This window comes from Talpa occidentalis, unplaced genomic scaffold (genome assembly GCF_014898055.3).
Source record: "Talpa occidentalis isolate TD23 unplaced genomic scaffold, MPIMG_talOcc4v2.1 talOcc4.15, whole genome shotgun sequence".
NCBI classification, from domain to species: Eukaryota; Metazoa; Chordata; class Mammalia; order Eulipotyphla; family Talpidae; genus Talpa; species Talpa occidentalis.
Window position 1 is genome coordinate 4,789,881 of NW_023601543.1, and position 288,358 is coordinate 5,078,238.

Here is a 288,358-nt window from a genome sequence, read left to right on the forward strand (position 1 = left end):
CTGGTGGCGCAGTGGTTGAGCGCTGGGCTGCGAGGCTGCCCGCAGCCTCTACAGCGCCGGTTCGTTCCCCAGCCGCCGGCGAGGGTCCCACAAAAAAAAAATAAAGAAAAAAAATAAAGAAATTGAGATATGAAGATAGAAACTGTACTGTTTAATTACTGCAAAGTCTTGGAAGATAGACCTATTTGCTGGGGGGCAATGTGTGTGGCTTTGTGGCTGCACACACCATGTCCCCCTCATTTGCAGTGACAGTGTGGATGCTATTCCTTTTCTGCCAGTAGTGCAGGATCCTTTGAGAGACACCTACGAACTCTCTTCCTTCTACAGATTTTCTTGGACAGATTTACTGGCTGTATCCTTAGGGCCACAACCTCTTTTAGTGATTGCCATGGAGACAACAGGCAATAAATCAATTGGCAAAGCCCTGTGTCAGTGCAGAGGAAGACATAGTCATAACTATGCAAGATATGGGAAATAATAGTAGAGAGGCCAAGTCTTCAATGGTACAAGTATTAGTGTTGGCAAGAAGTGGCTCTTGATGGGGAAAGTAATAAAGGTAGACCTCAATCAGTGCACATGTTGCAGTTCTGAAGGTTGGGATCAGTGTGTTTGTAATTTCTATAATCCAGTGGTTTCCAAAATGTGGTTCTCAGAGCATTGAGGTTCTCAGGAATCCTTTCATTGCCCTGTAACACTAATATTTCTAAGATCATTCCTATCTAGGGTTAAAATAATGTACACATGGAGCTGAAAATATTTCATAGCAATACACACAAGAGCTTGATAAAAAGGTGAGATAAATTATTCAAAAGTTATAGGAATTAAAAGCTTATGTAATTTACTTAAACTTTAATTTTTAGAAGCATGAACTGTGGATGTCAAGTAATATTTCCATTGTTGCCTCAAGGTATATTCTTAAGAGTTGCAAAGCATGCTTTGTTTCAAAAGTCTGTGGCAACAAAAATGATTGATATCAAACTGAATAATTCATTGACTAAACTTTGCACAAAGCTATTAGCAGTAATTCTGATGAGGGTGCATACAGAGAACTTGTTCAAGCTTTGCTCCTAATTTTAGCATTGAATTTGAACTGTTTCTGATTCAAATTTTCAATGTGTTTACCAGGAGATTGCTCACTAAAAATCTAAGGATTCATACACTTAACAAGTCAACCAATATTTTCTTTACCATATGAAATAATTTACATAGATTAAAAATGTTTAGTACCTTATATTTAACATTGCGTTAGCCACATCTTTTTTATAGAAGTACATCTTGACTCCTCAAATTTTAATATTGAATTTCTGACCGAAGAAGCAGCTTAAGAAATAAGGACTAAATATTTGCTTCAACTGTCTGCCTCAGTCTTCTCTGTACAATACTCCTGAGAGGTACAGAAATGAGTGTTACTCATTTGTAGAGGAGGCATTAAGGCCTAAAGACACTGAATCATTATTCTATTAGTGATAGATTTGGTAACCTATATGCTATGCTAGTTCTAAGTGGAATGCCCTTATGTCAAGTCACAACATATTACAGTCAGATTTATATCATCAGTTCTTCCAAGATACTTTGTGGTATTTTCCAGTAGATGCCACATGTGAACATTCATCATTATAACAGAAAAATGATAATTTCATGTGTGTTTGTTGCCTTAATCTATATCTTATGGTGAAGAATTTACTGTACCTCTAAACTTGCAGCAAAGTTAAAAAAGGTTGTATAATTTGCACCGATTGACAGATAGAAAAATATAGGGAATATCTTGTCAGCATGCTTAAGAATTCTCCCAATGACTTTCCACTGCACCTAGCGATCATTCAATCTCCTCATCATAGCCTACAAGGCACAGCATAATCTGTCTCTCCCTTTTCTATCCTCATGAACTATTTATATTCCCCACTGATGACTATATTCTGACTTCTCTCCACCTTCAATACACCACACTTATTCCCACCTTCAGGCCTTTAGGTTCACTATTTCATCCTCTGGAAATACTAGTCAGATCTTCACATGACAAACTCCTTATTGTCCAAGTCCCAGGTTAAAAGTCTGTTTCTCATTTAAATCTCAGAGAAAGCATACCTGACCATCCTGTCTAAATGTCATTTTCCCACCCTCTCCCCATTTAATGTTCTTCATATCCCTCAGTCTTTGCTAAGATTTTCATGTTTATCCTAATTTTTGTGGGACTGCTCTTCTTCCCTCTGACTAGAATGAAAATTCCACAAGTATCATTTTCTTCACTGTTGGATCTCTGGCTTCAAGGATGGGGTCAATTAGGCATTCAATTATAAAGTCACTGAAAGAGTCAAATTCTCCTTGAAACAATCCTAGAACCTCATGAATTTAAACTTTGAAAACATGAAGTAATATGACTTTGGCCTTGACTTTCTAGAATATGCAGCAGTCATCAGTGAGATAGGGTTGAATGCAGAGTCTATAGCAGAATTTTGAGTAAAACTATTATGTATTGGAAAGCCAACAAAATGAGAATCGTTTGAAGGAGAATAAATTGTAATGTCCAGAGAGGAGAAACACAGCCCAGGTTAGTGTTATAAAATCAAAGTGACAGGAATATTTTTAAGGCAGGACATGAATAGTGTAAATGCCCAAGAAGTATTCATTGAATTTTCAACAAAGATGCTAATGGTAACCTTGGCAAAAGCAACTTCAGTGGAGTGGCAGTGGTGATGAGCTAAGTCAGATTGCAGTGGATTAATGAGAAAATGTAACATGAAATTTCAGCATAAAAAATAGATGGTGTGGTTTGTGCTAGACGTTTTTAGAGTGTATTCTACTTATCTGATTTGACCACTTAAAGAACTTCAATTTAGCTCTACTCAACTGTCTGTTTTAGAGGAGCACTCCCTTCTGATGAGACACTGAATTGGACATTTGCAAGTAAATTGGATTTTTCCCCACCAGTCAGGCTTTTAAATATTTGATTACCTACATATTGTACAACTTAAATCTTTTTTCATAAGGCTAAATATTTATAGATTTTCCAACCAGTCCCACTTATGACCTGGTTTCAGACCCTTTGCTTGCATCCTTATTGTCCTCTGACCATTCTACTTTGTCAATGTCATCTTACAATGGGATTTCTAGAAATATGAAGGGCAGATGTGACCTTTCCAAAAATCTGTAATAGTTTCTCAGTGTTCATTCTGATTTTTAAGACCTTTAACACAGACTTCAACAAATATTCTTAGGCATCATCTCTTTCCCTCTATTATGTACAACAGTATCCAGATCAGGGGTCAGCACACTTCCTCAGTAAAGGACCAGGCAGTATACATGTGGCTTTCAGACCATATGGTTCCGTTGTGTCTATATACTATGTTATAAACAACTGAAAAGACAATGTCCATACAACAGACAGTGTGCTAGTGACTGACTATGACTGTGTTCCTATAACTTTTCATTAGAAAAACAAGTCAACACAGTGGATTTGGGCCCTGAGCCAGTCTGCCAGCCTGTGGTGTAGACAAAGGGAATGCCTTGACATTTCATGGGTACTCTTAAGTCACTTTTGTGACATTGTTCATGTACTCCAGCCCCCCAGCCCTACTAGGTAAAGACCATGCTGATGTAGCCACCAGACTCCAGAATACACTAGTTTATATGAGAAAGGTGCTTCCTTCTTACATACGAGTCAGGTGTGAGTGGACCAGATTGGTTCACAGCTCAGTACTGGGCAGCTTCTCTAGTTCATTCTTTGCCTATAGGAACGCAACATACTTGTATACTGATTCTATGGTACTACAGTCTCTTTTTAACTAAGAGCATTGTTCCACTTTGTTTCGCATCAGATTCCTACTGATTTGTCCACAATCTTCTTAGGTCACCTTTGGGGGCTCCAAAAATGCAAAAGCTTTACACAGTTTTCTAGTTTATATTGCCTTGGTTTTGCTGACCAAGTTTGAGTCAATACACATTTATGATTCTATATCCCAATAATTTAGAACACATTCCTAGTATGTTAATTCACAGGAGATTCCAAATATACAAACATGAGGCTTCCTGCCTGTTTATATAACAAACAGCCAAATACAGTAAAAATAAACTTAGAAAAGCAAAACTTCATCAAAACTCTAAGGAGACTGTAAAAAGGTGTATATCACAGTACCTAGTGTAATTAACACCAAAAAGATAAAGTGGAAACACAAAAATTTAAATGAAATACTAAAAATATACAAGTATTTCTAAAGGAAAAAATATATATATATATACACTGCCTTTAAATATAGGAAACATAACTCCCCATTCCCTACATATACACATAGTGACTTCTTCCAAAGAAGACAGTCCTTCACAGTAGAGAAATTAACAAAAGCTACCTATGGTGATAATGAAGATCACCATAGTTATAAATCATGCTATCTCTGCAGTATTCTTCCCTAAAACCCATAACTTCAGTGTAGTCATAAGGAAAACAGACAAATCCCAATGAATGACATCCTACAAAATACCTGACTGGTACCCCTCAAAATTGTCAAGGTTATCAAAAACGAGAAAAGTCAGAGAAACTTTCATAGCCAAAGGAGCCCAAGGAGACATAAAGACTTAATATAAAGGTAATGTGATATCCAAAATGAAATCTTGCAATAGAAAATGACAAGGTTATCTGGATAAAGCCTGCATGTAGTTAATGATGATGTATCCATATGGGTTCATTAATAACAAATATGCCACATTACTATAGGACTTAATTATAAAGGAAAGTTAAGTGATGGGGTATATTGGAACTCTCTGTACTAAAGGCCTATGTTTTTCTGTAAAATCTAAAACCATTCTGAAACTGCATTCTTTTTTAAAGTACATTAATTCAGGCCCCCCCCTGGTGGCACAGCGGTTGAGCTCTGGGCTGCGAAGCTGCCTGCAGCCTCTGCAGCGCTAGTTGGATCCCCGGCCGCCGACAAGGGTCCCACGTGGCTTGCAGACCTGTCCTGCCACGCACACTGCTCCCCTCAGCAGTGTACTTCGTCAGTCTGCCTGTACTGCTCCTCGCTCTGGCTCTGGTGAATTCTCTCACCCTCCCGCGCTTCTGACTGTACCCAGTGCTTGAATAGGTAAATAAATAAATCTTCTTTAAAAAGTTTAGAAAAAGTACATTAATTCATAAGAAGGATAACAAAGGAATAGAAAACAAATATTAAAAGAACGGATGTAATTCCAACAACAGTTAGAGATATATTAAATATATTCTAAATTATTGGGATTATATATTGTATTAAATTAATACACACTCAATGTAATAGCACAGTGTTTTTAGGCTTAAATAACATTCTACCAGAAACCCACTTTACATATAAATACACAGATGAAAAGTAAGGAAGAAAATAAATATCACACAAATAAAAGGAGTGACTGTCAATATCAGAAAAATAGACTTCAAGGCAAAGAATTAACATGGAAAAAGACAGGCATTACATAATGGCAACAAGATCAGTTTTCCACGAAAATATAATCCTTATGAAGTATGCATCTAATAACAGAACTTCAAATACAGGAAGCAAAAACTGATAGAAGTTAAAGGAAAGTCAACAAATCCATCATAATTCTTGGAGACTTCAGTATTGTTTTTTTTCTGTATACAACAAATAAATACATATCACTAAAAAGTATTAAAAATCTAAGCACTAGCTACTAATTGTCCTAACATTCTGTAGAGCACTTTGCCTAATAGCACAAGCAGTACATGTTCTCTGCAAGTGTGCATGGAACATTCACCAATACACAATATATTCTGGGCTATGAGATGATCCAACACATGGGTGGAAGATAAATTCAAAGGTAAATTAGAAAATATACAAAAAGAATGTAAATGAGTGTATGTGTGTTACAATTAAGGTATTTCTTGGAAGTAATTTATGACATTAAATACATATTTTAGAAAAGAAGAAAGATGCTGATCAGTGATCAGTTTTCTTCTTCTTCATGGTGAGAATGCAAAATGGTATGATTTTTGAAGACAGTATGTCAGTTTCTTCAAAAATTAAATACAATCTTAGGATCTGATCAGAGTCATTCCTAGGTATCTATCCCAGTTATCTGAATATGTCTGCTCATAAACCAGTATGGGCATGTTTATAATAGTTTTATTTATAATTGCTAACCCCCAAATTACCCATCAACATGGCAATGAACAGCGATGCAACCACACAATGGAATACATGCTATTGATTCATGTAACAGCATGAGTGAGTTTTAGATGTATTTTGCTAAGTGAAAGAGGACCCCCAAAGCTACATATTTTATGATTTCATTCAATGATAGCTTGCAAAAGGCAAAACTGTAGTGCTAGAAAACAAATCAGTGGTTACCAGGGGTTGGAGGACGAAAGTGCTCATCTAAAAAGGGGATTCACACAGGAATATTTATGTTTAAAAAAAAGTACCAGGGTGTGAACTCATGACAGTGCAGTTATTGAAACCCATAGAACCATATGTTGAAAGGAGGAACTTTAATGTATGCAAGCTCAACAGTTAACTAAGAAGCAGAGCTACCTGGGGATTCCAGCACAAATAGAGACTGACAAAAGAATCTAACTGTATTATAAATGTATGATATAAACCAGAATCAAGGATATAAGGAGGAAAAGTAGCTAACTTAATTATGGTTTCAAAATCATTTTATTGGCTATTGTAGTGCTAAAGACAAACAGAATTGTGCATAAACCGTGTATTCTAGTTGTTCAAGCTGTTCCTCGTGGGGTACAATTTAACAGTTTTAAACTGCTTTATGTGTGTGCTGTGGTTGGATAAATAAGTAAATGGTTAATGGATATTGGCAGTCAGATTTTTCAGTGTTGAAGTTAGTGATTAACAAGAAAGGAAAACTAGGATGGACACAGTGGTATCAGATTACAATTGAAGACACAAATATGAATTCATGCTTGGCTGTGGGTGTGTGTGTGTGCGTGTGTGTGCATTTGTATATATAGTCTCAGATGGATACAGAACCACAATGCACATAGGTTACTATGTACACATATATTGTCTAAATTTGTTAACTTATGAGGTGTAGGAGGAACAACACCTTAGTAGCATTGAGCACACCTAACTCCCAGATACTGGGTTTCTAATATCATCTGCCAACAAAAGGAATAAAGATTTCTCAGAGAAATGGCTGATTCTAGGACTGAGGTAGGAAATAATACAAGGTGATCCTGGAACCTGTTTAGCTTCATCAAGAAGAAAACAAGTAAATGGATAAAGACATGTCAAAAGAATACAAGAGCCACTTGAAAGCGATCCCAATGGCTAAAGATGGAACAACTGAGTCATAAAGTAAAAAATAACATAGTATTAGATTATAACCCAAAAATAGAAATCAGTTTATGTTGCTATAAATAAATGATTGTGCAAATAAATGGGGGTGGGGGAGAGGCAAATCTTCCTTATAGAACAATTCTAAATAAGATATAGATACTCTCCTATAAAGTAGAGCTCAATTTTCTCCTCCTCTGAGTGTGAGTTTGGTCTTAATGACTCACTTCCAAAAATGAAGTATGGAAAGAGAAAAACAAAGTAGGAAGTGGAGAAACATCTGAACAAATGATGAAATTTATCACCTTGTCATGTGAATATCATGGTGCCCCTTGATATGGCCAAGAAGGGCTCTTCATCTGATATTTTTTCCACAAATAACTCTAACACATAGTCCATTAGAAAAACATCAGACACACCTAAGTTGGGGGTCATGTCAAAGGATTTGCATTTTATCAGTTTTCCTCAAGACTGTCAAGGTCATGAAACAAAATAAAATCTGTCACATACCAGAGGAGACTAAGGTGACTTGACAAGTAAATACAATGTGGAGTCATTGACTGGATTTTGGAACAGACAGAAGACATAAATAGGAAAACAGGTAAAAGCCATACAGAAGTCAGGGGCCAATAGTATGTGCCAGGGTTAGTTTTTTAGATTTGACAAATATACAATAATAATGAGAGCTGGTAAGTAAAGGGAAAACTGGGTGAGAAAGTTATAGGAACTCTGTACTATCTTTAACTTCTCTATAAATATAAAAACATTTTAAAATTAAAAAATTTCATGCTTTTAAATATTGAATACCAAGGGATGGCAAGGATGTATAGAATCTGGAACACTCACACATTGCAGGTTGGAATGCAAAATTGTACAATCACTTTGGAAAACAATTTGCCAGTTTCTAAAGTTAAACATACACTTGCCATATGGACCAGCAGTCCTACTCCTAGATATCACACAAGAAAAATGATTATGGTCATTCAAAAGCCTCTAATTAAAAGTTTAAGGTAACTTTATATATCATTATCAAAAACTGAAAAACAGCTCAAATATCCTACAATGGATGAATTGGATAAGTGAACTATATATAGTGCATGCTCACAATGGAATATTACTGAGCAATAAACAACACAAACTACGGTGTAGATAATTTGAGATATTATAAATAGAAGGTGCCAGACTCAATAATATACTGTGTGTCTATTTATGACATTACAGACGTATGGAGCAGATCAGTGGTCTCCCTGGCCTTGAATCGTAGTGATGAGTTATCTACAAGAGAGCAAGCAGAAAATTTAGTAGGTGATGGAGCTGTGTGTACCATGAGTATGACAGTTATTCCATGAGTGTATGCATTTTTCAAGATTCATGGAACTGTATACCAAAAAAGCAAGTATGCTATTCTATGTAACTTTTTTAACAGATATGTAGATAGGCTGCTTTTGGTTAGAATGTACCTTATCCTGATAATAGCAGTATTAGATAAAGGAGACAAGGCTGAAACAAAAATTGCAACATAAATATATTTTGGGCCTTAAAGAAAATCTCAAAAAAGTTAGAATGATAAGTTATAGATAATATTCTCTGATCAAAATGCAATCAGGTAGGAAATTAATGAATGGTAGTTATAAAATCCTATATTTAAAAAAATTAAACTTATAAAAAACATATTGTATCTGGATAACTTGCCATAAATAACACTAACTTGACCTATTAAAACATGTGGAATGTGGGGGCCTCCCTGGTGGCGCAAGAGGTTAAGATGCAACCTATGAAACTATCCACAGCCACTGCAGCACAAGTTCGATCCCAGGCCACGGAGCTACCCATACGGCCCAGCAGACCTCTGCTGACTTGCCTGCTGCTCTCCTCTGCAGTGTATTTCAGTCAGTCTGCCTGTTCTGCTCCCCACGCTGTCTCTGGTGAATCCTCTCACCCCCCACACCTCTGACCTGTATCCCAGTTCTTGCATGCCTAAATAAATAAATCCTTTAAAAAAACATGTGGAATGCAGCTAAAGCATTAATCAAAGGAAAGCTTAGATTTCTAAATGCTTATATTAGAAATGAATGGCTGAAAATCAATATTGTCTAAGTGTTCATCTTAAAGGAACCAGATATTAATGAAAGAACAAACTTAGAAGATCAAATGAAAGATGAAATTATTAAAATGAACAAAATCTGAAAAAAAAAAAAGGACAGGATATCACAGTATGGAAGATGATATTGGAAAGATAGTGCTTCTCACCCACTTCATGTAGGATATAACACCATCCTTATTAAAATTCCAGAATATTTATGCCCAAGTGTCTCATCAGAAGTCTCCATTTAAAAATCATCTAAAGAATTACTTCAAGAATGGAGAACATGATCTCAAAAGTTCAGCCAGACGCAAGAGGAATGGCGATCAAAGAAATGTTAACCAAGTGACTAAATCTAAACAGATTGTTAGCATATAAAAAAGTCCTTTTTGTCGAACTAAAATATTAAACAATTTTTTAATTGCAAAAAGGAATTTTTCATTGCACTCTGATCATGTACATAGTGATGTTGCTCTGATAAGATGTTGGTTCAGTGAGCAGGGTCCTTGGGTTTCCCGAGATGTTTCAGCTGAGTTCCCGTTTCAGCCACACACAGCAAGTTTACACAGGACACGATGACGTTTGCACAGGCACGGGCAGGCAAAGGTTACATTTTAAAAGAGCGGGTTTATTATTATTTACCTGGCCCCTTCTGCCCCTTTCCTATGGGGCCCCACTGGAAGAAGTCTTAGACTTACAGCTTTCAGGCCTCAGTGACCCTGCTTTGGGCCAACCCTGTTTTGCTGGGCATTTGCCCACAAGGGGATGGGTTGCTTTGGGGGTTTTATTGGAAACAATTATCTTTTCTTCTCTCTGTGCACACTAGTTGTATTAGAGTTCTTTTCTATTGAAGTTCTTATGCATTAAGAGTATGTTTTGTCATTACGGAGTGAATGGCAGAACCTATTTAGAGCAGGCAGGTTTGGGAGTCCTGGGTGCCCCTCAGCCTGACCACTAACAAAATGACACCTCACATGTTTGTCAGGCACTCATGTTATCAGCGTCCTTAGAAGAATCTCTTTAAACATTAAGCAACCCATTACCTTGGCCTAAACTGCTAGGTTAAAGGTTATGGCAAGGGTCAAGTCTTTGTCCTTGGCTCAGGCCCAACCACACAAAGCCCAAACAATGTGAGGTAATATACATGTCAAAAGCCAAAATCTGCATACTCTGGGCCTTGGCAACAACTTTTCCAGCCAGGGATGCTGAGAACAACCAAGTGCCAGTTACTAGTTCCAGCAGAACTACTTCCCTATGAACCTCAAGGGCCACTAGGATTGTCTCTCTTTACATAGACTTTGTTCTAGGAGACAGTTTTCATAAGGGCTGCTCCCCCTCCTTCATGCCTAAATGTAAATCCCCAATATTTGAACTATCTTGGGCGTACTCTTCAGCAGTTAATCTGATGATACTATCTCATAGCCTGCCTCCTTCATGTTGGAGCAGATATTGTATGCCTTACCTTGCAGTTAACTCAGCTTAAAACTCAGTCTCTTGTAAGAGTCTATTGTTTCATCACAGAACGTTAAAATGGGCGATAGACAGTTTTAAACCATTTAAGGTCCTGTGTAGGGGATGAAAAACAATTTTCCCTCTACCTTTCTGGGTTCTGAGCCCCCCTCTGAGTTATTTTGGGAGGTTACCAGGTAAAGCACCCTAAATGAGGAGTTGGTTGTTATGCAAATTTAAGCCAGTCTTCTCCATTGATAAGAGTTTCTACAGATTTAGTAATTCTTGGTACTAGAGGGAGACATCCTTACAAATGGAGATTTCCCTTTTAGAAGGGTAACTTTTACACAATTTTCAGAGCTGCTTCTGTGTCTGATGTTTCTTTAAAATAATCAGACCAAAATAATAGTTATGCCAAAGACATATTTTAGGGGGAGGTATTCTCCTGCCTTCACATTGCATTGTTATAAAGGTTGATCAAGATAATGACCAACTTTAGAACTCAAGTTACGTGAACTCAAAGCATGTTAAAGATTACAAGTATAACAATTTATAGAATTTTATTTTCTAAACCAGTTGATAAGAAATGCACCAATTTAAATAAAGGCAAGCAAGGAAGGAAAAGTGTCAAGGAAAAATTATAAGGAAATAGAAATTAAGATAGAAAATAAAATATTCCATTTTTACTTTTTGGCTTTCAAAGGATATGACCTATAAAATTTATAAGCTTACTCCTATATTCCCAAATTAGAAAATTCATTCTTCTCAAGCATATGTGAAAATTTATAAACGTTAACCTCATATCCGTGTCATCCAGACTATCGTGTGACCATGATGCATTCCATTACATATGCTATGAAGATGACATTAAAACGTTTGGAAATTGAAAAACACATGTCAAAACCATATTAGTATGGAAATTAGAAAATATGTAAAAGTAGATACTGAAAAGAGCAAATAGAAAAATCCCAAAACTTGTTAATAGTTAAAGTGACTCTTTCATTAAAATTAAAAATAGAAAGTAAATAAGCTCTAGTTAGAAAAAGAAATGTAAACCTAAGAGACTAAAGGAAATAATTAAATATATAAAAATATCTAAAACAGAATATAGTCAGATCATGTGTCTGAAGTGAACCAGGGCTGTCATAGAAGATGAAGTCAAGGCTTTCCCTCCCTGCCCACAAAGCCTAACTCTGAACCATGAGAATGCCTCTACACACACGCTCATTCAAGATGGCCGCCACAGGAGTCAGCAGGCCTGACATCCTAAAAGCTGGCTCTCTGAATGGCAGTGTTATAGAGCAATCCCAATATTAAACGGGTTCCTGGCTGTGGGTCCTCACCCGCGCGCTTTAAAGGGACTTATGAATACTCTACTACAGACACACACAGAAGGGTTAATAAAAGGTTTATTTACAAGAGAAAAAGAAATAAGGAAAATGTACAACTCAGGGAGAAAATAGGGAAATAAAGTCTTTAATGTGTCCTACCCGATCCGACGACCTGGAAACCCAAAGTCACTCTCCGAGCTGGCCGGACGCTGCGAGCTGGCCGAGAGCCAAAAATGGGGGATCCCCAAAGCCCACGTGTCTGCCTTTTGTATCCACCTGGCTGCTGAACCCCACCCTCAGGTCCCAGCCACCTTCCCTTTGGTGGTGATGGGATTTGGAGTTCCCAGTGTCTTTGGCTTTGGCCTGGGGTGGGGGTGGAGTCCACAAAGCCTGTATGGAATTTGCTTTGGGACATCCTTTTCCCCCTAACAGCAGGAGTTCTGTGATTATATGACAGGGGAGGAGAGTAAGGGAGTGTGGGATGTGAAGGTTTTGGGGGCTTTGCATCTCCAGGTCTGAGGAGGTGCTGGCTGGTCTAGGTTTCAGGTGTCATGGTGTTTGGCTCTCTCTGCAAGGAGTGCTCTTCGGGGCTTCCAGCACGTGTTTATTCTTGATGTTACTCAGGAGAACATGGAGAACTTGTGTTAGAGATGTAACAGTCAATTTTCCAAGTTCTTCGGAATGCATTTGGGAATCACTGCATTAGTTTTGAGTAAAAGGTTAATCACAAGGGGTAGGGAGGGAAAGAGAACAAAGGGTGGTTAGAGTTTAATTTTGTTTAGTCCTAATTTTCATCATGGGGAGTTGTAACACCCCTCAACGAAAGAAATGGAAGGTATCTGGCTAGAAGGTCAGGGAGGAAAGGGGGCCAGATGATTCAGAACCTTTCAGATCATTGCAAACACTGTTTTTGCTCAGTGAGTGGGAAGTCGTGGGAGGGTTTGAAACAGAGCAGTGACGCGATCTGGTTAACATCTTGAGTTGTCCAAGGACATAGGGAAAGCAGAGAAAAGCGAAGGGATGCAGAGCAGTCCTATTCCGAATGTGGCACTTCGGCACATGGATTATTTCCAGCTGAGTTAAATGAGCCCCTGGAAGCTCAGGAGAAACCGTTACCTTACTTACCTAGGAGAATTAAGATGGGGGTATTACCCAGATGTAGGATTATCTCCAGAAATACTTTTCTCATTTAAGAAGAGCATCTGTACACCAGGGTAATCATGTACCGATGGAGCATCCGGGTGTTTGTGTCATACTTTCCCCATCATGAGTCTCGTTCCCTTTCTCTTTGACAGACCTCAAAACCTTACCCCCTTCCTTACTTCAGGATATAAATACCTTCTTCTCCCTGACTGAACATGGAATCCTCTTAATTATATAGATATATGTAACTAAATTGTATATGTATATATGTAACTAAATTGATCTTTTACTCCTGCTAACCCATCTGACGCCATTTAGATTACTTGACCTACCCATGGGAGTAGGGGAAAATTTCTTCCCCACCCCATAACAGGATTACTACAATAACCTGGGGAGAGATAGTGGTGGTGTAGTACAGGGAAATGGCTTTGGGAATTGTTAGAAAATATTCCAGTCTGGAAGATATTTCAGGGATAGAGCTGATAAGATTTATTGATAGACAAGATCCAGGTTTGAGAGAGATCAAGAATGACAACAAGAGGGTCCCCCTGGTGGTCTAGGGATTAAGTCTCAGTGCTAGCACCATTGTGGCCTCAGTTCAATCCCCGGCCAGAGAGCTGACCCACATATGGCTTAGCAGACCTCTCCTGTCTCCCCACTGCTCCCCTCAGCAGTGTATTTCAGTAGATCTGCCTGTTCTGCTCCCCACTCTGTCTCTGGTGAATCCTTTCACCCCCACCCCACACCTCTGGCCTGCACCCCAGTTCCTCTATGCAAAAATAAATAAAATCTTTTTTTTTTTAAAAAAAAGGAATGACAGCAAGATATTTTGACCTGAGGGCTAAAGTAGTCATTATCTATGGTGAGAAAGACTGGAGGGGGTATTGACATGGACTAGAATATGAAGAACATGGCTTGGTAGATATTAACTTCAGATTGTGAGCAGATATTCAAAGGAAGATAACAAGCAGACTGAAAGATGGGTTACAATTCAGAAATATTATATTCTTTCTGACTTGGGTAAGCCTTTGTATATAAATTGAATACAAAGATTAATGACTTAAATGACAAGTTAATTTATAGTAACACTTCAGTTAATCATCCTGATTCTTTTCTATTTTAGCATAACTCTCCAGAATCCTCAGACTAAGAGAATATATAACCTTATCTGACACAGGTTCTAAGCATTCAATTTGGGCAAGTTATTTCAATATGTTCTAGGAACTATGTGTTGTAACAATTTTTTAAAATTTTATCAATGAACACTTTATGTTCCCAATTAAGTAGCTTTAAATGTTTGCTGAAGTGGTAGTTGCCAAGTTGGCAATTATATTTGAAAATCTGAAATGTCTTTATAGATATTCTTTAACCAATTAGCACTCAGTAAATTGACCCAAGTTCAGTTTCATGGTTAGATGCTTTTATTTCAATCCCATAGTTTTCCTACAAAAGAAGATTAAATAAAACAATTAAAACATAGTTACTCAAATTAAAAACATGTATATATATAATATATATAATGACTACAGGCCTAGCTTTATTAATTTTTTCTACTATTAAGTATCTTCTGATATTTATTCTTCTTTAACCGCTTTTCCAGGGATAGTCAATGAAAAACTCCCCTCCCATCTTGAAGAGATTTGGCTTCAACGTTTTGTCTCTTTGGGTGCCTGATGGTACAACTTCAAAATATCAGAATCTGCCCTTTGCCTTAACAGTTCCTAGAGCACTAAGAATCCTAATTTCCCCCACTTTCCCTTGAAAGTTGAACTACTTGTAAAAAGGTCAGGATGTATTTTCTAAATTCCTATATGCCTTAAATTCAAGTCTTTAATGATCTGAAACTTCCTCCAGCCCTGCACCAAATTTTCTTCCTCAGATTCTGGCCATCCCCAATATATAATTCAACTAAAACCAACCATTAAAAATCTGTTGCCTTATCCCTTTCATAAATATAATCCTACTTCTGCATATTTAAGCACTGGCTCACTGTAACCTCTGGGAAACATAATGTGTTCTTGGTTCATTAATAACAAATAAGATACCGACCTACGGGTTCTGCCCTTGGAAAGACTCCATCCAGTATTGTCTTGTATTGGTGTTTTCCATGTGTCGCATTTCCTTTAGTGAATGCCGGGTGGGTCTGGTCTTCATGAAAATAAAAGGGAGAAACTCAATTTTAGGCAGTAGATCAACAAACTCAGTAACAAAATAATCCAATTGATTATAATAATTACAAGCAGTAGTTCTATAGTGTCATAATCTAAACTGTCTGCCATGTTAGTTCAGCTGTGTCAAGAAGCTAGATGCAGATTATAGCTGAAAGGAAAATAAGAACCATATTCACTTGAACTTCACTGTAGTTCACCCCCTTGATGAAAACTTATAAGAAATATGTGTGGCTTCACACTCATCACTGATCACTGACCCAAAGCTTTGCCCATTATCATGTCATGAGCATGTAAGGGGGGCTGTAACCAGGGCAACCAGGGATGGTGCGTGCAGAGTTTATCCCTGATCACCACTTTTCTGCTAGTCTCTGACTGTGCTCCTGTCTCACTTTGCTTTTTTGGTCACACACACATTTGGAAGTAGAAAGTCTCTTTTTCCTTGTCTTGCTTGCATCTTCAGTTCTTGTTGACCAAGGCGTGTTCTTATTAATAAGGTTCTAGTTGTCTAATGCCATTGCTGATTCAGTACATTTTTTTTTTATTAACACATAAAGCATTCAGGCCAATTCAGCCTCAAGCTTGCCAAGAAGCTCTTCTAAGTCCATGTATTATGCATAATTACTGAAGCCTATATATTTCCCTTTTCCAGTAAAATAGCCTTCGTGCAATAATTTAGACAGGAACTAGGGTTAAACAATTCAGACTGCTGTATTTTACGTCAAAAATATTAGTCATTCTATGTATTCATTTAATCGATGACTAATCCACACAACTATATTCCAGTATAACTAGATTGGGCCATCTTCTTTCATATCAAATATCAACTTCAGTGAAAACTTGTATAAACTCCTCCCAAAATTCAGATCTAGTATATTTCTATAAAGAGGTATGAGGGAAGATGCAGACTATTATTCATCGGTCTTTGGACAAAGAAAATAATATTAGTCAACCTAGAGAGAAAATGAGCAACTAAATTGAAATAGGAGCTGTGAGAGATGAGAGAAGGAGGTAAACGAGAGCTATTTTGGTGAAAGAAGCAACTGGGGCCGTGGAGTGGAGTGATTTGCATGTGAGGTAGAAAAGGGAAGCGTTAGCGTTACAGATGACAGTTAGGTTTCTGTATTGTGTAATGAAGTGCACTGGGGACTGTGACCTCTGTCCCCAAACAATTCTCAAATCCACTTATGCTCAGTCTGCTTCTGAGGGCCCAAAGTCTGATTTTCAGACTATTATCTATGTTGACTAAGCAAATTCACGAAATCCCTGGAGGAGTTCATCTGTCAGCCTGCTTGATGGCACAATGCAAGCTCAAAGTCGATACTACCAATTATTTGCCTGGTCCCAAACCTGGCATTTCTGATAATGTCCATTTTTTAAGGCTTGCCCATCTTTATGATGCCACTGATCAATCATAAAATGCCTTGGACTCCAGTACTGAGTACATAGGTATCAATGACCAACTTCAGAAAACATGAAAAAGGAAAAAGTTTACAAATCCAGGATCCACCTTTGGGAGCCAGTGACTACCCTATAGAGGTACCCCATGCTTTTGTCTCTACATAATCAAAAAATAAAAAGACCTCCTAGTATGGTATGTACTCTGTCTTTGCTACTATCAGTAAGCAGCACAGACTTAGCCCAACTAAGCCAGGATGAAAATAAGCTCTAAAACAGCCTGTCTTGTCACTTTATCAGAAAATATCTCAAGAATTGAGTCACAAAATAGTAATTTTATTTTCTGAATCATCTTCCTAGTCGGTCACTGCAAAAACAGTGATAAACCCTTTGTCACATAATCCAGCAAATGTGCTCTACCACCATAGCCAGATGCTGGCCAAGGAAAGGTACAGAATTGAAGATGTTAAATGAGATGTCCCATTGTAAAATTTATAAAACAATCTAACCCTTTGCTGTAAAAATAGCAGCCACTAGTGACATAGCTATTGAGCATTTGAAATGTGGCCAGTCTATATTGAGATGTGCTGAAAATGCAAAATATAATCTCATTTTTATACTGAGTACATGTTGAAATTTTGGATATAATAAGTTAGATAATGTAATAAAATAATTTCCTTTTTACCTTTTTTAATGGGGTGTCTAGAAACTTGAGAATTATATACGAGACTCACATTATATTTCTACTGGACATTAGAATGAAATGTCCTGTAACTGTGCTATCCTTTAATATCATATTTTTCTGAAACATATTACTGTGAAATATAGTGTATTTCATTGTTCTCAACAATTCCTTATTTAGGGAGTTTGAGGTTAAATAAAATTTTCTGCTACATTTTCTATTAGTTCCAATTGGCATCATTACTGATTATCAACACACAAGAAGCAGGTGACTAAGGCAAATGGTGCGATATTTTTCCTCCTTTTCAATTAGCCCAAGCAATCTTCTTGATATAGTAGCTGCACAACATGACTGCATATGCTAAGTGATGTAGTGAATTCAGACTGTGAGATTTCCCTTGGAGATTAAATTACCTTTGAAATTCTCTAGCTCAGACAGCATGGTTTTCTCTCCTCTGTTTTTGGCCTGGAATCCTAAGTGATGTAATTTCTTCTCAGGGAAAATGCATCCAAATGGCTTGGTGGCACTCTCTGAGCTCTGCTTAAGTCCAATATCAATAGAGGAGATGAATGATTTTTTTTTTTAGCCTGCCCTGCCATTCATCCAGCTGTCTCCAGGAACTACAGACAGAAAGGAATTAAAATTGCTAGTGACCCCTTTTCTTTGATATCAGGCAGAGCCGATTGTCTTCAAGACTGAAGTTCTGTTTGTAAGCTGGCATATCTCTTCAGTTTAAATTTGCAGCTGAAGATATTCTATCATAAAATTTATAAAAATATGGACCAGGTGTATCACCCCTATACATTCCTCTTCTCCCTCTGATTACCCTATACTGCTAAAGACTAAGTCTGCAGTATATTCAATAGCCTGAGAAAAAATAAAAGGTTTCATTAATCACACAGACAATGAATCATTCATCTGTTACCATTTACTCATCTATCTTGGATCTCTGAGACAATGGATAAAAATGATCAGTTCTTATTCATTTGGTTTCATTTAGATCCAGTCATTTTGTATGACCTAATCATAAGGTTATCATGAATTGTTTACCCCTTTTAATTGTGGGAAAATTAAAACATAAACAGCATCTGTATTTTCAGATTTAACACAATTCCATCTTAGTATCTGAATCTGCACATCCAAATAAAAGCAAACTGAACACTTTAAATCAGGCTATAAAGATGCTGTGGAGATGTCCCAGGGGAGTGTCGGGCATGTAGATTCTGAACAATGCATATTAAATGTGAGTACTGACCAGACCTTGGGCAGTATGTGGCATGCTGGTGCTTTTCCAAGACAAGTTAGATTCCATGGCTCATTTTTTATCTGCACTTAATCTTTATAAATTAAATTGAGATATAAAAAGTTAAATCATCTATACGTGCTGAGAAAGTATTTGATAGGATTCAATATCCATTTATGATGAAAACCCTCGAAAAACTAGGGCTAGATAAAACATACCTCAACATAATAAAGACCATATGTGATAAACCCGCAGCTAACATCATTAGAATGAAAACATTATACCCTACTTTTAGCAATGTTGAATCCCTTTAAACATAGTGCCTGTTATAGTCCCACGTGGATACTCGGTCTCAGTAAATATGAAAGGAAGAAGGAAGGACCGAAGAATGGAAAGACTTAAGTCAAAGGCACAGTTAAAAGGACATCTCCGGACGCTGCACGTGGAGGTGTCCGCAGCCTCTGCAGCAGCCTCTGCAGCACCGATTCGATTCCTGGCCGGCCAGGGAGAACCCCACATGGCGCGGCAGACCTCTCCTGTCTTGCCCGCTGCTCCCCTCAGCAGTGTGTTTCAGTCAGTCTGCCTGTTCTGTTTCCCGCTCTGTCTCTGGTGAATCCTCTCACCCTCCTGCAACTCTGGCCTGTACCCCAGCTCTTTTATAAATAAAAAATAAATCTTTAAAAAAAATAAAAGGACCTCTTGGCCTCCGAAAGAAGCAGAGTGGTAGTGTGGCTTGATATGTATAGACAAATTACTTCTCTGGTGATGGTGTTGTGGGCATGCCAAGAATTTGCATACATAATATTTAGTAGACTGATCTAAATTTTTCCAAAATGAGTTTAGATTTTGAGCTAAGCATGATCAGGGTTGAGATTAGGCATGGAGACTTGACAAGAGTGGTAAAGATTTTAGTAATAATTGAGCTTAGAGGAGGCAGCTAAAGAAAGGTATATCAGATGAACAAGAGGGCTTCATTGACACCAAGCTGAAATTGGAAAATTACTACTAGACTTTAAAAAAAAACTCTAACAAGGAGACAAAGTAATTATATGCTAAAAAGGGTCAGTCTACCAAGAGGATATGACTATTTTTTTCTCTCTCTCCACTGATGGATAGAGGATGAAAATGTGATAAGTGTGTGTGTGTGTATGTATGTATGGTTATGTATATATAATGGAATACTATTCAACCAGAAAAAGTGAAAATCCTGCCATTAGCAACAACATACATGAACCTAGAGGACATTCGGTGTCTTCTAAGTGAAGTAAGTCAGACAGAGACAGATTATGCACAATTTCATTTACAAGTCAAATTTAAAAAGTCAGACTCATAGAACCAGAGAATAGATTGGTAGTTTCCAAGGGTTGGGTGATGGGGACAATAGGGAGACATTGATCAAGGGGTACATACTTTCAATTGTACGATGATAAGTTCTAGAGATCTAATGTGTGGTATAGTTAACAATACTGTATTGTATTCTTGAATGTTTGTAAGAGATTAGGCCTTAAATATTCTTGAACACAAAAAATAACAGTTATGTGAGGTAATGGAGATGTTTAACCCTACTGCAATCACTTCACAATATACACATGTATCAGACTGTACACTTTAAATTTACGTAATGCTATATATTATATAAAAGCTAGAAAATATTTTCTTATGTAGAGATAAAACAGAAAAATACACAAGATTTTTAGTAAATTGAAAATAATCTCTAAATGTTTTGTCTACTAAGGGCAAACCATTATCTCCAAACATTATCAGTCTTGGGGGGCAATTCTAGCTTCTAAAATGTTTTCTTTTTCCCTAAAGAAAAAGAATATGGACCTACAACAAAAAAATCAGAGGTTTTCCATTATTAATGACTTTAATAAAAAGAGAATAAAAATTTGCAAGAAACACTCTCATACATGACTGGTAGAAAATAATACATGCCACAACCACTTTGGAAAATCATTTTGCAGTTTCCTATCAAAGGTAAACCCCCACCTACCATATGATCCAGCCATTTCACTCAGTTACTTACCCAAGAGAAAGAACGTGTGTGTCAGTGGGCAGACCTGTATATGAGTGTTGGTAGGAGGTTGACTTGTAATATTCTCAAGCTGGAAACAGCTCAAATGACCATTGTGGAGGAGTGATTAAAGAAATTGTCACATATCCATATAATGGAATGTCATTTAGCAACAAGAAAATGAATCACTGATATACACAGTGCAGATGAATCTCAAAATTATGCTGAGTATAAAAAGACAAAAAAAAATGCATCTGTATTGTCCCATTCCCATTTATACAAAATTTACAAAATTTTAGAGAAGAAAACCAGTGCATAATGACGGAAAACAGACCCCTTGTTACCTAGGAATGGGGCAACGGTAGAAAGGAATGAGATGGATGGGAAGATTACCAGAGACAGGAGGAAACTTTTGATTGTAGTGATGGATTCAGGGGTATGCAGGGATGGACTCAGGGGTGTGCATATAAGGCAAAACTTATCATATTGTTCACTTTAAATATGTCCAATTTATTGTATGTCAGAAAAAATACACACACACACACACACACACACACACATATATAATTTTTTGGAAGAAACTATTCCAGGATAAAAATCGCTCCAATTAAATCCTGTTGTGACTGATTTCCCACCCATGCACGACAAGAAAAATGTTAAGCAGTTTTTTTTTTCATAAACTAACATTTTAAAATAAAAGTATGTATTTCCAAATTAGTTTTAATCCAATTTCCTCAAATTTGACAAAGAATGAATCATTCATAAGCAGCCTTCTTAAAATTGCTGACAAAAAAGTCAAGTTTCTGTGTGAATCTCATTGCCTTCTAGAAACAAAATTCTACCCTGCTTTCATTTTAACCCCTCCTAGAGCAGCAGCTTGTGGTAAATGAGAGTAAGATAAAATTTGGAGGACATGGTAGTTATACCTAAGATTAGAATAAAGCTAAAATGGATTTGAGGTCAAAAACATTCCAATAATAGACACATGGAAATCTTAACGTCTCTGGTGTTCATCCAGAATTATGGGCATATTTCTTATGCTTGAAACAATTAAGGTTTGTTCATGCCAGTTGTTCTCAAATTTATTATAGCCACAGAATGCTGTACTCAGGGTGAGCAGTCTTCCTGTAGAGGGTAAATTTCTACTTGGCTGGCCTCATGATCTCCGTTGCAATGATGTCATTGTAAAATGAAAGCTGGCAGTCAATATATAAACTAATGGGCATGGTTGTGTTCCAATAAAACTTTATTTAGACAAAACAGATGATGCTTGGACTTGGATTGTAGGTGACTGTGTCAGCCCGGTTCATTCATAGGAGAATGAAAAGGGAACTATTAAGTTGCCTGGTGGCAAAAGACTCAATAAAAGCAGGTTACTAATGTTGTTGAGCATCTCTTTTATACAGGCACTGTATTCAAAAGCTATATGCCTATTCTCCTTTAATGTGAGGTCACTGGTATTCTTATCACACAGATAGGAAATCCAAGACCAGTGGTCAAGATCACTCAAGGTTGAGTCTTGCTTAATGAATGAAAGAATGATGATAGGAATCCAGGTCTCTCTTCAAAACCCCTCCATATTCCAATTGATTACCCACATTAGATCCAGGAAGACAACTGACATTGTTATGTAAAATGATGATTTCCTCTGCCGAATTTTAATACCGCATAATGGCTGAAAATCTTCAACAATAATGCACTCCACTTTGCATTTTATTTTCTTGATCAATACAAGCTTGAATGTTAAATCCTTGCAAATGCAAGTGCACTCTGCAGGCCTTGCCTCTCCAGCTTGCCCTACAGTTCTGACTAGAGCAGTTAAGGGAATTCTCCAGAAGGGCAGACTTTCTAGAGGCACCCCAATCCTTGCTCTACTGTAAAATCTGGGTCTTGATTAACTTCTCACAAAAGGGGCTTTCATGATGGTACATACTTTGATAGAGCTTGTTGTTTAATCAGCTGGCAAAATAACAGCATTGATTTCAATCCTGAAAAAGCCGGTGTTATGACCTTACCATGAAAAATGCGCGTCTACTTTGTCCAATTAGTTTAAATATGTTGTGTATCCACAACATGGCCACATGACATTAATTACATAGTTGGTCCATCATCCCTTATCGAATTTTCTTACATTATTAATACACAGACACAATGCTGCTTTTGCTGCTAGAATTCTGAAAGCATCAAACTACTTGCACACCATGATTATTTTGATTATTTAATGACTTGCTTTTTTAATGGCACACAAACTTTTCATCCCAATCTAAATGATAGAAATCACAGCTAAAACTGTCTTTCAGTTCAGATTGCAACCATTTTCCATGAAAACTCCTTCATTTTCACAAGATTTGAAGTCTTAATATTTAAATTTCTGAGTAGCACTTTTGAAATATATATTTCATTGATTGCCTGAAGTTAACCTGATAACTTAGGAAGACCTATATTATGTTCATAGAGGTGATAATTTATAATGAATTTAAGGATATAGATTTTTTGGGTCAAAAAATCCTTGAGTTAAAACAAAAAGAAATTGAAACTGATGTAGACCTTTGGATAGAAACTCCATAGAATGAGCTGAGAACCTGAGCATTTATATAAACTTAGTTGCAAGATAAAAGGTTAATTATAGAAAAACAGTCATTCCGCAGAAGCCATACAAGTGCATTCAGTCCCATTTGCTAACTGATTTTATTTTACATTTCAAACTCATTTTGTTTTCACTTTAATTCTGCTTTATAAATATGGCATTTTTAAAAAAGATTTTTATTTATTTATACAAGAACCGGGGTACAGGCCAGACACGCGGTAGGGTGAGAGGATTCACTGGAGACAGAGAGGGGAACAGAACAGGGAGACTGACAAAATACACTGCTGAGCAGAGCAGCGGGTGAGACAGGAGAGGTCTGCCACGCCATGTGGGACCCTCGCCAGCCGGCCGGGATGGAACCAGCGCAGCAGAGACAGCAGACAGCTTCACAGCACTGCACTCAACCCGCTGTGCCACTGGGAAGGCCCTAAATATGGCATTTTAAGAAATATTTCTGTTCTTCTGGCTAATCCAGCATGTTTTTGCTGCCTAAGAAATCCAACAACTCTAGAGAGGGAAAAAGGTTATAGCGCATCTCTAAGTGAGCACAGTCTATGCTAAAAGAAGGGATAATTGCACTGGGCACTCTTTTCTATGGAAAACAACTTCTGAATTCCTTAGAAAGATCCAGTTATTTCAAAAACATGCAATGTATCAGGTTCTAGTCTCATAAATAAGTGAAAATAAGAGTTCCTAGTTATTCTGCAACCTCAGCACCAGTAAAATCTCAGGTTTATATTTGGTCCTGAAATTTAGATTTCTTGTAAGGGCCAATAACCTTAAATGTCTCTTACTATGTATTCTTATTGATATAAATATAAAAAAACTCATGCAATAATCAGATAGACATTATATATGTTTGATAATTGAGTTTCATTTATGAGAATCTCTGACTTCCTATTAATCTGTTTGGACGTGAATTGTTGTCTTGACTAAAGCCATCAATCAAAGGGTGACAGGCTGTATCTTACATTTTCTACTTCAAAAATATTTTAAAAGGTGACTTTTTTATTCTAGTAGTTTTCTAATTACTCCAATATGTACAACCCCTAGTAATGTTTATTCCTCTGGGTTGTGTTCTTCCCCAATTATTCTAACAAGTCTCATCTAAGCATAACTCTGAGAATCACAGCCCACTCTCCCTATTTAGTTTCAGCAATAATTAATGACAGGTTATGTAAACAAATTTCCTTCATGACCAGATCTGCAAAGTCATTTTTTGCTTTTAATGTGTTCATTGCATGAGGCTATCCTTTTAAAAAGAATTTAAAGACTTGTTTCTGAGCATGCTAATTCCTTCACCTCTTTCAAGTCCTTGCTGAAATAAAACCTCCTCAGTGATTTTTGTCCATACTCCTCTTCAATGCTTCATTGGTACCCGAAACAATATCTAACAATATTTCTTCATTACATGTCTTCATTTGTTATGAAATGATTTCTGCACTGAAAGGATGGCCCATGATATCTGTGAACACAAAATGCATGTCCTATTTAATAATTCCTTATGGTCAACCATGGTTGGGATTCTCAATTATGTAAGATCTATAAATTAGTCAAATATTTTCCATTCAAGGTAAATAAAAATGAACTCTTCCATTTCTTCTGTTATCCTCCCAGTTTCATACTGTTATTCCTCTATTTCTCCAAGTTACTTCCACTCTACTTTCCAAGCAACTTCCTTTAGAAATTTAATCCATGTAAGTCCAGAGAAAATAATACAGTGAACTTGAGAAAAAGATCAAATGTTATGTACCTGAATCATTTCCTACTTATTTCCATGCGTGTAAACATTGGTGATAATATGACAATAGCCTCTTTTGGTGCCCAATATATAACTGCACAGATCTCACCTAATGCCCATCAAGGTAACCTGAAAATTCTCTCATGACAGAAATCCAGAAATACCAAACAGAATAAACAATTCTATGAATAATGCATAGCTGATTTTATAAGAAATGAATGGAAATATGTTGTGCTAAAATGAATAGGTAATTCAATAACTAGAAGGGAGCTGAGTCCACTAAAGAAAACAGAAACCATTATTTAAAATAAAGGTAATTGAATGAGGAGAAAGATTACATTAGGGATGAACCTGCTGAAAAACAAGTGGGGTAGGTGAGTAAACTAAAAGTTTAGTTACCACAAGAACCACTTGCATCTTAATTTTATGGCTGAAGAATGGAGGCATCAACAGAAATTATCTGACTGCCTTCTCATAGTGTAAAAAACATAATGCCGAACAGGGACTTTGGCTCCAGAATCTGTGCTCTTTCACAATAGAACATAGGAGTGCTCTTGGGCCTCCCTGGTGGTGCAAGGGGTTAAGCACCACACTATGAAGCAATCTGCAGCCTCTGCAGCATGAGTTTGATCCCTGGCCGGCCAGGAAGAAGCCCACATGGCAAAGTAGACCTCTCCTGACTCGCCCGCTGCTCCCCTCAGCAGTGGATTTCAGACTGCCTGCCTGTTCTGTTTCCCACTCTGTCTCTGGTGGGTTCTCTCACCCCCGCATCTCTGGCCTGTGCCTCGGCTCTTGTATGCATAAATAAATCTTTTTTTTTTTTTTTTAAAGTGCTCCAAAGAACAGTCAGATATGGAAACAACCAGTGTAATCTTTTCAAATTAAAAAAGGTAATTAAAATTTAAAACTTATCAAACACAGATGAACAGAAAATATTGAAGTTAAACATATGTGTGATTCAGTAATGCAAAATGCATAGTGGAGGGTGAACAAGTAAGCTGGGAGGTTAAGATATGGAGGAGAGATTCAGAAGAAAAACTTAACTCTAATAAAATCCCAGAATGAAGAGTAGCAAAAAAAGTGTTTTTTTCCTGGATTGATGAAGGAAAAGAACTTTAGGAAGGAAGAAACAAAATATTTAATTCTAGCAGGGTAAACAAAAATAAATCCAGATTTAACATAATATAGCACACCAAAGACAAATAGAAAAACTGAAAAGCCACTGGAAAAAGATTATCTGTATATAGAATGATAAACCAACAGTAGTTATGTCAATGGCATTAAAAATGTCAGAGAACAGTGGCTGATAATAGAAAAATATCTTTTAAAAGTGATAAAGAAAAATAACTGCTTTCCTAAAATTCTATACTCATTTAAGTTATTTATGAATAAAGGTGAAAAGAATATTTATAGGAAAATGCACCCAAACATACAAAACAATTTTCTTGTTGGTCATACTTTTGAAATTACAGTATCCTTTGTTTTAATGTTCCATAAACTTGAATTACACTAACTTATTTAATATTAACACCTGATTTTTTTTGTTTGTATTTACCTAGTATGGATTTGCCCATTTTAAGTTTAACCTTTTGAATCACATTGAAAATGTCTCTTGTGTACATTACAGAGTTGGATTGGTTTCATTATAGTGTATTTTTTTTTTGTTCTTGGTGAATTATGCCCAGTTAAATTTAATGATGTGACAGATAGGTATGATATTTATTCTGTCATTTGTGCATACATCATATATGTGACTTATTTTTATATGTACTCTTCTAATAGTTATAGAGATCTTTATAATGCCCTTATCATACCACAGTGAGAGAAGACTCAGTAGCATTATGATGTCAGTCCTGCTGAGACATCTTCAGTTTAACATGGCCTCAATAAAACCACACACAGGGTTTTTTTGGCAACTAGACCAGCCAATTCTAATTTCACATGGAAAAATAAAACAGCAAAGGAGCACAGTGGAATCCTGAAAAGGACGTCAATGAGAGGCAGTTACCCCTACCAGAAAATAGAACATTATATACGGCCTCAATGATGAAAAACAGTATAGGGAGTATACAAATCGAACGGTGTGGCAGAATAGAAGTTCTAGAAATACACAAAGATGTATACGGGAGCCACATCATCTAGCAGTTGGGAAAAGGACTCTTGTAAATGGGTTTGAAACAGCAATGCAGCTGTATGAAAGAAAAGTTGAATCCATCTTCTCACATAAAATATCATGATAAGCTGTGCATGTGCCAAACATTTAAAAGAAAACAAGAGAACACAAGAGTAATAAAAGAACAGATGGCAAATTTCTTTACAACCTTAGAGTGAAGACAACCTTTTTAATGGCTCTGAGTCTAGAAGCCATCAAAGATTAATGAAGTAGACTACTAAAAAAGCCATTAACTTCTGCATAGAACAACACCATCACTATCAAATGATAATGATTTTTGAAAATCATATTACAAAGGTTTATTTCCCTAAGGTAACATTAGAGACTGATAATTCAATAACCTCATACAGATGAGCAAAGCATATGAAAATACAGGTTACAGAAATTACAAATTGTCCTTAAAAATAAGAAAAGGGGGGTGTCACCCAATAAGATAAATAAATGCACATTATAAATTAAAATTTGTTGAGCTAGCATAGTTTGTCACATTGACAAATAATCTAAAGTTTGACAGCTCCATTGGCAAGGCCAATGATCCCCAAGCATTGCTGATGGAAGTACAAAATGGTAAAATCCCCCCAAAGGGCAATTTGTAAATATCTATTAAAATTACATATGCTTTTACCTTATGTAACAAATTTTCTCTTGGAATTATTCTCAATGCATACTTTTCTAGTTAATTCATGCATGTATAAATTGATTCACTGCTGCAGTTACAACGTGGCATATAAGAAAACAACCAAAAGGAATAGTGAGCTGGTACAATCATAATAATGGAGTATTTTTAGCAATTAAAAAATGGCAATCTCTTTATATATATATATATATATATTATATATATATATATATATACACACACACACACACCAACATGGAAAAATCTTCAATATACAATGTGAGATTAAAAGAGAAGAAAACATTATCCAATGGTATATATAGTATGTGTAGGTATGCTACTTCTTCCATTATAGAAAGTAAGAATAAGAACATATATTCACATCTGCTCATTTTACCTACTAAAATGGAAAGGATAGACATATATATATATATATAATATATATATATATATATTAAATGTAGTTATGTGTGTGTGTGTAGGGAAGGTATGAGGCTTTTCATTGAATTTACTTTTTTTATATTATTTTGATTTGTTAATTGTATGAATATATTGTCTATTCAAAAGTAAAACTTTTTTTACAAAATTAAAAAGGAACAAATTTTGAAAGTTGGCAAGTAGATACAATGGAAAGACTTGATTAAGGTACCAGCAGTACAGAAAGTCAAGAAACTTGCTTACCTGGGCCACAGAATTCCAGAATGTGAGGAAGTGGATGGAATTGAAAGCTAGGAAAGTAAAAGTTGGTAAAAGAAGCCTTATTTAGTCAAAGAATGAAGGGCCAAAAGCAGTCCACACAATTTCAAAAATGAAAAGTGTAGACTTCAATGAAACCCAGACTTCTTATAAAGCAATAGACATTCAAACAAAGAGGTCATCATTTGAAAATAGAGAAGCAAGGACAAATGCAATGAAATCATGAACAAAGAAATAGATCTGCATATACACTGGGAAATTTGTGTATCCTCCACTTCCATAGTAAAATCAAGAACTATTCAATAATAAATTTTGGATAAGTAGTTATCCATATGGGAGAAGATAAAATTAGACAAATATGAAAAGTTAAAACTGAAACACAGCAGAAAGTATAGAATAATATCTTTATTGCTTCATAGTAGAAAAAGCATACCCATCGGACTTTCAAAGATTAAAAGGTCTTACAATAACAATTTAGGGTACAAATGTGAGAAAATGAGAATTCATATTTTAATGAGACTGTAGATTTGCCGATACATAGTTATAACAAAGAAACACACATCCTACTTTGAGTATTCACACTGCAGGATATTTGGACAGAAACTCGTGCACATACATAGGAGACATTTTCAAGGATTTGTACTGCACATTTATCTGAATAGTCAAAAAGATCAAATGTCTGTGTACAGGAATGGATAAACTGAGATACTGGTGTATATTAAATAATATATGAAAATCAATGAACTAGATTAACTTGAATCAAAATAGGTAATTCTTAAAGTCATAATGTAGAATAAAAAGGTTAAAAACAATCTAAAGAGGCTGTGGTTTTTATTGCCCAGTTTTCATCACACTTATATATGTTCTTAAACAACAATAATAACACATATTGTATATAAGCATATGTAAATAGTAAATTTGTAAACCTCACCCTGGGGATGATATACCAGCACTTGCTCATAAGTGAGGCACACTCCCTTGTGGATTAGTTATTTATTGCTGCATAACAAGTAGCACTAAACTTTTGCTGCTTAAGTGACAATAAGTTTTTATCACCTCTGATTGTCTGGATCAGAAATTCCAGTAGTAGTTCACTGGGAAATTTGGGCTCTCTGTTTCTCAATCAGATGTCAATCAATATTCTGCAAAATTCTGAAGGCTTGACTATGGCTAGGAGAGACACTTTTAAGGTCAGGCAAGTGCATGGCTGGAAGTTGGTGCTGGCTGAGCAAAGGAGGGCAGAGTTGTCTAGGGGGGCCTCTCCACAGGGTTATTTGTGTTCTTCTGACATGGCAGCTGGCTCTCCCCACAGTGAGAAAGAACAGCGTGGAAGCCACACTGCTTATTACTGCCTTGGAAGTCATATATTGGCACTTTCACCATAGTCTATCGGTTATACAGAGTCAACCATGATTCAGGATGGCAAAGGGGACAACACAGGAGCATGTGTACAAGATGCGAGGATCTTTGGGAGCCATATTGAAATTTGGTTTATTTACCATTCAGATGGCTCAGTCCTGTCATTCCAATCCAATGTGATAAGTGCTACAAATTTTATCCTTACATTTGATTATCCTTATAGAAAACTGAACTTTTCCAATTAATCTGCTCTAAAGACTTAAGATATAAGGGTGAGAAAACTCCAAATCTTTGACCGTATCCTAATTTTGCTTGAGGACAGAGCGGACAAATCTTAAAAAAAAAAAAAAATTGTTTACAAATATTTGTATCTTTCTTGGCAAGACAGACATTAAATTTTTAATATCAATCTTAGAAAAGATGACATTTGAGGTTGACACTGAAAAAGTCAAACAAAATGCTTGAGGCTAGCCTATCTCTCAGAACTGACAGATTGAAACAGCAACGATGTTTTTGAATTCAGATTTTAAAATTAACTTGGTTTCTGTTTTGCTTACTGAAAATACTCCAATTTAAATAGGCTTTATATTTGCTCTTTAGAAGGCTGTTAAGAAAAACTATTATTATCCCCAAATGCTGTATTATTCAAATATCATGTTTTGAACTCAAAATGCAGCCATCTCCCACAAAGGTCTCTTCTAATTGGAATAAACTGTACAAACGGACAAAAGGAAGAAAAGCAGCCATGATTTCAGCTGTTTTCTCCCTCTGCAGGTTAATAAGCGGGCTCATGGTGCTGAGAATGATGGAGCTCAAAGACATTACCTAATTAGGTAAAGGGAGTGCAAACGGGAAAGCAGGTGGTAATTATTGAGAAGTAAGTGCTTGAGTATGTTGTGAAGAACTTAACTAGAAAGGAAAGCTAGGAAACTGAAAACGCCAAAATGCCAGAGCTTTGAAACAAATACAGAGGAGAGATTTTAGTGTTTTCATGGTCCTTTGTAAGAAAGAAAGTTTTAATGTCAGGAGCAAATACTGATACTGATCTAACTGAACCAAGCCTCTTGCTATACGGCTTTATCACCCTTCTGGGTCACGGCTGGAGTCTCAAGAGCGCCCTCAAGTAGCCTCTCCCTTGGACTGTAGTGTTCAGTCACTTCTCTTCCCGTGCAAAGTAGAGTGGGATTCTGGAATTAGAACCGAAGCCTGCAAAGCTTTGCCATTGTTGTAGATGTGGCCCTAACATGCTGTTGATGCAAACCTGCTAACTTGATATGGGGGCTGCATTCCCAATGGCATTTCTTTGCAATTTGGATTGAGCTTCACCTTGTGACCTGTGTCTTCTTACTTGTACATAGGCTACTGTTCTGTTTGGTTTGGTTCTTCCCCGATAGTCACCTTAAAGTATAGCTTTTTCAATTCTTAACCAGTCCCTCCTGACATGACATAGCAGAGTAGGATTTGCTCACTGTGGTTGTCCTTTGTCCACTTCTTAGTTTGTTTTCAACTATCATCTGAACATACTTAAGACGAACCCTAGTCTCCCTTGGTTCCTGTTTCTTAAGCCTTACAATCAGTGTGTTACATACTGCAGAGAACCAGGGACACAGGGGAAGCTAGGATTAATTATCCTAGTATAGATTGATAGCCGTTAAAGATCCCATTAATACTGATGGATAATCACCCAGTGCCTCGTGGCATACAATGACAAAACTGATGACTGAGTTAAGCATCTAAGCACCTAGAATGCAGTAATCATTGATGGTGAAACTTTTTGGGAGTGGTTTGTTATTTTGAAGGTTAATGTGAAGAAATTAAAAACCCATGTGTACCCACTCTATCCCCATAGGTAGCTCAGAAGCCATTCTCTTCACCACAACCTTGCAAATACATACTCATTCTAGCCTCTACAAAGAACTTTGAGACAGTACTTTCTGGCTGTATGTGACATAACTTAAAAATCACTGCACTATAAAATGGATAGATAGGTCCAATAAAATATCAAATACAACTTCTTAGCGCACATCTGATCTCACAAGATAGAAACGAAGAAGTAAATGAAAGAACCTGAGAACCAGTTATTCAACTGACGCCAGAGCTGCCTCTGTGGTGGCTTGCCGCAGGTGTTTGGCTGTCAGGGCCATGAAGAGGCTTTTTATTAACCAGCAACGTGAAGGGATGGATTCAAGCCTTGAGCCCCATAAGTAAGGAATTATAGTTAAAATCCTCTGTATAAATTTAGGATGATGAAAAGGTTACACCTTCGGTGAAAATATGGATTAGGCAGAAATCTCAGAAGATGCTAAAGGAAGATGAAGATAATAGAGAAATGTCTGTCTCATTTGGAGTCTTGGTGAAAAAGAGAAGTCTTCTCTGGAAAGTCACCACATCAGCACAGCCCTTACACAAGTCGTAACAGCAGGAAGAGAGGGAGTTGCACATGCTGTGGTCTCAGTGGCGAGCACTCTGGTGTTCAGCTCCTTAGCCTCCAGTGGCTGGCCCCCGCTCGGGTCCTTGCAGTCTCACCCTGCTTTTGTGTGCTGTTGGAGTGACCCAACCATCCCTGACCAGCCCACAAGTAAGATGGCCGCTGGTGTTCAGCAACCTGAAGAGAAAGTGCAGCGATAGTGCTGCTGTTCTTGTGGCTTTCCTTCTCCAGGGAACATATCCCTGAAGGGTCGTTCCCTCTTCTTCTGTTCCAGAACAGAAGGAGCATCCTAAATTTATACGGAGGATTTTAACCATAATTCCTTACTGTTCCTAGAGACATTAGATGAGCCAAGCAAGGCAGAGCCTATGCCTGGGGTCTGGAAGACACTATGGTGGCACAGGGAGCAGTGTCAGATTCTGAGCAATGTGAGGTGCGTGTTGCCATGGAAGGGCTGACCCACTGAGGGTACCTGCAAAAGCAGGCTGCCCGGTGCAGGTGGTCAGAGGTCGCGTACAGTGAGGATGGCATCTGGAGCATGCCATCAGCTCAAGGTAGACGACCTTAGAGGCAAGATCTTGATCTGACTCCTACTCTTTTGCTTCATCTATGACCTTCACCACATCGTTTAATCTCTTGGCTACTTTCTTGGTAACACTGAGCTGAATATACTCACCTTTTCCATCTCTGATGGTTGATATTAAAGTGAAATTGAGCTAGTATAAGGCAGTATGAATAAAAGTACTTTGAGAATGGCAAAGCATTATGTAAATAAGTTATTGTCTATTAGTAACGATGAGAGTTTTTTTTTTCCAGAATAATCAGAAATCATCTTGCATAACACGTCACCAATCACATCACAGGTTTTAGATGTTGTAACCCATTTCTTCCAGCTACCTGATGCTTGACAGGTTACTTAACTATCTGAGCTTCAGCTTTGACATCTGAAATAATGACTCAGCTTCATTATGAGAAGTAAATGGTATCTGGATGCGAACAGGAGTAAAGGGAAAGTTATGATCAACATAAGAAGGTTAGTAGCAATTTCAAAAAACCTAACAGTACTACTGGGCAATTTAGGTATTAATTCATTTTAGTGGAAGTTTGTAGCATGCTAGTTAATATTCAAATATTGCCTTATGTGACTTTATTTGAAACTTGTAAATGATCACCAATTTTTAAAGTATCTTAAGACAATAAAACATTACCTCATGCCTTTAAATTTTGAGAATTTGCAAGAGGGCATAGAAAAAGCATACCAATGATTGATTAATCCCAACTCAAATTAAGTAGAACACATAAGTAAAGCCAAGTTAATAACAAAGAAATAATAGATGCTATATCTGTTTTTGAATGCTATTTGTGGGAAAATAACAAGAAAAACCACAATTTTTTTGGCTACCTCATTATTTTGGTAACTATAAGTCTATTCATTTAAAATGTGAAAGGCTGACATTTTTAGTCAATAGCTGGAAATGTTAATGTAGTGTTAATCTGGGAGCAAATCATTTCCTATTTAAATGGATTGATTTTTGTCCAGGAGAGAGTTGTAACCTGTAATGATGTGGTCAGTCATTTAGAAGTAGCTTGAATAGTTGTGGAACCAAGGGTTCTGTCACTGAAAGAGACCAGGTAATAGTTGCAGAAGAAGGTTTAACAGACAATAAATGTTGATTGGCAAATATGTAATGTCCGTGGTTGTTAATAATATGATTTATGCTAAAAAATGATTCTGCATAAAGAAACATAGCAAAGAAAGGGGCAAAATGAGTACACACCATCAACCCTCCAACAAAAATTTCTCCAGCCCCTGGAATTGCAGCTGTTCTTGACTAGAAGCTCCTGAATGGTTGGACCATCAGTCGATACACTTCTTCCTGTACCCCAACTCCCTTAGTAACTTTTCCCTATACCTTCCTCTCCTCTCGTGCCCTGACTTCCCCATAACTTAATTCCACAGTCATCAGCGTGATAGACATTACAGCTATTTGTTAATATCTGGTTTTCTTCTACTCCTAGATGCCTGGAAGGAGGGAGGGAGAAGTTAAGAAAGGAATAGCCACAAATGATAACTTCCCACAGGTGTGCCCATAGGCTGTTTTCTCCCTGCTAATACAGACCCACTGTCTGTGTTCAGCTTTAAGGTCCTCGCCACTTTCATTCAAGACCCTGACTCAGAAAAACATCTCACTTTCAATTCTACCCTCTTTCCAGAGTCATTACAATGTACTCTCGGATGGATCTTTCCTGTCAGCATACAACATACTGTCATTTCTCCTGTCATCTTAAAACACTTCTCGCCCCACATGTTCTTCTAACTACAGTTCTCTGTGCCCCTTCACCCCAAAGTTCTCAGATGAGTTGCCTGACTTGAGGTCTCCTGTTCCTTTCCTTGTATACTTTCCTGGGCCCATTGCAACCAAATCTTCAGCCCCACCTTATGCCAAAAGCATTGTGACAAATAACCTCCATGTATTGAAACCCTATCATTGTTGCTCTCTTCATCTTACTTGTCCTATCAGCATGTGACACACTCATGTTTTTTGCCTGGTGTCTTCATTTCCATGGCCTCGGGCTAGCCTGGTGTCGCTTCTTTCTATGGGATTAACCATTTCTCCTGTCTCCTCAGTCAATTCCTTCCCCTTTCTCTGAACTCCCAAGGGTGGTATGACCACCACTGGACTTATTTCCTGAAAGTCATGTCATTTATTTGGTAGCTTTGTCCAGTCTTGCAGTTTTAAACTTTTTATACACTGGTGAGTCTAAAATACATAAATCCATTCTGTTCCTTTCCTCTGAAATCAAAAGCATATATACGTTTCAATAAATACTCATGTCTCAAGTATGTTCTGTACCAAACCACACCCCTTACCTTGCCCCAAGTTTGTTTCTCACACAAATCTCCCCATGGCAGCAGCATCCTTCTTATTTCTCAGGCCAAAGATTTCATTTGACTGGATCCTCCTCGTAGAATCCTAACTGCTGAGCTTCTTTTAAATCTTGTCCCCTCTACAGTATATCTAAACAAAACAGGCAAAGTAAATGTAAAACTAAGTAGATCATGATGCTCCTCTACATAAATCTTTCAGAATTCCTTCATTTCAGAAAAACCACAGCTCATGCGTGGTCTAGCTAGCACTGTTTTCGCTCCCATATCACAACTATTTCCATTGTTCCAGCAACACTGGTTTCCCTGATGCTATTTGGGCATTTCCCAAATTTCCCTCTCTTTTGTGACTATTGTCTGTATCCTTCCCCGTGCCCAAGAGTGGCATTTCTCCAGACACCTGTGTGGCATGGCCCCTCTAAGTCCTGTTCAAATGCCAACCCGTCAGTCAGCTTTTCCCCAACCCTGCTATTTAAAATTAAAATTACTTTCCCCACCCCCTTTCTCCCCTCCCCCACTTCACCTCTCACCATGAAATCATATATATGTACATATGTGTGTGTGTGCGTGTGTGCACACGCGTATATGTATGTGTGTATATCTAGAAACAGTATAGCTAAGATAGAAAACATAGGTGGAAGAAAATGTTCAAAAGAAGGTAATCTTGCCACTCTAATATCACTTTTAGACATGCTACAAAAATGGATTCCATCCTAGATACTGTACTAATACCTACTCTTCCATCAATATGTGGTGAAAATCTTTCCATGTGAATAAATAGTAATTTACCACATCATTCAGTCCTTTAAAATTGTGGCGGCTCACATCTCAGCATATAAAACTGTCCAATAGAGGCCCATAGGCTCACCCCCGGGCTCAGGCGTGGAATGTTTGTGTGCATTTTATGAAGCCATCCAACTATTAATAAGTGATGAAATTGATCACTTGAAGGTATTTGTGAAGTGGTTATGGAATTTAGATTTCTGTATGCTGAAATGAGTGTTTGCTGTAATGCCTAATTATCAGACACACGCTGCTGAATATATTCATTAATGAGACACTACACTTTAGTCATGGAAAATAATCAGGGCTCTTCAATAAATCACTCACGCTTGTCATTTTGGTCTTTTTCTACTTATGCATTTTCATCGTGTGTGTGGGGGGCAGCAGAACACAACCACACAATGAACCAAGCTCCCGAGGTTTCCTCTGAGCCCGCTAAGGGTGCTTACTGATGTGTACCCTCAAACTGCCACTCATGGGAAGGCAGTGGAGCTGAGTAAGAACCCCGGAGTCAGAGACAGGAGGCCTGGACTCCATTGCTGACTCTTGCTACTATCTCGCTATATGACTTAGACCAGTGGTTTTTAATTGGGGCCTATTTTGTTTCCCAGGGTGCTTTTGGCAAGGTCTGGAAACATTTTTCACAGTTGTGACTGGGGGGTTGCTACTGTGATCAAGTGTGTAGAGGCCTGAGCACTGCTCAGCATTCCACGATGTGCAGGACCCCCGCCCCCTCCGCCCTGGGCTGAGGAATTAACCAGCTCAAAATGTCAATAGTACCGAGACAGAGAAAAAACCCCACATGAAGCAAATCACTTTAGTCCTCTAGGTTTTTGGCTTCCCTGTCTGTAAAAGATTTTAATCATGTCTCAAAGACCCTCCACTAATAAGCTCAATATAATGACCAGCACTCAAGGCAGAAGGGGCGAGGCATCCAACACAGTTCAAGATGATTTAGAAACAGCATTTATTTTCAAACCCCTTTCACAAGACTCTGATGCAGAGACATGGTAAATGACTGACTTCAGAAAATCTGGCAAAAGAATAAAATGGTGGTCTCTGGGGTTCCCCAGTCAACTGGACTGTCAAACTCATCACACAGCTTCCGAGAGACAGTGTGTCATCGTGAGAAATGCCTGGCTGGAAATATTTGCTGAAGTTTAGGTCACAAACTACAACAAAACCTGTTTTTATCTAATCTGTTAGAGTGTGGATGAAGATTTTCTATTCATTTTCGCTTGCCTTTAGAGACTTGAGACACTTGAGTTCATCAAACAGTCCATTTGATTTTCTTCTTTGTTGCTAACTCAAACGTATTCTCTATAACTCCCAAGTCACAGCAACATTAAATAATTGATTGCATAGATCTACCTTTTGAGCTTTACAGATGAGTATCAAAAGTTTCCTGTCCCATGGAGATCTCTTAAGGAAAACGATAACATTGTATAGCATATTTTATTCATCTAGTACTGACTTGATTAATTACTTATTAGGGAATCACCCTTATCTACATGATCCTATAAAGTGTTATTTAAAATGCACTTTAAGAGGAATAAATTTAAATGGACTGGTTTCCCTCATGGTCCCATCAGAAGCGCAGGGAAGACACAAAATACAATGGTTAGTTGTTGAAAACGTGTGTGCTGTTTATATATGATTCTGTTGTGAGAAACATATGGGAAGGATTTGGAAGTCTAAGGCAAACCACCTTTCTCTCATGGCTTCCCAGGAAGCAAAGGTTACCAATTAGCATCTCTGTTGGAGCTGAGTTACCCTTACAAAATGCCAGTGCCACCGAGAGACCATACCAGTCAGAGATCACAGATATCCCTGAGCTAGCTATGCCAGACACTTGGTTGCAATCTGAAAGTTACTTGTATTTAACTGTATTGCATTTTATTCTACTTGATCTTTTTTATTCATCAGAATTTTATTTCTTGTATTTTTTTTTTCTTACATCGTTGTGGTCCTTAGTTTCCCCGCCACCGTATCACCCATGAACCATCACCATATTCCCTTGTGTTCACCCCACCCCTGTTTTGCTCCCCCACCCCTTCCATTGCTGTATACCTCAGTGCTGTGTTCAGATTGCTACTTTACTTTTATTTGACAAAATGTGTCGCTGGAGCAGGTAGGTGAGACCATCACCACCTCTTTTCTGTTTTATTTTGCAGTGGAGGTTAATTTGAGATGTTGTGAAAAGCAGAGGCAGAACACACACTTTCTACATTCAACACCTTTAATGAGCGAGAAAAGCCAGTTCTGTATCAAGTAAGCACCTAACTAAATAAATGGTGGGTAAGCAGGTGAATCTAGGAAGGATGATTGTAGTCAGGACACCTCATCCTCTGGAGAGGAGCACAGTCTATTGAAGGGACAGCATGTTGGACTGACCGAGATATAGCGCCCTAAACCACACCTATACCTGGGAAAGATTTATTTTTGTCCAAAGAGAAAATAGGAAGAATTCATTGAGTGTATGATCAAAGACTACTTTAAATAAAATTAAGAAGTAATTAACTACTAAATTCTCTTGGAACTCACACAGGAAGCATTGACTGAAAGAGCATGCAGGTAGCTCAAATGCCTTAAAAGCTTGCAAAACACAGGAAAGGCAGTATGTTCAACTCATATTAGAATTACTTTGATTTAAGGAGCAAGAAAGTAAAATGAAAGCTAATATGTGACTAGCAACCAAGAGATACAATTAGGTGTGTATTCTCCTAATATCTCAAATTCACTTTCTGTTAATTAGATAACATTTTTTATTTCATACTTCAGCCTCAGGATTTACAAAACATTATTTCATCCTAAGAATGTAACACCAGCAACAACAAAAACAATCTATATTGGTGAGAGTGATACATTACAGAGATGGTAGTGCCAAATTTTATGAGCAATTTCTTAAAGACTGAAGTAAAATTTTGGTGAAATATATATGAAAAATCAGGATTACTCATTCACTTCAATTGATTATCATTATGTAAAAATAAAAACAGCATGAATGTTCTAGACATTAAATAAATTTCATTTTGGTCATCAAAATAATCTACTATGAAAAACACTTATCTATCAGGGGAAAGATTAATAGTTAAAGATTCCTTATGTTTATAGCCTTGAAATGGAGGTGATAATGTCATAGAACATTCCAGATTCTTACTGCATAAGGATCTAGTCCACCTAAGAATAACCATTTATTGTCAATTAATTCCTGAGTATTTCATGTGAAAGACAGATATTCCATGACTTTTTCATTAAGTAAACAACCAAAAGTCTCTGGAATTGAAATCAGTGTGTGTTTTCGATTTGTTGGAGAGGGCTCAGGGATCCTAACATAGGTTTATGGAATCCCCAAGTTATGCATCTTCATGCTGCTCTGTGGGAAGCTGAACTTTGGTATTTTGGCTTCCCCACATTACCTTCCCACCTGTCACTGAAATTTCATTCTCCTTCTCTGGCCTTTCTGCTGGCTTCTGTTTTCCTCATATACCCTAAATATCTGTGCCTTCCTTAACATCGGACAAGTCATTGGCTCCTTACCCAATGTCATCTCCCTAGCAATTACTTTCTCTTACCGCACACCTCCATCTACCACTACTGTTAAAGTTCCATACTTCATGCCTCTGACACAGATAATGTATCTCTGCTAGCTCTTCTGTCAAATGTGTTCATCATTGTATTGTCAGTCCACACTTCCCTGGTAAATACATCACTTGAAGAAAACTCATCTAAGGAAAATAGAATGCTGGTGCCTTGAGTCACCAATCAGCTGGACTGTCAACCTTATCATACTGGTTCTAAGAGGCGATTTGATGCTTAGAAAATGTCTGGTATGCTTTGCTTTGGTTCTGGTCATGAACATGTTTTGATTATTTTATCTGTATAGCCGAGGGGAAGCCTCCCTCCACACATTTATATTGGCCGTAAAGCCCTCATGTACCTGCTTTCATCAGACAGTCCATTTGATGTTGTCTCCATGCTGCTTACTCAAGTACTTCTCTACAGACTCCAAGTCAACAAAAATATTCATTGTTTACAGATGACTCTGAAGTCAATCCTGCTCCCACTTTTGTTGCCCACATTTAACTGGGAAAACAATCGTATCATCATCTCTTAATGTGTGCTTACCTTGCACCAGGCTCAATAACCCTATGAGGTGTTGCTATTACAAACATATAGTCAGGAAACTCGTCTCCACAATGACCCATAACTTCTCTCAAGTTACACAGACAGTGTGAGCCAGGACTCAATGCCAGTGATGAATTCAAAGCCTCGCCTCCTGCCACAGTGCTACAGAAAGCAATGAGACTGTGCCTACCTGTTTTGATCATCTACTCATTTGGAGTCTATGTCATGCATACTTGAACTTCCTCACATAGACATTGTATGGTAGACAGAACTGGGTTTTAATCTCAAATCTCCTTGCCTAGTCCCACAGCTTTGCTGCAATTCCACAAGCCATGTTTTCCTCTTCTGTAAATAGTCTTAATATGTGTCTCACAGTGCTGAGGTGAGGATTAAGTCAGAAAAGTATGGTAGTGCTTGCCATATGCTCCTGGAAGTGTGTTCTTAGAGGACCATTCTCACTTTTGTCCCAAGACTCATCGGCCGCCCATCCTGCGCTGTCATAGCGGTATGTACGTAATCACCTCTTAACTTGATGAAATCTCCCTGAAAGCAGGAACCAAATTATTGACCAGTTGTCTCAAGGATCCAGCCTACTGCCTGGCACTCAATACATTTTTTTACCGGACACGAAGACTCCACCTCTATTCATTCAATAATTCAGTCAATAGCTACCCATGTAGGCATTTGTTGGCTTCCCAATCTTTTAGCTAATGAAACCTACAGTATTGTTCAACACTGACAAGCTCAACCAGTCCCTCCTGACTGGACTTTCCTGACCAGTTGTAGCTACCCCTGAAATACAGTACCAAAGACACATCACCATCAGTTCCAGTCCAATGGGTCCTGATACTAACAAACTGTACAGTAACTGTTAGGAGACAATTGAGGGGTGACAAAACTGGAGATTTATAAGGAACTCTTTATTTTTAGTTGTGATAAAATAGTGTTATGTCTTTAAAAATTCATTATTTAGAAATACAGAGTGAAATATATACTGAGGAAATGATATTATTGTCAGGGGGAAAGGATGTCCTGAGCTATCTGATTTATTTCAAAACAATCAAGGGTATTTGGGGGGATCTGTGGATAGGGATATAGGTGAAAGAATATTTGTCCTGAAAGGATAAGTAGTAAAGCTAGGTGACTATATGGCCTTTATGTATTAATTTATTTTGTATATATTGAAATATTCCATAATGAAAAATTAACAATAAACAATTTAAAAAGATCATTTTAAGGTCAAATATAAATGCTAATAAACATGTAGCCCAGAGGAATTCAGGTGACTTAAATGAAAGAAAGTGATTCAGAAAGATACTGTTTTTCATGGACTCAATCAGTAAATGAAACTATTTTCATTCAAAATTGAAGGCCAGTTCTAACCAAGTATATGCTAATGAAGAATTTAATAATATCTCTATATAGTGATTTTAAAAAGAACATTAACTCAAAATGTTTGCTTTTTCAAAGACCATCTCCTACTTTTTTTAACAAAAAGATTTATTTATTTATACAAGTACTGGGTACAGTCAGAAGCACAGGAGGGTGAGAGAATTCACCAGAGCCAGAGCAGGGAGCAGAACAGGCAGAGTGACGAAGTACACTGCTGAGGGGAGCAGCAGGCGGGAGGACCATCTCCTACTTTTTGACATCTTTTGCTGGACATTGACTTTGTGCAAATTCATATTAGAGCATGTGTTATCCAGACATATTTTATAAGAAAACAAACCTTTTTTTTTAAATCAAGTATTCTAGTTTATTTAACAATATATTTCTCATTAAAAACTTGGATTTCTACTATTTCTTCTTTTATTTTTTTTAATTTTATATATTTTTTACATCATTTTTCATTTTTGCACAAGAAAACAAACCTTTTTTTTTTCCCATGCAATGTTGACAGAAAGTTCTAATGAACTATGGGTAACTCAAATGTGACTATCGGAAAAGAATGATTTCTGAGCTCCTTAAAGCTGATAGTTGCGGCAGACAGACTCTGCCCCCAGTGTCCCTCCCCCTGATATTCATGTCCTTGTGCAACCCTTTCCCTCTTCGGTGGAATTTGTGACTTGCTTCTAACCAACAGAGTAAGGCAGAGGTGATCGGATGTTAATTTCATGGCTATGTTATATTAGATTATAATTTCCATCTTGCTAGCAAACTCTCCCTTGCTAGCTGCTGTGTCATGGCTGCCTACATGGCAAGGAACTGAAGTTTGTATCCAGTTGACATCTTGGAAGCAACTGAGGCTCCAGTCTAAAGCCCCAAAAGGAATTGACCAAATCTTGACAGCACCACCGTAAGTGAGCTTAGAAGGGTATTCTTCCCCATTGGGCCGCAGGTGAGGCTCTAGCCCTGGCCAACGTCTTGATTGCAGCCTCATGAGAAACCCCAGCCAAACAATGCCAGGATTAGTGATCCACAGAAATTGTGAAACAATAAATGACATTGTGAGTTTCTGGGATTGTGGCACTGTCATACGATGACAGATAAATATAATAATGATGGCAGTTCAGTAAGTGTCCATTACACTCTAAGTGCTAATACAGAAAACTAGCCAGCTACCTGTATGGAAGATTCTTGCTAAATACTCAAAATAACTGTGAGTTGAAGACTATTATTTCCATATAATAGCCAAAGGCACAGAAAATATATTTTCTAAGGCTGGTGTAACTGCTTACATCCAAAGTCCATATTGATGATCTCTTCTCTTTAATATCTAGCATTGAAAGAATAAATTGAGTTAAAAAGTAACATGAAAGAGAATGAATTTATGACTAAAACAAAAATATTCCATAAAACAGGTAAAATTACATCAATTTTCCCATGTCTAATCTAACACTTCTTCATATATGTACTAAACTACTAGATTTGATTTGATTTGATTAAAGATTAATTCATTTATGCATACAAGAACAGGGGGGTGAGAAGATTCACCAGAGACAGAGTGGGGAGCAGAACAGGCAGATCTACTGAAATACACTACTGAGGGAAGCAGCAGGGAGAGAGGAGAGGTCTGCTGTGCCCTGTGGGTCAGTTCCCTGGCCAGGGATCGAACTTGTGCTGTAGTGGCTGCCGATAGCTTCATAGTGCTGAGACTTAACCCCTTGGGCTACCAGGGAGGCCCTAAATTTTATTTTATTGATTTCAGATTGATTAGCCTTTCATTTCAAAAAATATTTATGAAATACAAATAAAGCCAGTAACCATCCTGAGTTTGTAAATACTATTTTAGTGTAACCATTACCTATGGACATTTTCTGTTGGAGGTGATGATGATGATTTTGGGATTTTTTTTTTACCCCACCATCTCTAACTGCCATTTTAAGTGTAAATACCTCTAATAAGAGTTATTAGAATATTAATTACAAAGAAAATACTTGCCTCTGACCAAATATGGAATTCATCCTAAAGGAAAATAAGACAGCTAGGAGGTAGGTTATTAGACAACAATAGAATGAAACATGGAAAGGGGAAAAGATGATAAACATGACAGAAATGATCACAAGGACATAAGGAAAATGAAAAGAAAATTAGAAAGCATGGGATAAAGCAATATTGACAGAATACTGGAGAATTTTCCAAGCCTAAAGAATTGTATCAATCCAAGTTTCAAGAAGTGCTCTGAACCCCAAGCAGAGTAAATAACAAAAATCATAACTAGATATCTCTGAATGACACTGCTAGAAACTAAACACAAGAAGAAAAATGTAAAACATACATAACAAATGACATATGGCCAGATAAGGAGGGATAAGAACATCAGAGCTAAACCCTCAACAAGAATGAAAAAGCCAAAAAAGGAGAATTTTTTTATACTGCCAATGAAAATAGACACCAAGTTAGAATTCTATACCTAAGTTAACATACCTTTCAAAAGTAAAAATCAATTCAGAACATGCACACTAAAAAACTGAGCAGATTCATTGTTAGCAGACCCACATAGCAGGGAGTTTTTCAAGAAAAATAATCTCCATCAGAAATAAGGTGGACAGAAATCTTTAAATCAATGGAAAATACATATGTCTGAAGACTGACCCTACAAAAACAATAATAAACTCCCATGGGGTTTAAAATACAGAGAAAATAAAAACCTGAGCTCAGATGAAAGTAAGAGATAACTGTGTAAAAAATGTTCACAGTAACATTTAAGAACAAGAAAATGAATTGGAGAAACAACCCAATCTTCAATAAGAAGGGAAGGGATAATGATGCTGAAGTCCTGATGACCCACCTTATAAGCAAGGACATGGATAAGCTACAACTTTATATGTCAGCATTAGTAAATCCTAGAAGCACTGGGTTGACTGAAACAAGATGGTGGTAGGGACCTTATGGTAACAGCCCTGGAAGCGGGGAATCCCATACTTCCAAAATACAAACAGCAATGTAAACCAATGTTACCTTGATAAAAATTAAAAATATTTTAAAAATATAACTACATGTAGTATGGCATCTTTATCATAAAGATAAAAAAATTGAATATACCATTTTAAGGATGCTTATAAATACAGTCATAGTATTACAGAAAAGCAAGAAAAAGCTAAAAAGTAAATTTGGCGAGGTGTTTAGCCATGGTGGGAAGGCCAGATTTCAGCTTAATCGAGAGGATAACAAAGATAAGGTCAGTGGTGTGGGGGGAGTTTTCTGGTCCCTAAGTTGGTTAGTGAGTTCACAAGTGCTCCTTTTATTATTAGGATTCCTATCATAGATAATTACGGTTCTTGTGTATGCACCAATTTTCTTTTGGGTAGTGAAGATAAATATTTATTAAGGACAATATCCAAATTTTGGAAAACTTTTAAAAACTTAGATATGTAAACATAATGCTTCCTGTTTGAAATGGCAGTACTTTGGAAAGAATTCAATTTGAACTGATCAAAAGCTTTTGCGTGTTTGACCACAGAACTTGTGTTCCCAATGACAAACACAAGTAACAGTTTCAATCAAGGTCAGCAAACAAACTTAATGAGACTAAAATATGTGGTGTTTGTAAAGATTTCTATAATTTAAGGATGAGTTTGATTTAAAGGTTAAAAAAAGGTTACGTTTACTGTAGCCATTCTCATTAGTCATAGGTTTTTGTTCTATAAGTGTATAAAATTTTGATTCAAAGACATTGATTTTAAAAGGAATGAAAACACAAATTTGGGTGATGAGAAGGGTCAAATAAAGTAGCTTCAAAGTAGAAAGCTAGGTAAAATGGAATGAAAAGGAAACAATAAGCATAAAAATGAACTAAATAAAATCAACTAAATATAAACATGAAAATAAAAGTTAACAAAGAGCAGTTAATAAATACCAAAAAGATAAAATAAATAGGAACACAAAAGGACAGAAATGAAAACAGGAATACTGAATTTTTCAACTACTAAGTCTCCATGGCTTAAAAATTGACAGCATGTAATTTAGCATTTTGATAAAACGGATATTTATTCTGGCCGTACCCCTGTTCTAGTGTCACATTGTGCTTGTTGCTGGTCATAGTCAGTTACTAATTTTTTAATGTGAACCAGCTTGTTGTAAAGATACTTGCATCTGTGTTTTTCTGCATTGTAATTGGGGTTGGCCTTCTTCATCTTCTCATACTCTAGGGTGATTTTTTTATTAATATCCTGAAATTCTTTTGAATCTGGTGAAAGCTGCTTCCTTTCTGAATCCAGCTTGATAAACACTTCCGATAAAGTGAGCATCTTGGCATACAAGGCCTGGTACTCATCGAAGTCGACTTTGAAGTCTTGCTCGTAGCGCCGCCGCTGCACAGAGTTGACGACCAAGACATAGTCAGCCAGGTAATCCTCGGACAGCGCGGGCCGCTCAGAGCCGAGGGAGACGCCCTTGACTTCCTCATGGCTGCTCGACTTTGCACCTTGACTTTCTTTCACAGGATGTGTCTTCCGTTTCTGCACCCTCTCAGGATTGTGCTTTCGGCCCTTTCCTTGGTCTTCAGCAAATTTACCTTTGCGCTTCTTCTCGGAAATGGCCCCTCTTCTCCCCCTGACCTTGGAATGCTTTGTTGGATGCGCAAGAGGGACTGCTGGCTCCATGTCAGAACAGTTACACCTCTGGGGCTTGAAGATTCTCCTTTTGTGACTAATAGTCTCACCACATGAATCTTGAATCCTGGGTCCTTCTGTTGTGCGAGGACAACCTCGGTGAGGAGGTACTGCAGGCCGAGGAGAGTGAGCTGTGGGAGGGGCAGCTGCAGGCTGCGGCGGAGAGGGACTGGTAGTAGCTACAGAGGGTGGCGAGAGACTCAAAGCAGGTCTTTCACTGCTCTTATTCAAAGTGCCTCGCCACATTGACTGGTCTGTCGTTGCCAGGTGAGATATTCTAATTTTTTTTCTCCTTGAAGGTGACTCGTAAAGTTGGGCCTGGGAAAGACTGACTGTGTTGTCTATACTGCAACCGAAAAGAGATGATGGGGCATCGGTGCCAGTGCCTTTTCTGGACAGCACCATCTCCAGCGACTGCCTGTCTAGCTCGCTGTAACCAGGCCAGTCCCTTTGGAGCTCTTTAAAAACATCATCCTTTAAGCTATAGGAACTGTCATTAGGATTGAAATCAGCTACTTGGTATAGAATTGTTGCAAGGGAATTCTTGTCATGGGAGGGAATGCCATCTTTCTGAAGTCGAATGAGCAGTTCATGTTTCTTATAGTTCTTCAAAGCCAACAAGTGAATCACCCTGTCCCTATACGAGCGCTGGTGCACAGTGTTGGCAACCCTAGATTTTCGAATTGTGTAGGCCGGGTTAATGGGCGCTGTTCTTTTCCTCTCTGGCACGGGATCAGGAGTGGTTTGAGCTGCTTTCCGAATTGGCACCCTTATCCCTGCACGTGGTTTTTGAATCATTTTCTCTGTGTTGCCGGATTCCTCCCTTCCCTGGGCCTTCCCTGCCTGTGCCATGGGGTAAGAACTGCTTGGCTGGCACGCTATGGTGTTATCTAGCATGAAGTGCAGACTGCTGTCCTGGGAGGTACTGTCGCTGGAGATGCTTTGTTGGCTATGGCCTGGATAGTATTCTCCACTCATACCTGGCCACTGAAAGTTAATATTGAACATGGAACTGGGTGAATTGTCCAAGGGGGGGTCAGTAAGCCCTGGGAACCCTTGAAACTGCAGGGAAGTGTGAGGACTGACTATGTTTTCCTGGTATTGGTAATAGTCCGGTGGCTGCAGGGCAGCACCGGTGAGCTGCATGGAGAGCTCAGATTCAGTGCTGCCCAGCCTTGGCTCTGCCCAGTACAGCTCCTCCAACGGCAGCTCTCCATCCTGGTACATCATTCCGCCCACCGCCTCGAAGGCTGCCGTGGGGTCGTATCTGTAAAGATCAAAGTTTAAACTGTGAGACTTGAGACAGAACCAGAACCGGGATTGGCCTTGCCTTTTGTAAAACTAATTCTAACAGGTTTTGTCCCAAGGGCACAAAGGCCTTGCCTGATGGAGACAGAACCGTGGACAGTAGAGGTTTAGCTTTTCTTCGGGAGGAACTGCTAACCCCAAAGGGGAAATGCTGGCCTCTCTCTCCTTTGATATTGAAACATATTATTTTGTGCTAATGGCATGTAGAAGCCAACATTTCAAAGTTTCTGGTTTCTCTGTCTTGACTTTCTACCCATTGCTAATGAATGGAAGCAATTTCCACCTCCTTTGCTGCCACTTAGGAGTGTCATTCTGCCGTTTTGCCCTCCCGCTTCAGAGGATGCTCAGCAAATCACAGGATTGCCTAGGTAAAATTGCCACTGCTGAAAAAAATCGTGCAGCAGACTATACTAGGGGTATGCAATTTAATTACAGAGAGTACACAGACTATGAAAAGACCAAAAAATAGAAGGCCCAACTCGCTCACCTTTTCTCCTGGCAGTCCCAGTCAATCCTATTCTCAGAAAACTACTTTAAATGATGGTACCACTTTCCACCTTGTCACACAAACTGGAAATCTCAGCAGAATCTTCTTCCTCACATATTTTTCATTAATTTCCCTCTAAAATATCTAGTCAGCCACCAACTTTCTCAGTCATGCAGTAGATACCTGTTATGTGCAGACAGTGTCTAGATACTTGGAGATGCTGTAATGAGCAAAACAGAATCAAAAATTTTGCTCTCTTGATGCCTATAATCCTTTTCTCCCTCCATTAATTGTGTAGATTGATTTTTAAAAAAATATTTATGCATATAAGAACTGGGGTTCAGGCCAGAGGTGCAGGGGGTGAGAGGACTCACCAGAGACAGAGTGGGGAACAGAACAGGCGGACCGACTGAAATACACTGCTGAGGGGAGCAGCGGGGAGACAGGAGAGGTCCGCTATGCCATGTGGGTCACCTCCCTGGCTGGGGATCAAACTCAAGCTACAGTGGCTGCTCATAGCTTCATAGTGTTGAGACTTAGCCTCTTGTGCCACCAGGGAGGCCCCTTCGTGTAGACTGATTTTAACTCAGTTTGGTACGTGATGATGCCTACAATTCTTGTCAAGTTTTTCTTCATAACATATTAAACCAACCCTTTGCTCTCCCACACCACAGCGATTGTCCTATATTAAGTCAATAACATCCCAGGTATTACACTGTACTCTTCCTAGGTTAGTTTCTTGCCTCCAGTCTTTTTTTGTTCTAAAGCATTTTCTAAGTTATCAACAATGATTCCAATTGTGCTTTACAACAAGCGATGCTTCCTATCACTTAAGGGATGAAATAAATGGAAATATGCTTAACAGTAATCGTCAGGGAAATGCAAGTCAAATGCCACAGTGGCACTACCTCACATCTGAGAAAGTAGCATAGTGGGTACTGGGAACTGAGGAGTTAGGGGCAAAGGGGGGTTTTTAAAGACTACAAACTTCCAGTTATAAGATGAACACATTCTTGGGATCTAATGTACAGTAATTATATTTAATAATACTGTATTATATAACTGAAATTTTCTGAGTATGTGTTAAATGGTCTCATCACCGAAAAAGGCAATTAGTAACGTGATACAGGATTAGCTAATGCTATGGTGGTAATTATTTTGCAATATATCAAATCAACACGTTGTACACCTTAAACTTACACAGTGTCGTATATCAATTATATCTCAAAGCATGCAGAAAAAGCAGAAAAAATTTAACTGCTTGGTTTGGTATAAAAGACCCTTTTTATCCTGCTTACAGCTTAGCCTAAAGAATATTTACTACTAAAATTATATCACATGTTTGTTTAATGTAAGTCACACTCGCAAGAATATGAACTTAATGAAGGCTTGGATTCTGCAAGTCTTTTGTACTGTACATTTCCTGTTCCTAGCACAGTGCCTGGCATACACAGTAAGCACTCAATCATGTGTGTTGACTTAATGAACGTGTCAGTGCTCTCTACTTCTAAATCTCATTCATGTTTGGTTCAGCCAGTTCAATTTCTACTCAGCCTTAGAAACCCAGCTCAAGAATTGCATCATACATAAGATTGCCTCTAGTCAAAACAAATCCTTCCCCTGATTGTAATTCCAGAGCAGTCTGCATTGCCTCTATGAAAAATACTTAGGACATGGGGCATCATAATTACTTATGTGTTCATCTCTGTGATGAAACGCTACATACATGACAAGTACCGTCTACTCAAATTTCACCCTTGCTTCTTGTCCCCAGTAAACACACTCTAGAAGTGGCAGGTGTATAGCAGAGGGCATGCTCTAAATATTTGTAGGAAGCATGAATAATAATAACACCTTGGCCTTTCTCTCAGCAAAGATATGTTACCATCACATCAAGGGGTTATGTTTAGTCTGTTAATGTCAGAGAGATTTTCTGTTCTAGACTTTTTTCATGTTCCTCTAAACTTCACAGTATATTTGTATCTCAGAGTGAAATCATGGTTACAGAGGATGCAAAATACTTTGAAAAACCAAGGAAGCACTGAAGTATATTCAGCAATATTATGTTCTAATGTATGCACAAATGCTTTGAATCTTCCTGGAGACCTCTGTTAGACACAGAAAGAAGTATATCCTTTAGTATGTTTAACTCTGTACCCTCTCAAGAATAATAAAGAATTTCCAAATAGTTGTATTCCCAGCGGAAATAGCAAAATATGTGCCTTAGCAGGAAACTGGAAGGGGACACATTAGGACTGAAGTGTAGAACTATATTAATAGGCAGAAGGCTTGAACAATTTGAAGAGAGATTTCATGATTTCTGAACAGAAAAAGGAATATTGTAAGGACGCCTAATGCTAACAGATGACTATATGAATTTAGTATGATTACACTGAAGATGAACAGGAGTTTTGGCTGAAATCTGCCATAACTATTCTAAAAGTCAGCTGTGAGAAGATCTAAGAGCTTCACTAAGGTGACTATCACCCCTACCTGGTATTATATAAACCCCAATAATTCAGAGTGAGGAACTAGTACAAGGAGACATAGCAAGTGAGTGAATGTGAGCAGAAATCTGAGATACAGTCCCAGGGGTTCATAGATGGTGTAAAAGACCATCAGTAATCAAGGTAGAAAGGGTGATCACGCCTTTACCACTCTGATCACTCAAATCTAGCGAATGAGACTTCCAAACCCCAAACTCTGACCAATCCACCGAGCTAGATCAGGAGCCAGCCTGCCCCTTTATCCCAAGTGTCCTCGGATATCTGACAGCCATTCCGTGGCCTGTTCGTTGGCTATGTAATAAAACACAACAGTAACCAATTCAATCTGATTCAAATAACCTTTGCCAGGTATTAAAGCTCTTGGGGGCCTCACCTATCCATTGGTCCTGGTCATCTGCTCATGTGCCTCCTCACTGCCCTGAATTGCCTGTCCTTGTAATTACCCACATTCACAATCTTAGATCTATGACATCACAATCCCTTCTGACACTGTCCACCTTCCACCTTAAAGTGAAACTCCCCAAGAATATTACTTTATCTACAACCCTTTCAAAAGCGACTTGTTTTCTCTGACACTTCATACCTCAGGGTTAGGAAGTAAAAACATTTGTTTTCTTGCTTTCCAGTGATATCATGAGAACAATCAATCATTCATTCACATTCATTATTCTTCTTGGGTGGTACAAACCATCTCGTTATAACCTCATACCAGCGAACTGCTCACTGGTCTACTCTGACATTTGATCACTCTTTTCCCCTAGGGCCTTCAACCATGACTGAGCTTTATTTGATCCCTAAAACACACTAGTCTCGTTGCCACCTTGGAGACTTCGTGTATGCTGGCCCCATGCTTGCAGTGTTCTTTCTACCAATCCCTTTCTTATGCCTCCACACACAACTGTCTCTGCTGATGAAGCTCCTCCTTCTCCTCCTAATTCCAATTTTAAATACCCTTAATAGTGTGTCCTTCAGTCAGAGACCCAGCAAGAAACAGATGGCAAATCCAAACAAGGACAATTAAAGGATGACTTAGCTAAGACATTACTTCCAAAAATGTGGACACTTATAGGGAAACATCAAGAGACTGCATGTCCCCAAGCCTGGCGGTAAGGAAGGAGAGAATCGTATGGTAAGCATGGCCTCCCTCTGCCTGCTTGCGTCTTCTCCTTTCCTGATCAGCCTTTTCTTTGAAATATACATTCATACATACACACACATGTATCTCTTCCTCTGGCTCCATGTATGTGTGTGTGTACGCGTGCATGTGTGCAGGAAAGAATTATGTAGTAAGCGTGGGAAGCACAAATGCAGTGACAGATGGGGAAGGGGCAAAACCAGGCTGAGAGGGCCACACAGCAATGGAGCTAGAGGAATGAACAGCTCTCTTTTCTCTCTGCATCTGATCTATGAGTAACCACACTGGCCAGTCGGAACGGGAAGTCAGAGAACACTCAGTGGGCCACAGATTCAGTGTCTTGCAACAGAGCAAATGTCCACTGACACTCAGAAACAAGTCACTTTTCCCTGTGAGACAGCATTGTAGCACTATTTTCTTTCAGAGAATTAAACCTACACCCAGTTCCTTTCACTATTATCATTAGATTTTAAACTCTTTGAAGGAAGAGTATGGCTTTTATATTTTATATCACCCCAAGTTGTAGCCCATAAGCACAAATGGGCAACAGTCACAATTCTGTGGGTACACATATGCCAGTAACTGCCATGACACTACAGATTATGCTAATGACATTTAATGACTTTGACAGGCAATATTTCCACTAAAATTTGAAAGCACAGACTTGCACATATTATTCTCTGGCTTCCAGTCCACGCTGCTATGAATCTGTCTGCACTGAGAACAGATATACCTTATTCATCAAGTGACTTCGTGGTGCTGCTAACTTTTTGACTCTGGACTTCATAGCCTTTTTTAATAATCTCTTTGACATTTAAATTTCTTCTTTCAAATTTTCCCATAATCTGCAGCAGTACTTCCTGTGTTTTGTTTGTTCTCAGAATAAAATGAAATAGACTGTAAATCCACAAAATCAACTGGAAATGTCCTCATTAAAATAGCAAGTGGAGTATGATTAATTCAGAATTTCCCTTGTGTAAAGATTTCAAGAGAAGATTCATTCCCTCCTTCCAACATCCCTGAAATTCCTTTGTATTTAATCCTGAAGTCTTGATCCTCCCAAAGACATGTTGTACCTTTCTGTCTGGTTAAGAAGAGAGTGACAAAACTCCAATATCAAGAACTCCTCCCTGCCCCTCACCCCCAGAACCTGAGATAGTAGCCATACTCCTGCCTTCTTCTGATCTCCTCAATGGCAGTGATCATTTTTTAATTTCTGCCTAAGTAGTTTTGCTCTCCATTGAGAATGAACATAAATACATATATTTTTCAGATATTACATCTTTACCAGGGTAATAGAGCTATTAAAGAGGTTTAACTTCATCCAGATAATTTTGAAGAGTAGCCATATTTTAAAATTGAAGTCAAACTGAAATTTCCACCCATTGAACTGATTGCTCATGTTGGTGGGGTTTTAGATGCAGTTAGCTGGAACATATTGTATGGAACATTCTAAGAGCAACCTCAAAGAATCAGGGTATGTCTCTTACCTTAAGGATAAACTAGACCACAAAAGTCTGATGGGGTTATTAAAAGAGAACAATTACTCAGAATCACTCTTAAGTTCCTAGTTTGATTGGTTTTGTAGGTGAATATTATGCCACAAGTCATCTGCTGTCCTATACTCACAGAGAGAGAATTTGAAAGGAGTTCAATTCACTTTACCCAACCTCTTCATTTCACAGCTAAAAGAAACTGAGGCCAAGAAAGAAGAAAAGACATACCTAGGGTACAATGTCTGCCAGATCTTGGGTCAACCTACTCCTTCCCTAGTGTTTTTTCCATTATACCAATGTCCACATTTAGGGCATGGAACGGACAACCCACCAGATAGAGAAGAAAGGTAAAGTCGTAAAATTAAGATGAGGAACTCGAGTTTGTAGTTGGTTCAGAGCATTCAGCATGGAAGGAGATCATTTCAGTCAATATTCCCAACTCCTCACCCTTTGTTTCAAGCCCAGTCGCATGAATGATTTAGTTGCTGTGATACACACACCTGTTTGCACCCATGAGCAGTGAAGTGTAGTAATACCCACTTTGCTATGTCTGGGGTCATCGTAATCACAAAACATTGGGTCAAATAAACATTTACACCATGTCCAATTCTGCCAGTATCAGAAGGATATGGCCGTAATTTTTCAGATATGAACTGGAATCATGGGAAAGTTGAACCTAATATGTCTCTAAATGATGTAAATAATTTCTTTCAAATGCAATTCTTTGATGAAATTCTCTGTTGGGAGAGATCACAAACATAATTCCACAAGCAATTTCCATAATCTAAACAAATGACAAGGAGATTAATTAGGAGACACTGGGAAGATTAAAGACACTGACAAAAATTAATTGATTTTGACTTAGCTAATTTGTGACTGGTTAAATCAAATGACAGTTGTTAGAAGCCTCAGATTTCCAACTGAACTAGATATGAATCAGAGAAATTTTAAGTAACAATCATGAAAGAGCTCTTTGACGGAAAACATATAATTCAATACTTTATATAAAGTAGCATAGAAATGTATTTATATTTGCTTACAATTTACTTATTGAATTCTATTATTCTATTATTATCTCTCCACTATTTCCAAGAGTGAATATTTATATTATGGGAGGAAAGCATAATATAGCAGAAAGATCCCAGATATCTAATTCAGGAAGACCTGACTTAAATTTTGACATCAGTCTGTATAATGAAATTATATACCCTGAACTAAAACTTCCACATTTATAAAGCAGAAATACTAACGTCACCTCACAGATAGCATTTTTACATTGACTTCTTCAATAAATGGTAAGTGAATCATGTTTATAGACTAGAATTAGACCATTCTCACATCATCTCAGTCACAGAAATAAAGGTATTGGAAATGCAAAATATATAAAATACAGATTAGATATATTTAGTACATTGGCATTGCTCTCTATTTGCTGATCAGTGTTGCATTACTTTCTGAAAGTTACCACTCCATTTACAGAGTCTATGGACAATGATTTATCCACAGCACTTATTCTCAAAGTTTGGTATGACATTATTTGCCTTTTTCTGGAAACCATGTATGATCCTATGTCTGTGACATCCTGAAAAGAGAAACCAGGACGAGGAACCATTAGTGGTTACCACCTTCTAGAGGCTGCCCAGTTCCTGGGGTCATGGCCCCATCTTCTGTCTTCACAGCTGGCATTGTAGAAGCTTCGGCTATTACTCACTCTGATGTTTTGTGTTCTTTCTACTTTTTGTTATAAAGCAAGATACTAGGAAAATTATTATTTTATTGTGTACTGTGGTCAGCATAGAGGTGGTTCTTCAAAGATAGCCATATCCTAATACCTAGGACCTGTGATTTTGTCACCTTACATAACAAAGTATCTTGAATGGGGCAAATTTGTTTCTGTGTGAATGTGTTCTCTTGGGAATATACCTGAAAGTGAAATTGCTTGGTCATAGAGTAACTCCCATTTTTAAATTTTTGAGGAGTCACCAAACTGTTTTCCATGGAAGCTGCACTGTTTTACATTCTTGTTGGCATTATAGGTAGTTTTGATTTTTCTACATCCTCACAAACAGTTATTTTAATTAAAGTTATCCTGTGGGTATGAAGTGATATGATTTTCACTTGTATTATCCCAATGGCCAATATGTTGAGCATTTATTCATGTGTTTATTGGACATTTGTGTGTCTCCTTTGAAAAAAATGTATATTCATATCCTTTGCCTGTATTCCGCTTGGGTATTTTTACTGAGTTAGAAAATTCTTTATCTAGAGTCATGTGCCCTATCAAATAAAAGATTTGGGAATATTTTCTCCCATTCTTTGCTTTATTTGTAAGGTGTGACAGATCAGGTTGCTTATTTATAAAAATAATATATCAAGTTTTAAACAAATTCTTAAAAGAAATTTAAAAATCTGAATTTTCTAGTTTTAGACAATGTATTTATGTGGTAAATAAGATCAAAGACAAAAATTGAAATAAAAACTCTGAAATGACTTCAACTCCTAAAATGAGAAATGAGAAATTTACAAAATTAAGAATTACTGCCTGGAAAATATGCTTTATTTTTAATCTTAAATTCACTTTGAATGTCTGGCTTTTAATTCAACACCTAAAAATACTCTAGCCAAATTACTTGATAATATTTATACAGTGTTACTTGTCTGGATAGACATAATTCACATAACAGATTTTAGTTAGTGCAAAAAAAACACTTGATAATTTTAATCACAATTGATTAATGGAATAACACTTTATTTGCTAATATGGATGGCAGAAGGAACAATAAAGGGAATAACCTGATAATGGGTCCACTGTACAGTTCTGCCCGTTAGCAATATTAACTCAAGGTTTTGCAATTTATGCCATTCAGTTGCACCACATAGATCACTGTGTGCAATATAAGCAAAGGATGTTTGCGATGTCAGGCTTTATTCCTTTTTCTCTACTCTTTCCTTTTGTAGGAGAGGAAATGTAATTCTCCCTTTCTACTTGTGTTCTTGACTCCCCACACTGGCCACCAGCCACCAGGATGCCCTCTATTTGCAGGCTGTGTTCACTGTGCTTATTGGTGGTTTGACTACACACTCAGAGTGCAGGACCAGAGGAGGAGGGTGTGGAACTTCCCTGCATGCCTGAAGCCTGTGGAGTTGCCCCCTGCAGAGAGTGCTTTGTGTGGTGGGAGGACCTGCAATCCCCCTAACCCCCTAGCAGGGCATGCAGAAGCTCTGCCAGCTCCAGGCCTAGGCTTCAGGTGACTCCCCACGGAAGGCACAAAAATCCCCGTGGGAAGACTGAGCTCACTGTGGTGCCTGCGCTTTCCTGCATGCACTCTAGCTGTACTAGGCGCAGGCCCGAGTTGGCGTAGTTGGGGAGGGATGCATGGCCACCCCTGGCTCTCCAGGTTGTGCAACGACAGTCCTGGGAGCCCAGAGTTTGCCTGGGGGACTGAAAAGTGGCTCTCTGCACTGCTGAAACCCGTCACTGGACACCTGGGGGCCCCTTGTTGGTCAATTGAACAGACCCGACTCTCAGCAGAAGTCCGTGCTCTCCACCTCGGCTGCGCCATGGGCGTCCCTCGGGAGACTAGCGGGGGAACCAAGGCATCCTTCCCAGGGAACCGGCACCATTCCCGACTTACTCTTTCTCAATCTCCAACCCCCCTTCTGAGGGGTTCTGCCTTTCCTCCTTGCTAAGACACTGGTCCTCATGTCCTCGGCTCCATTCCAGATGTGGCTGCCGATTGCAGGTGCCTATCCTCGGTGTCCCTGAGGAAGCAATGACTCAAGGATCCTGTTCATCTTCCTACTTTACCCCTCTGTTCTCTTTTTAGGAGCAGCTCAGTGATGTGGAGGTGGGTTAGTATAATACAGAGAGCATGGGGTGGGGGGAGTACAAAATGGCACTTAACAGCAAAGCCAATTGTCATCTGTGTTATAACTAAGGATACTATTATTTTTTGTTACTCACTTTCCTTTAATACATAAATGCATTAACTTTAACTTGAGGTATCTACACAATACCTACACATCTTTATACAAAAATATTTTTCGTAAGTAATATTACAACTTAAAATATTGGAAACAATAGCTGGGCTGATTTGTATCTTAATAGAACAAGAGCAGATTAATATTCGATTAGGGAGGGCTACTCTGTAAATGAGGCATTGAAAGTTAAAATGTCTTCCCCCTTTGCACTTTCTCATGGGCTATGTAATGTCCTAAGAGAATTCATTATGAGAACATCATCATTCAGTGTTAAAATCTTACTTTGGGAAGAAATAATGAGAAAGCCAATTAGAAAGTAGGGCTTCATCTTTGTTTTCCAATGGTGGTCCTAAGTTTTGTGCTTATTAAAATAGAAAGGTGAAATCAGTTTGTTATAAAGAGATGAGTATCATTCACTTTTGCAGCTCCAGGTACAGTCCAGAAGTTCTCCATACGAAGTCTATGTGAAGGGGCCTGTAAAGATCATGTAATCTTAAACTGTGACATCATCCATTCAACTCCTTCTCGTAATCCATTTCTATAGAAGTTTAGAAAATCTTTTAATGTTGAACAAACTCTTTTGTAGCCTAACTCAAATCTGTCTTATACAAATAGGTTAGGTTCGCATTCTGTCTTAAGCTAGAAATTGGAAATGATACAGAGGAGAAAGGGTCAAATGGGTACATGGGATCGTGATGGGGAAAAAAGAAGTTGGTCTTTTTTTTTGGGGGGGGGGTGATTTCCCTAGCTATCATCTGTCCTCTTTTACTGGATTTTTTTTTTAAAGATTTATTTATTCATTCATTCATACAAACACGGTACAGTCAGAAGCACAGGAGGGTGAGAGAATTTACCAGAGCCAGAGCGGGGAGCAGAGTAGGCAGAAGGACCGAAGCACACTGCTGAGGGGAGCAGCGGGCGGCAGGAGAGGTCTGCGCGCCATGGGGGACCCTCCTCCAGTGGCCGGGGAGCAGCCGGGGATCGAACCAGCGCTGCATAGGCTGCAGGCAGTTTCAAAACCCAGCGCTCAACCGCTGCGCCACCGGGGAGGCCCCTCTTTTACTGGATTAAGGCTACTTTTACCTATGTTACTTAGTGATCTTTTTTGCACTTTTTGGTGTGAGTCCATTACCCGGTTACCATTTACACACGAACTAGGTAATGCATCCAACCAAACTGACTATTGGATTTGTGTACTTCTTCCCTTAAGTTACCACCTAGCTTCCCAATACTACTTCCTGGTAGGAAATCAGTTGTTTCCCTGGGCATTCAGTGACTTTTAGATGATAAACACAAAACAAGCCAGCCATCCAGAAAATCCAACATCTTCCTCACATCATACTTAGAAAATAAGGAATGAGGACATTTCGTGAGAACAACTTTTGTTACCCAACTTTCACAGAAATAGAAATAAAGAGAGTTGGGAACAGATGGTATATATTTGGAGGCTTTCTTGTGTTCATAGATCTTACAAGTAAGAGGCATGACTCTTTTGATTTGAATTTACCTAATAATCTCAACACTACACTTTTTGTTGATTGAAGCCAGAGGAGTCCTGCTGTGTGGCATCAAAGGACTAGAACAGCTTGACAGCACCTGGAGGTGTTTTGGCCAATAACAGATCATTAGGTGTGTCCCTCATATGACTTGTATTGAATTTCGGCCAAAAGGCTGCTGGCGACTTAGAAAGCAGATAGGAACTTAACTCGCTAAAATGATGCTTCCCTTCAGAGAGGCCATGACATAAACCAGGATTCAATTTGAGCCATCATCTTACCCTACAGGAAAAAGATACCTTTATACAACTTAAAGAAAGAAAAAAAAAGTGGCCTTTAATTCAAAAAGGAGAGAGGTGACCCCAAATCCTAACCACTGACGGGTAATTAATCCTGGATTTCTTTGAGGTGCATTCTTCCCGAATGAGAGGATCTTGGGCCTCCCTGGTGGCACAGGGGTTAAGTCTCATTGCTATCAAGCTAAGCTATCGGCCGCCACTGCATTATAAGTTCGATCCCCGGACATGGAACGGACCCACATGGCACAGCAGACCTCTCCTGTTTCACCTGCTGCTCCCCTCGGCAGTGGATTTCAGTAGATCTGCCTGTTCTGTTCCCTACACTCTCTGGTGCATCCTCTCACCCCCCCACCCCCACCACACACACACACAGAACCTCTGACCTATACCCTAGCTCTTGTATGTATAAACAAATAAAAATCAATCTTTAAAAAAAAAAGTGACAGGATCTGACAGGTTGGGCGCTAGACAATGCCATCAACACACTGGGCCATGGAGGTTCAAAATGGCCCTGCCTCAGGCATGATACTGGCTTTTTTTTTTTTTTTTTTTACTGCCCTAAGTTGGCAAATCTAACAGTGGCAATATATTTTAATTTGACAAACTCAAGAATTTGGTAGGAATATAAAGTTGAAAAACAGAACAAATATCTGTCAATTGCAGTTCATTATTTTTTAAGCAATGCCAATCAAGGAGAAACTTAAATACATTTTTATAAGCCACTAAAGTGATACTGGCTTTTTTAAAGGAAGGACATGCGCTGTTTTAGGAGAAGATTGTAGAACTTGCATCCTTGCAACCTTCTCCAAGATCTTAATATTAGTAAAAGATTCCCAATGGAAACAAAAAATTGGACACTTTGGCAAAGAACTCCATAGCTGATCTTTCTAGCTCTTTAGATTAGGGATGGGATCCATTCATTTGCTTTAATTTTGGCCCTCTTGTCTCCTGGCTGAAAAGTGGACTTCAAACTCTAATCCAAATCTTTATTTTCAGTATTTGTGTATCAGTGTTTACATGTATGATCTCTGAAGTCCCTGATGCTGCTGCTGCTGAGGTCCTAAAAGTATTCCCACAAAGGATACAGCAAAATGAACAGGAGAACTAGCACTTTGGAAATTGACATACCCCAAATGGCAATGGAGAGTTTAGATCCCAGTGTTAATGGTCTAAACTTCACCTGCTACTGAAGAACGACTACAGGAGGGGACACTGAAACACTGAAAAGGGAAGCACTCAGTCTTCGTGTCACCACATGTGCTCACTATTGTTTTCCCAGTTTGATTTCTTTCATTATTCTGCAAGTGAATACAGCCATCCAGTAACTGCCTTTTACTTTCTGACTTTTTCCACTGAGTTTCATCACCTCAAGTTCTGTCCATATTGCCACAAAGACCATTATTTCTTGTTTTTGTACTGAGTATATATACCACAATTTCTTTTTTTTTTAAACATTCACTTTCTATTTATACAATAGCTGGGGTACAGGCCAGAGGTGCGGGAGGGCGAGAGGACCCACCAGAGACAGAGTAGGGGGCATAACAGGCTGACAGACCGAAAGCACTGCTGAGGGGAGCAGTGGGCACGACAGGAGAGGTCTGTTGCGCCATGTGGGAATCTCCCCAGCCAGCCTGGAATCGAACACGTGCTGCAGAGGCTGTGGACAGCTTCACAGCGCTGTGCTCAACCCACCAGCAGGGAGGCCCCTACCACAATGTCTTTATCCAGTTCAGTCCTCTCATTTTGAATCAGGAAAGTTATTCTTGTGTTTTCTTGCATGCAGGGCATCACTTACAATATAGTGAATCTTTTAGGAAACAAAAGTACAAATTAAAAATACATAATTTGTACTTGAAATTTTTGGAACAGGGGAAATGATTAATACAAAATCATCCTCATGTAAGTACCCAGGGAACATTACATGGGGTAGTAAAAGCTTGATCATTTATTTTTCTGATATGATATGAATCCCTGTTTGTAGATATTTATCATTTACTTTGATAGCCAATTAGAAAAGAATGTATTCTTTTGGATTTTGATGTCACTGGTGACTTCTTAAATGGCAATGACTCCTTGCCGCCCCCACCTCCTCCCAGTAGAGGAAATTTAAGTCTTTGTATTGAAAGTAAGAAGCAATGGACAAAATGCTGGGAGTCTTAGTTTTGCTCCCAACTCCCAATCTCTAAATGAGTGAACTCAGGTGGATTTTTGAAACCTCTCTTGGACTCAGTTTCAGATTCTAAAATATCGGGTGGTTCCTCTAGGTGATCTATGTGGACCCTTTTAGTTCTGCAATACAATGAATGGTTATAAATATTTAATTTCAGTTTCTGAGTCATCTGTAAAAATAGTTTCAAAAACAAGCTCTGCAGCAGGAAACCTTTCTCTACCATAGCAACTACCAGGATCGTGTTACTTTGTGACACAGATGAAGATGCTTATTATCTTACCACTGTCTACCATCCCAAGACCAGGCAGACAGCATTCCTGCACCAGAGGCAGTAAAATGAAATGCTTATAAGCAAAGGGAAGGGAAAACATGGAATCCTTTCATTCTGCCTGGCCACAGATCGCCTTGCTTCAGCCAGTGCATACAGACAGATTCTGCATAACCTATGGTTTTTAATTGTGGGGCATAGAAACATCAGTGAGAAATGTTCATTACCTTGGAAGAGCCTATAGTCTTGTGAGGACTGAAAAACATGTCTTCAATTAAATATAAGAGAGTGTTATTAATGTTGTCATGGAGTTACAACATGGCTTATATGAATACTAATTACAGACAGAATACCGGTGTATAAAGGGCTAACAGCCAGGAGTAAAAATCTTTCATTTAACTCCATCCATGCCAGTCATTTTATCTGTGCCCTATAATCATGCTCCACTGAAATTCGTCCTATTTTTTGTAACTGTGCCATTACGTGTGCTATCTCCTTTGCTTTTAAGGTTACTACCCATCTCCTTCCCTTTGCACATGACCATGTAACCATCAGTGACCAGAAACACACCCCTCTTTTCACAGGCAGTAACTGACCCCCACCACCTTCTTTCCGTGTATAGCGCTGTATTAGAGCATTTACCAGAGTGCATTATAATTTTATCTGTTAACATATCTGTCTGGCTTAAGCCACTCCGAAATGATAGCAAAACACATACATTTGTAAACAACCTTTTATTTGTAGGAAGTCCTGCAATCCATTCACTTAATTTTACTTCTATTTGCATCAAACAGTCTCTTTATGCCACTATTTTGATATCTTTATAGTAAATGCATTTATGTAAGCACTTAAATATCCTTGTGAAACGGGGCAGAGTGTTAATAAATTTTTGAAATAAAAATAAGAGTTCCATGGAATCAGGGAACATAGGCTTATTTTTCCTAGAATACAGCAAAATGACTAACATATACCCATTTTTCTACATTTTTAAATTATATTATATAGAGTTATCCCTGGTTTACACCACAGTGTATGATTTAGAGGCGGGTTCACACACCTCTTCAGATGTCTGTTACGGCACCACACCCACCTCCAAAGCACCCTGTCCTCCACCACAGTCCACTGGGCCCCTTCCCCGCTTTGCTGCCAATACCTCTTCCCCTTCTGGCAGCCTCAATTCTATAGTCACATTTCTAGGGTTTGTTCTTATTTAGTTTTGACTATTTTGTTTCTCTCTATTCTACATGTAAGTGAAAGAGTTTCCATATTGAATGGAAAAATGAATATAAATTTGTAAATAAAATTTACATTACCAAACAACCAAGAAAGCATTATGGAGGATAGTATATTTGCACCAAAACTTGAAGTCTGGGTGGGATTTTAGCCTACCTGTCAGAGTGAAAGGAAGGTAGTCTAGGTAACAGGGATACTCTGAGCTTTGATGATGAAAGGACAGTTACCTGGTGTGGAAGTAGAACCAGGTGGACTGGAGTGTGAAAGGAGGCCCATGCCTTTAATGGCATGCCGAGGAATTGACACTTCATGCTGTGCAATCTCAGAAGGTTCCTTTATGAAGACGTATGCTTGAGTACCCCCACCCAACAATAGCAGAATACAACTTCTTCGAAAGTCTATAAGGAACATTCAGCAAGACAGGCCATATAATAGATTTAAATATAAAAAAATAAACTGTAAAACTTATAGAAAAGAAATTATCATCTTCATAACCTAAAGTTCATTCTCAGACATGGTACCAAAGGCATAATTCATAAAAGAAAAAGTTAGTGATTTCAACTTCATTGAACTTCATCAAATGCAAAGCTTTTGTTCTGAAAAAGACCCTATTAAGAGGTTCAAAAACAACTCACTTGCTGGGAGAAAACATTATAAATCACATATCTAACAAAGGGCATATATTTAATATATTTTTGAAAAAATCTATAAACTTAACAGTGAGAAAACAAACTAATTCAATTAGAAAGTTGGTGAATAACATTCAACATATAATTCACCAAAAAAGTCATTCAGATACCATCCGGTATTTTTCTTTTTCTTTCTGGCTTATTTCGCTGAGCATGATCCCTTCCAGCTCCATCCATGTTGCTGCAAATTGCATGAGTTTATCTTTTTTGATTGCTGAGTAATATTCCATTGTGTATATGTACCACATCTTCTTGATCCAGTTATCTATTTTGGGGCATTTGGGATGCCAAATGTGTTAAAATTTTTATCACTGACAATTTGAAAAATGCAAATTAAAATCACTATGAGATGCCTCTATGCACCTATAGATGTAATAAAATAGAATGAAATTCCATTCTGAGTATTTATATGAACAAAACAAAAAGACTAACTCAAAAAGAGACACCCACATGTTCATTGCAGTGTTATTTATAATAGTCAAGATATGGAAACAATGTGTATACATCAATACTCTCTCTCTCTCTCTCTCTCTCACACACACACACACACACACACACACTGGAATTTACTCAGCCATAAAAGAAGGAAATCCTGCCTTTTGTGACAATATAGCTTGACATGGACCACATTATGATTATATATGGAATCTGAAGATGGAGTCAGAGTGTCGTTGAAAAGAAAGCACAGTTAACAGTTTTAGGAACAGAAATGAACTATGTTGAAGACAATTTATCCAGTGAGTTTGTGTTCAACAATCCAAACATCAAAGGAACATATGGCTGTGGAGAAAGCTTTAGTGTTTGACTTCCTGACTACTGTGCCTAGAAGCCCCAGGAAGGTGCCTTGTGAGGAAAATAAAGTGATGTGTTTTGAAAATGAAAAAAAAATTAAGATAATTCAGTAAAATATATTGTACAAAGTGTTTACTTCCTTCACAGTGCTGCCTTTTTTTTAGTGCCACAAATCAAAAGTGAGAAATGACCTCACAGTGGTTAAGGAGCAACTTCTCTAGGGTGACTTTGGGGGGAGAATAAGGGCTATTGGATGGCTTGTAGACAAAATCAAGGAAAAGTCTCTCCCATCATTTTCTGCCTCATGAATTTGCCTGTGTCAAGTGCATGAAGTCATTTCACAGTCAGCATAAAAGTCCTAAGCTGGAAACCACTGGATGTTTGTAGTCAGGGGAGTATGTGGCGAAAGAGGAAGGATCCTCATTTCTGTATTGTCTTTGCAATGGGAGATTGTTTTTCAGGTTATACTAAAACTTCTAAGAATTATCTTCCTCAAAATAAAAAAAATCAGCAAAACCTTCTCATTTACACTGAGAAATGGAGCTAGGGAATATCAGAGAGGGCTCAAAATTGACTAGTAGGAATTTTAGAGAATGTTCCCTGGAGGAAAAGTAACCATAGAAATAAAAAGATAATAAAGAATCTGCAATCAATGTATGACCTCAGGTAACTGTGGACAGAATGACCAAGGATTTCTTTGTTATCAGTATGGGGTGGATGTCATATAGTCATACCAATGTAGATGGCACCAGAATGCTGATTAGCATGAGGCACAGAAGATAACTGATGGATAACACATCACCAAAACTGTGGCTTGACCCAGACTGGAAGAGTGTGTGTGTGTGTGTGTGTATGGTATGCAATATAAAATATTTCACATATATGTGTTGTAATCTAGTTTATACACTTCTCCAACTGATCTCATAGTAAAATATTGGTAAAATATTGCTACCAAGACTCTAGTGAATGAAGGGTAAATGAGTTAATCAGCCCCCTTTGTAATAAGATTCAGTCAAATCCATGAGTAGCTCTTATTATCCAGCACTGACAAATAAATCCTTGGTTTTTGTGCTTCTTGAGGAAATCTTTTGAGATTTACTCCCTCAAAAATTCTGCCTTATTGTTTTTTCATATATAATGTGCTGAATGAATCCTGCCTGAAAATTTCTGCAAGAACAAAGGAATGGATAACTTTGTGTTAAGGAAAAGAGATGGATTCTCAGGTGTGTAGGGTGAAAGGAGAGATAGCTTTTTATAGCAATTTCTAATGATTTGATTGATGATCTAGTACATGCAGTTACTCATGCTGTTGAGTAAGACAATTGTCAACATAGGTTAAGGTCCAGTTACAGAGTTTGGGGGGCCTTCCACCACTAAGAATGAGTCAATGGCATGTTTGCGCTTCTTGAAATACAAAGCAAAAAAGATTAGGCGCAGATTCAGGAGAAATCTGCAAAATGAATAATGATACAGACCAAGCAGGGCTTCGTATTTTCTGTCTCTGTCACCATGAAGCTTTAGTGTAAGCTCCATTTATTGTCTTAAATTTCCCCATTCTCTTCATATAGCTAATACACTTTGATATTTAGAATAATGCCCGGGATAGCTTGCCCTCGCCCACAAATTTCTGTGTCAGATGCTCTATTTTCCTACCAAAACAAGTAGCCTCCATTTCTCTCCTTGCTCAGTATTACTTCTATTTGGGGCCTTTGTTTTAGTTCCAAGTCCTATCAGCTGCTAAAAAGGAAAATGGTGAACTGTCCAGTTATTGTGGATTTGTCTATTTCTCCTTTCAATTCTGTCCATTTTTACTTCATATATTTGGAAACTGTTTTTGGCTGATGTTTATATATATTTAGGGTTCTTCAGGTTTTCTTGGTGGTTTGCCCCATTTGGCATTATATAATATCCCCCTTTACACTGGTAATACTCTTTGTCCTTAGGTCTACATAGTTTGATATTAATAGTCACTCTAGCTTTCTTTAGCTTAGCATTAACATGGTATTGTCTTTTTAATCCTTTGACTTTAACTGTCTAGGTCTTTATATTTAAATTGGAATTCTTATTGGCAGCATAGTAGTTGGATCAAAATCTACCAATTTCTTACTTGCTTTCCGTCTGTTCCAATAGCTGCATTGGTAATTTGCAACTTTGTCCTCTTTTCTTTCCTTACTTTGTATTGAGAAATACAAATAGTATAATTGATTAATTATACTAATACTTATACTATTCTTCTATAATATATTCATTTTGCATATTATTTATATTCATTTTTTACTCTTTAATGGTTCCTTTGTGTTTAAATTACATATTTCTCACCACAGCCAACCTTGAAATAATATATTCTTTCTTGTGAATATAAAAATCTTCTAATAGTATATTCTGAATTTCTTCACCTTTTTCCTCTTTTATCATTTTATTTTTAATATGCTATAAATTCAGGATTCTTTGCTATCATTTGTGATTTAGTCAGTCAATTATCTTTTAAAGCAGTTAAAATAAGAAATTATCTTTTACATTTTCTTTCATTTAACCACTTCTGGAGTTCTTTATTTCTTTGTATAACTTAGTTTCTCTCCAGTATCATATTTTTACCTAGAGAACAACCTTAATTTTTTTTTTATTACTAGTAATATCTCTATAAGTAAAAAGTACCTTATTAAATATAAAACCTATTTTATATCTTCCTCATTTTTGGAAGATTTGTTTGAGCTGTATGGAATTGTGTGTTGAGATTATACATGCAAGATGTAAACTGATAAGGGGGAAGGAGCATGAATAGGTAAGAAAAGTCAACTGATGCAGTTTTGTGACTGCAACACAGTACTGAGAAATCTCCAACCATCCAATGAGAAATTCCCAAGCAAAACTTGTTAGGGACACCTAGGGTTGGCCCAGGATGGTCTGGCTTTGGCAACCCTTCTGTGAACAGTCCTTAACTGAAGCATTTTAGTTTGATGTGGTTCTATTTGTTTATTTTTGCTTTTGTTTCCCTTGCCTTTGGGCTGTGCACACAAAGACATCTCTAAGGCTGACATCAAGGGGGCATATTGCCTGTTTTCTTCTATGTATTTTACAGTTTCAGATCTTACATGCAAGTCTTTAATGCACTATGATTAATGTTTGTGTATGGTGTGTCATTTGCATGTGCCTGTCCAGTTTTTCCAGTACCATATATTGAAGACACTTTCCTTGCTCCATTTTATGTTCTTGGCTCCTGTGACAGAAATTAGTTGTCCATACTTGAAGGTTTATTTCGAGACTCTGATTTTGTTCCATTGATGTGTCTGTGTATATTCACACATCATGCTACTTTGAGCACCTTTGTTTTGTGGTCTAGTTTGAACTCTGGGAGCCTGGCACCTCCATATTATTTTTTTTCTCAGGTTTCTTTTTAATGTTAGGGGTCTTTTTGTAATTCCAAATAAGTTTTATGAATTGTTTTTTCTTTCAGGGAAGGGTGCTGTTGAGATTTTGATAGGGTTATGTTGAATCTGCTATAGCCATTTTAACAATGTTAATTCTTGCATTCCATGAGTATGGAATGTCTTTCCATTTCTTTTTGTCTTTTTCTATTTTTTCAACAATGTCTTATCATTTTCAGTGGATAGGTCTTTCATCCCTTTGGTTAAATTTATTGCAAGGTATTTAATTCTTTTTGATGAGGTGGTAAATGGTGAGAGTGGGCATCCTTGTCTTGATCCTGCTCTGAGAGGAAACACTTTTAGTGTTTTACCATTGAATATGATTAAGATGTTGGCTCTGGGTTTGTCATATAGACTTTATTATGTTGAGATGAATTCCTTCTGTGCCCATTTTGTTGAGGGCCCTTTATAATAAAAGGATATTGAATCTTATCAGATGCATTTTCTGCATATATTGTGATGATCATATGATTTTTGTCCTTTGTGTTGATGCAGTGTAATATGCTTATTGATTTCCACATGTTGAGTTACCTTTGTATCCCTGGAATAAACCCCACTTGATAATGATGCACCATTCTTTTGTTTTATTGTTGAAATCTTTTGCTAGTATTTTGTTGAACATTTTTGCATGCATATCAGAGATGTTAGCCTTTCATTTTCCTTTTTTGTGACATCTTTGTCTGCTTGGAAGCAGGGTAATGTTAGCCTCATAAAATGTGTCTGCAAACTTTTCTTCCTTTTAAATATTTTTGGAAGAGTTTCAGAAGCATACATATTAGTTATTTAAAAGTTTGGTATAAATCACTCCTGGAACCATCTTGTCCTGGGCTTTTTTCAGAAGGTTTTTGATTATTGTTTCAATTTCCTTCCTCATGAATGGTCTGTTCAAATTTTCTGTGTCTTCCTGATTCAGTCTTAAAGTGTATATTTTTCTCATATTTCTTAGAATTTGTCCATTCTTTCTAGGTTGCCCCTCAAAAGGGAAATAACCCTTTTGAGGACAAGAAATAAGTGTAATATGGTAATGCAGAAGTAGGGATTTTATTGTCAAAGAGTACCCTCATTGACTAACACATACACACTTTGGCAAGATAGGTGTGAAACATTCCCTTCGATTGTGGGATTATTTAGCTCTCATTGTGCCTGCTAGAGGTTCCACTTCTAATTTATACAGTCAGTTATCTTAGTCACAGCATGAGGTCTTACAGCTGAGCAAGCAGCTTTGGCAAAAAGTCTAAGGTACTGAGGCTGGGGGTGGGGGCGGGCAATGGGAATTAAGTTGGCTGGAGGCCTGGGTACCTCAAGGGCATCTAACGTGAAATCAGTTCATTTTCAGTACTTATATAGATGTTAGTAACTTCCTGCCTCTGTTTCTAAATGGGATAGGGAAATCTTGGCTGCCTCTGAACTTGTCATAGCAACAAAGAACGATTTCATTCATCCTGCCCAGGAATAGCTTCTGGTGTGTGTGTGTGTACAGTGATAGAAGCTCGTTCAAGTGAATATTGGTTTGGGAGCTTTGGGGATTATGAAAAGGGGGCACAGCTGTGATTCTTCAGTGGCTAGGTGAATGAAGGCAGCCATCTAAGAGGGGTGGAGGAGCCAGCTGGAATGGAAGCAGGAGCAGTAGTGGCAGGAAAGATAAAGCTTAAAACCCTGGGAACCAATACACACAAGCTTCCCTCTAGCTCTCTGCTGTTAAGTAGATTTCCATTGGAGGCCGTCCAGAAAGGATTCCAACCTCTTATAACAGCCTCTTACTGTGGAGTGAAAAAACTAATGGAGGGGAGGGGGGCTGGGGGAAGCTGTGGAAACACCAGACAAGGAGTCAAGAGAACAGAAGTAAAATTCTGGCTCCCTTTTCAAAGCTTTGGCCAAATCCCTCCACCTTTTTTAGGCTCGCTTTTCCTCATAGACTACAGTAGTTAATGGTGTGGAGTTGAAAGCCAGATTTCCAGGTTCAGACTCCAGCCTTGACACTTGTCAACCACGGAACCTGTAGCAAATAAGTGAACATCTTTTAATGTGAATGAAAATTACGCATCAACTTGTACTTCCAGAATTGTCAGGAGGATTAAGTAACTGCCTAGAAACTAGTGAGAACTACAGAAGCATTTGCTAAATTATATAATACTGGGGACATTTGCCAGGTAAGAGACAATCTAGAAGTTTCTATTCTCATCATGAGGCATCATAGCGAGGAGTGATAAAAGTGGCAACACCCCTCAAATTCTAGAAACACAGCACAACAGAGCTGTGTGTATATTGAGTGAGGGGCAGGGTGAAATTTTTATCTATAGATAAAAGATATTTCATAGGGTATTGTGGAAGAGAGGGAGAGGGTCTACATTCTATGCAATTAAAGATAAAGTATCTGGATCTAAGAAAGCAGACATAAAAATTGGGCATTTCATAGAATTCTTCATGGTAATTATTAAAAGTCAGGATATGAAGATGCAACCATTTGTATGTTAGAAAGAGAACATGCATTACAGAGGATATTACTTCATTCAAAATTATTTCCAGATAAATAACTGTTAATAACCACGTGGAGTTCTATCTTCACAAAATGGATTCCATTATCCACAATTTTATATTTACTTGATTTGGGACCATATATTTTAAAACTTCTAAAACCAAAAATTTAATATGACAGTTTCCTTTTCTAAGAATCCAATATTAAATGATCTTAGGGTTATAAAACCTTATAACTGATGGCATTGTGACAGAGTCCCCCATGGGAGGATCAGGCTGGCAGCACTGCTCATTCCCCAACCATGGTATTGCACAACTTTTATTTCTGACAGGAACAGCCGAGAGGGTCAGGGTTCCCTTCACCGAATCAGCCCCCATATACTGAGTAGAAACTCTGCCCAAAGTAAAACAGATTAAGATTATGGGGATCCAGTAGCCCCTGCTCCAGCTGATAGGGTGAAGATTCATGTCAGGAGAGGCAAACTGGAAAGACCCAGGCCCACCATCACAGCCCAGTCCGCACTCAGACCGAGAGTGCACTCAAGATGCAAACCAGTGACCTTGACCCTATGGCTGGTGCAGTGGCACAAAAGTTCTGCTCTGGGGGAGAGGCAGGTCTTAAAACGGGGATCTGCATAGCTCTTCCTAAGGAGACTGGCTTTATTTGGAATAGAGTGTGAGAATATTGATGGATAAGAGAATTGAAATAAGAACAAAAACAATGGAGACTCAGGTGCTGAGGAACACATGAAAGAATAAAACAGCTAGAATTTTAGGAAGGGACAAGAGATAAAAATTAAGAAGGGCTCCTCTGGAGTGAGAGAAAAGCTCAAAGACTGGAAATAGCCTGCCCCCAAACAGGGGTTAATATTATCACCTTTGAGACATAATTGATATTTAACACTAAGTTAAGGTATATAGCATCATTGTTTATATACACATATATTAAAATATGATTACTACAGTAGGGTAATTAATGCCTCTGTCATCTTACACGGTAAGGTTTTTGGTGTCTAGTAAGAACATTTCAGTTCTTAGCACCTTTCAGTATAGAACGTGGTCCTGTTAACTACAATCACAATGCTGAAAATTAAAGCCCCAGAATGTATTCATTCTGGAACCAAGAGTTTATAACCCTTGACCAATGTTTCCCATTTCTCCCACCCTCTAGCAACCACCCATCTTCGCTGTTTTTGTGAGTTCAGCTTCTCACATTTTCGACATGTGAGATCATAGAACATTTATTTTTCTGTCTGGCTTATTTCACTTAGCATATTTTTATCAAGTTTCATCCATGATATAGAAAATGTCAGCATTTCCTTTTATGTCCGAGTAATATTCCATTGTCTATATTTATATAATATTCTTTATGTACTGACAGACCCTTCAGGAGTTTCCAGCTAAATTATCGTGATTAGTGCTACCATGAACAGAGGTGTGCAGGTATTTCTTTAAGTTAGCGGTTTGTTTTTCTTCAGCTATATAGTCGGAATTGGAATTTCTCTATAGTGGTTCTATTTTTAATTTTTCAAAGAACTTCCACACTGTTTTCCATAATGATTATACCTATTTACATTTCCACCAACAATACACAAGGTTTTGCTTTTCTTCTTACCTACACAGTACTTAACGATTTCTTTTTTGAAATTGAAGTAATTATGGTTTATATTATATAAATTTCAGGCGTACCTTTTGAATCAGCATTGGCATAATTTTGTGCACCTATGTTTGCCACCAGATTGCTACTTTCCATTCATCAACGTACAGTTCCTGTTACCCAGTTTCCCCAGCTTCCCCCTTCCTTTCTGCTAACTACTATTTTCCTTTTACAGGCTAAAAGACTTCGCTTCATTTATTTCAACAATATTTTCTTTGCATTATATCGCATGAGTGAAATCATGTGGCCTTTTTTCTTTCTCTAACTTACTTCACTGAACATAATGCCGTCTAGGATTGGCCATGTTGCAAGTGATAAGGTGTTATCTTTAACACCGGGATGGTACTCCTTTGTGTACATAGACCCCATCTTCTCGATCCACTCCTCTGTTGAAGGACACTTAGTTTTTCCCTGCTTTTGGCTATTGGGAATAGCACTGCAATGAACATGAGGGTGCATCTGTCTCTCTAATTTATGTCATTGTATACTTTGGAGAGATACCCAAAATGAGGATAGCTGGATCATATGTTATGTCTATTTTTAAATTTTTGAGGAACCTCCATGCTGTTTTCCATAATGGCCACACCTATTATATTCCTACCAACAGTGTACTAGCATCCCTTCTTCCACATCCTCCCAACACAGGTTGTTTTTATCTTTTCGAGAACAGGCATTTTCACAGGTATCTTATTTTGATTTTCCACTTGGCCATCTGTAAGTCCTCTTTTGTGACATGTCTATTCAAGATACTCTGTCCATTTTTTAATTGGTTTTTTTTGGTTAAGTTTTACATGTTTACATGTGCTTTATGTAATTTAAATGTTAACTCCTTGTCTAATGTATGATTTACAAATATCTCCCATTGAATAGATTGTCTTTTTGTTCTAACAATGGTTTCTTTCGGTGTGCAGAAGCTTTTTAGCTTGATGTAATCTCATTTGTTTACATTTGCTTTTGTCTCTCTTACTGTTGGAGTGGTATCCACAAAAACATCACTAAAAGCTGAGGTCATGTTTTCTTTTATGTATTTTATAGCTTCAGGTCTTATATTCAAGTCTTTAGCCCACTTTGTGTTAATTTTTTGTGTGTGGTGTGATACAGAATGAATACTATCACTATCTTACACCTTATACAAAATTATCTTTTGTCATTTACAGGATAGTCAATCCAACAGAGGTAATGATCTTTCTGTGGTTTTGATTTGCATTTCCCTGATGATTAGTGTTATTAAACATCCTTTCAAGCACCTGCTGTGCATTTCTTTGTCTTCTTTAGAAAAAAGTCTATTCAGGCATTTATACATATTCAATTGGGTTTCCAATTGGGTTTTTATAGAGAGAGTTGTATGAATTCCTTACATATTTTGGATATCAATCTTATAATATTTGCGGTTTGCAAATATTTTCTCCTATACTATAGGTTGCCTTTTCAAATTGTTGATTGTTTTTGCTGTGCAGAAGCTTTTAAGGTTGATGTGTCTCATTTGTTGAATTTCACTTTTGTTCCTTGTGTTTTTGGGTGTCATATCAAAAACAAAATCACCAATACCAAAGTCTGGTAGCTCTTTACTATGTTTTCTTCCAAGACTTTTATGGTTTTAGGTCTTACATAGAAGTTTTTGATCTGCTTAGTGAATTTTCAAGAATAATGTGAGATACAGGACCAATATATGGATATCATTCCTGCATTGTATATTTAGTTCACTTTTAAAATATTAGTTGATGGTATATTTGGGGGTTTATTCCTGCGCTCTTGATTCCATCAGTCATTGGTGCCTGTTTCTGTGCCACTACCGTACTAGTTTGATTACCACAGCTTTGTAATATAGTTTGAAAATAGAAAGTGTGATCCCTCTAATCTTCTTATTTAAGATATCTTTGGCTATCCAGAGTGATCTGTGGTTCTATACAGATTGTAAGATTGATTGATCTATTTCTGTGGGGGAAAAACATGGTCACTGAGATTTTGATAGAGATTGCATTGACTCTATAGATGTCTCTGGGTAGTATAGACATTTTAACAATATCAATTCTTCTGCTAGATCAACATAGGTTCTTTCCCCATTTATCAGTGTCTTCATCAATTTCTTTCATTAATATTATGGTTTAAAATATATGCAATTTTCACCACCTTGGTTAAATTTATTTCTAAGTTTATTATTGGTTTTGATGTTCTTATAAATGGAATTTTCCTTATTTCCTTTAGAGAAAGTTATTTGTTAGAATATGAAAATAGAAATAACTTTTGTATGTTGATTGTGTGTCTGTTAAATACTGCAATCATTTATTAGGTCTCACTGGATTCAATTATTAAATCTAACAGTGTCTTGGGTGAATCTTAAGCATTTTCAATATGTGAGATCACATCATAAGCAGAGACCATTTTAATTCTCCCTTTCCTATTTGAAGCCTTTTATTTCTTTGTCTTGCCTAATTGCTAGTGAATGTAAATAAAAACATACCTAATTAAGGAATGCAGCCTAAACAGTACTTAAAGTGAAACTTAGACCTGTAAATGCCAATCTTGAAAAGGAAAAAGAATTTCAAATAAATACCCTAACTTCTCACATTAAGAAACTAGAATATTAAGAACAACTAAATACAAATCAACCAAAAGAAAGTTAATAAAGATTAGAGTGGAAATAGACAATAGAAAAAATAGAGACAACATATAAAAATGTTATTTGAGCAGACCAAACTGACAAAACTTTATCTGCACTGACAATGCAAAAGGATAATACTCAACATAATGAAATCAGAAATAAAAGAGGCATCATTATATATATATATATACACATATATATGAGAATATTATGAACTACTAAATGCCTATAAGTTAGTTGAAATAAATTCATTAAAAACACAAGCTACCAAAATGTGTATAAGTAGTAGTAGAAATCTGAACGGACCAAATTTAAACAGGACAAGAAAAGACATAGGATTCATAATGTCAAGTCTCCCCACAACTTAATACTAATTCTTTACTTTTCCAAAAAATGAAGATGTTGGGGCACTTCCCAGCGCACTCTATGAGGCTAGTTTTACCTTGATAGCAAACCCGATGAAGACATTGTAAGAAAAGAAAACCACTAACCATTATCACTTACAAATACAGATGTGCAAACTTGAAAAATACTGGCAAACCAAATCCAGCCACACATAAACAAGGACTATAAACAGTGACCAAGTGGAATATCTCCCAAGAAGGCAACATCAGTTTAATATCGGAGAGTCAATGAATGTGATAGAACTTCCTAGAATAAAGGACAATGTAATCAACTCCATGGATCCAGAAAAACCACTGGACAAAATCCAACAATGTTTCATGATAAAAACACCCAACAAGCTAGGAACACAAGGGGATGTCAACTTGTTAAGACTAGTTATAAGAATACAGAGTGAGCCTCATACTAGCCATATGTGTGGGAAGAGAGAAGTTCTGCCATGACCACGTTACTGTTTACTTCACAGCAAGCGAGGGAGCCTACCAGCATGGAACTGACACTTTTACACATTCAATTGTTTTAAATATAGTCCTCAGAAAAATGTTGTCTGCCGTTTAGAGTGTGACTGTTTTGAATCTCTTAAAAACTGCACCCACATCAGCTGGTCATAGATTCACACAAAATTACTTCTATAACAGACCCCAAGGCACTACTGTCCCTTGGAATTCTCTGATGCAGACTCCCTGCCACACTGCTGAGCAACACTGCCCGGACATGCAAGTTCTCTTGCCAGTTTCCACTTGCAACTTGCATTGTTTGCTTGGGTGCCCATAACAAAATACTATGCCTGGGTGGCTTAAACAACATACATTTCTTTTCTCAGTTCAGGAGGATGGAAGTCGTAGATCAAGGTATCCGTGGGGTTGGTTTTTCTGAGGGCTGGGAGGAGGAGCTGTGATCCAGGACTCTGTACTTGGCTTCTAGGCAACCATCTTTGCCCTGTGACTTTGCATTTTCTTACCTCTGAGTCAGAAACGGCAGAAAACACATTTTGAAGATTATATTTAAAACAATTGAATGTCTAAAAGTTTGAGATGACCTCCACTTTCGATAGTTTTACCTGATATTTGAAAATTAGGACTGCTCTTAACTGATCTTTATAAAACCTTGCAATTTTCAGCAAGTGTCAATGTTTGTTTTTTATTTTTTTAAAGATTTATTTATGCATACAGGAGCTGGGGTACAGGCCAGAGATGCGGGGGGTGAGAGGATTCACCAGAGACAGAATTGACTGAACAGAACAGGCAGATTGACTGAAATATACTGCTGAGGGGAGCAGTGGGCGAGTCAGGGGAGGTCTGCTGCGCCATGTGGGTTGCTCCCTGGAGGGCCAGGGATTGAACTCATGCTGCAGAGGCTGCGAATTGCTTCATAGTGCGGTGCTTAACACCTTGCACCACCAGGGAGGCCCGAGTGTCAATATGTTTGAACTGAACTTTTATCAATTAGCAATAAATGTACATTTATGAAGTTGGGAAAATCTTTTCAACAGTATAGATATAGCCTTGCTAAAATATTTGCTGAGATGATATTAAAGAAAATTATAGCAGCATTCACATTGTGAGAATGGCCCTTCTCCTTTACATTAAGTACAAATATTCTTTGTTTAGACAGAATAGCATTGTACCCTTTACTAGAAATTACAGTGATTTACATTATATTGTGTGCCAGTTTTTAAAAATGCAATAGACTATTTTAATAATTAATTATACAACAGGAACTAATTGCCTGTCACAGGGTAATATAGGGTAGGAGTTCTAGAGAGGAACAAAGTGGATACTGTTACTATCATAAATACACACATGCACAGTAAAGAAGGGAAACCATGTAAAAATATTTTCAATGTAAATATATAGGTATTGAATTAATCACAAAAATCTTTAGATATCAGTAACATCTGTATTACCTCTAAAAAAGAACTAAAACCTGTATCTCACCATCATATAAACATTTTAATAAGCATTAAATATCAATATATGACCAATATTTTACATTAAAAATTCTTTTGTATATAATACTAATGCGTATCCTTACATAAAGCAAAGGCACCAGTGTAATTGACAGTGGGTTCTCCACATTGTCTCAAAATAGACTTGGGCAGCATAAATCTAATAATTCCTGGAAAACAGACATTGCTTCTGTGAAAGTATATGTGGAAATACATTTTTAAAAGCAAAAACCCACTAAATAGTATTGTTTCTTAAAGTGATCACATAATAGTCCTTTTGCTTCCCAGAGCAGTATAGGCGTTGCCATTCAGCCATGATGAACAAGCTAATAAATTCTTGGTCATGACCAAAAGTCACAATCACGTAGAGGAAAATGGTACAATGTATAAAATTCAATGTTCCTAGGAATAATCTGAGACACTGGAAACCAACGTGTTTATGGAGCAGACAAAATGTGAAATGTCAGAGACAAATGTCAGCAAAGGAAAAGGACCTATCAGAGTATTATCAGGTTGAATTGACTTAATATATCTCCCCAACTCCTGAAATGCTTGAAAATTCGGTAGGAAGGGGCCGATTCCTAAAGTGTAATTCATGAATGAAAAAAGACAATGCAGGGGTTGCATTATTTGATATAAGTGGTGCGAAGGATCGCCTCTTGCTGTCCACAAAAGAAAACCTCAGGTCCAGGGGGGATCCTCAAGTGAAGAGAAAATGAGAGACCCAACGTGTGTATCACTGTGAGACAGATTGGAGTATAAACTCTTGAGACAAGAAGAACATAGGGATATTGGAATCTAGAACATACAATAAAAAACCCAATAGTGATAGAAGGGGGGGGTGAGGGGACTCTAGCTGTCTATACATTAGAGAGTATCTTATTTTTCTACAAGTATAGCACTCAACAAGATTTTTTTGCTAAAAATTTGTTGTCTCAGAAGACAAGCGGACGTGTATCAGACTAGTTTTTTGTTTTGAGGTGAATTAACAGAAAATCAGTATAAAAAACAGGCAATTGATTGACACTGCTGACTTAAAATGTCATGAGGCTGGCTAGGACTCAGACATTGAACAAGTAGGATTCTGTTTCTTGTTATTCTCCACAGTAGCAGGCGGGAAAATGGGGTGTTTATTGTACTTTCAGACCTCACATGGCAGTGTCCAAGGAAGAGAATATCTCTAATATTGGTTTTCTATGAAGCTGGAGAAGACTTTTCCAGAATTGCCCTCCTGAAAGCCTCCTTACTGCCCCTCCCCCCCGCAAAAAAAGAATACTCCACTGGCATCTGATAGGTTAAATTTTGGTCACATATAAATTCTCTATGACTGGGGCATTTTTAGTGCTAATTGACATAGGCCTGCTTTCTAAACTCATAACTGGAAAAAGAAATGAGATTATTCTACATTGATCAAAACCAATTCTGGATTTGGGATAGGACCAGCTTCCTCTGAGTAACAAGAGCTACTGTTCAGAGGAGGGAGGAATATCTAACTGTATATCCCAATATGTTAGGAAGGATGTAATAAGGCATCTGACTACATTTTTGATATTTCCTGACAAGCCTGAAACTCTACCCCTTTCCTTCCCCTGTAGTACCAAAGCAGGACAAGCAGATGAGAAAGCTTGGTTGCTGTCTCTTTTGGCATCAGCAGGAAATCCAAGCCTTTCAAGCCAAGCTCACTTGTGGGAATCCTTACCCAGTCACACCCCCAAACCACAGTAAAAGCCAAAGCCAGTTGCCCCACCTAGCTGTTTCAAACCATTTTCTAACTTGTGAGGGAGCCATGCATCTCTCCCCAGAAAGCCAACTTATGGCACTCATTAATCTCTCCTGATGTTCTTGGTACCCATTACCAGTGTCCACGTTGGAAAGAACGTTGGGTGGGAATCCATCCCTCCACTGAAGGATGATACAACGATGGGGTAGTGGATGCTATTGTAGAACAATAATAAACATTGAGCATGAAGAAGGGCATCACAACTCTCAATTCTGACCAGAAAGTGACAGTGTTTAGATTGATTCATCATTCTAAAGGTTTGTAATATTGAAGCAATATGGTCAATATCTAACAAAGATATTTGGAAAGGACATGTCGAAAAGCTAGAGTGTCAAAGAAAGATGATGTAATCATTTGGTTATAACTATCAGTGAAATAATCCCTATTAGAAATGCAGTGTTAAAGTCAGGTTTCATGTTCTATATCAGAGAGGCAAATACAAGTTTTGATTATTGAACAGTATTCCTGAGAACTAGGACCTCTGTTACACAATGGATGGAATGTAAAAAAAAAAAAAATCACGCAATATTTTAGAAGATGAATTTTGCAATATCAAACTTTTAAGTACACATCCCTAAAATCTGTAAAGGAAACATTTTAAATTTAAAAAAAAATGTTGTGAAGGAAAGGCACACTCCTGTGTTCCATAACTCTCATGTTACATTATTACCTTCACTACTGTCACTAGATGTGTGGAGTTTCCACACATCGGACAGTTCTAAATCACCAGCTGGGTAGCCTACAGTTTGACTCTGTTTTGACACTACTTGTATATAGTGCCTGATCCCATAGGTTAGGGGGCTCCGTCCCACAAGACTCCCGCTATTCCCACATTAAGACATCAATCACAAGTCCAAATTGTTGCCTGTGCTTCTAATTGGCTATAAATCAGAGGCCCCACTTTGATTAATTTGCTAGAGCAGCTCACAGAACTCAAGGAGGAATTTACTAACAAGATTAGCAATTCATTATAAAAGGATTAACCCAGGAAGTGAAATGGAAGACATGTGGGGGGCAAGGCATATGGGGGGGGAACCTCTCTGGGTCTGCCACTCTCCTAGTACCTCCACCTGCTCACCAACACAGGAGCTCCCCAAACCCCACACTACTGGAACCCTTATGAGGCTTTATCACACAGAAATGACTGTCAGTGCCATTTCCATCCTCCCTAGGGATTGTTGGGGAGGTTGGGTATGCCTGAATACTCCAAGTTTCAAATTATGGCTTGGTCTTACTGGTGTCCAGTCCCCATCCAGTCGCCTACCCACAGAAGAACAAAAGATATTCCTAAAGGAGCTCATGTTATCTTTACAAAAATTTTTAAAATTCACGAAGTATGGCCAATGGTAGCAGTAAAGAAGAAATGCCAGAGGTGTATTTTGAAGATAATTTGAGGACGGAAAACCCACTCCAGGATGGAGTCAATCCAGTAATAACTGGAAAAGCTGAAGTCCCAAATGAGCTGCATGAACCCTCCCCCACCCCCATAAAATGCATTTCTTTTGCCTGAGAACCATCACCCATGCCGATCCTTTTCTAGATCAACATCTCTATGCACCACAAACCCTTCCTTTCTGGAGCCACTCCCATTTCAACAGACTTCCTGAATACTGTCATGAAAAAAGAGATAAAGCTCTAACAAGCTGGAGATGCTAGATGGGGACCCTCCGGAGACCCATAAAGAGACTCAGGTTCAACAGTTGAAGAGGTATTGTTTGGATACAATGTGACAGAGGTAGATGGAAGGTGTCATTGCCAAATGCAGTAAAAGGTGGTAAAATTGCATGCCATGTAGGTTCCAAAATGAAAAATCTTATTATTGGAATTTGAAGTCAGACACAGTTTAAATCTATTTGAAGAAAGATTTTTCTGATAACCTTTTAGTTGGTCACCTTGCCTTTGGCACTGACTCACTGCTATCCATCTTTGCAAAGAATCTAGAATTATCTTTTGGAGATGCAATTTCAGTCATATTTTGCTTGAGGTTAAGAAGAAGCTATACTATTACTAATTATTGATGTTAAAATATAATTAGCAGGAAACTCAAAGAGGGTAGAAAACGCCATGCTTTGCTCTCTCCCCAGTGGGGCTCTCTTGTCTCAAGGCAGAACGGCTAGAAATGGCATCACTTCTACATGATTACTTTGTTCGTTTTGTATTGCTAACTGATTATGGTAGGACAGGGCATAGACCCAGGGGTGCCTGGTTGGGGGTATCGACGTTTGAAAGAGTAGGACATTCCAGAATTCTGCTTAACTGTGTTGTCATCCTTCAGTAAGAGCTGCCAATCCACCCCTTTCCCACTGTCCCACTAAAATTTTTTCATGAGGATGATGGAATTAGTGAAATTTCAGGAAATGATGTTGATTTGAAAATTATGAAATATTTGGGAATCCTTCCTTCCTGGGTGAGGGGTTAAGAAATAAGAGGGCATAATTTGACTACGATGTGACAGGAGATAAAGTAGCAATAACATTTTAACGTTTTGCTTGCCAAATGATCTTTCATGCCAGGTGATACTAGTAACCAAGAGATCCATGCTTTTACTTCACGCCAACTCTCCTGTTTGACAGGAAAACATGTACCAAGCTCTGCAGGACCAGGGCCACCTCATCCCTCTGCTCCTACCTCAGTCTGCCCCAGCCTGAGCCCTGAATTCTACATAATTTGCATTGTTTCCTCTATGCCTGTGCCCACAGCATCTACCTGGTCATTTTTAACAGTGTTTCTCCTCCTGTTAAGCTTTTTCTAACCCATCTCCCACTTCTGCAAGTTCTACCTGTATGTTTTGTAAAGCCCACAACACTTCCATGAATTATTATCCATGTCTCTTGCCCTCTAGTTGAGTGTGGTAGAGCTTATAACAGCTTCACCATATGAATAGTTTTTCTCCTTATTGCACAGTATTGAGTAGGTCCTCAGAAATTTACTTGTTAAGAAAGAAAACTTCTGGACTAATATACATTTTATTTTTTAACATGTGATAGTGTGAAATGTCTGAACTGTGTTTCCAATAAATTCATTTTGTGGATTGATATACATACATAGACACATACATACATATATATGCACCTACGTGTGCATGTGTTGATGTGTCTGCATGTAAACATATCCATGCAAATCAAGATCTAGAATATTTAGAGCATCCCATACGTAAACTACCCTTGTGTTTCTACAAGCCAAAATTCCCCCAAAGTTTATAACTATTCTGACTTCTAATCTTGGACCAGAGATTAATTTCTGCATTTTCTTAAAACATACATAAATGGAATCATGCAAAATGTATTCTTTAGCACCACATTTCTTTCAGCGTGACTGGGAATTTCTCCCATGTTGTTTTCTCTAATCATTAAAAAATATATAAATATAGTTAAATGTATTCATCGTTTCCACTGTTGATGGACTGATAGGTTGTTTCCAGATTTAAGCTATTATGAATAAATCTAAAGAACATTCATGCACAAGTGTAGTGCTTGTGTTAGACACAAGCAGTTGTTTTGCTTGATTATATGCCTAGAAAGAAAATTGCTGGATCACAGTGTACATATATTTCCACTTCACAAGCAGTATCCGAGGACTTCATTGCCCTGCACCCTTGCCAGGCTTGATATTATGAATCCTTTCAATTGTGGCCATTCAGATGAAGGCTTCATGATTGTATACAGCAGTTGCCCAATGACTAATATTGAGTACATTTTCATATGCTTATTGCACATTCAGATATCATTTTCATGAAGTACCACTTTGAGTTTTGTTTATCACATTTCCTTTTCTAGCTTTATTGAGATATAATTGACACTTAACATTTTGTAAGAGTAAGTTGTACAATGTGGTGATTTGATTAATGTGTGTTGTGAAATGGCTTCCACAAAAAGATTAGTTAACAATCCTTCACCTTGCAGAATTAGCATTTTTTTGTTGTTGTTGTTGATGATGTGATAAGAACATTCAAGATCTGCTCTTAGGACCATTCACATATACAAGTCAGTGTTGCTGACTCTGGTCACCGTGTTATGCATCAGTGCCTCCGAGCTTATTCCTCTTACATATGGACTTGTGTAGCTGTTGATCAACATTCCCTCCACTCATCTTTGCTGGAAACTACCAATCTATACTCATTTTCTCTGATTTTGCTTTTTTTTTTTTTTTAGATTCCATATATGAGACTTCACACTGTACTTATTTTTCTCTATCTGACTGATTTCACTGACTTATTTCACTCAGCATAATGCCTCAAGTTTGATCCATTATTGTCCCATATTGTTGCAGTGGCAGGATTTCCTTTTTATGGTTGAATATGGCATTTCATAGGGATTCCACTGAATATGTGATAGACATAGATATAGATCACACTACGTTTTCTTTATCCATTCAACCATTGATGGACAATTACATGTTTTGACTATTGTGAATAATGCTTCAATAAACATGGAGTTGCAGATACTACCACGAGATAATGATTTCATTTCTTTCAGATAAATCCCAGGAATGGGATTGCTAAATCATATAATAGTTCTATTTTTAATTGACTGAAGAATGTCCATACAGTTTTCCACAGTGGCAAGTGGCAAGACCAATTTATATTCTTGCCAACAATGCACAAAGGTTCCCTTTTCTCCACACCCTTACCACCATTTCTCTCTCTTCTTTTTTGACAACAGCCATCCTAATGGGTGGCATATCACTGCGGTTCTGATTCACATTTCCCTGATGACCAGTGATGATGAGCATCTTTTCATGTCACTGTTAGATGAATGTATATCTTCTTTGGAAAAACGTGTGTTTAGATTCACATTCCCAGCCACCTTTGCGGCAGAGCATAGATATGACTAAATCCTAGACAATGCTACCTGGGGATAAGCCTGCTGGGAGGTTTGTGGAAAGATTTTCCTCCTTTACAGAGGGGGTACACGAGACACAGTCTGTGAACGTGATTGGTATTTACTGCCTGTGAATATGAGCAGCAACCATTTTACAACCATGAAAGTGTAAGTCTGAAGTGGGAAAGTGACAAGCCAAGGGTGGCAGAGCAGAAAGATAGAGTCTAGGCCCTTGAAGTCGTCATTTCATCTTGAATGAACCAAACCTGCCTCCAAACATATTACATGAGATGATAAATGTCCTTACTGTTTAAGTCACATTTCATTGGATAGTCTATTATAGCCAAAAGCATCCTGATCTGTTTAGTTATACCCACTTCTCAGTTTAGGATTTTCTTGTGAATGTTCTACCTAAATTAATAATTTCTAGACACTTAAATATATTCTGTAACTGAAGACAGGATATTTCCTGCCTGACCATCCCAGATAGCGAATCTTCTCTACTCAAAATCTAGCATTGTAGAAAATATATCCGTCAGTCATTATTCAGAAATCCAAGATGATGTCTGTAAAATGTTAATTGCTTTTCTATAATTCAGTTCTATACTGAACTCATAATGAACTGAACTAGGTAATGAACATTTTAATCAGAACATGATAGTTTGCTATAGTATCCCAGATCTACTTTCATGCCTGCACAGGTGGATAATATGCCTGACAATTTGGTTTTTCACGTCAGGTTAAACAAGATTGAACTAAATTTAACAATGCTCTGACAAGATCATATTTGTGATGTCCTAAAATAATCCTAGTTTAGAATCATTAAGGAACAGTAAACTGAATTTAGAATCATTGGCTGAAGTAAAATGAAATAAAACACTTTCTCTGCTTCAAGTGCAAAAATAAGCAGCTCTTGATTTTCCCTAGGGAGGAAATCCATCTGTGAAATGCAGAAACATCTCCTAAGTTGTGTTAAACTTAAGCGAGTAATTCACAGCATCAATTTTTCTATTAACATTATATAACAAATCATTCAGAAAACATGAGTTTTTTGAATACTGGGTGGGCCAATGCTGTGTGGACTATATCCTAGACATAAAACAGCACGTAAGTCATGCTAACTCTGGCCATGTAGAATGATGTCAGTGTAAGTACTGCGTTCTAGTATTGAGCATATCTATAAAACAAACAATGGCCTATTATTATCTGATTGTGCTCACACATTAAACAGGCCAAATATATCTTAAATAGCTCCTTTGGAGCTGCTCCCTGAAGTTCCAGTCACATGCCTTGCCTCAGTTGTGATACATGATGACAGAGGACAGATAACAGGAAATGAGCGACTGAGGTATTAAAGGCACCAATATGTAGTTCTCAGCCCCTGGGTCAATATGCAGATCCAAGTGACTATGAGAATGCCAAGCAGAATGAAAATGAGAAACATTGATGAAAATGAATGCAGCCATGTGAGTTCTATACACATTATGGAGAAGAGAGATGATCTTGGGGCTAGATTTCTAGAACACTCAGAGAGTGTTCTTGTATGCATGGGGATGGGCAATTTAAAGAGACCAGAAAGAGCCTCTTCTGGTGGCGCAGGCGGTTTTGAGCACAGCGCTGTGAAGCTGTCCGCAGCCTCTGCAGCACAAGTTCGATCCTAGCCGGCCGGTGAGATTCCCACATGGCAAGGTAGACCTCTCCTGCTGCTCCCCTCAGCAGTGTATTTCAGTCTGCCTGTTCTGTTCCCCACTCTGTCTCTGGAGAATCCTCTCACCCTCCCACACATCTGGCCTGTACCCTGGTTCTTGTATGCATGAATAAATCAATCTTTAAAAAAATATTTAAAAAATAGAGACCAGAAAAATGGAAAATAATAAATAATAATTCCTATCTTTTCTGATTCAGTAGATGAACTCACAGTAGAGACGACTTAGAAGTGAAAGCATTCCGCTTCTCAGAGCCCTGAGTTATTCTGATAGAAATAATTTTTAATGTTTAATTTTCATAGCTGAAATGAGGCATCTGTATAAAAAATCAAATATGCACAAGTGTATATAGAGACAGGGCTTATTGTATTCTCAGTTGCTCATTTAATATCAATAGAAAGTTCAAATACCAAAGCCATGTGTGAGATGCATTCAGGAACATTAGAACCTGTCAACTGTACTTCCTGCCCATGAGATCTAGTGTGCCTTCACTGGGGAGGAGATGCAGCCGGTAAATAAGAATAAACATCTATTATAAAATCTCTACTCAAAAGCAGAATGACAATGCGTGCTAACCTTCATGGAAAGGGAAGGCAAGGGAAAGGGAGAGAAATACTGATTGATGCAGGGAACGGTAGGCGGAACTGACCCTTTACATTGAAGAGGACTAAGATAATTATTGGCCTGAGAATTATTTCTGGATGGATAAATAGCATGTATAAAGGTAAAGACACTGATAACAAACATCATGTCTTACAGGATCTCGGAGTTAGAATTCTGGGAAGAGAGGTTGGGGCCAGGTTATAATTCAGAAGGCAAGGTGCAGGGAATTGCTTTTACCTACAGTCAATGGGGAGTTATTGAAGTCTTTTAAAAAGAAGGCTGATCTGATCTAAGGCATTATGATAAGGTTACCTGGCTGTGGACTTCGGGTAGGTGGACATTGGGGTGGTGGGGAGTAGGCTGAAAAGTAGACAGACACACTAGTACGGTGCCATGATAAACCATACATGGAATGGTAAGAACCAACCTCCATGTGCACAGCAAAACTTAGAAATATCTCACAGAATCCCGTGTAATAATTCACAAGTGGGAGGTGACATGAGGGCTGCTACACTAAGGGTTCTTCTGACGTTTATGCACAGCATGCAGGGGGAACCAAAGTGATTACAAATTTGGTCCTCCAGCAAGTGACAAAATGTGCCTCAGGATCATCTCACCTCAGATTCAGGGCAAGAATCAAAATTGCTGGAAGAGGGGATCAAAGCAGATATGAGAAAGAATTTACTAAAATAGGACTGGCTGCAACAGAAATTTGATATCATGTAAATTATAAAGCCTTCAGTAGATATTTTTAGGAAAAGTGATCACACACACACACCCTCAGCACCTTCCAAACCTGAGTAGAGCAAATCGAGAAATTAACATGAAGATATCTTTAGATTTCCAGCCTATGATTTCTTGGTACCATATCTGTTTAATTAAAAAGCTATTCAACATGCACAGAAAATATTACAAAGGAAGTTAATATTAAAATAAAGAAAATTGCAGAGTCATTTTAAAATCATTATCAAACATTTAAATTTCCATTAAGAAAAATGGAACAATGAATCTTTAAAGGCTCGTAAATGGGTGGCACTCCACATTGTATATTCCAATACTTATGAATAGCCAATTGTAAGTAATCCAAATTTCAAAAGACAACTGGGCTGGGGAGGTGTATACAAGTGATTAGAATTTCAAAGAGCTCAGAATAAATACCAGCTCTTTGATAGGATAATTTATGCATAAAGTGGCAGGAAGAGGTGTCTGAGTTGTTCTTGGAAAGTTCACACAGAGCTATATTAGGAGTTTAAAGCAACCTTTGGTAATTTCTTATGTGTAACTAAACTCCAGGAGGGATGTTTTTCGTAGATGTTATGGTCTGATGGTATACACAAAAAAATGCCTTATGGTCGTATTGCTTAATCATAAATTGTAAAGCTATAGAATTTGAAAAAGTATCCATTGTGATCTGTTTGCTAGGGTATCATTTCAATTGATGAATATCATCAAAACCAGCCCAGAGAAAACAGAGATGAATTACCAATTCAGAGGAATACTTGCGCTCAGTGTCTTTTTGTGGGCACAAAGAACTCACAGGAAACTCTAAATCCTTGAATGTATACGGCTATTTAGTAATCCATGGCCCTTTGGGAAGCAAAAAAAAAAAAAGACAAATATCCATTGTATTTTTAGTTCAGTGGTGGGTTGACACAGGTAATGTTAAAGAGGGTATCGCAATTTACAGTCTCGGACTAACGTTTTTACAGAGGGTAAATATTAGAGGTTGTACGGAAAGGGTGTCATTAGGAAGAGGAAACCACATTTATTGTGAAAATATCTAAGATTTACGGTCTCCAGTGTTTAGGGGCAATACCCCTGTGTCCCGAATGCTTGCATTTAATTGGTTCCTTATGGGTATGCTGCAGAGATTTTAAATTCCAAAGATGCATTTTGTTCTGGGAACTGAAAACTCTTCAATGTGTATAGTGGCTATTGCCGAGTCAAACCAAAACAATTCCCAACTTGAAGGCTACATGTTGGACATGGGAGATTTTCGGGAGATTCGTGGGCTCGGTCTGTGAAATGTCCTCACGCCCCCAGCTGATGCAATTCACAGCACAGCAGGACTGGGGGTCAGTCTGGACACAAGTGCACCCCACAGCCTGGCATCTCTCGCCCAGAGTCCACTTGCACGACTGCTGCTTACGTTTCAAGGCGAGTACCGTGGCTGGAGCATGCAATTGAGGACACTTTGGATGCTGGAGCTAAGCCAGGAAACCCTTATTAAAAATCCTTGTGAGAAACTGTCTTTGGGTTGTATGGTGTGCGATGCAAACTAATCATGCTCTCTCTGCTCAGACCAATAATCTGAGAACAAAGCATTCTCTTAAAACAAATTAAAGATACTTCTCACAGTGAGTGGGAAGAAGATTGTATCCTGCCCCCAGGCAAGGGTGGATGGGGTCTGAAATTTAAATGAAGAAAGGGCGTGAGAGAAAGATTACTGATGTGCAGGACAGGGAAGGTATTACAGCTGGAGACCTGTCTTGTGTTTTTTGCCTTCTTCTAATTTCAGAAGCCGGTGTACAGCATAGAACTTTGGTTGAGTGGCTTTGGTTCCAATAAGGACTGCTGAAGACAGGTGCTCCCCTTACCTGCTTCACTGCAACCGGGTGTGATAACGCTTAGCCAGAAAGATAAGGGGTTGTAAAAAAGGAAGGATGGGTAGCAGCAAGGGTGGGGTGAAGTGACTCACACAGGGCTGAAGAGGGTCTCCCCTCGAAACCTGACTTAAAATGCCGCCTTTGGAGGCTCCTCGAGACGAGGCAGGCCTCTTGCTGAGACTGCTGAAATGAGACATGTTTCTTCTGGCTTTAAGGAAACAAAACAGTCTACCCAGAGAAAATTTAGGTTTACATTCCTCACTATCAATGGATCCCAAACGCATGCCAAAGAATACTTTGTTGCTCGGCCTCTGTTTCATGTTAGACTAGTGTACTTAATCAAGCTGAGAGATAACAAAAGGCTAGTTTCTTCTTCAGACATCTGAATTTCATGAATGAAATCCAACCACCTAGTAAAAAATCTGAGATAAATGAGCGGGGCCTGGACATAAGGAAGAGAACAGAGTTCGCGGGCTGTCACCCGTGTGAAAGCGCCCAGATAGACCTTGACCCTGAGGCAGGAGGGCAGGCTGGCTGCCCACTCCGCCCAGTGTAGACAGAATCTGAGCTTCTGTAGCAGTTTCTCACAGGACTAGCTGCCATGTCACAAGAGCTTGGCGCTACCCTTTAGTCCAATGGGCTTCAACTGTATGGTCCCCTGTTGACTGATTCTTCTCCCTGAGGTCACATCTCTGAACCTCGGGGTCCCCTTTAAAGCAACAGTACTGGTAGCACTGATCACGCAAGGCGGCGGGGGTGCCCGTGGCACTATACCTGCACATAATATGAAAGCATCACACTGAATCTGGCACTGAGTAAACACGCAAAAATAATCGATCTTCTTCTTTTCCATGATGACAACTCTGGAACTTTACTCACTGCCAGATGGTCGCCCCCTGGACTCCTTAAAAGCAAGTGGCTTATGCACAAGGAACAAGCTACAGCCCCACCACATGAGTTTTCCAACACTTTCCTCAAGGTATTCTCCAAGAAAACGAGAGCTTGCACAAAGAGCCAGGGTAGGGAGACCAGACTTAGCAAAGAAAAATATAGAATGCTCCCTTAAATGTGAATTTCAGATTAAGGGAAAAACTAGTTTTTATTACAGCTATGTCCCAAATATTGCATGGGGCATATATATAAATGAAATTTAAATGGGCATCCTGTATTTTGTCTGATAACACTAGCACAATTCCTTTTAGATCCAGCCAAAGCTAAATGTGTTTGTTATGCTTTCATTTAATGTCCACAGTTCTATGAAGTCAAGATTGGTATTATTCCTATGTCCACTTTATAGAAGAGGACTGAAAAACTCAGAAAATATAAAGGACTAACTTATTCCAAACCATGGTGCTAGGAAGTGGCAGATGTGGAATTAAATTCCAAGTATTTTTTTTTTATTTTAAACTTTATGATGTTAGCAAATATTGCTGTTGCTTCTGGGAGGAAAAAAAATCATTAACTCCATCCAGCTAAAAAATAGGACATGCTCAGTAGCTGCACATCACTAACCTAGTCACTTAATCTGATGATCTTTGGTAAGGTACGGGTTATGTCAAGTGCAACTGTAAGAGTATCATCCCCATGGAAAGGGAGGGTCCAGGTTCCCTGCCCCACCTAAGGAAGGGTAGAGCTGAATGGCAAGAGGAAGCTAGACAGGATCTGGAAAGGGGAAGGAAAGGTGCTACTAGAAGCAGGCCCGTGGGGCAGGGAGACATACATGTTGCCAAATTCCACTGACATTTCTCCGTCTTCTATCTTATGGATCCATCAACAGCATTTGATGTAGTTATTCTCTCAATTTAAAATACTTTCTCCGTTTGGCTCCCAGGACATCATAGGAAAAAGACTTATTGGCTGATCTTTCTCGTTGTCCTTAAGTGGTGATCCATTTCCAAACTCTTAATGATGCCGTTCTGGAGTGCTTGAACCTGTTCTCAATCTATTCCTATTGTTGGGGGAGCCTTGACTGATATCCACTTAGGTTTCTAAGGTGCCACTAATTTAATGTCACATGCTACATGTCTATTACTTTGCAGTCACTGGCGTCTCTGCTGATGACACTTTCTTCCTTCCAGTTTCTCAGGTCAAAACCTAAAGACATTTTGACTCCTCTTTTCCTTGAAAATATATCCAGACTATGGTCACTTCTTGCTACCACCCTGCCCTTTGCCACCTTCATCTCCTTCCTAGATCATCATGTAGGCATCCTTATTGGCTTGTCACAGGATAATCCCCTATGGAATGCTGTATGGAGGTTCCACAAATTACTAAAAATGGATCTCCCATATGACCCAGTGGTTCCACTCCTAGGAATCTACCCAAACAACACAAAAACAGTAATTTGAAAGGATGCCTCCAAACAGAGGAATGGATCAAGAAGATGTGGTACATATGCACAATGGAATACTATTTAGCAATCAAAAAGATAATCTTGTGCCATTTGCAGCAACATGGATAGAGCTGGAAGGGATTTTGCTCATTGAAATAAGCCAGAAGGAAAAAGATACATATCAGATGGTTTCACTTCTAGGAGTTATATAGGGAAACCAAACAAAGGATCAAAAAAAAAAGGACAAAACTTGCAGGCAAACTATAGATCTGAGACATACAGCAGGGGAGAGGCGGGAAGAGGGGTCAAAGCAGGGAGGGAAGAGCACAAAGGATTATGGTGATGTGGTGGTGGGAGATTTATGGGCACTACACCTGAAGGGAAAAGTTAAATTCTGGACAAAAATGAAAAATGTCAGAAAATAAAAAAAGTTTAGTCAATAAAAAAAGGAACATGTTGTTGAATGTGCTAATCTGATCATCTAATATTCTTATTTGCTAATCTGATCATCTAATATTCTTATTTTCTTGTTAATTCCTAGCTTCATACCATTGAGGTCTGAGGGGAGACTTATATGATTGCAATTTTTTTAATTTGTTAAGATTTTGTTGTTCAACATACGATCTGTTCTGGAGAAGGTTCCATGGGTGCTTGAAAATGTGTATTCTGTTGGTGAATGAAATGTTGTGTGTCTGTCAGTTAGATCCATTTGGTCTATAGTGGCCTTCAAGTCTGCTGTTTCATTACTGATTTTCTGTCAGGATGATGTATCCATTGCTGATAGTGCGGTATTATGATCCTTATTATTTTGTTGTCTATTCCTCCCTTCAGTTCTATTAATATTTGTTTGATCTATTGCTCTCTTTCTAGAAAGATCTGTATTAGTTGTTGAGCTAAATCTATATATGTCTAGACAGAGATATATACAGATATATTAGTTGCTGATATATATGAGAATATTTGAGAATATGTTAAAATTGTTTTTATATGGCTAATTTTACAAATATTCTGAATCATGCTAAATATCTTGAAACTAAAACCTCATAGGAAGAGTAACAAAGATTATTATGTATATATAATTTTTAGTTTCTACAAAACCTTTCTCGGTTTGTTTTTTTTTTTTAACCTTTTAGAAAATTTTGATTGCTTATCTAGACTAGATATCCCCGGAGAGCTTGCAAAATAACTGAATCCATTTTTGATCAGTTAAAATTTAATAAGTTGAAGAGAGAATTCCAGGGTGGGGAACGAGAAAGGGAGCGAACTCTGAACAATTTGGAAATATCATAGGAAAACGCTAATTATGCTTTCTTTACAAGGAGAGGGAAGAGTGTTTAGATACAAAATAGTGACATAGAACTGGCTTTGACATAACCTGGACCCTTGGCAGTATCTTAAATCATAGTTAAAAAGCTAAAAAATCCTCAAAGTACGGAAAAGGCGGTATCTCTTAAGAAAAAATTATCTTTTTGAGACTAGATAGTTTCCTGATGAGGGTCTTTTTGTTCTATAGTGCTCATCAGATGCCAAAAGTTCCTGAAAGTGGCCACTGCTACTCCAAATTGTCTCTGTAGAAATTGTTCCAGTTAAAAAAATAAGCATATAATTTAAACGTCTAGTGAGAAACCAGGAGGGAAGTGTTCCCCCTGTAGAAGGAAGAGCTGTGGAATAGCCCACGAGCACTCTAAGGATGGTGCCTGTTCACCTGGTGTGTCTAGTATTTGGTCAAAGGTCCATCATCACCAATCTAGAATCAAACAATTTTGGGTAAATGAAATTAAACAGGGCAATTCTGAAGGAAACAGAGGCAAGACTGAAAAGGAAGTCCATTAAGATTTTGAAACTGGCCTATGGCTACATTTGTCCAAAGGAAGCTACTTTAAGGAGAACTTCTGAACTCCTCAGTCCCCAGAATCAGGTCATAGACAACTCATTGCACTATAATATCAATACTCTCCCTATAGGCTTTTATTCTTATAGACAAATAACATTCAAGACACTGGAAGAGCAGACAGACAATAAGAGGAGGGAATTAGAAGACTCTAAAACAACTTTACCAGGGAATCATACAAACCCAATTGAATAACAAATACATCCCAAGAAACCAGCAAAATAAAACCAATGAGGGAGGGTTTTGATGAGCAGTAGAGTTCAATTCAGCAGGAATTAACTTCTCAGCCATGCATAGGGGCTAATCAGAGAAACACATGGATGGCGGAAATGTCCACAGTCACTGACTTGAGGGTTCTGATCCAAAGCAGAGAGTATATCAGCTGAAGCTCAGTGGAACTCCATTTCTGTCAAAGTCCTCTAAACCAAAGGCCACTAGGAACACACCACTGGTTAAATAAGGAGGAAGAATGCACACCATGGAGACGCACATTTCTAGAAGAGGGTGTTAGAATGGGCTTAGAGAGGACTTATATCAAAAGCATTTAGGCTTGTGTTAGGTGATTTGGTGTAGAATTTAAGGAAGCAGGGTTTCATCCTGTATTAGATGCTATCCGGAAGTAGGATGATTCTAGGATTTGGTCGTTTCATAAATTGTATCTATGGAGAAGGCAGACCGGAGTTAAGTCAAAGCTGTAACTGTTAAGTAAGCACTAGTTACTCCTATCAGCCAGGATCAGAGAAAGTTTGGTATCCTGTGGCCTAGATAGTGTTTATGTTTTGTCAGTGTTGCAACGCGATTACAGAATGGTCTTTTTATCTTAATGTATCATGGTAACAGAGTGGCCTTGTTGGGCACTGCTGTTCTGTGATATTTGAGTGTGGATCATCTTGCAGCCACACCAAGACAAAGGACCATACCATTCAAGCCTCTGGATGCTAGTGGCAGCTTTTCTCTTTCTCATGTTAATCCAAGTCACTTTTCTATAGGTCCAGAGACATTTGTCCAAACAGAAACGTAGTTAATAGGATAAATAATAGAGAAAAAAATTCTGTTAAAGAATAGATGTGTTAGTGGTGATAAGTCGGAGGTATGTTGTTTTCAAGAATGTCTCATATTGGCTCTTGGGAGAGATAAATATACATTAAGATGTTCTCAAGTCTGTCTTGTTCATAAATAGTTCAAACAGGCTTACTTAAGAGCCTATTTTGAGCTGGATTTCTAGTTAAAAGTAACAGTGTTTAAATAAGAACAATATACCCATTTTGCTTAGTCGAAAAAAAGCTCTATAATCTGCTGGAGAGATAATAGAACTGTTGCACAGACAAAACTAAAGCTTGTAAAACTCTCTTGCCCACGAGTCTAATAATAAGTCATTCCTCTTAGTCTTTTCATTTGCAGTTGATTTTCTAGAGGTTGGAAACAAGCGTGTGACTCAAGACCTTACAGTCAGTAGGATGTTTGTTGCCTCAGTGTCAGGCTGATTTGTAAGTAGCAATGAACTTGAAGGGAAGGGAAGAAACTTGGGCTCATAAAATGGGTTTGGGTAAGAAGTTAGATCAGCAATATGAGTGAGAGAACATAATATGGGAGGGTCTTATCATGTTGACCCTGAAAATCGATGTCAACTGTCATGGGCATGCTGGAGAAGCAGAAAGCTGAAGGAGACAGAATTCATCACCGGCACAGGATGGGGTTCCTGAGGCATTCCAGGTGGGTTTATGATCCCATTGGGGAACCTGTCTGGAAGAACGATTTTATCTCACTTGAGATTTCAGCAGAAGAAAACAAAGATCCAAATAATGAACTGTTCCCTGGATTAAGATTAACAAGCAGAGTAGATATTTCAGAAAACAAAGATCACTCCCAGATACAGATTTTATGTTGTCTGGTAGCGGTGATATTTTGGTTCTCACTTCATGTTTTGTTTTTAATGCCATCTTTTATTCTGAATTACATAGCCCACCTGTCTTACCTCCTGGACAGATCCTTAAATTCTGAAAACTGTGGTTCGGAGGGGAAAGGGGTCCATTAGCTTGTGTTAGTAATTAGAACTTTGGTGGTGGGTGTCGTGTGGTATTATAGATTGGCACATGGATGAACTTGTACTCCTAAGACATATACAGCCTTGTAAACTAATGTTGCCTTAGTTTTGTTTTTTTTTAAGGCATCTACTTCTTGTGCACCGTATTATTCTATAAAAGAAAAGCTTTGTGTTCACATTATTACCCTGTAAATACAAAATTTTTAAATTGTTAAGCTATGTTGGTAACTCATCTTACTCCCTGAGTTACTTCAAAATATGTGTAAATTCAGTTATTAATATTTTAGAGAAACTCAGGATATCAAAGAAATGAAATTGCAGGTAGTTATAGTTAACAATTTTTATATCAGTGTAAATATAATTTTTAAAAATTTGTGGATTCCTTGAGAGGGAATTTCATCATCAAAATATTTATCATCTGGATGTAGAGTGTATAAAATGTAAGTCCCAAACCTACTGGCAGATAATTACTGCACTGCTATTTCACCAGTTTCTTCCAGTTTGTGTAAAGCCTCTGCAGAGATACAGTGCTGTCAATTGATGCTACTTTTGAATAAAGAAATTGTACACACAGTGGCTTCATCATGGATTATGAGCTCCACATCATATGTCATTTACCATCAAGTCACAAAATGTTATTGGGAGCCTTTGCAATTTTCACAGAGAATGCCTGGGCAAGAATAAAAGAATTTGAGGGTAGAGTCAAAGAACAAATTCAGCTTCAAATCTGGATTAACACAAATTTCTGGAATGAAACCAACACCTCAACTTTTGACTCTGGAAGGAACATACTCTCATGAGGACTTGAGGCAGACACACCCAGCTTGATTGTGCTATTCTTTCTCTTGGGACCTTTTGCTCCTATTTCACACAACAACCTTAGGTGAACGGGTGTGGGGTAGGTGGAAGAAATGCACGGAGGCATGATGGGTGACTATCCACTGTCGATTTGGACATAGACTGCATTTCGGTAAAATGAGTCCATTCCTGTCAGGCAACCTGTATCTGGGAATACTGAAAAAGATGTAATCTCCCTCAGCCAAAAGGGGATTAAGTTCCTTTTGCTGCCCTCTCCCTCCCAATCAGCTCCTTTTCTCTAGGGTAGGACTGACTGTACCTTACGACAGGAAAGGCGCTAAGAGGGTAAAGCAAGCGAATCTGAGAAATGCCCTGCAGGTTCAGCCCGTTCCTCCCTCACACCCTCTAGCAGAACAAGGCCAGGACAGCAGCAGGCTGTCCTGGTGGCAGGAGGAGGAAGGTGGGAGGATGCCTAGTCAGCACCCCAGTGAGCAAGATGAAGAGAGCTTCAATATTTTTTAAAGATTATTAAAATAATGACTTCTTCAAATGAATTTCTCCATTATTCATATTTAAGGCCATGAATTCATGCCTAAGAAAATATTCGAATTTGTGCTGACATAATGCCAACAACAGAAATCTTCGTGACCTCTTTATTACTGAAACATCAAATCAATCCTTACTTTCTGTTGCTCTTTGATTGCAATTACAGAGATTGAGTCATCAAGAATCTTTTGGTAACAAATGACAAATCAACTCAAATTACATTACGGCATTAAAGGCTGTTTTACTGCCTTAGGAAAGCAGAAAGGAAGGATGGGATTTGGCAAGAGCTGATGGCTGAGAATATTCGGGTGCTTTTGTGGATTTGTATTTTGAGTTTTGCTTCATTGGTAGGCACACAGGAGAGCAGCACTGCCAGGGTAACCTGACATTCTGGGTAATAATGCAGCTGGCAGAACATGTCAGTGACTTTCCTTTTCAGCACTCAACATTCACCACCACAGGCACTCCTCTCCCCACGAAAAGTACCATCAGATGGAGTCATAAGAAATCATGAATATGTAAAGTAGCCACACATGAAAACCATTGCACAGGAGATCTGGGGCGCAGTGGTAACGAGCACAGCTGCCATCAGGTGCTCCCTGAAATCATCTCTTCTCGCCTTGGAATTTCAGCTGTGTTTGGCCAATTTGTTCCATCCCAATTTAATATAATACTATGTTTCCAACAAGGTGTAGATATTTTAAACCCCGGATCACAATCCCTCCTACGCACATACATACCTGTTAAAATGCCAATTCATTCTTAAATGATTGCTTCAATTAACGGGGCACAGGTGGAAGTTGAAGAGAATGCAGAGCATCACAACCATTTGACAATTTCTAGGAAGCAAGAGAATGAAGATGTTTTGATCATAACAGATTTCAGAGGACGTGGAAAAAAAGTAGATGCTCATAAAAGTGCTTTGAACCCGTGAGGGAACACACAGCCCCATCTCAGGGAAGGCTGTGTTCCCAGCAGCAGAAAGGGCCTGTGCGCACCGCATCTTCTGAAAGAAGATTCTGTGACGGGACACATGTGGAGGGAGGATGCCAGTGTGTGAGACAGAAAGGAAGGGCAAGAAAGAGGGAAAAAGTATGGGTGGTAACCCAGTGCTGGTTTCCAGACAGAAAAAATGCTGTGTAGACACTGGCATTGTCTAAAGCCACCAACCATGGCCAAGAATCTTTTGTACCCTGGTAGAGAAGAATGTTTCACACTCAAAGTGCTTTTCTTTTTTGCCTGTAAAATGTTTATTAGTCATTCTAGAATCTTTCAAGATTATGAAAAAGAGCAAGAACTACCCAAACTGAACAAAGGATAGCTAACCCTTTGGCTATTTACCTCAGATCCTTGTTGGGGTGCAACAGAGACCCAGAGACTATTGTTGGTCCCCAATAACTCTTCTAGCCTTTTTCTGTTACAGTAGAACCTCTGACTTTGCAGTGTACAGAGCTTCCCAGAAGTTAAATTTGTCCTTCTCATCTCAGTGAGACTATTATAGCCAGTGGGATGATGTGCACATTGTCTGTGAGAAAGAGCAAAAGCAGCCAGTGTAGCATTCTATGACAATAGCCTGAAAGGGCTGAGTTGGACATGTTGATGTTGAGAGGTCTGGACATCCATGTGGAGAGGCCCAACAAACCCCTGGATGTGTGGATTGGGAGTTCAATGCAGGAGTCAGGGCAGGAGACATAAATCTTGGAGTTATCAGAATATACAGTGGCATGGGAAGTGTGACCCCGGATGAGGTGAACACAGAGAAGGATTGTAAATGGAAAAGAAAAGAAGACATGAGGACCCAGTCGGACACTTCACTGATCAGAAACTGGGGTCATGAAGAAGGTCCAGGACAACAGAAGACTGACAAGGAGAAATCAAAAGTAAAAGAGGAACGCTAGCAGAGAGTGATTTCCTAGGAGTCACGTGAAGAAGCAGTTACTCCTCTCCTTCCTGAAGCACTGTGTCCACTGTTGTTGGAAGACCAAGAAACAAGGGGAACGGGAATTTTGGATGACATGGAGACAGACAGGCGCCATTTGCTAAGGATTACATGGCTGTCTTAGAGAATCCATTGCCTTATGGATTCATCAGCTCAGGATTATATCCTCTTACAGTTAGAATATAAAAAGACATCCGTTCAACCCAGACTACAGGATCCCTTGCCACTGTTGGTGCAGTTTTTGCTTAACTCCTGGTGGCAGTTAACCCTCAACTATTTAAAACACACCTGTTTTGGTGAGGCCTAATGGCTCCTCGTGTTGACTATGTGTGCGTGCATTTTAATTCCTACCCATCATTCAAAGTTCTGCTTTTGTGGGTCACACAATGGAAAACACTGCTGCCAGGCATTTTATAGGATCCATTCTACCCCATAAGGACTCATGAATCCGGTCAAAAGACAAGATGAATGGGGAGACCTACTGTCACTCTTTTTCTAGCTCCAATTGCTTGCAAGTAGTATCCTCGTATTAGGGAGGGAAGGTGACCTTTCTTGGCATGAGCTTTTAAGCCCGCCAGCAGAAATGCAGACAGGCATAGATCCTCTTCATCCAGGAGGCCAGGGGATACAGCACTGAGCCTGAGCTACTCGGGATTCCCATTGGGTTAATTAGCTTTGCAGTGCTCTGCATTGCTACACAGCAGTTCTCAAACCAGTGGCCCTGGGAGAAGGCAGACAAGCTAGGGAGGCTGGATGGAGGATATTTCATCTCCTTACTGGGAAGCTGAGATGCTACTTGGCCTCCTTATCCTGAGACAAGCAAAGAACAGTCTATATGGAGAGCACATCTGAATAGCAAATGGACACCACATTTTTTTTCTTGGGGTTCTCTGCTTTGGGGGACAAAAATCAATATTCAATTTCAACCTCAGCTTTTGAAAAAATGTGAAACTGAAATTGTTTCTGTAACGAGAAGGGAGGTCTTAGGTCTAGTATATGAAGCATAATAATGAGACTGGCGTTTTAGTGATTCATCCAGTAGCTGCTTGCTAAATATTTGCTGAATTGAAAGACAAACATCCAGTCAACAGTGACTACACAGATGACTCAGCCTAATTCTCTGACCTGAAGTGACATGGAACAAACACCATGCAATTTAGAGATCAAAGGTTTGACAGAGGGAGAGCAGGAAGAGGGAGCAGACCCTGGCAATGCCAGGCTGTGCGCTCCCGGCTCCCTGTGAGAATAGCGGTCCACGTTGAACCTGAACACGGAGACCACCAGGGCGGTATTGCAAGAGCACGTATTTCTGTTCACTCACAGAAGGGATGAGAAAGTCGAATGAGCCAGGCAAACTCTCAGAGCCTGTGAGATCTGGTTATTTATACAGGTCAAAGTTGGCTGACCCCTGAGCCAGGCCCTCCTATCCCTTGGGAGAACAGAGCACGGCTGCAGGAATTGCATAAAAGGGCGCTGACTCAGAACTGGGAAAGTGGGATGGCCACCCAGGAGCAGCGTCATCCTCGGGAGCCCGTGGCAGGGGAAGCGCAGCCACGGCACTGGGTGGGGACCCCTGGAGCCGATACCATCGTCACTGTCCGCAGATGACTATCAAATCAACAAGGACAGCGCATGAGGCAAGATCCACAAGTATTTTGAGCAATGGCAATGCCATCCTTCAGCCTCTCAAAGTCAAAAACTTCAACGACCACATTTTTATTCAATCCATCCTTTTGTAACAACTTGTGGCTTAATAATTCTTTATAAAAATATCTCTGAATTATAGATTATGGAATTGGCACTTTGAGAGACTGATTTGCTTGACTGTAATAAAACTAATAAATAGTAGAGCCAGAATTCAGCTCAACAAACACAGCATGTCACATGCTGGTGCTTACTGTGTGACAGTCACGGTGGTAAGAGTTGGGAAACTAGAAAAGAATAAATTAAAAAACACAGTCCTGAGGATTTCACCCACTGGTGGAAAACTGATAATGCCATTCTAAGTCCTCAACACTCAGACATATACAACCCTCTGGGAACACAAAGAGGGGTACCCAATCCAGAGGGTGGGAGGTATCATGGAAAACTTCCTGGAGGTGGTGATGCCTGAACTGAGTCAGAGAGGCCGGCCACGTGAAAACAGGAAGCTCATAGGACCACACAAGGGAGACAGCTGGTGATGTAAAGCAGGCTGGGCACGTGTGTGGGATTACAGTTAATGCTGGTATTCGCACAATGCCAATATCATCTGAGTAAGCCAATATTACAATTGCTCCATGCAGGGTGAACTGGGGCTGAGGAAGTGGAAGAGAACCAGAACAAATGTCCAGGAAGTAAGTATATTTTCAGTTTCTCCAAGGGATTATAACACACAGACAGGGCTGAGGAGTCCTGATATAGGCCTCCCTGGGTTATGATTTTCAGGTTAATGTGCAAAGCCGTCACCTAGGGAGCTCATTAATTATAAATTGCATACATACCTCCCACAGAACGCCTGCTTCATCAGGTCTGGCATCAAGTTTAGGAACAGACATTTCCCACAGATGGCAGAGGACACTGCTGTGGGCAGAGGACGCAGGCAACCCACTTCCTAAATACACAATGATAGCTTCCGAAGCAGGACGTCTAATCACATCTTTCTGGAGGTCAAGACTATGTACTCAACCCTCTACTAGGGAGCGGCTCTTAGACGCCCCTCACATGTCTCCAAGGCAGCTATCCTCTCTGCTCAGCCAACCTCTTTATCTGACATGTCAACATCCAACATTGCCCAGGTCACTTCTCACAGCCAAGTGCTCTCCACTGCCTTCTCATGACACTCCAGCAAAAGCCTTGAAACTGGCCTAGCAGGCCTACCATGATTCGGCCACTCTCTGCTGCCTGGGTAATTGATTTCTTTCCATTCCTTTGACTTAACCTGTTGTCCACCTCCAGACCTTGAATGTGCTTCTGCTTCCACCACCAGACTTTTCTACTGTCCCCCTATCCATTGTTTAATTTCAGGAAGTGTCACACTTCCTCCGGGAAGTCTGCCCAGGCTCCATTGTATTACTATCCTTCTGCTTAAGATCAGGGTAGTCATTGTTATTTGCCCAGCGACTGTACCGTCCTCCTGACTAAACTGTGGACTCCATTTGGGCAGGTTCCCTGTCTCAGTACCGCCCCCATGGTGCCGACCACAAGGTGTCCATGGAGAGCAAGGGAAGAGGATTTGGAGAGATGAAAGGCTCTTATGACCAGGGCAGGAGTGTGTGTTGAGGAAAATACAAAAGTCAGGTCAAGATAGATACGCACGAAGCTCGCCATAGTGGTGTAAACCATATTTTAAAAATCCACCTATAACAATATACATGACTGAAAAGAAGGTTAACTATCAGGTTCATAACAAATATCCTTATCATCTAGAATACTAGTATCCATCCAGGTTTACTCAGGGGAAACCATAAATGACTATCAAGCAAGACGATTTTGTTTACTACCCAGTTTTAGGAGCATATACAACAATTAAAAGTGATGAAGGAGAAAAGGTCAAGGAAATCACCAGACAATGGAGCTAATAACACCAAAGCAGGTGGCTCTTAAGTGCTTTCCAGGGAGCCTCTTCAGGATGCAAATGAGTCTCAAGAAAACTCCCCACTAATTTGTTTCAAACCCCAGGTCCTTGCATATCTGTCTACCACTGCCTCCTGAAAATAATAACTTCTGTTTCTTTTTTGCATTCCAAATTGTACACGAGTGACCCTCTTGTTGATGTGCTTTGACCCTGTACCATGTGGAGGAGACTTGTGTTGTGCACTGGAAGAGTGGTTGCTGACTTGCCTGCTGTGAAACACAAGGAGTGGCCATAAAGTTGAATGATAAACAATTCTGCCAATAGAACACAGCCCTCAGGTAAGCATCCAGAACTTTTTGAGGCATCTTGGAGTGGTAGGAAAGCTCATCAGGTGAGACTAAGAAGACCCAGATTGGATTGGAGTCCTCATTCTGCAGTTTACTTGCCTGTGGCAATTTTGTGTTTTGTCATCTGTAGTGAAAGGAAAATGGTATCATCTCCCATTGTCATATAAGAGTCAGTATTTGAAATGTTTTCTTAATTGTAAAGGGCAATATGCCAGCTATACCTACTGTAGTTCAACAATGTTGCTCATCCTCTGGAGCCACCAAAAAAAAAAATAATCTGAGGTTCTAATACCAACGTAAAGGGAATTAAGGAGCCAAGCTCCAAAGGTATTGTTACAAGAACCTATACTTACAGTGAATCTTCTATCCCTACCACGTAGGTTGATTATCATGGCAAATATTGGCACCAGAAGGCTGAGTGTGGATGGGGAAGGGTATTGGAGACTGACTGAAAATCAATAAATGCTTAAGACCTACTGAGAAGATGGGGGAACTATAGCTGCATGAAATTGGAATTGTTCAATCCCAAATTGTTTGTGGCTAAGGATTATAGAAATAAAATTGTTTGTGAACAAGATTGTATTTCGATGGCTTGTTGTTCACTGAATTCATAAAGAAAACTAGGCTTTTCAAACATCACTTCACCCCCTCTCATCCCATCGCACTGGAAAGGGGCCTCCCTGTTGCCCATTTTCAAAGAACTGCAAAGATCACGACAGAACATCAGCCGCCCCACCTTCCACATGAAATGCTGAAAGGAATATCACCTACTTACCTCATTCACCGGGGTGGAACGGGGTGCCTTCTGCTCTCTCCTCAGAAGCAGCACAGCAGACCTTCCTGCCAGGAGATAGGGGACTAAGTCCTGACCATGCAACTGTTAAAACACAAAATTCAACGGCATACATTGAAAACCTTACTCAACAATTCACGACTTAGGCAGCGCACCACCTAGCAGCTAGCAAGGAGCTCTGAAGCGCTAAACAAAATGAAAGGTGCTTATAGGCCGAAAGGGGGCAAGATAAGGAAAGAGTGAATTGTTTCAGGCGAGGTCACTTCTAGTGGACAGAAGGGGTCTATCAGGCAGATGACCTCACTAGCGCTGACCAGGAAATTCCAGAAGACTGGGTTTAAGATTCCATTCCCGGGAGAGGCTGTAACTGCAATTAGGCTGGGTCCTAAGTCCCAGGTTGGTGACATGGGGCTTAGCACAGGTGACTTCTTGTGGGCTTTAACACAACAAAGTCTTTTCTCCTCTTAGAAGCACTGTTGACACTTGCATGGGGAGCTTTACATTACCTCACTAGCCCAACAATACTGGGCAGATTTAAAAGCTAAGACAAAAAATTTCACACACCAAGCTTTTCCAAAGCAGTACGTGTCCTCTCCCCCACCTCCCTGAGACGACTACCAAGTGGAATTGTTCCTGGGTGTTGGCGACCAGGTCACATGATTACTTGGCGGTGACGGGCGATCAGAACAGGGTCGCTCGGAGGTGAAACCACCTGGGGAATCTTGTGAAAAGGCAGAGTCTCACGCAGAACCTGGACGGGGGCTGAGACTCTGCATTTGTAACAAACTCCAAGGTGGTGCATCCTCTGGACACACGTGGCTCCCGGGGCAAGGAAGGGACCCGAAAGTACGCATCCAGGGGGTGTTAAGAGGTACGATTTGAATCCACGTCCATTCATTTCAGAATTACTCTTTCTATAACACGCAGCTCTAGGAAGAGGGCACTTTCATAGCCGAAATAATTATTCATGATGTACCTTGGGTACATCAGCCACACCAAAAACTCCAGGGACTCAGCTACTACCTTCAGTGTAAAATACCAAATGCATATTCCCCATAGGAATAGCTATCTCTGCCTTGAGCTTCAGATTCACTGAATTTCAGAGTCACACCACAAGCAGAACAGTCTGCACGGCATTCAGCTTCTGCCCTTGAAAACTCCCTCAGAGGAACCTGTAATGTGAGGTTCAGGTCTCAAGCGGACTGATCGCCCCCTCTCTCCCGGTGCAGAGCCTTTACCTAGGACTCAAGCCAACTGCATAGAAAGACAATCTGATGTTTCTGATGTTACTGCGGGGAGGAACCCACGTTACACGCAGACAAGTGAGTTGGCAGGAAGGGGGCAGGATGTGAACAGCTCAGGTGCGCTCGAGAGACCAGCAAGAACGGCTACCTGAGGGGTCCGAAGCATCTCTTGTGGCAGCATCTGACAGGAAGTGGAGTGCTGCTTCTGCAGGCAGATGCCAAATCTGGGGAAGGCTTCAGAACCCCCATGGGCATAGAGTCCAAAGCATCTCAGCTTGGCTTATTTTAGCTCTTATATTTATACCACTTCAGAAGTATGTGATAAAGGGCCACCTGTTAGTTTAATTAGGGCTTGTCCTCTGCACAGTGAGGCATTTATCTTTTCTCGTTTTCCCCATGTCCGTTTATCAGTGACAGGTGGCTATTTCATTGATAACTGAAGTCACTCCATCTCAACGGCCTCCACCTCTCCATCAGTCGGGATCATTGCAGTATCAATACAGATAACGGAGCCTCAATTCCAGCACCCACATCAGCCCCCCAGTAGGACCTGCCCCCACGTGTCTGCTTCTCTGACAGCTCAGTCACCTGCCTCTCCCCAGAAACTTTATCTCTTCTTCATCAACATCCTTCCAGAAGGTCAACAGGAAAAAAAAAAAAAAAGGACAAAGCAAAATTCATGCAAAACTACTTTTCTGATGCCTGAAAGTTACTACTTTTGAGAGACAACAGAACAGGCACATTATTCTACCCTAACACCAGTGCCCTTATTTCAGTTCTATTTCATTGTGTTGATGCCTCTTCAAATGCCAGAAAGACCAGCGGAATAGAGGGGCATTGTTCCAAACAGGGGAGCGGCTAGAACTCAAAGCAAGAGCTTCCCATGGACTCATTGGCTGGGCTCTCCTTTCTGTAGGAAATTATCTGCATTTCTCATTCCCCCACAAGAATGTATTTGAAAGTAAAATATATTCCTCCTGCTGCCTCGGGTTCTAGAGACTCTAGCAATACAGATTTCTGTCATAGGGAGTTTTGATTTAAAGAGATTTCCCACCATAGCCTTGGGCAAATCACTTAGCCTCTAATGGGTAAGCCATCACAGCCTTGAAAGGATGCCCATTAAAGGCTCAATGAACTGTGAGTAGAACCATTTTAGAAACAAATGTGAAATTTCAAATCAACTTTCCACATTCATTAGCTGGGCATTTAAATACATTTTGTGGTAGCCTTCTTCCAACCCAAAGTGGGTAGGTGGGTGGAAGTGAAGAACTCTCAGGCTTAAAGGGTCAGTGAGGTCACCTCTCTATTAGTAACTCACAGCCCAGGGAGCTGAGACCAAGCAGCAGATGTCCCAGCTTGGGGAGGCAGGGGCCAGGGTGGGGGTATGAGGACAGCCGGGATTCTGCTTCAGTCACCTACTGACTCTCTGACTTGGGAGTCCTGTGCTGGAGCTGGATGCCATCGGCTTATGATAACCTATTAAATTTTTCCATTTTTTGAACTGGCTCAAGAAAAATAACTTGAAGTGGACCATATTGAGAATACTTACATCGCAGAAACTATCACCACAAATTACAGTTTTTCAAAATCACTCGTTTTGGAGTTGCTATTTATAAACATGGCACTAACTAGGTGAAAATTGTCTTTGTCTTTCTAAGCTCCATTTCCCTCACCTGTAAAAGGGGATTGATAACAGGGCTGCCATTTTCAAGGCCTTATTTTAAAAATCAATTTTTATTTTAAAAACCAATCTTCTAACTAGTTTAAAAAGGTCTATCATCTTGGGGCCTCCCGGTGGCCTACGGGCTAAGTCTTGGCACTATCACCATTGCAGCCGGAGTTTGATCACCAGCCAGGGAGCTACCCACATGGCGCAGCAGACCTCTCCTGTCTCCCTGCTGCTCCCCTCAGCAGTGTATTTCAGTGGATCTGCCTGTTCTGCTCCCCATTCTGTCTCTGGTGAATCCTCTCACCCCCATACCTCTGGCCTGTACCCCAGTTCTTGTATGCATAAATAAAAAGAAATCTTTTAAAAAAGTCTACCATCTAATTTTGATAACTATGGTTCCATAATTATCATTAAAAAATGCATAAAGCCATAAATTTTGCATCACTGACAGTTGTCAAAATATCAAAGACAAGATACCATTTCACACGCATGCATGTTTTTTTGACTGGCTGGCAATGTTTGCATATGTAATAAAAGATATTATTAGATTACTTATTGAATGAAGCTTTTCTCACCTTTATTTTAGCACAATATTTACTTCTGCTACTATAATCCAGATTTTTATATAATTTGTACTCATTGAAAACAATGATATAAAGGATTAAAAATTGTTCTCAGCATATACATTTGAAAATGTCTTTCTAACACTATGAATTAGATTATAAAAAGAAAAAATTGAAAGCATACCTATAAAAGTTACTTAAAATATTCAAAATTATCTATTAAAATATAAATGATCAGTAATGAATATAAAATTGTAAAATCAAAGTTACGGAAATAAAGCTTACACTTTGGAGGGAAATTTTAATAAATCATATTTAAATTTAACTAGCTATTAGATTTATCAAACTACAACTCTAGTTTGATATCCTTATCTTTGCTCATGTCAGGACTTGATATTATACTATATAAAAAAGAAAATTATGACAGCACAAGTCACTTAGTGTTGAAAAATATTCTCTAGTAGCTATGTGTAACTATTAATACCATGCTAACATGTTTTTCTAGAACCATGATCTTAGGGGGGGAAATCATGATATTACTGGGGAAAAAATATGGAAGATTCAATTGCTTTCATGCTAAGAAAGATGACAAACTAATCGATCTCTTCTGTTACCTAAGTCCTCCTACCACTCACATGCTCCCTGTCCTCTGAAACAGACTCCCTTTGTATCCCTCTGAAGTGAACAATGGATCAACTGCATTTACTCACAGTTTCTTTCTGTTTGGGGGCATAGGGCAGCAGATAGGAGGCTTGAATAGTGTTAGTCAAAAGAATGGAGACTTAGCACTAAAGGAAGATACTGTGCCAGCATTGAGCACAAGATTTTAAATGACAGAGGTGACCATGTTTTTTTTCTGAAATAAATTTCTGGGTATATGTGAGTCTAATGGGTATATGCAATTTCTGGGTATATGTGATTCTATGTGATTCTTCAGGCCCCTTTAAATCATGGGGTTTAGTAAAGGAACCTCTTTTCTTTAGGTTTAATTGCATGGAATTTACTGTATGGGAAATGATGGAAACTAATCAAGAATTAGGCAAATTCAAGTGCCCATGTGGTCATTAGAGCTGTGCCTAGTCAGGGGTACGAGACTAGAGGAGGGTTACAAAGACAGCAGTTGCCCCAGACACTAAGATCAGACATTTCTTCTATGGGATTCTCAGTCAATACACATGTTCACTTCATGTAGCTAACAGTTGCCTTTTCCATTCCAAATTTACAGTTGCTCTACGTGTGGTCAGTACATCTAGTGAATAAACATGTTTCAGGTGTTCAGGCAGTTACAAATATGCTCTGTCTTGAATACCCTGGGTGTGGCATCTCTACCAATAGGCACTTGAGAACAGAAACATGCAGCATCAGCCCAAGGTAACAGCATTTATAAAACTGTGGTCCTTCCTGTGTTCAGTCATAAAAGCATTTGGCTGAATGGCTGAAGTGTGGATGAGAGCAAGGCAGGCATGATCCAAGTGAAGTGTGAGCTTACGTTCCTGTTACCATCCGTTGCTAAGCTGGTTTTCGCCCTTAACACCAACCTGATGAGACAGGAGTGCCCGAACAAAGGAGCTACCCAGCTAATTAAGCCCTTCAGGCTCCCAGGGGGAATATGGCATAGCATATGATTTTAACTATCCAAGAGAGCTTTCCTTTCACAGGACTCAAAAATAAGCAGAAGAGTTAAATATTTGCAGTACAATAAAACTGAACTATCTACTAGAAGCAAAGCAAAACTATCAACAAACCCAAACCAACTGCTGGTCCCAAATAGCCTGGCATTTATTTGATATGTTAAGGAAAGAGCTCTAAGACCATTCTGGCTTCAAGCAACCATTTCTTGTCCATTTTTATTGTTCCTATTTTAAAAAAAACACTGACATTTATTTGGGAAAACATTGTTGTTTTTCACCATTCTCTTAGTAAATGTGCTCCCTTAGGGGTAGAGGGGGGTGGGCACTAATCTGAAAACGCTGCATACTGGAGTGGGGCAGGAATTCCCAGAGCAGCCCAGCTCCCAGGTTTCCCTTTCTTCCCAGTTATTTAAAGCCACACATGTAGGAGCTCAGTTTTGTGTTGACTTGCATTTATGTTTCTCAGTACAGAGATGATTAGTTAAGGCAACACAATTCAGATCTGAAAATTCATACTGTAAACACTTTGCTAAGCAACATCTGTCCCATTAAGATGGCTGATTTGGCCTTGAGTGTCCTTTAAAATGAGGTTTCTCTGTCCAGGGTGCATTATTTCTGGAAACCAGGTTGGCTAAGAAATAATTTATGCTCATAACACCCTTGATGAATTTAATGTCTCATTGTTATGAAGAGATCATAAGAGACTTATAAGACTACAAAAATAGCATGTACCAAGCAACTTCTTATTGGTGCAGACCCAATATTACCTAATCTCCATTCTGTGGAACTCATTCCCCCCTGAAATGAGATCGGTGCCTGAAAAAGCCGGAGCGGGGGTAGGAGGAGGGGGGGCACAAAATCCTCAAGGTCTACACACCCTTGTAGCTTGAGTAGCCATCTATTTGCCTGATTACCTGACTTTCCTTGGTGGCTTGTAAAATTGCTTCAGAAAACCTCCTCCTAGAACGAATGCTTTCACACTTTCAGGCTTGCACGGCTCTGAAACTCAGCACTTGTAACATGACAACCTTTCCATGTATGAAAGTGACATGTTGCCCACCTTAGTTTTAATAAAATATAACATGTCACGTTTATCAAATAAAAATCAAAATTTTCTTAAAGATTTGAGGCCTTTTGGGATCTTCAAATACTCTAACTTGAATTGGATCCCTCAGAGGCTGTTAGAGTCCAAAATGAAAGAATGAATTTGGCAGGGCTACATGCCTCAGAGTGTTGAAAGACAACATTAACTCAGATGGAAAGAATGCAAAACTCTGCTCCCAATGTTGACTAAAGAGAAACAGTGGAACATGCACTCGGAGGTGAGCAGGTGCTTCACAGAGGTCTCAGCAACAGGCCTTAGCGCTTCAAGGAGGTAATAACATCTCCCATACAAGTTGAATCTTGGCCTCAGTTACTCCAGATTTGTGCACACACATGTAACTTTGTAGCAAAAGCCCAGAGGCAGAAGACAGGGGTGCAGACTAACAGCAGGACCCACTGCCAGTGTGACATAAACCTAAGTACAACTGAGATACAGGGAGATCAAGAGCCAGACCAGTGGCAAGATTGCATATACAAATTCACCATGCAATATTCATACAACCACTATCAGCAATTCAGTGCCTCACACCCTAACAATTAATGAAGTGTCTGTTTTTCTAAGACTCTAAGTACATAATCATGTCCCTACCAATAAGAATGAAACACTGAATTTCAGAGTTAAATATTCAACTGCCATTTAGTGTGTGAGAAAAAGGTTGTCTAGACTGTCAAAAATCTGCACTCAGCTTTTTCTTTCTTTTTTTTTTTTTTTTGGTATTACAGTTTGCAGATATAACTGTTTTCAAATAATAAGGATTTTAAAACACAAAGACTCAACTGTACAATTTTATGAGGAATCCTGAACAAGGATTCTATTTTTGGAAATGAGAAGGCAAGAAGGATCAAGGACATCTGTGATTACAATTGCTTCATATTGCTTAAAGGAGCTCAAGTGTTAAGAATATCTGTTTGAAGAAAAGAAGATGCCATGACGTCCGTCTAAACAAAGAAAAAAGTGATAATGTTTGTTGCTTCCTAAGAACACAAATCCCTCCAGCTGAAATTCTATAGTTAACACTTTCTTTAAAGGGTTTTGTATAGTGAAGGGGACAATAACTAGAGGCAGTGCTGCTCTACAGAGGCAGGAGGCGAGACCTGGGCATGCACCAGAAGATCAGGCCCTTTTCACATCCACCACTGCCCAGCTGTGTCATGCTAGGAAAATTACACAATCTTTCTGAACATAAGCTTCTCTATGTGTAATATAGAATTAATAATATTCTCAGTTCTGGGGGTTATTATGAGGAACTTTTGAAGGAATGACTAAAGGTCATATCAATTAAACTTATTAATTTCATGCACTGAATAAAGGCTGAGTAAAGGAGGGCTATAAATATAATTATCTAGTGAAAATTATAACAACTTGAGCCACTGAATATAAGTTGAGTAAAAGAGGGCTAAACATATATTAATTATATAATTATTATTTGCTGATCCTTACTGTTTGCCAGATCCTGAATTATCTAAGCTCATTTCCCCCTAGGTTACAGAGAACAAGGCCAAAGAGATGGTACAAATACTGGATAGGAGAAGAGAAATTGAAGATTCAATTTGTAGGTAATTGGTTATCCTGAGGGAACCAAAATAAATGGACTTGAAATAATAATAAAAGGTATAATAGAAGAAAATTTTCCTAAGCTATGAAGAGTCTACTGATCAGAAAGTCCATCATATTTCAGTTAATGAAAACAGAACATCTAGACTTAAATGGATATTTTTGAATTACAAGGACAAAGAAAAATATATCCCACATATAGCTCAACGAAAAGCGAGGTAGCTTACAAAGGAACAAAACCCTGTCTCAGACTTCAGCTTGACACAAAAAGAAAGTAATGTCTACAGAGTTCTGAGGGGAAAAGGTTGTGACCTAAGTTTCCTTTACCAAGTCAAGATATCCTTCACGGATAAAACATACATTCCTTCATAAAGAAGTAGCAACCATGAACTTTAATGTTCTGAATAACAGAATTGGCAAAAAGAAAAAAAGTTAAAAATATAAAATGATCTAATGGTAAAAATGATAAAAATATAAAATGATCTAGATAGCTAGAATATATACCAGAAATAACCAAAAGATAATAAAATGAAATCAAATGAGAGTTTGTAGTTTTCCTACTCTAGTAAGGGTACAAGGCAATAGTATCTAGAAAATAAAATGGGATGATTAAAGAGAATTATATTGATAATAGAAAAACTAGATTTACCACTAAGGAAAATTATTGGACCAAAATGAATTTAAAAGATATGAAAGCTATCTAAGGAAATATAACTGCAGAGCAATATGTTTAAGGATCCCTTGGATATAAATATTAAATGTCATAAAATATATTCACACTGTAAAATTCCTTCATAAATTTAAAGTAGATCAAACCAATTACATGAAAAACTCAACTAATATTTATGGAAAAAGCATTTGACACCTGTAACAGTTATGAACAATTAAAAAGATATTGCAGAAAGATTTATTCCATGAGATTAAAATCAACTGTAAGTCACAGGCATTAAAAGAATTTTGATACTGACACAAGAACTAACTGATTGATCTCTTGAATAAACAAGATTGCCCTGAAATACTTTATTATAAACAAACTCAACACATTAAAAAACATCAGTTACCACAAAATAACAGAGAAGAAATATTCCTTAAAGTGTCAAGAAAAGATGACAACTCTTTGGAACCATATGAGTAAATCCTCACCTCTTATCAAAAGCAAGGTAAATTTCAGATGGATTTAAGAGCTAAATGTAAATTACAGAAGCAATGAAACCCTGCAGAAAACATCGATAAATATTTAACTTATCATGGTGTTCAATAATAGGAGTATATTAAGACTGCAGAGTCCTAAATTTAATCAAGAAGATCTAAAAGGCAGAACATGCATCAGTCCTCTACCCCCTTTATCTCAAGACAAATAACACCAGCCACAAATTTGCAAAGTGACTTCTCTATTCATTTCATTCCTAGCTAATTGTGTCTCACTAAATGTGCTATTTTTAAATATATCTGATAAGTTAATATAATAATTGTTTCGTAATAAAAATGATACATTTATGTGATCGATATTTTCAAAGTAAAATAAGACTATATGCATGGTATTATAACCTTGGTGTTTCAAACCAATCCAAGGACTCTTAATTCAGCTGTGTTCACCATTGTAATGGGAGTGGAGAGCTGCAGGGAGAAGACTGGATGGAATCTTGGAGTATTTCAGCTCTGAACAACAACAAAAAACTCTGTGAAACTGTCTCTCTTAAATCTGGTTTAGCAATGGCTTAATTCCCTTGTCATGATGTGTCATGGTTATATAAAATCTCCTAAAAACCTTCCGATCAAATGGTGTCTATGTTCCCTTTATTCTAGCACATCCAAAAGGTGGATGGGATGTTTACAAAAACGAAATGCTTTATATAACAATGGATGGGAAAACAACCGAACCCCCAAAGGAAAAAAGGCTGCCCCATTGTATGTTAATTTTTCCCTTTCTGTTGTCCCATTATGTTGTATTTAGGAGCAGGTGTTTCTAACTGAATTTGACACACTGAGGCTAAGTCTAAGGGCACATGTCACTTTTCAAGTTTTCATTTCTGCAATATTATCAGTTATAATCTCTTCTTAGACAATATCTCTATTCCCTCCTCCTGAGGTTCTATATTCTAGCTTCTTATGCATTTCTTCCTATAACAACCTATCTTCATTTCCTTTTTCTTACATTTTGGGGCCTTAATTTCTATGCACTCATTGTGCAGTTGGGATATTAACCCTTTACCTGATATGATTTTCTTCTATTGTGGTGATTTGGTTGATTGCTTCTTTTTTTAAAAAAAAAAAAGATTTATTTATTTGTTTATACAAGCACTGGGTACAGTCAGAAGCGCGGGAGGGTGAGAGAATTCACCAGCGCCAGAGCAGGGAGCAGAGCAGGCAGAAGGACCGAAGTACACCGCTGAGGGGAGCAGCGGGAGGCAGGAGAGGTCCGCGCGCCATGTGGGACCCTCCTCCGGTGGCCGGGGAGCAGCCGGGGATCGAACCGGCGCCGCAGAGGCTGTGGGCAGCTTCGCAACCCAGCGCTCAACCGCTGCGCCACCGGGGAGGCCCTGGTTGATTGCTTCTATTGCTGTGCAGAAACTTCTTCATTTGATGTGGTCCCACTTACTGAATTTTGCTTTTACTGCCTATACTTTTGATGTTATATATCCAAAAACATTGCCACAACCAATGTCATGGGGCTTTTTCCATTTTCTTCTAGAAATCTTACCGTTTCTAATCATATATTACTATCTTTAATCCATTTTGAGCTAATTTTTATGGGTGGTATAAAATAGTGGCCCAATTCTATTATTTTGCATGTGACTATTCAGTTTATCTCATGCCATTTGTTGAGGACTGTCCTTTCCACGCTTTGGATTTCTCATAGAGTCTATGCTGGGAATTTAACCCCTGTCTCTTATACACTCTGGCTTCCCTTTGAGTCACAAACTAGTAACTGCAGTGCAGCTGTCTAAATTGGGAGCAGCAGGTAAACAATATCTAAAACTTAAAAATAAATTGTGCTCCATTCCACGGGCTTCCTTATAATATGTAGAAACCAACCAGATGGCTTCTTCAACTACTTAAAATTGATCACTAGCACAAAATCACCCATTATAAAATTAATATAAGTAAACATTCCTATTAATTGCTACTACACACACATATGCTCTTACATACACAGGCACATTGCTTTGGGTTCATTTGTTGTCTTGTGGGGCTCATGGGCTTAGATTCTCAACCCATCCCCGCTCCTCTCTCTCCCAGTAACTGCAGATTGGATCTGGTAGGAGACATCTCACAGCAAGACCCAAAACCTCCTCCAGATACTCAACCGTCAAGGTGAGGAAAGTTAGGGGGTCACATGCCATCCTGCAGTGGCACCCAGTGTGGCAGCTATGAAAACTCTGGTTTACCTAGCACAGTGGGGAACTCCCTTCCCATCATAGCTCCCCACGGAGTTGCCATTCGCTTGCTCTTTATAATTGGCTAGACACCAAAGACCACCTCAAGCCAGGCTCTTGTCCACTACCCTGGCTCCCTTTCATTTCCTAGAACATGGTACTGAACATGCCTTGATTCAGATCTTTCTGAATCTTCAGATCTCAAGACAGTCTATTACTCCATTATTCAGTCTCCCCATTATTCTATCCCACAATTCTCTGATCCTTACTATGTCACTGAACACACTTTGTGATATCTTTTCTGAGGAGTGGAAGGGGTAGGGACACTGGCTCACTTGGGATTTATCTCTTGCAACTAGACTATAATTCTCATGAAGGCAGGGGCCATATCAATTTTTTTTATTATTGTTTCTCTAAATTCCAGCAGGCAAATGTACTCTTAATGGCTCAGTGGGAAAAAAAAAAAGGGCAAAACGCTTGAACCTTCCCGAAGGGTTAAATGCTGATAGCAATTATCTCTTGGTGTAATATATAGATGGTTTTTAATTTTCCGTTTACATTTTTCCAACTATCTGAATTTTAACAATACACAAACAGAACAAAACAATACATATTTTACTGATCTATAATTTCACAGCTAATGTTATTAATTTTGGTATAACAAATCAGTGGAAATCTGTGGGCCAGCATAGCCTCACTAAAATATAATCATATTAATTTTATTCCATTTCTGATGGACTCAACAGCAACATGTTTCAAGTGCACTGAGATTACACTGAGATTTCTTGCAGATATCTTTCTTTTAAAAAAAAAAAGATTCATTTTTATTTATGCATACAAGAGCTGGGGTACAGGCCAGAGATGCAGGGGGTGAGAGGATTCAGCAGAGACATAGTGGGGAACAGAACAGTCAGTCAGGTGGACTAACTGAAATACACTGCTGAGGGGAGCAGCAGGCAAGTCAGGAGAGGTCTGCTGCGCCATGTGGGTAGCTCCCTGGCTGGTTGGGGATTGAACTCGTTTCAAAGAACACAGGGATCACCTGGGGATTCTATTAAAAAGCAGATTTTGATACTGTAGATATGTTTGGGTCTGCAATTCTGCTTTCTAACAAGCTCTCTGGTGATACAGAAATTTCTATTCCACTAACCATTCCCAGAATAACAAGACTCTAGCACACTGCACTACTGTCAAAGTAGTTTTCTCCTAAAAAAAAACTATACACACACACACACACTTTTTATTTTACTCTATCACACTAAGTTATATGAACAAAAACAGGAATTTCTACAGTTCAGTTAAGCAAGTCAACACCAACATGCTGCCTCTATGGAAAACTCTAGACTCCTTTAATAAACCAAAAATACCATGTAATCCAGCTATTCAACTCTAAGGCATTTATTTAAAGATGAAAATACTAATTCAAAACACCTCCCTATGGTCATTGCAGCACTATTCACAATAGCTAAGATATGGAAACAACCTAAATACCCATTGACAGAATGATTGGATAAAGAAGTTGTGATATACATCCTTAAGGGCATACAACTCAGCTATAAAAAAGAAAAGCGATGGCAATCTTGCCATTGGCAACAACAAGGATTCAACTAGAGGTGATTAAGCTAAGAGAAATAAGTCAGAAAGTAAAGGAAAATTAGTGGATGGCTTCACTCATGTGGAATATAAATAAAGCCAGTGAATTAATAAAAAACAACAAAAGGGAGCCTCCCTGGTGGCGCAGGGGTTAAAGACACAGGGCTATCAAGCTATCTGCAGCCACTGCAGCATGAGTTTGATCCCTGGCCAAGGAGCTGACCCACAGCGCGCAGCAGACCACGCCTGTCTCCCCGCTGCTCCCCTCAGCAATGGATTTCAGTCTGCCTGTCTTGCTCCCCATTCTCTCTGGTGAATCCTCTTACCCACATCCCAGTTCTTCTATGCATAAACAAATGAATCTTTAAAAAAAAGTAACAGACTGGAAAAAATATGGTGGTTCCTAGAGAGGAAGGGAGTCTAGGAGGAATGGCAAAGGGTGTCAATTTGATAATGGTGAACGGCATTAGAACCATGGTGGGGGCTGCAGGATCATGTATACTCATCCAAGTGTGAAGCTACAGTCCTGAAACTTACATGGCACTGCAAACCAGGGGTAATCTGACAACAAAGTCAACATTAATAGCATAGAAATGTATGAAAAGACATCTATGTGTTCAGAACACAGTATGTATGCAGGCAAATTTGTGAAATTGATTCTCATACAAGAAACAAGAATCTCTATCTTGTACATTGTTGCAACGGTCTGCTGCACCCACTACAAGCATGAGTGGTAGGTAAAGCATTCCTTTCCTATGTTTGTGAAAGTCTTGGATAAGCACAACTAAGTGATGTCCAATGGGACCCCATGTTCATAGTTTGGTTATTTGACACCAATACTGGCTCCAGTTTAGCAAGAATTCTGAAGGAACAAGAGGGCATATTACTGAAAATTAATCCCATTTGTAACAGATTAATAAAACTGGCTTAACTGAATCTGTAAAGAGATTCACCAAACCAAATCTGGATGGAAAGCACAGGCTTTTTAAAGGACATATGCATGTACATTTGATGATTCTATGAGCTCTTAAAGCCATGAAATTGGGACTGTAATTATTCATCGAATCTACTCTCTGAGAGCTACGCCAAGTTCCAGTATAATTTCCGTTGCCTTTCTGCTAAACTTACCATTTCTAGTCAGGCCAATTTTAAATTTACTACAATCAAGATTCTATTCTCTTCCCTCTTCCATGTGACCACCTTTTAAGCTCGTTTGGCTTGCCATTCTTGCTGTGATCAAGACGTAGGACTCCAGTCTTCATTTTGAGATCTAATCCTAAATGCTCCCTTTGATTTGCAAAATCACTTTTGAACCTCTTCCTCAATTAGAGAATCTTTTCTCGGCCTCATTTTTCAAATGTTCTTTTCTTATTTTATACTGCTCAGATATACTGGGAGAAAGATTTCTCTTTTTAACTACTTGTTACAATAGTTAGCTTATATTTATTATCAACGCTAGGAATGTTTATTCAGAATAAAGTATTACACACTCTATCTCATAGGGCACTCCAAGTTAGCTCTAAGTTTTAGATCAGTTATAAATGCTTTACTCCTCCCTCAATGACGATATGCTTGGGGAAAGTAAAATGTTATTTCTATTAAAAAAAAAAAGAAGGTGAGATTTTCCTGACTTTCCCATTGCATGGTGCCTGTGCAAGATTCCACTAACATGGAAAGATAATTCTTTCCTACTACTCAATCTCAGTGGGCAAAATGGACCCTCGATACAGTTTGCAAGACATAGCATCTTTGAAAATTCATAGTGTAAGAATTAATTTTTCTGACTAGCTGATTAGATGGTATATTTTAAATATATCTTGAAAGTCACTTTTAGTAAAATGTTTTTTGTCCCTTCAGGACTTACCATAGATTCTTGCTAAGCTGAAGCCAATGGACCCAAACTATGAATATTGGGGTCCCTTTGGATGGTATAGTAGAACACCACACATCACACAAATCATGTTATAGAAAAGTATTTTGTGACTTGGGGAAAAGGATACAATTTATTATGTGAAAGGGCAGGTCACTGAATAGTGTATGTTCCGATTTTGATTCCCAAGTCAATTTTGTTGGAATACTAATGTGACTACTGGACCAGCTACACCATTTCTGGGACCAAGTGTAAAATAAAACTTGCTCAAAGCAAGAATTTCAAGAAGATACTACGTGAGCCTGAAACCAGTACTGGACCTTCTAAATGTGGAGAGCCTGTGCATTTATACAGCTGCACACCTGAAGCCAGCCCTGTGTGCGTGCACACCCTTGCACATTACATAGACCAGGACGATGACACCAAAGTACCAAAATGTTAATGGACATCTCTGGTAAAATTATGGGTGATTTAGCTCTGCTTTGTTCTCATCTGCATTTCAGACATCTGCAACAATGAAATAGAGTGATTAGGCAAAATCCCAGTAAGTGTTATTAAATGATAAAGACTTTTCATTAAAGGCAGAGACAATGTTCTGGAAATAGAAGGAACCTACTGTTTTTCTTTTTTTTTCTGTCTAAAATGTACTTGATAAAAAGCTAGGCATTTAAATATATATCATCCCCTTTCACTCCCCAGCAAACCTGGGAAGTCATATTATCTTCTCTTTATATCTTCTAAGGGTTCAAATAACTTGTTTCCTCCACAAAGGAGGATTCAGGTTTAATACTAAAAGCTTCCCCAACACAATATGAAGCAGAAGTCAGAAAGCCTGGCTGAGACTTGAGTGATAATATTTTTCAGCTTTTTTAAAAGTCTACAAAATAGATAATAGGGGCTAAAAACACTTGTCCTGCTTAATGGATGGTGTTCTCATAAGGATCAGAAGATAATCATATTTTAATAACTATGAAGTCCCTACACGCCTGTGTTCAGGAAGTCATTTGGCCTGTGCCTCTGTTTGTGCTACCAGCATGTATAATCGGTAGCCCTGTGGCTTGGAAATGTATAGTTAAGGAAATAGTATATATCCTTGACCAGTAACATATGCAAAAACTTTAAGTATATTCCTCTCTTTTCCACCTTGTGGAGCCACTGTCATTCAATAATCAGTGAATGGTGATGCTGGGATTCCAAGCCAGGTGGTGACCTAGGTCATGGCACCCTATTGTGATTCAAATCAAAACAATGCTTTAAACATCAGCCAACCTGTCATTTCCATCTAGCGGTGTTCCCCCAGAGAAAGAGAGACCTAAGTCCTTAACATTTGGATTTTACTAAAGCTTTGATCGCTTACAGCTGGAAGTTAAAACATCAAAAATTAATTTAAAAATGTACTTGCATTTAAAATATTTATACAAAGTGCCCTCAAATATGCCATGCCATCTTGGGGTTTGAGGTTTGACAGAAAGGACAGTTAATGAATATTTTCCTTGGGCCTCCCTGGTGGCGCAGGGGTTAATGTCTCAGTGCTATCAAGTCATCGCCAGCCACTGTGGCATGAGTTTGATCCCCGGCCAGGGAGGTGACCCACATGGCACAGCAGACCTCTCCTATCCCCCCACTGCTCCCCTCAGCAGTGTATTTCAGTGGATTTGCCTGCTCTGTTTCCCACTCTGTCTCTGGTGAATCCTCTCACCCCCCCCCAATACCTCTGGCCTATACCCCAGTTCTTGTATGCATAAATAAATCTTAAAAAAAACAACAACAGTGTTTTCCACACTTGATGGCTACTAAATCTTCCTCTCAAATGCAATTATACCAAACAGATTTGGGTTTTCCATGACAGGGCTTTCCAAATATTGGATGCAGATGAAATATCAGTTAACTCCCAACTCTGCTAGTTAAATAATGAGGAGCTGGCTTAGCTGAACTTTAAACATTTGTTCATGTCCTTCACCGGCTGCTTGGTAACAAGACAGCTGGTAGAGTGCAACCAAGACCTGACTGGACCATTATTAGGTTTCTAGAACCTCTCCCTCTCTCTGCCATGTGAAAAGTTCACATTGGTGAACCCATTTTGAAATCAAGCTGTAGAGTCATTACAGAGAAATTGCATTACCTGCCTCCTTTGAATTGGGTCAGAGACCTTTGAACTGGGCAAATGAACTTTGGAGTGTGCCAAAAGGAATTGTTTTAAGAAACCATTTAGCAAACAGTGGTTTAAGAACTCTTGATTATGGACTTGTAGCAGGAGGACAGAGCCAGTTCACTTTTCATCCTTTCCAGAGAATCAGTAACCAATTGGGTATAGCCAAGAATAGTCTGAGCTTGTCAACACAATCAACTTTTCTCTAACTACTTACCTCATCTTCCTTTTTATCTCCCATAAAACCCCCAACTTTACCTCCTTCGGGTACATTTTAGGTGGTCTAGCTCAATCTGTGTACACTGGATTGCAGTTCTTCCTTTGATCCCAAATAAAAATGCCTTGCTTTTTGGTTTTATAACTTTGTCCTCCCTTTCTGGTCCTGTCCTGCCCTCTCTTCCCCGTGTCCTCTCCCTTCTCCTTTTCCCTCTACTTTGCTTCTTCTTGGCAGAAACACGCCACCCATGTAATAAAAGAGAGATTAACTGGAGGTTAATGACATGCGTATCTCCTGCGCACATGGGAAAAACCCAGAGAAACTGAGTAACTCCCCCAAATGACCCAAATCACTTCCTTAATTAACGAGGAATGGGGACACTCCAAAGGACGCAAGCACACAACAGCTAAGTGCAAGGAAACTCACCAATGGGTCTGCTCAAAATTTCTTTTCTTTTTTGCAACTTGGTCTCTACTTCCACATATTTGTTTCAAGATTAACAGGTTCCAGGTGTAGGGTATTTCCAGAACCCATCCTTGGACAGAAAAGCTACATACCTTATAATTTTGCAATCCCCAGGTGGAGAAGTCAGCGCTATGTGAGACCATCAGTTCCTTAGGCTGCTGAAGGTAGATTTTACTAGAACACTCCTTTGTATCCCATGAGAAACTGATCAGTGAAAATTTATTGAGTGCCTTCACCATGCCAAGAGTGGTAATGCAAACATTTGGTAATTTATGGTATAATTGTTTGAAAGCAAGGACATGAGGTGTTTACAGTCTTGTATAAGATTAAGTTGATTACACAATTAGATAAAGAGAGGAGGTTGGGTTCCATTTTCTGACAGAGGACGAAGAAAACTGACAGGAGCTCTCTAGAGAGATGACAGGTAAAGAAAATGCCAGAAACATCACTGAGGGGATGGAAGTCTCCAGGCATGAGGCTGATTGGAAAGGAAAGGATGTTATCCATAACCTAATTAATGTAATGCATCCTTAATCAGGTTAAGGAAGTGCCCACATTATAAAGGTTCAAAAATATTTAGGTTTCTGTCAGAATGTCCTTGGACAAAGAAATGGAGGCTTAGTTCGCATATAAAGCTGTGAGGAATAATAGCCTTACTTTACCCAGAAATCTACAGGAAACAAGGAAAAAAGGAGAGGATATGAAAATTGTTTACTGTTATTTTGTACATTTGATTATCTCATGTTGCAAACAGGTCTACAAAGGCCTTTTTAACTCAGATGGCTTCTTTTTATTAATTCATGTATTATTGAAGCTGTCCTCAGAATTAAATACATTCTGGAGTTTATAAATAGTGCGATTTCTGGGATAAATTGACAGTCTCCTGTCACTTATGTGAATGCCTGCAGAAAATAAGTTTTGCATGAATTCCCCAAGTGCCCGGACTAGTCTGTCAGAGCTACTCAGGCTCCAGAGACTGGCAGATTCCTGGAAGCGGTATGGCCGGAGACCCTGGGGTTAGCCTTCGTGGGTTAAGCATTATTAATCAGCCTTTAAATTGATGCACAGCCCTTCCAGGCCAGGGATTTCAGACTGCCTGCACCTTTAAATTTTCCAACCAGAGAGAGCAGCACTGCTTATGCAGCCAGGCAAAGAGAACTTCTGCTGGTGCAAAAGCAGTTTGAAGACCAAGTCCATTCTCACAGGCTGCTCCCAGGCTCAGACACGCAGGCCCCCAGCCTCGCCCGTGCCCCCCCTCCGCACCCCCAGTGCTGTTCTAATCACTTCTCAGTGCTGGAGCTCTCCCCACTTCCCGCAGGGATTCCAGCACTTCTTTTATATTTTCCGGTGGACTGTTGAATAAGGCTTTCCATCTTAACTTTTCTACCACCAGAAGTTTTTTAAAAGTATTTTTAAAAAGCAACCTTTTATCATTTCCTTAAACATGTTCAATTTTACCCCTTCTTTAGCCTTTCTCTTGTGAAAGCTTAATTTTCATAGCATGTCTTCCTATAGGATATTATTGTAATTTAAATTGTAAAACTGTAATTGAAAGTCAGATTCTAAATGCCACCACTGTTCAGTTTTTAATTAAATGTATTTTCAAACCAAACCACCTTTTTTTTTTTTTTCTAAAATTGATTCTGCTTTTTGATTCCCCAAAGCAGGTTATTGATTCCCACCAAACGTGACCCTAAAACATGGATTTCATTGAGGAAATAAGTGAACAACTCTTCTGTTTACATGTACAAACAACCCATAAAAACAATACACTTTGGGGGTTGGGGGAATTACCCAGTCACACCATACCTCAGATTTCCCAATTGCTTAATGGAATTCATATTACTAACCTCGTGTTGGTTGTTGATGCCTTCCTGGTGTGGGCACTGGATGCACTGTGTCCTGGGAACCCCCTCTGGTCCTGTAAAGAATGCATTATTTAAAATCTGGAAAGATTCATGACTGAGCAAATATTTTCCCAAATCCCTTTAAGGACATCAGCATATTCTAGAAACCAGTCTAAAATGAAACATTTCCTTTTACTGATGGGTATTCATTAGAATGATTCTGTCACCTTCTCCACCTAATGCTATCACAAAATGTATCTGTGCCCCTTCCTCTGATTTGGTCGCTGCCTAATAATCTTTGGCTGTATACAAAGGAATACTACTCAGCTATAAAGAAAGATGGAGTCCTTCCATTCACATGGATGAAACTAGGGGAAAGACAAATACGGGATGATTTCACTCAAGTGTGGAACAGAGGGAAACCAAATGACGGAACAGACAAAGCCAAACCAAACCAAACCCTGGAAATCTGGCTGTAAAGTTGAGGCAACTAGAGCAGGGGGATAGAGTGGAGACAAGGGATAGAGTGGACCCAATGGTCTGTGGTAAAGGGCTAAGGGTGCTTGGGTGGTGAGGGTGGGGTGGTAACCTATCTGAGGAGATGAGAACCTATTCTCCTAAATCACCTACAGTGTTGTAAACCAATGTTACCTCAATACAAGATTGACTACAAATTTCAAAATTATATTTTAGTGTATGGAACAAGAATTCACACACACACACAGGATTGTTTGAAAGTCAACAGCACAATGCTATAAGTGACAGACCCGTTCTCTCTGACAACTGAGTGACCTTGGGCAAGTCACCTCCACTCAGCCTCAGTTACCTCATGGGGACAATAATGATCATTCTAATCATCCTTACATTATAGTTATCACTAGGATCAAATTAGCTAGTGCTTATAAAAGCATCCTCTAAGCTAAAAAGCATGGTAAACACGAGTGCCATAATAACAGGTTTTCCAAACACTTGATGTTTGATGCGACAGATCCTCATTCCTTGGTGTGACTTCTGGTAGCTGATAGAGTATCAGCCACACTCACCTCTTCACCCTGAATTAGGAAGTCTTCCAAAAGAAATCCGACCATACTCTTATGATTCCGAGGTGGCACAACCCTCCCTCATACATTTTGAGGGCATCGATACAAAAACCCAGATGCTCACTTCATATATTCCCCCAGATTACAAACCCCCTACAGTCGGCCATCTTGTCTGTCTTCTATTTGTTTTACAGCCTGGACAGCTTTTCACTATTTCAGGAAATATACAAGCATATAATCAGCAGAGTGGCAGTAAATTGGAACTCTCTGCTACAGCTGGGGTTTCATCCACTCCCCTCCCCAAGGCCGTACAAGGTCATTCTGGTTCTTTCCTCGCCTAGAAAGGACAGTCAGATTGTGGGTGCATTTTCTGTGGTCATAGAAAGGGATGTAGGTAAACACAAGTTTAAAAGTTCAAAATTATGTCTTGGTCTTGGTTAAATACATGGCCTAATAGGGTGAGACACAGTCATAGAAAACTGTAAGAGGGAACTGGCACTAGGACTCTGCTTCCTCCTGCCACTGAAAGATGTCAGAAAACTCTAGCTCCAGCTCAAGTCAAGTCGATGGTAAGTTTTCTAAGGAGCTTTATTCCAAGATAATTGCATCATGAGTGCCTGACACAGCATCTGACACATAGACAGCAGCACATGGTGGTGGAAAGAACACAGAAGCAGAAAGGCAAAGAGAAGCAAAGTATCTACTCCAGGATCTTCTCTAGGACTGCGTGACCTGGGACATGAAGCCATTGCTGATCGTTTGTTATCTGATGAATGCATTATACAGAAGACCAGAAATAGCTGTCCCTATGACTAAGAAAAACTCTAGCACTTCTCAATGCTTTCAACTATGTAAATACAAACATGCGCATTAAGAAAAAGCCAGAATAATCTTCCAGGCTGAGGGAAAAACGCCCCAGATTCATTGAGACCTGGGGAGAGGACAGCATGTTCTCACCAGTTAGTACCCTGAGTGAACAGTGGGGGAGGGGAGAGTGGCAGTGGGGGAGGGGAGAGTGGCAGAGGGGAGGGAGTACTTATGGGAAAAGTGGATTATTTTATGGACTGTGGCCTTGACCCTATAGTTAGTGGACAGCTGGGGGTAGCAGAGGAAGATGTGCAATGCGAGAGCAAATGTTTAGGAAACAACAACTCTACTGGCCGTGCGAAAGATGGACGGTTGTGGTCGCCCAGGAGGGGACAGCGGACATGGAAAGGCTGGAGGAAACGAGGTTAAGAGGGTTGTGATGGCCCAAGCAAAAGATGAGACTGTCCTTCATGACAGCTCCCAGGACAAGGTAACTACTGTTGACTTGTGAGGTTTTGTAGGCTGCCACCTGCTCCAAGGAAACAAGAGTCTTATATTTGCCCTCTCGGGTTCTTCTCCCTCTCCCTCCCCCCTTCCCCACCCACTTGCTCACCTCCTGTCCCCTCCTGAACGAGACGTGCCTCTGGGAGGAAGGGCTAGTGGACCCTACTGAAGAAGCAGAAGAGATGACAGCCGAAGTAAAAGGGGGTTGGGGCGAGTTCAGTTGTTTACTTTTTAATCGCAATGAGTCAGGTTTGGAGAGAGTTTTGACGTGGGAAAGGCTCTGGGTAGATGGAGATACCAGAGAAGCCAGTGGGAGGGACGCTTTAAAAGGCACAGCAGGTTGTGAGTTGGGCCTCATAGCAACACTCTGCAGGAGACGCTAGTCAAGAAGGAGCCCCCAGTCTCCTGTGGCTGCAGACCTCTGCTCCGCACCAGATCAGAGCACGTGGGCCCAGAGTCAAAGGACACGGCCTTTTCTTTTTTCTTTCAAAGAATGTGTCTTTACTCACAGCTCCCTTTACTACCCATGGTCACAGCGGTAGCCAGCGGAAGGAATCAGTCCACTCTTGGAAGCCGCCCCTAGAGCCCATCAGCTTTGGTTAATCTGGTATCCAGAAGGTGATGAAGACTGACTCTGCTGAAAACCTTCTAATGCTTTCAGGTTAATGTAACAATTACCACCTGCTGACTCCTTCATGGAGTAATCCACTCCAGCAACCACTTGAATTTTATGTTCAACCTCCAATTGTTCATAAGTCTCCCTTGTTTTCCCTTCAAGTTGTGGGTCAACCTTACTGGCCATCTTCTAGATTTCTGGAGTGGTGGGTAGGGCTTTCGTTAAGCCTCCAGGTATCATTTTGGCTAACTGCTTCTTTGCTGGGCAGGATGCTGGAAAGAAGCCTCTTCCACCTTGTGAAGAGTGTCTATGCCCGTTATACAGAGTGCTCCCCACAGGCTGGGCACTACGATCACCACTTTATAGAGGAATCAACTATGGACAAAGGCAACACAGCAAGTGACAGCAGGAATCAAATCCAGTCGCTTGGATTCTTTTTGTTTTGTTACTCAGGCTGCCAAAGGTAGTTTTTACAAGATGATTTTAGCAGTGGTAAGTATCTTACCACACTTTCTTCTCTGTAATGCTGCCTTCCAAGTCTGGGATAAGGCAGATACCAGAAGAAAGGTGAAGGGGAAATCAATTGAAAAGACATTGGAAGAAAAATAGAACAAGGTAAAACATGGCTGGCTAGAGGTGTGGGTGAACAGTAGGTGGTGGGGCTGAATCAGTGTTGAGAGGGAAGGGGTGAAGCAGCCTGGGGGTGGCAGAGAACTTTGCACCCAAAGGAACCAGTTTGTGTGGAGCTGGAATTTAACAGGAGGACTGGGCTGCAGATGGCTGTTCAGGTACATGAACAGGTGAAAATTACTTTAATTGCAGGAATGAGATCACTCAGGAATAGGGTTTCTGGACCCTGGGCCCGTAAATCACTTAGAAACTTCCACATCACCCTCACTAAGCCTTTGAACCGTAGCTTTCACCTAACAAAAAATAATTATGAGACTATTTTATAGAGAAAACATTTTGTGGTAGAAATACTTTTAACATAAGAAAACTACTTATAATGGAGACAGAAGGCATTCAGGAAATGGAACATCCATTTGAACCTCTGATGCTTTTTATCTGATCTTACAAATTAACATTAGTTCTGGTTTTAATATAAGAAAACTAGGGCACAGAGAGATATACATTGATGGAGCTGGGAAGCTGTATCCCTGAAACATAGTGTTGTAAACCAATGTTATCTCAACTTAGAAAAAGAAAAGAAACAACAAAACTAGGGAACAGAAAGGGTAAGCAACTTATCACAATCCACAGAATTGTTAGTAGCTGAACTGGGAACTGGAATACTTTTCCCACAGAGCCTGGACCCTTAGTAACTCTAAAGTGGTTTCTCCGAACCATCACCATCTGTTGAAATGCAATGAAATGGACTTATGTGAATATCATTGTTCTTTTCTTGGCAATTTGGAGAGCAAATGAACTCCTGAGTTCCTTACTTCTCTTACTCTGCGATCATTCATATCATCAGCTACAATACAGTCCACGGGAAACCCAAGTGAAGGGGCAGAGTGGATGAGAGTTAGTGGAGGTACTCTCCAAGGAGACTTAGTAATTGTAAGTTTCATTGTGCAGCCAATACTAGTGCTGTGCTATAGAGACAAGTCTTTTGTAGCCCTGGCCCCAATTCCAGGTTCCACACACCAACAGGCAGTTCATGGGACACTGACAGGGTGCCCAAGATACTCAACTCAATTATTCAACACTATCTTCCCAGAAGCAGCATCAGATTCCACAGGTTAAGGGTTTCGTCCCACAAGACAGCCCCTGCCGCTGCTCCACTTGACACTCCAGCAGCTTCTGACCGACTGGTTCTATAAACCAGAAGTTCCCACAAGCCCCTCACCAGGTTCCATGAATTTGCTAGAGTGACTCAGAACTCTAGGAAACATTCCACTTACCACACCACTGGCCTATTATAAAAGGATGTAACTCAGGAACAGCCAGATGGAGGAGGTGCTGGGGGCAAAGTGTGGGGAAAAGGAGCAGAGCACCTGTGCCCTCTCCAGGAGTGCCACCATCCTGCATCTCTGTGTTCACCAGGCTCTGTTACAGGAGCGTAATTGATTACATCGCTGGCCAAGGGTGATTGATTCAACCTCCAGCCCCTCTGCAGTCCTGGGGGTGGGGAGAGCTGAAAGTTCTAAGGAGGTTGGTTCCCCTGGCAACCAGCCCACCCTTAGGCACTTTCCAAAAGTCAGCTCATCAGCATAACAAGGGGCACTTTCTTGCTCCCAACACCTTGGAAATTCCAAGGGTTTTAGATGTTCTGGGCCAGAAAGGAAAAAGCAGTTCCAAGACCTCTTTCTAATTCTAAATCACAGTATCACACCTGAGTCACACGCCTTCCTCTTTGACACTGGGCAGGTGACTTTAATGTGAAGAGAGCAGGGAGAGATGGTCACACGGGGAAGAAAACCCCATGCACCTTGTTTGACTTACCTTAGGGATATTTGCTGCAGAACCCCAAGGCATCTAGAAATGAGGTTCATAAAACATCACTTGGCAGCCTTGATAAATCTCAGAAAAGAACAGTTGCAATTTTATTTGCCCTAGAAGAAAGAGAAACAAATACAATATTTGATTCTGAAACATTAAATATTGCTACATGGTTTCATAAAAGAACCTTGAGCAGGCACAAAATTATGAACTATAAAATTAGACTCCTCAATCCTCAGAGCAAATGGAATTTTCATCCCTAAGTGTGGCAGTGCTGGTCCATAATGACTGTTATTAGTTTCATCTTTATACTACAAAATATTTCACTTGCACTAGTTATTAGGTCTTAGCAATGCATTCTGTCTCCATAGCTCCTTTTAACTCCATGTGATATTTATTTTATAGCCATCATTTGTGATATGACCATGACAGGTGGTACTTATGGAAACATGATAAGCATGTTTGCCATCTGAGTCTAGCGACTGATTTATTCAGAGGTCTTTTTCTGAACTTAAATTCCTTCTGAGTTGCTATAGAATCAGATTTGCTTCATTGCAAAGAGAGTAAGAATGTCTGTCCCAGTTTAAATCACTCCTCAAAACAGCAAATTCCTCATCTGAAATATGTAAATAGCCCAGGAAGTCCTGGGGACTTGGTGAACCCAACATTTCCTATAATTTCACCCACTCTTCATGCCTTTCTTCTAAGGCCGACAGAGCACACCATGCCGGGAATTCCTGTGTTCCTCTTTAGATCTTGGGTAAATCACGTTGAGACAGCAAGGGCCTCAGGACAAGGACAGGGGCAGGACAAGACTCAAGGAAAAAGCTTTGCAGAAATGATGCCATTCAGTTTTGCTGTTGCTGGTAAACAAGAGGCTAAAACCCTGATGGCTTGAAGCTGAGACACCTGGTGCCATAAATTTCCTTGGCCCATTGTTTTTTTTTTTTCTTTATCATTTCTGAGCTATCTTTCCACTGCTTATCAAGTGGGCTGCTACGGGAAGAAAAGGGAGTTACAGACCCAGAAGAGTCACAGACCTTGAGACCAGACCGGTTCTCACTGGAGCTGCGGGATCACAGTGTCCAGGAGATGTTGGCCCTGGAGATGGTCACGAGCCCTTCATGGCCTCCGGGCTGCAGCTGATTCGTGCCCACAATTAGCAACAATGAAAGGACTTTAGCCAAGTCCACCCGTTTTGCTTTCACAGACAATGTTTAATTCCTTTGTTCTCAAACCCCAGCACTAAAACCTAGCTAGACCTCCAGCCCCTGCATCTCAGGGAGTCTCTCACACCCAGAGAGGTCTCCCCAGAGTTCTCTTTCCAGACTCCTTCCCTAATAAGTAAATGCTATTGGTTCACCTGCCCTCACAGTGTCTGCAGAGGCCTTTTTTCAGTCTTGACCAGAGGGTCTCAAGAGCCCTCCCCTGGCCTGGGAAAGTGCCCCTGGGTCCACCCCTCTGACTCAGGATGGTGGAACAGCTGACAGCTGGTTCACTCCCAGCTCATCTGCCTGTGTTGTTGGAGGGCGGGGTCAGGATGAAGCGCTCCAGGCCTGCTCCCTTGTAGGTGACAACACTCTCTGAACCTCAGCCATTTATTCCATAAAATGGGGCTAGTGGTGCCTACTTTACATAATTGTGCAAATTAAGGGCAATGAATTTAGAGTGAGAGTCATTATGCAATAATTTAGACAGTTGTTTATTCACCAACTTGTCTATTCATTTAACATTTACTGAGTATATCCTACGTGCAGGCCAGCTGTCAATAAAAAACAAAAATCTGTCCCCCATCATGAGACAAAAAATAAGCAAGATATATAAGCAAAATACAGAGCAGATATTAGGTGGTGGCGAGCAGCACCGATGCATTAGAGGAAAACAAGGCAGGAAAGGAGGGGGGAAGCGCCAGGGAAGGGGAAGGCAGGCAGTCTCCATTTCATATCCGGTGGCCAGGAAAGACTCAGTGACAAAGTGACTCTTAGGATTTATGTGCTGCCAAAACACATAAAATGACTCTTGGAGACCTCCCAGATCTGAGGAGTGAACCACATTGGTAGCTGGAAGAGCAATGCAGGCAGAGGAACAGCAAGTGTGAAAGCGTCCCTGCATTTTCAAGGCACAAGGGTGACAGTGTGGCCAGTTGTTAGACAAAAGTCGCCAAAAACAGTGCTTAAACGTGCGTGTGGCCGAGTGAGTGCCAATAAAACTTTACTTAAAGACAATGAAATTTGAAATTTGTATAATTTTCATGGCATAAAATCTCTTCATTTGCACTGTATTAACATATGTAAAGAATATGTAAAAAAAAAAATCTTCCTTCATGGGCCCAACAAAAATAGGTAGCAGGCTGGAATTGGCCCAGGGGACAGTTTATAGACCCTGATCTAGGGTCCTTTGAAGACCCCTTTTAGTGACTGAGATGAGTCTTGGAGAGTGCTGAGCAGCAGAGGAACATAACTGGGTTGCCATTTTATAGGATCCCTCTGGCTGCTGTGTTGAATGTGGGGTAGCAGTAGCGGCAGGGATATTATTATCATACTAACTTAGGCAAAGGGTAGGGATGGCTTGTCTCAGGATGGTAGGGTGGAGATAGTGAGAAGTGGCCAATTAGTGGATATATTTGAACATCTACTTCAGTATTTTCAGACTTTTGCGTCTATATTTATGAGTCGGATTGGCTTATGCTTATCATTTTTACATTACTCTTAGCTTGCTTTGTATCCTGGTTCCACGAAGCCTAATGAAAAGAATGGGGGGTGTTATCTTTGTTTGCATTTACTGAAATATTTTCTAAATATTAGCGTTACCCCTTCCTTTGAATGATTTCTAAAAATCCATCATAGAACCATCTGGAAGTGATATTTTCTTTGTGGACAGATTTCTAGCTATAGATTCCATTTCTTTAACACCTTTGAGACAAACCGTGTTTTCTATTCTGGAGTCAATTTAATGTTTCTTTTTCTAGGAATGTGTCTATTATACATTTTCAAATATTTTGTTATTAAAATTTTCATAATATTGTCTTAGCCTTTTAATTTTTACTGTATCTGTCATTATATCTCCTGTTTTATTTGCACTTGCTCACTTTTGTCAGTTTTATCGCTTTTTGTTGTCCTTTCACAAAATAAATCTTGGCCTATCTAGGTTTTCACTTAATACATTTCTGCTTTAACTTAATAATCCCTTCCTCTGATTTTCTTTATTCTGTTTTTGTTTTTTCTAACTTCTTGTTTGGGACTTTTAGCTCTTTCATTTTAATCCTACTCTTCTTATAACTTTACTATACATGTCCTTACATGTGCTGTTTGCACTGTGTCCCATGAGTTTTGATGTATAATATTTTCTTCTTTGCCCATAGGGAATACAGCAATGCTACTGAGTCTTCTTCCATGACATTTAGGGTCACGAATATTATACTCACCATTGCTCAAGAATCTAACCATATTTCCTTAGTAAGTTCACTTTTCCCTGTAAACTCTACCTCGATGAGGATTTATTCTGCTTCCTAAGGAAAGTAACACTTCCATCAGTGTACTGGCATCTCATACCCTCTTACCTACTCAAGGACTTTTCTCTTGCAGTTAATTCCAGTATCCTGCAACATCGATATTTGACTATATGGCAGATTCTTGAATAATGTTACAACATTGTTTCATTATAATATTGATGAGAAAAAAGCAATCCCAACTAGTGTTAAATGAAACATTTGATGACCTGGTTTCATCACAGTTTCACTTAAAGTCATAGTTTCTATGAACTTACTATATGTACCAGATAATAGCCCTCTGTATGCAGAAAAGAGTTTCCATCTTAAAAGAGCAAGCACTTTCTTGCCCCCATCGCTTTTCAGCACCTGTCCCATTTCTTTACCCTCTTTTCAAATGAAACTACTTAAAATTATCTATTTTCGCTGTCTTTGATTGTTCACTTCTCATCCTCTTTTGCCCCTCCCCTGCAAACGCTAGGCTTTTATCATCATCTAATAAAATCTCTCACCCAAGATGGTTCACCACAATGGAGAGACATGGGAATGGATTATTATTTGAAAAAAAAAATGTATAAAGAATCCATTGACATCTTCATCTAAAACATGTCATTTCAATACAAAATGCAATCTATTTTACTGACTTTAATGGATATGATTTGACATTTATTTCCAATATCCCAGAGCAAAATATGTTAGGGGAGAAAAATATGAGTGTATACTAGTAAAAACTATTTAGTTTTTTTATTTAAAAAAACTCTAGTAACCTGCATGTCCTGATCCATCTATACATATTCACAAAGGTTATCAGTTTTTAAAATGATTGTGGTTTTGGTGACTATAGTTAATAATATTGCAGTGCATATGTGAAAGTTGTCACAGATTTGAAATTTTATAACTGTATGATGATGGAATATAGCTGGACTTAATGTGGTGATCATCTTGCTGTGTATGCTGATGTCAAATTATTATGCTGTACACCTGAAACTAATATAATGTTACATGTCAATTATGCCTCAATAAAAAATGATTATGGTGTATTGCTTATCTTCATTTTTTTTTTTGCTATACCATAGGATTTCTTCAAGGCTGTCTTCAGGAATCTGTGTTAATACATTTTATATGATCTCTACCTTTAAATGATTTCTATGTCACCCACAATATTTATTCTGCTCAGGAGCATACCAGAGCTCAAAACTCTAATGTTAGTAAAGAATCAGAAAACACTATAAAGCAGGCTCAAAATCAACACTGCTCACAAAGTGGTCAGCAAAGTGTATGGAACCCTTCCATTAAAAAGGGGACTCTTAAACACAAGATTTATATTTCCAATTCTCAAAATTGACTACAAACTCATGGTAATCAAGACTATGTGGTGCTGACCTGAGGTTTAGATACATAGAATAATAGAAAAGAATTAAGAATCCAGAAATAAACACATGTAGCTATGATCAGTTGATTTTCAACAAGGGTACCAAAGCCATTCAATAGGGGAAAGAATCATCTCTTCAACAAGTAGTGCTGGAAGAACTGGAATTCCACATGCAAAAGAATGAGTCTGGACCTTTATCTCTCAACTTACATACATGTTAATTCAAAATCCAGCACAGAGCTAATTGGAGGTGTTAAAACTATAAAACTCTTCAAAGAGAACATAGGAGAAAGACCTCATTACCTTGGGTTAGGCAAAAAGTTCTTACATACAACACCAAAGCCACAATCCTTAAGGTTTTTTTTCTTGATAAATTTTTTGAGTCTTGTAAAGAAACTTTTAAGAGAATGAAAAAACTCCACCAAAAATTTATAACTTTGCTTTTCAAAAGGCATCATTAAGAGAATGAAGACAAATCACAGATCCCAGTCTGGGAGAAAATATTTGCAAACCATATATGAGATAAGTATTTGGTGTCCAGAATATGCACAGATCTCTTTCCAGTAACAATAAAAAGAAAAATAGCCCAATTAAAATATAGGCGAAGGCTCTTACTACACAAGTGGCCAATAAAAACATGAAAAGATGCTCAACATAACAGTCTTTAGGGAAATACAAATCAAAATCTTATGGGATACCACTTCATGCCCACTGGAATGACCTTAATAATAAATATATTTTAAAGTCCTCTTCATTCCTGTCCTTTCATGCCCTTTTAGTGGGGAGGTGCAGAAATCGAAGCTGGTGGGAATGTAAAATGGTGCAATCACTTTGGAATGCAGTTCATCACTTTTTAAAAATGTTAAACATAAACATCACACAGTCAGCCAACTCCACTGCTAAGCATTTACCCAAGATAAATGAAAAGCCACGATAAATATCTATACAAAGACATGTATTTATGAATATCCATAGTAGGATTATTCAAAATGACCAAGAAGTGGGAACATTTCAAGTATCTGTCAACCGGATGACTACCACAATGGATGGTGGTATATCCATACAAGGGAATGCTCCTTTAGAATAAAAAGGAATGAATATAGTAGTTACACCATGGATAAACCTGGTGAACATGAAGTAAAAGAAGCCAGGCAGAAAAGGCCAGTTTTATATGTTTTGATTTTTACTTTCAATGTCCAGAATAGAGACTCCCATAAAGACAGAAAATAGATTAACGTTTGTTTTTGTCAGGGCTAGGGAGTGGGGAATGAAGGGTGACGGCGAATGGATATGGGTTTCTTCCTGGGGCGATTAGAATGTTCTAGATTAGATTGTGGTGATGATGGTCACACAACTGTGCAAATTGACTTGAAAAACACATTGAACATGTACTTGAAGTGGGTGAGCTGTATTGTGTATTAAAGCGCATGTCATTAGACTGTTTTTAACATGGAGTCTTTGCTGGATCCTTTTTCTTACAAGATCGGCCTTTTGAGCGAACTTGTCTACCTGGACCTGCTTGAACAGAAGGGCTGTGCATCGTCAAAGCCACCCTGCGCTGGGGAAGATCGCATTTCCCCCTCCAAAATCCTGCTCTCAAGAGGGCTTGAGAAACTTGGCCCTGCCTCCAGCCTCCCCCTCACTTACACTAGTTGGAGAAGTGACTTACCTGCTCTGGGACACCGGGAAACGGTTCGCTGTGCAGCAGCCTCCACTGTCTTGCTGGCCCCTTCCTGAGGCCGCTGTCTCCGGGCAGTGCCTGTTGTTCCCCGCACCCTGGCAGGCTCCGCCCGGTTAGTGCGCTATCTGGGGCTAGTTCTGCCCCTTTGTGGGGGAGGCGTGCACTTGTCCTCCAGCAGCTACAAGGTCTGTCATGGGGTGAGGGGGGAGATGAAACTAGAGGAGGAAGGAGGAGGAGGCCCAACACAGACCTCAGTGTCTGTTCTGGAATCAGCTGCGCCAACAGGAACGTCGATATGTTGGTTTCCCCTCCCTCAAACTACCTGCCAATTGATCCGGACTGAGGGAGAAGGAAGCTTCCACCTCACCCAAAGAGACCCAGGTGAATGAGCTCGCGACACAATGACTTTGTTTACGCCTGGTGTGCCCAGTCCTTGTCTGCTACATCACTTGTCTCTTACTCCACAGCAGAAAAACATGCCGCGCCTGCTCTCCTTTCTGCTGGAGACATGTGCGTCCACATCCATAAAGTTCCCTCAAAAAGTCCATGGGACTTTATCTGCACAAACTCCTTACATGCACCCACCCACCCACCCACACACACACACACACGTGCCTACTCCATGCTAGGTGTTATTCTAACCACCTGGTATACACTGACTCATTTGATCCTCATGGCAACTCTGCCGGGAAAGCGCGATGAGGCCTTGAGTGTGGAAGTAACTTGCCTAACGTCAAAGGGTTCACAAAGTGATGGTCAAAATTTAAACCCAGGCTGCCAGGTTCAGTGCACATTCTCCTAACTCCTCTGTCCCACTGCCTTCACCTCCTACTACAAAGACCAAAAACAGGCGGGTGAGAGTGCTGTTGGTAAGGACCTAACTTTGCAAAACCATGTCTACAAACCTCTTTGCTCTAATATTAGCTAAGGAGTGTCTACTTCCTTTCATCACCTCCACTCTCAACTTCTGTATTTCATTTCAATCCCTCCATCATGCTGATTTCTGTCATGCTTCAGGGCCTACACACACTCTTTTCCAGCCTCTCACATGACTGGAATCTTCATATCTTCGAGCCTCACTATGCAATTACCTCTGCCTCTCATCTTATGTATCACACTGCTGTGGCTCCTTTGTAGCTATCGTAAGTAGAAATCATACATGCATTTGTTTCATGGCTTAATTTCTTTCTATTTTCCTATCTAGGATTTAAAATCCATTATGGCAGTGTTTTTTGGCCTGCGTGGTCAACTGCATTATGAACAATGGTTGACACACCGTAGTTCTTCCAGACATATGTGTTGGAGAAATGGGTGCACAGCTATTCCAGTGCTGAACAGAGTAGTAGACACTCAGTAAACACTTGTTGCAGGAATTGAATGAATTTGGGATAGTCCCTATCACATAGCGAATACATAATAAATATTTATTAAATGAATTAAAGGTACATGAGTCATTTCACCAGTAACTGAAAGTCAGGATAACCCAACAAGGCAAACAAAACCTCTTACAATTAATTTCCTTGTCCTGGACCTTAATGGCAGAGCTACAATGTGGCAATATGTATCTGAGCACAATGAAGATGATAAATCAGAAAAGTTCACGCTTGATATATTCCAGAATTCTAGTCAAAGGCTTATGATCTACTTTCATGTCTGTATTTTGTTTCTAACTTGTTCATTATTTGAGTCCTGGCTGTTAGTGTGGTGTCTGACACATAGTACATGTTCAATAAATGTTTGCTGAATGAATCCACAGATGCACGAGTTAAAGAAGGAACTGTTCTACATCGTCTCCTCTTTTTCAGTGTCATAAGGCAAGTTTATATCTTCCCTTTCAGTGCCAGAGAGGTTACTAGAGTCTTTGGGATCTGTGATTTAAAGCCATCAGCTCACACCTGAGTTTCCAATCTTGGTAGAAGAGAAAGATTGGTAGATTAGCCGTGTAGAGTACAGCTAATCAAGGCTACAGCCACGGCTGAATAAAAACAGGAGATAGACAACAGGGGCATGGTGCCAAGGCCTCTAGCTTTGAAGGGAGCTGGTCATAGGCCCCTCTTAGTCTCAACAACTTCATGATTAGGTGAGGAAGAAGGCAAGGAAGAGTCAAGATGCCCTTTTAACCTCCATTTTGCAATGAAAACACTTCCCTAGACTAAAAATTAGGGATAAGTAGAATTATACTCTAACCACTGTTTGTCCTCTCTTCCCTCCACCCCTTCCTATGACTAACTGTTCACTGACTCCACCTGCATTTCTGGGACCTTGGAAAGTTGACTGTGTTACATTCCTAATGATATTCTCTGTGTTGCTAGTTCCACCAAAAACAAGCATCTGCTGATTGCTGCCCCTTAACTCATGTCACCTGGACTGTCCAGCGCCTCCGTGGACCTGGAACTGCAAAGTCTCCAATCTCCCCCCTCCCAAGCTCTTCACATCCCGCACACCCTCAAATTCCTTCCCTGTTCTTTAACTGCAGCGTTGCCCTGTTCACTTTGCCAGCCTCATTGGGGGCTAAATGGATTGCTGACTGTCTTCACAAACATCTCTGTGCAGAGCCAGTCTTGTGCTTTGCTTTCAAAATGCAAGCGAAAGTCAGTTCGGTTACTGAAGTGAAAAGAATCCAAGTTCCCTAGACCTTTGAACAAGGCACAGCGTCTCCGCCTGCCCTTACAAGAAACCAATCAGTGCCTTTGAGTTTGAGAAATTTAGATCAACCCTCCTTTTCTTGCCATGAAAGTGGAGGATTTTCATGACTGATACAGTCATGGTCCAGGATCCCACTCTCAGAAAAAAAGAAAAGAGGCAATAAGTAGGCAGGGAAGGGCCTGCTAGCAAAGGAATTCAATAGTTCCAAACTGCCCAAACAGAGGCTCTTCAACTGCACAGGAGCTGTTTTTGTCTTAGTTTAAAGATTTATTTATTTTTGCATAGAAGAACTGGGGGGCAGGTCAGAGGTGCAGGAGGTGCGAGGACTCACCAGAGACAGAGTGAGGAGCAGTGCAGGCAGACTGACTGAAACACACTGCTGAGGGGAGCAGCGGGTGTGACAGGAGAGGTCTGCTGCACCATGTGTGTCACCTCTCTAGCCGGGGATCGAACTCAACCCATCGTGTGATAGCACTGAGACTCAACCCCTAGGCCACCAGGGAGGCCCAGGAGCTTTTTCATTTAGAATTGATGAACATGCAGTTCGTGTTAGACTTACAGAGGTGAGAACACACCGGGTTCAAATGCTAGAAAACCTAAAGACATCCATACCAGTTATAAAACAGTCCCTTTAATATTTAAAATTTTAGTTTAAAAATAGTGATAATTGTTCATTGAATTATTCATAATTCTCTTGTGTAGGCTTTTAGGGAAATGCAGAGACCACCATGGCTCCCTCAGTTACTACCAGGAAATTGCCACACACTGTCCAGATAAACCCTGGCAAAGCGGGGAGCTGGAGAACTGTGCCAGCCCTGAAAGGTCAGGCTGCTGTTCTCCAACCTTCCCTCAGTGAACCCTTTCATGCAATTAAGACCACATTTTCTTATCACTCCCATGTCACTGCCGCTATTAGTGTTTGATGGTGTTTTTCTTCTTCTCTACGTGGTGTTATTCTGCTACTCTGGAGGCTACTCCTGCTTCTTCTGTAACACTAGCAGCTTTTTCTCATGCTTGCCACAGTCCATTATTTGGGTTTCAGCTTCTCCCCTTAGCGCGCTTATATTTTCAATTATTTCTTAATGGTTTTTGACCTTAGTAATTTAGCTTTACTCCACTTTAGAACATATTACTTTAACTTGGGCTGTTTGTAAATATTACCATGATAGTCTAGGTCTGAAAAAAGAGCCCACACCCATCAGAGCAATGGCCATCCTCAAAGCACAAAGCACTGGTGGGGAAGCAGTGCTTTCTCAGGAAGCAAAGAAACTGCTGTCAATAACAGAGCAGTTAACTCAACCAGGTGGAGGGCAGGTATGCTCTCAAACTGTGTTTCTGAGTATTGCTGTTCTGTGACCCAGAACAGAGGTGTTATTTACCTCAACGGAAAAATGGTAATTGTGCAAATTTGCATATATATTCATTAAGTATAATTTTCCTATTTATATGGTTTTGCAAAATAACAATACTCTTCATTATCAAAGTTATACGTTCTTATGATGAAGAATTTGGAAAACTGAGAAAGGTATAATGGCAAAACTAAAAACTGAAAGACATTTTTTCTTCTCATGATAACCACTGTTGACGTATTTGTGGTTTTCCTCACAGCAATTTTTAGATGCATCTGTAGAAAGCTTTAAAAAAATAAAAATCAACCCGATGTACAGCCTATTTTCCATTTGATATTTCACAAGAATTGAAGTTTTTCTTTACATTGCTTTAAACTCAGGACTAAAGATGAGAACTAACTATATTCCTCAGTTCACAGAATACTTTCATCAATATGGTAAGTTCCAGGCCCCTGTGTTATTTTATTTTTATTTTTCCTCTAGCATGCCTACTTATCCCTGATACCTACTGCCTTTCCTCTCAGATATGTATGCATCCTTCCTAAAGGTCTAATATTGTGGGGCGTGTGGTACCTTTAATTTGCATACATTGCTTTATACTATAGAATGCCTTTTATTTCTTTTTATTTCACTCAATGATAAATTGTCAGGATTTATCCATGCCACCATGTGTAAACCCACTTCCTTACTTCTAAATACTGCAGAGCATTTTAAGCTGCACACCCACTCCATTATGTATACTTTCTCCCACAGTGATGACATCTAGTCTACAACTCCCCGCAGCCATGTACAAATTTGTAATTGGGTAAGTTCCTCTGAAGGAAATACCCAGAAGACATATAGCTAAAGGGGACAAATGTTGATTAATTTCACAATGAAAGCCAGATTTTTCTCCAGAATGGTGATACCACAGTTTACCGACAGTTAATGAGACATCGTTTTGCTCATATCCTTACCAACATTGATATTATTTGGTTTTTGCAAATCTCATAGATGTAAAACAATAACTAGTTGTTTTAATTTCTGATTATTGGTGAGGTAAACCATCAACTTACTAATTGAGAGGTTATCCATAGCAGAAGGACTCCATAGCTAAGTTCCTACATGTTTCAACAGGGCTGAATTAACCAACATCACTAAAAAAGTCCTCCAGAAAATTTTCAAATTGTACTAGAGGTCCTATGCAGTGAAATAAGGAAAGAAAAGTAAATACAAGGCATGGTGATTGGAAAGGATGAAGTAAAACTGGTTTTACTCATAGATACTATTACTTCCTATGTAGAAGATTATAAGGAATCTACAAAATAACTACCAGAAATGTAAGGAAATACAGCAAAACTTAAGTTTGCAAAGTTAATAGAAAAAATTAACTATTTCTTTATACAAAGAAGGTACAGATGGAAAACAAAATGTATGAACTAACATTTGCAGTGACAACAAAAAACAGAAAATACAACAAAATATATTTGATAATGGTATCATGAAAACTATCAAACATTGATGAGATTTTTTTTAAACAAATAAAGATACACCATAGCCACGGATCAGAAGATTTCAATGTTAAGATACAAATTGACTCTGAAGTTGTCTCTCAATATAATCTCATTCAAAATGCAAGAAATATTTCATTAATCAATAAGCCAATTCTGCAATTCGTACTGAGCCATAAAGCACCAAAATAGCCAAACTAATTTTGAAATAGAACTAATTCGGAAGACTTACACTATCTGATTTCAAGACGTACTCTAAAGTATCGTTAATCAAGATAGTATGATATCAATGAAAGACAGAGATACTAAGGCAACAAAGCAGACTAGAGATTCCAGAAGTAAACACATATGAATTTTTGACAAGGGTGTCAAGGTAATTCCACAAAAAATATGCACAAATAATAGACATCTGTGATATAACTAAAAGTAGAAGTCAAAATAAAAGTTTCTTAAAGAATTCTTTAAAGAGGATCTTCACAACCTTGGCTAAGCATCTTTCTTAGAACATAAAAAGCACAGATCAAAGGGGGGAAATGGACAGATTGGACTTTATCAACATTGCAGTCTTCTGATATTGGAAAGACTCTGTTAAGAGTGAAAAGGCACTCAGCATTCAAAAAAGATAAACACATGCAATTTGCAGCAACATGGATGGCGCTGGAAGGGATCATGCTCAGCGAAATAAGCCAGAAAGAAAAAGAAAAATACCGGATGGTCTCACTCATAGCAGGAATCTAGAAAACTTAAATAAGGGACCAGGAAAATGAATAACTATAAGAAAGTGAAAATCAAAATCAACAAACAACTATGAACCAGAGACACTCTGTGGGGGGTGGGGTTGGGGAGGGGAGGGATTGGGGTCAAAATAAGGGGGTTGCAATTGTATGGAGAATATAAAAATAAAATTTATTAAAAAAAAAAAGAGTGAAAAGGCAAACCACACACTGGGAGAAAATAGCTGCAATGCATCTTTCTGAAAAAGAATTAGTATCTACCATACATAAAAAACCTCTATAGTTCACTAAAACAAACAACCCATTAAAAAATAGGCAAACTATTTGCATGGCTACCTCAAAAGAGATATAAGGCTGATCAATAAGTACATAAAAAGATATTCAACATCCCTAGCCATGAGAGAAAGACAATAATGAGATACTTCTACATACTTGCTCTAATAGCTCAAATTCGAAAAGACTGACAATTCTAAATGTTGATGAGAATGTGGAGCAACTGGCATTCTTACATATTGTGGTAATGGGAAACAGTTTGACAGTTTCATATAGAAATAAACATACCATACATATAGGTCAATAATTTCACCCTTAGATATTTCTCCAAGAGAAACGAACATATATGTCCAAAGACATGAATGCCCACAGCAGTTTTATTCAAAATAACCTAAGAGTGGGAACAAATGAAATGTTCGCCTATCAGTACATGAGTCAATTGTGGTGATTCCATGCAACTGCACACTACTCAAATACAAAAAGAAAAGAACTGCTGATACCTGCAACAAACTGAATTTCAAAAAAAAAAAAATGCATGAATAAAGTAAACCAGAAAAAAGAGAGTACTCTATGATTCCATTCCTATGAAATTCTTTTTCATAAGAAGAATTAAATTGAGAGAAATTGAGAGAAAGCAGAGAAGTAGTTACTGGGGCTGGTGGTGAGTGACTTGCAAAGAATCACCTAGGAGTTGCTTGATTTCTTTTTCACTCATCTTAACAGAGAAGCCACTTATATATTTGATTGAAGGAATATGGAAAGAATAGGAGACTCATGTTCTTAATCTAATACCTCACTGTATCTAATGACTGGTGTACACAATTAGCCATGTATGCATGAAGATAAATATTTTTGTACCATTGAAATTGAAGTATATCCAGAAGTGTACTCAGAGCCTTAAATATATTATTCATATATTCTCAATCCATTCATTCACACAGTTACCATATATGCAAATGATGATGGGCTCCTTTGTGAGAAAGAGACATAGTAGAAAGGAAAGTGGCTATCTAGCAAACTTTCCATATGAAAGAAAATCAGTATGTTAAAAATCATGACCAAGGTGCCTTTATAGAAAGTATCTCACTTTTTCTGGGAGTCTGGTTATAGAAAAATGATTGCATAAGGAACTCAGAGTTCTCATAAATAGCTTTCAAATGGTCCCCATTGCAATTGTTCACTTCAAGCCAGAAGGTAATGTATGGCTGTATTTTAAATGTCAGAATTGTATGATAATTCTGGAATATAGATTCAATTGCTATCCTGCAAATACCTGTAAATTTACTCAAGGACACTCATTTAACAGAGTATTTGTGGACTTAAGTTTTCTCTAACTGGATATTATTATTTGGTTTTCCACTTTCTCCCTATGTTGCAATGTTGTTGATTTATCTTTTAATTTTGTATCCTGCCAATTGACTGCATTTGTTTGCTATTTCTAATAGAATTTCTATTGGAGTTTTTGGATTTTGCATGCATATTATCACGTAATGTGCAAATAATGATAGTCTTACTTCTTTCTTGAAATGGTATGCCATTCATAGCTTTCCCTTGCTAATTGATTGATTTGAAGATGGTATTGTGTGTCTGGATTATGGTGATGGTTACCCAAGTCTATAAATGATACCTCAATAGGATTGACCAAAAATAATGTGAATTGACTTGGCTCTGTAGAAGACTCTTAAAGGCAAGAACAACAATACAAGATTCTGAAATGGGAAAAAAAGATGTCTCATGAATAGCTCAAAGGTCAAGGATTATGTAAAAGTATTTTACCAGATTAATGAATGCTCAAACTAAATATTTTATAAAATGGCAACACTGTGATTTTAGTAAAGAAAAAAACAACAAGGAAAGCAAAATTGTAAATGTGTGTGCATACATACGTGTGTATGTTTCCTGGAGTACATCAGGGTTGTAAAATAGTAATGTGGATATTAAATTAGCAAAAGGAGGTTTCAGAGATTATACTGTAAACTAAGGGAAAGAAACTTGAAAACAGTTACAACAGGTGAATAATACTTAACACTTCTTGATAAGGAATGGTGAAATATATGCACATGGTGAAAATTACACACAGAGGAAAACACATCCCAATGTCTTTGAAAGCAAAATAGCCAGGCTTGATCCCTGCAACAGTGTAATTTTTCTATATAATTCAAGAGGGCAAAACTATGATTCATGTCAGAGGCTGAAAAGTTCAAACATGGCATCTGTCATCAGTGACACTAAATAGTATATAAATTTCCTATTAGGTGAGGCAAACCAGAAATGTCTCTATGTTTGACAATTCTCTTTTCCTCTGAAGGGATTTAAGACAAGATCCTAAATAACCTTTAGCAGGAAAGATAAAATCATTGACTGGAGAAAGGGACAGAATTCTGCCACCTGTGGCCAGAAAAGACATTATGAGGATTCTTCTCTTAAAAGGAGAACATCTTGTGGATATTGGAAAAAATAAGTCATTGGCCGTTAATGACTATAATGCAATGTATGCTCAGGATGCCTTTGCAAATGTTATGCCAGGAAATGTATAGTAAAGGATCCATGTCCCATTTACGATTCCTTTTCTTCTTTTATTAATACATTCTTTGGTGTCTTGCTGCTTCATGCTTTCCATCCAGTATCATTTTCTTTTACTGCTTTGTTTGGCTCCATGTTCTCTTCCACCACTAGCAACCTGGGCTGAAAGCCAGCACATGCATGTCATCCTGTAATTTTCTCCAGGTCCATGTAATCATTTGTAATTTCATCTTTGCATAATCATACAGAGTTTTAAATCCCCATTTTATAAAACGTGATTTTATATGCTTTTTAATGGTCTCTTTTCAAAATAAATCATGGAATCTCCCCAATTTATCACTAAGTCCTGCTCTAACTTGTTCTTTTTGATGGCATCATAATGCTCCAGTGTGGATGACATGCAATTTACTTGAGCATTGATTTATTGCAGGGGATTCACTTTGTTTTCTAAACAGACACATATATACGCATCCATATAAACTGGGGTAGATGCGCCAGGGGTAGAATTAAGTCAAAGATCATATAATCATTTTAAAATGAATATGAATTTCTTTCTCAAAAGAGCATAACAGCCCACAGTTTAATAACAATGTCTGAGGGTTCGCTTATCGCTAGGGTCCACAATCAGTACGTGCTAGTGTTTACATTTTTGCCAGTCTGATAGTGGAGATATTTCACTGTTACTTTATTTGCATTTTGATGACTAATGAGCTTGAACGCTGTTGAATTCATTTTCGGCCATTTGGTGCTCCTCTTTGGTAAACTACGTATTTATTTCGTTGCCCCATTTTTCTGCTGGATTCTCTCTTTTTTAAGACCTCTTTATATATTACAGCTATAACTGCTGTTTCTGAACTCTGTGTGGCAGTCCTGTTGTGCTAGTTTATTGTCAACTTGCTTTAAATACAATTTTCCATAACATTTGCATAACAAATATGTCCACTTTTTCACTCATAGCTTTTGAGTTATAATCTTATTTAAGGTTTTCTTTATCTCCAGATTATACTAATAATAACCCCTAAATATTCTTGCAGTTTCTATCATTTTAATATTTAACAGTAAGGTCTAAATCCACTTGGATCGAGTCTTCTCTTTTGTATTTGGTACAGGATAGGAGTACATTTTTATTTTCTTCCTAAAGACTAATTCTGTCAGTACCATTTCATAAATAATCCATATTACTTCACTGAACTGGAATACTGATTTTTACATATGAACTTCTTATATATATTATATATATATAATTGTATACATTTAGAAATTCTTATCTCGCTACTTGTTTATAGACCAATGATAGTAATAGCCACTGAATGTTCACCTTCAGTTTTTGTTCCCAAGGAAATCAGAAATCCCTCTGAGGCTGCAGTTTCTTTCCCTCAAGTCGTGTCTAATTTGTCCATCACACCACACTATTAGGCTGACAGGCAAGGCGGATCTCTGCCACCTCATCGCTGCATCCCTACCATTCTTCCTTCCACCCGCCCCAATCCTTGCAGCTTTGACCCTTGAGTCACAAGCCTGTACAACCCACGACGCATCATGTGCAGAGTCACCTAGTGACCCTGGGTCAATCCCCGTCACTTCTGCAAGACTTTCTGCTTCCAGGCCATTGTATCTATTTCTAACCAATCGCGATTTTTCCTACTTGCCATCCCACATCCACTCCCTCAGATTTCTTTTGATAAACTCACCAATAATTTGCACAAAGCTAAATTCAATAGTCAATTCTCAGCCTTATCTACATTTTCCTGCAGCTGAAAAGTTAATTATTCCTTTATTGTGAAGCATTTTTTCATTCACGTGGCTTCCAGAATGTTACCTCTAAATGATAGAAAACCTAAGGACTCTATCCTTAAACTGTTCTCTGCCTAATCTCAACAACCTTGGCCATCGCATCATTCTGTAACTTTAAGTCCACTTACTGTAGGGGCAGGGATGGGCACGGTGCAGGTTTTCTGATCCAACAGACCGGGTCAAGGAGGAGTCAGAGTCCTCAGTGGTTTTTGCAGGTCTTCTATCTAGATTTACCAGGCACACGGCAGGCAGGGGTGCTAGGGGGTCGGGAGGCTGGCGGTTCTCCCAGCCCCCAGCAAGCCTTCACTCTATCTGGGCCCTCCGGCCTTCTCTCTCGGCTTCTGCTACTTCTCTCTCTGCTTCTGTTTCGGCTTCTCCTGGCGTCCCCGTGACGCCACCCTTAAAAGCCCAGTCTCAGCCCAGGTGAATCCCATCTACCTCTGCCCACACCCTACTCCAGGTGCCCGCCATCAGGCATGCATTCAGGACCGCCAGGATCCATCATCTCTCCTGGTGGTGGGAGGGCAGAAAAGCCAGACATTTTCCCTTACCCTACACTAACACACAGACAACTCCCAGATTAAATCTCCAGCGTTTCTTCACGCTAAGCTCAAGATACGTATATTCAACTCCATCCTCAACTTCTTCCTTGGATGTTTAGTAGACATCTAAAACAAAACATCTCCATGTCAGGGTTCAGAGAAGGAGAGAAAACCAGGCTAGCTATTGTAAGCAAATGGACGTCATTACAGGGGCTTGAATTCTCATAGTTACTGGGAGTTCTAGAGGGGAGGGGAGGGGAGGGGAGTAGCATGGTTCCTAATAAAATGTTCCCTGTGGCGTGTGTTCTACCACATCTGTCCATTGTGCAGGCTTCTTTGCTTCAGTAACAAGAGAAACAAACAAAACCGTAACAGGTGTGTCTGGTGTTGTATATATCTTAACTCACTGGATCCTTCTCACAACTAAACTTTACCAGGTAGCTATGATTAGCCCCATTTAACAAATGAGGAAAATGAGGTACCGCGGCATGAAGCAATGTGTCCCAAGGTTCACAGAGAAACTGCCGAGCAAAGTTACAAACGCAGGTTGTCTGGCTAAAGAAGCTGCCGTCTTCATTCCTGCGTTACACCGATCCTGCTGGGCGCCCAGGCCCCAAGTGTTAGAGCCGCGCATGAGAACTCTCAGGGCCTGTGTCACCAGCTCCTGTCACCTCTGCCTTCCAAGCATATTCAGAACCTGACCATCGATCGCTTCTCGGCCTTTTGGCTGGGAGCAAGCGCAGAATCTGACCATCGTGGTCCGAGCCTCTGCCTCTCTCAGCCGCGATGCAGCCAACGCCCCTCTCCCTGGTCTCCCTGCTCCTCCCCTGACCCCCTTCAATCTAGCCTCATCACAGCCGCCAGTGACACTGTTTCCACGTAAGTCACATCCTGTCCCTCCAGGGTTCAAAGTCCTCGCATTGCTCCCTGCCGCTCGGCTAAAGTGCAAGTCACTGTGATGTTTCACACGCCGGAGGCCATCTCCCTCCTAGTCCCTCTGCAGGTCCTATCAGTCTCTCCCTCCCTCTCTCCCCTTCAGCCATCCTGCCCCTCTTGCTTTCCTTCAGATCGCCCTAGAACAACATCACTTTGAATTCCTCAGGCCTGAGATATTCTCCGAGACAGCAGCTTCTTGAGCTCCTTCCTCAAGTCTTTGCTTCCAGTGTCACTTTCTCGGAGCAGTCTGCTAGGAATTGTGCGCCTGCGTTGCCCATGCCTTCCTCGTTTTCCCCCACAGCTTTGTCATCCTAGCATCTACCTCGATATTTACCTCAGTTTTCCTTTGCCTGCTCTCTACTCTGCTGTGTTTTGTCTCCATTGTTCACCCTGAATTGACTCACTGTAATATTTTACTACCCCAGCGGCTGGATTTTAAAATAAAAATTAGAATGACGTTAACATTACATGGCTTGTCTGTGGGCAAAAATGAACTTGCCTCTAGAATGTCACACTCTGACTTCATAACTATATCGTGCAGGTTTTCAGGTCTTACTTACATTTATATAGTGACTTATCTTTGGCTTCCCATTTTCCTAATCCTTGTTCATTTATGTGGCCATTTTTCATAGTTTATATACATTATTTGCAGCCCCTTCAGTATTTTCTCTTTTCAATGCATTCCCTCCATGTATCCATTAAATTATTCAGGAAAATGTCCTCCAGGGTACAAGTCTTACTTGAATCCAATCAATTGTTCTAAGTACGGGTAACCTTCGAAGAGGTAATGCCGAAATCATGACAAATAATGCAAATCTGCTAGATAGAGAAAAGCTGATAATCAGTACCAGGCCTGTTTAAAGGGCATTTGGAGATTCTGGTTATGTATCACCAACTGCATGGAAAAATCAGCACAAAGGAAGATTCTAAGTGTTATCCACCATCTCCTTTTGTCAAGGATGAGACTCAGGGAAAAACTAGTTGTTTCTGTGAAATCCAGGGAAAGCCATCAGTCACTTGTAATGGCAATGATTTTTATATCCCTCAAACGCCCAAGTTTCACCTATAAAACCTCTACTGTATATTTTTTCTTATCCTTTAAACTTATTAAATCAGTGAGTCCCTCATCTCAGACTACACATATTTCCAATGGGCACAGTTATTATAATATATATCAGCCTCATCTGTGCCCTCTGAGAGAGATTTCAATACAGCATAAACTGAAATGAAATGACAACTGGAGTATAAATTAAATAAAGATATGTGAAGTGTTGAGGTTCATCAAAAACTGTAGGAAGGGGTAAGAATCATTATGCCATGTGTAATGGTGAAAACTTACACAAGCGAGCATAGAAGTACATTATTTTAACCAAATGATCCCTGTGTTTTTTAAACAAGGGACTTGAACTTTGGATTTCTCCCCTTACAATATTAAATTTAATCGAATGTCATTGGGGAGAAAAAGAAATAAGAAAGAACTGATTGGATTCATTCTGAAAAAAAAGTTTGCTTCACCTTTATCCCTACCACCATACAGAATTTTCCTTCACTTTTTATAAGTTAAATAGTACAAGGAGAGTCCTGTATTTCTGAAAGTAGCAAAATCTTCACATAAATTCTGATTCACACTCCCAGTGGTCTCCTATTACAACCATAATTAACAGATATTATGCATCTGGCATGTGTAACCTGCAGATGTTAATGTTTTATACTAATGATGTCAGCTATTTTCCTGTTAATTTGTATTTTACTACTGCAGTTAAATGACCTAAATATCTGCACCACTTCCACCCAAGTTTCAGCCTGCATATTAACATGTAGCAGGCAGGAGGAGAAGGCAAATAAGTAAACAAGTTTACAACAGAGGAGGCTGGGCCCGGAGCATCACACAGATGGCTGTGTCGGCCCAGAACACTGCCACCTTCACAGGAGGATGTAGACATTATTTAGAGCCAGGCCATCTCAAAAAGACTCAATGCTGTATGTTTCTATTTTTTCCAAACATATCTTTATTTATTTTTTAAAAAGTCAGAATGTTAACAAAAAAAAAACCAACCACTTAGTATTCATGCACAGCCTCTCCTCCCTGTGCCCTGACTGCATTTTCTCAAGAACATGGACAAATGTTTTTGTTATGACAAAAAATGCTGCAACAAATTCCAGCATTTTAATAGGGGAAAACTGCCACACACCATTACAGCACAAGGATCCAGGACCATGTGCTTGCCATCTTGGGAATGAGCAGCGCTTGTGGCTGGGGAGATGCATATATGCAGAACCTGAATCTTTTTTGGTTTTGAACGAAAAACCTTGTTAATTGGTTAGACAACTGGTTATTTTGAAGCAAGTGCAATTCAAGCAGTTCCTTTCTAACTAAGTTTTGAGACATTATGAAACATTTCATAACTTTTCATTAGTGCTTGGCAGACTGTCATGCAAAGTCAACCATCGTCAAGTTCTTCCAAGGAAATACAGATGCAGAGTTTGGACATCCATAATAATGATGGACTGGCCAGGGGCCATAACTCGGGGTCACCCTTCACTGAGTAGCAAAATAATGTTTGTAGTTTGCAGTCATATTCCAAACAATAGTGCCTATGTATGTCCCCATCCAATTAATAGTGACCCTAAATTCCAGACAGTTAACAAAAACGTGTCAAGGGTATTTTAGATAAGTTCCCACCGTAAATTTAAATTTGTGGGTGGTGTTTCTTTCCCCCCATTTTCAGGGTTCCTCTTACCTTTCCATATGAAATTAATAGATGGCCGAGGGCCTCCCTGGTGGCGCAGGTGGTTGAGCGCAGCGCTGTGAAGCTGTCCGCAGCCTCTGCAGTGCTGGTTCGATCCCCGCTGGCCTCAGAGCAACCCACGTGGCTAGCAGACCTCTCCTGTCTCGCCCGCTGCTCCCCTCAGCAGTGTACTTTGTCAGTCTGCCTGTTCTGTTCCCCGCTCTGTCTCTGGAGGGTCCTCTCACCCTCCCGCAAATCTGGCCTGTACCCTGGCTCTTGTATAAATAAAATAAATCTTAAAAAAAAAAAATAGATGGCCCAGTTCAGAGAAGCATTCCATTAAGAAAATAGGCCTTTATTTCTCTGCACAAAAATAGGAGTCACCTGCCCTTGCAGAAGCCCTGAGATCAGCCGTGGTTTGCCTGGTAGAACTTGTTGATTCCTTGGTTGCAGAAAAAGCAAAGGTTTGGGGCCAGAGACACACAGAAGGCAGAGTAGCTATCAAAAAGGAGGAAAGACAAAAGAAAGCCAGTTACACACTAAGGGCTCAATCATAGTGCCTGGCACATAGTAGGCATTTAAGAAATAGTGATTAAGTAAGGAACAAAAACAGAGAGAACATGAGTGACATTTCTTACTCCTGGAGAGTAACTGTCCTCAACTTAGATTATTCTTCAGTGTACAGTAAAGGAGAAAATAACTGAAAAACGGCACTGCAAAGTGAGCGTCCAGAGCTATTTGATCAAGGCAAGGGATTCTCAAACTTTCCATCTGTTTCTTCAGATGCGATGCACTAGGTCCCCATGTCCAAGTGTGTGCAGATGGACGTGTGTTTATACCTGCCTCATAAACTATGTGATATCGAATGCAACGTTTCTTTCTCATTTCCAACGTTTCTTTCTTTCAGGGTTGATTTAGATTAAGTCTTACTCATGCCAGTTCTTCCCGGTTCATATATTTAATGGCAATACCTAGTGCTAAGAAATCCTGCTTTTTCATATCAAGAGGTTAAGATGAGGAATGTCAAACTGAAATACTTTCCACAGTTACAATGAGGTGGTAAGGTTAAAAATATAATTCATAGATTAATTGGATCAGGTGGGTCAATAAAATGACTTTTGCATTATACAATAAGTTTTAGCAAGACAAAGGAAAAGTCTAAATCTATGCCAGCCTGGAATATTATCAGGTGCATTAGGATCATGCCCTAAGAAATCAATTATTTTCTAACAGCCTTGAAATATAGGTCTTTGCTCTTTTAAGCTCTTGTTAAGGGAGTGATGCTGGGAGCTGTTGGATAGAACAGAATTCTTAGCTAAGGTTGCAAAAAAAAAAAAAAAAAAAGACAAAAAGAACCATTAAGTAATACCTGCAAGCAGAAAGGTATGTGCTAAAAATAGCTCCAGAAGGATTTTAATCTTGCATTTGAAGAAAAAACATTCAAATATAGCATGTTTACTTTGACATAGTATGACAATTTCATGAAAATGGAATAATGGTTAGCTATCCAAACTGAGAAAATCGCCAATTTTAAAAATTAAGATTTTTACAATTAGCTTCACAAAAGAAAAAACACAGCTCTCTATATAATCAACTACATATGTATGCACATAGACATATACATAGTTTCAATGTAATAAAATATTTTTCTGGTAAAATTTCACTGTATCTAAGTTTTCAAATAGGTTGCTGATTTGAATATTCTCTTACCAGGTTTTTAATTTCTACACTATTTATTACCATAGCCCCTTTTCATTTCCCAATATTTTCTTTTCTTTTTGCCAAGTCCATGATTTGTTACCTGGAGCAATACTGTCAGACTTTTGTGCATTTTCAGAAGAATGGCCTTTGAGTTTGTTCCTTTACTGATCTAACCAGAACATTCTTTCTTAATTAATTAATTTCTATAACTTGTCTTGTTCCCTTCCTTTTGTTTTCTTAACTTTTACTTTTATCTTCCGTATTTGTGAGTTGAATACAGGACATCACTTCTCAGCCTTCTTATATATAACAGTGGTTACATTTTTCTGTCTATGAATTTAGCTGCATCTTTCATTTTTGAAATGTCAAATTTTTTCTTGTCACTTAATCACCACCAAGTTAGGTATTTTCATTGACTCATAAGTTATTAAAAAGTACAATTTTCATTTTAAAACATGAGCAAGTGGTGCTGTTGGTCTTTGTTGCTATTTTCTTTTATTTAATGTTGATATCATCACAAAATATCACCTGCATGATATAAACCCCTCAATGTTTACACTTCCTTTTCAGCCCGGTCCAAAGTCATTTTTTGGTAAATACTCTGTATGTGCTTGAAAAAAAAAATGTATTCTGTATTTATTAAGTGAAATGCTGTGTATATTGTCATTAATCAATTTGAGTACTGAGTGGACCAAATTATCAGTATTCGTATTGATTTTTTCATTTTATTTGTTGATGTTCTTTTTTTTTTCTTTCAAATAATTACTCCCTAGTTCATTCATTATGATTTTAGATAGGCTGATCTTCTTTTATCATTTTCAACATTTTAAACCTAGTTAATGTATAATCTTTCCAGATCATTCTGTTATCTACACTTCTTGCTTTGCTAAATCTGTAGCAGCTCATGGTGGCTGGTTTTATCATGTAGTTTATATTTCATTTATTTGTGACCAATCACCAGTTTAGAGTTGCTTTATTTGTTTTTCCCCATTGACTCTTGTGCCTTGCTGCAAAAGAAATATTTAGGGCTGCAAAAATGCCATTATAGAGTGGTTTTGTATTTCCTTTGAGGGGGTTCCCATACAGATTTTCATGGTTCGTGGCCCACTTTCACTTTATTTTGAAAGCTTGTAGGATTTAACCTATATAAGCAGCATACGACTAGAACCCATGCCTACATGTGGCACATAGCTGGGATTTCTTATGGGTGATTTTCCTATTTTTTTTCCTGCACGATGTGAACAAGCAGACCTAAGTTGAGGGTTTTTGTTGTTGTTGTTGTTGCTTCAGGGCCACTAAGTAAATTTTTTCCTGTTCCCTTCTAAAAATATTTTATTGATGTATAATACACCTATAGAAGAGGAGATATAAGTACACAGTTTGAAGAAATTTTACAAAGTTTGACTTGTGTAATCACCACCCAAATAACAACAACAGAATAGACTATTACATAGATACCTTCTAATCAGTCTTCCTATCACAAAGGTTAATTACTTTTTTGTCTCCTAAAGGCATAGATTATTTTTTTTAATTTCATTTATGTACATTTTACAGATGATGTAAAATTTTCTGGGGACTCTGCCCTTGATCTATGGGCAAAGGAAACAGCCATTGTCACAAGTTCCATCTTGTAAGCAGAAACCTGCTGCCCGAACATAAAGTCAATCTTTTCAGGTACTAAGATTTAAGAGTGGGCACCCAGCTTTTGCATTTCTGGAAGGCATTCTTCAGAAAGGAAGAGATTAAATCCTGAATGACCTTCCTCTAGCATCAGCATATCTTTAGATCAGGACAACTTGCAACCAGAAGCCCCTCCTGTCAAGAATAATCACATTCTTAATGTCAATGACTCACTGTTTTTTCCTATATAAGCTAAATTATTCAAGCTTGTGTTTGGCAGAACAATTTTCACAGAGTAAAATCTATGGGACTGCTTCCAGGTTCAAATCCTCACTTCGATGATCTGATAAAGTCTTTGTCTAACAACCTTTAAGACTCTATTTTTCAGTTAACCTAAAAATGGATTCATACGGTGTGTACAGCTCTGTGTCTGACTTTCCATGTTGTGACATTCTGTTTCTGAGATTCCTCTGTGTTGTTGCATGTAGTTGAGTTTCATCAGTTGTCACTGCCGTGCTAGCTCCCACTGTGTGACCACACTGCAGTTAATGCATTCCATTCTTGATGGCCATTAGGGTCATTTCTAGTTTTATTAGCATGCAGATTGATGGGCACTCCAGGACCCCCAAAACTTTCACATTCTAAATAGTTTCTGTCATCCGTTGCATAAAGACAAAACATTTTCTTAGTGCAAAGGAACTTTAATAGGATTAGTGTGCAGAGAGAGAGGAGAAAGGGTAATAGCTTCCTAGTAAAACACCCAAAGTTACCCATCCCCTCATGGGTAAATGCCCAAACAGGATTGGCCCAAAAGTGGGGTCACTGAGGCTCAAAAACTGGCCACAAGTCTAAGGTACCTTCTGGTGCAGAACCACACGAGAGGAGCAAAAGGGGCCAGGCAAAAACGGGATGAAAGAAGCAAAATCAGAGTACACATCAAGGTAAAGGCTGCCACTGTCAGCCTCCCCACCGGTCTCTCACCCACATCTCTTCCATGTGTCTCTACGAGTTTCGACTCCATATATCCCCTTCCATGTGCCCCAAGTCCCTGGTGCGAGTCCAAAGCCAGGAAGCAAGTGCATCCTTGTTCTGCATGTGTCTCTCTGCAATGCGTGCCTGCTGTCTTCTCTCAAGTCTCCTTCTGTCTTCTCATTCCCACTCAGCTCCACCCTTCACTGCCTGGGGCACCCTCTTTTATGTAGATCCTCCCGGGTGCACTTCGGAGTATGTCTTTTTGTAAATATTAGGTCCATATTAAGGGGTAGGTTAGTCCACCCAGGGACCTCACTTTCAGCCCTCTGGACTCTTTGACCCTGGTTACAGAATCCCTATCCCTGTAGGCCACCATGGCACAGCAAGTCACACTCTTCTGCCTGGACTTTCACTTTTCATTTCTGGTAACTTCCTTGAGATCTATGTGCACTCTCTCTCTCTCTCTCTCTCTCTCTCTCTCTCTCTCACACACACACACACACACACACACAATTTTGACATCTATTTTATTTTATCCAAAATATGTATGTTTATTGAGGTATAAGAACCTGTCCATATGTCCAAATTTGCTTAGTTCTACGCGAGTCTCATTTATTTGCAATACGCCATGCTCCCTGAAACTTTCCCTGACTCTTCCCTGACCGCGTAGACAAGATGGCTTTCCTGCTTATGCTTTCAGAGCAGGACAAAACTTCTATTACAGTGGTAATCTCACCGCTGCAATTATCCCTGTATTTGCTTTTTCCTCACTGGATTGTGCATTCCTTAAAGACACAAGCTGTAAATTCTCTTCCCCTGCACTTACAATAGTGGGGTCCAAAAATTGGAGCTACAATAATGCAGAAGCTGAAAAGATGGATATCCATCCCCACCCCAAAGAATTATACCATTACCATGCTTTTGGAGATTATTCTAACAAGACAGATAAAGTCAGACCACTCTTGGGTGTACATCTAAATACACCTGTAACAAATGTGTATGCAAAGTGCCTTCACTTGACATGTATCTCAGAAATGGAAACAAGCCAATTTGCATCAGACTCCCATATCAATATGCTATTGTGGAGCCTGAATGCTGCCCTGAGTATAGCCAGGCAGTGAAGTAGAAACTCCAGCAATTAATTGGTGAATTTGATAAATAAGTTCAGCCAAGTGGCTAATTTATGTCAACATTTCTGCTTTTACTTTGAAAGCAATGGTCACTCCAATTCTCCACTTGTGTAGACAAGTCTTAGAAGAAAAACAATGAATCCTGTTGGCATACCAGGAAGAGTATTTATCTAAATGAAATGTTTTCTACAGCAGCATACTTTTATATCCCTGTGATAAAATCTTAGGGCCAGCAGAGCATTGTGGTTACTTAGCAACTACTCTGTTGATTCTCTAAAACCAGGTATTATGTAAAATAAATAAAATCAGGAAATCTCTGTACATCAGTAAAAATCAAACCACACATTTCAGCAGTGCTAGCAAGCTGAAGCAAATACAGCACATCCTGTCTCAAAAATCTAAAATCACCATGTGGATGGTAACTCTCTACCTCCCTCTATTAACCTTGACTCAGGACGGCTTGAAGTTGTTACACCTTTTACCACTTATGGAACGCTCACCATGCTGGCATAAGCAACAGCTGATGTACATACTAGCAGTAATGATAATGACCTTAACACAAAAATACCTTTAAGACAAAGGTCAAGTAAACAAGGTAGGCTGAGGTATTATTACAAGGCATAAACATATTGCAAAATTTTCTGGGGACCCTGCTCCTGCCCCCAGCAGGCCAGAGAGCAGAGCCATCTTCACAGGCTCCATCCTGTGTGCCTGAAGTTAAAGTCCATCTTTTTAGATAAAGAAGCTATAACAATGGGCACCGAGGCTTTACATCTCTGCAGCACATTCATCAGCAAGGAAAAAAAAAAATAAACCCTGCAATGCCTTCCTCTCTAGCATCAACATATCTTTAGTTCAGGACAACCTAGAACTAGAATGCCCTCCTGTCAAGGATTTATAGCCCTAATATCAATGGCTCTCTGTTCCTACCTATACAAACTAAATTCAAACTTGTGTTTATTGGGATAACTCTCACCTAGTAAAATCTATGGGACTGCCTCCCAGGTTCAAATCCTCACTTTGATTATCTAATAAACACTTTGTCTATCACTGAGACTTTATTTTCTGCTAAGAAACACCACTAAGGGCCTCCCCTGGTGGCGCAGCGGTTGAGCGCTGGGTTGCGAGGCTGCCCGCAGCCCCTCCAGCGCCAGCTCGATCCCCGGCCACCAGTGAGGGTCCCACCAAAAAAAAAAAAAAAAAAAACCACTACCAACACTCTGTATTTAGGTGGGGAGAAGGCACTTACATGGCCTGAATATAAGCTCCACGAGGGCAGAGACTATATTCGCATCCTACTGCACTGGGCAGTCAGGATGTGATGAATGAATTTGAGATGAAATTTTTTCCAGAATAGAGACTGAGCAAGGAAAAGCTGAACACAACTCATAGCTGCTTTCAAAGCTGATGGTATAAAAGATCTCTCAGAAAGAAAATTTGGATTATCAAATATGTAATGCTTCTATTTACTTGTAGTTTTACAGTTTTAAAGCTCTTTCTTGTCTAAACCTCAGGGGCAACTAACATAGCTCGGAGCTGATGAGAGCAGATGTTATCATTATCTCCAATTTACAGATGCACAGAAACAATAGTACCAAGGATATTTTATGGGGACTGCTAGAGCCAAAGAATTTTAAATAAATAGTAAGTATAATCCCATATATGACATATATGCTCCTGAGAATGTATCTCCCTTATGCAAAGCTATTTCACTCCTAAGACTCACAGCCTCAAAAGTTGTAGAGAGCCACACCTTTTCCTAAGTACCTTCCTAGTACAGAGTTGAAAGAAGAATGTTCCATCACATTCATCACAGAGAGGTCTTGGAAACAGGCATTTTAATAGTGACTGGCTCTCCAAAAGCATTCATGGTGAGTGGAGTGGGGAAAAGGCAGAGACCATGCCTCTTCAGAATCAAGGAGACCCAGCTAGGAACGCCCGTGTTCCAAGGGAGAAGAGGCAACCACATGACAACTACCATATTTGAATCCATCATTTCCTCATTTTTAGAATTTTCTGATTTAAAATTTCAATAAACCTCTTCTGCCTCCGCAACATATTTCTGCTTTCTCATATTTGGCAAGAAAGTGTTCCTACATTTGCACTCCAGAAATATCCAGGTTAAGTTCACCATTTGCTCTTAGCTCCTTGAAGGGATGGGACAAGAGCAATCATCATTGGCACATGTGTGGTCGCCTCTTGAGGTCATATAGACATTGCAATTCTATGCAACAATTTCATCCTTGTTATGCTTTCAACGCTGCTACAGCAGAATGTGTTACCCCTTGACATGTGTGAGTCTCTGACTGGTCCTGCAGACTCAAATGATTACTATCGTAACAATATTTTAGGCTCAAGGTGGGACCCTTGTTGAAAAAAGTTCTTTGGGATAGTTCTGGACACCATACTACATGCAAAAATCAAAATTGTTTCCACTGCATCCTGCCATTCAAGTCACTCATAGCTAAGAGCCGTCAAGATTATTTCAAACATGTCTTTCTTTCCTTGGGAAATATGGTTGTCTTGAGTGTTTTCTAAATGTTTTTGAGCTTCAATTGGATTGAGATTTTCCCTTTAAAATATTTTTTGCAAGATAACAAAACCTTGCTAACAGTTTAATCTGTGAATATATTATATAGCTTTTCTAGAATTTTGTAGACTGCAGAATGTTTCCCCTGTAAGTTTTTGCTTATAGAAAGTTTGACACATATATGCTATGAAAGCGAAAGCATTTTTATAGAATAATCCCTTACCGTTATGCTTGTGAACTAGATTTCACGGCAAACAAAGGATAACACTATTGCCTTCCTAATTGTAGCTATGGTACTAACTTCTGTATAGATATATAGGACCTGTCATTTCTGTCAGTAGTTTTAGGAGTCAGGGGTGAGGTGCTGGGTGAGAGCTAATCGTAGCTATATTACATGACACAAAATTGATTTGGGGAAAATGTAGATATAACTTGATTAAGATGTTATTGGGCTGCAAAAAATCTTTGGCCTTTCACATTAAATAATCATCAAAAATCAATATATACTCCTTGGGTATTTTTTCTTGACATTTTTGAAAGGAGGTTATTTTGGAGGGTTGGAATACTCTAAGGACTCAAAGATGCATTACAAAATAGGGGTCAAATACATCTATTTTTTTTTTAAGACAAAGCACAGTTAAAACCAATGCCTTGAAATAAAAAATTCAAAATTGTTGTATTTTAAAAAACGCTCCACATCCTTGCCCTTCTCCTGACTCTGGTGTTAAGCATTGCTAAATCGGTATTGTGTTTCTAGAAACACAGTTTTACTTGAGATGCATAATGCCCACAACGCGATTAATATTTTCATGGAATAAATTACATTAAGGAATAGCAACCTTTTTTATGCCAGCAAGTATGTAGGTACTCTGACAAAGTTCTAAAATTAATAAATAGGAAAATATTGCAAAATATATCTAAGTTTATCTGCCCAAAGCTGCAGATGACTGTGCCATCGCTATATCATCCTCAATTCATGACATAAAATCATTTTCTTCATTATTGGCATCTACTCAAATAAGCTGAAATGGAATCTTTCAGAGACAGGGGAAGGACTATTGAGTGTTTCTTATAACCTTATCATATCTCTGCAGCTTTGTCAAAATGATATGATTTGCCAGATGAGACCGTGGTGGCCCAGTTGAATAGTTAAATTTGAATTGCAGACATGCAATGATTTTTTGGGGGGGCTGGTATGTGCCATGTACTAGTTGACAAGTTGAACAATCTAGGAGAGATAGACGAACTCCTAGAACTATATAAAGAAATGTTCTAAGTGCTTTGCCCATGAATTAATTATTATTGTCCATGGTTAATACAAGAGGAAACTGAGGCACAGAGGTTAAGTGACTTGTTCAAAGTCATGCATTTAATAAGGGACTGAACAGAATGCAAAGCCACGTAGCTGAATTCTGTAGGGTTTACACTTTCAAGCACTCTGTTATCTACCTGAGAGAATAATTAACTTTCTTCTTAACATTGGCATAGTACTGTAGTGTATGAGTGGATTACAGTCTGTGTAACCACTTATACTAATAAATGGTTACATTTCGGTTGTTTTAACTTTTTTGCCATTATAAACTTTTCAATGCACATCCTAATACAAAATACTTGCATATCAAAGTATTTCCTGGGATAAATCTCTATACTTTGAGAAGTAATACTTTTCACACATAATATCTCATTTAATCACACAGCAATTCCCATGTTTAATTAAACAAATCGCTTGTTTAATTATCTAATTTCATCGACAAAGAAATTGGGAATCAGAAATTTAAACTGAGGCGCTCACAGTCACAGAGCAAATATGGGGTACATTTTGCATCGTAGTCTCTTCATCTAGGGAAGTCCAAGGTCAAACCTCTCCCCTTTTAGAAATTTAGCTAGTGTACTGTCTTCCTAACTGTCAAAGCTGACACCTTGTCAGGGTCCATGCAATGGACTTGAAGGCCTGCTTCCCCTTTGGGTGAAGGTACACCACCCCCCCGCCCGCCCCGCCCCGCCCCGCCCCCACCCCCCGCGGGGGCTCATCCTGCCACTGCGCATGCTCACCGTGGTAGCTACGGAAACAAAAGCCAAAGCCAAAGAAAAAAATCTCATTTCACTTCAAACTACTTAACCCTCACTGCCCTTTCGACAGATTTTAAAAGTTGCATTCGTAGATAACGTTTTTCCTTCTAATCAACAGTATTTCTGTGAGATAATGTGACCCTGACATTCCGAGCACAGCCGTGCGCGACGGCGCCCTGCGGCCTGGCCTTCCGGGGCTCGCGGCCGCGCTGGGTTTGGAGGCTGGCGGAGGGGAATTCTCCCCAGGGAAGGGGACAGCTGGTTAAAATGGGTAGATTCAACGCACCTGACGTTACTACCCCTACCAGAATGCTCAGGGAAACGGCACTAAAACAAAGGGGGAAGTCCACGAAGCGCCCAGGGCCGAGGCGCCCCGAGCACAGCGGGCGTGTCCCAGCCGAGGGGCCCTGAGTTCAGGAAAACCCTCGCAGGAGGCAGTGGGGCCGGCAAAGCAGCGCAACCTCCACATTAGGCAGAGAGAGAGTATCGTTCCTTCTTTCAAATAAGAGCTCTTCTTCTTGTCAGGGAACAAATCTGCCCTTTGTCCCAGCCGGGGACCCTTTCTGTGTCTGCAGAGGCTGTTCTCACAAAAGTCCTTGGAAAGAGAGTCCAGAACAAAAGCTCTGATGGTGCTGCCAGAAGACGTGCAGAAATGTAACAACCCGGGACAGCCGCCCCCCAACCCCCGCGAGGTGTCCCAAGGTGCGGCCCGGGCACCCTGGTCTTCAGGGACAGCGCCTCCCCCAGGGCTGAGGCTACGAGCATCCACGGCGCAGCCCAGCCAGCGCCTGGCATGCTAGCACGTCGTGTTCCTAAGGAACTTTAAACCGTTAAAAAAGAAGGAAAAGGACCAACCAGAGGGAAGGAAGAACAGCAAAGAACAGAGGATGACGTCATGCCTGAACGTGCAAGCCAAGGGGCCTCCATTCACAAGGGCATAGCCCCGCGGTGGGGTACTGCGGTCCTCACCCCACAACCACGCAGTCAGCACTCACGCTCTCCTGCAGCTCCCGCACCTTCACTCTGGGCGGGCCCCTGGATTTGCTGCCATTGAGGCAGTGTGGGAGCAGGGATGCCATCTGAGTGGCGGCAGTGGCTTGAAGATCACTCTTTCCCTCTCCTGCACATTGAGAATTCAGATATCTGTCCCCTAAGCAGGTGCGACTAGAAAATCCTCTCAGAACAAACCGACCACGCACAAGAAAACAAGCACAGAAAATCCAATCCAGGAGGATGGGAAAGGTGCTTCCAGAGTCTGGGGTAAATGGAAATAATAGGACTCCAGCTGTGCAGCAGCCCAGAGGCTGGAAGAACAGCTGTAACAGGCAGCTCCAGGAGGAAAGAAACCAAACTTTTGATGTGCTTGAAGAAAGATTTCACAGTTCTTAGGGAGAGTTTGGGGCAAAAGTTAATGACTTTATATTGAAGTGTAATCAAGTGAAAAATAAAAGCAATTTTTAATTCTAGACAAAACAAAACATCATGAGAGATATGTGTGTGGTTGTTTTAGAACAGTGGTTATAAAGGCCAACTCAGACAAACACACTGATAGGGTGGCATGCGGAGGCCAGGGTGGGGAGAGCGATCCCTTCATTAGCAGGAAGAAAACAGCTAATGTCTACAGTTGAAAAAAGAATCAAGTCCCAGAAGCATATGCTTCTTGTTTAGAAATAGAGAAGTAAAATCCAGAAGCGGCAGCGCAAGGGTTGCGAAGTGCTGGGAAGCGGGGTGCCTCTGAGGAGCAGGACTGGGAGGTGTGGGCAGAGCAGTGCTATTTGCCTGGGGAGATCTTGAACTGCTTGTTTGAACTCTGTGCACACAGCGCTTTAATTAAAATATGCATGGAGTTAGAAAAGCAAAATGAAAACAAAGAGGAGGAAAAGAACTATAGAGGACATGGGTAGAGGAATCCCATTTGTTTGCAAAACTGAATGTGCGACCTAATACTTTTCAAAACTCTTCAAAGATTGTTCAGCTGAAACAGTGAGAATGTGAGGGCTAGATTCGTGCTGCTCTACCACGACACGGGCAACGTTCTCATACTGGTTCACCCTATTTCACTCCTCTGTGGAGTGGAGAGACACAAAACGAAGGAAAGGCAAAAATAAACCAAAACAAACCCTAAAAATCTCACTGCGGGGGCCTCCACTGTGGCATGGCAGGTTGAGCACTGTGCTGTGAAGCTGCCTGCGGCCTCTGCAGTGCGTGTTCGATTCCCTGCCGGCCAGGGAGGTGACCCACATGTCGCGGCAGACCTCTCCTGTCCTGCCCGCTGCTCCCCTCAGCTGTGTATTTCATCAGTCTGCCTATTCTGTTCCCTGCTCTGTTTCTGGTGAATTCTCTCACCCCCCACACTTCTGACCTGTACCCCAGTTCTTGTATAAATCAATGAATCTTAAAAAAAAAAAAAACTCACTGCAGAACTGAGGCTACCAGAGGGGGGAGGGAGAGGTTACGACACAAAGAGGGGGCCCCATAGACTGTGGTGGAGGACAGTGGGTGCTTTGGTGGTAGAGTGGCAAGGGGATATGCATCAGAGGAGGAATGAGCCTATTTCCCTAAATCATATATAGTGCTGTAAACCAATGTTACCTTAATAAAAAGAATATAACTAAGAATATATGTGAAATTTCACTTAAAATTTAAAAAAAAACACACACAAATAAGTGGACTATTAAAAAACAAAACAAAGGAATAGAGCAAAGTAAACCAAAGCAGACCCTAGAAATCTGACTGCAGAACAGAGGCTACCAGATGGAGGGAGGGGTACACAGGGGGGTGGGGCACAGTGCCCTGTGGTGGAGGACTCTGGGGGCTTTGGTGGTGGGTGCGGTGACATGCATCTGAGGAGATGGGAACTTGTACCCCTAAATCCCATACAGTGTTGTAAAGCAATGTTTCCTCAATAAAAATCAGTAAGAAAAATAAGCTTAGTTTATATTTACAGTTTATATCTTCTTTTTAGTCTTTCTACCCAAATAAAGCCTTTTTTTTCATTCATAAATTGGGCAAAAGAAGCCATATATAGGAGGAACATTATTTCCATCAAAATGGCAATTTTATTTGGTATCTCCGTTTTGCCATCTTGAATAGCTTGAGGAAAAATGCCCACAGTTTGTCTCTGGGCAACTACCCAACTACAGCAAGCTGAGGGGCAAATGAAATCAGCAAGTGACAAGATACGGCCATGGGCTTCGGGAGACATGGTGAAATGTGACTAATGAAGAACTTGCAGAGCGTAGGGGAGAAAATGTAAAGCTTAAAATAGGACTGAAAGCATAATAAGGAGAATGGCAGCTTTCCATTTTTCTGTAATGTACAAAAATAATGATCTGAATTGAGCTTAAAGAAGACATGAAAGAGAAATAATAAGCCAAGGAAGGTAAAGAGATCAGCATACCTAAGCAAGGACGAGAACGAAATAGGAAAAGTGGATGAAAATAGTAACAGAACAAGAGAATAAAAACAAACACAGGGCAGAAATACTTTACAGAATTATAGAGCAGCGTATAATCCATCATTGAACTTGCAGGCATTATGATCAACTAAGCCAGCACATAAAACACCCCTTCTGGCTCCAAACATATAGAAATACAGAAAGAAATGCATTTTCTTTTTAAAAGTGTACACCCCAGGCTACAAGCAAGAAAACAAAGCTGTACCTCCAAGTCAGAAGGTGGTGTGAACAGGTGAGTAGGAGGGACATGAACTTGGGAGAAGCCTCAGCCTGTGGGTGGCGAAGGAGCTGGAACTGAACTCCTGCAAAGTCTCATAAGGTTTATCAAAAGTGGGACGACAAAAAAGTATTCTCAGAGGCCCAAGGACAAGCTTTCGTGTCCTGTCCTGTCCCTACCCCGCCCCTGCGATGCCTGGAGTGAAACAGAAGAGTGTCCCTGATAAAATGGAACTCAGAGATCCACACCCTTCAGACAGGAGAGACCTACGCTGAGAATCACCTCCGGACCGGCCGTGGGGCCACTTGCCGCAGTGACCGCAGGCGCCCGCCAGAGGGCGCCCCCGCCTAGAGGGCATGAACATCTAGTCCATGCGAAGAAAGGAAATCGGGTCCATAAGGCAGACGTGCAAGGGAAAAGCAAAGCAATTAGCCAAAAAACGGTTGTGCCATTTAACTAAATATTGGGAATAAAATAATCATACCAATAATGATGGTGAAAATAACAGTCACGGCAAATTGGGAGAGAGCAAAACTAGGCAAAATATTAGATTGCTTTGAATGGAAGCTGTAACAGGGGGAGTTTGAATGACATCAGCTTGAGGTGTCGTGGAGCTAAGCTATGGGTAGTTTTGGAGTTGAAATACACGTCTTCCCATCTGCGCGCTTCACCCAGCACCCCAAGTGAGTCTGGCACACGATCAGGAGAGGTGCGGCCTGGGCCCCCACGAGCAGCGTGCCTTGGTGCTGTTCAAAGTCTCCAGGGACTAGCGGGCCCTCAAATTCATTAAGAGTGGGGACACCCATGGGCGCAAGAGGCAGAGAGAGGCGCCGAGCCCGTACTGCGCGGAGGACAGGCACCAGCAGCAAGGACAGCTCTCCCGGCCTCTGCGTAAGCACAATCTTTTCAGAAAATCAATCCGTGCGGCAAAAGTGTTGAGGGAACAGAAAGAGAAGCTTATGCTGGGCATTTCCGGTCGCCCTCAGGACCCAGTCCTCCCTCCGCCCGTCCTGCTCTGTGCTCTCCAGCTTGCCCTCGAACCATAGCGTCAGCTCGCCTCTCTTCTGCCTTCCTGGTGGCAGCAGCCATGTTCCCCTGAAGGCCACATTTCCCGCTGGGGGCCTCCACTGGGCCTGCGCCCGTGCAGCCAGGCCTCTCGGGCCTCAGGGCACCAGGCCTTGCTTTGGTTAACCCTCCCAGCCCTCACCCTCGGCCTCCACCCCCACCCAAGCACTCCTTTGGTGTGTGACCGGTGTGTTCCCCTATGTAAGGATGGGACACCTACCGAGGCACAGAAATAGCTCCAAATTGGTATGGAAAGGGGGAAAATAGACCTGAGAAGGTCAAGGCGACTCTAAGTCCTAGGAAGTCAGGGGGAAAGTCAAAGTAAGAAGAAAAAAGACAAGCAAGCCAACTAGAAGCACTAAATAATGGGATAGAAGTAAGTCAAAATGATATAAACAGTGGGGCACCATTTATGTATATTTTTAACTGAACAGAATAATATTGTATATTGATTATAGTTACTTATATGCGCAGTAAAATTATAAAAGCAGGCACTGGAATTATATATACCAATTTCAGCTGAATGGTTGCCTCTAGGAAGGGATAAAAAGGGCTTTAAAAGGAAAAAAATTAAATATATCTGAAATAATTTATTTCCTAAGAAAAATATTTGAAGCAAATATGCAATGTATTAGCAGTTTTGCTTATTTTGGGCACTGTATATGTGGGTGTTTAAAAACTTTCTGCAATGTTCTGTGTATCTGAGCTATTTTATAATAAAACAACCTATTATTTCAAATTAGAGTGTTTGGTTGTTAGTCAAATCCTGCTTTTCCCTGATTGGTTTTCCTTTTCTATGACCTACACCATTATCTTAGAATGAAAGAGGTCTTTAAATGTCACAGGTGTAGCAACAAGGATCTTTTCTCCATGTGTATTAATAAACACCAGCGGGGGCCTCCTTGGTAGCACAGGGGTGAAAGTCTCAACACTATCAAGCTATTGGCAGCCACAGCAGCACGAGTTGGATCCCCAGCCAGGGAGGTGACCCACATGGCACAGCAGACCACTCCTGTCTCCCTGCTGCTCCCCTCAGCAGTGTGTTTCAGTAGATCCCCCTGGTCTGCTCCCCACTCTGTCTCTGGTGAATCCTCTCACACCCCGCACCTCTGACCTACACCCCAGTTCTTGTATGCATAAGTAAATAAAAGTAAACCAAAAAAATAAACACCTGTGCTGTCCTACTATTGACATATAAAATGCCATTGCCAAGTGTCTATTCACATCTCAAGTGGGATTTACAAAGCACTAAGAAGTTGCAGTCTCGGCCCTCAAAGATCCAATAATCATAAGACTTTAACACCCTTGATGATATTAATTAAATAAGGAAAAAAAATGGTTGTGCCACAGAGACGCTGCATCCATATCGCATGTCAACACAAAGTCACACAGTGATTTAGCATGTTGAGAAAATAAAAGCTGGCTCACACTGACAATAATATATCTTAATAAAATAAGATGGATTCTAATGGCTATCTTTCTCAGGACGAACTCTATTATTTACATTTTTCATCTTGTCATATGACACTGTAGATATATGGAAATGTAGTTCAAATTTCCTTGCAATCTTCATAGGAATTTCTGCCCCAGATATAATATTCTTTTATGCTCTAAGAAACAGAATAAAAAGTAATACAAATTGGTATAGTGTTACATTGAGAATAGTAAACATATTTTAATTCAATATTCTAATACTTTTCCATTTTCCCTATGCATTTTTATGACCATAAAAGAGAGATCCCACTGGGACTCTTGTCTAGGAAGGAGATTCATAAACTGCAGATCATCTAATACATAATGGGGAATACCTTCAAACACTGAAGGACTGATTTTTTACCAAGTTGTGGACTTCCTAAAAGCCTTTGAGTTCCTTCTCACTACCAAGGTTTAAGTTTGATGTCGTTTTTCACTGACTTGTACTGCCATTCCTCTTTCAAATATAAGTAGAATGGGTGAAAGAAGAGAAAATCTCAATTCAGGCTAAGTTTGACATGACAGTACCCTCGATAAGTTTTCTTACTGAGAAGGCCATTAATATAGACCTATTGGGATTTGTAGGCTACACATAAATTAATTCTTGATACCATCTCCCCCATAAGCATGGAGAAAAGGTTGATTATAAGAGGCATAATCAAGAATCAAGTAAATAATGAAATGCACTCCTATTCTCCAAGGAGGGAAGCAAAAGGCTGAATACTAATTTCTCAGCCCCTGTGGATCAAGAAGCCGTGAATGCATTACTTATTTAATCCTCTCAACAATCTTACAGTCAATTTATAGAGGGAGAAACTGAGGCTCAAAGATGTTCAATAATTTGCCCATAGTCACATGGCAATGAAGTTGTGGTTCCAGGATTTTAGTGCCTCTAGATTGGGTTCTAAATCACAAGTGCAGCAACAAATGGAATTGGCTGTATTGGTTTTAAACCAGAATAAAAATGCCAGCATCTCATTCTCTTTATAAATTCCCGAGAAAACACTGCATTCGGATATGTGACCAACGTTAGATGGAGAAATCTTGATCCTAGCTCACAATGAAAAACCCCAAGCCTACATTTCTGCAAGATCAAGACATCCATTATATTGCGAAGTGATTTTCTTACCAAAACTCAAAAGGAAGGAGACTTTCATGGTCTGCAGACACAGTAGTTGCTAAGAAAATACATACCTGGTTTTATCTGTGTTAAATAATAAGCTTTTTCATGAAGCCACTTTTGAATATGTAACTTGAAAATTATTGTTCTGGTTCAACTCATTCATATTTTAGGTAAGGAATATGGGCCCCGTTTAGGGAGAAGACTTCCTTAAACCTGCTAGCTACTTAGGGCTAAGTTGGATTATTTTTTAATCCAATGTCTTTGTATCATTGTATTCCTAATGCTCTTGTCATTATAGTTATCATACAATTAAAGGTTGCTAATAAATTGTCATACAATTACATTCTGAATGTAATTTTTTTTTCTGAATGTAATTTTTATAGTCTTTGACTGTTAAGCATTGCATTTTTATATATGTGGGTGTTCATTATTTGTTCCTTATCGCTTTTTTATGAGTTGGGTGGTATTAATAATAGCATCTTTATTTACAGTAAAAGACTTAAAGGCTTGGTAAGTGGTTGAACTTGGCTTTGTACCTGGTTCTGTTAATTTTTAATCCAAGGCACTATCTTCTACTCGCAACAGTATCTCTGAATGTCTTCCCTGCCTCAATTAAGGATAAGCATCAAGGCTATTTCATACTAAGAACAGTTTGTCCAAAATTTTTTCTAAAATTACAATTATTTTCATGAATTGTTACTTAGAAAGAACAAGATTACTTATGACCTTGTTGGAAATTCCAGAACTTGCTGTCCTTGTGAATTAACTTATAGGTAACATTCTGCCCTTCAGCTTGGGTAAACAACATTTTGAAACATACGCAAGTATCAAAAACCTCTTATTGCTGACCAATGGAAAAATCCGCTTTGGCTATTCACTCCCAAGTTTCAAAACAGAATTTAGTGAAAAATCTTCAGGCTCTCTTCCCATCGCATTGCTAATAAAATCAGATTCATTTCCTTGATCATGTATTCTACCAAAAAGGAACATCACTCCTCATCTTTGCTGTTGAGAAAACATATAGAAGAATAAATGCTTCCTTTTCTTTAACCAGCAATTTGAGGTGTCTTACATATGCAAGTGGTAGTTGAGTTCTTGAAGGAAACACTGACCTTGAAAAGTATTGACAGTTTCCTTAAGGAAAATATTCCTTTCGGTTTGTTTTTAAACTGCTCTTTTTTCACCCAAAACATCTCCATGGCTGCTACACTAACACACACTGTTCACTTGGCCTTGACTTCCACTCTGCCCCTCCGAGTGAGATCTGAATAGTTCTTAATTTTGCTTTCAATTTACTCTGGTGGAAAATGAATGCCGCTTTCTATGTGAAAGACACACATAAACTGTAATTCTCTGTTAAATGCAGTGAATCATTATTATTGCATTTTAATAATAGCAGCTGCTATTGGAATAATAGCAGGATGCTTTGGATAATCATCAGCCATACCTTTGCACTTGAAACACTCATCCATCATACCATTTCCTCAAGTCTGCACAGTTGAACATCTCATTTTGCACCTTCATTATCAATTCACACTAAATTTTGCAGTTATCAAATTCGCTAATTTTCCACTCAAATTTCATCATTCTATGGTGAATGGAGTATTAAATGTTTACTTGAATCCAAAATAGGGGTCCCTTCCCATATTTTTTTATTGTAGTCCCTCCATTTTGCCTGAGGTTGTTTAAATTCTATAACAGAATGTGATCTTGAAGGACATTTCATATCCAGCTTCTTCTTTTGCCTGATGAGAGAAAGCGATTCGCTTCAGACATCATAGTGAGAACACTTATTTTAGACCCTTGTCTTATGATCACCAATCCAACCTGCTTTTTTTCCACGCCAAGCACAAACAAGCTGGAAATGTGACTTTCCTGGAAGAAAGCCTCTTGAAATGAAAATGAATAGAGAACCCTTGCCTTGTTGATCCCTCCGGCTTGTTTTTTGAAGGTATGGACACCTAGAAAGTGAAGACAGCTTTCCTACTGGTGCCGTACAACATGCCTTTACAGCGGCACAAAATAGAGTGGCCATAACATATTCCATTATATCAGCAGATTTTGTGAAATAAGAAGCTCAAACACAAGGCTCTTCTGGTCTCCCATTCAATTATGAATGCACTAAAATAGCAATACCAATATTACAGAGTGTCCCCAAAGGGCTACTTCAGCTATTATTTTTTATGACATATATAGGCTTAAAGTATTTCACAATACATATTCAAAAATAGAATTACAAAAAGTAGCTTGGGAAAACAATTCCACATGAAAACCTATTGAAATTTTAAGACAAAGCCTTCACGAAAAGTGCAAATTCATTTCCATTCATTATGCCTCAAAAGACAAAGTGTACTTAATGGTTTTATTCTGCATAAAATATCACAGTTCGGCATCCAGAGAATGTTCTTAATGAATTTTGTTTATCCCCACTTTTGAGAAAATTATGGAGATCACTCAATGAAAAGTCATCCTTTCTCGTCCCCCTGAACAAAAAAAGGCCCCGCTTCTTCCACATTCGGTAATAAAATGCATGTGACTGCATTTTTCTGCAAATCCTAAAAGGGAGAGGAAATCTGAGCCATCGCCTGCAATTGTTGGGGGCTCTTTAGTATTCTCACTGGAAGTCTACCAGAAATGCGAAGGGAAACACCTTATCATGTTAGACCCTGCTTGAAACTACACGTTCCTCCCCCCAACTTTATTAAGTTAAAATTCACCAATAATATTGTATATACTGAACATATACAACATGATGATTTGATAAATGTACACATACTGAAATGATGACCACAGTCAGGTCAGTTAACACATCCACCCCCTCCACAGTTAGCTTTTTATGGTGAGAGCACTTCAGATCCACTCTTGGAGAAGACCTCAAGTGTACAATATTATTTGCTATCGCCACCATGTTGCTCACGAGATCCCAGAACTTATTTAGCTTGTAACTGAAGCTTGCACCCTTCAACCAACATCTCTCCATTTCTTCCACCACCACCCCCAGGCCCAGGCAACAACCACTCAACTCTGTTTCCATGAATTCATCTTCCATTTTATTTTATTCCTCTTCCTTTTTTAACTTCCACACATCAGTGAGATCACACAATATCTCTCTTTGTATAGCTTACTGGTTTATTTTGCTAAGCATAATGTCCTCCAGATCCACCCTTGTTGCTGTAAATGGCAGGATTCCCTCGTTCTCACAACTGAATAAGTTTTGTGTGTGCGCGCGTGTGCGTGTGCATGTGCGTGTGTGTGCATGTGCATTTTCATCTTTATCCATTCATCCATTGTTGGACTTTTGGGTTGTCTCCATATCTTAGATACCGTGAATAATGCTGCAGTAAACATGAGAGTACAAATCTCTTCAAGATAGTCATTTCATTTCCTTCAGATGTTCCGCCAGACGTGGAAATGCTGGGTCATATAGTAGTTCTATTTTTAATTCTTTGAGCACTATCCATGCTGTTTTCTATAATCATGTAACAATTTACATTCCCACTAAGAGTGCACAAGGGTTTGCTTTTAGGAACATCCTCTCAGCACTGTTATCTCTAGTCATTTAGATGACAGCCGTATTAACAGGTGTGCAATGATAGCTCACTCAGGCTTGGTTTTGCGTTTTCCTAACGGCTAGTGATGTTAAGTATCTTATCGTGTACCATTGGTTATCCTTTTTTATTAAGATTTATTTATTTATACAAGAGCTGGGGTACAGGCCAGAGGCACCAGAGGCACCAGAGGATGAGAGGATTCACCAGAGACAGAGCAGGGAACAGAACAGGCAGACGGATTGAAAACACTGCTGAGGGGAGCAGCAGGCAAGACAGGAGAGGTCTGCTGTGCCATGTGGGTATCTCCCTGGCTGGCCAGGAATGGAACCCATGCTGCAGAGGCTGCGGACAGCTTCACAGCGCTGCACTTAACTCACTGCGCCACTGGGGAGGCCCACCATTGGTTATTCCTGAGGAAGATGTCTGTTCAGATCCCCTGCCCATTTTTAGTCAGATTATATGTTTATTTGCCATAGAGCTCCTTATATATTTTGGGAATTAACCCCATGTGGTTTACAATATTTACTCCCATTCCATAAGATGACTTTTCACTCTGTTGATATTTTTTCCTTTGCTATACAGCAACTTTTTAGTTTGATGTAGTCCTACATGTTAGTTTTTGTTTTTGTTGCTTGTAATTCTGGTGTTACATTAAAAAAGTCACTGCCAAGACCCTTGTCAAGAAACTTTCCCTGTTTTTTTCTAGCTTTATAGTCTGATATGTAAAGACTTACATTTTAGCCTTTAATTCATTTCCAGCTATTTTTTTGCGACTAGTGTAAGATAGGGATCCAATTTCATTCTTTTACATGTAGTAATCCATTTTCCAACACTGGAATATCTTTTTTCCATCAAGTGCAGAGACGTGGGATGAGTGTATATGGACAGACCCAATGAGCCTTGGAACACCAAACCCTTAAATTCTGCCTGGTTTTCTTGTCAGTAGAAGCAGTGTTTTTCCCCTGCCTGAAGAAGTTATCTCTGCTTTGTCCAAGAAATTATAATGGCCTCCTCTGAGGTAGTTGCCTTGCAAGGTACTGCTGATTCTCCTCAGAACCCACTCTCACCAGTCTTCTTTGCATCTAAACTTACAATTAACCTCTCAAGTCCCAGCAGGCTTCACTGCAAAGTATAATCCATGAGGAAGTATACTATAAACTAAAAGAGCCACATGGTTGTTCCAATTGACAAAACTGGAAATCTGGGGAAAATATGTAGGAACGGATTTTGAGGGCATGGGATAGTAGAAGAAGGAACATAACATTGGATCAGGCTAAATTTATTGATATGGGCCCTGTAAGCAGAGATTCTGAATCCAGCGTTTTAGGAATTAGACAGGTCTCTAACAATATGTTAGACTGGTTCACTGAAACATGGATAAAGATGCGACCCACATTTAATTAAATTGAAATGCTAGAATTGCTTTAGTGTACTGTAAAGTATCAAAAGACTGGGAGATACTGGATTGTTAGAATGGATTTATCACGTAAGACCGGCTCACTCACTTCACTGAGAGTTCTGAATCAGGGCTCATAAAAACAGACTTGCTAGTGGGGTCATCCAGAGAGCCATCACACAGATAAGCTCATGATACAGAATGTTCCAGACTTATAGTGATTCAGCTTACGATTTTTCAAATTTACAATGGTGCAAAATTGATAGATGCTGAGTTAATCAATAGTCATTGCAGCTTTTGCTATAATAGCAAAAACTGGAAACAAGTCAAATATCTTTCAGTAGTAGAATGGATCAAATAATTATGGAACATATAATGGAATATGGCAACTAAAATGAACAAAGTATAACTATATACAATATTATAAATAATTCCCACAATCATAATATTGAACAAGAGTAGCGATAGTTCCCAAGCAGCCATAACTAAGTGGATTCTGCATTAACAGAGGCACATAAGAAAATATGAAGAGAGACAAAACATTATCACAAAATTCAGAATAATGAGAGAAGGGAAGAAATTGCTGTTGACAAGAATGCCAAATAGAGCTTTATTTTTTTGTAAGATTATTTTATCCTTACAAGAACAGGGGTACAGGCCAGAGGCACAGGAGGGCGAGACACAGCGGGGAGCAGAACAGGCAGACAGACTGAAGACACTGCTGAGGGGAGCAGTGGGCAAGACAGGAGAGGTCTGCTGCGCCATGTGGGTATCTCCCTTGCCGGCTGGGAATCGAACTGGCGCTGCAGAGGCTGCAGACAGCCTCACAGCACTGCACTCAGCCTGCTGAGCTACCTGGGAGGCCCCAAATAGAGCTTCTTGAGTGCTGGCAATATTGCTTTCCTCGCCGTACTGTTGATTATAACTATTCATTTAATTGATTTACATTATGTAAGATGTACTAAATGCATTTTTTTACTTGCAATATCTTCAACTTATGATACAATGATCAGGATACAACCTCGTGTAGTCAGGAAAGATCTGCCATTCTCTGAGAAGGGACATTTGAAGGAGCTCCAAAACCATTTTGCCCCCTCTGGTGGCTGCCAGACTGCCAGTTTTCATTGTGTTTGCAGGCTGTTGGGTTTCAAGACTACTGCAGAGTGGAGAGTGGGAATGGGTGGGAACAGGGCAAAGTTAAAACCCACTAAACTTGTAGTTCTTGTCAAGATTTAGTCATATCCTTGAATAAATGCTTTTCAGATTTCTGGAAATTTCAAGATTTCTGACTAATTTCAAGATTTCTAGAAATGCCTATACAGACCATTTATGCCAATTTTTCATCGCTTTTATGGAAGACAAAATTTTCAGTATTCCCTAGTCCAACATTTTCTCTGGCATCATGCCTCTACTTTGATTTTCATTGTCTCCTATTTTCTGCATGATTTGAATTTAATGTGCTCTTCCTTTATCTAATTTCTTGATGTAGAATCTGAAGAAACTGATTTGACATGATTATTATTTTATAATTTACTGCTATAAATTTCCCCACTAAATACTGCTTTAGTGGCATCCCACAAATTTTGATAAGCATTTTTTTCTCATTCTAAATGGGTTTCAATTCCATTTTATTGCTTTTTATTGTTTTATTGTTTTTTATTGAGGTATAACTATTACATCATTGTATAAGTGTAAGGTATAAAATGCGTTGATTTAATACATTTATATACTGCAATATGATTACCACCATAACATTAGAGTTTGCGCTCACCTCTGCTGTAAGGTTATCATTTATTTTTTCATGGTGAGAACATTTAAAATCTAGTTTTAGCAACTTTGAGGTATATAGTGCAGCATTGGTGACTATAATCACAACACTGTGCATTAGATCTATGGTTGCAAGTTCCTCCATGCCACAGCCCCTCCACCCACCTTTGGTCAGTGTAGATCTAGAATATTCCCATCAGAACAGAGAGTTATATTGGATAGCACTGATATAGACAAGTCCCTTATTTAGTTTTATGTACTGTAGGATTTCATTGGGAAGCCTCATGTCCCAAAGCTGTGGAGAGTAACAGATATCTAGTATATGTAATAATTATAAAATAACGGGTACCAAGATGACTGGGAGAAGTAAGAGAGTGAGTTAGGAATGGTATGCTGTTTTCATCTTGTGTGATCTGGAAAAATATTAGATGCTATTTAATTTGAAAAAGTAAGAATACTTTAAAAGCAAACCAAAGAGTATTGTGATATTTACTGGATAGCTTCTTATGTTTGAAGAAACTAATATATACTAATATATGAATAGCTCTTGGCAGTCTCCAAATATAAGCATTATGGTCTCTTGGCTTTGAGACTTACCAACTGCTTTCCTGAAATGTTTCATAATATTGACCGAGCCTACCCAGTGTAATATCACACATCATGTTACATCAATGTCATGTACCACTACAATATGGCAGGTGAGAACACATGGATGTCCTCCATAACTAATGGAATGGTGTGTATCTTACTTCACAGGAATATCCACTGAAAAAAATGTTGATTCTATATTAAGCACTTTCCAAAACTAACTTCACAAAAAAAAAGCACTAACTCCCGAGAAGCACCAACACCTGCCAGGATCCACATGCATTTGCATAGTTCCTCCCAGAGGAAATGGAAGCTTCCTCCCCCTCTAGGATAATAGTAGTGTATGGAAAAGACTGGTATATGCAATTTTCCTTGTTGTCCAGAGCCCTGAATAAAGACCAAAACTTGTGGGGAGGAGTCTGAACAAGTTTCCCCAGTTGCTTTCCTGTCTTTGTAGAAAGACTCTCTAAGACACTGTTCCAGGACACTGTCTGCTGATTGACAGCATTTAGTTTTCCTAGGGCCGGTGTTAGCATTTAACACAACCTGTGAGTTGTTCAAGAAAATCTATCCATGGAGAGAGATCAGTTTCGCTATTCACCACCCCAAGGATGGCCGCCATCAGAATCAAAACTTCATTTTAGATTAGGGCTGCTAAATGAGATGATATATGCAAAGCACCTGGCACAATGCTTGGCATTAATCGCTCCACGTTTCTCAGCTGTAAGGTCAGGAATGGACACAGTGCAGGTTTTCTATGATGCAGCAGACCGGGTAAAGGAGGAGTCAGAGCCCTCAGTGGCTTTTTGCAGGCTTTTATCGGGGTTTACCAGGCACACAGGGGAACCAGGCAGGGGTACTGAGGGGCCTGGAGGCTGGCAGGCCCCCAGCCCCCAGCAAGTCTTCACTCTATCTGAGCTCTCCAGCCTTCTCTGCTTCTCTCTTGGCTTCTGCTGCTCTTGCTTCTCTCTCGGCTTCTATTCGTTCTAGGCTTCTACTGGCGTCCCCGTGACACCGCCCTTAGAAGCCCATTCTTAACCCAGGTGAATCCTATCTACCTATGCCCACACCCTATTCCAGGTGCCCACCATCAGGCATGCATTCAGGACTGCAGGGATCCATCATCTATTCTGATGGCGGGCAGACTGCCAGACTGCCAGTCTTCTGAGGGCAGAAAAGCCTGACATTTTTCCTTACCCTATATCAGCTTTCTATCTGAGTCCTGCTTCCAGATGTCAAGTTATCCCCCATCCTGGGGTCTTAATCTGACTGCCATGACCTCCAAACAAATCTCTGACTTCCATGCACTTACTGTAGCCACAAAATATATTCTTTAAAACTAACAAATCGGAGATGGGAAAGATTTTCTGAGCAGTCTCTTGGGAGTGCTTTTGGGAATGAAATGAAAGGCATGATCCCGGAGTCTCCTCGAGTGTAATTCAGTTGGCGGTAGCTTCTTGTTCCTATATTCTGCTGTTCACACCGAATGATGAAGTCAGAGCACGTGACTTACTTCGAGATGCCAAATGCTCTAGTATTGAGCAAAGCACTTTCTTTTCGTGGGATGTTTTATTCAAGTTGGCAAATCAAGGATGCAGAGACTTTGGAAATAGTACTTTCATTTCAGATAAAGGAAGGGACTGTGAAGGTTTATTTTTCCCTAAAAGGTGCTGTGCAAATGCAAGCCGGTATTTGCTTTTGGGTCATAGATGTTATCTCACTGTCATCTGTTTTTGACCAGCACTGCCTCGTGCCCAGGAAGAATTAATTTCTCTTGGCCAGAAAAGAAGTAGACCCAGTATTAGGTAGGTCAGCAAATTGTAACCGTAATGTACATTTCTGAGCAACAGCCGCTGGTCAAGGGATCATCTAACTCAGTATTACCAACACGTCCCTGATGCTTGAGGTTCTTTTTCAAAAAATAAATTTCCATCCCCATGTCAGACCATCTGAAACAGACTCTCCAAAAGAGCAATTTGGCAAACTAGATTATTAACAAGCTTCTCAGCTGATTAATATTAGCTGATTAGGAAACATCATTTACTTGCCTTCGACATCAAAGAAAGATGTGGGAATCCCTTAGGGATGCTTGGTTGTGTTCAACTTAACCATTAAGGGACTATGATAAAATTCTAGAAAATATTCAAAAGGTTTTAGTGGTTGTAAGATTCTTTTTTAAGGCCTCCTCTGGTGGTGCAGTGGTTGAGCGCTGGGTTGTGAAGCTGCCCGCAGCCTCTGCAGCATCGGTTCGATCCCCGACCGCCGGCGAGGGTCCCACATGGCGCTCAGACATCTCCTGCCATGCCCCCTGCTCCCCTCAGCAGTGTACTTCGTCAGTCTGCCTGTTCTGCTCCCCGCTCTGGCTCTGGTGAATTCTCTCACCCTCCCATGCCTCTGACTATACCCAGTGCTTGTATAAATAAATAAATAAATAAATCTTAACAATAAAAAAAGATTCTTTTTTAGATGCAATGATTTAGGGGAAGAGCTCTCAGAGTGAGAAATAGATCTGCCTTATTGGAATTGTCCTGATAGACAATGAATTCATATAAAACAGGGCAATGGCCCATAAGTTGTGTATTTCTTGTTACATGGATACCCAAGAACTCTTGTTTCTTAGGTTCTGCTTCTGTAGCTTATGTGTGGCACCACCAGTGTAAGATAAGAGGTACGGCTTAGGAAGGAAGATTCTCTCTCTGTCTCTGTCTCTCTCTCTGTCTCTGCTCTCTCTCTCTCTCTCTCTCTCTCTCTCTATATATATATATATATATATATATATATACATATACATATATTCCAGTCATAAGGTCGATGGGCAGGCTCTTTAGGGGCTACAAAGCCCATAAGGTGTCACTATACTGTGCAACCATTGAAAAAATTCTTCAAATCCTCCTTCAGATACCCCATTTCCTAAGCATATCACCTCGATTGAGAAACGATAATCTCAGCCCCCTTTCATGGCCACGTTGGGTGGAGAATAGGTGTCTGGGGTGGAGAGTGGACTGATGTGTATCTTATGCAGAATGAAGGGAGGGAGCAACAGAGTGGCTGGAGAAGAGAAGACTCAGGGGGAATAGGAGTTCCGCCTTTAAATATGGTGTTATGAGCCCTTCAAGATTCCTTTCTACAGCTTTCCACTCCCTTGCTTTTGGCTTCTGATTAGATTCAGCCAATGCGAGACACCAGCAAGAGTGTTCTGACTTTGTCTTTTGAAGGCACACTCATCTGCTATCGGTGTGATGACACTATGCTCTCAAGCTATTAGGTAGCAGCAGACAATTTCCTGTATCCAAACAATGCATCGATTCCCTCTGCTGTAACAGTGAAAGCCTATTGGATGAAGACTGAATATGGCCTGTCTGTCCCCAGAAGAAATAATGTTAAATTACAGTCCAATGAGTAATAGCATTAATCACTACCAGTATTTTGTTGGATGTTTCTAAGAAAATTATCCTTCCACTTTCATCAAATCCCAAGAAAATGCAGCCTAAGTCAAACAAAATTCGTCAGAGTTGGCTCATCCAAGCCCCATATATCACTTTTGTCTGACCTACCCATGTGTTTCAAAATGTGTGGCTTTTATCCAAAGCACATTATTTTAAAATATCACCTAAAAATAAATAAAAAGTAAAACAACAGCAACAACAAAAAGTGGGGTCCTAACTCCTTATTTCCCCACTGAACCCCTTTGCTGATGACCTTGACATAATCTCCTTGGCTTTCATTAATACACACTACAGAAAATGACAATGAATGACTCTTCCCTGCGTTTTATGATAAACAGTTTTGAGGATGCTTTCAATTTTATTGTCCTATGCCTCATGCATATGGATTCTTAAAATAGATTATTTTTAGAGTGCCGTATCTACTTCAACCACTCCACTCCCAATCATCATCCCCAGGAAAAATTTAGTAAACAGGGTTTATAGTTCATCCACACTTAATGTCCTGATTCTTGGAAAGTGTGACTTTTGTATAGCAAAAGCAGATCCAATTTAACTGGGGTTGGTTTTTTTTCTCATCAACGTTATAATGAAATGACATTGAATGAGACCAGCTCATAAAGAGAATGCACATTTCTTTCTATCTGGCAGCAGAAATTGTGTAACACATTGTGGTTTCTTTTATATCCTAGTGGCCCGGAAGTTCAGTCAACCTGAACACTCAGTCATTGTAATTACATTATCAAGGCACGCCTCCCTGTAACTCTTCAGTCCTTGTGAGTTTTCTAACAGTCTTGTCATAAACATTTTTATTGTAAGCTATTTCAAATAATTTTTGTAAGCAAGCTGAATAGGTATAACAAAACATTTAATTGCTATCACTAATGGAGATAAAATAGCATATTTGAAGAGGTTGTCCTCAAATCCTCTCTGCATTTGGTCAAGGCAGAATGCCTCTAAACACCTGGTTTATCAGTATAGACAGTGTATAGAGAAAGCTGATATGGAAAAAGCAGAGAAAAGTCATAAAATTAGTGCTACTTATTATTTAACTAGACACAAAACTTTCTTGAGACCTTTGACACAGGGTAATAACCAGGCCCACACTTTAATCCAGTTGGATCAGTTGAGAAGAATAATCATTGGGGCTGGCTGGAATGTAAGTACCAGGACAGTCATCAGGAACCTACTAAGCTGTAGTACACTTTTTTTAAGTGGCCTAAATAACAAATATAACAGAGGTCATGCTGTTGGTAACTTCCAGAATCAATAATCAATGCTACTGGTATGTCCATAATGGGAAAATTCAAGCGAAAGAAACTAGCATCAGAAAGGGAACCAAGGACACCTGTAGGTTCAGGTACACAGTAGGAAGGGTTGTATGTGGGGGGCAATGAACAGTTCATCTTATTTACCCAGTCATTTCATTGCCAGTTTTGTGGTTGACCAGATAGGCAGATATCCACAGATTTCTTCAAATCTACAGGAAAAAAAAGGAACGATGAAATCAAGTCTCAAAATTGACAAAAGAAAAAATTACTGTTATTTATCTCTATAATTTCATCTCTCCCAAGTGGACCACCAATCATCCAATACAAGAATTCAAACAGATCAAAACAAGCTAACAAATCTCCAACATTACCAAGCTACACCCCCTTGTGTGGTAAATAACACCTCCACATAAATAACAGATGGTTAATCAGCAAAGAAGAAGCCTATCTCCCATGTGGGGGTGGAAAATCGAAGGTAGACATGCAAGCCTTCCTCTAAATATCTGGCCACTGCAGGCCACTCTGCCTTGAGTTGGTAAATCCAAATTTTTTATTTAGATTAATGAGAAAATGACCTGAGGGATAGAAATCCAAAAATGTTATGTCCATTTAACTTCATTTTATTTGAACAGTACATTTCTATGTGATTAATGTTAGATTAGTGTAGCATCAGGTTTCTGCCTGATTAACGTCTTAATCTGCTATATACTTCACTTTAGCACTTGTGGGAGTCAGAGAACTTAGACTACTTCCCTGCAATATATATCCTGGGGAATCCTTAGTAGGTGCCAATGCACTGCCGAGGGGCTCTAGGGGACTTCCTGTTATCAGGTCCACCTGATACTTATCAGCACATCAATAAGAGCACAGCCCAACTGTCCACTAGATCTTATCTGAAATAGCCACTTAGAGTGAGCACATCTACCTAATTAAAGCTCCATACTTGAGGTGAAGATCAGGTGCGGTAGTTCATGTGAATGGAGGCACCATGGAATATGCTTTCTGTTGGATTTGAGGTCTCATTTTTGACTTTGTGAGAGACCTAAGATTCGTGGATGGTTACTGTAGTCAGCAGACCAATAATTACTCTCTAAAATTAGGTACCAATCTCAGGAACCTGTAAATATGTCCTTATGAGGAAAAAATGGTTTTTTGCAGATGTGAGTCAGTTGAAAATATTGAGATGGGCAGATTATCCTGAATTATTTAGGTGGGTCCTGAATGCTATCTCCTGTATCTTAAGACGGAAGCAGAGAGAAACTTGCCAGACACACAGAGAAGAAAGCTAAGTACAGTTGGAGAAGAGAGAGGTTTGAAGATGTTATCCTTGAAGACTGGATGAGGTGGCCGCAGCCCAAGACTGTTGGCAACCACCAAAAGTTGGAAAAGATAAGGAGCATCATCTTCCTGAGAGTCTGTGCAGGTAGCAGAACACAGTTGACACCTTGATTTTGAGCCAGTGATACTGACTTTTGACTTCAAGCTTTTAGAGCTATGAGTGGATACATTTATGTTGTTTGAAGTCATCAAGTTTGTGTTAATGTGTAACAGCAAACACAGAAAACTAAGAAAATTGTGTCTAGGAATGTTCTTATATGTCACCTCATTCCATCAATATAGAAGAAACTAAGGTAGGAGTTGTCCATATTTTTGAACAAAGAAAAGCTTGTGAATAATTTCACCAAGATATATTAATTCTTCTTCACCAACTAGATCCAGAGTCTGAAGTTTCTAGCCCAAAAGCAAGTCCCAAAGTAACCGAAAGATTGCAATGAACTGAATTCTTGGTTTTGAGTCCAAGATAATCAGGGAAGCCATGCAATGAAGATACAATTGATCCTTATTACTCCAAGAATCTGTATTTGTAAATTTGCCTACTTGCTAATATATATTTTTAACTTCACAAACAATACGTTGTAGCACTTTCCTGGTCACTAGCCCCCATGTGTGAAGAGGCCAAAATTTCCTGTTGCCTGACCTGCATGTTTTCAGCTCTCATGCAGAGACCAGAGAATGGAGCCAGAGGGGACAGTGCACTATGGTAGAAGACACTCCAGCTCTGGGATCATCTGGACTGGACAAGGGTTGAATCCCAGCTCTGGTATTCCGTGGAGGGCCAGCCTTGGGCAAATCATTTAATACTCTTGAACCTCGTTTGCTCTTTCTAAAATATGGTAAAAAAGTAGAAGCTACCAGGATGAGTAAATTTTAGGATTAAAGATTATAATCTATTTGAGATATGCATATATGTATTCAACTATATCTATATGTGAGTCCAAGGGTGTGAATGTGTGTGTGTGCACGTGTGCATATTTCCCCTAGGAAACACTAATTCAGTGTTTATGGCAACTATAGAGTATAACTACAGGAATGAGAATTGACCATAAATCAAAGTAGGAATGAATATACACAATATCAAAAATAACAGTAAGCAGATGATATGTGTCTTTCTATCATTCCAGGATGGTGTGTAAGCACCACTCCCTCCCATGCAAATCACACCCAGGGGGAAAGCTGGAAAGGAAGAAAATGAAGAAAAAAGAGAATCTGTTAACTATTTACCCAAGAGAGGCTAAAGCATTAATCCTGCATTGACCAAAAAATTATTAGGCTGAAGAAATATATGGAACTGAAAAGATGTTTTTCGTAAAAATGAAAAGCAGGAAAGCTAAATGTTGGGCAATCGGCCTCCTTAAGGTAAACCATGCGACATGTATGCCAAGGAACATGGTATAGCCATTAAAAAGACTAAAGTGTGTGTATGAACATATGCACTGATGTTAAGAGGTCTCCTGGTAACGTTGTTAGTGAACTGCACAGGTAAGAAGCTGAACCTGCAGTGTGGTCACAATTGAGGAAGACAAAACAGGGGGAGTGTGTGGATGTGAGGGTGGTGCAACAATAACAGGGGCACCCACATGGGACTAATTACAGACTTTGATGGATCTCATTTCATCTACTTTTTGTCTCTATTACTTCATGCTTCCAAAATCCTGTCACAGAAATGCTGAATAACAAGGAATTGTAAGATGAAAAATCATTTGGAAACTCTTTCTTTGGCCTGCTTGGTTTTTCACGACTGCGGATGTCTGCCTGTGTATACTAGAGCTTGACTTCAGATTTTCTCCCCATTCTGTGTGGACACACAGCCTTGAACTTAACTGTCCCAGCACAGGCACAGCACTGCCTAAGAGAGCGACTCTCTGGGCAGTTGCTAACACTGAGGCTTGGTGGTCTTTCCTCAGCTTCCTTCACCTAGCTCTTCATTTAGTCAGTCAACACATATTCATTGTTCCAGACATCTGTTCTAGGAGTTTGGAATACAATGATACATACAGTGGGCCCAGCCCTACTCCCTGAGCGACATGAGTCTACATCAGTGAATCAATCCAGCCCTACTGACATTTTGGGCCCAGTAGTTCATTCTTGTTCTGGGCTGGGCTGTGCACTGCAGGATGCTGGGCAGCATTTTTTTTAAAAGATTTATTTATTTATGCATACAGGAGCTGGGGTGCAGGCCAGCTGTGAGGGGGAGGTGAGAGGATTCAACAGAGACAGAGTGGGGAGCAGAACAGGCATAGTCACTGAAACACACTGCTGAGGGGAGCAGCGGGCGAGTCAGGAGCGGTCTGCCGCACCATGAGGGTAGCTCCCTGGCCGGGGATCGAACTTGTACTGCAGGGGCTGCGGAGAGCTTCATAGTGCTGACACTTAAACCCTTGCATCACCAGGGAGGTCCCAAGGCTGCATTATTGACCCCACACCACAGATGGCGGAGGCACAGACCTCCATTGCTCTTGTGACTCAGTGACTCTGAACATTGCCAAATGTTCCCTGGGGGTGAAACTTGCCCACTGCAACTTCTGAATGCTTCTTTTCCTTTCTGCTTTTTGACAATGTCTTGATGTGATGGAAATATTGGCCTCTTAGACACTTTAGAGTGAGCCTGAGTTGTTTTTAAATTGCTACAAACATGTGTAAATGGCTTGTGGGTTATCCTTGAATAATGTGGACCTGAAGCCATTGTTAGCACTAAACAAGCTCACCGATGCCTCAATTTCTGCTGATTTCAGAAACCACAAATGCTATTCTTGTGTGGGGGAACAAAAATATGCCTTTCAATCTGGTGACTATAAGAAAACCTTTCCTTCTCTATGTTGATTTCAATGCATCTATTTTGAAAAAAAATAAACCACAATTCACAATTATCATCACAGGACTGAATCACAGAGTGGAGGCTGGAACCAACTAGAGTTTCATATCTGCAGCCAGAAAATGATTGAGGGCTGGTTTGGAGTCCTGTGTTCTATTTGTAATAGCTCCATTTTCTTGTTAATTGTCCCAGCAAAGACACACTCTGATAAAACAGCTGCAGTTCCTACAAAAACCATTGGAATAAAAGATACACTCAGGTAACCCATTCATTATTCTAGAAAGGCATTGGTAGCTTTGACAAAATAATTATATAGAGAAACAGACTGTTAAAAATCCCATTGATTTCCTACATTCAGAATTTTCCTATATTCAGATAAATGCCACATTAGAAAATAGACTGGTGCCTAGGGATCGGTGCTTTCAATCAATCATTTAGTAGATGTGGGATCGTGCAAAGTATCTACTAGAGGCTGTGTGACATCCAGCTAAACAAAAGCCCCAAAATGGAGGCAATATTATTCAAGGCCCAGCCCTCTTCAGATCTCTTTCCCTCTCAAAAATTTCTACAAGGAAACTGTTATTCTGACATTCAAGTCCCTCTGCAGGAAAGTCTTACCCAACCTGAGGGAACAAACCACTAGTTGCTGGTGCATAAACCTGATCTGAGCTTTCCTAAATTCTTGTTTTTATCACGCCATGTCTGCTACCCAATTGTTCTCCCCACCCTGTTTGTGCCTGCTGAAATTGAATCCATCCCTTAAAGCTCATGTCCAGTCCTACTGATTTTTTGCAGGCTTATCTGATTACTTCTCAAAACACTTAAAGGAGATATCATGTCTCCTTGTGTTCTGTATTAATGTCTCTTTTGAGCACTTCTCATCCTCATGGATTTGTCTTCTTTATATTTCCTTTGCTGTCCTGCTACTACTGTTCCTTAAGGGTTGAAACAGTCTTACTTTTTATTCCTCACAGTGTCTAACACGGTGCCTTATATCTAGCTTCTGCTCCTTAAATATAAATATTTTCATTAAAAAATTAAAACCCAAGAACAACAACAATAAAACAAAGCATTTAAAAAATAGGCAATAGACATTTCTCTCAGGAAGATATTCATAGGTCCAATAAGCACACGAAAAGAAGCTCAACATCTCTAGTAATTATGGAAATGCAAATCAAAGCCACCATGAAATGCCAATTCATACCCATTAGGGTGACTGTTGTTTAAAAAACACACACACACACAGAGAAAATAACAAATACCGGAAAGGACATTTAAAAATTGGAACCCTTGTGTATTACTGGTGAGACTATAAAATGGTTCAGCTGCTGCAGAAAATAGTATGGCAGTTTCTCAAAAATTTAAAACTGCAATTGCCATACGAACCAAAGATTCCTCTCTGAATTACATAGCCAAAATAATCAAAGCAAGATCTTAGATACTTGAACAGCAATGTTCATAACATAAAGTCAAAAGGCAGAAGTAATCCAAAAGCCCAACAACAGATGAATGGATAAACCCAGTGCAAGGTTCCTTTTTAAGACTGACTAAAATTCCAGTGTACGTACATACTGCACTTGGTTTATCCTTTTCTGTTTCATTTCCCTAGAATCTGTGTTCTTCGAACCAGGACCCTAAAGGCAATCCCATCCTGTGTGACAGGATGCTTTTATGCTCAAATAAAAGTATCATATCACTAGGCCAAAAAAAAAAAAAAAGAACATTCAAATTCATGCTGCAACGTGGATGTGTTATAGGACAGGGAGAGGGTCAGCCCAAACCCTGCAAACCTGCCTATTCTACATGGGTTCTGCCATCCGCCGCATCAACACAAAACACATGAGACTAATGGGAAGGAACTTTAATTAAACTAGGAAACAACACAGGTAAGGCAAATAATCTAGTTTCTAGATGAAGCACCCAAAGTTACCCATCCCCTCGTGGGTAAAAGTCCATCCATATGGGAATGGCGCAGAGCAAAGCCCCAAAGCCTGCTAAAAGTCTAAAGCATCTTCCAGTGGGGACCCACAGAGAAGGGTCACAAACAACCGGACAAGTCCGGAAGGAAAAGAGCAAAATCAACATCAAGATAAAAGCTGCCATTGTCACCTCCCCACGGGTCTCACCCACATCTGTGTCACCCAGTCCACGACCAAAAGACAAGCACAGTTTCTTCACGTGTCTCTAGGCTCCATGTGCCTCCTCCAGGTCTCCTTCTGGCTCCATCCTGCTTCCTTCCTCAGTCTCTTCTGCAGCTTCTCCTCTTCCTGCTCAGCTCCACCCTCCCTTGGGTGGGGCAGGGAACCTCCCCCTTTCCTGGGGACCACCCTGTTACAATCCCCCCTTTTAATTTTTATTCCACCATATCTATGGTGGCACAATTTCAGGGTGTAGTCTTAGGAGACAGTCTTTTTTAGGGTTACAATGTGTGTAAGAGAAGCAACAATTAGTCAGCAGCATTGTCCATGAATGTCCAGTATGACAGTTTCATTACTTAAAAATAGTCCATTATACCAGCCAAAAGAAAAAAAAAATTGGAGCGTTAGCTAAAACAAGACAGAAAATATATCAAAATCACAGGAAAAAATGTTAAAATGGTTCAACTTATGTAAAACACAAATTTCCTCAACCTTGATCCCAAACTTTTAACAGCAAAGCAAAAGTTTGCAAACTAGATCTACTTTTAAACCATTTTTCTATTTTTGCATAAAATCACAGAGTAGAAATAACTAACAGCAATTTTAGCTGGCTTTGTTGAAATATTCCATACAGGATCAGAGCGAACCGTTGGCATCTGGTCGATGCAGGCTTCAGGTATAAAGTTGGTCTCATCAGACTCCACCTGGGCTTTCCTCTTCTCGAGGGTACCAGGGCATTTTCGTTGGCCGGGTTGTCCAGTCCTGCCAATGGAGGCAAGCTTCCTCACCTTCTTTGGAGGTCTCTGGAACCCTACAAACAAGGCAAACAGGTTCTCCTCTTCTTGGTTCAGCTCTTTTTCAACTTTCTGGAAGAACTCCACACAAAGCCACACAATCAAACTCACGTCCAATTTTCGTTAAAACAGACAAAATCCCTATGGAAGTTATGCAAAAACAGACTCTGAAATAAGTAGCAAAAATTACTACCACTATTTGTATGCTGTGTTGGTATCAAGGGGAGAGAAAATGTGACAAGTTAGCTTTGCTGGAAAAAAATTACAACCTTTCTGCAGATCCTGGTTACCAAAACAAGAAAACTTTGTGGATTTAGAACAAAATGCAAAAAAATCATGAGTATTATGTCAAGGAAAACTTAGTAAATATGAGGTGTATTTCCAAGTCTATTCAGTCCTTAGAAAAGTTTTACTCTCAACAGTTCCATCAATAGGAATCTGTTGAGACCTTTTCTCCCTATATTTTCAGAAACAATTCCTGTAGATATTAAACAATTGAAGTATACAATATTACAAGGTGACAATCATCATTGACAATTTACATCCATATCAGGTCAAGGTGTTATTACCCGTTTTCCCAAGTGACAATGCTTCCCTTCTAGTTTTACTCTACTAGGTAAAAGCCAAATAGGACAAATTCATCTAATGCCTTTCCAGGAGGAAAGGGAGAAACTTTGTGGAGTGTCTCAGGAGCTCTACTGAGGTTCCACAAAATTTCCTTGCATTAGCCAAATGACAGGCTACCAAATTTGTACTTGAATTTTGATTTCTGGGAAGCTTTGCCATAAATATCAGAAAATTAACAGAAACAACAACATTTTAATCTGTGAAGGCACCGGCTTAGTTCAGTAGCACAATGTTGACAATCAAACCATAACCTTTAGTTTTTCTCATAACTGGAGACTTTTTTTTTTTTTCAACGTCTATGGGCACCATGTATACCAATTTTTTCAACCTCTCTAGGCCAAGACAGACACAAGGACAAACAGACATACAACATATAGACAAAGACAGTTTTTTTTTAGTTATGCCACGTAGAATATGTTATGTAACTGCAGTTTTACTCCATAGGCTCAGAAAAAAAATGTCAAAGTCCAAAAAAAATGTGGAGTGTTGCTGGCAGAAAAATTTCCAGTTGTCATCCTGCAAACCTAAGACTTTGGAAATAGAAAGGAAAAGTTTTATTAATCACAAGAGTTCCATGACCTTGTTTATCACCTTAGGGTTTTCAGTGCTGAAGACTTTTTATTAGAAGTCAATCCTGGGGTATTCTGTACAGCAACTGAAAAAATAAAAGTAAACTTTTAAGCAAAAGGAGTCATCTCTTGTTAGCCACCAAGCAGGCACTCCTTGGGTTTCCTGGAATAGAACCTGAAAAAGCAAAATCAAATTATCAGTAATTAACTTTCAATTAAAAGGAATCATCTCCTTACTTCTGTTAGCCACTCTGGGACAGAAGCTGAAAGAGCAGATTAAACATCTAAGCACAGATGACACCTCCCCCACACTAGGGAGGGACAACAACAACACAGGTATGAAAACCTGGTACAGTTACATGATGCACCCTAAAGAGTGCTTTCCATAACAGACCTTCCTCAGTAGGAAGCAGAAACTTAGAATCTTGTCTTACACCAGCAATTGAACAAATCCAGTATTCAAAATGGCAAACATGCCCAAAACAAATTGTGTAGACAAAATTCACAGTAGCAAATCCTTCAAGACTCAGACAAAATCTTGTTAATTTTTCTGATCCAGACTTTGCAAAAATTCAAGTTATCTCCAAGAATCCATCAAGGATACCAGTGATTACCAGTTACTGCTTAAGGCTACTCTTTCCTTAACACCCAGGCATACATTTGCTAATTAAAACACCACTGCTCCACAGTTGGCTTGCAAAACCCATCAGACACAGGGCAGGAAGTAGTCAAAGACAAAGCAACATACCACTGAAGAACCATTATTGCCTTTAGAAATGCTAATGAGACAGCAGAGATTACAAAAAGAAAGAAAAAAAAAGTTCCAAGTGGCCTCAGACGCCATCTTTGATCTGGCCACATGGTCCAATGTACTGCCTAATCTTTTGAGTAAAACTGGCACAGAACAATTTCCACAAAATCAAATGTCTTAGCAAGTCACTACAAACAAATTACATACAGACACACAGATCTTCAAATCGACATATGAAACAAACACACCGGAGAAACCAAAAATCACATTTGCGCTTATGGTAGCCAGTGCCATAGGGAAGCCCAATTTCCCCATGGGGCTGACTAACCACGGATGGCTCTGTCCTAAATCACGTTGGACGCCAAATCTGTTATAGGACAGGGAGAGGGTCAGCCCAAACCCTGCAAACCTGCCTATTCTACATGGGTTCTGCCATCCGCCGCATCAACACAAAACACATGAGACTAATGGGAAGGAACTTTAATTAAACTAGGAAACAACACAGGTAAGGCAAATAATCTAGTTTCTAGATGAAGCACCCAAAGTTACCCATCCCCTCGTGGGTAAAAGTCCATCCATATGGGAATGGCGCAGAGCAAAGCCCCAAAGCCTGCTAAAAGTCTAAAGCATCTTCCAGTGGGGACCCACAGAGAAGGGTCACAAACAACCGGACAAGTCCGGAAGGAAAAGAGCAAAATCAACATCAAGATAAAAGCTGCCATTGTCACCTCCCCACGGGTCTCACCCACATCTGTGTCACCCAGTCCACGACCAAAAGACAAGCACAGTTTCTTCACGTGTCTCTAGGCTCCATGTGCCTCCTCCAGGTCTCCTTCTGGCTCCATCCTGCTTCCTTCCTCAGTCTCTTCTGCAGCTTCTCCTCTTCCTGCTCAGCTCCACCCTCCCTTGGGTGGGGCAGGGAACCTCCCCCTTTCCTGGGGACCACCCTGTTACAGATGGAACTTAAGCACTTTACACTGTGGAACAAGCCAAACGTATAAGGACAAATATTACATGATTCCACTCATCTGAGATGCCTAGATAGGCAAATCTATAGAGAGGTGAAGTAGAATAGAGGTTATCAAGGGTTGGGGGTAGAGGGAATGGGGGAGGTATTATTAATGTGTGAAGAGTCTCTGCGTAGGATAGCAACACATTTCTGGAGATGATGGTGGTGATGTTTGCACCACGTTGTGAATGTGCCCGATACCACTGACCCAAAAATGAATTAAATTATAAAGAGAAAAATATGTAGAAAATGGGAAAAAAAAATAGCCTGGGAATATCCGTCACGCTCCAGAATCACCTCGAGATGAACTAAAGTCATTAAGTGAACTGGTGGTTGGTAACAGTGTTTTTGACCATTTAACTTCTTGCCAATTCATTTAGAGCCAGGAGCAAAATTTTAAAATTCAAGCAACATTGAAAAACATGCAGAGCTGGTATAATCAGAAAATGAATTAAACTTTTTTTAATTCACCAAGTATGAATAAGAATTATTGACAAAAATCTCACTTAACAACTGTAAAATTTTCCTATCATTTACAGAAATTACCAAAACTCTAAGTGCATACAAAAGTGACATTTCACTGGATACAATAAACAGTGAATATTTAAGACTTGCATCTTAGCTAAGAGTTTGATGTTTCGCGATACAGCTGGGTACTGGGAAGGTGCGTTCCCCTGAATTACCAGGTGTTACTTCAAGGTGGTGGCAAGAGCAGAGGCAACAACCAGGCCTGGCGAACAGCTGTTGTTTGAAGGAGCTCAAACTTTGTCCCTCGGGCCGGGCTGGGGGTGGTGGTGGTGGTGTTTCCATTATTGGAGAAACAGGATGCTGTTTGTGCGGAGGGAGTATGGGTGATGACAAGGCTGCGATTTCAGGATTAAGATGTTTTATCCTTTGATGAAATAGAACAAAGTTGCCTCCTCGCTGTGTCTACACATTGAAAAGGGCGAAGAGAACCCAGAGAATTGTCCAGTATTGGACACATTTTAAGTCGGCCATAGAAGCAGTTCTATGAATAGGAGGATTAAAACCCCGCCGCCATTGGGCCTCAATTCCCTCGACAGTTCATGAATAAATGGATGAGGTTTTGGGAAATTTAGTCTCTGTGTGTGTATCTTTATGCTTATGAACTCGTTTTACTGATGGAAAATTCCAACCATATGGTCAGTATTAAGAAAAACTATGACCATTTCTTAACAGGCCGCTTTGCGTGCGGGGCCTGCTGTGTGCACTCCCGCGTCTTCGTCTTCTCTCCTACAGCCCTCTGGCGCTATCGCCGTCTTGCAGGTGAGGGAATTGAGGTTCAAGGAGGTTACGTAACTTTCTTTTATTATTATTATTATTATTATTATTTTAACTTTATTTTTTTTTATAGAGGCATGTTTCATTTATTTATTTGTTTGTTTGTTTGTTTATACGTGCACTGGGTACAGTCAGAAGCGCGGGAGGGGGAGAGAATTCACCAGAGCCAGAGCGGGGAGCAGAGCAGGCAGAAGGACCGAAGGACACTGCTGAGGGGAGCAGCGGGCGGCAGGAGAGGTCCGCGCGCCATGTGGGACCCGCCTCCGGTGGCCGGGGAGCAGCCGGGGATCGAACCGGCGCCGCAGAGGCCGCGGGAGCTTCGCAACCCAGCGCTCAACCGCTGCACCACCGGGGAGACCCCAAGGTCGTTCCGCTAGTGCAGAGCGGAGCAGGGCTCTCCCTCGTCGCCCCAGGTCCTCCCCTCCGCGCACTAGCCTGCTTGCTCTTCCGTTCCCACACAAGCTCCTTTGTGTTCCCAGACCTTTTTCTTCCCGGATCCTGCTGTCTGGAAAGTCTTTCTGAATCTCTTGTTCTCACCCTTCAGGGCCTAGATCAAATGTTGCTTCCTTTGAGATGTTCTCTCCCCAGAACCCCTTCAGGAACAAGCAGTGACTCCTCAGTACTAAGCACTAGTTAGATTTACACTGAAAACCACTCGTAGGTGGGCAGCGATCTGGGAAGGCCTAAGACAAGGTCTTTTTCTGTGTAGTCTGGGGAATCTCCTGCCTCTGAATCATCTGTGTTGCTGGTGCCCAGGCGGTGTGAGGATGGGAAGAGGAGGAGTCAGGGCCCTCTAAAAGGCACTTTCCCAAGTCTTGCTCCTGACCTACAGAAGCAGAGCTCTCTGCTCCGGAGTCCTTGGAATACGCAAGCACCCTAGGTCACACCTAAGGACACCGAGGTTTGAGAACCCTTGCAAATTTCAGGTCCACCCAGTTCCCTTGGTCACGGGTTCCCCGACACAGGCACAAGATGGAGGTAGAATTCAACACTTCCAAACACAAGTCAGTGTCACCTACAGGAAAATGAAAGAAGTGTAGGGAATAGCTTATTGTTTAGATTTTAAGAAATTTTCTTTTGCTAGAAGCTTCTAAAATATAATACACATTAATTTAATCCAAAATAACAACAGCATTATTGTTAGTACCCCTGCCAGGTATGTTTCTGGTAGGTCTGCGAATGTCCTTCCAGAATGTGAGCTCTTTAGAAGTGGCCACTGTGTTTGTACCGCTCTTTCACGCAGGCCCACACCCCTCTCCAGAGCCAGCACACAACGGAGGATGCAAGTGTATTCTCACTGAGACAAATAGCTGAAGATTACGAAAGTAAGATTCCCACCAAACACAGCGTCCCTCCCAAGGCTTCATTCGGCAGACCTTCGTGGCCAAGCGTTGGCTGTGGGGAGCTCACTATGGAGTAGGAAGATGAACACATATGCAGAGAAGCATGATACAGTGAACTATGTGATGAATGCCATGAGGGCACTATGAAAAGGTTCCCTCAGAAGACTGAGGGAAATGATTTTCTATTATTGGATGAAGGAAGACTTCACGGAAGAAGGGACATATGTCTAAAAGTACCGTAGTCTGTATCTTTAAGGCAGAAAGTAGCTAATAAATATTTCTGTTGGTGCATACTATGAATTATGCTCAAATAAAAATGAGTTACGAAGGCAGTAGGGATTTGTCCTTACTTTTTATACCAGTAAGTACAGAATCTATAGGCAGATTCTTTAATATATAAAAAAAAGCTCCAACTAATAAAACATCAGCCCTGTATTAAAAATTCTCAGGGAGGAGAACTATGAAATAAACATAATAAATCACTTTAATGGTAATAAAACCAAGACAAATCAGAGTCCCAGTGCTGACTTTTCAGCTATCTTTGAACAATTTTGTATCTCGAGAACAAATGTCGACATAATTCCAAAAAGTTATGAAGGACAGCGTGTAAATATTATATTAAACAGTTTTTCATTTAAAAGACTTGTCTGCCTCCCATTTTATAGCTTCCCCATTCAGAATGTGAATTTTTGCCTGGAACTTGCTTTGTTTTATCATTTCTGCCACATATGCTTTTAGAGGATTGTGTCAGTGAATACTAATTCAAGATTCTTCGTACATTTTTTAATTCCCTAGATGAAGTTTAATTTCTTCGTTATGACTGTTCAAGCTTTCTGAAATAAAGTAGAATTTAAGGTGCACAGATTTATCCTGACTTGGGGGCATCTTAAAGTCTACTGATATCAAATGTGATGCAGAGGGCACCCATAGGTATAATGCTTCCCACTTTTCTTTTGTTAATCAAATGTTTGCACAGCTGCTGCCCTGTGCAGAGGAAGATTCAAACCTGCTGTCACTTTGTTAAGAGAAACCTGAGGGAGATTGAACACATCTGGCCTAGGGCTTAAGGAAACCTGGTAAAACCGAAATTGCCCATTAGTTTACAGGCGCTTCAACCTGGGGACTGAAGCAGGAGGGGAGATGTGCTGACCTTTCAAGTTGACCGAAATCAATGAACTCATTCGCTGTCAACTCTTCCCGACTTGCACTACTGCCGTGGTCGCCTATAACAGGCCTATGGACCCCTCTGTGAAAAGCAAGTTCTGAAAACAAGTCCTACACTGCTTTCAATGGGGTGTAAACCAAGTAAACTTTAATGATGTGAGTGGTGGGGAGTTAGCATTAGGGTGGTAAGCATATTGCAATGTACCAAACCAACACCTTTAACTCACACCATGTTATATGTCAATTACGTTTCAATTTTACAGAAGTGGGGGTACAATAACTAAGCTATGAAAGCAGTTTCTCATCTGAATCAGAAGTGCAGTTTTTGAGAGAGAAACACACTAACAAAATAAAGAGAAAAAATAGCAAGCCACTGGGAAAGATCAGATGAGTGAATGTGACAAGCTGTGTCCTGGGTGGGAAGCAAAGGGAAGGAAAATGCTCCCAGAGAGTTGTAGCTCCAGTAGCAACTAAGGTGATTCACCTCTGCTCAAGCCCTGGGAGCCAGACAGGGCCAGTCTGGGGCTAGAATGGCTTGTCGCTCACTGGCTTGCAAAAAGAGTGCCTGTCTGGAAGTTTACGCACCCTTGTGAACTCTTGACTCAAGGGCAGAGTTGAGAGCATTCGGGAAGCATCAGGCACAGCAGATGTGGAGGATTTCACATCGTGACTCTGTGGACTTGAGTGAGTCTTTAACTGAGGAAACCAGTCTGCTTTGGGGCAGCAGACAGGGGAGCCGAGAGGCTTAGGAAGTCGAAACAACTTGCCCAAGGCTAGTCAACCTGGCTTTGAGAATACCAAGGATAAGACAAATGGAGCTCTTTGTCCTGACCACCAGATCTAGATTCCCTCAGCAAAGCTTGCTGCTCTCACAACACCAAGAGAGGCACTTTGGTCAAAGGCAGGCAAAATGAAGGAATTGAAGGCAAACGCAAACATTGCCCAGTGAGGTGAATTGATATAAGCAAGTGATTTGAGAGTTACAGCTTATCTCAGCGCCCAGACCCATGTGCAGGGTCATAGATGCATTCAGGCCCAAGTGCAGTGTTCTCAGGAGCTGTTCTAAGTGGGGGCTGACCATGAAATGGTTCTCCCCTCTCGTGTCTCCTTCCATCATCTTCAGATTGAGAAGCCACAGCAGGGTGGGGTTTATCCTTAGTCAGAGACCCCATGGGGTCCTTCAGTGAAAATGGCCGACCTTCTCTGCCCTATTTCCTTCGAGAACTACTGATTGATCAAGCCAGCTCACCACTTCTTCACTGGTAAGCACAATTATTGTTTGTCAACAGTATGCTCTAAGGTGAAGGGCAGTTGGCTTTCAGAAGTCACCCGGCTAAATTCGACTGACAGACAAGCGACAAGACAACAGATGGACGCTGCCGGGGGTCCGGGTCTCTCTCTCGCTGCCGCTGGCCACCTGCTGCCTGAGCCTGCTGCTTTCTCTCTGCACAGTCTGCTCTGTAGCTCTGCCTTCCTCTCTCTGCCACCGCCACTGCCCCGCAGCTCAGCAGGCTACTGCTTCTTTCTCCTCCCTGCCCTCCCGGGGGCCAGTGCCGCTCCACCCAGCTAATCTGCAGGCCTCTGTGGAGTCACGTTTTTTTGTACTTGACATTTTGACCGCCTCACTCTGCTCAATCCTTGAAGTGTATCATCTGTCTGTGAACCCCAAGGTGACCGGTATGGCAAAATGAATCTCCTTATGTGGTATTTGTCATGAGCAAATGATTACACTTCCCCGAGCCCCACCAAGAGCCCAGAGTCCAGAGTCTTGGTGGTCTCAGATCTGAATCCCAGCTAAGGCCCGTTACTGGCTGTGTGACCTTCAGCAGCTTACTTCACCTTTCTATGCCTTGATTTCCTCATAGGTCAAATGCAGCTAATAATAGTAATTACCTCATAAGGTTATTATTTCATTGAATGGGTCGATGTTGTTGAAAGGCTTAGAACAGTGACTGTCAGATTGGAAATGCTACCTAAGGTTAAATAAAAATGAGTCCATCTGAAATAGTAAGTAGAATGGCAAATGTTTCTGCTGACCAGATATTTACATGAAAAATAATTCTCACCCAATAGGAAATGAAAAATGTCTAAAATGACTGCCACGATTTCATATAAAAGACTGTAATATTAGGAGAAGTTGCTTTGTGAAGCCTTTGGCTATTAGGACAAACAGGTGTTCTATAAAGTCTTCCTCAGGATCATGGAGATATTTTGAAATAAGCCAACAGCTCTCGTGTTTTTCTCTCTGAAGTTGGCCTTGGAATGCTTCCTTTCTTGTCATAACGCCCACCTCCTCAAAGGCCAGAGCGTCACGCCCTCCACCTCCCCGGTCTCCCAAGCAGGGGCACACGGCTTCCTTGCTCCCCTCCCACACTGCGAGTGCCCCCTGCATCAGAAGGCCCAAGCAGATCCCACGCACGCCCGTATCCAGGGAGCCTACCCACCCAGTCAGGGCCGGCGGAGGGCCAGCCAGTCAGTCAGTGGGGAACTAACTTGTAAAGTGACTTGTTTCCTTGGGTTTCTTTCTTCTAGGCCAGCTAAGTGGCACTTAGAATAGCGATGACAGGCTCACTCGTCTAGCTATTTAAAAATTCAAAGACAACAATGGCACTTATACATTTGATTCTACTTTTCTCGCTCAGAAAAAAAAAAATCAGTCCTTCATCAGCAGTTCTTGAACTTTTTTCCGTGCACCCTTGCACACTGCCATCCCTTCCCAAGCCGTCCTACGTGAAGGCCTGAATTTCTTTGCCGGCCACTATGAAGATGAATCTCTGTAAGCCCCGTGCTTCCTCTGCAAGTGATCACCAATATTTGTTTTCTCCGCTCTTCCTAGATTCACAAGAATGCTGCATCCGCTAGTTTCCCTTAGATTTAGGGGCAGCCATATTGCTAAACTGAGGTAAAGGGCTCTGAGTGGAAGAGATATGAGCCCCGTCACAGCCTGGTTCATGTCTCTCATTCTCATTCTCTACCTGCCTGCTGAGGGACCTCTCATAAGCTAGAAGAGGGCAACACTGGAGGTGAAAGGAGCACAGCTCTTTGAATGAGGTCACAGAGAAAAGGCTCGTCCTTCTGTTTAGATGGTAAGTGCAAGAGTTAAACTGTTACAGGGTTAAAGAATTTGATGGTTACAGAATTAACTCTCCAACAACACAGCACTTAGCAGTGTCTGTCAGGTTGTCGTCTCAAAATAGATGACAAATACTTGAGTAACTAAGTGGATGACTAATTGTTGTTGGCTACAGGAGGAATACAATTCACCTGAAAGACACTCAGTTCTTTCTGGCTTCAATAACTTAGAGAGAGGACAAGAAACTCAAATAAGACATGAGCCCCATCCCAGTTAACACACAGAGACTCGCTCTTGGGTTGCATAACTGAACAGATTGGCTGTCTGGAGGCAGCCTGATGGCCTGGGCCCTCCTCGCCTCACCTGACCTTTTCTCCCTAACTGCTAATAGGTCTCGCATATCCACGACCCTTTTGCAGGCCTTTTAGCCTGCCCTTAGGCATTGCTTCCCATTTGTCAATGAATTTTGATATGTCTGTAACTTAGGAAAAAAATTTAGGAGAGTAGATTTACATTTTCTGGAATATAGCCATTTTGCCACTCTTGATAAATAAGCATTTAAAAGTAATCATATTGATTGTTTTCATCCAACTGGGTGCTGAATGGCTTCCTGGACCCAATCCCAAGGTGTGTGTATGGGGGTATGGAAACCTGTGATAAATTAAAATTATCAGCCCTGATTAATACTAACTGCTCTAAAGCCACATTTCTCCCATCTGAAATCTTTATCCATTGCCGTAGAGAAGAGATGTTTGTTTGGTAGCACGTGCAAAGGCAAATCTTGATACACGAGTATGTTAGAGAAAAACAGATTTCAAGTCCAATCTACAATACTCCATATCTCCTGTCTGGAGTTTCACTTAAAAAAAAAAAAAAACCTCCTTATAATTGTATTGAGGTGTGTAAGACCAAGCTTAGGGCACAAGCGTCTGTATTTGAATCCTCTCTCCGGTCCTTACTACCTGGAGAAAGCTATAAACCTGTCTGAGCTTAGGTTTCATTACCGGCTAAGTGCTCATAAAGCTAGTATCTTTTAGGGTTCCATTCATTCACCAACATTTATTGAGCAGCTACTATGCTGGGTGCTGTGCTAGGCACTAGGGATAAAAAAAAAAATCGACAAGACATCCTATAATCGCTGTCCCCATGGGACTTTGAACATTAGAGAAAATGCAGATGGTGTGCCTCACACACGGCCTAGAAAATAGGTGCTGAGGGAAGAATGGGTAGCATTTCTCAATTAGGTGGTATTGGATTTGTCACACAGTCTTCCAGGACATGGACAAGATATTCACTGAGCCACTCCTAGGGGGCCTCATGGCACTTTAATGCTGGTCTTCCTGAGCCTTTATGTAAATTCACTCAACATTCATTCAGCAGCACTTATGGAGCTGGTATTGTTCTCCTCTCAGAGATGAGTAAGTTATGTTCCTGCTTTGAAGAGCTCAGCCTTTCCTTGAGGATGGGCACTCTAAAAGGCAACTGCAATTTGATATGATGAGTGCTGTAAAAGAGAAATATACTAGGGACAAACATGAGGGAGCAATTTGTTCCACTTCAGGCATGAGAGATGGGTACAGCGAGAGTGACACTTGAGCTGGCTCTGGGTGTGGGAGGAGGGGCGTGGCAGAGAGTGGAGGATTGAGGGCTTGCTGTGGGGGAGGACATTCTAGACAGGGAGATGACTCAACTTGCTGAAGCACACAAGTTTATGGAACATTCGGGAAGTGCAAGTGGTATAGCTGGAGTTTAGGGTGTCTAGGTGTGGAGGGGCCTGGAATTTCAAGGGAAGCAGCCCTGTGAAGGATTACATGAGGCAGCTTAAGGCACATGGGCTTTGTCCTCACAGCTATTGTACGATGGTTGGTCACCCGTGACAATGGGTAAGCGTGACATGGTTTAGAAAGACACCCTTGCAGCTTCTGTGGGCAAGGGGCCGTGGATGCCAGATCAGGGAGAAAGCCTTTGTAGCTGCATCACTATCCCTGACCAGAGTAAGGCCTCATTTTTCTGTGTGTCAGACTTTACTGGGTGCTCATCGTTAGACGACACTCGGCAGTTGTCTTCATCAGCTCAGGCTGCCACAACAAAATACCACAGACAGGGTGGTCCAAGCAATAGAAATCTATTTCCTCACAGCTCTGGAGGCTAACAGTCCCATATAAGGGTGTCAGCAGATTCATTTCCTGCAGCTAGAGTTCTCCCTAGTTGCGGATGCCACCATCTTGAGGCGTCCTCACATGGCCTTTCTGCGCAGGTGTGGAGAGAGATGGTTCATGCCCCCCCTCCTATAAAATCACCAATTACATTACATTAGGACCCCACTCTTATGACCACATGTATCCTAAATGACCACCATAAAGGCCCTATCTCCAAATGCACCTCTAATGGGATGTGGGAGCTTCAACCTATGAATTAGGTCACACTCTCCTTTGTGACTACTCAACTTTGACTTCGAAGCACAAAAATAAAGAGACAAGCAATATGTTGGCCAATGGGCTTGGCTGTGTTACAATAAAACCTTATTTATGAAACAGACCGGATTTGGCCCAAGGACTATCAATGGCTGACCTCTGGAATCTACATGGAATTGAGGTGAAAGATCACATAAAATTGTAGAATTTTGAAACTGAATGAACTGTGCAGACATTGCCCTCTCTTTTACTCAATGGACAAAATCTCAGGCCTGGTAACTCCCATTCTCTACCAACCTACTGCAATAAATAAACTAGAATTGAGAAAAACACATGGTCATTCTGAATGGTTTCTGTTTAAATATATGACACTGATGCTAATCTTATATGCAACATGCACAAACATTTAAAATGTATTTTTTATTCTAGTCTTGCTATTTAAACCATCTGTTATAGCAAAAGATTTTTTTTAAAAATTAATGTCCCAGGGCCTCCCTGGTGGTGCAAGGGATTAAGACACAACCTATGAAGCTTACTACAGCCACTGCAGCATGAGTTCGATCCCTGGCCAGGGAGCTACCCACATGGCACAGCAGACCTCTCCTGACTTGCCCGCTGCTCCCTCAGCAGTGTATTTCAGTCAATCCACCTGTTCTGTTCTCCACTCTGTCTCTGGTGAATCCTCTCACCCCCCCACAACTCTGGCCTGTACCCCAGTTCTTGTATGCATAAATAAATCTTTTAAAAATGATAACGTTCCATCTAATTACAGAGAAGCACTGAATCATCATGGTTGCTATGGCTTAGCTCTGTTTTCTGCACACTTCCCATTGTACCAGAAGCATTGAGCCTTTCTCCCAGGAGACCAGTTTCAACACCAAAGAGCATCATTGGCCAAAAGATAACAAGGTGTGACAAGAACTGACAGCTAGTTTTCCACACCATTCAGAATAGTAAGGTAGTCTGTGTTCATACACAGGCCTTTGTCTCCCCCATGGCTGCTCCTTGAAAATGTACTTATTGCAGTTTGTGCTTGTGACTTGACTCAATGATTTAAGAAGGACATGTTGAAAGAGAAGCACAGGGCTGAAATGGTTATCTTGGCTTTCTGTTGATTGAATTAGTCCTGCATCACTGGGCTGATTCTCACTGAATATTCACACCCCTGTGCATAGTGTTTTTGGTTGGGAGACTTTGCCCGTCAATATTTCATGTGACTCTTCTAACAATATCGTGAAAGGACAAGGACAGGTAGTATTATCTGTAGCTTACCTATAAGGAAAATGAGGTTCATAGAGGTTAAGTGCTCTTTTTCAGTGTCACGGAGCAGGAAAATGCAGAAGCTGTCACTAGCGCCTAAGCTGTTCAGCTCTAGGCAAGCCCCATACCACTATACTACGTGGCTTGAGAGATACTACTCCGACAAAATACAAGAAGACATCTGTTATTTCAGTCCGAGGTTTTTTTTTTTTTTAATATATCAAATATGGCTTAGTGCATAATAATAAGTATGGAACATTTGTTTCTTTATTCCATTTGCATGAGATGCAAAAGAAAATAAAATATTCATTAAAGAAAATGCCTTTGAAGTATAATACTTGCGTGCCCTGCTTAAGTATTAAAAGCTTCCAGTTTTTTCATGTTCACTGATCTATTTATACGCAAAAACTAATTTGACTGAGACTCATAATGAAGGTTTTGTGGATACAATGACTCAGGAATGGAAGAAAACAGGTGACTTATCTGCCATTTGGTATTTGGCTACCAACCAGCATGCTGGAATGCTGGATTAGACTCATCAGTAAGCCACGAGCTACGAGACTGCTGAAAATACATGCAGTGATATTTTGACCCAGAGAAACTAAAGAAGTTGAGCACTTACGCTAAGTTCCCCACCCCCTTTTTTTTTTCTTTGTAGCTCTGCAACTAACCAGAATCAATTCACTAGGATTAAAAAAGTTAAAGGATAAAAATTTCATTAAAGTAATGAAACCAGCGAAACTTTTAAATGGGTAATTATACTTATCATTTTATTTTTTTTTTAAAGATTTATTTTTATTTATTTATACAAGCACTGGGTACAGTCAGAAGCACAGGAGGGTGAGAGAATTCACCAGAGCCAGAGCGGGGAGCAGAGCAGGCAGAAGGACCGAAGGACACTGCTGAGGGGAGCAGCGGGCGGCAGGAGAGGTCTGCGCGCCATGGGGGACCCTCCTCCGGTGGCCGGGGAGCAGCTGGGGATCGAACCGGTGCTGCAGAGGCTGCGGGCAGCTTCGCAACCCAGCGCTCAACCGCTGCGCCACCGGGGAAGCCCTATACTTATCATTTTAAAGGGAAATATGAAATAAGGGAATATATAATAAAGCTTATGGAAATAAGATTTATTCAGGAGAGGGAATTAGGAACGAAAATAGAGATATTTAAATTTGTTTTTTATGCAAGCAAGGTATGGATACCCTCTTACCGCCCCCACCCGCCACTTCTGGTAGTTTCGATTCTAGACAAATTTCTAGGTTTTAGCTAAGGACCAAATGCCACAACTAGATGTCACCGTGACTGTAACCGTGTCGTGATGGGAACAGCTAGGAGATGATGTTTTTTTCTTATATTCTAAATATTGTACATTAATTTCCTTGAAAATTTCCCAGGAATCCTTTGGGTTGTTTGTGTCTGTTTCCTGAGTTTTTGGAGTTTCTCTAATTCGATCATTACTCTAGAAGCTGTTATTCCGGCCCCTCTGTTAGGCTGTGTTTTCTCTTGCTGTATCTCAGACTATTCAGTTGCATTTACTTTGAGAATCTCCTCCATTTCTGAGCCTTGGTCTCATTTCTTCTTGTTTATCCATGCAATGTGGGGTATAATGGCATTAGGTGGTGAGCGGGGTGGGTGCAACACGCATGTGTAACAATCCTGTCAGTTTTCACAATTTGAGCAGACAGTTAGATAGTTATCAAGAGGATCAGACTGTTAAGAAATCAAATTTTTAGGAAAAGTCCATGATCCTGCTCCATGATTGGGAGGAATGGGCATGGACGGAGAGCTGGCTACAAAGAAGCAAACCGATTCAAAGCTTTCTGCATTTGTAAAACAAAGAGCAAGGTGGGATGGCACCCAAAGGCATTTCAAAGCCCAAATTCTTCCATTGTATGATATTTCCTCTCCTTCCCCAGACTCTTTCTCCAGCCCCAGGGTCATCATTTTGCGCAGATGATCTGCTGAAGAAATCAACTCATCATCACCAAGGACATGGTTAACTGGAAGGGGCTAGAGTGAAAGTAGGCTTTCTAACCACCCCACCCCCCCATGCCCAGTGCCGCTCTCCATTATGCTTCCGCTTGCCTGGGCTGCCTCCCGGGACCCTACAAGCTGTCAGATTTAATGATGGGGTGAGCTGGTGGCATTTCCCACATGTTTAAATATCAGCAAGCCTCGCAGGCCACTGCTTCTTGAGACACTGGGACCGATGCAAGCTAGGCATCTGATCTCACATGTGGACCCGAAGCCCTGGTTTCAAAAAGCATCAGCTAAGTCGTGTGCCTTTCAGACAGTAGTGGCTCATCCAGAGAGTTGACCCAATTTAAATAAATCTACTTTGGAACCTCAACGACACTGTCAAATTAAATTTGCTAATTGCTTAACTACTTCACATTAATGGTATAGATCCAATTCAAGTAGATTTTCACACGGCACTATCATCATCTAAATGTCTAGACAAGCTATTAAGAGGAGACTCATAGAAGTGGAGGGTAGGAGGAATCTTCGAGGTCATGTTCCTTTTACAGATGAGAAAACTGAAATCTAGAGAGGCTTAGCTGGGCCTCCCTGGTGGCGCAGGGGTTAAGACGCAACCTATGAAGTAATCCGCAGCCACTGCAGCATGAGTTCGATTCCCAGCCAGCCAGGGAGAAACCCACATGGCAGGACAGACCTCTCCTGTCTCACCCGCTGCTCCCCTCAGCAGTGTACTTCGTCCCGTCTGCCTGTTCTGTTCCCCACTCTGTCTCCGGTGACTCCTCTCACCCCCCGCATCTCTGGCCTGTATCCCAGTTCTTGTATAAAAATAAATAAATTTTTAAAAAAAAATAAAGAGGCTTAGCTGCTTCCCCATAGCCTAGTGCTCTTTCCCATACGTCAGCGCATGACAGGACAGAGGTGAGTGTGTTTGCAGGTATATTCAGATCACTGCAGACTTCAGAGTTAGACGTATTAATATAAAAACTCACACCGACACCCCTCCTTCCACAAATACCCTTCAACCCACCCAGAAGTACGAGTTGTCTGTAGGAGAAAGTGCAGTCTTAATCACTGGCCTCTTCTGCCTCCAGGGCAGCCCCCCTCTATTCCCGCTTCTGTCCCCCCTGGACTTGACTCAGCAACTACTCAGTGATCCTTGTTTGTTGCCATAAATGAGATGTCATCACTCACCCTGGTGCCTCTCTCCATGCTCTCACTGCTGTCTGCAAAGCCTGCTTTGCTCAAATTTCACTCCTCTTGGTTTACCCTGCCCTTTAACCCCGGACGTCAATAAAGTGCCCCATAGAGCCCCTTTGAGAACCCATTTCTCCTTTTGCTCTCACACTTGGCATATCATTAGAGCCCTGGTCACATCCTGCCTTGCATTTAGAGCTTTTCTTCATCTCTCTCCACTTGATTGAAAGTTTGAGAAGCCCCCAGGTCCAGAGGGGGCACAGAGGATCTTGTGGTCTACGGATTCTAGGCAAAAAGGCAATGTGGTCAACACAGGCCTGTATTTCCTTTCTGCTCAACATTTTTCCCCACCTCTGAGACCCCATACCCTCGTGCTGACATATATGGTTCCTAATGTGCTCCCTGCACTTTAGAGAAGACCTCTTCCCTGCTGCCACCTCAACCCCAATTCCAAACCTCTAGGGTAGCTGATCTCATTTAGTCATTAAGGAAGAAAGTTTCAGGTAATTCCTGCAGGGATACAGGTAGAAGATAGAGTTTGGCATCTCTCTACTAAAAGCTCACAGAAGGGGCCTCCCCGGTGGCACAGCGGTTGAGCGCTGGATTGCGAAGCTGCCCGCAGCCTCTGCAGCGCGGGTTCAATTCTCAGCTGCCAGCGAGGGTCCCACATGGCGCGCAGACCTCTCCTGCCACCCGCTGCTCCCCTTAGCAGTGTACTTCACTCCTTCTGCCTATTCTGCTCCCTGCTCTGGCTCTGGTGAATTCTGTCACCCTCCCGCGCTTCTGACTGTACCCAGTGCTTGTATAAATAAATAAATAAATAAATAAATAAATAAATAAATAAATAAATGAATGAATGAATAAATAAATAAATAAAAGCTCACAGAAAATGTTGCATGGGAAGCAACGAATAAGAGTCAGAGTTGTACACCCCAGCACCATTAACTAGTGGTTCATTTCTCTCCTCCTGCCAAATGGATAAGTATTCTTGGATTTATAGGATGCAATCACAAGATCCTGTATTCATGTAAAATTGGCTTTATCCATATAGGACCATAATATGGTAAACCCAGGCAAGAGTTAATCTAGTTAGTCTCTTTTAGTTAGTGAGCTATGCACAATAGCTATAGATAGTTCTATGGAATGACTTGGAGTCAGAACATGTGTCTTTAAGTTTTAGCTCCACCAAAGAGTATAACATGAGGTCTTCCAGAAAGCAGATGTCAAGACAGTTGGAAGTGCCAAAGATGTATTGAGAGTAACCACTGATAGATAAATGAATAGAGGCAGTAGACAGGGAAAGCTTTCAGGGAGTAATGCAGGTTTGACATGTGTGAAAGGATGGAGGAAGAAAGGAAGATTGGTTGGAAAGAGCCTCAGATGTTGGTGGAGATATTAGAATGTCTTATCCAGCCTAATAGAGCACTCTAGTCATTGGCAGAGCTGCCCAAGGAGAGCTTATCCTGAGCTTGAAAGCTGCAGTGGAGACCAAAAGCACTACATGTGGAAGTTGTCCACTGCTTATGAAAAGTTCTTACACAAAAAATCTGAGCAGCACACCTCCATGGCTGCCATGCAAGGGAAGTCACTTAAGCTTGCCACATTTCTACTTCCTCTGCTCCCAAATAGAGGAAGCAAGATTTACCAATGAGTTGATACAATAAGCCAACCTGGCTTACTGACTGGTTGGTTTTCCAGTGGTCAGTTAGGGGTTTGTGTACAGAGCAGACTTCCTGGAAAAGGCAATTCAGGTAACACTCTGCTAAGCGAAAGGATGTCGTAGTTTTAGAAGTCATTGGAGTGTGTGTACATGCATGTGTATTCATGTTTAATCAAATAGCTCACTATATCTTTAATTGTATAACTTCCAAATCATTTTACATGCCTTCATTTCCTTGTCACAATATTGTAAACCTATATTTTACTGTCCCTATGTCAAAAGGATAAAGCTAAAATTCAGAAAGGCTAAGCAATTAACCCAAAGCAAGCAGAGCTAGTAAATGGCAGGACTATGATTCAAAATCAGCTCTTCTGATTCCAAATTCAGTGTTTTACCTATGACTTTACCATGTCTCTTAAGAAAAATAGAGATAGTGGTAGAATGTGGCAAAAATCTATATGACAACTTACCTGGGACTTTTTAGACCTTTTCAGATGTATAGGTCAATAACACTATAGACAGCCAGCTCAGAGGTTTTTTATGTAGTACTTGGTTCACTGAAAAGGGTCATGTCAACAGATGCGTCTCTTAAATCTCTACTAAAGACTCCAAATGATTCTTGGATCTGCACTCAAAGAGCCAGCAATAGAATTTTATTGTAATAGCTTTATTGAGATACAATTCACATGTCACACAACTCTCCCACTGAAAGGGTACAATTCAATGATTCTTAGTATAATCACAGAATTTTACAACCATCACATAGTTAATTTTCATCACAATCACTTTCATCATCCCAAATAAAAACCTCATATCCATTGGCAGTCACTTCCTAGCCTCCCAATCTTCTGTGCCCAGTTTCTTTCGTTTAATAGAATGTTGTTAAGGTTTGCCCACATTGTAGCATGGCTGATACGTTGGAGCAGTATTTTATATATATATTTTATGGCCAAGTGACATTCTATCATATCGGTACACCATCTTTGGTTGATTCATTCATCAATTGGGTTGTTTGCACATTGTGTCTATTGTGGCTGATGTGGCTATGAAAATTTGTGTACAATTTCTTGGGTGAATATATGTTTTAGTTTCTCTTGGGCATATACCTGAAAGTGGTATTGCTGTTTATTGCTGGGTCATATAACACCAACCTTTTATGAACAGCAATAAACCTACAATCTATGAGGTATCTGGAAATGACAAGTTTGAGAAAGACTAACTTCTCTGCACTAGAACAAGGAACAACTCCACATCATAGAGCTGGTAGAAGCCATTGAGTCTCCTACACCTGGTCTGGTAGCTTCAATTGTTCCCAGCTCTGGGGACAACTTGCAGCTAATTCTACAGTTTCCCCTGATAAGGTGTACAAGCTGTGCTCCCTTCATACTCTATAGAGGAAAGGGCAGATTCCCATGCTCCTGGCTAGACAATGACCTGATAAAAGCTTGAGGGACTAAATGTGAGGATTTAGTACTCAGAATCCCCCAGGAGGTGAAGAAAGAGAACCCCTTCATGGGCACTAGCTGCCTAGAGAGAGAACACCCGAAGCACAAGTCAGATGTGCAATCCAGTGCTTCCTGCATAGCTAGTATTCAAATAAATGGACCCACATTGTCCACCTGTGGTGGACTCTGTGGAAATAATTTTTTAATGTTCAATTGTCCAATGGGGATGATATGATAATATTTCTTGAAATTTTCTTATCCTTTAGCTTGGCATGGTTTCCCTAATCCATTTCTGGTCAGTTAAAAAACATAATTGGTTATAGCACAAACATAATAGCATCTACTCTTTTCTAAAGGGATGTGCTAGTGGGCATTTAGTGAGTATATAGTGGCATATACCCATAAACAGAGACATAGAATTTGGACTAAGAGAGTCATTCAAGTGATATTTACATAATATTTCCTATGTACCAGGCATTCTACTAGATGTTTGTATTTTTTTTTTTCATTTAATCTACGCAGTGATTCTTTGTAGTAAGGATAATTTTTTTTTCATTTTACAGAAAAAAATCTGAGGTTCAAAATGAGACTACACCAAACTAAAAAGCTTCTGCACAGCAAAAGAGACCATCATTAAAACAAAAAGACAATCTTTGGAGTGGGAAAACATATTTGCAAATTACATATCAGACAAGGGCTTAATGTCCAAGATACATAAAGAACATACACAACTCAACAGCAGCTGATTATACCAAATGACAAAATTTAAAAAATGGACAGAAGTAAGCTAGGGATGTACAAGTGATTGTTAGGCTCAGCAACAAGGGTGTGATTGGTGACTTAACATCATCAGTTTCAGTGACTTTGAGGGGGATCCTGACTAGCATGGATTTGAGACTGTGGAAATGTACTTGCAGTATTTTAATGTATGCAGGTGATTAAGTGACAACAAGGAGAAGAGTTAATGCCATTGAAGATTTTTTGACGTGCATTTCTTGAGAGCAGAGGACATGCCAGAGCACACAGTGTCGCGGGGAAGCACCAGACTTGATCAGGAGGCTGAAACAGGAGATAAGGGAAAGCCTGACCTATATTGTGTTTTTTTTTTTTTTTTAAGATTTATTTATTTATTTATACAAGCACTGGGTACAGTCAGAAGCGCAGGAGGGTGAGAGAATCCACCAGAGCCAGCGCGGGGGAACAGAACAGGCAGACTGACGAAGTACACTGCTGAGGGGAGCAGTGGGTGGCAGGAGAGGTCTGCACGCCATGTGGGACCCTCACCCGGAGGCCAGGGATGGAACTGGCGCTGCAGAGGCTGCGGGCAGCCTCGCAGCCCAGCGCTCAACTGCTGCGCCACCGGGGAGGCCCTATATTGTATTTTCCTTGGGAAAGGCAACACGGGACAGAGGAAACAATTTAGGATTGACTAGTTTGACTCATGTGAGAACACTCTAGACTATAGGTGTGGTCTCTATTTGTCTGGTACGTGGCCCAGGATGATTAGGACAGCAGAAATATTGGCTTAATGTGCAAGAGTAGAAAAGGAAATGATTGGCAGTATGGACTCAGAATGAGTCACAGGGTTTGCCATGATTTTTGAGTACAGGAAAAAGTTGGATCGCAAGGGAGATGTACACAACTTTCATCATTACGTTGTCCCTGTGAAGAATGGGTGCCAACAGACAAAGACAGAAGTGTTAGTGAAGAATGATAGAAGGCAAAAATACTTTTTCCTTTGCTTGTTCATTGGCTGGCTGTTTTCGTTTGTCCTAGGCTGCTTCCAGGCGAGCTAAATAGTCAACATTTCTCTACACTTTCCACCAGCTATCTATGTTAAAACATTTAAATGAGAGTAGCCACTACATTGACATTTCTTGTGAACTGTTCAATATAATGCTATCTTTCTACGATACCCAGATGAGAGAAAAGGCAACCTTGGATTGAAGACAGAAATCAAATAACCATGAGATAAAGTGTTACTTCCTGTTGACATTTTATGACACTTAATTTACCTTTAGAAATGTCAAATGATCTTTCCTCTTTTATTCAGCTCGTCCTCCTTGATTTCTTTTGAAAGGACTCCTCTCGCGCCCTCTCCTAGAATTTCTCAGCACAATGTAATAACTAAAATGAGGGTGAGAAAGGAAGCAAGTCATTACATTATTAAAAACCGCACACTTCTCAGGATAACTGAAATTCTGGACTCTAAAATATGTAGTCTCTATTCAAACAACCATAACTGCCAGAATTCCTACTTGGTAGAGTGATTTACTTGGTAGAGTAATCACTCCAGTTCCAGAAGACCTGTAGCCAGTTAACCCATAGATACAGAAACCTTAAATCTGGAAAAGCCCTAAACTATCATGCACCCAGTGTTTCCTGTAAACTCAGAGATTTCCAAATGTGTCCGGAGAATTCAGGAGGCAATGGTGGTGATAATATCTGTTTCAGTTCCTACTACTAAAAATCAGTCAGCTATGAAATACTTTTGTTCATGTTTGGTTACATTTAAAATATATATCAAGTGGGCACATACTGGTTGATTAATAGATAAGCCTCCATCTCCACTGGTCACCTTCACCTGATTGTAGGATTTCAATTGGTACATAGTAGAACTTTTTATCCTTATCCTGTATATTTAGTTTTCACTATTTGTACACTAGCGTAAAGATAGAAACACAGGGAGCATCTATGCTGAGATACAGCCTGTGACTGAGGAATGTAGATGATCTACCATTTATGACTCATCAACATTCTCATATAAAATATGACAGCTCTCTCTAGGACTTCAGAAGTCAGCATTAAAAGAGACAGTAATGCAATGTATATATGATTTGTTCATTAATTTATTAAGAATAAAAGCAAGTCCCATCTAGAAAGCGTCATTTGCAGAGAAATACTTTCATATAAAAGCCTAAAATTTTCTCTTTATATTAATATTTAGCAACTGATGCACATAAAAATAAACACTAGAATGGCTAACACAATATGGAAGGGATAAAACAAAGTTGGAGGACTGAGACTACCTGACTTCAAGACTTACTATAAAGCCTTAGTAACCAAGCAAGTAGGGTGCTGAAGAAACAATAGACAAATCAATCGATGGAAGAGAATAGAGGACCCAGAAACAGACCCACATAAATCTCGTCAACTAATCTTCAACAAAGGGACAAGGACATACATTGGAACTAAGATAGCCTCTTCAACAAATGGTGCTAGGAACACTGGTTATCCACACACAAAAAGAATAAGTCTATACTCAGACTGTTATGGCCTCCACACACAGTAACTCTAAATGTATCAGAGATCTAAATGTAAAATATAAAACTATAAAACTCCTAGAAGACAACATGAGAGAAAACTTAGATGACTTTGGATATAATGATGATTTTTTTAAGAATACAACATCAAAGACACAATCTGTGAAAGAAATAATTGATAAACTAGACTTTATTAAAATTAAAAATGTCTGCTCTGAGAAAAACACTGCCAAGAGAATGAAAACACGAGGTGAAAGTTCCAAAGCTCTCCTGTCAAAGTTGATTTCTCTCTTCTTTCCTGGATGCTCACAGAGTTTAATATTTGTACTTCTTTATTCCTGACTATACACAACTTAGAATTTATTGGGCATAATTTCATATTGTTAACTATGTCATATATACAAGTGGTGTTACCACTTTTGTGCATCCTATTATGCCTAGCAAAATATAATGCACACAGTAGGAAATGATTAAATTCTTTTTAAATTAAAGTAGGTGTTTCTAATACTCTGCTTCTGGTGAACTTTGCTACCACGGTAATAAATGCTGAGTCTACATATGAAGCCTGAGGCTGACCTACTTAAAGATAATCTATCTGTGACATGAACGTGGCCCAGTAACAACGAATTAGCCCACTGAGATAGTGAATCTATCAACAAATATTTGACACCATACTCCAAGATTGAACCCTCATTTGCAATTACTAACTCAATTACATTCTTTAATCATCCCTTTTTAAAAAACACCTGGTAAGAACATAATAATCCTTAACTCTCCTATCTTTGTGTTTAGAAACATTATTTTTTGGTTCCTAAAACGAATGTTTCCCTATGACTCTTATTCAGAGTTACTTCTTGAAAAGTTATTTATTTTTATCATTTTGATTCTTAGTGACATAGATTGGCTCAAAGGAGAAAAGAAAGGCTGAATAAGTGCTGTGGTTCATAAATTATCCCCATGGCCTTTCTTGAGGGCTAGTGAAAGCATGATGGAGGGTATTTAAGTGGACTTCATAATCAACAGAAATTTCTCAAAATTTCTCCATTTTTCTCACCCCCTCAAAAAAAAAATGAAAAAGCTACAATAATTTCAATATCAAAGAGGGATTTTAGCAATGGGGTTCATACTTTTGAAGGAAAAAACAGTTTTCCATAGTTTTGTTTGGCAACAGATAAAGGCACTGAATCAAAACCACCTAGAGAAATTGCCTCTGGAGCTCATATGTAAAATCCAGGCTCCTTGCTCAAAATATGACTTTACTTAGGTCAACATATTTCTCTAGAGAAACAATAACCCAATTCATCTATTAAGTTGACCAATAAAAAGACCACATTTAGATTTTTAAATTTCCCCCAAAGCCCAACAATGGTTGAGGTCAAATCTGCTCATCCAGAGTCTTCATGCCAAATTATTCTGTGGAGAGAGCTTGCTCTGTTCTCTTGTGTGTCATGTTGAACTGCCACATGGTGACAACTTCACGGCTTTCATCTATTGCCTGCTTTGGAATGGAGACAGACATTTCTGTCAGCCATTCATGGCCAACTGGGAAGTCAATAAGTAGAACCTTTATATTCACACTCACTCTTTTTCCTTGCAATAATAATACATACTCAGAAATGCCTATACATACGTCTAATATATGCATATAATACATAATATAGGGAGAGCCTCAGAGAGAACAGCTTTAGGGTAGTTTGAGGTGGGCAATGATGGGTTAGAAGCACCACTTCATCAGCAACTACTGGGTTGGAGTCAATATCTCTCTCATTCAGATAATTGCAAGTACATGTGGGAAAAATCTGGAAGAATGTAGAAAAGTATGCCAGACAAAGCCTAAATCACCTTGAGCAGAAATCTGGATTTCAGGGCTGCTGCTGCTGAGGGCTTAGAAGAAGTGAGGAAGATGTTACTGGAAACTGCCAAAGTGTCAGAAAGTTTAGTGGGATTGTGTCCTATCATTGCACGGAAAGCAGAACTTGTAAATGAACTTGAAGAGTTGGCTAAGGAGATTTCTGAGGACAATGTAGAAGGTCCAGCCCAGTTTCTTCTTGCTGCTTATATTAAAATGCAGGAGGAAAAAGATAAAGTGAATAACCATTAGACAAATATCCCCTCTTTCATTTACAACATCAATAGCTCCCCTGTATTAAGGAAAATTTTCGTCAATATACGAACATACTCGTTTCTTCCATTTCTTGACCCTATCTTTCCTCTCAGTACCTAATATCTTTGCTTCCCTTCACAGCCAATTTTCTTGAGATTTCTTCACACGAAATGTCCATATTATCGCCTTACAATTTCCCCTCAACATAGTGCACTGTTTTTTTTCCCATCACTCCATCAAAACTGCTTATGCTAAGAGTATCAGTGACCTTTGTGTTGTAGAATAATCATTTATTTGGCCTCTCAGTAACATTTAATAAAGTCAAGTCGCTTCCTTCTTTGTGAATCATTCTCCTTTTCAGCCTCTGTGACAGGACACTCTTCTGGTGATTCCTACCTTACTAACCACTGTTTTTATTTTTTGTAATCATTCCATTATTGGTTCAATGCTGTTTGCCTGGGCCCTTTTCTCTAACTAAACTCTCTTTCTAGGTGATTCTTCCATTTTCATTTCTTTTCTTGAAGTACCATCGCTTTATAACATTATTTCAGTTTCTGATGTGCTTCGAGAATCAAAATATGTATATGCACATATATAAAATATTGTATTAATTTTACTGCTTAAAGTCCAATTCTATCCTTTGCCATTCAATTGGCCCCTGTGTTCCAATGTACACCGTTCCCTTTGCCCCTTCCCTTCTGTTAACCACTAATTGGCCTTATAATCCACAAGTTTTTTCTGTTATTTAGTTCATGTATTTGTTTGGTTTCTCTATATACCGGCATTACGCACATAGCTGCTGAACACAGTTCTGCTTAAGTATAAACTTACCCGACAACTTCAGTATCACCTCATCAAATTGTCAGAGAAACTGTCCTGTTTTGGATCCTTCTCTCCTTTGGAACATCCCTGAATGATGATTCAAATGGCCCAAGGCAATAGATCAGAGAGGATGCTGAGAATTTAGGCAGCCTCCCTCCTACTATAGCCAAACCATCTTTTCTAGTTCTCCATCGAATATGGAGTTTGCTGAACTAAATTGAACTCTGAGCATCAGTTCCCTTAAGTAGGAAAAGGTGGTTGTGATGATTAGAAATAATGTATGCAAAGTAGCTAATTACAGACCTGGCTTTCAGTAGGCAATCAATAAATTGTAACTATTTTTGTTTTGCTTATAAGCTAAATTTCTACCCGGGGTGGTAGGCACTATGGAAAACTGGCACAGTCTAGACAAGGAACAAATATCCAAACTTAATTAACCGTCACAACCAGAGTCGGTGATGAGGAGCAGCCCTTCAAATAAATGTTTACAAATGTCCTAAGATGCATGTGGCACCAGTGACAGGAAGTTATAAGACTTCTTCAGGTCCTGGACTAAGGGAAGGCTGCCAAAATTGAAGCAGGTACTCACTCTCAGGCGCTGGGCCTGTACTCACTGACCCTGACAATAGGTGCTTCCTTTAAGCATAGCCATGGTCTCACCCAGACCAGCTGTTTGACTTCTGGCTCCTATAGTGTGGCGTACCTGTGCAGTGGCCTGGGGAACCAGAACAGCCACCAAGAGAACATCCTGGCGTGGGTCATCCGTGCTCTGAGGTCACAGGAAATGAGTGGCCAGGAAAAAACTGTAGAGAAAGACTACAGAGAGAGTTTGCCCTGTCTGTTTTTTTAAGATTTATTTTTATTTATTTATGCATACAAGAACTGGGGTGTAGGCCAGAGGTTTGGCAGATCTACTGAAATGCACTGCTGAGGGGGAGCAGTGGGGAGACAGTAGAGGTCTGCTGCTCCATGTGGGTCAGCTCCCTGGCCAGGGATGGAACTCATGCTGCAGTGGCTGCCAATAGTTTCATAGTGCTGAGACTTACCCCTTGCGCCACCAGGGAGGCCTTGGCCCACTGCTGTTTTAAACATTTTTTCCTCACACACCACAGTGACCCAGTGTCAAAGGGTTAGTTACCTAGAAGGAAGATTGCCTGCCTTTCAGAAGTGCTTGAGGTGAAGGAGGAGGGTCATGGTCTAAGACCTGTATTGTATCAGTTGCCTCTAGCAAAAGATTATCAGAGCAATATTCCTAAAGAGGCTAATAATACAGAGGTCTCCTCGGATGAATCTGTGAGTGCTGCTTTCGAATTCATCATCTAATCTGTTCATTACAACTCAGACAGGTGGTGAGGGAGGTCCCCTTACAGCCAGAGGCCCAGAGTGGGCTGCTGCCTGAGGAAGACAAGCGGACTATTTCCTGGAGCAACAGACTTTCCCAGTTAGAGGTCGCTATGCATCCGGGTTCCACCACTGTGAGCTCTTCGGCCTCTTTGCTTCTGTTTCCTTATCTGTAAAATCTATGATCCCAAGACTTAGTTCATTGGGTGGCTGTGACTAAAACTAGACTTTACTACAAACTACTGAGACCCAGAGCTGGTACAGTAAGTCTTCAACAAGCCCTGGTCTCCTTCCCTAGACTGATTCTGGTCTCTCTGCTCCAGATTTTAACCTGAACCCTTTTCTGGAGATACTTGTCCTCTGACTGCCAGGTCAGTTCCTCCAGCTACAAAGTGAATGAGAAAGCAGGGTCCTTTGTTCCTGAAACAAACCTTTGCACGGGCCAGGTCAGAGGGGGCCTTGGGAGCCCATGTTTCCATTGGAAATAAATCAAATCCTGAATCAGAGCAATGAAGTTCGGACCCCGGGGTGGTTACAGGGAAGCAGTTTTAGAACTGTCACTTTAAAATTATGTTCCCGCCTGCCTTGCGGCTCTGTCAGTGGGCAGATTTTAAAATAGAAACAAGTAACTTTAATTAGGCTCTAATTAGCCCCACAAGTTTGGTGAGCGAGGATAGTTTATTTTAGAAAAAAAAAATTATAATAACAGTCAGAGGATTTTCCAGGCGCCTCAACTTTAATTACAATCCCAAACACCTCCAGCGCACTTACTGGGCCCAAATGGATGGCGCTTTCCTCTGGAGTTGGTTTCCAAAGTAATTTGAAAATCAGCTCACTTACAAGGCTCACTTAAACACAAGTGGGGGGCCTTGAAACTCTCTTTAATCCATGATGAACTGAGACCCGGGTGACTGGAGTGCTGCAGATCCATCTTGCTGGAGTCTAGGCCCCTGGGCATGTCAAAATCCTCTTGGTGGCTTCTGGCCCATTCCCCTAACCTGCAGCAGCTTGGACCTTCTGTCCTACACCCCTTGAACCTTGGTCGGAAAGTCGCTTAACTGGCCAGTCAGTCCCCGGAGAGAAAGGGACCAGAGAGAAACTCTGTTCTAGACACACTTCTGGAAACTTCTGACATATCTGTGGAATCAGTCCTTACATATCCTCTGATCTCCAGGGGAAGGGGAGTAATTCAAGGGAAAACTCTCTCTTTCAATTCCAGTGCCACAGTAAGAAAGGGAAGGGAGAGGAAAGAGGCCTTGCATTTCCCTGACGAGTTTTGAGTGAACGATGAGGAAAAGCAGCCATGTCCAAACTATTAATTCAATCCTTACCGGAAGTGGGAAGGAGAAAATCTGTGCAGGTAGGAAAAGGCTCTAGAATGCTTCTCAATAAAGACACTTGTAATATCACATGGGAGAAATACAACATTTTAGCCAATAAATGCCCCGGTGTGCCCCACCGACATCCGTAGATCTATGGAATGTTATACAAGCCAGAGCCCTTGATGCTGGATTTCAGGAGAGTATTCTGATGACTTTCTTTTGTTTCTTCACAGTTTTGCCACTCCAGCCAGGTAATGTCATTTCAAATGACTGAATCAAATCAACTAAATCAAACAAGTGTAGGATAAACAGATAAAAGGAAACGTGTTCTACCTTTCAAGTCACCCAAAGAAAGTATCCCAAGGCCAGTGACCTTGTCGCCCCATTTACTGTCATCAGTACTTCTCAGATGGGGGTAACGGCCATCAATATGGGGGTAGTCCTGGATGCCGCTACACTCTGAGGTGTGTAGTGTCTGTGAGCAACACACATTCAATGACTCCTTTTGTTTTTCCTCATCTTTCATTTTCCTTATCGTTCATTGATCTGAAGCTGGTGAACCATGTAGTTCATTCATTCATCTAACAAACAGTTAATGAAGTGCCTGATGAGTGGGAGCTCTGAGCTAGCTTCTGAGGGTCCCAAAAAGGAATGAGACAGGGCCCCTCCACCAGAGAAGCAGGCTTCCCAGCAAAAGTCAAACACAGGACCATAGAGTCAGGGGAAAGAGAAAACATGGTGAGACACTCGCTAAATGGTAAGGCCCTGAACAGGGGCACTTCTATTTAATGAAGAACTCAATCCATGCTGTTTGAAGCCATTAGGTCTTTTAGTTTCCATTTGCAATCAACTAAATCAAACAAGTGTAGGATAAACAGATAAAAGGAAACGTGTTCTACCTTTCAAGTCACCCAAAGAAAGTATCCCAAGGCCAGTGACCTTGTCACCCCATTTACTGTCATCAGTACTTCTCAGAATGCCCCCTGGAAGAGTGACAGCCTCAAAATGATCTTTCCCTCACTCCAAACAACTTCTCATTCCTTCCAAATAATTAGAGGACTCCTCAGGAAGAGTCTCATTCTCTCTTCATAGTACTCCAGCCACTGACAGGCGGGCTCTTTTTCTCTTTGCAGTTTTCTGGTGTCTTTCGGTGTGGCTTCTGGTCCCTGACAATGAAATAAAAATCAAAAAGACAATCCAAAAGAGCAATGAAACATATTTTGTGGTTCGCACAGAACAGCAAAAGTATTGTTGGCTCTATTTCTTTGAAAATGCTATTGGAATTTTGATAAGCAGTGCATTGACAGTGCATCTGACAACTGGGCTATGGCATTTTGTCTTTGGCATCTTTTCTGTTTATTTTCTTATTTAATTTCTGGTTACTCTTCTTCACTTTCACTTAAGTAGGAGGGCTCCTTTCAATGTTTCTTGTATGGGAAGTGTGGTGTTTGCCAACTCTTTTAGCTTCTGTTTGTCTGGGAAGGCCTTTATTTCCCCCTCACATCTGAAGGAGAGTCTTACAGGATATAGTATTCTTGATTAACAGTTTTTCTCTTTAAGCATTTTGAATACATACTTCCACTCTCTTCTCGCCCATACAGCTTCTTCAGAGAAGGTCAAATGTACGCCTGATGGGGTACCTTTACAGGTTATCTGTCTTTTCACCTTCACCACCTTCAATATTCCTTCTTTGCTTGATTTCTTGCTAGTTTTTCTGCTATGCGTCTTTGTGTAGGTCTCATTATATTTAGGTAACCTGGTGTTCTTTTAGCTTCGTGGAGTTGCATTTTTAATTCTTTCCCTAGGTGACGGACGTTTTCTTCTATTGTTTACTTGAATAGGCTCTGGTCACCCGTCTCTTTTCTTCCCCTTCTGGGATACCCATCTTTCTTATGTTGGTTCTCTTAATGGTGCCAGAGAGTTCAAACGGCTTCTTCATTTTTTATTTTTATTTTTTTTACATCTCATTTCCCTTCTTCCACCTGGGTCCTTAGAGCATTACTATCTTTAAGGTCACTGATTCTATCCTCCATTTGATCTCCTCTAGTCTAATCACTTTCTCAAGAGGTCTTGCTATCATTAACTGTGCTCTTCGCCTCCTGAATTTCTGTTATTTTCTTATTAAATGCTTCCATTTCTATCTTCTGCTCACTGATTTTATTTCTGAACTCACTAATTTGATTTCCTGAATTGCGCTGTATTTCTCTCATTAGCTTTTCTGATTCTCTTGTATTTCTTTGACTTGCCTATCTCCTCGAGTTTCTTTATTATAGCAGTTCAGAACTCTGTCAGGGAGCCACAGCCTTCCATCTTTTGTGTTAGAATTGTGGAAACTTGTTCTCATCTTAGGATGTTATGTTCTCTTTGGGTCTTGTACTACCATGCATTATATTTTTTGTATGCCCATTTTGCTCTTTCAGTCTCCCTATTTTATTACTATTTTTAACATATTCACCAATAGCTAAGGGATTCAAACTATTTTATTTTGGCCTTTGCCGGCTTTTGTGTGTGCTGGCATCTGCTAGGCAGTAACTGAGTCAGCAGGGTGGGCAAGGGGCTTAAAGGTCCAGGCGTTAATATGGATGAGTTAGGGCGGGGCTGGCTTCTACTTGAGGTTCCCCTTCAGTGTAGTGTGAAACTCATCATCCCACTGCTATCTCCAGTCTGCCTCTCAGGCCTGCATCCTTCTGGTGCAGTGCTCCAAGAGACACATCCAGTGGGACCCAGGCCCTGTTCATCAGCACCTAGGGTGGAGGCCAGGTTTCTGCAGCTGGTAACCGGAGGTCTGGAAGAGCCCAGCTCTCATTCACGAGGCTGGCAGTTTGGTAACTGGAATCAAGCGGGACCCTGGTTCTCACCACTGGCATCTAGAAGTCAGGAGCTGCCCAGCTCTTGCTCACGCAGCTGGCAAATGAAGCCAGGGCTCTCCTGGCTGGCAACCGGAGCCTAGAAGCAGCCTAGCTCTTGCTCACACAGCTGGTGGCAGGAGGCTGTGTTTCCGCGGCTGCTAATGGATGCCAGGGAAGGTTCAGCTCCAGCTGCTGGTGACTGGGAGCTGGGCTCTCAGCTGGTGACTGGGGGCTGGGCTCCAGCAGCTGGCAATAGATTTTTCTTTTTACATTCAAAATTATACCATAGCTTAGCTCGTGTCATGGTGGAACATCACCTCTCCTTGTATTTTTTGTTGGTACTTTTTTTTCTGGACTTACAAATTTCCTTTTTTTTCTTTTTGGGAAAGGGAATTACATACAATACCTTCTTCACCAGATCCCTGATGACATCAGTTATTTTCATTCATTCTTTCAATTGTTTGGAATATATTCCTCTTCTCTTAAATCTCCCTCATCCCCTGAACTGGTTTCTTCATATTTGGAACATAGTTTCTTATACAACTCTTTTTTTACTGGAGAGTTTAAAGTTGTATATTTCTTTTTTTTTTTTCCTTACCTTAATCACATAGTCTCACTGTTCCAAATCTCCCTCAATTCTAGTGGCTCACTATTTTCCTTGAGGCCCTTCTTTCCAAAGTCTTCATTCTCCTGATCCTATCTGGACTGATTGCCTTGAAAAAAGTCTCCTGCGAATTCTAAATCCTGGGATTTTTTATGCACTCCTCTCTCCAGTTGCACTCACAGTTTGCATCCATCTTCTTTCTTGGATTATTTGCTAGGCTTGATGACTTATCTCTCCAAATAACTTCCTTAGAAAGTGAATAGGGAAAGTGAATTTTCTGAGTTTTTGCATATCTGAAAAATGTCTATATTCTGATCTCACACTTCATTACAACCTTAACTAGGGCAGCAAAAACTATTAGAACTAAACTTAGTATTTATTCCCCTTCCATAGTAATAAATTATTAGGCTATCACAAGGCTACCCAGAGTAAGACTACATTGCCTCACCTCCCTTTTATGTAGGTGTGGTCAATGCACAGAAGAAGAAATATGCTGTGGCAACTTCCTGGAATTGTCCATGAGAAGCAATTTACATGAACTTTGCAAACCTTCTCTCTCAGCCTTTCTTTCAGATTACTGCTTGAACTATTAACGCTGAGATTTTGGAGCATGAGGTCAAGGTCATACATAACGGTGCAAGAAAATAAGTGAAGCCTGGGTCTTTGAGTCATAACAGCTCCAGAACATTTACCAGGACTTTTACATAAGAAAAAAACACTAAATGTTTTCATTCAGTCATTCATTCATTTGTACCCTCCATCAAACTACCCGGGCACATCAAACTTAGTGATTTAAAACAGCAAACATTTATTGTCTAACAGTTTTTACAAATCAGGAATCCAGGATCCGCTTAGCTGGGTGGCTCTGCCTCAGAATCTCTCACAAGAATGCAATCAAGATGTTGGCTGAAGCTGCAGTCAATCTCAGAGCTTGGCTGGCAGAGGATCTACTTCAAGCTCACGACTGGCAGGATTCAGAAGCTCTGCTTCCAAGCTCCCTCACATGACCGCTGGTGGGCTTCAGTCCTTCCCACCTGGGCCTCCTTTCACAATGTAGACACTGACTTCCTTCTTTCTGGGCTGCCTCACAACACTGAAATTGGCTTCCTCCAGAAGAGTCAGCATTGAGAGAGGGGCAGGGGGAGAGGCCAAGATGGAGGCCCCAGGATCTTCATATTTTTAACTAATATTAGAAGTGGAATTCCATCACTTCTGCCATACTCTGTTCACTCAGTGAACATGAGTCACCAAATTCAGGCCATGTGCAAGGAAACAGTATTAAGAGGAAGAGGACCCAAAAGTGAGTGGGCCTATTTTTTAAAGGAGCACATTCTCTAACATGCCACTTAGTTTGTTTTTAGTAGCCATTTTTGTGGTTTCTTTCATTACCTTTGTTTCCTCTTGAATTGGTTCTTCTGCCTTTCATCTTATTCTTTCTTAGTCATGCTGCAGACTTTCTTCAACTACCTGGAATTATTTGTCATCCATTTAAATGATATAATGAAAAATATGAAGATTGGCTAGACTTGCACATGGAAGGATTGAGGACTCGCAGGATTTAGGATGCGTAGTGAGGGAACTGGTTGGTACCTGATGCCAAAATGAGGAGGCACATTCCCCAAATTACCTGCCTTAATTCTTCCTATACCAATAGTTCAAATATTTTTGGAATGTCCCCGCTCAGATTTCTGCTTGGAAGTGAGTGGCTGGGCACAAACTGCGTAAAGGAAGGGAAAGGAAGAGAGAGCATTAACTCATCTATACAAAAATGTTCTTTCCTTTTTTGGTATTTAATTTATTTTGTATTGAGGAAACTGGCTTCCAAGACTGCATGTGAGTCAGAGGCACAGGGTCACACAGAGAAATTCAACATAGTGCAAGTAGCTCCAGCCAATGATTGGCTCTATGGATTTACTACTCAGAGAAAGTGTGTGATAGAAATACAGCAGGCTTGGTCCGGAAATAGCCTTAGAGATAGTCTTGTCTTGGGGGTAGATCCCGGTGCTAGAGCTCCAGCAGGATCGCTTATCCCTCAGGATTTCTCAAGCAGACACATTCCCTAGACCCCACCAGAGACTGAATCAGAATATCTGAGTACTGGGCCCAAGATGTTATATTTTATAAAACTTCTCAGAGCGTCATGATGCAGTTCACATTCTCGTGTTTGGGAATCACTCGTCCTGTCCAGGGTTTTCCAAACTTTTCAATTTTAATTCAAAAATCATTTGATAAAAAAATAAAAGAAACATAGCTATTGCTCCTGGATTCCAGAAAGTAATGAGTCCATCTGTATACCATAAGGCATGTACAAGAATGTCCATAGCAGCTTTATGTATAATAGCCATGCACTCTAAACAACCCAGATGTCCATCCGCCGTGGAGTGATTGTATTCAGACACCAGCACGCTGACATACTACCCAGCAATGCAAAAGAAGGAACTACTTCTGTGGAAATGACAGAAGGGGAAACTCATTGAACCAAACAAGTAAAACACAAATGAATACATGCTGTTTGATTTCACTCACATGAAGTTGAAGGTTGAGTAAGAGGCTTATGGCTCTCCAAGTGGGAGTAGTCACTAGCTTGGGGATGGTAGGTGGCCATTGGCTGTTGGCTGGGAAGAGTCACGAACTTCTGAGGTGACAGAAATGTTCTGTGTCTTGACCTGGGTCATACTTACAGGGGTGTCTGTTTTGTATACATTTACCAAACCGTTCACTTCAGATTTGTAGAGTTCACTCTATGCAGCTTATACCACAACAAAAGTTAAAACCCAAGAAGCCACAGTTGAGAAAGCTGACATGTTCTCACTGAACCCGAGGGGCAAACTGCCCTTTTCTGGGCCTCCTGTGTAGCAGGCGCCATGCTCAGGGCAAACCCCAGATCCAGTCAGTTATCTTCACTGTTTAGATGAAGGGCTTGACCTCCAGGGAGGGAGAGTGCTGCAGAATGAGGGGCTGGCAGAGCCAAGACTGCAAATGAATCAACAGAAGTGATGATATCAGAAACTCTTTCAACATAAAACAGGAAAAAACACCATTATTGTCATTGTGACCTGAAACAAATTAAAGATGGAAGCAAGGAAGACCAGGTCAGAACATTTCCGTCTGAGCTTCTAGTCATTCCCTTGCGGATCACCTTCTTCCTCCCTGATTCCATTTGCACTGTAATAAAGCCTCATTCATTCAGTGTCCACTAATTGGAAACTAAAGATAATTTAGAGAGACACTCAGCCAAAGTAACCTATTATTCCATCTTCAAAGACTGAGCAAATTAGCAATAGAAACACAATTAAGAGCAGTAGATTCACAATACTTAAAAAGAAATGAGCAGGTTAAGGTAACATGAAGCACATCAGAAATGCTCGGCCAGCCCTTGTCATTGCTCCAGGCTGGGTTCAGCGCTGCCTACTTCCCGAGGTTTCCACCAGCCCACCGGTAGACATAACAGACAGCTGCTTGGCCTGTCAGCAGCTGCAGGCAGCAATTGGATCCCACTGCTACTGGAACATTTTCCCCACTGTCGTCAAGTTGCCTGCTTAAACCCTAGCCGCCTCTTCTAGACCGTGAGCTCTAGAAAAGTCTTAGTCTGGCCAGTGAACAGTGAGGTGTGCCTGGAATAAAGGGCATATCTGGGACTTGGGGTATCTGGACATGAACTCAAGAAGAGTGTTAAGTTTTGACTCAAAACCCATGGTTTTAGGAGAACAATATGATATAGTAGTGAGGCCATAGCACGCAGTTCCTGAGGGTGAGAGTATCCGGGCAAAACCAGGGGTGCAGAGGAGGGAGGAAGAAGGTAACATGAAGGGAGACAAGGAACAGAATAGAAAGGACATTGTAACTCACATCAGGACATTATCTGGTAACAAATAGGGATCCACTGGGAGCTTTTGAAGCAGGGAAGAAAAATGATCTTATTTCTGTTTAAAAGCCTGCTCTTCTGATGGTATAAATTGATGGGGAGCAGTAAGGAGCACAAGGAGGCCAGTAGGGGCCATTGGGGGACTTCATTAGGGCACAGGGAATAGTGATGGAGAGCAGGAAGGTAGATTCCAATGACATTTAGGAGAACCAACCACTAAGACTCCTTTTCTAGTTGAGTGGCTTGGTGGTTGTTCATATTTTCCGTTGACTGGAAACTCTTTACATTGCCCATGAACAGGCCAGGAATTTGTAAATAAGAATTATTACATGATGAACCGGTGACTGGTATTTTTATTTGCTATTGGTTTGCTGTTTAGTTTCAAGGACATAGCTCTTATCTGACCCTGATTCCCATACCCAGAAAGTCAGACCCTAACTTTAAGATCTCCCAAGCAAGGGCACATGCCAGACTCCCAATATTAGTCCCTGTCAGTGCCACTCAGTCTGGGTCTAGCCTTCCTGTGTTCCATGCTGAATATACAAAAATGCCCTCAAGAAGCTTCTAGATTATGGAAGGGGTGGGAGTAGGAACAGGGAGATAGACAAACCAACAAGTATGATGCAAGTGAAAATAATTCTTATTCACGCATCCATCCATTCATCTATCTGCCCATCCATCCTACTTCCAGGTCAGTCTGTGTTACTGTTTTGTAATTGAAGCTGGAGGAGCAAAGAATAGTTCAGCTAAGCTTCTCAGGACCCACTGTGTCATTCCTGACTCCCTCTGCTTCCTACATATGTACCCCTAAGATGTCAACAAGCTTCGTGACCAAGCCTTTCTAAGACACACACTATGCAGCTGAGATCTTCTATTTCTAATATCACAATTCAGGCAACTGTAAGATGAGACTATGCAGGAAATTTAGAAGATGATCATCTTCGTATGTTTTTGTAAGCACCTACTTGCCCTACTGACATCAGGGCGAGTTCTTAGAAATCGTGTTCTGATAGCATATTCATAATATATGCACCCATTCTGGGACTCTCATCCCATCTAGAAGAGACCAGGCTCCGGGGAAGTATCCCTCAGCCTTTTCTGCTATAGAAACATCTGGGCTATCTGTGTGCCTTTCCAGGGACCAAGCGGTATTGCATTTGCAAATACTGAGAGACTCTCCCAGACCAGATTGAGTTTCAGGGCGTGTGGACAGTGTCGATGGGTGCAGATTTGTGGATCCAGACTAGAGTCCCCGCCAGGTCCATCAATTTTGTTCATGTCACTAAACTATTGGGATACAACAAATTTCCCTGGTTCTCTACACTCAACCCCAGGAATTTGGTTCTACTTTTTGTCTGAAAGTTAAACCCGACTTAGATATCTCAAGGGAGGATTAGGGAGCACAAGAAAAACATGACTTATGTACAGACCATTACATTGCCTCTGCTCTCACATAGCCCAGGGGAATCTCTAAGCACCCTGAACTAATGGTTGGCTTTTAGAACATAGTAGGTGCTTACAAAAACATACGAAGGCTATCATCTAATAGCCACAACACCTGGATCGTGCGCTGAGGGGCTGACGTCACAGCCCCAGCCCCTTCTCGGAGCAGGGCAGGTTTGCATCCAAATCGGAGCAGTGAGGGTCTTGATTTCACATCAGTGGTTTCAATAATCAACACTGATGAGGTCAATATTTGAGGAGACCGCGTGGGTAAGATAAACAGAAAGAAAGGGTGAGCCAAAGTGAGCTGCCTTGTGTAAATGACTCCCCCAGACAAAGGATTCCCAAAATGTCAGGTGGCTGCTGCAGAGCAGGCAAGACGCAGTGCAGAGTGAGCACGAGGGCTGCCCAGAAGGGCAAACCCTTCGAGGAAAGTTTTATCCTGAGGAGAAGGAGCCCATCTTGGTCCTGGAAGGGGGCTATGGGTTGTTGCCCTTCAGTGACCCTCGCGGGCAGGCGTCTCTGCCTTGTGGGGACTCTCACAGGAAAGGCTCAAAGAGGAGAAAGATACAGGTCAGCACCACCCCACCCCACCCCCACTCCCTGGGAGGTGGGTTCTGCTAAACACTGCACATTCCCATCCCAGTTAGAGATGCGGGAATTTACGGAAGCCGAGAAAAGACCTCCTCAAGAACACAAAGTCCAAAGGAAAGAAATTCAAAATACAAAATTTGCCAAAAAGGGAAAAGATTGAAAATGAATGGAAACAAACAAGAGCGAAATTTAGCAAGTCAATTTAAGAGCCATTACATATTTGCTCATGTCATTGTGGGGATTATGAAGTTAATTGCATTAAAATATCCCTAAGCTTTGGAGGATCTCAGGTTGCCAAAATAATTTCGGTTTCTGTTGACATAAATGCTGTTTTGTGAGCAGCTATTTCAAGTCCCTAAGAAACAGCTCTCTGTGAGGAACAGAACCTTCTCACTCAGGAGGACGAGAACAGGGGGCACCTCCCGAACATTGCTCTCTGACTCTGCCGATGGAACAGGTGGCAGAAATGATGTGCTTGATGTCCATGGGGGAAGGGCCACTCACTTCTTTTAAGGGCCCTGTCTGTCGATAAAGGGTGATCCCTAGCCCACAGCAGGGCCTCATGGTGCCAGGGGGAAAGCTGGGTCTCGGGCAGGCAGATCAGGCCCGCGAGCCCAGGACATTCACCCTGCTGGCCCCACTTGCCACCAAAAGGACAGCCTCACATGGACAAGGTCAAAGCCTGCAAGCTCCAGGCTCAGGGGACAGCAATCCAAGCCACCCAGTGCTCTGGGGTATACTATATGATACCTTAATTTGGGGGATTTAGGGTTGACTCTGAGGTGATCACTATTCAAAGCCTGGTCCCTGAGCCCATAGGCTTTCATCACCCAAAAGGTTAATAACAGTACTTCTTGTTTTGTTTCTAGACTCTTATTAAACGCATTTGATCATTTTAATGGGGCTAATCCCAAAATATATTAGACGTTACCTTACCTTGGGACTGCGCTATTTCTCAAGCCCCTCTGTCTCCTTGTGACCACCAGCTGCGATCTGACAGCGTTGGTAGTGAGGGGCCTCGCTTTGCAATCCTATGCCACTCCTAGGCTCTTGCACCTTGGTTAATTCGCTTAACCTCTCTGCCAAACTTTATCAGTGAGGCGGAGTTAACAATACCCTCTAGGGTTGTTGTAGGGAGTTGGTGAAATGACACATGGAGGGTGCTTAGCCCCGGGAGGTGCCTGGGACTCATTTTCCAAATAAGGAAACTGAGCCTCAGAGAATGAGTGGATACACTGACCCAAGGGCAAGGATGAAGTCTGGGGTAGCTGACAGTCAAAAATAATGATAGACAACGGCGGCAGCTTGAGCACTAGGAGCTCTGATTAACCCAGTCTCACGAAACCCTCACACCATCCTTAGATAAGCACTAATTAGTACTAGCACTGCACGTGCAGAAACTGAGGCACAGAGAGATTAAGTAGCTAACCCAAGACAGCACTGCTAGGAAGGGTCTGGTCGAGGATTTCAATCTAGGCCTGACCTCCCCGAAACCTGAGGCCTTTGCTTAGGTCATGTCCCCACCCACATTCTGCTCATGGATTTGCAGACCAACAGACAGAAAGGGGGAAAGTTGGGGCTAGTGGCCCTGCACCCCGAAAAGCAGTATTAGTTGTTCTTTGTGATTTCACTTGGGACTCCACTTTGGAGTTGCTGAGTTTCCTGAAAACCAGTATCATCCGCTTAGGCTCAAGGTTAGAAATTTCTTAGTTCCTTGTGCCGGTAGTCACAGAGCCTTAAAGCTGCCAGCTCCTTGACATACTGCTTGAATTACAAGTACCCCTTCCGAGGGCATCCGAGTGCCAGAAACTCCACGGTTGTGATGAACTTATTTGAATATAATTCCCTAGTTACATCTCCCACCTTCCCCATAGGAGCAACAAAATCACAGATGCTGCTTCCTGTAATAATGCAGAATATCAATAAGAAGCCTAAAATGGGTCACGGGAGAGTTTGTGCTGCCACTGCCAAGGGACGTTGGGCAAGTCACATTCCCTCTCTGGGTCTCGACTGCCTGACACCGTGACCTCCCACGCCCAACCCAGCACGGGCGAAGGGCCCATCATCTGGGCTCCGATCGACTCCCAGGCTTCACTCCACGATAGCACTTAGCACTCCATGTGGTCAAGATTCATTTATTTTTCATTCTCTGCCCATCACCCTGAGGATCCCTAAAGTTATGGACCATATCATATTCCTTTCTGTATCCCTGGGGCCTAGCCTGGTGCTCAGCATGTAGCAGTTCTAGATAATGAGCTGTCAGCTTCCTTATGCTTCTCCTAGTTTCGATGGTATTCTACCCAGAATAATATAGAAAGGGAGAAACTGAGCTTCTCAATCACAAAATTGAATTTGGTTTGGTTGTTTCTGTATATAAAAATTCCCCAGCAGTTCATGGGTAGAAAACCACCGAATAAATAGAGAGAAGCAGCCAGGTAACAGGGGCTCATAGGTCTCTGACAGATGAAATGAGTTTGAGATTTTAGACAAAACTGGGCTTATTCTATCATGATCAAAAGCACTGACCCCTCCTCGTGGCCGTAATTTCTCTCATTTCAAATCTTTTATTGCTAAAAGAAGGGTGGAAGACAGGGCATAACATGACGATACTTTCTGGAAGCTTCTCGTAAGATTTATCATTCTAATTCTATCGATTCCTGAGTTATGCAGAATTTCAAGAGGTCAGGGTCCATCGTGCAAACTATCAGCCTGAATTGGCTACACCTTGAAGCTAAATATTGTACCTGTCACTCTCAGTCAGCCATCCAGATGTATTGAGAACTCTGCTTTTTTCTTTATCACCGAACTGCAGTACACACAAACCAGAGAGGAACAAGATTTACCACCCTTGATAGGTTCACAGCCAGTGTGACAGGCACAGTGATTTGACATAGAAATGGAACAATATTGTAATATGAGCATAGTAACTGTTTATAATGGGACAAAAACTGACTGCCATGGGGGTTGAGGGCGGGATAGAGTGACTAACCTTGTCTGTGGGGGTAGAGCTTCCAGGAAAAGGGAGGAAGGAGGAGGAAGAAGGAGAGACTCTAAAGCCTGAAATAAGAGAGGACATTTGAGTATGTCCCAAAGATTTAGCGCAGATTTCCCAGGTAGAGGAGATGGCTGGGTGGTGGGAACGTTTCTGGCAGAAGGTGAGAATGCACCACCTCTACATGGAATGAGGAGGCAGTGGGTGCAGGGAAGAGTGAGCCACAGAGACTGGGGAATTGGTGAAGGAAAGTGGGGCTTGCGGCCAAAGCCACACTCTTGACGGGACGAAAATGGAGAACTCAGAGAAAAAGCTAGATGACACTAGTGCAAGTAGTGGTCCAGAACAGAGGAGAAAGAAGACTTTCTTTAAATCTAGAGATGATGAGGATTTCTGAAGCATCTGGGTCAACTAGAGAAAAGGCATAGAAAAAAAAGTTTAGTTCCACCACTTCAAATAATATCAATTGAATCCCAACAGCGAACGATTCAGAGTGTGGCAATGGAATGATCGATCCTATGATGCCAGAATAAAACAGGACACAGATGACTTCTATTTACAGTTCATATGCAGTACAAGAAATATCAAATTCCTGACACTTATGCATAATGACCCAACCCTGATATTTTCTTTGATAGTCACCCATCTTCCAAGAAGAAATTCCCAAGAAATATGTTTTCCTCTCTTGAAGCCAAGTGTGTTGGTTTTCTATTGAAGCCTAGCAACCATCACTTAGTTGTTAAAACAACACTTTGAGTATGTCATAATTTTGTAGCTCAAATGTCCTTCGTGGGCCCTCTGCCTCAGGTCTCACCAGGCTGCAATCCAAATGACAGCCACAGCTGTGGTATCATCAGAGACTCGACTGGGGAAATGCCCCTTTCAGGTTGTCGGTAGAATTCATCTTCTTATTGCAGAATGAAAGTCCCCGTGTTCCTGCTTCTACTGGCCAGGCAATGACTCAGCTCCTTAAGGTCATGTGCAGTTCTGCCCATGACTTTCTCTATAGGCCCTCTCACAACCTCACAGCTTATTTATTTATTTATTTTTCCTTAAAGAAGGGCTTTTTTTTTATATATATATTTATTTATTTATTTATAGAAGCACTGCGTACAGTCAGACGCATGGGAGGGTGAGAGAATTCACCAGAGCCAGAGCGGGGAGTAGAACAGGCAGACTGATGAAGTACACGAGCGCGGCAGGAGAGGTCTGCGTGCCATGTGGGACCCTCGCCTGGCAGCCAGGGATCGAATCGGCGCTGCAGAGGCTGTGGGCAGCTTTGCAGCCCAGCGCTAAACCTCTATACCACTGGGGAGGCCCTCACAGCTTATTTCTTCAAGGCTAATACTGGAAAGAGTTTCTCTGGCCTCAGGGAGAACCCTCTTTTAAGGGTGTTTTCGGGATGAATCAAGGCCCACCCAAGATAATCTCCCTTTTGATTAACTCAAAATTAACCTTAGTTATACCTGCAAAATCCCTTCAACTTGCAATCTTGTCTTGACTAGAAGCACGTCATAGGCGTTGCCCACACTCAAGGGATATGATTATACAGATGTAAACACCAGGAAGCAGTGGTCACTGGGGCTACCTTGGGGTGTGTCCATCACACCAAGTTCTGCTTTTGGACATATTTGGTAACTTCCGAAGTAAACACAACATAGATTTGAACAAAACTAAATATATATGAAAATAATAACCTTATTTTGTTTCTGCACTCAATTATCTTCTTGGATTTCCATTCATACACATCCCCAAATCCCTACTCTCTGACAAAAGCTATTCACTAGTTAAATATAAGTTTTCCCTTCAACTCTAGTCAGCATTCTAACAGCCTTTCCACAAACTGCAGCTCCACAGGGGCCCGCTGTTGCCAACCTGTCAACAAACTCAGTTTCATGAAACTGAGCAAATGTGCAGATTTACCTTCCAGCTCTCTATAGGTAGATCTCCAAAGTGTGCCTGTGGAATCTCCCTGTCCAGCAATTAAAACAACAGCAAAATGATAAAGGAAGCAATGACAATGGTGAAGTGAATTGAAAACTTCAGGTCTGGAGATGGGCCTTTAAATTCAAAGTTCAGGGCCTCCCCGGTGGTGCAGCGGTAGAGCGCTGGGTTGCGAAGCTGCCCGCGGCCTCTGCGGCGCCGGTTCAATCCCCGGCTGCTCCCCGGCCACCGGAGGAGGGTCCCACATGGCGCGCAGACCTCTCCTGCCGCCCGCTGCTCCCCTCAGCAGTGTGCTTCGGTCCTTCTGCCTGCTCTGCTCCCCGCTCTGGCTCTGGTGAATTCTCTCACCCTCCCGCGCTTCTGACTGTACCCAGTGCATGTATAAACAAAACAAACAAATAAATAAATAAATAAAACATGCCTCTATTAAAAAAAAATAAAATAAACAAGCCTCTGACATTTAAATAAATAAATAAATAAATAAATAAATTCAAAGTTCATTTTGGAGAGCCCAAACTTCCTTGAACTTCTGAAATAAGCAAGAACAGCATTCTTCTGTTCGCACAGCCCTGATTGCCAAGGGGCCAGGGGAGCAGAGAAGAGCCACCAGTAATTACTGGAATTTTCCAAAAAATGCTTAGTAAGGCTACACATGCACATGGAGATCAAAGACAGTCTTTTTAGATGTTTAGAGTTTCCAGAGGTTGCTTCTCCTAAATTATTTATTTCAGGCATGGAGTCAAGAGGAAATTTCCCAGGCTGCATACAGGAGCACTAGCCTCTGAAATGGTGATGTAAATATAAAGATATGAAACAGAATTATATTTTAAAAGTGAGATTCATCCGTCCATTAAAAAATGTTAAACAGGTCAAGACCTTTTTGAGGGACATCATGAATTCTCTCTCCCATCTTTAGCTATGCATGCAGTCTCAGAGTTATTTCTGCTGCATGACAGAACCTCCTGTCAAAGGCGCATGCACTTAAGAAAGAAATTGCCTCACACTATGCCCTGGGCTCTACCTTCCCATCCCCCAATGACAATTTCAGAGAAGTGGCAAGATACAGCTGCATAGGCACTAACTCTTCTTTGAATGGGTCAATAAATGAATGGAGGGAGCAAGGGAGGGAGGTGTTTGGAAGCCAGACAAACCCAGATTCCAATCCTGTTGTGCCCTTCACACACTGTGTGACCTTAGTGAGATGACATGACTTCTGAGTCTTCATTTCCATTCCTGTGATTTAGAAAGGAGGAGCACAATAAGGAGGTTATGTGTGTGGACTAAATTCAGAAGCAGTCCCCTGGATGTTGTCCCAACTCTCACATAGCTCCTAAGGTGCTCTGGAAGTAACAATGAAACGTGCCTCACGGGCACGCGCTTACAAAGGTTTTAGGTCAAGGCCTAGAAATGTTTGTAAAATGTGAACTGTTGTTACTGTCATTATCATTCCTGACACCTACTGATGATGAGTAACAGAACAGACTACTGTTGTGGCCGGTCAGGAAATGCTATTTGCTGTTCCCAGTGCAGGTGGCCTTAAGTCTTTCCCTCTCTACTAAGTGAATAAAGAGTGCTCCCTCACTCCCTCCTTCCCCCGCTCTGCAAAGTGGACAAAGCCAATGGTCAAAGGTTACATGGGACACACAAAATGATTGGTTTTCAAGTTCTTTTTTAAAGTCACAGAACTGAGGTTCGTGACCCTCAGCCCAACTGTATGTCTCTGTCTTTCCCCTTCTCGCGCTTACTCAGGTAAGGTGCCCCCAACCTCAGGCCCTTTTCACAGACCCATGCAGGCCTCCAGAGACACCTCACCAAGGAAGCTTTTGCTACACCTGAGTTGCCTTTAAGCCTCACAACCACCCTTTCAGACACGCGTCGTTACCATAATTTTCATATGGGGGAAAAAACAAGGCTCTGAAAAGATGAGGAACTTTTCAAGCTCCTTCATCTAGCAGGACATGGAGTCTGGCTTTGGGCCTCTTCTTAGATCCAGTGACGATTCTTTCACAAGCAGTCCACTGGCAATGTGAAGTTGGCTACTTCAGAGAGATATCGCTACGGACCAGTCCAGAGCCACACAGGGGTCTCAGACCCACCCGGCACCCCACGGCCTAGGCTGTTATTCAGAAACATCCCCAGGGTTGCCCCACTTTTAGACAAAGTTTATTTCTTTTTTTTTTTTTTTCAGTTCGTCTGTTTGATTTCTCTATCTACCACATGAGTGACTCCGTATATTGTCTGTCTTTCTCTGTTCCACTTATTTCATTAAGCATCATCCCCTGCAGTTTCCCACACCACTTTACACTTAACAGAAAGTCAGTGACGTGAAAAAACAGGAGTCAGAAAGACAGGGTGAATTTCTGGCTCTGTCATTTATTCGTAACTAGTGGGACTTTTTGATTCACTTAATGTTTCTGGGACTCAGATTTCCCTTCTGGAAAATGGGATAATTCCACTACCTTCCTGATAGATCTCCTGTTGGGAGGGATCAATGAGCTGACACACATAAAAATACCTAATCAGTGATAGCATAGTGCCATTAAGTATTAATGAAAATCACAGTTTCCATCTGGTAAATGTTTACTACTTGTCATGCACTGTGCAGAAGCTTCACGTGTATTATTTCTTTGCATTCTCATAGTAATCCTAAGCCAGCTGTCCTATTTTTTCCCATCTTACAGAGGAAGAAGCAGCCCAAGGTGTAATAGAAGCTGACCCAAGTTTAAATAACATGTGGCAGAACTAGAATTCTATACCAAGACTGTTTGCTTCAAAAAACACATATGGGAGTATTAGTCTTGTACCCATTTTACAGATGAGAAAAAGCAAAAGCTTAAATATGTGATGTAATGTGCTAAAATAATAGCTTTTAACAGTGGGATACAAACCCATCTATGAATCTAAACCTCAGGCTCTGCCACATTGCTCCACTGCCTCAGCACAGACCTGGAGAAGGGATGAACACAGCGTGCCTGCAAGACGGGGTCCAGAAGGTCCTTGTGAAAACCTGCTTTCGAGAACTTGGCTATATCTGCTCCCTTGCTCCTGTGCTGATGGACTTGGCACTGGTCTTAGCAACACCCAGTGATGCTTTGTATTGTAGTTTTGTTGTTCTGAAGATAGAACAAAAAGAGTGTCATTGTGCTTATTAAAAATACAAGATGCCAGGCCTCCCCAGTGGCACAGCGGGTGAGCGCCGCGCTGTGAAGCTGTCCACAGCCTGTGCAGTGCCGGTTCGATCCCTGCCTGCTGGCGAGAATCCCATATGGTGTGGCAGACCTCTCCTGTGGTGCCCGCTGCTCCCCTCAGCAGTGTATTTCTGTCATTTGACTGTTCTGCTCCCCGCTCTGTCTCTGGTGAATCCTCTCACCCTCCCGTGCCTCTGGCCTGTACCCCAGCTCTTGTATAAAAATAAATAAATCTTTAAAAAGAAAATACAAGATGCCAGTGGCCCGGGAAGAAGCAACCACATTAGCTTCAGGAGTCTGATGCAACCTAGCAAGAGAAAAGATAAGATTACTGAGATTTTTCACAGGTTTTCAAGTACATAGATGCAATCTATCTGCTGCCCTGAGAGGCCCAGACCATGGATATTTGGAGTATCCTGCTTTCCCTAATATGTATTACACTCAGGAACCATCTCTCCCACTAAACCAATGAGCAGTTGTTCCTAGGTTGTGCCTCTTGAAAGCATTCCAAGCATGCAGATGTGCTAAGACATTTAATTTAAATAAAATAATATTTTTTGATATTAATTCACTGGCTGGCATACAAAGCTGGAAAATGCTTTCGACTGTACACCCAAATATTATGACCTGCATAGGAGACCGCAGATAGAGTCTTCTAGCTCACCTGCCAGCTCTGGCTCCTTAATAGTCACAGGTCACGTATCTGTCCTAGTTACTACCTTCTTGTCTCTTTGACCTTTTTCACTCTGACTTCCTAGGGAGGCCTCTTATTTTTCACCCATGGGTAAAGCCCCTCCGACTGGTGCCTTCCAACTACAATGCCACACCATGGGCTGCTTGGTTTGTACCTACATACAACTGTAGCACTTGGCAAATGGACACTGAAAATGCTTCTGGTAGGTTCCCATGCTGACTAGCTAGGTATCAGCACATTTCCATGTTCAGTTCTGGAAGGCGTGTGACCAGGCTCCTGTATAAAGCCAGATCAATAGGGAACACTGGCACAGTGGCAAAACAGGGCAGCGAACAGAGAGATCCAGATCCCAAGAGAATCAGGGACAACCAGAGAGGAGGTGAGACTTGGACAAATCCAAGTGAAGCACGCACAAGGTCAAGGTCAGGATGAGTGGGAGCCAGGTTCACAGGGCTGGAGGGGGGACATATCTCAGTGGGTAAGAACAGTCTTTCTAGAGCCAGACGGATCTGAATTTCAAGTCCAATTTTTCTACTAACGCTGAAATTTTGGGCAATTCACTTAACTCAGTTTTTACATCCAAAAACTGGAGACTAGTTTTACTTCCCTGAGTTAACTCTGAGGAATAAAAGAGATGAAAGGGACACAAAAGTGCTGGCAACTATTACAGCTGGTCCTTGAATGATGTCCTTTCTTTCAAGGTCATTTAATGATAATGTTGACAAAACAATAAGAAATCAGGCTGAAGAATCCTCGTCATGGGCTTTCATTCTGCAGCATTTCATTTAAAATGGCGGTTTCCAGCCATCTGCAGACAATGTGAAGTCAGGACCCCCTGTATGTGCCCATTGCTGGTTCAGATTTCTTTCTTTCTATTTTGTAAGAGGCAGACCTAGCGCAGAGTGAGAGACACTGCAAGTGGATGAGTGTCAGAGGGTGCCAGGTGCCAGCCATGGCATTGCCAGGAAGTCCCCCCAACAGGTCACTCACTGACCCGGCAAATCCAGGACTCCTGTTTCCCAGGAGGTTAGTCACAGCGTGTTTTCATGGAAGGCTTTCGGATTCCATGCAGCAGCTTATTTTACAACCTCTTGTTTCGACTGTATTTTAGGGTACTTGGAACAAATCTCTCTTGAGCAACTAAAACAGCCGTTGAGGTTTTTTCTACAGAAGTACACTTAAGAAACTTTTTAACTGTTGGGCTCAAGAGCAAGTCCCTATTAGTTCACCCATGAAGGAAAGCAGGCTTGGGGAGGAGTAGAAAAGAGAGATAGCAGACAGGGTTACAAAGAACCCTAGGTTTGCAATTCATCGAGGTCCAGGAAATCACTACAACAAACCAAATCCAAGGCAAAAACAAAAAGTGAAGATTTCTGGATGTGTCCTTGCATGTGCCGCCTGGGAGAGCATGCCACATACCTTTATCAAGTCTCTTTCGAACTTCCAGATTCGATTCCTTCATGGAACAGCCAGATGATATGTGATCTTTGACAGTAACTGTCTCATTACATGTAAATTAAGTGTTTATGATACTTAAAACGTAATCAATTTTGTGCTGTGTCATGCTTCTTCTAAGGCTTATAATCATGCAAAATGTACTTAGGGTACGTTTCTATCCCAGTAAAGCTGATAAAAATAGGCTCTTGTTTATGATATCCCACTCCTGAGCTTGACAACTGAGTATTGTAGGCAGGGAAGTCTCAAGAGGCACACTCATAACTCAGAAGAGAGATGAGTCACCTAACCTATTTCAAAGAGAATTTGAATTAAAGTAAGCCACCCATTAACGTGGTGGTTAGGATTAGTGACAGGGCATGACTGAATTTACAAATGAAACTTTCTTTTCCTTTTTCCCATTTATTCAAATTAAGGTGTCTGCCACTCATGTATTCAAATTAAGACACAAGGATTTTGGGGACTTGTATGTGCCTATGAGGTCATATGAAACTCATTGTATTTGCGTCTGGGGAAATAATTTCTCATTTGCATTAACAAAATTAAACAACTAATGGCTTTATGATAAATCATTTAATCAGACTATAGTTCCAAAAACTTACTTTTTAATTACACTATTAAAGGCACCTTTAATTGATGTGTCTGCTTAAAATGAACAATGCTAGGGACAGAGCTCTGGAAACAATTAAGATAATCTTGTCAAAATGAATAGAGGTGGCATATTCTTATTAGTCCGTAACGCCTGCTAGAATTCAGAATTCTCTTGTTTTCACCTCCCTATTCTTCTCAAAGGCCATCCATTGAAAAGTTGTCCATTCCCTCATGTGCTACTGGCTCCAGTAATAGCTGCGCTGGGAAAAGAGATGTGAAGTACAGGTCACACTCAGGGGTGAGGACTTGTGGACATGTCAAGTTAGGTGGACAAAAGTATTTTGAGCAATGTTAAGAACTTAACTGCCAATTCAGCCTCTTCAACTAGCCAAACAATCTACACAGGGATGCAAGACACTGTTCTGCCTCAGAAGTGAACTTTCTATTCTATTATGTGGTTGGTCAAGGTTTTGGGGCACCTCTTTTGATGCCTATTCTTAAGTAAAACCCATTTATAAATTGAGCCCAAGAATGTTGAGGATAAAAAATCTTTACCATTAATATTAACATGATTGCTGATTACTTCTTTCTTTTACATAGGGTTCATTTTATACACAATATGTGAGATCTGTGCTATTTTCAATATTCATAAATAATTTACTAAATAAATTACAAATATCCACTTTATTTATTTTTATTGAAGTGACAATGCATCATAACATTATAGGCATGTTAGTTTTCAAAGAACTTTCTTATTAGTGTATCCATCCTATAGGTAGTAAGAAGCATAGCACATTCTAAGTGTTATTTTTGAAAAATCACATACTCTTAATCCTGAAATTTCTATGTGACACCAATTCAACCAAACAACTCATTGATTAAAAAATTATGTAAATTAGTTGCTTGTCAGAGTTCAGTTGTTACCATTATTTTCACTTCCTATTGGATCAGGCATCCCTAGATTCCTTTATTCCAAAGATGACCATCAAATTGATGCTTTTGCAAGTGAAAGGAAGGTAGTAGGAATAAGTACACCGGGACAACAGGCATTCAGCAGGACTGTTCACAGGCAAACCAGAGCATATGGTTACCCTACTTATAGTTTACAAAGCACTTTCACTCACATACTGTCCTAGGTTAGGTTCTCCGAGCCAAGGATTGGCATCCAAGCAATCTTGGCCCACTTCTGACAGAAGTGGGCCCGCAAGAAAAGAGGAAGAGAGTGTAGGAATCTGGACAGGGCAGTGGGAGAATTCACACGAGGATGCAATTTCAAGTGAAGTCTCAGTTTCATCCTGTTGCTGAAGGGAACACTGGAGAATAAATTCCACTCAGTGTATCTCACCTCCGGGCAAAGTAGCTAGGTCTTCTCCTCCCTTAGCAGTCAACCCTGGCCTTCTGGCTACCCCCACAGAAATGGAAAATCTCTCACACAGCAAGCTCTTCAAAAGTGCAAGGCAGTTCCAACGCCAAGTGCAGTCCTCTAAAGATGACAAAGCTCACAGAACCTTGGGGAGGGAACAGGTACCACCAGTGTTTAATATTCAATATTCAATGTATTATATATAATAATCATATACTCGTATACATATGTAAGTTTATTTGATTCTGCCAACAACTCTGCAGAAGTACATTTTTTAAATTTCTATTTTAACTATGTGGAAACTACGATGAGTCTAACTCAAATACATTTGTCCGGGATCACATTAGCAGAATTGGGATTTAAGTCCAGGTCTCTAGACTCAAGAAAGATAGAGCTATAACACCCACCAGGAAGTACAAGTAAATATGTCTATAATACGTGTCATCCTTTGTTAAAACTGCTATCATAGGGCCTCCCCCGGTGGCACAGTGGTTGAGCGCTGGGCTGCTAAGCTGCCTGCAACCTCTGCAGCGCCGGTTCGATCCCGGGCCACCGGCGAGGATCCCACATGGCACGCAGACCTCTCCTGCCGCCCGCTGCTCCCCTCAGCAGTGTACTTCGGTCCTTCTGTCTATTCTGCTCCCCGCTCTGACTCTAGTGAATTCTCTCACCCTCCTGCGCTTCTGACTCTACCCAGTGCTTGTATAAATAAATAAATAAATCTTAAAAAAAAAAAACAAAGCTGCTATTATAGAAGTAATGGTTCATGAATGTTTTGGGGTATGGGTTTGGTCTAATTATGTTTACGTGTCTCGTTTTATAGGTATAACTTGCTACTTAAAAGAATGATTCTGGACCAGTTTTCTCTTTTATATTAATGGTTAATGAAGAAAGTTAGTATATAATTCAGGATTCTCAAAGAATTAGAACCCACGTGATGTGTGTATAGGATCATGAATCATGTTATGGGGATACTTTCCAAGACATGTGTCTATAGATGATGCGTCTTTCATAGTTGTGTGATTAGCAGTGGATTTTATACACTTAAGAGCCATGATGAGCAAAATAACACGAGATTAAATCAACCTCAAGGGAAAATGATGCTATCAAGAGGTGCTATAAACACACGCTGTATGAGGCTGCTGCCAGTGTAAAAGGCTATAATGTCAGCTTGGCTATGTGGTCAGTAAGCAGCAGGAATTTGGGGACCACTGTCATATATGTGATCCATGGTTGATGGAAATGTCATTATGTGGTGCATAACTATTTACGGAAGGAGATTTATTACAAGGAATTACCATGTCACATGGTAATATAAACTGACAACTCCTAAGATCTGCAGGATGAGCCCGCAAGCTGGAGACCCAGAAAATCTGATGATATAGTTCCCATCAAAAGCCCAGAGGCCCAGGGCCTCCCCGGTGGCACAGCAGTTGAGAGCTGGGTTGCGAAGCTGCCTGCAGCCTCTGCAGCGCCAGTTCGATCCCCGGCCACCAGCGAGGTTCCCACATGGCGCAACAGACCTCCCCTGCCGTGCCCGCTGCTCCCCTCAGCAGTGTGTTTTGTCAGTCTGCCTGTTCTGTTCCCTGCTCTGGCTCTGGTGAATCCTCTCACCCTCCTTGCCTCTGGCCTGTACACAGGTTCTTGTATGCATGAATAAATAAATCTTAAAGAAAAAAAAAAAAAAAAAAGAAGCCCAGAGGCCAAAAAGGAGCCCACATTTACTAAGTCCAAAGGGAGGACAAAAATGGTGTCTCAGTCAAGACAACCAGGGCAAAGGGGGGGGGGTTGTTCCCTATTATGGGAGGTGTGAGAACCAGTCTTTTTGTTCTAGTCAGACCTTCAACATACCGAGTGAGGCTCACCCACTTTAGGGAGGGCAATCTGCTTTACTCAGTCTACCGATTGACATGTTAACCTTATCTCAAAACAGCCTCACAGAAACACCAGCGAATTTGACACTTAAACTGAGCCACCACAGTTGGTATTGCCCAGAGTACAATTATAAAGAAAAACATCATTAAAAGAAATCACATTCCTATTTAAAATTTAAATTCATTTTATTCAATTTCCTAATTTAAAAATAAATTTTTTCTTCTTCTGATCTGCCAGTATCAAAGACTATTTCTACACCACTTTTAAGGAAAATTTCATGCACTTTCTTAGAATTTATACAGTTAGGATTATTCCTTTATTTTTTCAGTTACCATATAGCCACTTATTAGAAATGATTTTACTAATAAATGGAATAGATTTTGATACTATCAGTTTTTATGAGAAGGGAACCGAAAGAAAAGAGAATTTTGCCTACAAATCATTATTTTAATGTCATATTTTTGGCAGAAACTTTTCAATATTTGATGTACTTAAATAAATTAGGCTCTGTTTCCACAAGGTGAAAGCACAACTGTGTTTCCTGGGGGGGCGGGTAGTAAAATTGTTCCTTTGAAATGAACTGATTAATTCAGCCAAATGACAAGGTCACAAAACTAGTAATGTAGCCCGCACTCAAATCCAGCTCTACTGGCTCCTGAAAACAGAGCATTTTGTTTGCCACGTGTTTTAGTTTCAAAGGTTTTGTTTATGTTTAGCATTTTCCTAGTTTAAAAATATCTTCTTCTCCTCCTCTTGCTATTGAAATCTTATCTTTGGAAACTTAACACAAAAGCCAGCTTCCTAATGCGCCAGTTGGAGTGCCTCTACTCCTTCGGCTTTTTCAGTACCATCCTGTATGGGTGTTATCTCAGCTCCTGTTTGATTTTCTATCTGTTTCCCCTGCTGGATCGTGAAGTCCCTTGTGAATTAACAGGATCTGCCACCGTGTCACACTCAGAGGCGTTCCGAAACCAGTGTGAATGCTTCTCATCCAAATTGACTTAGGTGGCAAAGAAACAACAGCCAGTTGTTCAAGGCCACAGTAGCACTGGGTGGGAGCAAAGAGAGCTGTCTTTGGCTCCTGCTCCATCTTCTTCCTACCTAGGAGCTTGGGACCCTGCACCGCTCGCTTCACTACTTTGACTTTACTTGAAAATGAAGGGAGGGCCTCCCCGGTGGCGCAGTGGTTGAGTGCTGGGCTGCGAAGCTGCCCGCAGCCTCTGCAGCGCCAGTTCTATCCCCAGGCCACCAGCGAGGGTCCCGCATGGCACGCAGACCTCTCCTGCCGTGTCCCCTGCTCCTCTCAGCAGCGTACTGCGTCAGTCTGCCTGCTCTGCTCCCCGCTCTGGCTCTGGTGAATCCTCTCACCCTCCCGCGCTTCTGACTGTACCCAGTGCTTGCATAAATAAATAAATAAATCTTAAAAAAAAAAAAAGAAAATGAAGGGATTGCACAAGATAATGTCTCCATCTCCTCCTTGTTGCAAACATGACCAATGTCCTTCATCCCTCCGTCCCCCTTCCTCTTTCATTCTCCTGGGCACTCAGGGCACATGTGAGTTGTAACCTCATTTTTTCTTCTGATTTTGTTTTTTATTTTTTTTAAGATTTTATTTATTTTTACATAGAAGAACTGGGGGACAGGCCAGAAACATTGATCCAAAAGAACCCCTCTGTTTATTGCAGCACTATTTACAATAGGCAAACCCTGGAAACAACCCAAATGCTGTGATCTCATCCTTTTAATCTATTTTTGACTCTTCATTACCTCTAGGTATATTGTCACTGAAATCACTGGGGCAGGATTCAGGGGAGGAGTCAAGAATCTTTTCAGCTTCTTACAAGTGCAAGCCGTGCAACCAGCTGTCCTAGAATCTATAAAGTATTCCAGGGAAATCAATCATCCCATCTTCTGTTTTTTAAAGATTTATTTATTTTTATACAATAGCTGGGGTACAGGCCAGAGGTGTTGGGGGTGAGAGGATTCACCAGAGACCGAGTGGGGAACAGAACAGGCAGACTGATGAAATACACTGCTGAGGGGAGCAGCGGGCGAGGCAGAAGAGGTCTGCCACACCATGAGGGAATCATCCTGGCCAGCCGGGAATCAAACCCGTGGTGCAGAGGCTGCAGACAGCCTCACAGCACTGTGCTCAACCCGCTGCGCTACCGGGGAGGCCCACATCCCATCTTCCTTACTTTTTTTTTTTTCCTAAGAGTTCAGGAGTAAACATCTGGAAAGAACAAAAGACAAAATATGTAATGATTCAAATGTGGTATTGTTGCCCTGACCTAAGTCAGTGGCACACTGGTTATATTGGCAGATCCGTCTCCATTTTATATCCAAAAGTCATTGTACTAAGTAGGTTCTACCTCCATCTGCAAGTTACTCAGGCTCATGAAATCAAGGCCCGCTAAAAGACAGCTCCAGTGAAAATCTGTCAGTATTAAGGTCATCTTGTTATAAAATGAATCCGATTTGAAGCCAATATAATTTTTTACCTATCACATTTGCAAGTATTCAAAAAAACAGTGATACCCAATCTGGTGAGGCATGATGACATTGGCATTCAGATATTGATAGTGAGACTATAAATTGCTATTATCTTTCTGGGTGGAAGGGACTTTTGCAAGATATATTCAAGCCTTAAAAATCTCCAGATTCTTTTTTTTTTTTTTTAGATTTATTTTATATATACAAGAACCGGGGTACAGGCCACATACGCAAGAGGGTGAGAGGACTCACCAGAGACAGAGTGGGGAACAGAAGAGGCAGACTGACAAAATACATGGCTGAGGGGAGCAGCGAGTGAGACAGGACAGGTCTGCTCGCTATGTGGGCTGCTCTGACGCTGGTGGGAATCAAACCGGCACTGCAAAGGCTGCAGACAGCTTCACAGCGCTGCGCTCAACCGTCTGCGCCACCAGGGAGACCCAAAAATCTCCAGATTCTTTAACCCACTAATTCAATTTGTAGGAATTTGTCTTAAGGGAATTATCATGAACTTCTCAAAAGATTTAGATATAATGATATTCAACACAGCACTGTTTACATTAGACAAATAATAGAAGCAATTGAAATACCACTGTCAAAGCCTGGCCTAGCCATACAATAATAGTCTCGACACCTGTATGTAGGATGGGTTATGCTGCCATAACATTAACCAGGAATTCCCAGTGGCTCACCATAACAAAGGTCTGCTTCTCACTTGTGTTCCCTCTCCGATATGGAATAACAGGGGTCTCCGTTCTCAGTTCCACAGGGGCCATCTTGAGACAAAGGCTGATGGAAAACCCACCACAGAACGTTCCCTATCACTCAGCAGAAAAAGAGAGAAATGGGTGAATGCCAGCTGTTCCATGCTCTGCCCAGAAGTGATTTTTGTCCTTTCTGCTTATGCCCATTGGCCAGAATTATTCATGAAGCCCTGTCTAACTGTAGAGGGATGGGAAACAGAGGGCCGAGTGGGATGCTTAGTAAGCACCAGTGTCTCCGTGAGAGCAGTTTAAAAAAAGTGTTTGGAAATTTATCACAGACTGAAATGCTCGTGAGATGCAAGTGGCAAAATCAGTTAAATGCACTGTGTGAGTATAGTTGCAGGTTTGTAAAATAATAGTACATTTCTTTTTTTACTCCATGCATTTTGAAAACATCCTTCAATGGAATGGATCTATTTCATAATAAAATATTTTTTGAACAATTATTGTTAGACTGTGGATATTCAGTTCACACTGCTTTTTCTCTTTATTGATGGCTACTTTACTCAGACACCATGTTAGGCTCTAAGGATGCAGAGATGGAGTCCTTACGCTCAAAAGTTCCCAGGTAAGGGAGAAAAATATATAGACTCAATTGCATCTGGCCCTGTGAGGTGATAGCAGAGGAGCATGCAAAGCACAGCAGGGGAGCAGAGCTACCACGAAGACAAATAGCTGGACAGAGAATGCTCACAACCAGAAGATGTTTGTTCTGAGCTTTGAAGAAGATACAGGAACTTGCAACGTAAACCTTCTCTCAAAAGATCTTGTCCTTGGTTTTGAAACATGATGTTCTTCTGCCTTATTCTCTTACCTCCAGCCTGCTCAGATCTTAGAAGAGGCATCTTCACAAGCCACTGGGGGCTAGAGGAGTTATGGGCCCTGAAGGTAGGATCCCCGAGGTCAGCGATGGAGCCACAAGCACCCATGTACTTACCTTTATGTGGCCTTTACCCCAAGGCTCCCATTACATGCCTTGTCTCTAAAGATACCTACTTAACACCGTCATGGATCAACTTTGAGCCACGGTGTACAAGGCTTGGCTCCTAGAAGGCCCCAGTCCCTTTTCCTTGGTCCTCAGACAACCAATCACTGAGCTGCTTGCTGCACCACAGCGTGCCATCCTTCCCTGCCAGGACACTGTCACCCCTGCTTTCGCACAAGCCTCTCTCTTGCCCAGGTGCCTGCGACCTTGTGTCCTCCACCAGGATGGGTGCACTTCAGATCTTCACATCCACCACAATGGAACCCAGATTCACTACATCTTCTTTGGAAACATTGATTTGGACCCCGACTGCCTTTGCAGCCCCGGATAGATCATTTTAATGCCTTTGGGGAGTCCCGCTACTTGTAGTCCCAGCACACTGCTGGCCACAGCCACTGTGGTTTTGCCATTGTTGTCAACTGCTCCTCACTAGACCAGAGGTATGACTTTTGCCCAGTGTCCTGTTAATATTGATCGTGTCCACCAAGCACAATGACAGCCATTTCAGGGTGATGGCTTATTTAACTGACATGATAATGATTTTTGAACACAGATTGTGTTCATGAGAAATGTGAAATCGTCTGCATCTATAAAATGTGATTATCTTTAGATTGCTCATTTTAGAGAAAAACATTTTGTGCTTAGCACAATGAGAGATTACTCTATAACTCCATACTGTTTCTAATGGTTAATGATGCAAACTAACAGTACCCCAGCATGCAATTCATCACTGCATGATGGATAGCATCACTGGAAAAATGTTGCCAACCTAATAAAACATATATAAAATATTAGTCCAGGCAGCTATTATGAAAAGCAGCCCCCAAAATGCAGTTAGATGAACAGGGATTGACTACACTCATTTTTTTTTGTGTTGATAGAGTTCACACATATCAAGAGGAAGTGACCTCACTGCCACCACCATGGAGCTGAGAGGTCAGTGTTTCAAAAGGATTTAACTGCAAACAGCACAGAGAACCTGCTTACACTGTACAATGGGCAGTGCAGGAAAGATTTCAAGAGCAAAAAAAGCATACAAAAATCCTGATTGTGAGAGTGCTTGTGCAGAATAGCTATGCCCTAGACTAACAGTAATAAACATCCTCGGCTACTAATGTTATACAATAACATAGAACATTAGGTTTCAATTTTTAAAAGATAATTTGCTTACGGAATTTTTATGGATTAAAAACACAACTAATGTTTCATGCAGTTCAGATTTCAACTTCAAGAACAGCATTTATTTCCACCTCAGGAACATGCTTCAGGTTATTTTTAAAATCTCTTTTAACATCACCGAATAACACTCTAACTCTGAGGTCTGTAAGCAGACCCCATAAGCCAAATCCATCCTACCACCTGCTTTTGTCAATAAAACTTCAGCAGAATAGAGCCAGTTCCATCCGTTGATGTATCATCTGTTTTTTTCCAACTTATAACAGCAAGAGTTGAGTATTTGTGACAGAGTCCATGTGAGCCACAAAACCTAAAATATTTACAATTTTTCCCACTGCAGAAAACTTTTGCTGGTTAGTCCCTACCCCGGGCCTGCATTGTCTGATCCAGCAGCCAAGAGCCAAGGGTGGCTATCTATTTTTTTTAATTAAATATTTTTTAATATTTTTCATCATTGCTCATTTGTGTACAATGTTGCTATGGTGCAGTCCCCATAGAATTCCCACCACCAACTCACAGGTGCACCATGGCCATAGTCCCTTGTGCTCGTCCCTCCCTCGTCTTGATCTCGCTCCCTCCCCCTCCCCTGCAGGATGTCTCTGATTTATAGTTGTATGTTTATGTTTTGTTGTGTTGTGATTTTTATTATTATATTTCCCCGATCCCTTACTTGATTCCCCTATATTTCTCCTATAAGAAGGAAAAAGAAAAATATCGGGTGGTTTCACTTATAACAGGAATATAGGGAAACCAAATAAGACATCAGTGTAAAAAGAATAATAATAACAGTACAAAACAGAGCAAAGCAAGAAAAAAGCAATTATAAACCAGAGCCATCCTGCAGGGGAGGAGGCGGGAGAGGGAGCAGAGGCAGGGAGGGAGGAGCCCCTGGGACTGAGGCCGGCCCGAGGTGCCCAGGTGCCTTGGGGAAGGAAACTCCATGGGGACTACCCCTGAGGGGGGGAAGCAAATATTGTTTAAAAATGATCAATGATGTAAAATACATATTTTAAAAAAACAATGGAGACTAAGGAGGCAATGAGAGAAAACTTCTCAAAACACTTCCTCACCCCAGAGGCTCAGACTAAGTTACAAGGAAGCTGAAGTTGGTGGCTGGGAAGCCGGCCTGGCTATCACAGCCAAAGGCAGAGGACCTGGCGACCCTTCAAGTGAGCTAGAGGCGGGCGGACACCTTCAGCCAAGCGGGCACAGCGGCACGGGGGTGGGGGAGGAAGTGCGGGTAAAGGGGCAATTTTATATCTGAGAAGGCAAATTATAGAGCCGTCTTCACCTGGGTATTTAGAAACTTTAAATTACCATCAAGGACGGTGTGAAGTTTTTAGGTTTGCTAAATGGGATCGGGATTAGAAAAAAAGTCGAGTTTCTTTTAGATAGAAATGAAAATGGCTCCACAGGGTCGCCCTCACGACCTTGATGAATTTGCTCCAGTCCAAGGTCTAACACTTGGCATTGAGGACTCAGCGAATGAGTCACATACGGAGGACCGGAGGGAAGCAACTCCCAGTTCAAGAGTACACTCGTGGTAATCAAGCTCATGAGAAGAATGTCAAAAATCCCAATGCTAATTTATTAATGCACAATGAAAAATATGCCACAGGAATCAAATCGTTGGCACAACTAGCTCATTGTTTTCCTTCTCTGCCCCGAGATATTTCTCCCTATAATTCAAAGTGTAATTTGAAAGCCAATTTGTTAATACCACCATCATGGGACCAAGGTCATTTCAAGGACAGCATATTCTTTTTCTCCTTTGGCAAACAGATATTTCAATCGAACGATTACTTGGTGATGTTTTATGCACACAGCTGAAGATAAGCCTCTGTATTACTTTTGTGTTATTTGTGATGTAGGAATTGCTTGTCAAAGAAATAGAACAACTGGCTTCTGTCATTCATTCATTCATTCACACACTCATTCATTCATTCACTCATTCATTCATTCAATATGCACTGGTATCTACCATGTGCTTGGCTATCTCTAATAGGAATTAGTAACAAACAGACAAAATAAAAACCTTGTTCTCAAGGCCTTTATATTTTAAAGTGGGTTTTTTTTTTTTAATTTAAGATTTATCTATTTATGTATATAAGAACCGGGGTACAGGCCAGAAGTGTCGGGGGTGGTGTGTGTGAGAGTATTCACCAGAGACAGAGTGGAGAGAAGAACAGGCAGACTGACTGAAATACACTGCTGAGGGGAGCAGCAGGGAGACAGGAGAGGTCTGCTGCGCCATGTGGGTTGCTCCCTGGCCGCCAGGAATCGAACTCATGCTGCCGAGGCTGCGGATTGCTTCATAGTGCGGTGCTTTAACCCCTTGTGCCACCAGGGAGGCCCAAGGCCTTTATATTTTAAATAGACAGTAATATAAAGGGACGCAATTGAGCAAGGATGGGAGATAGAGGGTGAAATTTTGAACCAATGGTCAGAGAAGGGCTCGAGACAAATTTTTGCCCACCTTCCTCAGTTAATTATACCCTTCCCTTTCTTCAACGGTGTGAACTCCTGGAGCTGGAAATCTCCTCTGGCTCCTTAATGTGAGGATGCTCAACCCCGACAGCAAATTAGAATCACTGGGGAGCTTTTAATAAAAGAACTGCCCCCTCCAAGGTAATGAGATTCTCCGTGGTGAGCCTGGGGCATCTGTATTTTTTAAAGGTTTCCCCCAAGGATTCTAATATGCAGCCAGCTTGAGAATCACCTAAGTTAAATTTGTCTTAATCAAATATGTGTTGAGCTTAAAGTTTAATTCTTCAATGTCAACCTGATTTCCTATTTAGGGGCAACATACTTTGTTTCTCTAAAGTTTTCTGTCATAGGGCCTCCCCTGGTGGCGCAGGCGGTTGAGAGCAGTGCTGTGAAGCTGTCCGCAGCCTCTGCAGCGCCAGGGCGAGAATCCCACATGGCGCAGCAGACCTCTCCCCTCTCGCCCCGCTGCTCCCCAATGCAGTATATTTCAGTAGCTCTGCCTGTTCTGCTCCCCACTCTGTCTCTGGTGAATCCTCTCACCCTCCGCGCCTCTGGCCTGTACCCCCCGGTTCTTGTATGCATAAATAAATAGATATTTTTAAAAACAAAGTTTTCTGTAAGAAAAAATGTGCATTCTCTTTAAACTGATCCATGCAGAGGAAAGAGTTTTCATGGGTCTGATTCAGTATCCTTCATCAATTTCTAAAACAGGAGCAGGAAATAAGGACCAAACAATCCTTTCTAAAAAGAACTTTGAAAAATGTAAAAATAAAACCCCCTCCCAGACTAGGGTGTCCATCTCCTTCCTGGCAGATGTCTTCTTACCAATAACAAAGCACCCACTCTAGTTCAGCTCCCCGGCGTTAAAGGTTGCATCTCACCCCTCCTTGGAGAATAGATCAAGTTTGTCATCTAGCTGCAGTCACATTTAGCTATTGATTTTTTCAGCTCTAGGACAGTGCTGCGCTGAGAATTACAGCACTTGGTTGCTGGGTACTGAGGAGGTTTCCACAGATCTTCTATCAGGGAGGCTATTTACAGGAAATTCACCAAGTTGTATGCGCACCACTGGTGGCTAATGGGGTGATTAATATGAAATAGATCAGATCTGTGTACTAGCAAGGCAATACCAGAGGACAGTGTGAGCCCGAACTTCAGAAAGGCGTCCTTGCTGATTGCACATATAAAAGCAATGGGAAATGGAGAGGAGGAATTGGCTGAACAGCTTGTCACACTACCTGGGCGATCTGAAAATTGCCTGCAGTGGCATCAGCTAGGAGACCCTCGAATCGAATTCACCTCAGAGCTAACACCTATCAAGATCTGGTCATAAGAAAGTTGAAATTTGGCATCTGTCTCACTGCCTCTTGAGATCTACAAGGGTTTCAGAGTAAAGGAAATGCTCTCCTTCAGGGGACCAACAGAGAGCCATGGCCCACAGGAATTTCACTGAGAATATTAGTCCCTTCCCAAGGGAGGCAGAGCGCAGCAGCAGCAACAGCAGCAGCGGAGAGGGAGCAAGGGCCGCTCCAGCACTGGAGGCTCTTCTTGCCTGAGGCTCATTTTCCTTCATCTGTTCCTTCACTTGAAAGGAACTTTTGCTCCAAAATGTAGAAAGAAAAAAAGAACTAGTTTAGCTCCAGGATGCATGTCCTGGAAGCGTCATCTTCTGTGCGACCTAGTGAAGATCACTTTGAGGTTCTGGTAACCCACTCTTTTCTGGAGCTTTGAGTCATTTGATCGAAAGGGGGAGAGAGGGTAGAGGAAGCGTGGTAGGTGCTCATAATAAGCCAGACATTGGACCCGTGTGGATGTGTTCTGTGGTGGGTTGAAGAGTGCCCCCGGTTCAAATGGCTTCCTAGGCCCCAGCCCGGGGTGCCATGTCAGCAAAACAAAAGTGAGAAAATTTTCACACCCCTGTGCATGCTCCCCCTGATCAGGACCACAGTCGTGTCAGCAGCCAGTCCCCAAGTGCCGAGCCAACTTTGGGTTCTGTGCTTATTTCCGTGCTCCCTCTCACCTTAAAAAGCTTGATCATGTAGCCCAGCCAGACATTTTCTATTTTTCTCTTCCAGTTCCTTACTCTTTAACTTCAAAAAATGTTCTGCATCTCACCCCATTTTGCACTTTGCTGAGATTGTCCACTTCAGGAAATGTTAAATCAAGTAAATTTGCATCACCTCAATTGTTAGCTTTAATTTTTTTTTAACAATCCACCCCCCATACTCATATTCACCCAGAGCCTCAGAATGTTACCATATTTGTAAATATGGTACTTTTGCACAAAGGCAATGGAAGTGTACTCTTAGTGTAAGAGATTTTTAATGGAATTGGTGTGCAGGGAGAGAGAGAGAGAAGAAAGGATTTCAAATAATAGTATCTCTTCATATATGCTCCCTCCTCTATTTATATGTGTGCACTTCGCCCCTTCCCAGCTGCCCCCCATTCAGGAAGTCTGGTTCACGACATGCTAGGACTTGTAATATAAAGTGAATGCATCTAAATGGTGGCAGGGACAATGGCGCCCGTTGAATGCCCCTCTCTGTTTCACAGAGCTGCCTCTGTCACAAGGGGAGAGGACACAAGGAAGTAGGTGTGTGAAGATGGAGGTGAGAGTTAAAGTTGCGTGGCCACAGCCAAAGAATACCTGGGTGCACCAAATACTGGAAGAAGCAAGGAAGGATTCTCCCCCTGGAACTTTCAGAGGGAACACAGACAGCTGACACCTTGATTTCGGACTTGAGGCCTACAGATGTAGGAGAGAATATATTTCTGTTGATTTAAACCCTCCAGCATGCAGTAATTTGTTAGGGCAATCCTCGGAAATGAATACACCATCCATTTGATGAGGAATGCATACTCATCTTCACGTTAGATGAGAAAACTGAAGGCACTCCACGGCAGAAACAGCTTTTTAAATTCATGTCTGTCTGACCCTCTCCTCTAACTAATCCACACCGCATGTCTAATAAGAGAAAGCCCTCACAGTTGCCTTCTGAGTGTGAGCCTCTCTAGGGTTAATGTGCATCAGAATCACTAGGGGACTCTTATTAAAATGCAGTTACTGTCCCCAGAGATGTGAAAGGTGCCAGGGGAGTCTGCATTTCTAACATGCCCCCAGGTAAGTCTGAGGGTGCTGGTTCATGAATCAGCACTTAGGTAGCACTTTGGGTAGCAAGGACCTAAATCAGTGGTGAGAAACACAATTCTGCAAAGGGTCAGATAGCAAATACTGCAGTTTCAGCTTTGCAGGCCATGCAAGAACCCTGCAGTTTGGAGTTGGGCGAGCAAGCTACTTTTAAAACAAAGGAGCAGGGTTTCCTTGGGTTTGAGCTGTGCTGGTGCCTCTCGTTACATACTTGCCCCTCTCAGCTAGGTTCGGCAAGGTCAAACCGGTTTTGACTGGTTCTGTGGTTTGACCATTCAGCAGCACCAGCTCCTGCAAAAGATTCCACCTGAAAAAGGACACAAACTGGAAAAACATGTACTGGGTCAAATGTTAAATGTTTCTGTTTTACACAGAGGTAAAATTTTGCATGGGGTAGCAGTGGGAGCATGAAAACAGCCATGGACAATACTCAGAAATGTGGTATGTCCGTTTATCAAAAGTATCAACACAAAAATTTGAATTTCATGTAATTTTCATGTGGCATGAAATTGGCATTTATATCGTTAAAATATGGTACTTTTAGTTTTATATTTTGAAGGACTCTCTATACCATTTTCCATAGAGGCTGCACCAGTTTACCTTCCCACCAACAGTGCATAACAGTGGACTGTACAATTAAAACAAAAAATGTGTACAAGGTTCAACAATAGGGGTGGCAAAGAAAGGATTTCTTCCAGAGGCAGCCGAGAGAGTAAGGTTAATGGTGCACACAGAATACCCAAGTAAGGTTTTGAAGAAGAAGAAAAGCAAATGCATGTAGTGCGCTCATGGTGAGCCTAGCATCAGACTACATTGACCCGTTTTACCCTCACCACAACCCATTCTCTCTCCTTCCCTAGCAGTGGGAATTGGGAGTGTGAGATAGTAGCCCTATGGCCTGGACTGAACACCCACAGTACAAGAGGTATGAATCAGCCATGTCAGGCCATGTGCACACTGAATCCCTCCAATCTAGCTTCTAGAGGACATCAGAGACAAACGGAGAAGGAGAATACATGAAATGGTGTGCAAACAGAAGCAAAGATGAAGCAATGGGGTGAGCAAGTAAGGGAAAAAGAGAAAGACTGCTTGCTGGAATGGGCATTGACAAATTCTGTCCCAGATTTACAGGGTCTTTGTTCAAGCAGGCCACAAACTAGTCATAGAAGGTCTTATCAGCTCAACATTGATCTGTTTCTCACCACAGCCCTCCTCTGCATAGCTGATTGGACCAGGGGTGGTCACGTAACCCACCTTGTTCCCATGGTTGCCAAGCAAAGAGTGAAAAATGCCTAGAGAAAAGCAGAATTGAGGTGACAGTAACTCATGGGTGCATGGTCTCCTGAGGGCTTTCCAGTCAGTGTCTCCTGTTCTTTGTGATATTCCCTGTCCTCTGACCTTGGACTTCACGAGATGCTTCAGCACCTTATCAATAACACTCCTGGGGGTTGCAGTATTTTCTTTCTGAAGTTGCAGTGTTCTAAATTTGAAGTTTCAGTTTGTTGCAACCCAGAGAATCTTATGAAGTAAAAGAATAATCTGGGCGATTATTTTTCAGGAGGAGGAGGAGACCTTCTCAGTGTCCCAGCGCCTTCCTCAGTGATGCTTTTGTTTCATTCACAGCAATATTCTGACTTTGCAAAATTCAGCAGACAAAATTAGTTCACAGGATATTATAATATTAGGGAATAAGAACTTAAGTGGTTTGGGTAATATGATTTAACATTTCTCTATCTGCACTCTATTTCCTATTTTTAGATCCTCTATTACAGCACTGCTGATTTTAACGATTATGTGGTAAAAGAGATTGAAGCAGGTAAGAAGCAATCATATATTAAAGACTCCTTTGTGTCCAACTGAACATAATAAATTCAGCCAGGTAGAGAATCCCTTTTCCCATATTGTTAGCTCATTAAAAAAAAATAATAATAAGACCCATTTGCCACCTGATGAAAACTCCCCAAATACTGAAGGGACCATGATATGAGGTCAGTTTTTCCAGTAGGTTCTTATGGGGCCCTGTTTAAAATGTGGAAAATGGAGAGAGAAGAATCTTTGGGACTGACTCCTAGACCATTGAGTAATCCTATTAAATCATTGTACCTGGGGTGTTGGGGTACCTTCAACATAGGTGAACACCGAGAGTCGTAGGAACAACAGAAGGAAGCAAACAAACTAAAAGGTGAGATCTGCTGGCCTAAACAACTAGCTTCTTAAAGAATAATACCTTCAAACCACTGAACACTGTTAATCTCCACCTTCCTTATTCATCAAATGGTTTAGGGTAACTTACAACAAGCATATGAATACTAATACAGCATGATCTCATATATAAAACTATATATACAGACATAGGGGAAAAGACTGGAAAGAATACACCAAAACATTAACAGTTGCTTTCTCCAGATGAAGTGATAGAATTCTAATGCTTAATTTTTGCTTCTTTTTGTGCCTAAATGTATTTTCCAGAATGAGCACATACTGCTTTTATAATGAGACTAAAAAAAGATTACATAAAATTGAATGCTAAAACATAATTAGGAATAGAAAAATCAAGCAAAATACACGGAAATGCAAGAAGCCGTGACTAAGAGAAAAACATTGAAAATAGATGTACAGACTGTAAAGACGTCTAAAACTTTTAACATTTTTTGTCTCAAATTGGATGCTGACTTCCATGACAGTGAAGGCAAAAGAGAGACACAGTTCAGTCAGCCATCAAGAAGGCAGCGTGTTTTTATTGCTATATATTAAATTCCCACAAACTCAGTGATTTAAAACAACACCCTTGGTTCTGAGTCAAAAGTCCAGCTGGCTTTGCTCAGTGCACCAAAGTTTGAAATCAAGGATTAAGCCAGGACTGGGTTTTCACCTGGAGTCTTTGGAAAAGTTGGCTCCCAATTTCATTCTTTCTATTGACAGAATTTATTTATTTATTTTTAAAAGATTTATTTATTTATGCATACAAGAGCTGGGGTACAGACTAGAGGTGTGGGGGTGTCAGGATTCACCAGAGACAGAACAGGGAATAGAACAGGCAGATTGACCAAAGTACACTGCTGAGGGAGCAGCGGGCGAGACAGGAAAGGTCTGCTGTGCCATGTGGGCAGCTCCCTGGCTGGGGATGGAACTCGTGCTGCAGTGGCTGCAGTGAGCTCCATAGGTTGCCTCTTAACCCCTTACGCCACCAGGGAGCCCCTATTGACAGAATTTAGTTCCTTGTAGTTGTCAAACTAAAGTCTAGTTTTCTCCCCACGTGGACTCTACCATTTTCAAATCTGTCTTGTGCTTTAAATCTCTGACTTGGGACCTCAGTTGTTCCTCCTGTCCTGTTCCCCACTCTGTCTCTGGTGAATCCTCGCACCCCCATCCGCACCTCTGGCCTGCACCCCAGTTCTTGTATGCATAAATAAATAAATCTTTAAAAAAAATCTCTGACTTTTCTATGATCTGAGATTTAAAGGTCTTATGTGATTAGGTCAGGACCACACAGAGAATCAACCTTTTCTTACATGAACTGTTCCATGTAATATAACCAAACCATGAAAATGAAAGTTGTCATGTCCACAGTCTCCAGGTTACATGGGAAGCATGCATCAGAATGTGGGTCATCTTGCAGGCTCCAGAGTGTTCTGTCTACCACACATAGCATTTATAATTTGGCTTGGAATTATACCACTTTGCAAATGGAGTCTATGCCCTCATTCTATACCCAAAGAGTCCTAGGGGGATATAGACAGAGGATTATATGAACACCCACCACCCTCAAATGTCCCCTTGGTTCTAATGTTGACCTTTTGAGGATATCCGTTGAAAAGAAGCTGCAAAAGAGGGAGAAGTTGGCTGGAGATGCAAGGAAGGACAGACAGGTGCTTTGACATAGGAGGCAGCCGCTGGTGGGAGGAATGAGAACTTAACTGAAAGTTTGAAACCAGAACTCTAGCCTCTGCCTTTACTGAGTCCTGTGGGCTTTGCCCAGTAGTCCCTGTATTTCTCTTTTTAGACCTTCCTTTCCTTCTGTTGTTGTGTTTGCTTTGGTATAAGGAACAGTCTGAAGGAATTAAAATGACGTCTCAGCTTCCTATCCAAGGCTAATGGTGATTGCGCCTTGTTTCCCAAAGCCTGGCTCGAGAACCAATGACATTGGAGCTCGTCAGAAATAAAGGTTCAGGCCTCACCGCAGACCTACTAAATCAGCATTTGCCTTACAGGCAGGCCACCGTGGGAGTCGTAGAAGCTCAAGAAGCACAGCTTCAGAGCCTTCCAGCGCCCTTAATGACCCTGCTGCCCCGGTGCATACATGCTCAGGGCTGGGCCCCGCAGCGCTGTGGTCACTTCCGGCTCCTCGAAAATGAAAACAGCTACTAAGTGAAAATGGAGTGCAGTTGTGGCTAGAAGCTCGGCTCACCTCAAGAAGCCAAAATTCATAAGGAAATGTAAGGGCCCAGAGAAACCAAAAAAGAACAAAGATGGGGATTTAAACTTCATAGATTTAAGATTTGCTACAAAGCTACATTAAGTGGTAGTAGTCGTAGTGGCACAGGGCTAGACATACACACCAAGAGAATAGGACTGAGAGATAGGAACCCATATATCTAAGTGTGATTAATTTCTGACGTGGGTGCTAAGATCGTCCAACAGGGCGGCAGTAGTCTTCTCAAGAAATATCTCTAGAATAATTAAATATCCATGTGCAAGAGAATGAATATGCAGCACTACCTCACAACATAATCAAAACTGAATTCAAAATTCACTGAAGACCTAAATGTGAGAGCTACAACTATAAAACCCTTAAAAACAAACACTGGGGCAAATCTGCATGACTTTGAATTTGACAATATTTTTTTCAAATATGACACAAAAATCACAGACAACAAATGATAAAACAGGTACATTTGTCCTGATAAAATTTTTAAAAATGTGCCTTAAAAGACACCATCAAGAGAGTAAAAAAAAGGATTCATACCTAAAACTTACATAATCGTATAAGGCCATGTGTAACAAGAAAAGAAACATAAATGCAAAGTGTTGGCAAAGATGAGGAGAAATTGGAACCCTCATATATCGATGGTGAGAATGTAAAATGGTCCAGCCCCTGTGGAAAATAGTTTGGCAGTTCCTTAAGACATTAAACATAGACTCACCTTATTACCTGGCAAAAAAACTTCTCGATATATACCTGAAATGATTGAAAACATATTTTAAATATGCTTCATAAGTGCTGACAAGTATTCATAGCAGCATTAGCCAACCAAACTGCAAATGCCACCAATGTACATCAGCGAATCGACCAATAAACAACCGTGTATCTGTGGAATGGAGAATTATCTAGCCATAAAAAGCCAAGAACTAATGATAGATGCAGCAACATGGATGAATCTTGAAAATGTGAGAGTAAGTGAAGAAACTCAAACACAGGAGACCACATCTTGTAGGATTCCATTTACATGAAATGTCTAAAAAGGCAGTCATGTGCCCAGAGAGCTGATCCATGGTTGCCATAAGGACGGTGTTTTCTGGGACAAGGTGTGCAGAAAAGTTCTAGAATTAGATAGTGATAATTATCATACAACATAGTGAATAGATTGAAAACCCCTGAATTGTACACATTAAAATAGAAAACTTAATGTGAAGTGAACTATACCTCAAAAATAAGATAAATATGTAAAAAAAAAAATTAAAAAGTCAGACAGAGTCCACTTCTAGATTCTGGCCCTCTGACCTCAGGCATCAGACAGAGGCCAAGCTAGAATCTCCCCTCACTACCCACTGAGGGGGAGACAGTGTTTAATTAGTTTAAGAGAAATGAAATTAAATCACAACATGAAATGAAGTGATGAAAAGCCTCCCCATTCAGAGGGAATATATCAACTGTAAAAACGAGATTCTTGTCTTCTCTAGGGAGAGGAGCAAATGCTGCTTCTCTCAATTAAAGTGTCAGCTGGTCCCTTCCTAAGGAAAGGAATTCAATCATCTAGTTATTTGGTCTCCAAGCCAGTGGACAGAATTTTTTTTTTTCTCTCCCCACTGAATGGACTGTTTTCAAACTTCTGTTGGCGTTGAATTATTTCACTGCCATCTGTGAAATGCCTAAAAGCTGGTGGGGTCACTGAAATGTACTCTGAGACACGCTCAGTCGGATGCTCTGCCAAAGAAGCTGCAATGGCAGAAGGAGGGGCTTTTCCTTTTCACCAATATGCGGAAGTGGTTTGTGATGTCTCAAGCGACAACGAGGCTTCTCTCTCCCCGACACATTTATATTCTTCTTTGCCTAGATCTCTGCCTTTTGACTCACATCTTAGACATCACCTGCTTTAGGCAGCTACCTAGAACACCAGCAGCAGGTCAGGGGCCTGGAGGGGGTGTCTGATATTTTAGCCTGCCCCGGACAAAAGAAGGACCAGGTATTGGTTTTCTGTTTCTGCATAACAAGTTGGTTCACACTTGGCAGCTTAAAACAACACATCCTTGGAAAGGGATAGCTCCATACCTGCACTCATTGCAGCACTGATTGTATTAGTTAAGTTGTGGATATAACCTAAGTGCCCAAAGACAGGTGAATGGGTTAAGCAGAGGTGGAATATACACACAATGAAATACTACTCAGCTCCAAAAAAGATGGATGGAACTGGAGGGGATCACGCATGCTAAGTGAAGTAAGTCAGAGGGAGAATGATAAAGGCCTGATGCACTCATATATGAGACACACAGAAACAAAACAAAAGAACAGCAAAACTAGACCAAAACAAACCCTAGAATCTGGACCATAGAATTGAGGCTACCAGAGGAGGAAGGTGGAGGGGGATAGCAAAGTGGGGAGGGGGCCCAATGGACTGTGTTACCTCTTCCTCTTCCTCTTCTAATTTTTCTTCTCTTAGTAAATGACATACCAGCTATCTGAGCACCCATGTCCAATACTTGGGGTTTACTGTTGTCACCCAGCTCATCTGCGCCTCTGTCATATCCAATGAGTACCAAGTCTTGGTGACTTTAGTACTAAAATACACATTCCAAATCCACCCATTTCTCTCTAGTCCAAGCCACCATCAATTCTTGTCTAGAGAATTGCTACAATCTATAATCTGATTTCCATGCAGCTGCCAAAATTATCTTTCTAGGCCTTAGTCATACCATGCCACTCATAAACTATCTTTCACCTCAGTCCAAAATACTTGGTGTGATCAGAAAATCACAATATGGTCTGGTTCCTGCCTCAGTTTCCACCCTCGTGTAACCATTTTATCCCCCTCATTTATCAACCACCATAGTTAGGTTTGTCTATTTGTGAACTCGAGTTAGGGCCTGTGACCTGGTTGTTCCCTTTACTTGGGACATTTCCATTTCCTGAAATTTTTTTTTTTGCACAACTGACTCCTTTATGCCTTCCAGGTCTTAGCTCAAATGCTTCCTGCTCAGTAGTAGTTTTTCTAATCACCAGAGAAGTTAGCTCTGAGTCATAGGCCCTCACGAAGAAGTCAACTGGTTTACATTATTCTTAATTTCTGTTATGAATCTCTATAGTTGTCTGTTTTTATGCTCCTCATTCTCCCTACAAGAATAAGTACAATGGGGGCCTCCCTGGTGGCACAAGGGGTTAAAGCACCGCACTATGAAGGAATCCGCAGCCTCCACAGCATGAGTGCCATCCCTGGCCGGCCAGGGAGCTACTCACATGGCGCAGCAGACCTTTCCTGACTTGCTGCTCCCCTCAGTAGCGTACTTTGGTCAGTCTGCCTGTTCTGCTCTCCACTCTGTCTCTGGTGAATCCTCTCACCCCCCACACGTCTGGCCTGCACCCCAGTTCTTGTATAAATAAAATAAATCTTTTAAAAAATAATAAATATAATAGAAGCAGCGGCTGTATTAATCTTGTTAGATGTTCTGTTTTGTAAACTTAGATGACTGTAGTATATATTAGAGGATGTTTGTATGGAAATATGAATGTATTAGATATTTATCTGGATATGGGTTATCTCTATTTTCAGAGGAGAAGTTTAAAGAAGTAGAGGAATTGTCCTTGGTTATTTAGCTAGTAAACATCTTTGAAGCTGAGAAAATGTCTTCAGAACCAAACAAATAATAACGGTAACCACTTTTGTAAGGATATGTGCCGGGCCCTGACAACACAATGTTCAAAACCTGCATAAGTTGTATTCAGTGGGGGAGGGGGAGCTACCAGTCATGCTCACTTATTGCTCGCCCTTCAGTGCAATCAGTCAGCCACATCTCTTCCACCAAATGGCTCTGCTGGCCTTGGGGGGGAGGGGAGCTCAGAATCTGGATTCTTTGCATCTGGGCTACAAGCAAGGAAAGAGAACAGGGCCCAGAGCAGCTCATAGACTTTTGCAGCCAGGTAAGTACTTCTATCTCAGGCATGTAACGGAAGGGGTAGAGCATGTTCCCCAGCTTTGAAACAAAGTAAGTGGGCCTCGGCACAAACAAGGGAGCAGGGAGGAGAGCCAAAGAGAAGCAGTTCCTACTCCTCTGCATTTCATTGGCTACTGCTCAGTCATGTGACACGACCGAAGCGCGGGGATATAAAGTCCTGCTGTGCCACCACTGGTGAGCGGGAAGCCAAGCACTGCAGAGGAGCCTGGCGTCTCAACGGACGACCGTTGGACTTCCTGAGGCGACCCGAGCGGATCCTGGTGAACTCTACCTGGGCTGGCCACGTCGGGGAAGAAGTTTCTCTTGGGTAAGCCCAAAAAATGAGGACAAAAAAGCATTTTTTCTTCATACACCTGCTAGTTTACTGGCAAATGCTGTTACTTTTCTCTTTATCCTTTTTTTGTTGTTGTTCCCTGAACTCTGAATTGTACTTCAAAATAGAGTTCCATGGCCTTCTAGAATACCGCGCCCGATTTCCCCAGAAACCGTCAGGATTCCGTTTTTCTCCGGCTCAGCCCCCCCCTCCCTTTTTCACCTCAAAATTAAGCTAGCTCTTCGGAAACTCGGGTTGTGCTAGCAGAAGAGCGAGTCATGTAATTGTCTAAATTTGAAAGATTTTTCCGACAGTGTATAATTTAAAGCTTGTGTTAGTATTGTGCAATGTTAACTTAAATAGCCAAATTCAAATAGAAAGTAGGGAATTTAAAAGTAATGGAAAGGAATTATTTGTAAATATTGAGACATTGTCTAAAACCCGGTATATTAAGTGTATGTGTAACGGGAAAATAAAGCTTAGGCAGGGACGATTCGGAGAGTTTGAACCACATTAAGGTAAACTGCAAAATTGATAATCTTTGGAGATGTTTTCTCTAATATAGATTTTTTTTAAATTTTATTTTTATAGTCCCCATACAATTGCAACCCCCTTATTTTGACCCCAATCCCTCCCCTCTCCGCCCCCCACCCCCCCATAGAGTGTCTCTGGGTCATAGTTTTACTATAGATTTTTTTTTAAAGATTCATCTATGCATACAAGAACAGGGGTGTAGGCCAGAGATGCACGGTGGGGCGGGTGGGTTGTGTGTGAGAAGAGTCACCAGAGCCAGAGCGGGGAACAGAACAGGCGGACGGACCAAAGACACTGCTGAGGGACCAGCGGGCACAGCAGGAGAGGTCTGCGCGCCACGTGGGACCCTCACCGGGCGGGCGGCCAGGATCGAACTCATGGTGCGGAGGCTGCGGTTTAGCGCTTCATAGCGCGGTGCTTTAACCCCTTGCGCCACCAGGGAGACCCTATAGATTTTTTTTAAGGAGCAAGTGCCTTGCTATGGAGATCATTTATTTTTAATTTTTAAACTTTTTCTTTGCAAATTATTTCAAATTTAGAAAGAGTTGCAAGATAAGAATAGTACAAGCAAAACCATATGGCCTTTGGACTTCGTGGCGCAAGGGGTTGAGACTTAGCAATCTATGAAACAATCCGCAGCCTCTGTAGCACGAGTTAAATCCCTGGCCAGGTAACTGACCCACATGGCGCAGCAGACCTCTCCTGTCTCCCCGCTGCTCTTCTCAGCAGTGTATTTCAGTCAGTCTCCCTGTTCTGTTCCCCACTCTGTCTCTGGTGAATCCTCTCACCCACCCCCTACATCTCTGGCCTGTACCCCAGCTCTTGTATGCATAAATAAATCTCAAAACAAAACAAAAACCCATATTACCTTTACCCTTTCATTTAACACTACTCCAATTGCTTCATTATCTACTCCAAATTTTTCTGAACCACTAGAAAGTCGCTTATATGCATCTTGGCCCCATTCTGCTAAATGTGAAGTGTATATTTTCTAAAAATAGGGCTACTCATATATTGTATCGACTTGGTAGCCTTACACAGTGCAGCACAAGATGCCAGGTCTTGCCCACCTGCACTTAGCACCTATTTTGCAAGCCTCATTGTATTGTACTGTAATTGTTTATCTTTTCCTTCTGCAAGACTACTGCTTTTGCAGGCAAGGACCAACGGCCAGCCAGCAGTCGCTGATTATCTCCAAGTCCCTATCCCTGGCCCATAGTAAGTGCCTGTGATTTATATAATACTCATTTATAATATAACTTATATAATTGTGGATAATGGCTGGATTGGAAATATCAGATTTCTTTGCATGATCAAAAAATACATTTTGTTTTTATTGGTAATTTCACGTTTAAGTGCATCATAATCAATGACCATTGTGATATTTCTCCCTTCTGAAATTGAGTGTTTTCTTCTAAATTAATATATGATTAACTTTTGCAAATATGGCATGGGCTATTGCAAAGAAGGCTCACTTTCTATGATCAGAGTTTAGAAGTTCTGCCTTGTTTAGGTTGCTTCCTTACTCATTTTCTGTTCCCTTGATCTGTTTCTACTGAGAGTGGCGTAGTAATGTCTCCCGTTCTTACTGTGTTTTCTTAAGTGTTAAATCACCCTGTATTGTGGCCTTTAAATATTAACAACTACCCTTCACTTGTCATGTTGTTTTACTTTTAAGACTTGAATTTTACTTATGTGCAACCAGGATATCCTGCTTTCTTTGGGTTTCCAATTTTCTGGTTCTACTTATCTGGTATAACTTCGTCCCTCCTTTATATATTTAGCCTTTTTGATCACTCTTCCATGTATGTCTCCTGAATTTTGCTGTGTGAGTGAAATTGAAAATTTTCACTGACAAATGAGGTAAAATCCAGTGCTGTTGAATTTTATGAATTATATGTTTATTCTCAAGTTTATCCCAATCTTTTATCATTAGGTGTATTTTATTATCTTTGCTCTGTTTCTCTATGTATATTTTAGCCTTTGCTCTTTTAATTTAACACATACATTTTGGGTATTTAGAAAAGCTTGCACTTTTGTTCTACTAGTTATCTTTGTATTTTTACCTTTTTAAATGCTCATCGTTATTGTTTTATCAACATATGGATGCCTGGATTATCAGTTTTTTATTGTACAGTTAGTACACTAACTTCTGCCTTTTAGTACACTAGTTAGTACACTAATTCAGTACACTAAGTAAGTTAGTACACTAACTTCTGCCTCTTGCCTATTTCATTTACCTCTTCTTTCCATTCTCCCATTTATTGTTTGCATTGCTTATAAACTATCAAAGTATAAGACATTTATTCACTGCTTCCATTCTCATTCCTCCCAAATGTGTTTTCTTCTTCAGATCTGTATCATCCATCTGTCCGTCCACCACCCGATACCTACCTACCTACTAAAATGCTTTACCATCGTCCTTTTGCTGAAGTTTTTCACATAGTAAATATGTTTATTAGACTTTGTAGGCCATTCGTTCTCTGTCACAAGTACTCAGTTCTGCTCTTGTAGCAGGAAGGCAACAGTAGACAATAGACAAATGAGCGTTGCTGTTCTCATAGACATTGACATTTGATTTGTTTATAGTTTCCATGGTCATGAAATAGTATTTTTTTTTTCTTTTAGCCATTTGAAAATGTAAAACCCTTCTATTGGTTAAGTCCTTATACAAAGACAGGATAGGCTGGATGTGTGAACTTAGTTTGGCAACATTTATTCTAGTAGAGTCCGCAAAAAATGTTCATGGGTATAGCATTCCTTAAACTTTTGTAGGTTGAAAACGTTTTTAAATAGCCTTCATGTTGGCTATAAAGTCCTTGGTTCATACTTTTTTTCATAGAATCTTAAAATCCTGTTCCATCTTGTCTTTTTGTTTGTGATATTTGATAATAGTTCAATTCTTTTACCTTTATAGGTTACTTAATCCTTTTGTCTTAATTTTTTTTTCTTTTAAAATCTAATAGTTAAAATAGACTATGCTGGAGTTGATTATTTTCAAAGTATAAGTAGACATGGGTCTTTTCATTTCTGAAAAGATTTCTTGGATTATAATTTTAAGTAATGGCTTTTTTTTGTTGGTTGTCTTTTCACAGGGACTGTAATGATAATAATCAATCCTTTGCTTGTCTTCTGTTTCCATTACTTTTCTCTGTTACCCTTTATACTTTCCTAACTTCATTTTCATTCTATTGGCTGTTTTCCTATCCTTTAATATTCTTAATTGTCCCCTATTAAATTATACTAAGGTTTGTTCTCACTTAGGAACCTTTTAATTTATTCCTCATATCTAAAATAACATTGTCATGTTTTTCTTCCATCCCCCCCCCCCAAATTCACTCGACCCTTTGGATTTTTTCCTGTGTTTTGTCTATTTCCGTTTTTAGCTTTTCAGTTTTTCATTTAAGGTGATTTTTTATTTTTTTTTTAATTTTTTAATTTTTTTTAAAGAGGCACGTATTTTATTTATTTATTTGTTTGTTTGCTTGTTTATACAAGCACTGGGTACAGTCAGAAACGCGGGAGGGTGAGAGAATTCACCAGAGCCAGAGTGGGGAGCAGAGCAGGCAGAAGGACCGAAGTACACTGCTGAGGGGAGCAGCGGGCGGCAGGAGAGGTCTGCGCGCCATGTGGGACCCTTCTCCGGTGGCTGGGGAGCAGCCGGGGATCGAACCTGCGCCGCAGAGGCCGCGGGCAGCTTCGCAACCCAGCGCTCAACCGCTGCACCACCGGGGAGGCCCTAAGGTGATTTTTTAAATATCAGTATTCATGTGTATTTAATTCCATTTTGGGTGTTGTTTTACATTTTTTGGCTTAATTTTTCTATGCTGGGGGTTACCTCAATTGATATACTTTGAGTTTGTCTTCTAACATTGTACAAAACTATCTGGACCAGTTAATCCTCTTGTTCAGTTTTCTGGTATTGGGTATTACAGAATTCTTGCTTTAGTGACACTATCAGGATAGCAATGTCCAGATATTTAGTGGATGTTTTTTATTTTAGTTGTTGGGGAGAGGTGGTGTTTCCTCTGATTTTATGGGTCTTTTGTCTTGCATGACCCTGATTTATTTTTTTTTATAAAGGGGAAAGTTTCTTAATTTTTCAAGTATTTAATTATACATATAAGAACTGGGGTACAGGCCAGAGGTGTGGGGGTGAGAGGATTCACCAGAGACAGTGGAAACAAAACAGGCGGATTGACTGAAATACACTGAGGGGAGCAGTGGGGAGACAGGAGAGGTCTGCTGTGCCATGGGGTTCACCTCCCTGGCCGGGGATCGAACTTGTGCTGCAGCAGTCGCAGATAGCCCCATAGTGCTGCATCTTAACCCCTTGGGCCATCAGGGAGGCCCCCCCTAAGTTATCTTTTTTCTTTATGCTGTTGACACCAGCTAGGTTTTTAGTGAGGAGCCTTAGTCTAGAAGAGGGTAGGCTTGAATGGTGGGGCCTAGGGCCGATTTGGGGGGATTTTTCTGGCTATTAGGGTTCCTCCATGCAGGTTTAGAGGAAACACTATCACAATAAATCCTCAGAGGGCGTCACTGTGACTGCCAGGCAAAGCAGCAGGGGAGGGGCAGGAGGGGTGCCCTGGGCCCAGCGGGGTCCCAGGACAGCAGGTGTTCCCTGTTAAAGGTGGATGATAGGAAAGTGTTGCCGGCCTACCATGAACTCATCCCAGTTCCACGAGACTTGGTTGGGGCATGTGGAGACCACGTGATGAACTTGTCGTTCAAGAGCCAAGATGGCATTCCCGGGCACCTGCGGAGCCGTCCACAGCGCCCCTCTAGGAAGGTAAAGAGTGGGTGTGCCCAGCATGCCACTCTCCTTGTTCTTTCCCAAGAGCTTGAAGTTGGCTGGACAGTGCGGCCAGGTGGGCCGTATTGGAGGGATTTCAGGTTCTGGTTCTCGGTGTTCTCCTGGCCCAGCTGGCTGCACTGGCAACTGGGAAGCCGAGCTCCACCAGCTTGGGCGCCAGGCACCAGGCACGGCTGCAGCTTGGCGCTCGGCGCTCGATCTGTGCTCAGTGCTCCTGCTCTCGCTTCAGCTAGACCTTGCGCCCGGGGGGGGGGGGGGGGGGGGGGGGGAGCCACCCGGACACATGGGTCCTGGGCCTACGACTCCCCTTTGGGCCCAGGGCCCCCTCTAGCGCGGCTGGGGAGCCTGGTGGCGCGCAGGGCGGAGCCCTAGGTAGCAGAGGGGAGGGCCTCCCCTGGTGGCGCAGCGGTTGAGCACTGGGCTGTGAAGCTGCCCGCAGCCTGCGAGCGTCCCACATGGCACGCAGACCTCTCCTGCCGCCCCCGCTGCGCCCCTCAGCAGTGTACTTCGTCAGTCTGCCTGCTCTGCTCCCCGCTCTGGCTCTGGTGAATTCTCTCACCCACCTGCGCTTCTGACTGTACCCAGTGCTTGAATAAATAAATAAATAAATAAATCTTTAAAAAAATAAAAAAAGATAACAGAGGGGAGAGTTACTCGGGGCTCTAGATTGTCTTGCTCCTTTATCAGCCAATTGCCAATAGAGTTCTCTCCCCTCCTCCTGCCACTTTTCTCTCCTGGAAGGTGGGGGGGTGATGGTGTGTGTGTGTGTGTGTGTGTGTGTGTGTGTGTGTCCCTCGCCAGCGGCTGAGGAACGAACTGGCGCTGCAGAGGTCGCGGGCAGCCTCGCAGCCCGGCTCTCAACCAGTGTGCCATCAGGGGAGGCCCTGGAAGTTAGGCATTTTGAAGCCCTCCTTGAGATTGCCTGCGTTCATTGCCCGCTCGAAGTCGGTCGGGTCCCTCCCCATTTTGCTCGCCCTCAAAACAAAACAATCTAAAAAAAATTGCGTATATTCTTGAAGCCCTCTCCCTGTGGCCTGTTCTGCTCTTTCCAGACACTTCCTCGTAGTGGCTTCAGACTGAGGGGGTGGGGATTGTTATTTTCCCTCCGCTTGTTTTTTTGTGTAGGCTTATTTTTTGTTTTCCTTTTTTTTTTTTTTTTGTTTTGGGAAGAAACATTGGGAGATGAAACCTACGTGGCCTTGGGTGTCTTCAGCTATCTTCGAAATCCCTAGGAATGGACACACTTTGAAAGGAAAGTATTTTTATGCTATGGAAGGGGAAAATCATTGAAATAGAATTTGCATTTTTGCAAAGACTACTGGGAAAATGCTGCCAGGGTTAGACACCTTAATTATTTCATTTCCAATGAATCTGAGAAATCCTTAGAAACCCACAGTGGATATTGGATGACTTTGTGAAATCTTTTAACATTGAGCTATTTGTCCACATTTGCTTGAGTCTTTTGGATCCAGCAGGAAATTTTACTTTAGGGTAATGACAGTATGAGTAATCCAGGCTGTTGAGTCATTTTCAATTAATGTAATTATGAAAGTTAGAGTTTTTTAAAACTCCTGCTAATGTCAAGTGATAAACAGCTCACCTCAATTGTCAGTCACTTAAGAAAAGATCTTTCAATCATTTAAATCATACTGGGATTATGGCAGATAAAAAAATACCTGTATTCTCTATGGGTAGAGTAGGACATAACCAATTACAACTCTTTCTATCTCACAGGTAAAAAAAAAATGTTACTATCATCAAATACTAAACCAAGTCAGTAGTGGTTCTCTAATTATTATGACTTTGATGATTCAAAAATGACCTTTATGAAATGATCCGCTTAAACTCTTAACCTCTAGATTAACCCCTCCCCGAACCAATTCCATTAGAAGCTTCAAGGAAGCAGTACAGGTAATGTGTGATCTGTAATTTACATTCCATTATACTTTAAAGGAATATTTTGAGGTGCCTTTTGCAGAAGTAGACATAGCTGACAATTACATATCTTTGAATGTTCTGTAGTCGATCCTTAAAATAGGAACACAATAAATTCAGTCAAGATTTCTTCGTTCACAGACCACCAACTAAGAATTTCCTCTTTGATAAGTTACTTTATAGCCCTTTCTCCCCTAATGAATGGCACAACACTCATGACTTGGAAAACTTTCTCAGTGTAGTCAAATTGACAGTACCTTTCAGTCTAAGAAGCTTGATCTCTTCCACACGTCAGTTATGTATAAGCAATCCCATGCCTTAAATGTTCCCATCTTCGAGTGTTCAGATTCTGAAATCCAAACCTTCTGTTTGCCTCGGGTCTGCTCCCTTCTACCAAATATCCACAAGGCCTTAGACTCTGTGGTCGCTTTCCTTTTCTCTTAGATCATCACTTAGTTCAGATTTCGTTTAGCATCTTTAGCAGCCTGGACCCCTGAATAGGCAATTTCACTCACGTCCCTGCTGTTCCACCATCTTGTGTCTCTTGGGCCTGTGATTCTAGCCTTGCCATTTCTCCCTGGGATTAAACCCAGAAAGATTTATCCTGTTAACTCAACTACCTGCCATCAGTTAACTTCTGTTGTGCCTATATTTCTTTAATTTTCCCTTGTTTCGTGTATCATGTGGGTGTGCTGGTAGGCCTTCATTTACTGTTTATTGGTAGCGCCTCTGTCCCAAGCATTTCAAGTAGCGGGGCTATGCTTGTCAAATAGGACACAAAGTCTGTGTGCTAAAGTAATGCAGTGTTAAGTACACAACTCAAATAATTTCCACTAGATAGGCTATGAATAATTTCCATTAGATAGACAACAAGGTGTCACATGCTAGAAAGTGGTGGAGTGGAAGGGAACATCCAGTAGGGTTGTCGGGAGGATATCTTTGTGGAGAGAATTGGCCCTGAGGAGAAGGTAAGAAGTGTCTGTTAGACAAAGGAATGAATGCACGTGCACATACAAAGACCCTGAGGCTAAAACAAGCTTGAAAGGGTCGGCTAGCTTCCATTGAGCTAAATGCTCTTCTAGGACCTGACATCATTTGTGACATAGAAGACTGGAGAGGGCTCTGTTTGCAAAAGGTGTGATGGGAGGATCAGGCAAGAGTCAAATAACAGGAGTTACAAATCGATGAAAAAGTATTTCTGAGAGCTCTAGACACCAGCCATAAAGTGGGATGGTTGAAATGAGACGCAGAGATGGATGTTAGTATTCACTTTCCACAAGTGAAGAAAAGGGACTCCGAGGACTTAAATTTTCAGAGGTCACAGGTCTGTCTGAACGGACACCTTGAGCAAAGCCAGAAACTGAAGCCCTCCTTTCTCTCTCACCTGCTCATCTATCTACCTTGTGTCCCCTTTAGCTTCCTTTCTCTCTGTCTCTGTCTCTCTGACTCTCTCCCCACCCCCCACCCCCATTTCTCTTCCTCCCTTACCTCTTCTAACCCATCCTGGCTTTCTCCACTTGATTTGTCCCTGGGATGGGAGTTGTTGAAAATGAATGACTGAACCTTTAATCAAATACCCAGGCGTTTGACAGATATACCTTTAGGATTTTGCCTGCTACTACGATAATACATGTGGTCCTAACATTTCAAGATAAACTTGGATAATTTCCATCACTCATGCCAAGTTGTCCCCCCTCTGTTCTCACATTCTATGAAGATTATTCCATTTATTGCCTCCATCACAGGGACATGAGTCATAAAAATAATGAGACAGATGACTTGGGAACAATATATTAGCAATAATAACGGCTCTAATTCCACTCCAGAGAAGAACAATCCAAGAAAGATTTTTCCCTTTTCACGTTAAGTTTTTTATAGATTAAGGAGTTTAACTGTTCGAATAGCAAGGCAGATAGACAACTGGATTTACATAGTTGTGCTTTCCCTCCAAGTTGTCCCCTAGCTTAAGAAACCTGCTGCCCCAGAGCAGGGGAGGCAGACTTAAGCCCATAGGCCAAATCTGCCCCGCTGCCTGTTGCTTTAAATAAGACGTTGGAATACGTGTTCATGGTGTGACCTTTGGCTGCTTTCTTTACAATGGCAGGTTCCAGTAGTTTGAACAGAGATGACCTTATGGTTCACAAAGCCTGAACTATTTACTCTCTGGCCCTTTGCAGATGCAGTTTGCTGACCTCTGCTCTGTAGAAAGAGCAGAATGTGGTGATCACTCAATAACTATTCCAAGAAGGCAAGGATCAGCGATCTTCTCTGTCATTGAACCATGAAGTTGTTTCATCTTTTTAGTCCTTCCTCTCCCCTATCTCCTGCCTCTACTCCTCTGTTCACATCATTGTCAGATCTTCTCAGGAGGACACTGGTTTTATAGGTTGCTTTTCATCAGACCTCCTCTCTCTGACTTTCAAGACCCTCTGTTATCACAACCTTTATTCAAACCAACTCCCTCTGCTCCCCCAGTACAGTCTCCTTGTTCAGGTAGGTTAGTTATTGACCGTAAACTGCAGTGTGCTGGGAGGGCCTGCCTTTGCAGGTGCCCGGACTGCTTGCTTTCTTGGAATGTCCTTCTTGCTCTCAAGATATCTAAATCTTACCCGTTTCCCGAGCTCAGGGCCAGAATCCTGTTTCTCTATATGTACTCTACCTCGCAGCCCAGCCTGTAGAGCTTGCACATTTAAGGTCCATTCTTGCAAGATGCAGCCTCCGCTAACCTTATGGGTGCCAGTCAGTATTTGGTTCCTGGAATCTCCCATTCTTCTTTACATCTATGTGCTTTAACTAGGTTTTTAAAAAACCTACCCTATGTACTGTGCAGTGACTGTTCTAAAAAATTGCAAGGAAACTATTTTCATTTGGAGATATTTTAGTGACAATAAGTAGATAATATTTTTCTGGAAAAGCAGAGCACATTGTGAGAAAATAAAGTCTTTGTTGTCAGCATAGCAGCTTTCTCCTGCCTCTATAAAAATTCATTTCCCCAGTCCATACTTAAGTCAGAATTGCTAAGAAGAAAAATGCCACTTTAATGAGAAGGAAATCAAATGAGCCTTGAACATTAACATTTTCAGAATTAGATGGATAGTAAGGAACATCAATCCAATTGAGTACATTTTTAGGAAATCATGATTTCCTAGGTCTAAATATGACCAGAATATCCTGAAAAACAAATTGGTACATAAATGCGCTGTCAGTAAGGTTCTATTTTTTACTCTCTTCCACAGTACTGTTTCCTAAACCCAAGTTGAATATTTCACTATGGCAACATGAAGTAAATTACCCAGCGTTGGATTGAAATGGAAAAATCCTAACATACATGGTATGGTAAGCAAAGATACCATACTAAGTGCTCATGAGTAAGATCTTCTGTTGACTGCTGTTTCTGGTTTCTGTGAAAAGATGATCTCTTTCCTATCAGTCTCTCCTGCAATCTCATGAACTATAACCATCTCTGGTGTGAACTTTCTTTAGTTAAGTATGTCTTTATCGTTATAGATTAAACGTTCGCAGGTTTCCCCCGCTATCCGAAAGTAGAACGTTTCTATCTGAAAGTAGAACAGCTTCTATCTGGTCTGCTTCTATCTGGTCTGCTTCGGTAGGTTACTTTTTGGGTCTGGGAACGCTGTTACCATTCATTTATATGGAAACATTTTTGAGCATTCCCAGGCCCAAAATATACCTTAGCGGATATACCAAAGATGAACATACTAGTTTCAGATGGTGGAGGGAACTTGTATTTGTTATTTCTCTGAAACTCAAATTAATTGAAGGTCCCACATTTTGTCCAACAGCTCTCCCCTGAACCCTCCCCCGCGCCTCCTCTCCCGTCGGGTGCCCCAGCCCAAAGCTTGGAAGACTCATGAGAGTGTGGACTCTCTCCTCTGGGCAAACCCCTGCTCCCCTCCATCCTTAACGCCACTTCCGTTCTCACTTTCTGTCCAGATCTTCCTAGTAACTTCCTGGCTGGTCTTCACGTTTCTCCTTTTGTCTCCTTGGTATTCATCTCCATATGCTCTCTGCCTCTCTCCACCCTTGCTCTTGTCCTACCTCCCCTGAACATTCCGTCCAGCCATGCTTTTTGTTCAGACATGCCTCCTTCTTCCTCATCTCTGCCTTGATTCCAGTGCCACGCAGTGAACACCTTCCCACAGGCCTGAAACACCACCCCTATGCTCCCCCTCCTGCACAGCATTTGCTTTTTAAGACTTAACTTAAAGGGCTCTTCCACTAAAAGCTGTTTCTCGTTACTGTGCACCTCCCAGCTAATGACTGAGGACTCAACACATCTTCTCAAATACACTGAATCTTTCTAGAACAGAGTGAAGTGGGTTAGCATTAATTCATCAGGAACCCACCGTGGTCGATGGCTTTATAGGGCACACGCTGCTTTGTCTGTGTAACCACGCCGTCACTGCCAAAGATGGGTCTTGTGCCTGGGCTCAGCTCGGCAGCCAGGGAATCAGTTTAGGGTCTGAAGACCAGGCTAATCCAGCAAGAGGGACGGATGGGAAATCGGGGGAGAATTTCTTTTACTTTTTGCGGCTTATATTTATCTTATTTTGTATTTGTTGACTATAGCAGATATGCATGCAAATATGTATTTGGAACTGGGGGCTTAGCGCACCATTTAAGGGAAACTGAAAAATCATAAAATATTGATGTGGATACTCAGTCCTGTGTTAATAAGTTAAATGCCAGTGTGAATAGCATGGACGAGAAATCCATTTTTTGAGGAGGTGTGGTTATAAAATTCTGTGGACAGTTATATAAGCTGGTGCCAAGGTCAAAGGAGTTACCCCTAAGATTTTAAAAGTAGATGTCTTTAACTGGAAACTTGGCTTACTTTAAAAAACAACCCTTGAAAAACCATACTTTTTTTTTGTAAATCCTCTCTTAAGCACCTTTAAATTTTGGTTTCCCCAGACAACCTTTTAAGAATTAGGTCATAGGTATATGCTCTTTCCCCTATAATGAGGCTTGTGGGCAACATCTAGAACAGTCATTCTCAACCTCGACTGCACATTAAAATCACACGGGGAGCTTTTTAAAGTTATTGCTACCTGCCCCCCCCCCCAGATTCTAACTTAATTGGTCTAGGGTGAGGCCCTTGGCATTTCTTTCGAAGACCCCTCACTCTTCTGCGCAGCTGGGTGGACATGCACTGATCTGATTCAGTAGTTGGCCTCTTTTACTGAGGCTTCACCTTTTACCTTATATAAAGCGCACTTTATGAAGTGAAGCCAATCCCAGAAAACTGAGAACTGGATGTCAGCACTGGCCGCAAGCTGGTTCGGGACCCCTGCTGCTGCTCCTCTTCAGTCAAGTCTCCATTTGCTCGGGGCTGATAGCCAGGGCCTGGTGGACTCTAATCATGCTGCACAGAACACACTGCTGACGGCTCTTCAGTCTCGTGAGGGGACTGTGTAGAGAACACTCACCTGAGGACTAGACCTCAAACTTGGTTCCAAAGGGGTTTCCTTGCGTTAATCCTGAGAAAGATGGTTTAGAACAAATACACCAGGAATTCAACTGTGCTGCTCTTATTCGAGAATGTAATACGTTTCCAAAGAATGATTGGGTTCCAAAGTTACTAAATAATTGCACTTGTATTTATCCTGTTTCAAACTATCACTATAGAATTTCCTCAGAGTGAGGTGCTTAATAACCCTTGTGCCACCAGGGAGGCCCTCTGCCTATTTTTTGACTGGGTTATTTGTTTTCTTTTTGTTGAGTTGTATGAGCTCTTTGTAGATCTTCGATATCAGTCCCTTGTCAGATGTATGGCATGCAAGTATTTTCTCCCATTCAGTAGTTTCGCTGTTTATAATTTCTTTTGTGTTCCTTGTCGTTGGGGACGAATCCCTAAAGACATCCCTGAAGTTTACATCTTGAGGTCTTTTGCCTGTATTTTTTACCATGTATTTCATGGTTTCAGGTTTTACATCCAAGTCTTCTATTTTGAACTCATTTTCGTGGATGGTGTGAGAATCTTTTCTTCTTTGGAGAGATGTCTGTTCACATTCTTTGCTCATTTTTGGAATCTTGCGTTGTTGAACTGTGGGGATTCTCTATTCTGGATATATGATTTTCAAATATCTTGGCCCATTCTGTGGGTTGCTCTTTCACGTGCTTGACAGTGTCCTTCAGATACACAACTATAAACACTTCCAGTGTGTCCTGGTAAGCCCAGGTTCTGCTGTCTCCTGTCCTCCCCTCTCATTCCTCCTGTCCTTCCCGTCCTGTCCTTCTTCCCCCGCCCCTCTCCATACTGCTCTTGTCCTGCAAACATTTTCTCCCATTCAGCAGTTTGTTTTACCTCAAATATCCTCTTCCCTCAAGACTCACTTCCTTCTTAGTCTTTTGTTTTGGTTTTAAGGCTTGAAGTAGATGCTGTGATAGATATTGTCACCAATCCTTGAGCTTTGATATTCGCATTGCTCTCACTTTTGTTCTTTGAAGAGCCAGAAGGCCTGTTGGGCTTGGTCACTTCACTGGGTGAAAGACCTCTGTGGTAGATTGGCTTTCCGGCATTGCATGGGCTCCAGTGCTCCCCGTGTGTGACATTGCTTCCAGGGGAGACCTGAAGCATTGGTGCAAAGGGAGCTGAAAGGCCTGCATGCTCTGTTTGTTACAGTCCTCTCCTTGGGTTTAATAAAATAGAACACACCCTGAAAAGGGTAGTGACCAGGGAAATCCACTGAGTTTCTGCTAGAGACAAGTATGTAGAGATATCAGCACTTAGGGACTTTATGATAGAAAAAAATCAAAGCAGGAATTGTTCTTCCTGTGAAATGGTATGAATTTTAGTAGAACTGGCACAGAACTAGTGGGACACAAAAGATATAAAGAAAACCTTAAAAAACTGCCATAAAGCATAACCACCAATAAACATGTAACTTTCATTCCAGTAGTAACTTTGTTGTAAAATATACACATCACAAAAAATACTTTTACTAAAAGGGCAGAAAGAGCACACAGAGGTGCTTTCTGAATAAATTATTATCCATGTGTTCATGTCTTTCACAGCATAACTATGTATTTTGGACAAGTCCTATGAAGTGAACAGTTTTTCACTCCAGAATGAGTTTTATTTTATTTTCTTGAATTATGAATGAGACACTTTATTAGCCATATGTCAGCATCACAGACACATTTTTCTACAGAAGGGAGAGTGGCTTTGATGGGAAAGAGAAGGTGGGTAAGGTCTCTCAGTAGCAGCTCCATTCTTCTCTCTTGCCCCAGAGGGTCCTCCATGTTCCTGCCATGATTTCTCACAAAGGAGACTGTGAATTTCCCCCAGTTCCTTTTCCACAGAACTTGAGAAAACTCTTGCACTCCACGAAATGGGGCTGGGTATCTGGGGACTTGAAATACTGGTTTTATAGCAGGTCTTCCTTCACCAGCCTGTGCTGGGCCTTGGCCTCAGAGCTGGAGCCTTCCTGTTTTCGTATTCATGGCATTGCTGTTAGCACCTCCAGGGAAAGTCTCTGTCTAAAAATATCTTTTTGTATAACATGGAAGATTTCCAGAAAGGCAGGATGTGTAAAGTTTTGTTGTTTTATTCCCTCAAAAATGCTTGGCTTGCCCCGTGTTTTCTATCTTTCTTCTTAATGGCTCCATCTTGTTTCTCTGTAATGGAAGGGTGGTGCCATCGCCATGGTTGAGAGTTTAATTTTGCATAATCCTGAGGGATGTGCTCTTCCAAATCATCTTCATGTCAGTGCAGTCCTGGGAGTTCTATCTGCATTTGTGAATTACAATGTTTGGCAAATGTCACTTCAGGGTTGCAGTTGTTTTAAAAAAAGCAAGGGAAAATACTGAAAACCACTGTCAGAATACTATGTTCAGCACTTCAGAAAAGGTCTTTTACAACCTTACTAAATTCCTAAAACTAAAGTGTGAAGAAATAGAAAACTGTAAACTTTTATTCTAAAAACCAAGTAAATCTGGACCTTTGGGGGAAAAAAAATCTGGACCTTTGGCGTCAAAGATGACATGTTGTCTGAAGTCTGACTGAAGGGGTCCCCTCCAGATCCTTTTCTCTTAGGAGTGTTGGTTACACGTCATCCTCGGGCTATCGTGAAGTCAAACATGGCATTTCGTATTAGTCGGCAAGACAGTCACTGTAGTCTGTGGTCCAAATCTGTAGGTGACGGTGGGGAGCTAGCCAAGGCCTCATAAAGCCGTCTGGAGGCACGTGAACTCGTGTTACCAGTGATTATTTTGGGTAGTGAGATTTTGGATTGTTTCTTTCCTTGCCTTTTTGTTTTTTCCTTACACAAGTGATCAGCTTAGATGAAATAATTGTTTTGTAAACATAAATGAAAGAAAATTGAGAGGGTGAAATTGATGGACCTTCAGGGACTTGAAACTGATTTTAAACTTCAAACAGTATGAAATAAAGTTTTTGAGTAATAAAAGTAGATTTAATTTCAAGACTTACACCAAGGTATTAAGGAAACAATACAATTTTAAAAACACCAAGGTAATAAAAAATCAAGAGATAATGGCTTCCTCCAAAGCTACTGTGAAAATCTTTAAATCCTTTTAACCTTACTATCTCAGTGTATCAAATTAAGGGTATAATTTTCAAACCTAGCATTAAAAACTCTTAATAGGTTAAAATTCCTAGAGTAAAAGGTTCAGATGAGTGTGTCACACACTTCATTTGGGCAAAATGACCCAGGAAGACTCTCCTATACAGCAGTGTTAGACTCATAGTAGTTAAATTTGAGAGAGAGAGGGAGAGGGTGGGGGTGGGGAGGGGAGAGAGCGAGAGCGAGAGAGAGCGAGAGAGCGAGAGAGAGAGAGAGAGAGAGAGAGAGAGCGAGAGAGCGAGAGAGCGAGAGAGAGGGGTGTTGTTGGCAATATGGTTATTCGCAAATCAAGCTGACTGGAATGCAATACAAGAGCATCCTTTTGTCCATATCCTGGCCAACACTTGTCTTGTATTTTTGATACAAGCCATTTTTACAGGTGTGAGATGTTGCCTCATTGTGGTTATCTCAGACGTTTCATTGGGCATTTGAAAGTCTTTAAGATTGTTTTATATTGTCTCTTCATCATTTGTGTTATACATGCAAATGTCTTTTCCAACTTTGCAAGACCACAATTTTCTAGATTCTCTTATTTTTTCATTTCTTCTTAGAAAACAACCACCTCTATCTTAAATCATCTTTTTTGTGTCTTCCCAAATGGCCAGTAACACATACTACTGACATTTTGTTTTTCATCCTCTTCCATGATAACACTAACCATCTAACTTCACCATCTGCAGTTAAGTTAATGTGCTGATAGCGCCACATGTTTTACCATTGAATTAAATAGACCTCTGGTCATCAAGCACGTTCATGTATCCTTGCCATCAAACTGCCTGGCTTCCAAAGTGATACTGCTGTTGTGGAGTCTCCCCCTAGACACAGACCCGAGTCTGAATCAGATTTTAAAAAAGCCTTTATTAGACTGTCCCTCTTGTAGGGAGCAGCCCCAAGCAGGGGGTGAGAAGGTTTTTTTGTTTGTTTTGTTTTGTTTTGACTATTTTTTAATGAATTATTTTATTTTATATAATTCTTACATCATTTTTTATTTTTGCACAATGTATGCATTTTCATCTTGGTTATAGTCCCCATACAATTCCCACCCCCCTTGTTTTGACCCTAAACCCTCTTCTCCCCCTGCCCCCCACTGTAGTGTGTCTCTGGTCTCTAGTTGCTTGTTGATTTTGATTTTTACTTTATTGCAATTATTCTTTTTCCTGGTCCTTTATTTTAGGTTTTCTAAATTCCTGCTATGAGTGAGACCATCGATAAGGGTTTTTAAAGCCGAAAACCACACTCGGGAGTTTGTAGTTGCCACAGCAAGTGGGAGGACAGAAGCCAAACTGTGCTGTTACAAGCAGTGCAGCGTTTCACCACATCCCATGTTTCGGGTACAAAGGGTACATACATCTTATTTTTGATGGGAACCCGGCCTCTATTGTTTCGGCCTGGAATTTTCCCACAGCCCTAACTTGTCCTCCTGAGATAGCTCAAGCTTAGGCCTGCGTGGTCTGCTACATTTTGCATTGCCCCCATTTCGCACTACATATTTTTGTTATAATTTATTGCACTTCTGGTCCCAACTTCTGTATGTGGTGAAGTTAGGTTTTAAAAAGGACATGGCAGCTGTGACGATCATTGTCTAAAGAGAATGAAGCGAGAAGAATCACTTAAAAGGACAGTGCTCTCAACTAGGTGAACGTTGTCTAGGTCTTACCTATGGATATTATGGTGGAAATTTCCAATCGTTTAATTATTGCTATCCCTAAAAGAGAGCAGTCTTCATCTCATCAGATGATTAAGAGGTGCAAGAAACTGGACAAATGAATCACTATTTGGACAGCCTCTTATTTCTGTCATCATAACAAACCAAATAGATTATTTATGATTGACCAGAATAACAACTGAAAATTTAATGAATCTACTGCAGTTTTGTCACTTCAATCAAACCGTATAAGGGCAGTTCATGGAAATGCCATTCTTGCTTTGTTCCAGTGTAAGGGATTCAGCAGTCATTGTGAGCTCCTTGCTTAGAAACGCTGGTTAGAAACTCAGACACAAGCACCTTGGGGCAAAGGCTTGCTCACTTGTCGCAGTCCCCTCAGAACCAATTTCAAGCTTAGTGAAGTGTATGGTTTTGAAATTAATAGAAAATATCCTAACAAGCGCTCAGGTCAAGGAGACTTATGAAATGTTACTTAAATTTGATAACAGAAACTTACAGAACAAAAAAAGCATTATGAAAAATGAATGTTTTCAATGACAAGAACTTTTTCTCAGTATATACATAACGAGCCCAATAGGGGACAATTCTTCCAACTAGTAGAATACAGGTTCAAGGGACTAGGGCTCCAATTTAAGGCATTCATTTGCAAATTAGGAATTCATCATGTAGCCAAAGAGAAAAACCACTTCACCTTTGTGTCATTGTGCCCTTGATTTCAGGCACTACTGTTCGGAGCAACTTAATCTGACTGAAGTAATTTAGGAAGCATCATTGTTCCTTTAGCACAAAGAAATGTGTTTACTATGTGCTATTTTACTTAAAGGTGATAAACTGTGTAAGTTCATGTGACTAACAAGAAAAAGAAACATCCTCAGGTTCCTGTCACAGTTTGGGTTCCCTGGAAAGCAAAGCTCTGAGAATTGTGTGCAGGAAATTTGAGTATTCTCAGGACCAACACCTGTAAGAGCATGAAGGAAGGAAGATTGAGCCGAAGGAGAAATTATAGTGGGTACAAGCAAAATAAATGCCTCAACCCAATACCCCAGAGAATTCTGGAGCTGAAATATTCCTGTGCTATGTCCTAAATTGGGGTAAGGGCCCGAACCATTATTATTCTTCCCATAATTCTCCCACCACCACCCCCATTCCTCCTCCTTCCCCCTGACCTCCAACCAGTCATTAGTTATAGGCTCCCCAAGAGAAGCAGATGATATATTTGGGACATGTGTGTCTCTGCAGCTGTTGGAAGTCCCAGGAAATGGACTGTACTATGACAGATGAGTCACCAACATGCCCAGCAGCTGAGGAGATGGATATTATGGGTAAGCTGGGAGGGGCAGCATAGTGGCCACTGTAGTTCTTGGTGTGGCAGATACGCTAACAAATATATAATTTCCTGTGAATGTCTGGGTGATGGAGAGGGAGGGTCAGGGGAGTAAGAGAGGTAGTAAAGGAGAGGGAGATTGATGGGTAAGGATTAGAGCCAGATAGGATTTTCTCCTCCTGTGAAATCAATGTCAATCTACTTACTGTTTAATTTCCTTAGCAACAGATGAAGTCATAAGTGTTGTTTGATTAAAACTTAACAAATTGCCCAAACTTCAGCAGTCAGAGGAATCTTGAAGATCTTCCAGTAAAAAGACCCAGAAATGTTAAATGCCAATGTCAGAAGTTAAACTAGGGCTTCATATGCACGGTTGATGACTAAGGCACACAAGTGAAATGAGGTTGATATGAAAACATCATCATCTCCACAGCCGTCTTCCTTTTCTTTAATTCCAAAGAGCTTTCTACTGTGTTCCAGTAATTGGGGGAAGCAGTGTGCTGAGCAGGACTTGGGACTAGGCTGGGACTAAGCTATGGAAGCACTTAAAGCACAAATCTGAAGGTGGCCCTCATTCTCAAGATCATATGAAAGAAGCACTCAAAGCATTATTGCAAGTACATGATCCTGAGAGTAATTACCTTCTTAAGTGTTGTATCCCTCTTCCCTCACCCTCTACCTGACCCTGGTGCTAAAAGACTGGGCCTTTCTTCCCAGTCTTCAGCAGAGATTGGTTTAGGACAAGGCATGTAGTTCAGTGCTGGGCAGTGAGATGTAACAGGAGGTCAACATGGAACTTCCAGGAACGGTTTTCCTTCATGATAAAAAGGATACACTGCAGGAGAAATTCCACTTTCTGTCTGGACAGTCATATGATGTGATGCCTGGAGCTGTTGCAGTCACCTTGTGCTGTGACGGGACAAACCAACAGGTACATACTAGATGGTGGGACAAACCAACAGGTACATACTAGATGGTGGAGAGGAAAACCTGGTTCCTCACTGTTGCTGCTGCTGAATGGACCAGCCCTCTGCTGCCTGTCTTAGAACTTCTGGACAGGTGATATAATGCTTTTCTACTGTTTCAGTCATTTTAAAATCAGATGTTCTGTTACTGTCCACATTAACCCAACTCTCATGGATCTTTTTCTAGCCCTTAAATATGGAATTCTTTCCAACCTCTTTTTAAGGTCTTAGAACCCCATGGTCATGACTTCCTCTCCATTAGAACTTTCCCCTTATACTAACACATGAATCTGGGAAGTGAGACTCTGGCAATATACTGAGTTACCTCATCCCTGTCCTTCTTACTAACTGTGAAACCTTAGGGTTGTGACTTCCCTGCTCTGTAGACCACCGCACTGTTCCTCATTTTCCTGATTTTTTACCTCAGGAGGTAATCGTGTGGAACAATGAGCTATTACATCTAAGTGTTTTATAAAGTGCTTTGTAAATAGTAAAGACTCAAATGTTATGAGTTATTAGGTTGTAATAGCTATTTATATTCTCTCTGGGACATTTATTTATTAGAGACAAATAGAGGACCTTTTTTATTTTTTGGCTATCAAATACCCATTTACCTTATCAGGAAATAGACATTTGAGACTCTAACTTTCCCTGTTTTTGCTCCATTTGACTCGGGTGGCACCCCCAGGACTAGACCATCAGCCATATCTCTTCTGACCCACGTGACCATGGCCATAGTTACTGTTCCCACTTAGGCACACAGTGAAATAAAGCCAGTGAGATAGAATTTCTGGAACATCTTGGGAAAGTAATCTCTTTCCCAGTGATCTTGAACCTCAGAAGATGAAGAATCCGTAGTTGTTGCCAACATCTTGCTAACTTGTTGCTCTAGAAACTGAAACTGACAAAGCAGAAAGCAGAAACCAAGACACTGGGTCCTGATAATATCATTTCAGCCTGAATCCAGCCAGGTTCTAAGCTTCTCTGATCCCTGGACTCTTGCAGGTACGTGACAAGTTCTATTCTTAATCCAATTTGGGTTTTCTTTCATTTATAACCAAAGGAATCCAAACTCACTTAAAGCAAAACTTTATTTTAATCCTAAAATATCCTAATTGTCACTTTTGAGTGGGTGGTGGTAGAAGGATGGTTTTAGCAGATGTGTGAGAGGTACCCTACTCTGTTTCCTGCTCCCCTTCCTGCAGTGGCTGGTCCATGCTTGTGCTATGAAGTGCTGTAGCAGCTGGAGGAATTGCTCTGTCTCCCTTGAAAAGAACCTTATCACTTTTTCTTACCCCGTGATTTCCTTGACCTCCTTGGCGGCGTGCAATCCGCTGCATGTTGTCAGAATCCAGCGAGATCATCCATGTAAGTACCTCTGCTCCCCGTGTCCACTCTTCTCCAGTATCTCCAGGTGGTCAGAGGCGTCCGGGCCAGGCAGCGCAGCCTGTCGCCCTTGGAGCAGGCCTCTTTAGGGTCCGGGTTCTCATTTCTCGGAGGCTCTTGCTGCTGAGCACGCCTGGCAGGAGGAGGAGGAGGATGATGCCTCTTCCAAGGGCATGGGTATGGGGGGGAGGGGAAGGAGCCTGTTTTAGGCCCTGGAGAGTGGGGCCAGGGTTTGGTGGGGACCTGGAGAGAGGCAACAGTGAACTGGCCAGGAAAGAGCGCGTGGAATGGCAGGAGGAAGGAAGCAGGCAGTCCAGCCTGGGAGGCCGAAAGGATGGGAACGAGAAAGGGAGGGAGCAAGAGGATAGAAAAGGACCTGAGGTAGCGAGGGGAGGGAGTGGTGTGCACCCAGGTCCTCGGCTTGTTCCCAAGTGGTGTGAACATGCGGTGGCCACTGACTTGCCTGGAGGTAGAGGGAAGAAGGAACCGCCTGAGGATGCAGGACTGGGCCTGACTAGTCATTGGTATTAACTCTTGGAGTGGCGCAGTCAGTCATAACCTTTGTTTCCATAGCCTTTTTCTGTTGATGCCACAATTTCCCATAGATTGTATCACTGAGTCTTTACCGCACCTGGAAGGGTTAGACCTCCATTTTGCAAGTGAGACCATCAAGGTTAACCTTTTGCAAGAGGGCCACCTGGCTGATAGTGGCTCTTTCGAATCGTAGTTCATGGTTTTGCAGGTTTATGGAACAGGCCTTCATTCAGAGTTGCCTTCCTTTCACTTCTTTCCTGAGTGGCGTGCTTGTCATCCTGTCTTACCTCTTTCCTGTGACCCAGAAGATCTTTCTAATCAGGCCATTCCTCTGTTCAGAAACATTGCTGCTTGAACTGCAGTGCAGTACCGTCTTCAAGGTCTTCACCATCTGCAGTCTTTCCACCTTTGCAAGATTTCCTCACAGACCTTCAGTGCTCTGTTGCCCTGCCACCTTCCCTCATGTCCGGGCTGTGAAGGAGTGTTAGCTGATTTTTTTTTGTTTAGATTTATTTATTTATGCATACAAGAACTGGGGTACAATACAAGAACTGAGGTACAGACCAGAGGTACGGGGTGTGAGAGGATTCACCAGAGACAGAGTGGGGAACAGAACAGGCAGACTGACTGAAATACACTGCTGAGGGGAGCAGCGGGGAGACGGGAGAGGTCTGCTGCACTGGCCGGGGATGAAACTCCTGCTGCAGTGGCTGCGGACAGCTTTATAGTGCTGAGACTTAACCCCTTGCACCACCAGGGAGGCCTGTTAGCCGATTCTTAAACCATACTGTGCCTTTGGGAACAGCTGTGCCTTAGGTATGCTCATTCTTTTTGTCTGGCAAAATTCCCACTCATCCAGGAACATTTTAAAAGTTTTCTCAGATGAAAACTTGCAAATGTCACTGGCCGGTCACTGGTTTCAGCTCTTCCTGTGACTGGGCTAGGCAACTCTGGTACCTGAGGTTTATAAAACCAAGCAGCTTCCCCATTGAAAAGGATGAGGAACTGTGGCCCCCAACACACTACTGGAGTAATGTTTGGGAGAAAATCTGAGGAAGCAGTATATCTGGAGAGAGAACATGAGTTGGGAGCAACTCACCAGTACTCCTTGGGGTCCTTTGCTCAGGAATGACTGAGAAAAGAAAATGCCAGCAGAACAGAAGTTGGGTGCTTCTGTCAGGCTGTGAAGAGGGAGATGATATGGTGTCAGAGACAAAGAGGTAAGTCTAGGGCCTCCCCGGTGGTGCAGTGCGTTGAGCGCAGCACTGTGAAGCTATCCGCAGCCTCTGCAGCGTGGGTTCAATTCCCGACTGGCCAGGGCTGCTCCCCAAAGGAGCAGAAGGGGCAACATGTGAGGCTACCCCACTGAAATGGGCAGTTCCAGGACCTAGTCCAGCTGGGAAAGGTGTTGTCCCTAAACTAGTTGAGCGAAAGCAAAACCTAGTCTGAAGTTACAGTGAGAAGTAGGAGCAAGAAAAGATAAGCAGAAAAGTCTGGAAGTCGGGTGGATGAAAGTGTGGCAGTCACTCAGAAGCCATTTTGTGGCCTGCCAGGGGGTGCTCTGCTGCCCTTTTCTGTCATGTGGGGTGGTGAGGACCAGAAACAAACACCCCTGGTCCCAGTGCAGTCCCGGTCAGAGTTGACACTGTGGCCTTTTTGTCAGAAATGACTCTTCAGCCCCAGACACAAGGGTTGAGATCTTACTGACTTTGCCCAGTTTTTCAATTTAAAATGCCTGGCATTCTGGGTCATGCTCAGAATGCTTTTGACCAATTTGTGGTTTAATTCAGAAATCTCGGGTTTTTTCAAACTCAGAAGACCCTGCCTGCTGGGCTGTACTAATGTGTGAGCTGTCAGTCATGAGGCAAAAGCACCCGGAGGGTCAGGCCACAGAGTAAGTTCACTGTACTGACATCGACAGCATGGATAAGGAGAAATTAGAGGTTTGTTAGCATAAATGACAATCCACAGGAGCCCTCGTGCTTGCTATCTAACCTAGTCTTCCTCGGTCTTCCCCGGAAACTGCAGTTTCACACAAGTGCATGACTGTCTAACAAACACCTTCCTCTCTGCTGGGAGTGATTCAGAGTTCAATTATGCCTGGCCTTACCTGACCCGTGCCGGCACCCTGGCTTTCCATCAGAATATATATATATACACACACATGCATTTTGCACTCAGCTCATAGGAAATTGGAGGTTACGTGCATTTTATTTTGCAGTCTAAGTTCTCTTTCTCTGCTTTTATTTACCAGTGTTCCCACTGCTTTGTTCAGGGCTCAGAAAATCACAGTGTAGCCAGTGAAAGAATAAAAGGAGCATTCAAATACATCATAAAGTACAAGGCCCCAGTACAGTTGATGATACTACTGCATTCAGAATGGCTTGTTTATCTCTGCTTTTACACCAAGGACTAGATCAGCTGCATTTAAAAGTTTTTTTTTCCCTTTTCTGTGCTATTTTTGAATTTGTATTCTAATTCTACTTAAATGAATTCAAGGAGTTGAAGCATCAGTTTGTTTTCATCATTTTCATGTCTTCAAGAGACCGCTTCCTCTGCAGGGTGTTGGTCTGAGGGGCTTGCTCCGGGGAGCTCTGCATTGGGATATTTTTAATTTCAGGGTTCAGCCGTGATCGCGACAGCAACAGCTCTCCCTCTTCCTGTGACTCACAGATTTCTGCCATTTCAAACGTGCCTTTAAAGGGGTCAATGGCCTAATTGGGCCTCACGGAATCTTAGTTTCCATATCTGAGAATAAGAGGGTTTGGTGGACAACCTCCAGGCTCCTGGCTCAGTGACACCAGCTCTGGGCACTCTCAGCCAGGCAGCAGCACTTTGCACCCTTCATGCCTCGCTGCTGTGTCCTTGCAGAAGTAATTGGGGATCCGTATTACTTAATGACTGTGTTTGTCCGAGTGTTATGGCAGGTTGTTTCCTAAATCACCCAGACCCGATTTAGAAGCTCTGGCATCTAAACTCGGAGGTGTGGGCCAGCTTGCTCGGCTTCTCTCTGCAGCCGCTCCAGGGAAACACATTTTCTCCTCAGGGATTGTTTGTTCCCGTCCCTTTGTGTCTTTACAAGCTGCCTTTCACTTCTTACTGTGACTTTTTCTGATCCAAGTTCTTGCATCTTTCGCTCTTTTTTTTTTCCATTCACATTTTCTTCCCATTTTTAAGCCGGTTGAGAGCTTCTCATGGAGACCTGGATTTGAAACCTGGCTTTTTTCCCTCTTCACATTAGACGATTCACTACCTCTGGAGCCTGCTTCTGTGTGCCAGATGTAGTGATACCACGTATTGTATCTCCTGTTGCTGACCTGAAACTGCATGAGAACATGTCTGGGACAGTGCAGGTCACATGCATTCCTTCTGGCCTCTGCTCACCTCCTTGCCTTCACTTTGCACCCCATAAGAAAGTTGGGGTATCGTCACAATTCCGCTAAACATCCCCCTCCATGGGTGCAGGAGCCTTGCTGTGGCAGGTTTCTCTGGCATACTCGGAGCGGCATCTGAACCTCCCAAGTACAGCTAGATTCCACTTCCACAATTCAGTTTGTGTTGCTGGTTGCCATGGAAACCCATGAGTTGGCGCTTATTACCTTGGTTCTCAACAGCTCCTCTAAACATGATAAACTTCCATGAAATAATTATTTATCTTCAATTCTTCTCAGCGTCTTGAATTCCTTTTCTCTACTCCTTGTACGCTGAAGGAAACAGTCATTGTTTCTCCTTTCTCTCATGCTTTCTCAAGCAAACACCATCTGTCACAGCGCTCGCCCTGCCAACAAGCCACTCCGGATCTGGGCTTGAGCACCTGGACTATTCATCAGCTCACTGTGTTTCAGAGACATTGCAAAGTCTTGTTTATTCACATCTTTCCTTCCATTTCTTCTGGAGTCATCTTCAGCTTTTGAGCAATCCTCTTTGCCTTTGTCTGCTGGCCTTCTAAATTCTTGGCCCCAGTCCTCATTCATTGGTTTAATTTCGCGTCCATAACCACTTCTGCCAGGCATGTGGCATTGTCCACATTCCTCAGGATCTCTCTGCCTTCAGGGGGCTTCCTTGGCGCCTAGCAAAAAACAAACCTAATGCACTGCTCTGCAGTAAGCAAATACAACTGTTAAAATTTCCTCCATTCTCTTACCCATCCCAAGTTCAAGAGGCTACATGCCTCAAAAGATGCGATTGCTGAAGTGATTCCAACCCTGTGACATGCCGCCTGCTCTTTTTTGCTGGTTTGTTTTCCATGCAGTTATGCAAATTCTACTTTATGAGAGAGAGGCCTCATGCATCATAGGAGACAGTGTTCAGGCACCTACTGGGCAGGCCTGACAGGAAGACCAAGAACCAGAAATGCCCTTTGAAATTTCCCAGGCCTGACCCCCTCTTGTAAAGTAACCATCTCACTTTTGATCAGGGGCCTTCTGACCTCTGGAGATCTAGAAGTCGTCGTTTCCTGGGGATACTTTCGTCTCTTCTAATTGGTGTAGTTTATTTGACTATCAGGCATGATTTTACTTTCTTACAATTTTCACCAAGTAAGCGGGTGTCCAAGACTGTCTTCCTTGACTCACAGAGCTCTTCTCTGCATGATAGTCGTTCGGATTGTTGAAAGCTTTCATATCACTCCCTGCTAGGTCATTTCTTTTCCAAACCGCCTCAGCTCTTCCATTGTCAAAGCTTCCGGACGGTTTACCTTCCTGGCCACTCACCTCTAGATGGAATCGAGAGTGGCATCACTACCTCCAAATGTCCAGTTAATAAATCAGAGCACTTCTTGCGCCATCAGGTCAAACCTAGCAACTTTGTCACACTGTTGATTCCCTCTGAGTTTGCAGGAAAGGATAAACCTCCCATTTGCAAACAGTTATGGGTTCCTTAATCCTGTACTTAGGCAATGCTTCTGCTCATTTTCGTTTTGGTCCAGATACTGAGTTCACATTTAGCTGCATTAACTTTCACCCTGCTAAATTTATTGTTCTTTCGTTTCTGCTCATTGAGATGATTTTGGATCCTGTCTCTGTCTTCTGCTTTTATGTGAATTTTAAAAGCGTAACCCTTCAGAACTGATTTTCATTTCGTGAAACAAATACATTTTTTTGGTGTTTTTATTTACATCATTATTATATTCTGCTCACAGGATGTTGCCATCTGTCATACTTTATTTAACTTGCAAAAGTCTGTTTAAAGATTGCTTAGGCCTCCCCGGTGGTGCAGTGGGTTGAGCACAGTGCTGTGAAGCTGTCGGCAGCCACTGCAGCGTGGGTTTAATACCCAGATAGCCAGGGAGATTCCCACACGGTGTGGCAGACCTCTCCTGTCGCACCTGCTGCTCCCCTCAGCAGTGTATTTCAGTCAGTCTGCCTGTTCTGCTCCCCGCTCTGTCTCTGGTGAATCCTCTCACCCTCCCACATCTCTGGCCTGTACCCCAGCTCTTATATAAAAATACATAAATCTTAAAAAAAAATAAAGACTGCTTACAGATGATGGGAATTTGACACTGTTTAGAAAGCCCAACACTGATGTCTGAAACGAAAGTCAGCTCTCTACTTATAAACAGCCTGCCTCTACAGCCAAAACATAATGTGAATGGAGAGGGAGTGGGTGGCATTCATAAAATTGGAATCAGTTTCTCCCCACCAAGCAGACAAACATGTTACCCAAATAACTAAGGTACAGGGCCTCCCCGGTGGCGCAGCGGTTGAGCGCTGGGTTGCGAAGCTGCCCGCGGCCTCTGCGGCGCCGGTTCGATCCCCGGCTGCTCCCCGGCCACCGAAGGAGGGTCCCACATGGTGCGCAGACCTCTCCTGCCGCCCGCTGCTCCCCTCAGCAGTGTGCTTCGGTCCTTCTGCCTGCTCTGCTCCCTGCTCTGGCTCTGGTGAATTCTCTCACCCTCCCGCGCTTCTGACTGTACTCAGTGCATGTATAAACAAAACAAACAAACAAATAAATAAATAAAACATGCCTCTATAAAAAAAAAAAAAAATTAAAAAAAAAAAAAAACAAATAACTAAGGTACAAAGGAAGAATTTTAGACCCAATTAGTGTGAACCCCAGCTTCCTCATGCCTTTGGTAGGCCACACTGGAACACTTGATTTCTCCTCTCTGTGTCACCTGATGTAAAAAGTGTGGCTGTACAGGAATGGAGAGGATGATGTGAGAAAATAGCTGTAGAGGATCCTGAACCCTAAGTACCTCGTATATAGTTGGGGCTGAGTGGGTAGTTGTGATGAATGTGTATGGTCTTTTCAAATTTATGATTTCTTCATGGTTTCTGTCAAGCCTTGAGATTTTCTCTCTCTATTTTTCTCTCTCTCTCCAATCTCATTGTTATTTAAATTTCATTACCACAATGCAATTTTTTCTTAAACACTGTGATGAGCATGTTTCCTGAAAGTCTCTCTGGCTTACCCCCATGTCCTAGACTTCGCATGCAGTTCCACTTCGAGTCAGAACAGTACTGAGCCAGAGCAGATGCTGGTGTGCAGTGCATTTCCAGCCTGCACGGTTCCAGCATATGGAAAGCCAATGGGAAAGTGAAAGCTGATCTGAAGGGGAGACTGTTTGTTACAGGGACTCCTGGTGGGCTTTGGCTTGAGAACCCGCTTGCCCTATTCTCATCTCCCCAGTAGACTTCACAAAGGTGCCCTTGGACATGGAGAGAGCAGCGCGTGTGCACAGGTCAGTGCCCCTTGAAAGACATGTTGTCTCCAACCCCTGTGTCTCACTTGTATGTTCGTCTGCTTGGAGCTGATAGTGGCTGTTCTAAACCTGGACGGTGAGCCATCACCTTCATGGCTTCTTGACCTCACAGTTGAATATACAGTATGTCCCTGGCCTTCTCACCACGCCTCTACATTGGGAAACCAAGCAAGATGATCTGGATGTACCCTTGGATTGTCTTACCTCTGAGCTTCCATTTTCTTCATCCATAAAATGGGGATAATCATCCTGACCACCTTTAAGGGTTATTGTATCATTAAAATATTACAGTGCCTAGTACACAGTAAGTTCCCAGATTTCCTTTCAAATCCTCTCTCGCATTCTTCAACAGATATCACTGGACAGTTTATTCTGGGCATTGTTTTAAATTGACATCCTTGCTAGTGTGTAGGATTTCGCCCCCTGGGGGTAGTCGCCTTAGCACTCCAGTCGCTGAAGCACCCATAGTCCTCCATTAGTCCTCCCACCGTAGTCCACTGTGCACTTCTCCCTTCTGCATACCCCCCCCCCCCGGGCTGAAGATCTGTGGTCAGCTTTTAGGGGGTGATCTTTGTCTGACCTTTCTTTGGTTTCTCTATATTCCACATACATGTGAAACCATCCACTATTTATCTTCCGATTTCTGACTGACTTTGCTTAGCATAATCCCTTCCAGCTCCCTCCATGTTGTGGGAAAGGGCGTGAGTTTGTCTTTTCGGCCTGAGTCATAGTCCGTTGTGTATCTGCACAACATCCTGATGCGTTGATCCGTATGGGGTCCCTTAGCTTGTTTTCAGATCTTGCTATTGTACATGCTGTCGAATTAGCAATTTTGTATTTTTTGGGTCGATCCCTAGGAAGAGGCTATGGAATATGGACTTTCTGGGTCACATGGCAGATCCATTTTTTAGTCTTTTGAGAAACCTCCTGACTTTCCATAGGGCCTGGGTTAGTCTACATTCCCACCCGAAGTGTAAGGGGCTCCTTTATCTCCACCCCTCACACCCTCACCAGTACTTTTTGTTTCTGGCCATTTTGACAGGGGTCGTTCTCAGTGGTGTGACGTGGTATCTCATTGTGATTTTTATTTGTATTTCCCATTATTTTATTATCTAAAGTTTCAATCCATCGATGTGCTTTTCTGAGTTTTCTTGTGTAGCTCTGATCTGATTTTCTATTTTCTTTGTATTGTTCCATTTCTTCGAGTTTCTGTATTATGGCAATTTTGAATTCTGTATCTGATGGGAGGAAAAGCTCTTCCATGTCTTTGTGGTTGAGTTCTAAAGATTCGTTCCCCCTCTGGGTGTATTATTCACCTGAGGAATTATGTAGCCATTGTATTTTTCTTTCTCCACATTATTCACTGTTGGGACTGCTGTAGTTGGGTCCTCCCCCCATACTGTTCTGGGTGTTCACTGGATGGTAAGTACAGCGTCTGGGGCCTTCTGGAGTCTGGATGGTACAGGGTCCACCCCTGTTTTACCAGGCAGGGTCTACACATTTACATTGTATATGTGTATATATAGCTAGGTTCATGCTGTCCTCTGTCTTTGCATTGCATCTTCAAAATCAAGTGACCGCTATACATACAACTATTTGTTGTCACAAATAGTTTTTTTCTCACAGTATCTTATGAAGGATTTTTCCTGATTGTAAATAAAACACTGATTTTCTATATAGCTTATATATATATATATATATGTATATATACACACCAATATGACATTTATTCTGTGCCATCTGTGCCAAAATGTTGGATGTTGTAAATATTACAACTTTTCCTGTTTGCTCACCACTCTATCTTGGGGTCTAAAACATAACCATCTGTGTGTGGATCCAGTGCGCCGGAAGGGATGTGTGAGTGCCAGGCATCCCCAGAGAGAACGAGCACCTCCTTGCCTTGGGCCCTTCTCCTGGACACTGACCTGGGTGGTTCAGTTTGGCATCTGGACCTGCAGGTGGTGATTTGGCGGGATCGCACAGCCAGCTGGCCCAGGTTTGCCCTGCGCACCACTGGTGACCGCACTTCTAGGAACATGGGGGTAGGCTGTGTGTTCAGTGTCAGCACAGACTTACACCCGGCTAGTTAACAGGTTTCCTCAGTTGCTTCCATCGTGAGTTCTGGAGGCTCCAAATAGGGAGTCTAGTTACCACCATCAGTGCGTTTTTTGTGGGACGTGAGTAGAAGAGGTAGCTGCTGAACTATGCTAGCTTCCAGTTTCCCCTTTGACTCTTGCTGTAATTCTCTGAACTGGTCATCTTCACGGCTACTCAAAGGGCGCCTCCTGGAGGACTCGCTGAGGAAGTGCACATGTGGTCAGTCACCTGGTCCTGGGCATCCTCCAGGAAACAGTTCGCTCTGCCCACACTTCATCTCACGGACAGTGGTTGCAAGTGTTGCTTAAAACACAGTCACAACCTGCAAGCTGAAGAGGAACTTCCTTTTCTCACTTAAAACTAGTTTGTGTTCATGTCAGTCTAAGTTTTAATGGTTTTTATAGTTCTAGAATAACTTTTTTATCCATCAGACTTCATTATTTAGTGGCAGGGCATGTCACTATGACACTTTGCACACTTTGTCACTGTGTCCTGTATTTTTCCAGCATTTCTCTCATGAATGTGCTTCTGTTGATTTCCCAGTGTCAGCCCAGGCCAAATTGGGCCAATTATCCCAACTTTAAAATGCCAATGAGTGCCTGGTATGGGCTAGAGCCTTCATTCCTCATTTGAAAACTTTGCTAGATTGCTGTATGCTCTTGTTTACTGCTGGATGAATATAACATGGCTGTTTCAAATTGGGGGAAATTTGTGAGACTTTTCAGTGCAGTCTCTTAAGTGTTCAATGTACATAAAATATACACTGAATTCAGGAAAGAAAATGCATTACACATGCCAAATGCTCCGTCAGTAATACGAGTATATAACTGTTCATTCCAGTCTCCTCTCGTACACCTTAGGAAATG

General features: G+C 40.8%; 1 protein-coding gene across 11 annotated transcripts; it reads right to left on the reverse strand.

Annotated features, from left to right (window-relative positions):
• Positions 1-14,686: 14,686 nt before the first annotated feature.
• LOC119245848 (RNA polymerase II elongation factor ELL2-like) lies at positions 14,687-162,406 on the reverse strand. Of its 11 annotated transcripts, none has more exons than XM_054695521.1 (6): positions 162,302-162,406; positions 127,064-127,173; positions 121,655-121,725; positions 102,350-102,451; positions 96,473-96,571; positions 41,703-47,503 (listed from the first exon to the last, which is right to left on the reverse strand). In XM_054695521.1, exons 5-6 carry the CDS (start codon positions 96,490-96,492, stop codon positions 45,613-45,615), a joined length of 1,911 nt encoding a protein of 636 aa, XP_054551496.1. In that variant the 5' UTR covers positions 96,493-96,571; positions 102,350-102,451; positions 121,655-121,725; positions 127,064-127,173; positions 162,302-162,406; the 3' UTR covers positions 41,703-45,612. The 11 variants fall into 11 exon arrangements, 5 of the variants coding, with proteins under 5 accessions (XP_054551496.1, XP_054551498.1, XP_054551497.1 ...); XM_054695523.1 differs by lacking the exon at positions 162,302-162,406 and adding an exon at positions 144,538-144,689; XM_054695522.1 differs by lacking the exon at positions 162,302-162,406 and adding an exon at positions 133,589-133,608.
• Positions 162,407-288,358: the final 125,952 nt, after the last annotated feature.

Coding starts and splice junctions, on each gene's coding strand:
- LOC119245848 (XM_054695521.1), bottom strand. CDS start 96,492: ATGAATTGGCATTTTAACAG. Junction 47,504..96,472: donor ATGAATTGGCATTTTAACAG/GTATGTATGTGC, acceptor TGATCTTTACAG/ATACGACCCCACGGCAGCCT.